The sequence below is a fragment of the Corythoichthys intestinalis genome, chromosome 14 (assembly GCF_030265065.1).
Source record: "Corythoichthys intestinalis isolate RoL2023-P3 chromosome 14, ASM3026506v1, whole genome shotgun sequence".
NCBI classification, from domain to species: Eukaryota; Metazoa; Chordata; class Actinopteri; order Syngnathiformes; family Syngnathidae; genus Corythoichthys; species Corythoichthys intestinalis.
This window is the reverse complement of record NC_080408.1, coordinates 51,689,042-51,942,198: the sequence shown is the minus strand read 5'-3', so window position 1 is coordinate 51,942,198 and position 253,157 is coordinate 51,689,042. Positions and strand designations below refer to the sequence as shown.

The 253,157-nt window shown below is 40.0% G+C and overlaps 5 protein-coding genes and 1 long non-coding RNA gene across 12 annotated transcripts; 2 read left to right on the top strand and 4 right to left on the bottom strand.

The window, feature by feature from the left end:
* Positions 1-10,725: 10,725 nt before the first annotated feature.
* Positions 10,726-60,156, top strand: LOC130930370 (cullin-3-B-like). Of its 3 annotated transcripts, none has more exons than XM_057858278.1 (16): positions 10,726-10,916; positions 19,959-20,156; positions 20,843-20,956; positions 25,454-25,614; positions 38,775-38,889; positions 38,967-39,195; positions 39,268-39,413; positions 49,540-49,716; positions 51,990-52,160; positions 52,231-52,338; positions 55,143-55,267; positions 57,455-57,551; positions 57,636-57,770; positions 57,849-58,035; positions 58,825-58,970; positions 59,045-60,155. In XM_057858278.1, the coding sequence occupies exons 1-16, from the start codon at positions 10,761-10,763 to the stop codon at positions 59,174-59,176; spliced, it is 2,397 nt and encodes a 798-aa protein (XP_057714261.1). In that variant the 5' UTR covers positions 10,726-10,760; the 3' UTR covers positions 59,177-60,155. The 3 variants fall into 3 exon arrangements, with proteins under 3 accessions (XP_057714261.1, XP_057714263.1, XP_057714262.1); XM_057858279.1 differs by lacking the exon at positions 10,726-10,916 and adding an exon at positions 10,923-11,080 and having other exon boundaries at positions 59,045-60,156; XM_057858280.1 differs by lacking the exon at positions 49,540-49,716 and having other exon boundaries at positions 59,045-60,156.
* Positions 60,157-75,208: 15,052 nt separating this feature from the next.
* Positions 75,209-75,825, bottom strand: LOC130930133 (uncharacterized). Its single transcript, XR_009066994.1, has 2 exons — positions 75,541-75,825; positions 75,209-75,415 (listed from the first exon to the last, which is right to left on the bottom strand). It is a non-coding gene; the product is annotated as an uncharacterized LOC130930133 (long non-coding RNA).
* An 11,339-nt stretch (positions 75,826-87,164) lies between these two features.
* LOC130929929 (dehydrogenase/reductase SDR family member 12-like) lies at positions 87,165-108,082 on the bottom strand. Its single transcript, XM_057857570.1, has 10 exons — positions 107,950-108,082; positions 107,199-107,332; positions 103,561-103,643; positions 100,584-100,679; positions 100,426-100,507; positions 100,297-100,358; positions 100,090-100,194; positions 99,926-100,016; positions 96,410-96,547; positions 87,165-87,361 (listed from the first exon to the last, which is right to left on the bottom strand). The coding sequence occupies exons 1-10, from the start codon at positions 108,003-108,005 to the stop codon at positions 87,195-87,197; spliced, it is 1,014 nt and encodes a 337-aa protein (XP_057713553.1). The 5' UTR covers positions 108,006-108,082; the 3' UTR covers positions 87,165-87,194.
* Positions 108,083-110,933: 2,851 nt separating this feature from the next.
* Positions 110,934-125,997, top strand: LOC130930361 (AP-1 complex subunit sigma-3-like). Of its 3 annotated transcripts, XR_009067043.1 has the most exons (7): positions 110,934-111,113; positions 111,964-112,142; positions 112,289-112,397; positions 115,926-116,063; positions 125,180-125,293; positions 125,396-125,454; positions 125,626-125,997. XR_009067043.1 is itself a non-coding variant. In XM_057858263.1 (6 exons), the coding sequence occupies exons 1-5, from the start codon at positions 111,111-111,113 to the stop codon at positions 125,438-125,440; spliced, it is 474 nt and encodes a 157-aa protein (XP_057714246.1). In that variant the 5' UTR covers positions 110,934-111,110; the 3' UTR covers positions 125,441-125,454; positions 125,626-125,992. The 3 variants fall into 3 exon arrangements, 2 of the variants coding, with proteins under 2 accessions (XP_057714246.1, XP_057714247.1); XM_057858263.1 differs by lacking the exon at positions 125,180-125,293 and having other exon boundaries at positions 125,626-125,992; XM_057858264.1 differs by lacking the exons at positions 125,180-125,293; positions 125,396-125,454 and having other exon boundaries at positions 125,626-125,988.
* A 69-nt stretch (positions 125,998-126,066) lies between these two features.
* Positions 126,067-132,560, bottom strand: scg2b (secretogranin II b). The gene is made up of 2 exons (XM_057858262.1): positions 132,419-132,560; positions 126,067-129,230 (listed from the first exon to the last, which is right to left on the bottom strand). Exon 2 carries the CDS (start codon positions 129,209-129,211, stop codon positions 127,472-127,474), a length of 1,740 nt encoding a protein of 579 aa, XP_057714245.1. The 5' UTR covers positions 129,212-129,230; positions 132,419-132,560; the 3' UTR covers positions 126,067-127,471.
* A 61,595-nt stretch (positions 132,561-194,155) lies between these two features.
* On the bottom strand, positions 194,156-243,739 carry acsl3b (acyl-CoA synthetase long chain family member 3b). 3 transcript variants are annotated; one of them, XM_057856637.1, is made up of 15 exons: positions 243,518-243,739; positions 234,715-235,170; positions 224,945-225,122; positions 224,758-224,867; positions 215,006-215,144; positions 209,609-209,759; positions 206,211-206,334; positions 206,044-206,115; positions 205,836-205,975; positions 200,327-200,499; positions 200,097-200,171; positions 199,828-200,019; positions 199,568-199,682; positions 199,341-199,498; positions 194,156-197,148 (listed from the first exon to the last, which is right to left on the bottom strand). In XM_057856637.1, the coding sequence occupies exons 2-15, from the start codon at positions 235,063-235,065 to the stop codon at positions 196,991-196,993; spliced, it is 2,136 nt and encodes a 711-aa protein (XP_057712620.1). In that variant the 5' UTR covers positions 235,066-235,170; positions 243,518-243,739; the 3' UTR covers positions 194,156-196,990. The 3 variants fall into 3 exon arrangements, with proteins under 3 accessions (XP_057712620.1, XP_057712621.1, XP_057712622.1); XM_057856638.1 differs by having other exon boundaries at positions 209,609-209,756; XM_057856639.1 differs by lacking the exon at positions 243,518-243,739 and having other exon boundaries at positions 224,945-225,141; positions 234,715-234,842.
* Positions 243,740-253,157: the final 9,418 nt, after the last annotated feature.

Below are 253,157 nucleotides of genomic sequence, written 5' to 3'. Positions count from 1 at the left end.
CCATATTGTGTAACAGTAGGAAATATGATGAAATATCATTGCGTGCATATAGATCTTTGGAGTCTTCGTAGGGTTGAAATGGTCTAATGCGTTTAAATTGAGAAAAATAAGCTTTAATTTTATGTGTTACTTGTTTAACATGCTGGTTGAAATTAAAAGACTCAAAGTTTACTCCAACATATTTAATATGATTAGCCATGCCAAGCCTCTCTCAATCTACCATAACTGATGGTTGCTGCTCCACGGTCAAAGGTCCAAGAAGCACGCACGTAACGTAAAATAGAACATCAGTGTAACGAATCGGGTTGCAATGTTGATGTGTTGAGTAGTGTTTTCTGGTCTGTCCCTAATCACACCATGCATCTGACTGTAAGGAGAGAGGGAAAGGTTGCTGGAGCGAGAAGGCTGTTTGGTTTCGTTTTGTTGGCGTCAAAGTAGTCATGTTCCGTGCTTTCGGCTCCAAATAAACGATTGGAAACCTTAACTATTCATCCACCTTTCAGCACTAATGGTTAGTACAGCATCTTTTTTTTCATTTTAATGTATTTTACTGATTTTATCCAAAGTATATTGATGTAAACTTCAACAGTGAACCTCGGGTTATGTTGCCAGAGTAGGAACGGAGCTCGTTCGTAACTCGAGGACTCTTTGATGAAAAAAAGGTCAAATTGAAAGAGCATGACCTGTGACATGAAACACATTTCTAAGAGCAAAAAATAAACGTACATAGGTTTGCAAACATTTGAATATAGGATCTGAGTTACGGGAATTCACAAACCACGATTCAACTGCAGCCACAACAAAATCAAGGCCCCATTAACATCAAATGTTAGAAGACATTGCTATACCATAGTAGAGACGAGACAGTTTAAATGCACAATATAATCCATTAAAATCTCAAAGTTATAAAAATTAATAATCCTCTTGAGATAATTAGAATGCAGCCTTTAACTGTCTGGAACATATGACAGAACAGAAATCAAATGAAATTACTGGTAACATCATATTATCTCTCGGGCGTACTAAGGACAAAAAGTATTTCTCTAGATGCTTGGAGGAGATTGTGAGACAATCCTCTTCCCCATTGGGATTCCAGTAGCCTACATTCCCCGTTTCAAGGTCGACAGCAGAAGCAAATTAAATTACTTGTCCTGTTTTGTGCCGCGAGCGCCAGGTCAACAGCAACTTGGCTAAAATGATGAGTGCAGGATTCTGAAGGAAGCGCCATTTTGTCCTGACCTCACTGGTGTCATATTTGCAGCACAATGATGAAATTGAAAACGGTGTATTAAATTTAGCTTTAGCAATCACTTGTGATGAACGACAGGGGTGAAAAAAATCAATTACTTCTGCTTACACTAGCGTGCTATTGCAGCATTACACACAGAATCTCTTGTTGTTTGGCTAGTAATGTTCCCACGCAATATTGCATGGTGTATCATTACTTCCAACCCTAACTATATTGCCTGGTACTTAAAAGGATCCACGAGTATAAAGACTTGTAGGCCCTAGTTAGCCACAATTGTTCTCTTGAACTAAAATATGGTATTAGAAACACATAAAATATTGCTATTGATTTAAAAAGCTTTCCTATTTAGTACATGTTTTGACCTACAAAGAGGGCCATGTTTTACGTGCGCAATACGCACTGGGGGTGATGACACGGTTGGGTGCTACCGGGAGAAAAGCTGTGCACGATACTAGCGAAGCTAGTAAGACGACTTGCATGATTTTGTCACATTCTGCTACTGTTCAGATTGTTTTGTTGCAGAGCACCCTACGTCGTACCTGCATCCAATTCCAGCACATCAGCAGTGTATTTAAACCGATCCTAGGTGGGTTGCCAAGATATTGACTGAATTGACAATTTGCATTCTCAATCCCTTTGTTGCTAGTAGCATCCTTGCCTTGGTTTTTTATTTTATCTTCTACCTTGTGCAGGTATATAAGTGCATTTTTTGTTTTTGCCCTGCTTTAGCGGCACTTTGCCTCTTACCAAGGTTTTCCCTCATTTTTGTTTTTTTTTCCTGAACCTGTCCTGTTCAGCTGCTTGACAGAGAATGGAAATCTGAGTGTCCGATTAGTCTGAACAGTTTTAATGTATCACCTGGGAGTATGATATACTCACATTGTGACCATTCACCATGCCTCATTTATTAGTAGAAAACCAGCGGACAGGAGGGAGTTATGTGGTGACAGAAAGAGAGAGACAGAAGAGGTACAAGCAACAACAAGAAATACATAGAATGGCAACACTAACTATGAATATTTTGGTGCTATTGTTAGCCAGTTGTATTTCCGGTTGACACCATGTGGGGGGCCTGATGATCAAGGAAAAAAAGGAAGGGGGGAGGTCAGAAAGATGAGTGATTGAGAGGGGTGGATTGTACATAAATCAGCCACGTGAGGTGTAGAACCCAGTATTTCTTTGAATCCCTTGTGAGTCTGAGTATGCTTGTATCCTATTCTATGCTATCCGATCGCTCATCCTGACACAGAGTTTTACTACTTGAGTATGTCTAATTACACCTAGTCATGTGTGTATCCCATCAGACATGTGATAGTCCTGCAGACGAGTGGAAATGCCAGCGGGAGCCGCCCAAGGCCGATCGGGGTTGGAGGGAGATAAGCCAGCGCAGCCAATCTCTCCCTCGGCAGCCCAGCCCAGCCCGTCATCCACCCAGGATACAGGGTGGTGCCCCAGGCCATCCGCGCCCCCATCGACCGGCCTTCAGGGATGGAACGAGGGGACGCGCCATCACCCCCAGTTCCCCGACTGACAGCCATTGTTGTTGTTGTTGTTGTTTTCTTTTCTTTTTTTTGATCCCGCCCCACTGTCACAGACCCTTTTTCTTAATCTCCTTTTTTGCGATCGCGTGTTTTTTTGTGTCTGTTGAATAAAGTCTAGTACGCAATGCATGTTATTGCTGTCTGCTTTGGGGTCCAACCTTGAGTCCGCATTCGCGGACCGTACCAGATTTGTTGGTATTCAACTGAGGACTTGTTACCGATTGCAGCAAATGGACCAATAAACAATACACATTCTATCGATGAAGAAAAAATCCACATGGTAATTCTGGTGTTAGTTAATGTTACTATACAGTGTGGTCTCTAACACTACCTGCATGCAGCAAATGTGCTTGAGGTACAAATAAAGTACACGACAGTCCTCTTAATCTCAATGTGCAAAATAAGGCGTCATTATAATCTGTTGGGCAGAAAATTATCAAATAGCAAGCAATCAACTAAGTTTTGCCCCTTTCAAATTTATATCCTGGTAAATTCCCGTGTAAGTCGATGCGGGATTTGGCAGAGTTATTGTTTTCACACATGGACAAATATCACGGGAATAACGCGCAATGGACACTTTTACAGAGTTGTCCATTGTTGTCTCTGTGCAGGGAGGGTGGCTAGCGAGGATTTTGTAACACAGACGTTACGTCTTTTTTGGTCGGCATCGGCAACAAAATAAACCACACATTTCCAAAGATGGACAATGGACTCGCTTCCTCAACATTACATCCAGTAGCAGTTTAATTTTGCTATTTCCAGTTTGCCATGTTGATAATTTGCGATGTTTGGTTACAACTTTTCATCTTACTGCAAAGAAAGAGGAAATGACGAACGGCCTGCCATATTTACGCCATCAGCCTTCGTGCTGTGAGCCATGAATTTTTGCTTTCACACATGCCTCGTGCTGGGAAAGTCCCCGACATAATACTAAAACAAGACCCGTTAAATGCCCGCCTAGTCTCCGTGTCAGTCGACCTGAGAAATTGCTTTTACACCCCGTTTAAATCCAACGATTTAAACGGTGTTCAGGTATACGTGAAAGGGGCTTTTAATACATTCGTTCATTTGTTTTCCGTGTCGCTAATCCGTCTTAAGCATTTATTTACGTTGTATTCTTGTTGTATATGTATATTTATTAGTGGTGTCAACAATAATCGATGCGGCGATGCATCCCGATGCGGGGCATGGACGATTCGATTCGATGCGGGCAACAAGCCGAATCGATTCAGCGCATTTTAAAATATGTAAGTACGTTCAAAAATCTTCCCTGCGCAATTCCGGTGATGCAGTGGATTTGGTTTCCCCATTTGTATTATTATTGTCATGTTTCATTTTTTACACACTGCATAACTCTGGTCAAGTTTCCCACCAACCTCATAGAAGCCAAAATGTCTCCAGATGTCAGCTTTCAATGTCTTAGATGCATCAAGAATCTTTCTTGCTCCCTCTTTCTCCACTTCAGCCATTGCTATGTTATGTCCTATCTGTTAGAGGTTAGATCTTGTGCCCGAGTTCGGGCCCAAAATGTTAAGCATTCACGTTCGGGTCGGGTCGGGTCGGGTCGGGCCGCCCCGCGCCGGACTAATAAATTATTAAAAAAAATAAAAATGGGATAAAACCGAGAGCAGGCTCTCTGTATTGTGCATTTGCTTGTGCACTCACATGAAGCAGTGGCGCCGCCCGCTTTTTCCTCTTCTCCTCCGCTGTGGCGCTTGCGATTCGTTACGAAAGACACTTTTATTTATGCACACGAAGGCAACACAAATGTGATCCTTTTGAATCCCCTCCTCTGTGTGTCTGCAAACTAGTTTTTTTTTAAATTTTTTTTTTTATTAAACTTTCCCAGCGTTATTTCGTTGTGTAAATTTTATAATGATCACAAAGATATGTACACTATTTAAACATTACGAAAACTTGCGCTTTTTTTCTGCCAACTGAGAATTCGTAACGAAAGACACTTTTTTATGCACACAAAGGCAACACAAATGTGATCCTTTTGAATCCTCTCCTCTGTGTGTCTGCAAACTCGTTTTTTTTTTTTTTTAAATATTAAACTTTCCCAGCGTTATTTCGTTGTGTAAATGATTTTATAATGATCACATAAATATGTAGACTATTTAAACATTAAGAAAACTTGCGTTTTGTTTCTGCCAACTGAGAATTCGTTACGAAAGACACTTTTTTTATGCACACAAAGGCAACACAAATGTGATCCTTTTGAATCTTTTCCTCTGTGTGTCTGCAAAATCGCATGTTTTTTTGTTTTTTTAATATTATACTTTCCCAGCGTTATTTCGTTGTGCAAATGCTTCTATAATGATCACAAAAATATGTAGACTATTTAAACATTAAGAAAAATGCGTTTTTTTCTGCCATCTCGAAGAAATGAAAATAAATTGCTGCTGCTGCGTTTTTTTGTTTGTTTTTTTTTCGCGTCACTCCAAGCCGGGTCGGGGTTCAATACCAGTGGGCCGTGTCGGGTCGGGCTGGATTTTTTAGGCCCCATCTAACCTCTACTATCTCTCTGCTCTCTCAATTGCAAAAAAATTGATATTTCCTCATGTTGAAACAGATTGTTATGGCTGCTAAAATGCGGCTGCACGTCATTTTAATTCATTATTTTTTATTGTTATGTGGTAGTTACTGATTGCATTTCTAAGTTGATTGCACATATATAGTGGGCTAGACCAACATTTTAATTTTGTTCTACATTGCAATTTAGTTGGATGTTTTATTTGCAACTGAACTGATCCCTGGATTGATATTGCGATAAAGATGCTGCTGCACTACAATATTTTCTTTGTCGCTTTCTTTAATATTTACTTGAATATTTTTATCGATGGGTTGTTGTGACTAAAACACAGTGACTGTTATTACTGATTTTACACAGGAGTTCAGATGTTGCACTGTGTGAAAGGCTGCTACTGTGTGTAAAAAAAAAGAGAAAGCCCTGGTCTCATTCAAAGCACCAATTAAATGCTGTGATGTTTTTTTTTGTTGTTTTTTTTAAATATATATCTAAAAGTATTTTCATTTGACTTCAACCAGGAGTGACACAAGAGCAAATAAAAAGTTGTCTAATGTTTGACCGCTTGTGTTGCCTCATGATTCATGAAAAATATGCTTTGCTTTAGAATTTTAATGCATCCCAGGCTTTAAGGCATCGTGATGCATTGCCGAATCAAACCAAATCGAATCGTGACCCTCTGAATCGAATCGAATCAAATCGAATTGAATCGAATCGTGGCCCTCAGAATCGTAATCGAATCGAATCGTGAGGGCAGTACCGATGCACACCTTTAATATTTATTATGTAACTTGTTTATTCAGCACCTTTGGATAATATTGAGAGTCCAACTGAATATAAAAGAGTGCTTATTCACTTCCACAAAAGCTTCGGGAGCAACAGCTGATAAAATCTGAGAACACCGGCAGGACGATCATCAATCTGGACAGCGCTTTTACGTGACATTGATAGTTGGTGACCGGATTCCGATCGAGTAAGGCGGTACTCTCTCGGTTATGGAAGCGGAGTCCATTACATATCTCGGCTGAGGCAAATTGCATTAGTTTTCGTGTTCTGTGAGACACAGGCTATCTGCAAAAATAATCAAACTGCTGTGTTTCACTGTATATCCTAATCATATGTAGAGCACACGACAGCTCTGGATGCTAACAATCTCCATAATTATATTGAATACATGTGATCACACTCTTACGAGAACATCTGCAAACAAAAACTGGAATTCACAGATGTCACTGTCATCAGACGAACTTGCCACATGAACACTACCGTCTTTGTTCTACTATCATCTCGTCTCATCCCGTCTTTCCTGTTCATTTTGCTTTTTCTGCTCGTTTTGTGGGAAATTGACAGTGCTGTCCTGCTCAATGATGTACCGTTCAGGTTCAAATTAGAAAGGGCAGATGACATGTTTGTTACTAAAGAGTCATACTCTGAAAGCCCAGCAGCACCACTCTTTGACATCATCGCCCAGAGTGCATTGCGACGTCAACAACAATGGCCACCTACCAGTTAAACAAATTTGACACATTTTAGAAAAATGAAAACATCAATTAATATCAAATGCTTGTAACTCAATCATACTAACATGTATCTTATAAGAACCTCAAGTCTTTATGTCCATGGCTCTCGTTGAGAAGAGTGCTCTTCTAAATTTTGGACAAACGAACATTTCTATGTTGGTTCTACTATTTACTTTATTACCTCCGCAAGTCCCAATGTGTTTTTTAGAGCTGGGAAGAAATATCATCTGGTGATACAACACGATCCTTTATGTCACAATCTCAGTATCGATACTTTTTTATGAGTATCCCCCGTGACTGTTGTGAGGATAATCAAATCAATCACTTAAAATATTTTTTAAATATTGCCCTTTACAAAAATCTGAGAGGTCCTCAATGTGCCTTACAACAAAGAAACGAGACAATAAAAATGAGGGGGGGGAGGGGGGGGACTAGACAATGCGGTGCGCTAAAAGTCACTGCAACAAATAAGATAAAACAAAATAAAACATAAATCAGAACACATTGAAACCCTAAAAAACAGGCTACCCTAGTGAGGAGAAAAAGTATTGAAAAGGCCTAGATCAGTATTGGTGCAGATGTCAGGGGGCAGGCTATTTCACAACTTGGGGGCAAAACCCGCAAAAGATCGATCACCCCACTAGTGACCCGAGGTAAAAATCTCTGACAAATAGGAAGGAGCCCGTCCCTAATAGTGCAATGTATAAACTCCCTATACCTCTGATTTGCATCCATCTGTGGTTGGTCTGGATTATATTACTTGCAATGAAAGAGGTGCCACCTGCTGGGCATACTGAAGTGTAGTAATGACAATGCACATTCACTCAGAAAGGCGGAATTATCTTTTCCTCTGAAGAGCCTTCTGACACATCTGTGAATTTTGGATGGCTCTCTTAACAGAGAAAAAAGTTTCCAGACATGGATGGGGGCGTTTCTTGCTATCAGCACAAACAACCTACGTGGCAAGAGGGGAGTGATACAGGTAAAACGCCCTAGTTCAAAACACAAAAGTACACAACTACAGCAACAGGATTATAGAACACTCACAGTATGGACCGAGCCATATTACTTGTGCAGGGTTGTTATGACCAAAGTTTGTTAAATGGACACATAGGGTTCCCCCTACGTGTACGAGGTTGTGGTGCACCGCCACACTAAAACAAAAGCAGCCACGCCTTGCAATTGAGATTTTTTTCCCCTTTTTTTAAAGAGACGATCGGACTGGGGAGCTGTGACGCAGGGGGAAGCGAGTAGGAAGAATGGGAGAACCGGAGAGATAGCGGTTGCATGTCGCAGCAGCCCGCCGTTATTTTTTTAAAAATTGTTTTTCTTTATTATCGTTACCACAATAAAGTGGTTGAGCCAATACCAACACCTCTCCTTCTTCCCCATATCCCATCATTATAGTAATGGGGGAGGGGGAATTTATTTTTTGTTTTAATATGGTTTCCATAGGAGAACAAACATTCTTTCAATTCATTAATATTGAGATAAACTTGAGGTGGCATCGTACAACTGAGTAGTCAAGTGGTGTGTCATTCTCTCTAGGATCCAGTGCAAGGAAAATAAATATTTAATCATGAAGGTGAATTATAGATTTGTAGCCAAATTAGTCATTTTGATAGTAGGCTAATACAGCTAATATCGATACATACACCCGGTGTGGCTTTCATTATAAGGCTTATACAAGGCTTTTAATTTTTTGCGGCTCCAAACCGGTTTGTTTTTTGATCAAATATGGCTCTTTCAACATTTTGGTTTGCCGACCCTGAAACCTAGCCCTCCGCAGGGCTAACGTTACGTGAGCTAGTAGCGACAGTAATGTTAATCTTATTTATTAGCGCTTAGAGCTCTTTATTAGCGCTTAGCGCTCTACTGCTTTAAGATGGCGGCTGTTTACTAAAGCTGCCCAGACGCGGCCGAGTCTGTCATTTTGCATCTACATCAACATACATGTGATCTCTATGAGACGCATCAGATGGTACCTGTTACCAACGTAGCATCGTGCGGGCGAGTATTTAGCAACGTCGGCGTCATTTGTGGCGGCTGTCGGCTGCAGTAAGTTTTTTTTTTTTTTCCTTCTTCCTCTCCGCACGTGACAGCGCGTTGTCCCGCATTAAGAGTAGTCCGAGCAAAACGTGATGCTTAGAGCTGTCAAAATAAACGATTACTCGAGGTGAATAAAATTACTCGGATTCGTTTTTAAACTCGAGTTACTCGAGTTGCTCGAGTACTCGTTTCAGCTCTAATTCATTTTACGTAAATATTGCAAATTACGACGCCAATGCCGTAGCGCAGTGGTCTCCAAACTATTCCACATAGGGCCACAGTAGGTGCAGGATTTAGTTTATTTATTTATTTTCCCTTCAGGCATGACAAATCCAAACAACCATACGGCATTTATATGTGTTTACAATTAATTCAACCCGAAAAGAAAAGGGCAGACGGGGGAAGCCGAAGCTTATTGAATCCCGCCCCCAGTATACCATATAGGACGCAGAAAATATCGAATAACAATTTTTGACATGACAGGATTTCACTCCAGCAAAACAAGACCACACATTTTCACCAATCTGGTGTTTTATAAGTGTAACCAGTTGATTGCTGTCAGGTGCTGCTTGTTTTAGTAGAAACCACATTGGTTAAAAGGTCTGCGCTTGATCGGTATGAACAAAAACCAGGACCCACAGCGGCCCTCGAGGACGGGTTTGGAGACCCCTGCCGTAGCAGTTAATTTCTCCCATTGATTTTTTCCCCCAACGTTTCAAAATGCATGCATGGTACGACAAATATAATAATTAGCTTGAATCCTCAAACAGTCACTCCTGAGACAATCCTTCCTGTTTGTATGGGGTACAGCTTTCATACTTTTTCAACCTAAATCCGGCATTGGATCGCTGCATGTGTTTGAGAATAACTGCGACCGGCTTTGACCAACTGAAGCGGAGTGTAGGACGGCCACCTACTTGAAGGCATGGCGCAGTGTCTGGGGAATGTGTCCCGTCAATATCATTATAAAGTCTATGATGCGTGACGCAACCACAATAGAGAGGAGGCTCTGGCCACTCGTGCTCAGTCTGCTGGTTAGTCCCTTTCGTTACCACTAAAAAAATTAGCGGTGAAAAAAATGTGATGTCATTCTGCCCTGCTAATATTGCAATTTTTACTACTACTATTGACAGGCAATGGTAAATTTTGATAAATTTATCGAGAAAACATAGCCAACACTATTGAGTGCATGGGTCATCGGTGATTCTCATGCGCGCATATGTTGTTTTTTATTGGTATGCTAAGCAACCATTAACTCGCGCTAGCTTTGCCACTCCAGAGTCCTGAAACTAATAAATAATTACCTAACTACACGGAATTTGTTGAAATCAACTCCACTAATTAAACCCCTGCTAATTTGAAGATCAAGCCTTATGTCAAAAATTCTGAACTTCTTTTTAAAATTCATTTACAGTAAAGTCAATTACACGCAATGACATTTTTCGCCCCTTCCCCCGACAAAATCCTTACCTTGTATTCGTTGAAATTATTACTTATTTTGGTTTCAATTTAGCCTCAAGCAAACAAACAAATAAATAAAAATAAAATAAAAAGTTTGCAGCGTTCCTGCTGCGCCTCTGTCTTATTGCAAGCAAAATCTCGCGAGACTTTATTTTATTTGGTCGTGCTGTGCAGACGTCACCCATGAGTCATCGTTTTAAAAAGTTTACAACTTTAATAGATTTTTGTTTTATTCCAAATGTTGTTGTTTTTTTTAGATAGACATCTGTTCTCCTCAAGATGGTCTTCCGTGGCGGCAAGCGTCACTTTTAATTATCGCCCTCCTCCCATAAAAAGAGCAGCCAACAACGTCATCATTTTTGACAACCCCCCGTCTGTGACGCATTCATGTCGTTTGATTCAAAGGCATAATGTCCAGCCAGCGCGCGTCCTTATACAAAGCAAGCACCCAAACGCACCTCATCCAGTCTCTTATTATTTGGGAGCGTCACCTGTCCATGAGAATCATGGCCAGTCTCAAGAGCGAAACCAAGAAGGAAGCCAAAATGAGGATACGCGCCTTCCCTGTAAGTAGGCCTATGCGACGGCTCCAAGACAGTTATTGAGAGGGAAGACAATAAAATAAAAGTGCAAGCAGGCTCCCCACTGGCATGTGAAAAAGAATACAATACCAACCCTGTGACAAGCGAAAGCTGCCACAAAAAGGATCAACACCATGTCGGCCACACTAGTGAGTTTTCACCTGGTTTTAAAATGACTTCACGAAATGAGGTGCACATTAAATTTTGGAATGGGCGTGAAGAAAAGCCGATCATAGAAATAAAATTAATCAAACACCAAAACGCAAAAACGGTGTTGTGCAATCACGATACGAGTACAACACTAACAAACAAAGTAAGCGTTTACAAGATGTGTTAATGTTAAGTAAGATAATATCTATCTAAAAAATATTTTAGACATGTTGTTGATCATAAAAATAATAGATTAAAGTAGATGAACATTTTAAATTAGGCAGTTGCTTCTGAAGTGTTTTTACAACCCCTGATCGATGACCGACAATCAGAGAAGTCTTTCAATTGGTCCGAAAACAATTTATTTAACATAAGCAACATCATTTTATGCCAGCGATGAAGAGACTGACAGCCTGGATGAGCAATTAAAGGTTCTTCCACTAGATGTCAGAACGTGCACGATTAACCTTTGTTTTATACGTTTGTGGGTCATTTAAAAAACAATAATAACTAGGCCTGCAAGCAGGACTGAACAGGCCCTCGCAATCTAGCGCAACTCGGACAGTGTGCAGGTCAGGGTGGTAGCAGATCGTCCTCTCCAATCATCTTATTAGAACCTAACATGCTCGAAAGTCGCCTCTTTACATTCACACACCTAAGAGATAAAAACCCCTATTGGACAGAGTACTACAAAAAAGGAGCGAATAAAGGGTCGTTACGGCAACAGACAGAGACATGTGGAAATGGGCCGTAAAATAAGTATTTCAAAAGGTCTTGAAACTACAATGACCAACCTGAAAAGAACTGGACATATATTAGAAAAATGAGTGACATTCTATTGCCACTAGTTGGTGCTATTGGGTTGATGCAAATCACCCCTAAAAGACCCTTCAGAGTATGGCTCAACAAGCACGAGATGTTTGGCGCAGATATGTTGTATAAGTTATGACTGTTCAAAACTTGTGGTGAGACGAAATGGCTTCAGTCATTTTCACTTCTCCTGTTGGACTCTTCTGCTTCAACCAAACCTTAGTATTTTTCATCAGGCACCTGAACACATGTCTTATGGCTCCCCTGATGCAGGTTTCAGGTGAATATATTTTTTTCCTTGGAGGAGGAGCCTGTTTAGTTAAAAAAAAAGGCATTTCCTGTTCCCACTAGGGGGCGCTAGGCCTAATGGGTAATGTTTCAATGCACTCGTGTTAAGGGTGGGATCCCACACATACATGCCAGATATGAAAATGATTGAACGTTGTGTCAAGGAGCTCTTAGTCTTTTACTGAATTTGTCATTTTGCCGAAAAAATGGCCGACCTTGGCACCACGCCCAGGTCAGACCCATGAATGAAAACGCACCGTTTTGAAAATTTTAGTTCTACTATGTCTCCTGAATAGTCTCACCAATTTTGAAGATGATCCAACTAACTCCCTCTGTGACAAGGTCTCAAATGTGCACCCTGTTAATTGATAAAAATTTCACATTTGATCCAAAATACCCGATTTTCTGTTGGGTTTGGAATATGGGTTCAAGAGACTTTTTGGAGCAGTTTTACACAAGGTATCAACTCCCCAAATTTCATTGCTCTACGTTAAAAAAAAACTAATAGGAAACGCCTTTTTGAAAAATTCAAGGGGGCGCCACTGAGCTATTTTGTTACATTTTTTTGTAACGTTGCAAGATTATCAAAATCCATGCAAAGCCGAATGTATGTGCAAAATTTGGTGAGTTTTCGTGCATGTTCAGGCCTCCAAATGTAAACTACTACAAATGGATAAAAATTTCACATTCGATCCAAAATACCCGATTTTCTGTTTGATTTGGAAAATGGGTGCAAGAGACTTTTTGGAACAGTTTTGCATAAGGTATGGACTCCCCAAATCTAATTGCTCTACGTTGAAAAAACCCAATAGGAAAGGCCTGTTTTAAAACTCCTTTCTGTCGCCACTAGTTGGCACTGTAGAGTTGATGCAAATGACCCTTACAAGACCCTTCAGGGTATGACTCTCAACAAGCACGGGAAATTTGACGCAGAAATGTTGTATATCTGCTGAGTTATGACTGTTCAAAGTTTTTTGCGAGACAAATTGTTGACGGTCATTTTCACTTTCCTGTTAGGACCCCGCCGCTTCAACGAAACCTCAATATATTTCATCAGGCACCTGAACACAGGTTTTGAGGCTCCCCTGATGCAGGTTTAAGGTCAACAGGTTTTTTTCCCTTGAAGGAGGAACCTGTCTCGTAAAAAAAAAGGCATTTCCTGTTCTCACTAGGGGGCGCTAGGCCTAATGGGTAATATTTCAATGCACTCGTGTTAAGGGTGGGATATTGCACATACATGCTGGATATGAAAAAGATTGAACGTTGTGTCAAGGAACTATTAGTCATTGACTGAATTTGTCATTTTGCCGAAAAAATGGCCAACTTTGGCACCACGCCCAGGTCAGACCCGTGAATGAAAACGCACCATTTTCAAAACTTAAGATTTCATATGTCTCTTGAACAGTCTCACCAATTTTGAAGATGATCCAACTAACTCCCTCGGCGAAAAGGTCTCAAATGTGCATCCTGTAAATCGATAAAAATTTTATATTCGATCCAAAATAACCGATTTCCTGTTGGGTTTGGAATGTGAGTGCGAATGCTTTTTTGGAGCGGTTTTGGACAAGGTATAGACTCCCCAAATTTCATTGCTCTACGCTGACAGACCCTAATGTTATAGGCCAATTTTAAAATTTCAAGGGGGCGCCACTGAGCCATTTTGTTAGATTTTTTTGCAACGTTACAAAATTATCGAAATTTACAATTTTCTGCACATATGTGCAAATTTTGGTGACTTTTCGTGCATGTTCAGGCCTCCAAATTGGCCGTTTTCATTTGCCCTGAAAAAAAAAAATAAATAAAAATAAAAAAAAATAATCCTTTGCAAAACAATAGGGCCTTCGCACGCTCAGTGCTCGGGCCCTAATAAGGTGCAATTGTGAGTTAAGATGCATTTTCCAAGGGCATAGGTTTGGTCTCAACATTGGTAGGGACGCTATTACAGCATAACCTGCATATACACTTTTTGCTAGGGACAGGACACGAAAAATTAAAAAAGTTGAAATTGTTATTTTCAAGTGAGAAAATGGGGGAAATCCCCCTTTCTTCATATAAATAAAATTTACAGTGGTTGTGTTTTTGTGTGTGTTATTCTTTTTTTTGGGGGGGTGTTAAAGAAATATCTGCATAGGCTGTAAATAAAATTATTTTTAGATGGAGAAAATAAATATTTTAATTAATGAATAAATGCAAAATTGAATTAACGTTAACGGTAGAAAACATACAGTACAGGAGGGCACTTATCTCTTAGCTCCTTCCTCCATGTGTTTTGCAGGTTAGCAAGTTCACACAGTTTAATGTTTGGCTAACTGTGATGCAGGTTGGACTTTCATGAGCAAAATTAGTGGCGTGTTCCCCACCTCCACAACATTGACGTCTACTGACAGTGGCCGTTGCTGCGTCTGGCCGCAGGAAAAAAACATCTAACATCCTTCGTCTTTGAAGGGGGTGGAGGAGGCGGCATGTTTTTCTGTCGGGGTTGTGTGAGAGTGCGTGTTTTTGTTTGCTCTAGTCATCAGCCAATCAAACGTGCGTTTGAGGGGAAAAAATGGACCGGCACATTCAGCAAGTGAAAATGGGTAAATGTCTGAACATAATGAAAATGCAGTAATTCACTTAATAATATAAGGGTCAACTCTATTCGTACAACATATGAGAAGACATTATAAATTATTATCATTTATAATTATCAGCAGTTATAATCATTATATAACTCAAATAAGGTTGCTTAAAAGTTGGTGGGGACAATTTGAGCATCGTGAAAAGTTGGTAGTGTTGTGTCCCTACCGTCTCTATGCAAACCTACGCCCTTGGTATTTTCACTAAAGTAAAAGAAATACTCATTCAAGTTTTTTTTTTCTTTAGCACACAATATATGGAGGTAGATTTGTGTCCTAATGATTAATTCAGAAAAAAAAATCGCTTCAATTTATATTCTCAATAAAAATTTTGAAAAGTCACTTCAATCAAAAAAATGTGTTTGAATGCAGAAATGAATTTGAAACTCAAAAAAATGCATTTGAAAGTTATTTTTCTTTGATTACATTTTCTTTTTTTTTTTTTTTTTTTTTTTTTTTTACAGAAACAACTTTTTTGATTAATGTTGTTTTGCGTTTGGGACACATTTTGGCCAGGGCACTTGTGTCTTTATTATTCAATCAAAAAATAAGTTGCTTCAAACAAAAACATATGGCGGAAAACACTCAGGTGACTTGAAGTTCCGCTCAGAGACCCCCAATTTGGCCAACTTTCAAAATTGTCCGACATGCATGGAAATATACATCATTGGAAAGCTTAAAATCTCAATTTTCTGGGGTAAAAAAAATTGAACAGGAGGGCATTTAAAAAAAAAAAAAAAAGTTTTTTAGACAGCAAAACCCTATCCGGAGGTGAGAGCACACGAGAGCAGAATTACAGATGCCATGACTTTAACGAATTATTATCACGTCCTTACCTTGTTTCGATCCAAAAACTCCATGTAGCATGTATCACTGAGTGTCAAGACACAGCTGTGAATGGCCACAGCCATATTTCTTTAGGATTTCATGGGTGAAACATGGTAATATAATAAGGGTCGCGATACAGAAATTACACACATCAAGGAGTGGTCGAGATGTTTCTTTTTCATATTTTTACCCTTTTAAATGTTTTTTTCCCTTTGTTTGGATCGATTACTTATCATCTAACATATCGAGAAAGAGAGAATGAGAAAGTAACAAAAAAATACAATTAAGTGATAGTTATGAGGCAGATATCCGTGACTTTTTTTTACAGACACCAATTTTTCATTCTGACGTAATTTGTTTAAAAGTTTAAAATATGCGAGTGAATAATTTTTTAAGTCGTTTTTTTTTTTTTTCATAAACGAAATATTCGACATCGAATAATGATTCTAAGCTAAAAATGACAGACATTTTGAATAATAAAATTACTGACCTTCTTTTTGTGGTTGGGTTGAAACAAAAGCGGTTGCGCGATGTCTGTAAACGGGGGTTTACAGAGTAAAAGGGACAAATTAAAAATAGTTTGGGGGCTTAATGGGCCATGAATCTGCTCTGCTCATATTGTTCTATCAAACACAACAGTTCTTTTAGCTTAAAATACAGTTTATTTTATAGAGGGTTGCAAGAGCAGAAACTGCTTTTTCGGTCTTGTCTGTGTTTTCCGCCATATACAGTGGGGAGAACAAGTATTTGATACACTGCCAATGGGAAAACCCATTGGCAGTGTATCAAATACTTGTTCTCCCCACTGACAACTGGGAAAAGCCATTGTCAGTGTATAAAATACTTGTTCTCCCCACTGTATATATTCAAATTAAAAATAACTTCAATCAAAAAAAGAAAAATTTCAATCATAGAAAATAAAATTTTAAATGCGAAAAAATATGAGACTAAAAAATGTGCATTTTCACACTTAATTTTTCATTGAAAATGTTTTCCTTGATTAAAGTAATCCTTTTTGTGTTTGGGCCATATTATAGGTAGGACATTTGTGTCTAAATCATTAAAAAGTTCCTTCAATCAAAAAAAATATTTTATATCAAAGAAAAAAATCATTTAAAAAATAAAATTGCAAACCCCTATTTGTTTTTTTATAAAATAACATTTTTATTTGAATTTTTTTTTTTTTTTCGAAGTGTCACTTTTTTGAACACCTGTTTTTTTTAATTGAAGAGGAAAAAGCACCCTTTTAAAAAATGACACTTGTGACATTAGAGATTCCATAGTTCCGTAGTCAAGGGTGCAGGTTTGGTCTCAATATTGATAGGGACGATATAACAGCACAACCTGCTTGTGCAATTGTTGCTGGGGACAGTACATTAATAACACCAAACAGACTGGGCAAAGGGGAGTCCCGGCTAATTAATTGATAGGCCAAATGATCAATGCAAATTGCAAAATAAATCTGTATTGACTTGTATTAACTTTCATGAGTATTGATTCAGGTGATACGCCGTTTGATTCAAACCTTTGTTTTCAAAAACTACTACAGAAAGATTTCGAACATTTTCAGAATAAATGTCGGGATTTTATTAGAAAATGTTAAATTGCAACATTTGAACATAAATTACATTAAAGTACACAATTAATACAAACTCATTAATAATCTCTTAACTAGCCAGGAAAAAAAATTCTAAAGACCACTCAACATTGTCTAAATAAATGTATATAACTAATAAGTATAACTGAAAAAACTTCTCAGGGTCTAACAAAAATAAATAAAAATTGAGCCTTTCTTCAGGTAAAACACTACTGCTTTTGTCTACAAGCACAGCCACACAACAAAAAATGAAGACTTTTTACCCCGATTATGATTCATGCGTGATGTCCAAAAATGTCTGCAGAGGCTGCAAATATAAATATTTTTAAATAAATAAAATTGAACATAAATAAATACTTTTTAAATAAATGCAAGTCATCAGCAAATCAAACGTGCGTTTGTGGGTGGGGGAAATGGATTGGCAAATTCAGCTATTTAAAAGGAGCAAATGTCAATCTATACATTGTGAAAATAATTTACTTCATAATGGTAGGGTCAATTCTATCCATACAACATATACGTAGACAATCTAAATGATCTATATAAATGAAGTCACTATGCAAATAAGGTTGCTTAAAAGTTGGTGGGGACAATTTGAGCATCCTGAAAAGTTGCTAGTTTTATGTCCCTACCGTCCCTATGCAAACCTACGCCCTTGTCCGTGGTGTTTTTTGTTTTTGTTTTTTTTTTTTTAAATGAGCCAAGCAACTTTAAAAATATTCAATGCAACACAAATGAAGGTCCCAATCCCTATTGATAAAACAATACATTCCTACTAATCAATCCTGAAAAGACATACCTGTGAATTCGAAAACCATTTTAGGTGACTCGCTATCATCAAGTAAATGGCGAGGGTGCAAAAAAGTAATCAGAGCAAAGGGTGGCTACTTTAAAGATGCTATTAGATGATACATTATTTCACCTTTTTTTGCTAAGTACATCATTCCACATGTGTTCATTCATAGTTTTATTAGCTTCAGTGAAAATTTACAATGTAAATAGTTATGAAAATAAAGAAAACACGAATAAGAAGGTGATGTGTCCAAACTTTTGGCCTGCACTCAAAAAATTCACATGAACTAATTTAACTTTTAAATAGGTGTTTTTCATTGTATATACACTGGTGGCCAAAAGTATTGGCACCCCTGCAATTTTGTCAGATAATGCTCAATTTCTCCCAGAAAACGATTGCAATTACAAATGCTTTGGTGGTAATATCTTCATTTATTTTGGTTGCAATGAAAAAAACACAAAAGAGAATGAAAAAAAATTAAATCATTATCATTTTACGCAAATACCCCGGAAAACCCCACTTCTGATCCAGACATAAAAAAGCCAGGCTCAGGTCCCTCAGAGGTCATGGGTCTTCCAGCAGGACAATGACCCAAAACGCACTCCAAAAGCACTGAATAGAAAATGGTTTGAGAGGAAGCAATAGAGACCTCTAAAGTGGCCAGCAATGAGTCCAAATCCCAAATCCTGTGGTGAGATCTGAAAATGGCAGTTTGGAGAAGGCACCCTTCAAATCTCAGACCTGGAGCAGTTGGCCAAAGAAGAATGGTGTAAAACTTCAGCAGAGCATTGTAAGAAACTCACTGATGGTTACCGGAAGCGGTTGTTCGAAGTTATTTTGTCTAAAGGTTGTGCTAGTATTAGGCTGAGGGTGCCTATACTTTTATCCGGCCCATTTTTGGAGTTTTGTGTAAAATAATGATATAATTTTTTCCCCCCATTCTCTTTTGTGTATTTTCATTGCAAGCAAAATAAATGAACTTATTACTATCCATTTGTAATTGCAATCATTTTCTGTGGGAAATTGAGCATTATCTGACAGAATTGCAGGGATACTAGTATACCCTGTATATATATACAGTGGGGAGAACAAGTATTTGATACACTGCCAATGGGTTTTCCCACTTGTTCCCCCCACTGTACATATATATATATACAGTGATCCTTCATTTTTCGCGGTTAATGAGGACCGCCTCCCCCGCAAAAATTGAAAATCAACGCAGTAGTGGCGGAGCTTCTTAACATTTTGGGGGGGGCATTCAATGTATTTAGTCAGATTTAGCAGCATTGGAAAGAGATACGTATAGCAAGTCCCTGTCCAAGTATAATTTTTTTTTAAATTACGTATAAATGTTTTTTAAGCACTGCAAATTAAATAATTATGATATAAATGACATGTAAAAAAAAAAAAAAAACTGATTTGTTCTGAACAATTTTTAAATAGAATACAGTATTTTTTAATTGAAAAAAATCTGCGTTGGACTGAGGGTGCGAAGTTTGCAGCTCGATAGAGCGAGGTATTACTGTATTTAAAAAACCTAAAATCTAAAAAATCAGCACACCACAAAACATCAAAGTAAATAATGTCGGAAAGCAATGAACTCATCTCAGTTAAATCACAAATTTACTTTGTGTAAAACCTGAGCCTGTTTAGTTGGACAGACCTATTCTGTTGTGTGAATTGCAACAGGTTGCAATAATAAAATTATGTTAATGCAATGTAGCTTCTGTCATCTAGTGGACGAGCATTTAGCTGTACCTACAAGCCATCAACTGCCAAGTCATTTCATTCATTGTACTCTGACAGCAATTGTTTACTAACTTAAGAAAAACTGAGGTTAGCAGACTTGAAATATTTTTCTCTTGCGGACTGTGAAAACTGCTAGTTTAGGACATTGTCATGTCCTACCTGTGTAATATCAGTGGGTTTCACCTCCATTTTAGATGACAATGGATGAGAAATATGTGGAGAACATCTGGGCCGCTCTAAAGAATGCCATCCAGGAGATTCAGAGGAAGAACAACAGTGGGCTGAGCTTCGAAGAGCTGTACAGGAACGCCTACACAATGGTGCTCCACAAACACGGGGAGAAGCTTTATGCAGGCCTTAGGGAGGTGGTCACAGAGCATCTCATCAACAAAGTAAAGAAAAACTTTGTGAATAGAGGTCAACCGATATGGGATTTTCAAATGCCGATGCCCATACGATACCTAAAAAAAACATACAGCCGATTGATGACATCCATAGCCGATTTTGTAAGCCGATTTTAAAGACCAATGTAATACAAGGATGACCTGAGACTTAAAGGACTAATTCGGTCTAGTGCTACCAAACTGATGAAACGGCAGCACTTCTTTTTATGATTATAAACACTCGGCATGAACAATTATTTTCAAAGAATTAAACCAGCCAGGACATCACGACGAGATGTAAACAAGTGAGAATTTAAGAGGATGCTCGTCATGCTAAAGCTAATGCTATGCTAACGCTACAAGTTACATTTCGAGTGAAAGAAGTAAACACCTTAGAAGGCTAAGTTAACATTGCGTATACTCTCATAAAAAAAAAAAAAAACAAGCAAGCCTAAAGCCTCCTGTAGCAGCCTGCTTTCAAGCTGCTACGGGGTCTTTCCGAGGTCCTACCGTTAGTCAGCGGCGGCTACAGTTGCCCAAACAGATGCCTGATCAAAATCCTTTTGTATTTGGCTTATTTTTGTGTTTGTTAATCGGCCAATGGCCGATGTTGTAAAAAACGTCTATATATCGGTCGACCTCTACTTGTGAATAGGCGTATATCATTGGCGTTGATCAATCTATCCTTTTTACAGGTACGGCAAGATGTCCTAAAATGTCTAAACAACAAATTTCTGCAAATCCTAAATCAAGAGTGGAATGATCATCAAACAGCTACCATTATGATAAGAGACATCCTCATGTACATGGTATGGAAGCAGGATAATACAATCTTTTTCTTTATGCTACTCCTTTTTTGGATCAGAGTCTGTTGCAGCCCTTCGAGATTACTCATAAGCACCCCTAGCAGTGGTAGGCGTTTTTTTAATGCTTTTATTAGTATCTTTGCAATGTTCTAGTACATTGGCAAAAAGATTGATCCCAAGATTGATCCCAACATATCTAAAGCTTGGCCAACCTGGAATTGTGAAGTGTTTTGTTTGGGTTGGATAACCTTAATCTGTGTCTTTTTGTGTTTGTGCGATTGTTGGTATGACAGTGACTTCATTTACTGGGCATGTGTATCATGAACAGTACTTGGCAACCAATTGAAAGTCAAAATCAACATCACACACTTCGATGCAATTTCTTCTAAATGTTGAATTCTTGAATAGATCACTTCAGTTCTTACCAATTTCTTGTACAATCGTTTTGGCCTACCCCTATCGATTATTTAATTAAACGATTAATCTGTCGTTTAGTTAGAATAATCGAGTAATCGGATTATGAACATTTAATGCTTTGCAGAATACATTTTATGAGATGTAAAACATCTCATCTCATAAAACATCAACATCTCATAAAACAAAGAAATAAGCGTTTATGCATGCGTTAATATTTATTTTGGCTTGCTAAGATTGCACTTTCAAAAGAGCATTACATGTAAATACAAAATAAAATACCCGAGTGCTTCTTCAAACGATGTAGAATTGCACTGTCATTTCACAAGATCAATAAATGCATTTAAAATAAATTAAAATACCTAAGTTTAGACCCAAACAGTATAAAAAAAAAACTACATGCAGATCTAAGTACAACAAAAGAACAATTGGCTAACCTGCATAGCAAAAGTGCGCTAGTTTAACTGTAATGCTATAAAATGCATTACAGTATTCCCACAAAAAAATTGCTAAATATATTCCTAAACTAAATAACGAATGCATGAACAAACATATTAGCTCAAACAAAAGCTTATGTTGGTTTTTACAGGGAGCAGCTGGATGCAGCCATGTTAGATGAGTTATATTACATTCACTATTGCCACTAGATGGCAGTACATCCGCTCAAATTGATAAAACTAAAAACTAGTGCTGCAACGATTATTCGATTAACTCGAGTACTCACTTAGAAAAAAAAGAGTCAAATTAAATTTTGCTGCTTCGAGTATTCATTTAATTAAAGTGGCGTTGTAATGGTTTGTTTTTGAAAGTGATTGCATTTAGTTGTATTGATTTGGGTGGATACACTGCCCTCTAGTCTGCCTCATTTTACATGGCCAAATGCAGCTGCTTCCTGTTCAGACCAACATAAGCTAGGTTTTTGTTTGAGCTAATGTTTTTTTAATTCATTCGTAATTTTGGTGAAAAGTATATTTAGCCAATTTTTTGTGGGAATATGTGTCTGAAAATAATAAGTATTTTGTAGCATTTAAGCTAGCGGACTTTTGCTATTTAAGTTGGCCAATTGTTCTTTTTTTGTACATGGATCCTTTTTTTTGGGTGGGGGGGGGTACTGTTTGAGGCTCAGTTCAGGTATTTAAATTTTTAAATGTTTTTTTATCCGATTACTCGACTATTCAAACTAACTAGTTCATCGATTAGTCAACTACTGAAATAATCAATCGCTGCAGCCCGACTAAAACCACTTTCAAAACAGACCATTACCAAGCCACTCGAACGAATCCTCGAAGGGGCAAAATTTGATTCGAAGCTTTTTTGTAATAAAACTAATCGATTAATCGTTACACCACTACAATATTTTGGGACAAGAAGGGCTGTTCCACAGTTTGAGACATCCGAATGTAGGCGATACTTTACTGGAAACTTTTTACGACCCAAAACAAGACATTTAACTCCACGTAAAATTAGTTTCCTCCTGTGCCTGAAATGGTGCATTTCCTTTGCTATGACCAATAACCCAAATCTATCTGGTAGTATGGAACAGTCTTTGTTTGGGGGTGGTTGTTGTAGGGATACAAGATATAAACACCCGTAGATATAAGATGCAATGCCATAGAAGCAGCTATAGGTATAGTACGTAGTTGGTAGCTCAATGTGATAATTGCACTCATATATCCTGTCTTAGTCTGCATATTATACACTGCAAATTTATACTATTATAAATTTACTTATTTAAAACTTCTTACATTATTTTCCATAAATCTAGTCAAATTATTTTCTACAACTAGCCAGCTGAATTAGGTGAGTTTGAATAACACACAACGGTTGGTAACAAGGAACTGACCTGTTTATTCAGTGACAAACACAAAACATAAATAACAAACAGAAATGGCATAGTCAGTCAGTAAAACGGGCAAATAATATTGTAAACTGTCTTAAAAAAGCAAAGGAAAATCCCACGAATCCCCCAAGCTATTAGATGCTTTTAATGTTTCGTGCATTAGTTACAAAACTTGTATAAAAAGTCTCTCAGGTTTAAATAAATGACTATTTCATATCAAGTTAACATTTTAAAACAGTAAATAAAATACTCAAGTCCCGATTCATTTAATTTTGCGAATCAACTGTTAAAGTTGTTAAAATTGCTCCCATTATTCCATAATTTCCCTTCTGTCTACTTTCAACATGTGAAAGTTTTAAAACTGTTTTGAAGATAGATTCAAGTCAAGATTTTGCCAATTTAGGAGTATTTTAGATAAAAAGTTAATTAGGTTCACTTGGAAGGTTCACAACAGCCTACTAGGGAAGTCTCCTGCTTTAAGATGGCGGCTGTTTACTAACGCATCTGGTTTCCAATACTTCAATGTTGCTAACGCAGTCGAGTCTGTCATTTTGCATCTAGTTCTATATACATATGATATCTATTATCTCCAGTAAAACGACGTTGACGTAGTTTGTAGCGGCTGTCAGGAGCAGTCAGGTATTCTTGTGTTTGACCATTGGCATTACCCGGGTAAGCATTATGTTTACTTTCGGGACGCAATGCGGTCAGTTTCTCATTGCGTCCCGAAGACCGCGCTGTGTATTAGTTCCGCTTTACTTGACATACTGTATTTCAATAACCGGAATTTGGATGTTTGTGAATCGTTCTCAAATCTCCCACGGCCGAATCGCTCAAGGATGTAATGACGGCGGGGCATGTTGTCCCGTGGTTCTAAGTGTTGGATGGTGCGTCTTTACTCAGGTGAGATAATGGCTCGTCATCCAGAATGAATTCTTCGGCTATGGCTCTTGTTATTCCCTGGGCTTTGGGACTGTCTAGTGCCAGTTTGTCACGCATAGCAAAAGTTTCTGCCAGTGTTAGTTGCGTAGGACCTTTCTTTTTGTCTTCGGTTTTCTTAACATACTCCCTTATATTGTTTGTGGTGGTATTTCGCTAAAATGCTTGATTAGGTTGGTTGTATTAAAACGTCTTACAGCTTTACCACTACGCTTGACTTTATTGTGGCATATGTTGCACCCTGCCTCTTCGTCTTTGTCGTCCTGTAAGGTGAAATGATCCCACACAGCTGACATTTTTACCAATAAAGTCTCTCGGTAAATTGGGAGACGGTAATGTAAATGTAGTGTGTTGAAGGTGTGCCTTAAAATGCGGACCGGATTTTAGGGAAACCGAAGCAAAAAACGGAATGGATTATGTAAATCGGTGTGGTGGAAAACCCGGACCGGATTTTAAAATAACTGGATCGGAAGTCTGGATCGGAATTTTTCCGTGTTCCGATCCGATGCGTATTTTTTTGCCCATATCGGCGTCCGATCCGATCCAAATATCGGCTCGGGACACCCTAAGATGGCACACCCCTAGCGAGGGAAAAACTGCGAAGTAGCGCCCCTCCCCCAAAAAAACACTCACACACAATGAGTTGCCACAGCAACTATTTAACAAGTTAAACGATGATTGACGCATGCGGCACGTTGAAGTTCGTGTGTCTGGCAAGGTCAAGCACAGACATCTGTCAATCCAAACACAAACATCTTTCAATCATTGTTAACTTTAATAAGCAACTCCAATGCACTGCCTGACGAACAAAGAGCAGGGAGAAGGAGGAAGGGAGGTAGAGTGAGACTACGCTATCAGCTCAGGACAGCTCATCCGTTTGTTTTTTTTTTTTTTTAATTAATTCAGCGATGGACTGAAGGTGTAAGTAGCGGGGATCACGGTATTACTATTATCAAGCCCATACATCTAAAAGTATTTTTTCACCCAAATCAAAAAAAAAAAAAAAATGCACTCAGATAATGTTTTGAACAATACCTATTCTTGAATTAAGAACATGTCTGACAAACAAGCTTTTTTTAGGTTAAATGTAATAATTTATTGCTTCAGATAAGTCTGTTACACTTTTTACAGCTAGCTGTTTTTCTTATTTTAAGAAATCGAAGTGACTAAAATTTACTTGAAGCACTGGCAGAGAATTTCACTCATTTTGAGTAGATTTACACTGAAAACAAGGGAATTTAACTCGTTTTAAGGAGTTGTGTTTTTGCAGTGTACATGATCCTGTTTGCCCCGCTCTGCGATTCCAGGACCGAGTTTATGTCCAGCAAAACAACGTGCAGAATGTGTACAACCTCAGCGTCATCGTATTCAGAGACCAGGTGGTCCACTACAGCTGCATTCGAGAACACCTATGGCAGACGCTACTGGACATGATTAAACGAGAAAGAAGGGGAGAAGTTGTAGACAGGTATGTGGAAGGTCTCAATTTACCAATCTGACATCTGGCAGTCGGTTGAGGTCTCTTAAGCGATGTCGGTGTGGGGGCACGTTTTCAAATTGTGAAAGTTTACCACTCTGGTTGGCTGTTAGCTAGCGAATCATTGCATGAGAGCAGAAGCAGACCTAACAAAAGTAAATAAAAGTAAGTTTTGAAGAGGATTTACATGTACATGCGTTTCATTTCAGATGCAGAGTAACTGTACCTGAAAGGAAGACACTTGAATTATTGACAATGATTTAGGCAAAGCGGTTTTAGGGGTGGGGCCACAGGGGCACTGGCCCCACCTCTAATTTGAATGGCCCCTTTAGTGCCCTTGTTCCCATTTTAGCACAAAGCATGGCAATTGGTGAATCCCTTTCTGAAGTGAGCGACAATTAGAGAATGTTGTTTCTAAAGGAGGCCTGAACGATATATCGTTTCAATATCGTCATTGCGTCATGCTCTCATCACAAGGACATGCGATATTTTTGTTTGTTTTGAACACGCAAACTGTTTTTTTTTTTTACTTCATGCTCATACAGCGCTACAGCCCCTCACCCTCACTCCTGCTAATCAGTGCGACCAAACTGTTTTTCTTGCTCACCAGTTCAGCTGTCCTTTGGTGTTTAAAGTTAATGATGATTGACAGGTTTGTAGCTTTGATCTGGCCAGAGAAGACTCGCAGCTGTACGATAAAATGTGTGTATGATCGTTAAACTTTTTACACACCACTTAAAAATCATGGAGAGGGTCTGAAATTTTAATCGTAGGTGCATGTCCACTGTGAGAGAGATAATCGATGAAAAATCCAGAAATCACAGTGAATGATTTTTTAACGATTTATTTGTGTTATGAAGGAATGTTAATATTTGGTACAGTAGCCTTTGTTTGCAATTACACAGGTCAAAACATTTCCTGTAGTTTTCAACGAGGTTTGCACAGACTGCAGGAGGGATCTTGTCCCACTCTTCCACACAGACCTTCTCTATATCAGTCAGGTTTCTGGGCTGTCACTGAGAAACATCACTTTTGAGCTCCCTCCAAAGGTTTTCTATTGTGTTTAGGTCTGGAGACCGGCTAGGCCATGCTAGAACCTTGATATGCTTCTTACGGAGCCACTCCTTGGTTTTACTGTGTTTCGGGTCATTGTCATGTTGGAAGACCCAGCCCTGACCCATCTTCAATTCTCTGACTGAAGGAAGGGTTTTATAACCTAAAATCTCACAATACAGGGCCTCAGTCATCCTCGCATTAACATAGTGCACTCGTCCTGTCCCATGCGCATAAAAACACCCCCAAAGCATGATGCTACCACCTCCATGCTTAAAAGTAGGGATGGTCTTCTTGGGATATACAGCAGTTCTCATCATTATTTTTCCCCGAAACACGGTTAGTGGAATTATGACTGCTCTCATCTGACCACAACACTTTCTGCCGTGACTCCTCTGCATCATCCAAATAGTCATAGGTAAACTTAAGATGGGCCTTGACATGTGCTGGTTTAAGCAGGGAAAACTTCCGTGCCCTGCATGATTTCAAATCATGACGTCTTAGTGTATTACCAACAGTAACCTTGGAAAAAATGTTACTTTTCAAGTCATCGACCAACTCTGATCATGTAGTTCTGGGCTGATTCCTCACCTTTTTTAGGAATATTGAGACCCCATGAGTGTCAAGCTCTTTTAAATGTTTGTCCTGCTTGATGGGATGGCGAGCACATATGACGTGAGGCCAACTCAGCTTCTTCCAATTTTTATTCGTTTGAATAATCAGAAAGGAGAATAGCAGGTTGAAAACCTTGAAGAAAAACAAAACAGTGAAAAGAGTGAAAACATTTGCAAACTTTTTACAGTGAAATATTTACAGTCAAATAATCAAAATATTGGTGGCTTGAACTTAAAGAATTCCTAACCTAGACCTATTGATTACTTAATCAACTTATTAAATTAGTCATCATTAATTTCATATAGGCACGGTGGCTGAGTGGTTAGCACGTCTGCCTCACAGTTCTGAGATCAAGGGTTCAATAATCCCGGGCTTCGGCCTTCCTGTGTGGAGTTTGCATGTTCTCCCCGTGCCTGCGTGGGTTTCCTCCGGGAACTCCGGTTTCCTCCCACATCCCAAAAACATGCATGGTAGGCTGATTGAACACTCTAAATTGTCCGTAGGTATGAGTGTGTGCGTGAATGGTTGTATGTCTCCCTGTGCCCTGCGATTGGCTGGCAACCAGTTCAGGGTGTCCCCTGCCTACTGCCCGTTGTTCGCTGGGATAGGCTCCAGTACCTCCGCGACCCTCGTGAGGAAAAAGCGGCATGGAAAATGAATGAATTAATAATTTCATATAATAACAATCTAAATTCAGTCAAGCCTGTTTTAACATCAAGTAACTTGTCACCGTTTTAACTTACAAGCTGAAATGTACTCATGCTTTCCTAACCAGATTCAAATTCTAACAGAAAACAGCCTGTAGCCATCCAACTTCTAAACTCATAGCTGTCTGACTTCTAAACTCACAAAGCCTTATTCTAGGAGCCTGATCATTCATTATTTGGAATGAGAATCTGTGTTTCTACCAAAAAGTTCTATTTTGGTTTCATCTGACCATAACACATTCTCCCAGTCCTCTTCTGGATCATCCATATGCTCTCTAGCGAACCACAGACGGGCCTGGATGTGTACTTTCTTCAGCAAGGGGACACGTCTGGCAGTGCAGGATTTAAGTCCCTGGCAGCGCATTGTGTTACCGATAGTAGCCTTTGTCACTGTGGTCCCAGCTCTCTGTAGGTCATTCACTAGGTCTTGTATGTCTTCCATTTTCTAATAATTGTTCCCACAGTTGATTTCTTTACACCAAGCGTTTTACCTATTGCAGATTCAGTCTTCCCAGCCTGGTGCAGGTCTACAATTTTGTCTCTGGTGTCCTTCGACAGCTCTTTGGTCTTGGCCATAGTGGAGTTTGGAGTGTGACTGACTGAGGTTGTGCACAGGTGTCTTTTATACCAATGAGTTAAAACTGGTGCCATTAATACAGGTAACGAGTGGAGCCTCGTTAGACCTCTTTAGAAAAAAACAGACCTTTTTGACAGCCAGAAATCTTGCTTGTTTGTAGGTGACCAAATACTTATTTTCCACTCTAATTTGGAAATAAATTCTTTAAAAATCAAACAATGTGATTTTCTGTTTTTTTCCACATTCTGTCTCATGGTTGAGGGTTACCAATGTTGACAATTACAGGCCTCTCTAATCTTTATAAATAGGAGAACTTGTACAATTGGTGGTTGACTAAATACTTATTTGCCCCACTGTACATGGGGCTCCACTCTGATTGAGATTGCCCATCATGTTTAACTTATTCCATTTTATAATAATTGCTCCAACAGTGGACCTTTTTTCACCAAGCTGCTTGGCAATTACTCTGTAGACTTTTCCAGCCTTGTGGAGGTGTACAATTTAGTCTCTGGTGTTTTTGGACAGCTCTTTGGTCTTGGCCATGACCTCAAACAAGTGCATCTTATCAGATAATTCATGGAGTTGAGGTGGACTTTTAAAAGGCGGACTAACTAGAATTCTAGCTGATAGACAGGTGTTCAAAAACGTATTTGCAGTGTATCACAAATAAATTACAAAATCATGCATTGCAGGCCTGAACGATATTGGAAAAAAAAACTATTGCAGCGATTTTTGAGGGGTTTGCTATATATTGCAATATTAAAAAAAAATTTTTTTTTTTCAAAATAAATTTTTACTAGATGACTTGAATAGCTGTTTGGAAAGACTTTGGATGACTCCTCATGACCACAGTGTACAGTATTCCATTATTTTTCGCGGTTAATAGCCGCGGCAAGTGAAAAACCGCGAAGTAGGGCAGACCCCCCTCCCCCATTTTTGTGTGTGTGTGTGTGTGTGTGTGTATGTGCTCAATGTATTTATTCAGATCTAGCACTGGAAAGAGTTACATATAAGACATTTTTTTCTCACTTTTTTTCCCCAAAGTATGATTTTAAAAAATGTATATATACTGTATCTATATATAATTTTATTAAATGCTTTTTAAGCACTTCAAATGCAATAATTATGATCACTTTTAAACATAACTGTCCCACTGAATAATTTTTAAACAAGAATAAAGTACTGCAGTAGCATGTAACATGGCTGTGATTCTTGGAGTGACATGTAGAAATTGCAAACTCCTCATAATCCCTTCTGCCGTTTATTTTATGTCTCAAACGTCTCCACATCCCCCCCACAGGCACACACATTCATTCCAGTCCGCGCTTCCTTGCAGAAACTGTTTAACAAGTTAAACGATGATTGACAGATTGCTGCCCATGTGAAGTCAGCTTCTTTGGCCAGATCAAAGCCATCTTTAACTTTAATAAGCAAGTGCCACAGTAACTGAGAGCTGGGAGAAGGGGTGAGGGAGGCTGTGCGAGCGAATGGAGCAGAACAAAGGTGTGTGGATTGGATTTTTTTTTTTTTAAACTATTGCACGTCCTTGCGATGGGACTATCGCGCATGCGCACATCGCGATGGCGATGTTTAAACGATATATCATTCAGGCTTAACAGGGTTTTTCTTTTTAGATTGTCTCTCTCACAGTGGACATACACCTACGATCAAAATTTCAGACCCCTCCATAATTTCTGAGTGGGAGAACTTGCAAAATAGTTCAAATACTTATTTTCTTCACTGTATGTGAGGTGCCCCTGCGTGGTAGTGTTTCAGACTACCTTGTCTTGCTTTCATGCTTGAAAGTGGCTCTGAATCTTTGCTGAGCCTTGTGGATGGATTTGTAGCAGGATTATGTAAATGACCTTTTCTGTTGCCCAACTCTGAAGTGGTAGTTTAAAATGGCTCATTTACACAATTTCAAAAATTGACAGAAAATATACTTGGTTGTTTACAGTCACACTTCATGGTTGGACAGGCACTTCAGAGGGTAAGCTAATTGTGTTTAAGTCAATAGCTCATTGGCTACCATTGACCGTGATATCCACTGGCAGTGATCATTTACAATCAGCTGGTTCAAATTGGTCATCTAATTGATATCAATGGTAACCATACTAGCAAGGGCTTAGGTCTGCGTAAGGACAGTAGGGACATATCACTACCAACTTTTCAGGATGCTCAAATTGTCCCCACAACTTTTAAGCAACCTTTTTTGCATTATATAATGAGTTCAGTTAGACTGTCTTCCCATATGTTGTAAGGATAGAATAGACCCTGCCAATATTAAGTGAATTATTTTTATTATGGTTAGACTTACATTTATCCCTTTCCACTTGCTGAATGTGCCGGGCCCCTGCCGGGTTAGGGTTTCAAACTAGCATCAAACTAACATGGCACCAAGAACCACTCGCTCCAAAGTTTGGCTACACTTCACCAGGAAAGAGGGTGAAAATGAAAGGTTACGATGGTTTAGGACGAGCATTGCAGCCGTGAACATAACAATGACAGCACGTAGGTTCAAACGCTCGAAAGTGTCTTCGCTTCACGAGGAAAAATTACAACAAAGCGACTTGCAGTCATTGCAAGGTGGAGATAACTGCATTGGGAGGGAATACGACTATACTGTCCTCACCGAGACGCTAAGGCTCAGTCCTGGCTATACGGCTAGCTAAACTCCCAAATGATGATGCAGAAGACGTTGGTATAATTTGCTGACTTTATTCAACCATCACTTGAAGAGTGAAACTAAAAATAGAAATGAAACGAATCAATTTCGTCCCCAATAACAAACAGGTTTGCATCAACGTAAATTAGCGATGATTAGCTGCAAATACAGGAATAACAAACGGTTAGCATGCTTTCGCTAGCATTAGCAAGTGTCTGATCGCGTGTGGAAACACAACAACAACACAAAAGATGATACATACAGGTGCTGCCTCTGTAGATATTTTACAAACATTAACAAAGAACAAAAGCTCGTGGCAGTGTTTCCCTCTCTCACTAACTCGCTCACTCGCTTGGATGCGGCACTTCTTCGCGTGTAAGCGCGCTCGTCACGTGAGCACGTTCTTCGTGTGAGGAAGCGCAAGGGCGCCCCCACTTGAGCGTGAAAGCACCATAAAAACTAAAAGGCATGCATTTCAATATAATGGTAAATAATACACACAGGGGTCCCCAAACTACGGCCCCGGCCCGCCTCCACATTTGGTCCTGCCCCCTGAACAATACCAGAGAGCATTTTGAGTGTTTTTTTTTTTTTTTTCTCAATAGTGTTATTTATTTCCTGGCCTTTTTCTGTGAAGAACTCAGAGAGGGTTATTTGATTATCATCTATTTAATTAATAGTGTTATTTTTATTAATTGTTATTATTATTATTTTTATTTTATTTACTTTTGTTCTGTGAAGAAGCCAGAAAGGGTTATTTGATTGTGGCTTTCTCAAAAAAAATATTTTTTTACATTTAGGCACTCCTGCAATCGTCACACTTTTTCTGTTACAAACTGACCCCGGCCCCTCATCAGAGAAGGGAAAAGTTATGTGGCCCTCACAGGAAAAAGTCTGGGGACCCCTGCTTTAACACATATTGCCAAAGGCAGAACAACGACCTATAGACCCTACTCACCAACGTCACAGAATGACGTGTCGCTGTATCCGGCCGCCATATTGTCCGTCTCTGTTTAGCCCTAATCTCAATGGTTTCAATTAGTCATTCAGTTTATAGACAATTCATGAAAGCCGCGGTGCTTTCAGACGCTGTAAACTCATTGGATGCGTTGCATAAAAGGCGTTATGTGGAAAAGCTTCAGTCTATCCATTCGCCAGATCCATATTTGATGCCTAAATTGATATTTTTCGACCCGCTGTCTTCGCCCTCTCTGCCTGACATCTGCCACCCTGATATCTACAACTATCTTGTCCACACAAAATCAACCTATTCTCACGAAAGTTTGAAAAACTTTAAAGTGCCTGTGACACGAAAAAGCATGTTTATTTCATAATACACGCGGTATTTTATGCCCCTGAATGATATGGACCGCTTGGATGTGTGTGGGAGCGATCGCTATATTTATTTAGTTTTTTTAATCCCGCGCCATCAAAATGAGTGACTTCCGGCTTCGGTCTTGCATTGAGGAGGAGGGCGCTGTGACGTGTACGGTAGAAGACGTTCTCTTCACTATACAGTGTACTGTTGTGGATGAGGACGAAGGATTCAGCTGATTTTGCGGATTAATACTTTTATTTTTTGCATCACGCCAGCCAAACGGCTGCAGAAAAATCATTCTGTATGCGGGAGAGGCGTATGCGCCTTTTTGGAGTTTCAAAAGGTTCCCATTCACCGTGGATATTTACTGTGGGACCATTGGACTTACAAGGAAGTGAGTAAACATCTTGTTTTGTATTATGTCAAAATACAGTGATTACAAAGTAAACACTATAAAATTCCTTTAAATAAAGGACTACTTACGTTTAATCATTGATAGGCATGTAAAAAGCTATCCTCATGCTTATTAGCAGTTAGCTGTTAGCACGTTAGCTGCACAACAACTCCTGATAGGCATGTAAAAAGCTATCCTCATGCTTATTAGCAGTTAGCTGTTAGCACGTTAGCTGCACAACAACTCCAGCCACCCTCCTCCAGGGAACGAACTGTAAATTGCTCTCCGCCGGGCGGTTTGACGATCCGCAAAGAAACTCGACAACCGGGTCGTCATGTCAAATAATCCAGGCTAGTTATGTGTGATTTTCCACTTCGAAGACGTTGAAACATCCCTCGGTTCGGGTTAGCATGTCGGCTAGCTGTCTCCTTCTGGTCTGCTTACATTCTCCGAAGCCGGGGAAGGGAAATTACATATGTCCGATTTAGGTGTCATAAAATATCGTTAGGGAGGTGTGACAGTTTTGACCATTATGGAGTCATTTTGCCATGCCGTCTTGAATAAATTGATTTTTATTATTTTATATTCCATTTAGCACAAGATTGTTATTTGTCATGACCATGCTAAATATTGATTTTTATTATTTTATATTCCATTTAGCACAAGATTGTTATTTGTCATGACCATGCCATTTATTTAGCAATTGGGGAAAGTACTTGGGTAAAAAGAATATCCTGTAAAAATATTGAAGTAAAGCGACAGAAACAATGACATTTTGCCGCTCTCTTCGTCGCGTTTTCCTCATTGTGAATAGTTCCCCCTCGACGGGCTGACTGGTCCTTCTCAAGCCATTTATATAGCTATTGGGGAGAAATACTTGGATAAAAAGAATATCCTGTAAAAATATTGGGAGTAGAGAGACTGAAACAATGACATTTTGCGGCTCTCTTCGTCGCGTTTTCCTCGTTCTGAACAATTCCCCCTCAATGGGCTGAATAGTAAAACCGATGAGCCCAGTCTACCGCTGACGTCATCCACCTGTTGGGGACGCTAAAGCCCTATAATGGAAGGCGTGGCTAACCGGCAGATTAAAAGACTAATTTCTCGTCATCTGTGCTTTGCTAAATTGTTGTATATAGTCGAATCGTCTCAAAATATGATTCTAATTCACATAATAATGCCATTTAAGACTTTTTTTCTGGTGTCATATGCTCTTTAAGAGCAGCACTCTAAGCAACATTACCCTGTGTGATTTCTAAAATGGCGACAATCAAAAAAAAAAGTTGACTGCGATGGCCGACGCTTCAAGGATAGGTGGATATTGGACTATTTCTTCAATAAAACACGCAACAACTGTGTCTGCCTCATTTGCAAAGAGACAGTCGCTGTTTTCAAAGAGTTCGATGTGACGCAATATTACTAAACAAGACACGCTGACATGTATGACAACATTACAGGGAAGATATGCAGCGAGAAATTATAGCAACTTGAAGCTAGTTTATTTTTTCACAGCAGCAGTATTTCGCAAGAGTAAGCCACAAAGACGAGACTGTTGAAATTATGAATTAAAAAAAATAATAAAGCAAATGTGACACACAGAAGGGCTCGCTAAAATTTGTTTAAATATATTGTTCTATGTAAATCAGCCAAGGTAGCCCCCCGCATTTTTCCCACACCAAATCTGGCCCCCTTTGCAAAAGGTTTGGACACCCCTGTTTAACTGATGATCCGTAGACGAGGCCAGCTTCTTTCACTTGGTACCAGCTAAATATTATTCAAAATGTAATGATGGTGGAAGAAATAAGCATCTTGAATTTGAAACTGTATGTTGTCGGCGATTAGCCTCGCGATGATCTTAATTGTGGTTGTCAGCCCAAAACCCTCTAAATATATATTAAATGTATCTTACCAGATGTGAAATGACTGCTACATGATCCGTGGTAATCGGAGCCCAGTTTTCTCGTCGAATTGCAGCAGTCCATCTCGCTCTCCTCTCCGGGTCTCTCGGAATACGGTAGAACTTCAAGTCTCTCCGTCTATCTTCTCTGTTATTGCAACCAACCGCCACACACGCCTTCACCATTTTGATTATTAATGTTAACGAGCAGAAAAACACGCTATAATAGGAGGAATTTACGTAGCGGTAATGCATCAACACGACGAGTAGACGGACAATATGGCATGGAGGCGTGGTTGTGACGTCATGTGAGTAGGGTCTATATGCCAATATATACCAATATTTTTTATTTCTATTAGAAAAATGTTTAAGTAAAATGTTACACATTCTTGTGCATTTGCCACTTATTGCCACAGTTAACATTGAGGCTTTGGGCCTTTTTTGACCTCGTTGTGAGTTTGTAAGGTTGTGACTTCTGATTAAACAAACTCGATGCCAATCAAAACGTTTGTTCTTTTTCCCCAAATTAGAATCGATAAAGAATCGAATCGTTAAGCAGTATCGATAATGGAATCGGAATCGTAAAAACCCCATCAATTCCCATCCCTATTAACCTACAGTGGGGAGAACAAGTATTTGATACACTGACAATGGGAAAACCCATTGGCAGTGTATCAAATACTTGTTCTCCCCACTGTATGTGAACTTGCTAACCTGAAAAACTAATGCGGTCAGGCGAGCCTCTATAGACCCTACCCACCGACGTCACAAAATCACGTTATCGCTGTATTGTTCCGCCCCCTTGTCCGTCATTTTGTGTCTGTATTATCAATGGTCTCAATTGATTGAGCAATTTATAATGCATTTCATGGAAGACCCAGTGCTTTCGGATGCCGTAAACTCACTGGATGCGTTGCATAAAAGGCGTTATGTGGAAAAGCTTCAGTTTATCCATTCGCCAGATCCATATTTGATGCCTAAATCGATGTTTTTCGACCCGCTGTCTTCGCCGTATTTGCCTGACATCTGCTAGCTACCCTGATATTTACAACTATCTTGTCCACACAAAATCAGCCTATTCTCACGAAAGTTTGAAAAACTTTAAGAGCTTGGAGGCTTATAAATACTTTGTTGCTGGTTGGGTGAAACGGGTCCTCGTCCACGAAAATTCGGCACGAATCTATCTTGTGCTTGGAAAGGTGAGTTACGAAATTTTCAATTCAAAATCTTTTGTTCTTGCTAACATCCACTGTCAAGTCTAATGTATTTCATGTCATTTGTCAATGGAGCTAGGGCTTTTAATGTTTATATGGTTTAGCGATAGCACTCTCACTACATACATACGTGTATGTTGTCGGCGATTAGCCTAGCAATGATCTTAATTGTGGTTGTCAGCCCAAAACCCTCTAAATATTTAAATTAAATGCATCTTACCAGATATAAAATGACTACTACATAATCTGTGGTAATCGTTTGGAGCCCAGTTTTCTCGTCGAATTGCAGCAGCCCATCTCGCTCTCTCCTCTCCGGGTCTCTCGGAATCCGGTAGAACTTCAAATCTCTCCGTCTATCTCCTCTGTTATTGCAACCGACCGCCACACACGCCTTCACCATTTTGATTATTAATGTTAACGAGCAGAAAAACACGCCGTAAATAGGAGGAATGTACGTAGCCGTAACAGGTAAACACGATGTGTTGACGGACAATTGGGCGGCACCAGTCAGGAGGGCGGAGTTGTGACGTCACGTGGGTAGGGTCTATATGAACAACAAAGTCAAGCTCGCTGTCCCTCCTTTGGATCATTGATTGCATTAAAAGTACAAGTCCCTTTAATTAAAAAAAAAGAAAATAAGCGCTATCCAAGAATGGGTCCACTTCAGGGGGACACTGACGTGAACATGAACTGACAAAGCTTTGATTTGAACGTTGTATCACCTGAACCAATACACATGAAAGTTAGTATCTGGTATTTTCCGCTCAATAAGTCTCATCGGAGTAGAAGGTACACCCTCAATGAATGGCTTATTTTAAAACTGTTTTCATATATAGTGCGCACCGCATTATGAGGTGCAGTACTAATAGTAGTAGTGGTTGCATTATGCATTCACTAGATGGAGCTGCGCCAAAGGGAATGTCATGCCTTATTGTACCTCATAGTATTTTATTTTTTACTTTAGCAATATGATGTGTTCTATTCTCACTAAACTTGAAATTGTTCAGCTTGACAGACAGCAAACAAGGCAATTGTGTTTTTTGAAGCTTTTTTCTTCACTTTTGACAATTTATAAAATTTTAACACATGTACACTCATGTTCAAAACAACACACATTTTAACAATAAAAGACACAAAACAATTGGTTTTCAACCGCCCATTTAGTCTGATCAATATGTAAATTCAATAGATTAAATTAGCCTAATTTGCCTAACAAACGTCCACCATCTCAAATGCTACGAATGCTAACATATTTGCAATTCTCAAAGCAAATCACTCACAAACTGTAGTTCTAAACTTAATGATAAATGCATACACAAACATATATAAGCTGAAACAACTTACAGCCTTATGTGGGCCAAACCAGAGCTCAGCTGTCCATTATCCATGTCAGACGAGAGTCTGCTCCTCAGTCATGAGGCAACAGTCCCGTCAGACCCAAAGCTGCCATCAGAAGGCAGTGTATACTCCATCATTAAACAAAATACAAAACAGTGGTACCTCGACATACGATCGCTGCGACTCGCGATCTTTTCTACATCCGACGTAAAATTTGACTCGCTATTTATTTCTACATCCAATGACATGTTGAAATACGATGATCTATGACATGATGATCTTTGACTTTCTGTTTGATCCCCTAATAAATTGTCTACTTGTTCTCTTTCAAAATGGAGTCAGTACAAAGGGTTAAGACTAAGGCGAACACGCGGAGTTTGCCCTTCTGGCCAGATTACCGGGGGCCCGCCGGCCCGGCTCGTTGGCCAGCACTGGTCCGACGGTTCGGCTGGCGCGATTCCGGTGGTCTGGCTAGAAGGTCAGATTCCTTCAACAGGTATTATTTTTACTATTATTATATTATTCAGATTTTTATTTATAATTCATTTGTTTTGCTCTTTATTTGCAATAGTAACATCAGTTTTTATTAACAATTGAGTGTAGGTTTTCGGGCAGTGGAATGAATTAATGGAATTATAATTTATTCTTATGGGGAAAATCCTGCTCGACATATAACTATTTCGACTTACAAACGAGGTCCTGGAACGAATTAACTTGGTATGTAGAGGTACCACATTACTTTTGGACTTTTGGATAATTGTTTTGAATTTTTAAGGGTTAATTCTGACTTGCGCGGACATTCAGATCACGTCGACATCATAGGAATGGAACTCGTTCGTAAACCGGGGACTACCTGCATAACCCTTTAATGGCAGCAATATGAAGCAATTATCAGAAAATTCCAAAATTTGAAAAATAAGGTCCTAATGAAACCTTTTTTCACATTTGTAAAAAGAAAAGTCAAAATGAATATGTGTAATAAGCACTCAGATATCAAAACCCTTGCTAAATCCTGTTTGGTTTTCTCATGGAACCGTCAGATGCATGTGTTAACTTGCATCCATCATTTTTTTTTTTTTTTTTTTTTTCCAAAAAGAAATGTCAAAATTCTGAATTAGTCTCAAAATCATGAAATTTTAGGTGTATCAAATGTGATACATTTGGCAATATAGGGATAAGGTGCCTCTGATTATAGGGCCCCATGTCATCAACATTAAAACAATAAAAGGATTGAACTACTTCAGTTGTGTGTAATGATTAAAAAATGTATGAAAGTTCAATGTTTACCAGTACATTACAGAAAATAATGAACTTTATCACAATGTGCAAATTTTTTTAGAAGGACCAGGTAGCCATTTTTATTGTATTTGCAGGGGATCTATCAGAAACACCTGTCAGATGCTGATGGTTCTCGGCCTGGACAGCAGAATTATATACGAGGAAGACTTCGAGCGTCCGTTCTTAGAAATGTCAGCTGAATTCTACCAGGTGGATCACTAGTGTGCCTATATCCTTTTGACGGTACTGCCCATTCATAAAGTAACTGCCTGTATTGATCTGCTTAGATGGAAAGCCAGAGGTTTCTCGCAGAAAACAGCACCAGCATCTACATCAAAAAAGTTGAAGCCAGAATCAACGAGGAGATCGAACGCGTCAAACATTGCTTGGACAAGTCAACGGAAGAGTCCATCGTCAAGGTGGTGGAGAGGGAGCTGATAACAAAACACATGAAAACCATAGTGGAGATGGAGAACTCTGGAATGGTCCACATGCTCCAAAATGGCATAACGGAAGGTAATTAATCAACTTTAAAGTATTTTTTATGCACTTTGTTATACTTGTATGTCTATTTTTTTCTGCCCACAGACCTAATGTGCATGTACAAGCTGTTTAGCCGTGTCCCAAATGGCCTTAAAACAATGTGTGATTGTATGAGCTTATTCTTGAGAGAGCAGGGCAGGGCTCTTGTGTCAGAGGAAGGAGAGGGCAAAAACCCAGTCGACTATATCCAGGTACACTTCCTCGGAAAGCAGACATTGAATTCAGTACTACTGGGGAAAAGTCGACGTAGTTATTCTCAGTTATTTTCATTTGATATCATTTGGCATTGTTATGATACCAAACACTTCAACTTTATAATGTCATTAAATCTAGAAATGTGTTTTATTTAAATTATACAGTTCAAAAATGCCAACTTTTGCCTGAAGTGGGTAGAGTAGCCAAATATTTTATTCAAGTAAGAGTAACCTTACTTCAAAACTAATATTACTCAAATAAAAGTAGTCAACCAAAAAATGTACTAAAGTACAGGTAAAAAAAAGTCACACTTTAAGCCGCTACTCATTCCATTGCAAATATCACATAATACAGTGAGGACAGCTGCGGTTTATAATCCGGTGGAGCCTATCTATGAAGAAATACCGTTTTTGTGTCAAATTTGGTGGGTAGCGGCTTATAGTCAGGTCCGCCGTATAGTCCAAAAATTATGGTATTTGGTGAAAAGAATGCTCAAGTAATGAGTAACATTGTGAGTAACTGTTTATGATGTTTGATTTTTTTTTTCTCCTCAGCGCAAAACTATCTACACTGCAAATTTGTTATATCTTAGTGAGATTATTTTTTCTAGTCTAATAATTTTCTCCATCTTGTTTTGAGTGTCAAAGACTAGTTTAACTAGATTAATCAGATCATTCCATTTACTTTAACTAAATATTAAGACAGAGCGAGAAAAAAAAGTGGTATTTGCCATGTGGCAAATTAATTTTGCCGTTTGGCATTTTTTTCATATATGGCATTTTTGTAGGCCATGCACGTCCAAATTTTCCATTGATTTTAAATGGCAGAAAAACACATTTTTGCTAAATCAGTTTTGCCACATGGCAAAAAAAAAGCCACATGGCAAAATCCATTTTGCCACATGGCAAAAAAATGATCATGGCAAAATCAATTTTGCCACATGGCAAAAAAAAATTGTCACATGGCAAAATCCATTTTGCTACATGGGTGGCATTTTTCTCGGGCCTGCTGTAAATATTACTATTTGTTCTTATCAAGCCCATACATCTAAAAGTTTCACCTAAATCAAAAAATGTTCTTTTAAATAATGTTTTGAATAATATATTTTCTTGAATTCAAACATATCTGACACAAGCTTTTTTTAGGATTACATATACTAATTTATTGCTTAAAATAAGTCTGATAAGATTTTTTCAGTTAGCTATCTTATTTGAAGAAATCTAAATGATTAAAATTTACCTGAAGCACTGGCAGTTAATTAACTTCTAGTAGATTTACACTGAAAACAAAGGGATTTAACTAGTTTTAAGGAGGTGTTTTTGCAGTGCAAATGAACTGTTATAATTATACTTTGAAGAAGCTTGTAACCTACTACATCAGGGGTCCCCAACCTTTTTTGCACCACGGACCGGTGTTATTTGGGTCTTTTTTTTCACGGACCGGTGTTCTGACAAATTTTGCAAACCATCAAAAATTGCAACGATGCGGTTCTGCGTAACGTTAAACAAGCCGCAAAATGCGCAAATGCCGCGATTTCAAAGTAAACACTACAAACTTTCTTGAAAGAAAGGAATATTAACTTACGTTTGATCATGGAAGGACTTGTAGAAAAGTTCTCCTCAGATTCATCCTGCCATGTAAGCTGCACAAAACAGCTGCACACAGCGCTCACCATTAACGACTTCGCCTTGTCGTTAAACATTAATTAAGAAGCCCGCTTCACAAAGATACGATGTTGGAAATTGTAGCAGGGTTTTCAATGCTCTTGTCGCGATGTCAGGATATTCCAGAATGACTTTAATCCAGAACCTCGGTAGAGTTGTTGTCTCGAATGTAGGTTTAATAAGGTCGCCGTCATTTGCAATCTCTCTGTTTATTCACAAACGGGTCACGAATCCACTCCTTCGCAATTCGTGGGTCTTCGAGGTTGTAGGCTCGTCAGGTGCCCTTTTCGCTGTAAAAATATCCTTTTCGCCGTAAAAATATCTCCAAAGACGTCTGTTTTCCAGTTATCTTCGCTCGTGTGGGGGCTAAATATTTCCGGGAACAAATGTGCTGCGCCCGCAGCCTAGTAATACATTATTATCGAGGACAAGCGCACATAGATATATTACATACACAAACAAGATGTACTGCTAGCAGTCCAATCAATGGACTTCTATGACAACATTGTAATCTATCCCGTAATATTATATCTAGAGTAGACAGAGGTATTGGTGTGTTAAGCAGGGGCACAGGGTTAATTCGGCCAGAATGCGGTCGTTATTAAATTATTATTTCTGTGCGGCCCGGTAGCAAATGCGCCACGGCCCGGTACCGGTCCGCGGCCCGGCAGATGGGGACCCCTGTACTACATAACCGCATTGAGCCAAAGGGGGGGAAAAAAGATTCAGTCGAGAGAAAAAAATTGCAAAAATGAAACATCATTCGTCCAAAGAGCATGAGGGCCCTCTAGTGGATAAAACATATTTCTATTATGGAACTAAAATCTCTTGTTTTTCTGTGGTCAATTGGTAAATCTGTGCTTTCGAGTCATGCTGACGGCAGCGCTCAAGGTCAAATACTTCATTTTTTACAGTACTTTAATGACGCCACATGATTGAACAGGCCGGTGTGATCATACGGCAAGCTTGAGTCTGATTGGTGTAATGGAGTCATGTAATTATTGTTGTAACGTCTCATTGGTGAAACTGGTAGCGCCACTGTTGGCATCTCTGGCAAAAAACAAAAATACTAATATTAGGGATGGGAATTGATAAGATTTTTACGATTCCAATTCCATTATCAGTATTGCTAAACGATTCGATTCTTTATCGATTCTCTTATTGATTCTAATTTGGATTAATTTACTGTATGAGGTTCTGGGTTCAATATGTTTTATGGTTCATTTGCCTCGGAGTGTCGGTTAGAACACAAGGAGCGGAGAGTGGAGTTGGTGTATGGCACTTTTAATCCAACTTGGCAACAGGCACAACTATATATAGGCAATGGCACTTGATATGAGAATCACTCAATGAGCAGATAAGAGCATTTGTGGAAAGATGTTGATGTATTTGTATGTGTTTGGAAGAAGACTGTAATGTGTGGGTATATATTAGTGCTGATGCAATAAACAATGCAAATTGACTGTAAAGCAGTCAATAGCACACATACATGACTCGCACAGTATAATGAACACAAAGGTGGGGGGGCGCGAGTGCGCGCGCACAACCCAGAAGCACGCTGCGTGCACGTGCGGTCCTCTTGGCCATAAAAGTGGCGAAAACTAAGCACTTTACACTCATATGGATGTACAACATCATCTTAAGACAGTACTTCTCAAATAGTGGGGCGCGCCCCCCCAGGGGGGCGCGGAGCGATGCCAGGGGTGGCGCGTGTGACCTCGGGGTACATGCTTTTTTTTTTTTTTTTGCCGTACTACAATAAAGTGTACTTGCACATCCACTCAGTGGGTGGCAGTGGCGCTCTCATTTTCAAAGTGCGCGCAATATTTTTGAAGTAAACAAGAGCACACGGAAGAGACTCATGAATGAAAAGCTGGAGAGCTGTGCGCCGTTTTCGAAAGCTGTTTTCCGGCCGGACTCACGCAGCGACCCACTGTCTTCTCCGGTTCTCACGTGTCCGCCCGAAAAGTGCCATTGTCGGCTTGGGATCGTCACGACGACCGCCCTCACCTACGGTTCTCCCTCGGCTGCCGAGAATGTGCTTTTTTCGGGCCGTTTGCCTTTTGGCTTTGACATTTAATACAGTGGTAGACGAGGAAAGACCACTGTTTACTGTGTCTAAAAATGATTATAGCGGACAGCCGGAAGCCAAATCAATTAAGACGCCACTTAAAGACATTAGAGCCCCAATCTCATTGATAAGCTGCTTGGTTGTTTTTCAGCGAAAACGTGCCGAATATTGCCAACAATCGTCCCGCTTTGTCAGTGTTATATCAGTAAACCAGTGAGCACTGTTAGCATGCTCAGTGCAATATAACCCCACATCATTGCAAACTGGAGGTGATACTGGGAGCTGCGAGCAGTGAAAATAAAAACTGTCCTTCTGTCCAAAGACACTTTTTTTTTCTTCTTCTATTCAGTTTTGTTTTTTTCCGTCATTTTTTTGGCATATTGTCCTCATGAGTTAATGTTTCTAATCAATTTGAATTTGTTAGTATTTACTGATTTTATTTTTCAGTATCAAATGGTCAAAAATGTACCTTGAGTGTATTTTTACAGTTTGGATGTGATTTTTTTTTTTTTTTTAATTCAGGCAAATTGATGCGTGTTAAGTCTTTTCTGTTACAAACAAAACAATGTTAATAAAGTTATACTTTATAAGTTGATCTCAGTTATTTTCTCTAATAGAAAAAAAAGGATACAATGTGAGGCAGAGGCGTACTTATAATAGTAATAGACAAATGATACTATTTACAATGGCAGCAGAGTTTGGGGGGGCGCGAAACATTTACGTCTTCCTTGGGGGGGGCGTAACAGAAAATAATTGAGAAGCACTGTCTTAAGATGCTAGACTAACACATTCTCTCTTAACACAAATGTGCAACGCGAATATAATGTAAACAATGCTCTCCTTGACGCAGCGAGGAAGAGCGGGAGCAACCAGCCGACGTAACAGTAAAAACACGAAACGGTCACGCTGATAACGGCTCTAACTTATAAGAACTTTATGACACGAAGAGGAAATAACTTACATTCGTTCATGGACGCACACAGATTAACACTACCACACATCTTAACAGGTGGCCGTCCTCTGCTCGAAATGCGCACCTTACGCCTATTGTCGGTCCCAGAATACGCAGCGCGTGTGACGGAGGACAATAACAGGAAGTAATTGACTGGTTGATATGGGAACGAACGCATACTCAAGGAACCTTTCTAACAGGAGTATTAAAATTGTTAATGAAATCATTTAGGATTATTTTAGTTGCATGTATGTTATATTTTTCTTATAGAGTATTCCACGAGGAATACGATAGACCCATTCATAGACTTTTGGGGGAAAATCACCATCTCTTTAAGTAGTCTAATGAATAATGACCTGGCCTGTGAAAATCAATGCAAACTCATTCGGCACGGACTCTCCAGATAAGTCCAGGTGAGTAGTCCCTCTTTGAGTAATCATGTAGTCTTACTTGCTGAATCGAATGTGTCTAACATAAGTAACATAACATAATAAGTAACATAAGTTACGTGACGTACATCGTGTTGATTGGAATATATAAGAGAATCATTAAATAAACTGCCAAACGATTCCATGAAATTGAAACACACGAAACCGGTTCTCTTTAGGAACCGGTTCTTGATTCCCATCCCTATCTAATATGTAGAATAAAGAGGAAAAATGTAACAACTAGTTGGCCCAAAATAAGAATAGCATTTCTTCTTCACAAATCTACTCAAGTAAAAGTAAAATGTAACAACTAGTTGGCCCAAAGTAGCGAAGTAAGAGTAGCATTTCTTCTTCACAAATCTACTCAAGTAAAAGTAAAATGTAGGCTTAGTAAAACTACTCTTAGAAGTCCATTTTTCTCAAAAAAGTTACTCAAGTATATGTAATGGAGTAAATGTCACTCGTCGAGTAAATGTCACCTCTGACTTTTCCTGAAGAGGTCTTCTGATTTACTCAATTGAAATACTTTATTCTAGATTGCTTTAAAAAAAAAAAAAAAAAAAAAAGGCTCTTGTAAATTGAGGCTTGTGCATTATCTGCATCATCCTATCCTCCGGGGGTAATGTGCCCCGCATGGGATTTGGGTCTAATAAATGCAGGCCTTTACTAGGCCTTTTGTGCAGGCCTAGCAAAGGGTCAATTGTACCGCAAAATATAAATTGAACTGTGCTTGGGAGATGGCCCTGCTCACAAGAAGTTACAAAGCACATATAGCAATATACAAAGTGTTTTTTTTTTTGTTTTGTTTTTAAACTTCCGGGTCGTCCTCTTGCAGTCGTGGTGTGGCTTCTTGCATTCGTCTTGCGAGCCATTTGCATTTATGTTGTGGCAATTGGGGTTGGTGCTTTTGCCAAATTGCAGTCGCGCTTTAGGAATTGGGGATTGTGTTGTGGCAGTTTGCATTCGTGTGTTTTTCTTTTGCATTAGTGCTAGCCATTTGCATTCACGTTGTGGCAATTGGTGATCGTGCTCTTTTCTTTTGCAAAGTGTTTGGACTTTGCATTTTGCCTGACAACTCTCGGCCGTTGTACAATTCACCTCTGCTCATGCTCATCAACTTCCATCTTTCCTTCTTCACCTGTTCCTGCACTCTGCTGCTCTATTTGTCTGGACAGAAATGGGGATATATCACTAACTGTTATGCAATTTATCAGTGTTTCTCAACTGGTATGTTATGACCAAAAAGTAGTTTATGTTGCCTCGGCGTGTTACCTAGCTTACCTCTCATTCCTCCTTGCTGATTTATCCTTGCTGCGAGCAAATAACTTTCTAATATCCATTTGCAAGAATAATGCTGTTTGAGTGGAATAGACATAAAAAATAATACATCGTGTTACAGATTACTGCAGAAACAAATGAAATGCTTGTAAAACTGCTGGAAATTATGATGAGCGCACAGACAAAATTGTCAGAGCTTATATACCAAAGATAGGCAATTAATTCATACAGATTCTTGTCATTTTGGTCAATAAATAGCATCAGTAGTGGAATTGATACAGTTCAAATACCACATATCATTTTTACACACAATATTAGACAAAGCTATAGAGTGAGAGCCTCTCACTCAAATCACATTTATTCATAGCAAGTTAGCTAAAAGATTGCAGCTAATCTGCTACTTCAATTTGCGACCAGAGTAGTTTCCCACAGTTAACTGCCTGATACGTGAAGTTGAAAGTTAAACCATTTAAATTCACAATTCATTGAAATAGGCGACCAAACAAACATCAACACAGAGGTAAAAACAAGGATGGGCAGTAAATCTGGCACCAACCAGAAAAGCAGGAGGGAATATGTCATTTGCATCTTTGACTGAATAATTATCACATACAATTTAAGATTAATGCTGCATTCACGTATTATTCGAGTAATCAAAAAAATTATTCTCTATTACATGGTGTCGATAAAAACTTCCAAACAGTCACTCAACTTGTGATGTATCATTGGAGCATTAAAATAGACTACTGCCAGGCAGTGGCGAGGGGCTTCAGCCCCCCTAAAATAAACAAAACAAAAACAAAACATCACAAATGCTGAAGTATTCCAGAAGATTAGTTTAAATCAATAATCATATAACCTATCATTACTAACGTTAGTATGATCATGAATCTGTCAGTTTTCCTTCACTTCATAGAGTAGAGAGGCCCTTTTCAGTGCGTAATTATCCAATCAATTCCATTCGTTCATATAGGGAATGCCCACATCACTGAAAATCCACTCCGCGTTTTCCCTGTGACCTTGCTCGTCAGTACCAGGCCAGCGAACAGTAGTTTTTTTGTTTTGTTTTTCAGTAATGACTAATCCAGTTCATTACTTTTCCCCACTTTGCAATGCTATTACCGTTACTGAGGATGTGAAAGGGCATGTTTCAACAATTTGGTTGAATGAAAGGGGAGTTGTCTGATTTTGACAGCTGTGTGGATAGAGCAGAGCATGAGTAGATGGATAAAGGATGAACATAAGAAGGTTTTCCAAGAAAGTGAGTATTTATCACTGCTGGTAGTAACAGTTAATTAGCCCCAGCTAACAGCAGAAAGTCAGATGTAGTTAATAAATCAAATGCTCCATGTTTGACAAATAAAATCCAGGCTTGCACACTACAGACAATTTCTGAACATGTCTTACCTTTGTTGTTTTGCTGTCAAAAGTTACATCCCAGCTCTAAAACAACGCTGCTTAGCTGCTGCTAGCTACTTAGTCTGAAATGCATTGTGGAGGTCCTGGTTGTTTATCTAGTTAAGTGTGTATTCTTTTTACCACTATCTTTGAGGTGACCTACTTCTGAAGTATCAGCTGTGTTTCCCACTTTACATATACATGAGTACATGAGCTGAACTAATTTGCGTATGATTATCATCAGTCGATTGTCATAATAATGCACTAATAATAATCACTCCATCATCTTTATTGACTTGCAGGAGTCACAGCTGAGTGATAGACCAATTTGCCACCCTTAAAACAGATGGCATTCTTTGATGCGTCTATCTACCAAGTAACTTGCAATTGGAGCCATTTTTCCTGTTGTTCTACTGTATTAAAAAGACTTAAACAACAACAACAATAATAATAATGAATAAATTCTTAATGATTTTGTGCTTGTATGCTACATTCACTTAAAGTACATCCTAGTCATCTCCTGGGGGCTAAGCCCCCCCTGTTCTTAAAACCTAGTGACGCCCCTGCTCCCAGGGGTGTAAGTGGCTAGAAGTTCTTTCCGGAACTCCCTGACATGAAGGTCGCCCCGGAGCCAAAAACATTTATCGGGAGTTAATATAAACCAATCAAATCAAAAACAGCACTGTGTTAACTAAGCGTACCGATATGGCTCTTGAACTGTTTAATATACTTTACAAAATCAAAACTCCCAAAAAGTTCCTAAAGAGGGAACTCTTGCTTTAAAGAGCATATGACACCAGAAAAAAAGTCTTAAATGGCATTATTATGTGAATTAGAATCATATTTTGAGACGATTCGACTATATACAACAATTTAGCAAAGCGCAGATGACGAGAAATTAGTCTTTTAATCTGCCGGTTAGCCACGCCTACCATTATAGGGCTTTAGCGTCCCCAACAGGTGGATGACGTCAGCGGTAGACTAGGCTCATCGGTTTTACTATTCAGCCCATTGAGGGGGAATTGTTCAGAACGAGGAAAACGCGACGAAGAGAGCTGCAAAATGTCATTGTTTCAGTCTCTCTACTCCCAATATTTTTACAGGATATTCTTTTTATCCAAGTATTTTTCCCCAATAGCTATATAAATGGCTTGAGAAGGACCAGTCAGCCCGTCGAGGGGGAACTATTCACAATGAGGAAAACGCGACGAAGAGAGCGGCAAAATGTCATTGTTTCTGTCTCTTTACTTCAATATTTTTACAGGATATTCTTTTTACCCAAGTACTTTCCCCAAATGCTAAATAAATGGCATGGTCATGACAAATAACAATCTTGTGCTAAATGGAATATAAAATAATAAAAATCCATTTATTCAAGACGAAATGGCAAAATTACTCCATAATGGTCAAAACAGTCGACTTCACCTTTACTGTCACACCTCCCGAACGATATTTTATGACACCTAAATCGGACATATGTAATTTCCCTTCCCCGGCTTCGGAGAATGTAAACAGACCAGAAGGAGTGACAGCTAGCCGACATGCTAACCCAAACCAAGGGATGTTTCAAAGTCTTCGAAGTGGAAAATCACACATAACTAGCCTGGATTATTTGACATGACGACCCGGTTGTCGAGTTTCTTTGCGGATCGGCAAACCGCCCGGCGGAGAGCAATTTACAGTTCGTTCCCTGGAGGAGGGTGGCTGGAGTTGTTGTGTAGCTAACGCGCTAACAGCTAACTGCTAATGAGCATGAGGATAGCTTTTTACATGCCTATCAATGATCAAACATAAGTAGTCCTTTATTTAAAGGAATTTTATAGTGTTTACTTTGTAATCACTGTATTCGTATTTGACATAATACAAAACAAGATGTTTACTCACTTCCTTGTAAGTCCAATGGTCCCACAGTAAATATCCACGGTGAATGGGAACCTTTTGAAACTCCAAAAAGGCGCATACGCCTCTCCCGCATACAGAATGATTTTTCTGCAGCCGTTTGGCTGGCGTGATGCAAAAAATAAAAGTATTAATCCGCAAAATCAGCTGAATCCTTCGTCCTCATACACAACAGTACACTGTATAGTGAAGAGAACGTCTTCTACCGTACACGTCACAGCGCCCTCCTCCTCAATGCAAGACCGAAGCCGGAAGTCACTCATTTTCATGGCGCGGGATTCAAAAAACTAAATAAATATAGCGATCGCTTCCACACACATCCAAGCGGTCCATATCATTCAGGGGCATAAAATACCGCGTGTATTATGAAATAAACATGCTTTTTCGTGTCACAGGCACTTTAAAGTATGTTGTGTTTTTGCCTCTTTACAGGGACTGCTGGAACTGAAGTTGGTTTTTGACCATTTCCTACATGAGTCTTTCAACAATGATAAACTATTCAAACAAACCATAGCTGGAGACTTTGAGTATTTTCTCAATCTTAACTCCCGCTCACCAGAGTACCTATCGCTCTTCATCGATGATAAGCTCAAGAAAGGAGTTCGAGGGGTATGCTAAGAATTACCAAACCATAGACTTCGTAATGATATTGACGGGGCGCAGGGTCGATTAAGAGGGGGCCTGCAGTGTTGGCGTGGCCGTCAAAGCTGGCAAGTGGAATCACAAAGAGCTTTTTTCGTTGAAAATGCTTGTGATTATATGCTTAAATCCCTGAATTCTTTATAGATATGGATGGAAAACAATCTTGATTCTTGGTTAAAAGAAAAAAAAAGTGCAGTTGTCATTTATTTTACGTAAATATGTTGAAGCGCGATGCTAGTTTGTTAGTCAATGTGGGGGCCGCCATATGTAAATAAAGCTTTTCCGATGAAAATTCTTGTGAGTAAATCCCCAAATTATTTAAAGATATGAACGTAAAATAGTCTCGATTCTTTGTTAAAAGAGCAAAAAAAAAAAAAAAAAACGAGCAGTTACCATTTATTTTACCTAGGGTGACCATATTTTGATTTCCAAAAAAGAGGACACTTTGCCCGGCCTCGAGATACTTGAATTTTACTCAAAGATGCCTATATCACTTTAATATATTTAAAGTGTGCCTCCTCCATCTGGTAAGAAAAATTCAGTTTTATTTAAAAAAAAAAAAAAAAGCCAAATAGTATATATTATATACTATATGGAAATAATTTTTTTTTGCTCAACAGGCTTTATTTTTACTAAAACATAAACAAACAACAACAAAAAAATAATGACCAAAAAAATATCATGCAGACCCGTGGAAATATAGTACAGTCAAAACAGCCACACAGTAGGCTTGTGCCACATAAATATTTTTATAAATTATCACGACAATTGTCGTTGAGAAATTGTTATTCCCACTCAATTTTTATTTTCATTCAATGTTCTAGATTGCACGCAAACAATAACTAAAATAAACTGGCAAACTATTCAACCGGCATGTTTCTAAACGCAGCAATTCAAAACTACATTTCCGATAATGCGTAGTGCGGCTTAGTTAGCTCACTGATAGCTACCCTATTAGCGAGTACCGGGAGACGAGGCAAAATCAAACTTTGCTATATAAGTTCACAATCATCTGTAGCACAACGATGCGACACCAAACGGGATTTTACAGATCACACTAGTACAAAACTCCGACAGAAGTCAACCGTTGTCATTATATACGTATTTATCGTAAAAAACTTAACAACTGTGCAGGCGCTCCCACTTAGTATATAATACTAACATTCAACCAAATACACGAATGCAGAACAATTAATAAAAGACTAATACAACATACTGCATCTCTTTGTACCCATATATTGTATAGTATATAACAGAAGACACATGAGCGACATTAACAGAAGATAAACTTACAGAAAGGTGTACGGAGCACTATAAACGTCACTTACAACTACTCCTTATTGTAGTCTGTAAATGCCTGTTTTCATGCCAAACCGTCAACCCAGTAGATGGCGGTAATGCCCCATAATACAAGGGGTAAACTGTACTCCTTCTCCCGCCCCTACTAGTAGGAGCCACGACGACGCAGGCAAACGCTGCCCCCCAGCGGCCGGAGGGATTCTCTTCAAATTGGTCCCGTGGAAGATCATAAAAGCCGGACATTTTCATGAATTTAAAAAACCCGGCCGGATGACGAGGACACGACGTGAAAGGTGGACATGTCCGGGCAAAAGAGGACGTTTGGTCACCCTAATTTTACCTAAATATGTCAAAGAATGATGCTAGTTTGTTAGCCATTGTGGCAGCCCCCTTATTACAACAAAGAGCTTTTCCGGTGAAAATTCTTGTGAATAAATGCTTAAATTCCCAAATTCTTTATAGATATGAAAGTAAAACAACTCGATTCTTTGTTAAAAGAGCAAAAAAACGGGCAGTTAGCATTTATTTTACGTAAATATGTTGAAGAATGACGCCAATGGCGTAGTGGTTAATTTCTACCATTGATTTTTTTTTTTTTTTACAACGTTTCAAAATGCATGCATGGTACGAAAAAAATGATAATTACCTTGAATCCTCAAACAAATCACTCCCGTGACAATCCTTCATGTTTGTATGCGGTACAGCTTTCGTATTTTTCAATCTAAATCCGGCGTTGAATCCCTGCATGTGTTGCAACCGACTGCGAATAACTGAAGCGGACCGTAGGACAGCCCCCTACTTGAAGGCGTTGCGCAGTGGCTGACAGAAATGACCGGTCAATACAATTATGAAGTCTACTGTATGACCATAAGTCCTTCATCCTGAAAAAATATAAAAAACAATGTTCCATTCCGATTTTTATCTTTGTTATTCTTATTAAGTTGACAGAACAGGAGGTAGAGGTGATTCTGGACAAAACCATGGTGTTGTTCAGGTTTCTGCAAGAGAAGGATGTTTTTGAAAGGTACTACAAGCAGCACCTGGGACGGCGACTGCTGAGCAACAAGAGCGTCTCGGACGATTTAGAGAAGAGCATGATCTCCAAGCTCAAAGTAAGAGAAGGTCGGTTTTCCTAACATCACATGTCTGGTCTTTCAGCTCATTTTTCTCTTTTCTTTGCAGACGGAATGTGGCTGCCAGTTCACCTCAAAACTAGAAGGGATGTTTCGCGATATGACCATCTCCAACACCACAATGGACGAGTTTAGGCGGCACGTACACGTCACGTCGGTAGGAAAGATTACAAAATGTAGTGAATGTGTTAAAAGTGTGAATTTTGGAAAAACAAAATATAAACATGAACCAATGGCTAAATCTAATCATTGAATAAATAACTGAGAAAATATCTGCAAAACAGACAAATAAAAATGGACAACTATGAACAACAGTGGGAAACAGTTGCTAGAATGATGAACATAGAATAAGGACTGCGAAGGAATGCCACAACAATAATAAAAATGTATACATAAATTTATATATGCGTGGTGTCCCGGGAAGTTGTAGGCATCCTTTTACAGCTGATAACTTGACATGTTCACATCTGAACTGCATTTTCACACTCCCAGTAGCCATTGATAAATAATTTTCTTCTTTCAAAGTTCAGTCAGACTGCCATCATTGATTCATTGGGTTAAATCAGTGCTTCTCAATTATTTTCTGTTACGCCCCCCCAAGGAAGACGTAAATGTTTCGCGCCCCCCCCCCAACTCTCTGCCGCCACTGTAAATAGTATCATTTGTCTATAATATAACTATTATAAGTACGCCTCAGCCTAACATTGTGTCCTTTTTTTCTATTAAAGAAAAAAAGTAACATAGATCAACTTATAATAAAGTATAACTTTATTAACATTGTTTTGCTTGTAACAGAAAAGACTTAACGCGCATCAATTTGCCTGAAGTAAAAAATAAATAAACAAATAAATAAATAAATAAGTCACATCCAAACTGTAAAAATACACTCAAGGTCATTTTTGACCATTTGATACTGAAAAATAAAATGTAATAAAATCAGTAAATAATAACAAATTCAAATTGATGAGAAACATTTACTCTTCAAGACAACATGCCAAAAAAATTTGACCGAAAAAAACAAAACTGAATAGAAGGGGGGAAAAAGTGTCTTTGGACAGAAGGAAAGTTTTTATTTTCGCTGATTCACCACAGTGCTCACTGGTTTACTGACAAAGCGGGACGATTGTGACAATTGGCAATATTCGGCACGTTTTCGCTGAAAAACAATCAAGCGGCTTATCAATGAGATTGAGGTCTAATGTCTTTTAAGTGGCGTCTTAACTGATTTGGCTTCAGACTCTCCGCTATAATCATTTTTAGACTCAGCAAACAGTGGTCTTTCCTCATTTCCCACTATATTAAAAGTCAAAGCCAAAAGGCAAACGGCCCGAAAAAAGCGCATTCTCGGCGGCCGAGGGAGAACCGTAGGTGAGGGCGGTGGTCGTGACGATCCCAAGACGAAAACGGCACTTCTCGGCCGGACACGTGAGAACTGGAGAAGACAGTGGGTCGCAGCGTGAGCCCAGCTCTACATGAGTCTCTTCCGTGTGCTCTTGCTTACCTTCAAAAATACTGCACGCACTTTGAAAATGAGAGCGCCACTGCCACCCACGGAGTGGATGTGCAAGTACACATTATTCTAGTACGGCCAAAAAAAAAAAAAAAGAAGCATGTTCCCCGAGGTCACTCGCGCCACCCCTGGCATCGCTCTGCGCCTCCCTGGGGGGGCGCGCCCCACCATTTGAGAAGTACTGGGTTAAATGTACTAAGAAACCCATAGACAAGTTGGTTGCTGGCTGCTGGGGAAGGTATGCATTTTTCTGGGACACACTATATATTAGATGACCAGATTCAGAACAATTGAAGAACTATGTTTAAATAAAACACTTCACTGGTCCTCGGCACACACCTAAGGGTGTTTGATAAATCTCTTCTGTCAGCTTCACAGGTGCTGGGTGGAGTTTGTTGGCGTCCTGCCCTGTGCTGTCCCTTCGCTGGTCCTGGCACCGGGGTTATCTGCTTGGGCTTGTCTGGTTGCATCTGGTCGTGTGTGGGTCCCGTCGGGCATGTGGTTATCCCGCGGGCGGGTGAGGGTGCTGCCCCGGGGCCGCAGCCCTTCCCTGGCCGGCCGGGGTGGGGTGGTGGTTGTATGCGGCGGCCATAGTTCCCTCCCAGTTTGGCCCGGCCGGAGCCACGTCTCCTTGTACTGGGTACCAGGGAGGTGTTTCCTTGTGTAGTACCACGCACCCCTCCTGGCCCTGTGGTGGGTTGGGGAGTCGCACCCCCGTCCCCTTGGTCTGTCTCCGGCCCTGTCCGCCTCTCCGGACCGCGGCGGCTGCCGTTGCCCTCCAGTCAGCTGGGCCTTTTGGGGCACATTGGGCCTTGGGTGGGGCTTGTTGTCCAATGCCGGTGGGGTGGATATGCCCTGGTGTCCGGCGCTTGGGTGGCTGTCGCATGTTTAATCGGGCTCGCGCACGGCTGGATGTGATTGGGTGCGCTCGGTGGGGGGCCTCGGTGCCGGGATTGGCGATGGGGCAGCGTAGTGTCAGTTGCCGACGGGCTTACACTCACAACGGATTCACACGATTACTGGTTTCTAGATCACAGCTGATTTGTGGACACCCCCCCAATCACTTATCTTATAGACCCCCCCCTTCCCCTGGTCAACAGGCCCCCACATGGTGTCAACCGGAAATACATCTAGCTGACGATAGGACCAACATAATCATAGTTTGTGTAGGGATTCAATGTATTTCTTGTTGTTGTGTTTCTTTCCTTTCTTTTCTTGGGTTTATTTTCTTTTCTTCTGTTCCCCCATAATCCCTTCCTGTTCGCTGCTTTGTCTTAATATATGAGGTATGTTGAATGATCACAATGTGAGTATGTAATACTGCAATGTGTAACATTAAAACTGTTTAGACTAACGGGACACTTAGACTTCAATTCTCCATCTCAAACAGCTGAACAGGACAGGTTTAGAAAAAAAAAAAATTGTAAATTTTCGGAACCCCCCTTTCTCAGGCGTCTCTGTGTGGTGTGGACCTGACTGTCCGAGTCCTCACTACTGGTTACTGGCCCACGCAGTCAGCTACTCCAAGATGCACCATCCCCCTCGCTCCTCAGCATGCTTTTGAGGTCTTCCGGAGGTAATTATCTTTTTAACAAACTTTTTCAGCTTGTAGTAAGTCGTTTTTTTAAGAGCCTTAAATACTTGTTAGGGCTGCAACTAACGATTATTTTTATAATCGATTCATCGGACGCTTAATGAAACGATCAGATAAATGTCACTTTTTTCATTTACCTTCACAATTTAACTTGAAGTTGTGTAAGGCCTCCTCTAAGTAACAAAGACAAAATGGATGACAACTGTGGAACCTTTGGACTTACGAGGAAGTGAGTAAACATTGTGTTTTGCATTATGTCAAATACTAGAATCATGGCTCACGTTTCAATAGGGAGGTGGCTTGCATTTTGCGGCTGACAATGCTCCTTGTCCACCGAGAATGCCACTGGGCCGACGACCGGCAGCTTGTCGCACACGCCCTCGGTCCTCTTTGCTTGCCCGCCGGGAGAGCGTTATACTCGGCTTATTGCCCTCTTCGTGTGCCTGGTGTTCTGTCAAATTTTGCACCCCATCAGAAATTGCAACTTTGTGTTAAAAATGGCCGTGAATACAGTGATTACAAAGTAAACACTCCAAGCTTTCTTTAAATAAAGTAATATTTACTCAAGTTTCATCATTGACGGACATGCAGAAAAGTTCTCCTCAGACACATCCTGCCATGTTAGCTGTACACAACTGCATCCGCTCTCTCACTGTTTATATCTTCTCCGTGTCGTTAAGCATTAATTTATGCCATATTCATGTCGAACATGTATGCTTGCGATGTTACTTGTTTATTTTGCACCTGCGGATAACATTGAGAGTTCAACTGAATGTTAAAGAGGGCTTATTCACAGCCGCAACAGCTTTGAGAGCAAAATGTTATAAGGATCCACATTTGGTAGAACACCGGCAATAGACCACTATCCTCAGATTGGGCTCGGGCAGCTATGACGTCGGCCGGTTTGTCTAGCGGTCATTTTCCAGCTGCTTTCCTGGCAAACGAGCTCTCCTGCCCATAGCAGGGAACGACGAGCTGTCACTCGCTCGCCGCCAGGGAGGTTGCTGATCGGCGAAGACAATCGACAACCCCACCGCCGTGTGATATGATCCGTGGTAGTTTTGTGTGATTTTTCGCTTCGAAAGGCAAGAGTAAGACCTGGAAACGCCGCTCCGTTCGGGTTAGCATGTCTGCTAGCTGTCACGACTCCTGGTTTGTTTACGCTCTCGGAAAATGGGGCATGGAAATGATAAAAGCCAGACTAACTCCAGTGGCATAAAATATCATTCGGGAGATGCAGGGAATCGACAGTTTTGACCATGATGGAGTAATTTTGCCATGTCATACTGAATAAATGCTTTTTGAATATTTCATATTCCATTTAGCACAAGACTGTTATTTGTCATGACCATACCATTATTTAGCAATTGGGGGAAAAAACTTAGATAAAAAGAATATCCTGTAAAAATATTGGAGTAGATAGATTAAATCAATTATGACATTTTGCTGCTCTGTGTCGTATTTTCCTCGTTCTGAATCTACCCTCTCAATGGGCTGGATTCTAAATCAGCTGAAATCGTGACCCTGCCGACGGCATCCTCCAGCTGGGGACGCTGCAGCGCTATAATGACAGGTGTGGCTAAACGGCAGATTAAAAGACTAATTTCTTGTCATCTGTGCTTTGCCAAATTATTGTATATGGTCGAATCGTCTCAAAATATGATTCTAATTCAGATAATAATGTTATTTAAGACTTTTTTTTTATCCTGTCATAGGCACTTTAAGGCAAAACACTACCTCTTTTGTCCATCTACGTTGCTAAAATTGACCAAAACTGAAGAGTTAGCTAGTGTTGCTTTTGAGACATTAATTAGGGTAACAGCTATCTAGCTTAGCACTCCATGCTAAGTTGTAACATGTCATCACCAAAGAATACAAACAATACAATTGGCTTCATTTACTCAGCTCTGACGGAGGCACACTGGATCCAATGACACAAAAGACAATCTAAAAGACAATCAACTCTCGACACGTTGTAATATTACTGTAGATTCAGTAACCCAACCTGAGCGTAAAAGTGAACGCTCTCTCTTGCTCTAATCACTGGCGTGCGCCTCACGTTACTCACAAACAAGCACCCAAACGGGACTACTCAGGTGTCAGCAAAAATGATTTAAATTAAAATTTTAATCACTTAGTTGTTACAACCTTAATACTTGTGTTTGGCAGGTTTTACCTCGCCAAACACAGTGGTAGACAGCTCACGCTGCAGCATCACATGGGCGGGGCGGACTTAATTGCAACTTTCTACGGCGCTTTGAAAAAAGTAAGTGTCAAATGCACACAGTCATCTTTCTAGAGAGCTTGTTTTTTTAGGAGGTAGTTGAAATTTGTTTACTGTTGTATTCAGGATGATGGATCTGAAGCTAGCGTGGGAGGTACTGCAATGAGTGGCTCAAACGCTCGTAAGACTATTCTCCAGGTGTCCACCTTCCAGATGACCATTCTCATGCTTTTCAACCACAGAGAATGTTTCTCGTTTGAGGTTTGTCACAGCTAAAGCTTCATCCCTTGGCTTTGATCATGCCACGTTAATTTACAATTTTTTTTTTTTTTCTTAAAGGAGATCCATAATGAGACAGATATACCCAGATGGGAATTATTTCGAGCGTTGCAGTCTTTGGCCTGTGGAAAGCCAACACAAAGAGTTCTCACCAAAGAGCCAAAGTCCAAGGAGATCGAAAATGGACATTTGTTCACGGTCAATGACCAGTTTACTGCCAAAGTTCACAGAGTCAAAATACAGACAGGTTTGTGTGCATGGCAAGACACATTGGCAGCAACTGCAGTGATTCTGAGGGGTGTCGGTTGCAGACAAATTATAGTGTAACAATAAAAACTGGTAGAATGATTATATTGCTTTGCTATACATCGTTAATTTTCTATTAAGACAAAACTATTTATATTACATTTTCTTAAAAAGAGATCAGTCCAGATCAGTTACAAGTTTACAAAGAAACCAATCAATTGTAAAAGTAGCAAGTGTTAAATAATGTCTTTTTACACCTCAGTGCCAAGTACAGAGTCCCCAGGTCACGACATACCCGACTTCCATACCATACAGACTTTGGCACCCTGCCCAGGTCAGGGCCATGTATAAAAACTCAATATTTTGGTAACTTTAGATCTCATGTCTCATGAACAGTCTCACCAATTTTGAGGAGGATCCAACTAACTTCGTAGGCGCCAATGTCTCCTATATGTACCCTGTAAATCAAGAAAAATTTCACATTCAATCCAAAATACCTGATTTCCTGTTGGGTTTTGGATATAGGTACCAGTGACTTTTTGATGCAGTTTTTCACAAGGTATCAACTCCCATATTTTCATTGCTCTTCGGTGAAAAAAAATGAATAGTAGAGGCCTTTTTGAAAAAAATTTAATGGGTGATGTTAAGCCGTTTTGTTATGCTCTCGCACCACTTGGTGCTCAGGCCCTAACTAGATATTTAATCAACTACAGGTGATGTCCCATGAATATTTTGTCAGGACACAAAAAACCCATGTGAACTGTCCATTTTTAACCTTTATGCTTTGTAGTTGCTGCTAAACAAGGTGAATCTGACCCAGAGAGGAAAGAGACACAGCAGAAAGTGGATGACGACAGGAAGGTTATGATTGAGGCAGCCATAGTGCGCATCATGAAATCCAGAAAGAAGATTCAGCACAATGTCCTGGTGGCCGAGGTGAGTATTTCCTCTGCTCGTGTTGTCTGCTCAAATTACCACTAGTTGACATGCTGTGACTTTGGTGTGCTCAGGTAACTCAGCAGCTGCAGGCACGCTTCCTCCCCAGCCCCGTGGTCATCAAAAAGCGCATAGAAGGACTTATAGAGAGGGAATACTTGGCAAGAACTCCAGAGGACAGGAACATGTACACCTACATTGCCTAGAGAGGGCTGTGCAGTGGTGAACTACGGGCTGAGGACTGGGCGAGTTCCTTTTGGCGAGCTACACAGAAATTCCAACACATCTTCAAGATCAAGGGAGCCACTAATGTTCTGTTACCCCACCAGAGATCGGACTGACCAATCCTTTGTGAAAAGCGTGAATCCACACCCTATTTTTGTTGTTTCAATGCTGTATAGAAAATTTATTTTGAAATTGTAAATTGCCACCAAAAATTGAAATAAATTGTGCAATTGCTCATCATTAAGATATTCTGAAACTGATCATATTTTTTTTTAGCTTCATACCCTGAAACTGATTCGAAAGTGTCGAATGACATTGTAATGGGTACACAGAAAGTGTATCCGTTGAAGCACGTGGAAACCTCCCCGCCGATTCCTTCATGTAAGGACGCTAGCGGCTGCGCCGTTGGCTCGAGCTTTATTGGCGCAGTGGTTACCGGACTTGCCTGCCGACTAGATTTGTCGCGGCGCGCGGGTTCGCGTCCCAGCTGTTGGGAATCATTCATACCTTAAAATATTACGCAATAATTACCTGACTCCGTTTTAGTGTTATATAAGTTTTACCTTATCACCAAACACTCTTCCAACAATTACGCGTATTCGTTCTGAAAAGAAAGGCGTCAGGAAGCCGGCATTTTCACACACGAGTGGATTTATTCCTAACAAGCAAATCTAATACAGCACTCGGGTCTCAGGTCCCTCTCAGTACAGCCTCGTACTTCCCTGTGTCTATCAGGAGAAGCACACACCCCGAGTTGCCCAAGAATGATTCATACTACACAATATGCAAATACATGTTCCTATCGACTATTGATTGGCTATGTGATCTCTGCAATTATTCTTAGCTTGCTCTGATTGGTTTAAATTCCCCTGCAGGATGGCGGGGTCTTCTCTCTTTATCTCCGGGGGGTCCCTCTCAGTATGTGGGACAGCCGGGTTGTTTTCCCGCCTTTTGAGACAAAAGGGAGCGTCTGCCCCCCCCCCCCCCCTTCCTATGGTTGACTGTGGGCTTGTTCTGCAAGTCCTGTAATTGTGCCTTCACACACATCCGTTATGTTATTTCCTGACACTTGTAGGAATGCCTCTGCCATTACATTTAACTGTTGATTAAAGTTATGCATGGTAAAACACTGTTTTCTCTTCTTTTGAAATTACTTTACCTTCATTCCCTCTCATGACCTCAGACCACTGAGGTCATCATCACATTTTCCACATTGATTAATGAGTGCATGAATATTTGATCGTAAATCACCACAACAAAAGGATATATTGATCGAAAAGATCCATATTGTCTTCTTCAGACACCCATGTCCCGAAGGGGCACATCCAAGTTGTCATCCTCCTTTTCCAAGTCCTTCTGTGGAATTAACATATATTGCCCCCCGGATGGGAGTGGACCCATTGTACGCTCTAAGGTCCTAATGGTTAGTTGACGAATGCACGGAACACAACAGCAACCACATAGGACCATAATGGCCACAAACACAGCGATTGAAGTAAATATGGTAGCGACAAAATGCTTGTAACGACCAAACATATCAAACATATCATCATACCAGGAAGTATTCACACCAGACGCAGCTTTTATTTTATTAGTAAAAGTTTGCAGTCCTTCCAATGTTCGGGTCAGGCGGCCATCCGGGGCTGTGTTATTGGGAATTAAAGTGCAACATTGTTCGCCAAATTGTCCACATACCCCGCCATTTTCTGCCAACAACATGTCTAATGCAATACGATTCTGGAAGGCCATAAGCGATGTCGCTGCAAGTTGTTCATGGACGGCTTGAAGGCCAACCAGAGTAAAATTAGCAAGCCTTTGCACATTATAATGTATCCAGTTAATGTTATCTACATTTCTATTTATCGTTATCCATGGAAGTATACTTGCAAATCCTGCACCTACCTGGTTTACCAATTTATATTCCGATGGTACACCTCTAGGGATACCTACCGCATCTATATATGTGGGATCTCCTTCCTTCAGCCATTCCCACATGCTTTTTGGAGAAGCTATTTCTCTCTTATTTCGTTGTAACCCTTGTATATTAACTCCCTGCACCAGTCTGTCCCAATCCGTTTTGGAGGGATCAATTGGCACAACGGTTACTGGCATTAATAAGGTAATCAAGGCGCACCTGCCCAAAGCATTGGTTGGAAGCCGATCATACAGCGCACTCATTCCACACCAGATCCATACATCTGCTCGTGCAAGTGGCTGACCTGTTGGCAAAGACACACTGCTGTTACACCATGACCCATTAATTAGGCCAATGTTTGCGCCTGTTCCATTCAACTTAAAACATGTAAAATTTTGTGGGGCTATGGCTGAATCAAAAATAGGTTTATTCTTTACCTTTCCTGTCACTGGAAACGCCTGGTTCAATGTACTACAATTACCTGTGAGTTGGTCCTTGAACAGGAAGTCCAGCAAACAGTCTTGAGAGATGGCGGATGCTGGTACAACTCTTAATAATGGACGTGCTGCTAAGCAAACTAGACAGTCGCTGTCTACCTTCTCTGCTGCTTCTTCTACCATAAGCAGCCAATTATTTGTCATTTTCGTGATACCTGTGTGTGCTCTAAACCAATCATCTATGTTTGAAATTGTCATTGCCGTGACACCTGCCTTCTGGGTATATTGATTAAGCTTGGGGGTCTCCCCCATCTTCGTGACGCTATCTTCGCATATTATCAGGGGATAGTACGAGTCCCTCCCACTTGAGTATGCCCACAATAAAAATCCCCAACATGATGTGTTATATACTGTGTACCCACCCCCCGGGTAGGCCAGGCTGTGGTTTCCCATTGATATGGTTACTGTCAACATGTTATTCTTTTTAGTTAGCACAATTTTATTGGCATAATAACGGTATATGTCGTTCGACTGCGGCCCCCAATAGTCCCCTGCCTGTGTTGTAATCAGTGTCTCCCAACTTAGATCTACTACGTTACCTGTCATGTACCACCAGTTTTCCAGGTACTTGCTGCCATTCACCTCATATACACCTGGGAATGCGGTTGCTGTAGGTTGGAAACCATTTAAGGCTGCAATAGGTATCTGTAACGAGGTTGATGTGTTTCGAGCAATCGTAACCTGTAAGGAGAAATTATACGCCCATCGTAATAACCATGGTAGGTGTTGTGGCTGTTGAGGTACCGAATTCATGGCTGTACTTCTTCTCTTTCTATGTGGTGTGTGTGATTTTAACCAATTCTTGTGCTGATATGTCTCCACTTTAGCCCTTAAGTCTTCCCATTCCTCCGAGACATCTAATAATTTTACCAATGCCATTACTTTGTGTGAGTCTGTACAATTTGTTTGCAACATGAACGCCTGTGTCTGTGTCAAAATGTCACCTGTGCCTCGCTGAGCTTCATACATCACCGTTCCATTGCACGCATACTGGACCATACATCGTTCCTCAATCACTCCTTCCATTCGTTCGCCATTGGGATTAAAAGTCATGGTGGGACGGTGTCTCCAGCCCCACCCAAAAAAACAGACCATACCTATTGTTAGTGCGACAGAGACAGTGTAAGCAACCACACAACATATTCGATCAACTCTTGACATTGTCTGCCACGTCTTCCATCTGTTAATCCAGGTCCCAATGTCACTTTGGGGCAGCATACTATTGGTTTCCTTCCACTGCGGCTGCATCATGTCTATCCTCCCTCTCTTGTCCAGCCCGTCCGGGCTGGCAACTTGGCAATTCACCATGATGTGGGGTTTGTGCTGGTCTCACTTGCGAATAATGAAACCACTTACGACCTTTTGAGTCCAGCTGCAACGCGTGGGAGGTTCTGGCAAGAACCTTAAATGGGCCGCACCACCGTGGCTCAGACCACTTTCTGGAGAGAACGCGGAGGTAGACGTACGGTGTGACCACCTCCTCCAGTGCTGGTGAGGCCTCGTCCGGCGTGTTCTTCTCAACAACCTGCGCAGAGACACTGGACACAAGGGAGTGAAGATATTTCCAATATGACGCATACGACAAATCTGGCGTCGGCAATTCAGTGGGTGGCATAAGAGTCGAGGGACCCGGCATCAGGCGACCTGTTAAAAGCTCAAATGGAGCAAACCCTGTGACTTTATGAACTGATTGTCTGACTACCAATAAGGCCAAGGGAAGAGCTTGTAACCACGTCATGTGTGTTTGCGCCATAATTTTGGCAAGTTTCTCTTTCAAAGTTCTGTTGAACCTTTCTACCTTACCTTGACTCTGGGGGTGGTAGACACAGCCGAACCGATGTTTCAGCCCTAGGAGGGCCTCAACTTTGGCTAGGGCCTTATTGTTAAAGTGTGTTCCATTGTCCGACCTTACCAGAGCCGGAAATCCATGTGTTGGAATGTAATGGTTGACTAGAGCTTTGACGACTGACGCGGTGTCTTCCCTGGCACAAGGGTAGGCCTCAGGCCATCTAGAGAATGAGTCAATGATGATTAACAAAAAGCGTTTACCATTTATTCTGTGATTCATGTCTGTGTAGTCTATCACTATCTCCGCCCCTGGCCAGGCCACCGGAGTATAAACACCGGGAGCTGGTTTTAAGGTGGGCCGGGCGTTAAATGTCTGGCAAATGTCACAGGTCGCCACAAATTGCCACACCACCTCCTGCAACTTCGGATGCCACCAATGACGCAATTTAGGGAGCATTGCCTGAGGCCCCACATGAGCGGGAGTGTGGGCCTCCTGCAACGCTGAGGTCATTAGGTTACCTTCTGGGAGCACTGGCTGACCTTTGGGGCCGACCCAAAGGCCATCATATCTCCGCACCGCTTTAGCAGCCATCCATACAGACTTTTGTTCCGGTGATGACTTACCTTGTGCCTCCATGATGTCTTCCACTGTGACTGTTGGGGTCACAGGGAGACCAGGGGCTTCACCATCCCACACCACAGAGGGAGATGCCAACATCATCTCCCCCTGCGGAGTGTACCCTGCGGCTTGTTTCGCGAGCGCGTCTGCCTGATCATTTCCTTTGGCAATCATTGTGTTTGCCTTGGAATGACCAGGTACTTTAACAATTGCCACCTCATGGGGGCCCTTAATGGCCAAATATAAGCGCTCCATGAGGTGTTTGTGGGCAATTTCTTTACCTTTTGCCGTCAGACAGCCACTCCGTAGCCAGCCTCTGAGATCAATTAATGCGGCCGAAGCTGCATATGCCGAATCAGTGTAAATTGTCACTCTTTCGTTAGCCCCCGCCTCTAAAGCCAGGACCAGTGCCAACACCTCGGCTGCTTGAGCCGATGGCTTGACACTCACCTGTTGTGCAATTAGAGGGGTGAATGTTCCATCGATGAGTTCAACTACCGCTGCTCCCGCATATAAACTTCCATCCTTAGCCCTCCAACAGCAACCATCCGTGAAGAACGTCCGTCCTCCTTCCAGTGGTTCTGCATAGAGGTTCTGTCTCACCCTTTGATCCACCTGGACTCTCAGGGCACACTCATGCGCCCCCTGGACCAAGTGGTTTGCCATATTGACTCCATTGTGAACGTAGGTGATATTTGGAGCCGTCAATATCCGCAATAACCTGGTTTGCCTGAGCGGTGTTAGGGTGAAGGCTGCAGAGGCCACAAAAGCTGAAACGGCATGATCTGTCAGCACCTGTATTGGGTATCCCATTACTACATGAGCTGTCTTTTGCAACACTTTCGCTAACCCTGCCGCGTACCTGACACAATCAGCCTGCTTCTTCTCGACACTATCAAGTGGGACACTGCAGTACATGAGTACTAAACGATTGGAACCTTGTTTTTGATACAACGCTGCGTTGACTGTGTGTGCTGTGTTTGCAACATCTAGATGAAATGGCTTTGTGAAGTCTGGGGTTGCTAGGGCAGCAGCAGATGCCAATTCCTGGACCAACCGCACAAAAGTTGCATCTTCTTCTGGGGTCCATTGTAATTTCGCCTTGAGGTTGCGGACTCCCTGGGTTTTGATCAAGGCCCGCAATCCTGCTGTTTTGTCGGCGTAACAAGGAATGTAGGCTCTGCTATACCCACATAAACCCAGAAATGACAACATTTCCTGAACAGTGTTTGGACGAGGATGCCGCAAAATGGTGCTGCGGTGTTCTGGGGACATGGCCAATCCTGCTGGGGTGATGACCCATCCCAAGAAGATAACCGATCGCCTACAACACTGTAACTTCTTACGTGACACTTTGAAGCCCAAGTCTGCCAGTGTCACCAGTACGGCACGTGTGGCCTCAAGACATTGTTGAGATGTTTCTGCTGCAATGAGGAGATCATCCACATACTGCAGGAGGACCGATCCATCTGGCAATTTGCACGGGGCCAGCAGCTCTTTCAGGACTTGGTTGAAAATTCCAGGGGAGTTCTTGAAGCCTTGCGGCAACCTTGTATATTGTAATTTCACGCCCCTATAAGTAAATGCAAACGCGTATCGTACATTCTCCGCCAGAGGCAGACAAAAATAGGCATTCGCCAGATCAATGACCGTATACCACACTTTAAGTGGACCTATGGAGGATAGGATGCGGTGAGGATCAGGAACTGGCAGCACTGGCGTAAGTGTGATGTCATTGACAGGCCTCAAATCATGGGCCATCCGCCAGGTCAAACCGTCGGCCTTCTGCACTGGCCGCAAAGGAGTATTCCACTTTGAGGTGGATGGTTCCAAGACCCCCGCATCCCATAGTCCTGCCACTGTATCCTCCATTCCCTTATCTGCCTCCTGGGGCCAACGATATTGTGGGCGGTATATCGGAACCGTGTTATCTATTTGTAACTGAATTGGTTCCACCGTGTGGCAAAAGCCAACATCAAATGGACTTTGAGACCATACGCTTTGAGGCAATTGATCCAGCATTTCTTGAGATAACTCATGGTCTGACTGTTCACGTCCATGGTACCGGTCCAAAAAGACTAGTTCTAAAACAGCGTGATCTGCCATTTTTGCCATAATGCGATAGCTTTTGTCTGACGGTGAAAACCAGACATCTGAGATATTGGTCAGTGTCCAGTCCCCTCGTTGCGTAAGGCGCCGTACCATGGGCCCCAACTGGCGTGGCTCATGGCCCGGCGACACAGCAAGTGAAACATGAGGGCTACCTTCTTCCCCCATTTTGAACCAAACTTCCTGTTCTGGGGTCAACTGGACATATGCAGCTACTCCTTCTTTGCCTATGTAGATGCAGGGGGAAGCTATGGGCCAAACATCCCCCTCTATTTCTTCAAATGCGTCCCTGTACACATCATCTGAATTTCTGTCATAATACAGGGTGCAATGCAAAGGATCCACTGGAGGGTGGTATGGGGCTAAAGCCTGGATCCAAGGTTTCCACAGGAGGTAGGTGGAGTAGATGCCACCCCCAAACGGTGTTTCTGGTTGTAACTGGGCCCAATAAATTCGTGCTGTTTCCGGAACTGCAGGTAGTGGCGCCATCAGCCACTGTCCTTTTGTCATTACAAGCTGTGTGCAGTTCATAACCTGACCACCAGGGAACGTGACCGTGAGTCCCTTGTCGCCGCACAAAATTTGGGCCCTTAATGCGGAGAGTATATCTCTTCCCATTAAGTTGACAGGTGTATTCGTTGCATGTACATATGAATGAAAAAACTTCTGTCCCGTTTGCGGGATTTCCGTCCTGAGAGGACGGGTAAAAGGCAGAGACTGAGAGGATCCCGAGAAGCCGACCAAAGTTGTAACTCGCTTAGATATTGCTGTACTCGGCAGTGGCAGGTTGAGTGAAGAATGTGTTGCTCCTGTGTCCACAAGCATCTGGACTGGTGTCCCTGCCACTGTAAGCTGAAGCATTGGCTCTGCCTGTGCCATGCTTCCCGAGCTTCCCAGGCCTCCCTATTCGCTGCTGCCATACCAGGGGTCAACCTGAGAGAATTGACCCTGCGTGGCAGGCTGTGGCCAGGGGCGGAACTGTTGGGGTGGCCCCATGGGGGGCTGCTGCCCCACCACTGGTTGTCGTTGTGCCGCCCCTGGAGGTGGTGGGTTCCCGTGGCAATCCCTTGCCCAGTTGTCTGGAGATCCACAATTAAAGCACGTACCTGGAGGAAAACTCGTCCTATACTGGGAAGATCTAAACTGGGGATTCCTAAATTGGCCCTGCGGGGCACCGCGTCCTCGACCTCTGTATCCACCTCTCGTCTGGCCTCGACCACGACCATCCCCCAGCGGAGCCTGGAACATTTGCTTTTGCTTTACTTTTTCTTGTTTGGCTTCCCCGTGCAACTTTGCTAGTTGTAGCTTTACAAGGTTCTGGGCTAGAACGTCTGTCTCCTTTTGGTCTTTATTTACCTTATCAACATAAATGCGTCAATGATGGATCAAGTGCCTCTTAAAGCGTGCCTCATCGCAAACAAGAACATCTGGGTCTGTGTTTAAGGTTACCTTTACTTCAGTGGGCAAACCATTCATAATTGCGGTTCGGAACATCATTTCAGATTCCGGTGTATTCGCCGGATGTTTACCTGTTATACTTATCCATGATTCTAATGCCTCTGCATAATATTGCTCTGGGGGTGCTTCCTTCCGATAATTGAATGTAGTCGGCATAATATCTATCGGTGAAGGAAACGCTGCTTTTATTTCCCGGAACAAGCCATCCGCCATGCCCGCTAAAGGAGTCTCTCTTCCCATCTGCTGTGTTCCCGCCGCTCTTTCAATATTCTGTAATTGAATCAGGGAACACGAACCCAACATTGCCTGCCGCAAGTCTCCCAGAGCAACCCCTTGCCCTGACATGGCCGCCAAAAACTTGGTCACCCAGGCTCGGCCTCCTTTGTGCAGCGGAGGGAGATTCTCCACCAGAGCAGCCACATCTCTTAGTGGCAGTGGTTCATATTGCCTTATACCGAGAGGTGACGTAATCAGTGGTGCCATAATGTGCTTGTCGCTCTGTGCTTGTAGTAGCATCTTACTTGTGCTTCGGGTTTCATACTTCCTTCCTGCCTTTTCTCTCTCCTGCTTGTCTTTTCTAATTGCCCGCAACATACTCTTTTCCTCTCTTACCACATCTTCCTCCTCCCCGTCTGTGCTTGTCTCCTCGTCTGTGCTCCTCTCTGCTCCTCCCCCATCACTTCTCTCAACATGGCTGCCTCTTCATTCTGCACTATTGCTCCTTCGCTACACTTCCTCAAATCCTTCTTGAGCATTTTCTCCATTCATAAATGCCTTTCTATGCTTCTCTTTTTCCTTCTTCATCTTCCACTTATCAATGCCACTCAAAACCTGTAATTCCAACCTTGCGTAATGATCCGTAATTTCACTCCAAACCTTGCTTCTTTCCACTCTTTCTTCCGACCCGATAACCCTCTCATCCGACCTTCCCGCCATTTGTTTAATCCACTCATGTGCGTCCCGACAACCAAACTGACCAGATCGTATCGCTTTTCTCAGTCACACTCACAACAGACACTCTGTTTTACGCACGAATTCGTTTATTTTAGGGTGGTGGACAAAGTCAAACACCTGCGATAATTTATTTGACACGACGAAGATCGAAACGGCCGTAGGTAAATCCCAGATTTTAAACCTTACGGTGGAGTGAGTAAATCCCAGATTTTATACCTCACTACCTATTAACGAGTAAATCCCAGATTTTATACCTCGTTATTAGTACGTAACTCCCAGAGATTTTATAACGCACTAGTCCACACAATTACGTTGAATACACAAATCCCAGATTTTAAATCGTATTTAACGGAGTAAGTAAATCCCAGATTTTACACCTTACTCTTTTATACTTCAACACTCCTCTCCTCAATAAAACAATAAAATGCAGATTTTAAAAGGATTCTGCTTACCTCTATTTCGTGGTGATCACCGAGAGGAGAAAGTGAGAAGTCTGGCTGCCTCGCGCCTCAGGTCGTCACCTGGTGTGGACATCGGGTCCCGGACCCTTTTCCTTACTTTTGGTCGTCGGTTTTCCTTTTTATTCCCTTTCTTTCATCACGTCGGGGTCACCATGGAATTGTTGGGAATCATTCATACCTTAAAATATTACGCAATAATTACCTGACTCCGTTTTAGTGTTATATAAGTTTTACCTTATCACCAAACACTCTTCCAACAATTACGCGTATTCGTTCTGAAAAGAAAGGCGTCAGGAAGCCGGCATTTTCACACACGAGTGGATTTATTCCTAACAAGCAAATCTAATACAGCACTCGGGTCTCAGGTCCCTCTCAGTACAGCCTCGTACTTCCCTGTGTCTATCAGGAGAAGCACACACCCCGAGTTGCCCAAGAATGATTCATACTACACAATATGCAAATACATGTTCCTATCGACTATTGATTGGCTATGTGATCTCTGCAATTATTCTTAGCTTGCTCTGATTGGTTTAAATTCCCCTGCAGGATGGCGGGGTCTTCTCTCTTTATCTCCGGGGGGTCCCTCTCAGTATGTGGGACAGCCGGGTTGTTTTCCCGCCTTTTGAGACAAAAGGGAGCGTCTGCCCCCCCCCCCCCCTTCCTATGGTTGACTGTGGGCTTGTTCTGCAAGTCCTGTAATTGTGCCTTCACACACATCCGTTATGTTATTTCCTGACACTTGTAGGAATGCCTCTGCCATTACATTTAACTGTTGATTAAAGTTATGCATGGTAAAACACTGTTTTCTCTTCTTTTGAAATTACTTTACCTTCACAGCCTAGTCAGAGGTGGGAGCGGAACGCGGGGCGGCACAGAACAGACTCGGGTTACAAATGGGGGCTCGTCCGGGATCGGCAGCGAAGGTTTCGGAGGGAGAGTGTAATGGGTACACAGAAAGTGTATCCGTTGAAGCACGTGGAAACCTCCCCGCCGATTCCTTCATGTAAGGACGCTAGCGGCTGCGCCGTTGGCTCGAGCTTTATTGGCGCAGTGGTTACCGGACTTGCCTGCCATGAAAACAGGCTAACACGTGTGTTGGAACGGCTGAGAGAGTACGGACTTAAACTTTCACCTGACAAATGTAAGTTCTATCAAACCTCAGTTCGTTACCTAGGTCACATTGTGTCCATAGATGGTGTGAAAACAGATCCAGAAAAAATTGAAACATTAAAAACCTGGCCAAGACCCCAAAATCTCAAAGAGCTGCAGTCATTTTTGGGATTTACTGGTTATTACCGAAGGTTTGTGAAGGACTATTCTAAAATAGTCAAACCACTCACCTCACTCACCGCTGGTTACCCACCTAAGCGGAAGGGTTCTAAAGTGAGTATGGCAGGTTACCTGAATCCCAAAGAACCTTTCAATGAACGGTGGAATGATGTTTGTCAACAAGCGTTTGTAGACATAATTGAATGTCTTACTTCTTGCCCTGTGCTTGGATATGCTAACACAAAGCTACCCTATCTCCTGCACACGGATGCTAGCACCACGGGTTTGGGTGCCGCCTGTATCAGGAGCAAGATGGGAGAATGCGGGTCATTGCCTACGCCAGTCGAGGGTTGTCCTGCAGTGAGTCTCGTTACCCAGCCCATAAACTTGAGTTTTTGGCGCTCAAATGGGCCATAACTGATAAATTCCATGATTATTTGTATGGCAATACATTTACTGTGATTACGGATAATAATCCGTTAACTTACCTTCTTACGACGGCGAAGTTGGATGCAGCGAGTTATCGCTGGCTTGCAGCTCTGTCTACCTTTCAATTTGACATAAAGTATAGAGCTGGAAAGAAAAATCTTGATGCCGATTTCCTATCAAGACGGCCTTGTAAAGACCTCAAGGATGACATAGTTTCCCAAGAGGAATGCAAGCAAATTGAGTCATTTAAATTTCGTCTTTTGTCGACAGCAAACCTAATCGATTCTGACCATCTTCTGGCAGACACTGTCGCTGCAACCTGTCAAAGACATACAGTTCAAGCTCAAGATTATGAGTCTTCCTTTGGTCTAGTTCATTCGTTGGCCATGTCTTCGGCTGCTATCCCCACCTCTTTTGAGGAGGAGGGCCTGGGCAGTGGTCTATCGACCATTCCCAAGTATAGTCGTAATGATCTCATACAGGCTCAAAGGCAAGACTTGGTCATTGGAAAAGTTATCAGTTTGTTAGAGGCTGGGAAGCATCCACCTGCTAATTTTAAAAATAACTCACCTGAACTTCAGTTGATGTTGAAAGAAATGAACCGTTTTGAGATTCATGATGGTCTCCTTTACCGTAAGCGTCAAATTGGAAAAGAAATTGCAATGCAGTTAGTTCTCCCTGAAGTTCTCAGGTCCAGTGTACTCGAGAATCTTCATGATGACATGGGTCATTTAGGAATCGAGCGCACCTTGGATCTAGCCAGGTCTCGATTCTATTGGCCTAAAATGGCCTCCACAATTGAAGAAAAAATAAAAGCTTGTGAAAGGTGTGTCCGAAGGAAAGCTATGCCTGATAAAGCAGCTCCCCTTGTAAACATTAATACCACGAGGCCCATGGAACTAGTCTGCATGGATTTTTTGTCCATAGAACCTGACAGCAGGAACACCAAAGATGTATTGGTAATTACAGATCATTTCACCAAATATGCGGTAGCTATACCAACAAAGAACCAAAAAGCTAACACAGTAGCAAAGTGTCTCTGGGAGCAGTTCTTTTCTCATTACGGTTTGCCCGAAAGATTACACAGCGATCAAGGGAGAGATTTTGAGTCGCATACAATCAAAGAATTGTGTTCCCTACTCGGAATAAAAAAAATTAGGACCAGTCCTTACCACCCGAGAGGGAATCCGGTTGAGCGATATAACCGAACCCTACTCAGTATGTTGGGCACCTTGAAAGAAAAAGACAAAACCCACTGGCGTGATTTCGTTAAACCATTGACACATTCTTACAACTGTACCCGAAATGATGTTACAGGCTTCTCCCCATACGAACTCATGTTCGGTAGGCAACCCAGACTACCCATTGATATTGCATTTGGACTGCCATGTAACAGCAAACAGACAAATTCCCATTCTCAGTATGTGAAGCAGCTGAAAGACCACCTTGAACAAAGTTATCAAATCGCTATCCAAAATTCTCGTAAAATGGCAGAAAAAAATAAAAAGAGATTTGACCGAGTCATCAGAGAGACCACTCTAGAAATTGGAGACAGAGTTTTAGTCCGGAATCTCCATTTCAGACGTAAACACAAATTGGCAGACCGATGGGAGCCCATTGTGTATGTTGTCACCCAGAAACGGGGAAGTATGCCTGTCTATACAGTGAAACCAGAGAAGAGCGATGGTCCTTTACGAACACTCCACAGAGATCACTTACTGCCCTGTGGTTTCCTTCCGTCCATAGAAGATGAGCCAGATCAGGTCAGTAAGCCAATAACACGACAAACCCGGAAAATGGCCTCACAGGCTGAAGATTCCAACCCTGTTGAAGATGAGGAGTATGAAGATGATGTTCTCTTCAAATTTTCCCCACACCTGGAGGAAACTCGGTTCATTAAAGTGTATGATACTGAAGTGCCCAATGTCTCCAAGCCGGTGAATAGTTTACCAGAGCAAACAGTAACAACTCTTCACTTACCTGGGACATTTTCCAGCAAAAGGAACAATGAAGACGAACAAGAAACTGAAACAAATCTAGCAGTCATAGAACCTGAATCATCTTCTAATGATAACAGTAATGACGCTGAATCAATAGATGTTGAACCTCGAGATACAATATCTCCTACATTAGAGTTTGACAATGGAACGAACCAATGTTCAGAAACCAGTGAGGAAATGACAAATGCACTGGAAAACGGAAATCAAATCGCTGAGCAAACAGAAAATAAATTGAACAATGGTGTTGTAAATACTCAACCTCTTCGTAGATCAGAAAGAGTACGGCAACCACCACAAAGACTTGAATATCCTGTGCTAGGGAATCCCCTTGTAACTATTGTAAAGTCACTGTTGCATGGTTTGAGCACAGCTTTCTCTGATGCGATAGAATCCGATGACTATTGGTTACAACAGCGTTCTTCCCACATTACAAATCCTTGTGTTAAATAAGGTTTTCATGCAAAGGGACTTGCATGAGATTTAGAGGGGGAGGATGTAACCCAATGGATAATTGAGTAAATATTTTCAATTGAATAACTTGATGGAACTTAATATTTTAAATTTTATATTTGCATCTCAATTATTTTAGTTTAAAAAATGATCTAATTCACAAAATGTGAATTATAGATGAAACGGGTCTCCACCCCTATGCTGTAGCACAGGGCCAGTGGAAAATTACCAGCAACGCGATGAGACCAACCCCTTTTTTTTTCAATTGACCGCGTGTGAGCTGCTCCAGCAGAGGTGCTGCATAGTAGAGCCACTGAACGAATTTATTCGATATTTTATGGTTAAAATCCCTCCAAAAAGCGAGTTACCCTTTTGTAGCACTTCCTTATCAGCGTGGGCTGAGTTGGAGACGGTGTGCGTGAGGCAAAAGTGCAGTTTACTCGTCCTTGGTAAGTTTAGCCTATCGAGCTAATCGGCGCTAACGTTAGCATTAGCTGACCAGTAGGGAATGGGACGTACTACGTCATTGTTTGGGCCCGCCTCCATGCTGGCAATATAATTCACTTCCGGGCCGGCAGAGTCAATGCGGATTGTAACGTGTGATAGTGCTAAGCTAACTCTTTCGGTGTTTTAGAAAGAAAATATGGGTGCTTTATTGTTGCGTTACCGGGTGCAACAGCGTCTCCTACGACAAAAAAAGGGGTGAGGAAAAATGGACTCACTTTTCACCGTTTTCCTGCATGGAGGACCAAATATCAGATCACGAAGGTACGACGGATGCCTGGATTGCAGCGGTTCGTCGGAAAAGCATTTCTTATGATCATATTTCTGCTGGAATGAGAGTGTGTTCCTGTCATCTCTACTCTTGTAAGTTGAACGATTTATCCACTTTTGGTTTCAATACGTTTTTGTTTTTTTACACCGTTGTGTAAATCTGCCTCGGTAGCAATGCTCGCCTACTACGACTCACCTACCTGTTGTGTTCCTAGGTAAACCTGCTGACAACACATCCCGATTGGTCACCATCTCTCTTCTTGGATCATTTGACAAAGAAAATTTGTTCAATGGAGTGGTTCCATTTGTCCTGTGTCGGACTCAAACAAGCCCCTGCAGCAGACGCCATCTGGGTCTGCCCTTCTCGTCGATGAACTGCGGGCTTTTAACTTGTGAAAATGCAAGAACTTTAATGCACATATTTATTCTGCCTGGCTATTTAACTATGGCCAGTGACGTTTTTTTTAACCACTTTGACAAAGACATGTTTCATTGTAATGTTGAATTTATATATTCTATTATTATTTTTAATTTATAATATTCTTATTTGCAATAATGTAGACTTTAGACTGTCAATTCAAATAGTGTTGGAAAAGTTGCAATACCTAAAATAGAAATGCAAGAACTGTAAAGTACATATTTATACACGTTTATTTACCTAAGGCCACTGGATGTTTTTTAACTGCTTTGAAAAATACAGGTTTTGTTGTGATCTTGTATTTATATAGTATATAGCTTTTTATAATGTATTATGTATTATAATATTTGCTGCCCCCTGCCAGAGTGTGGGCCATTTTGTACTAAAATGATTTTAAACTGTCAGTTCAAATACTGTGTTGGAGACTAGTACTTGCAATACTTAAAATGGAAATGCAAGAACTTTAAAGCACATATTTATCCTGTCTGGCAATTTACCCAAGGCCAGTAAATAGTGTTTTAAACTGCTTTGACAAAGACACGTTTATTGTGATCTAGTATTTGTGTATTACTTATAATTATATAATATTTGCTGCCACCGTCAGAGGGTGGGCCTTGTTTGCACTAATTTAAAGATTTTAAACTGTCAATTCAAATATCGTATTGGAGAAATTGCATTACTTGAAATAAATCTATTGCAACTTATCAGTCCCAGTTCTTGTCTACAACACTGTCCAAAAATTGTCAATGCATATTCCAAATAGAATAACAAAATTAAGTCACCTGACTTTGTAATTATTACACCTGTTTATTATGAAGACCTGAAGTAAACAACAAGCAGTTACAGTTTGTCAAGAAGTTGTTCAAGTCATGTTTTGGTATTCATATTTTATTGACTTTTCATAACAACACTTGGGATTGTGTTTGTAAGAGCAGAGCAAACTGAAGTTTCAGCGTGCACTCTTCGCCTTTCCAACCTCTCATAACGCTCCGATGTGGTGCGCTTGACCTCAGAATAACCCAAGAAGAGATATGGTGACCAATCGGGATGTGTTGTCAGCATTTCATATGCAGGTTTTCCTAGTAACACAACAGGTAGGTGAGGAGGAGTAGGTTAGCATTGCTACCGAGGCAGATTTACACAACAGTAAAGAAAAAAAACAAAAAACGTATTGAAACCAAAACGGATAAATCGTTCAACTTACAAGAGTAGAGATGAGGGGAATACACTCTCATTCCAGCAGAAATATGATCATAAGAAATGCTTTTCCGACGAACCGCTGCAATCCAGCCATCCGTCGTACCTTCGTGATCTGATATTTGGTCCTCCATGCAGGAAAACGGTGAAAAGTGAGTCCATTTTTCCTAACCCCTTTTTTTGTCGTAGGAGACGCTGTTGCACCCGGTAACGCAACAATAAGCACCCATATTTTCTTTCTAAAACACCGAAAGAGTTAGCTTAGCACTACCACACGTTACAATCCGCATTGACTCTGCCGGCCCGGAAGTGAATTATATTGCCAGCATGGAGGCGGGTCCAAACAATGACGTAGTACGTCCCATTCCCTGTTCGGCCGTTAATAAGAATTTGTCAACTAATTGTTGACTAAAGTCAGTAAAATGATTGTCATCCTATATGTTGACGAATAGAGAAGGGAGTGGAACCGGAGTTCCTTGAGCCTGGAGTTTGTGGAGCTCTTTGAAAGCATCTTGGTGAGTTACTTCAAATGTGCGAACTACAGTCAAGAGCTATAATGTAGTCACAGCAGTTGAACCATATGCACTCCTATTGTCTGTGATACTAAATTGCTGACAATGGCAACATTTATTTTTCTTTTCAATGTTTAATGTGATTTCTGTATTTGTTTAAATGAGAACAGACTCAACCCAATTATCAAATTGAGTTGAACTGCAGTTAATGTTAAAAATAACATTGGCTGGGAATTAGAAAAAGAATTAGATTTTAATAGCCTTGTTTTATACAGGCTAGGTTTTTTGAGGACCTTGAATTAAATTGGATTTGGATTCTGGATTCTCCCTGAAGAGGGGGATGGCGAGCTAACCCTTGATTGACGGACCTGGCTGCTTCCTCTTCCCAAGGAGCACAATCTTCACTTCCTACCTCTCCAGTGTGGTAGGATTGCGAACTGCTTCTGCAGTGGATAGGATAAAAAACTGAACAGTGCACTTTTATTTTCATCCAAATTGAGACACTCTTCACTTATTTTGAAGGGACACTTTAATTTATGATTTTTCTGGCACCAATCTGAACTGTTGTATATTAGAGAGCCGGCTCTAATAGGCAGTCATTGTGAATATATTGTAAATATTTGTACATAGTTTTCTCTTTTAATTATAATTTTGAATTTTAACCCTTTCGTGGCTCCAGTTATTTATTGTGTTCGAAATTCTTCTTGTTACACCAAAATTTTCCTTCAAGAGACGAACCTAAGCGCACGTGCCCAATTGGAAAAATTCCTGTAGACACTACAGGGGTTACAACATTGTGAAATAAAGCAATTTGCATGTAATTGACAACTAGAGCCATACTGAATGTGAATACATGTTATTCCAGAGCTGATGGTCCATCTAATGCAGTGGTTCTTAACCTGGGTTCAATCGAACCTCAGGGGTTCGTTGAGTGAGTTTAAGGCTTTGGTCTCCAAACTATTCAACATAGGGCCGCAGTGGGTGCAGGATTACATTCCAACAAGACGTCTCCTTTACAACAATCTAGGCTGCGTTCCAATCACGGTTTGAGTTGCCCTCGCTCACTTGCCTTAAGCGCTTGCTATGACGTCACGCGGAGGCCACTTGGAGGGCGGAGGGAAAGTGGGCGGAGGGGGAGCAAAAGACGTAAATGGAACACACCTGCCTTCGTTCACTCACAGGTAAGAAAATCATGAAACAACCACAAGGTTTTGGAGTAGCACTATACTGCATATACTTAGGGGTGAAAGTGGCTAGAATTTCTTGCCGGAACTCCCTAACAGCCCTTCTTTTTTTTTTTTGGGGGGGGGGGGGTTTAAACCTCATAAAACCACCAAAATGCAATAACTTTTGGCACAGTTATAAATATAACACACAATAAAACAACAGTTTTCACAGTGGTTAGCACGTTCCCCTCACAGTTCTGATATCAAGGGTTCAATCCCGGGCTCCGGCCTTCCAGTGTGGAGTTTGCATGTTCTCACCATGCCTGCGTTGGTTTTCTCCTGGTGTGTGTGAAAGCAGGGCTAAAAGCAGGGCAAGCTGGAAATGGCTAAATTAAACTGAAAACATAACGAAATTAAAATGTCAATCATTACGTTCGGGCCGGGGTTCTCGCTAAATTTTAAAAATATATATTTATATACGTATACCAAAATGATGTATGGATGTTAAAGGAATACTTGTTATCAAATAAATAATTTGGATAAAAAAGACAAGGCGCTGTATGGTCATTGCAGAGCCAGAGCGTGCCATGCGCCTTCTTTTTACTCTTTCTCCTCTGCGATGCAAAACCTTCTGTTTATTTACATTTAACAAACTTTTCCAGCGTTATTTCGTTGTGTAAATGCATTTAAAATGATAAAAAAAAATATGTAGACTATTTAATCATTAAGAAAAGTTGCATTTTTTTTTTCTGCCAACTGAGAATTCGTTACAAAAGACAGACTTTAATGCACAGGCATTGTCACCAAATGTGATCACGCAAAACGCAACCAGTCCATTTTTTTCAAGCAGCAAGCAGTGACCTGTCCAGGTCTGACTGGAGCATCCCTTCCCTCTCGTCCTCAAATAATACATAGAATTTTGAGGGGTTTTTTCTCAGGCTTGGGCCTACAAATAAAATATAAAATTTCGTTTTTTTTTTTTCCGGGCTCGGGCCTACAAATAAAACATAACATCTTGGGGTTTTTTCGGGCCTGCAAATCAAGTTAATTAATCGGGCTCGGGCGGGCCGGGCTTTAATACCAGCGGATTCGGGTCGGGTCGGGCTGAATTTTTTTAGGCCCGATCTTACCTCTTGATTACCTTAAATTGGTTGCAGTTACACGTCGGGGAACGTTTCCTCCAGAACAAAACACGACAGGATTTGACCAACATTGTGACAATGCTGACCAAAAATTACGTAATGTCAAGGTTATAAAATCGCCCAGCAGCCTTCCACGCACAAAGAGCGCCAGTGGGCAACACAGGACAAGTCTGTGAAAGTGTCCAACCGGCTTCATTTTCGGAATCTTTTGATGCATGAAAGCAATGACGAGAGTAAATCCTGCGTCACCTTATACGGAAAATTCCCTGGTAATATGTGTGAAAAGGGCTACAGGCAGATAGCGAGAGACGCTGGGGAGAACTACGTAGAATAAATGAATAATAAAAATCAGTGGAAACGGATGACGCTAATCAAGCTCTTTATTAGGCTTGTATTGTTAACACTCATGTATGTAAATCTGACATTAGTAGATTGTTCTTATTGGAGATGCATGTGTGGCAGCGTGGCAGGTTTTTTTTTTGTTTTTTTTAAACATTGGGTTTTGACAGTTGCCGTCATATTTTCGGGATCAAAGCACCGTATGCCGGAACGGCGTTCCGTCATCGTATTTTATGGTGGAACACCGATCCGGTGCGTTCCGGCCCACTTTCACCCCTGCATATACTGCCATTTCTTCTTCTTTGGTGGTATATATGTAACCCTGTCTTCTGAGATGCCTTCACGAAGGAACCGAGGAGACTTTGTGGCTTGTGTTGACAGCTTTTTTATTGTTGACAATTTCTATACATTTGCAGCAAGGGGGAAAAGAAAAAGGCAACGTCACGTGGGCAACAGAACCATCTTGAGAACGAATCCACGACGACTGACTTTGAATATTGTGATCGTATAGTGGTACATTTCTTTTATAATAAACAAAAATACACTGTAGTTTCCAACAAATAAAGCAACATTTTTTTCCATTTTACACCAAGCAATTGCAAATTGAATACAAAATAATGTTTTCACAAACTTCTGCAACCTACCTATACATTTGCAGCAAGGGGGAAAAGAAAAAGGCAACGTCACGTGGGCAACAGAACCATCTACAAAAATAGCATTGCGTTAGCATTTAGCACTCAATACTTGTGAATGGCTTCGCTCATGTAGTGGATAAAACGGTGCAATATACACAAAAACAATGAACACTGATACCACCTAGAGACTCACATACGCTAACTAAACGAAGCCACCCACTTCAATTTTCTTATTTCTCAATTAAATCATGAAAACTTTGCCCACAGACTTCTGCAACATGTTACCTTGAGAACGAATCCACGATGACTGAAGTGGATACGTTCCCACAACCACTTGCAGCAAATGGACCTGCAATTACGCGCTTGCACCACAAGATGACGCATTTCTCAATTTAACTGGATTTTATAAAACTCTAATTTAACTATGTTACATATATACAGCAGCCAACGGTGTTTGAGCTTCATTATCACCACTGCATGGACATGTTTTCCATGCACCATTGCACTGCATTGTGGGATACAGGGAGCTCCGGAGTGACCATCGTTTTTCACTCGATCACTGAGCCCTCTGAGGGTCCATCTCACCAAGTTCACTTCGCTGTTTTGGGAATTGGAACGGCCCTTAAGATGGCGGCGGGGATTCCCCCGGGGGGCGGTGGCTAGGGCAAGTGAGCGAGGGCTCATTTAAACCGCAATTGAAACGCAGCCCTATTATCACCACCGCGATAATGAAGCTCAGACACTGTTGGCTGCTGTATATATACCACCAAAGAAGAAGAAAATGAATTAAGCGGCCAGCACGGTGTTTGAATGCTATACCAAGCTGCTTTTCGAATTGTAAAAACCATCATTGCTGTTCAAAAAATAAAAATAAAATTAGACTGTATGTGGCAGTTATGGCAAAATGTATGGAATCACAACAGTGCCTAAATTAAAAAAAAACACAAGAATGATAAATATAAAGAGAAATAAATGAATAGATAATAATAAAGTAACTTTTTTTATTGACTTTCACTTTTGCCATAAAAAAAGGAACAATTTTTTTTTTCATTCTTTCCATTTCGCTTATCTTTTCTATTTTGCTTTTAATGAAAGGAATGGTCTGTCAATCAAATGGCATTGGGAGGGACTTAAACTAAACTTCAAATAGGTGAAATGCATTTAAACAACAAATTTGTCTACAAATTATAAGGTATCGACAAATACCGTAAATAAAGAATTGCCCAAATAAAATTTGATACAAAACTAATAATTTGATAATTCCCAGGTACCGAAGTGTTGCCATCAAGCGCGGAATACGTCTCCGGCTTATTGACATGAGTCGCCGTGCATTTTGTGCGATGTAGAATAATGGTGCCACCAGGGGGTGGCCAGGCCTGGCCACAGCTCCCCCCAATAAATTTGTTGGCCACCAACGCGCTAGTGTAATGTTAGATTGTAGTAGCTGCGGAACTCAAAATGTTGACTAGACTATTATGGACTATGCACATTAACACAATATAATAGTGTACAAAATACAATATAACACAGTCAACAAAAGTATATCAGTAGGTGTGTCCTTAAGTCAATCTGACAGTTTTCTACAGGCCTGTTTACAACTACAACATAGTAAAAACCTGAACTTATGGCTTTTATTTTTTGGTGTGCCACCTCAAGGTTTTAAGTGGCCCCATTTGGCCACCCCGATGAAGAATTTCTGGAGGCGCCACTGATTTGAAATTGACAGTATAGCGCTACTCCAAAACCTTGTGGTTGTTTCATGATTTTCTTGCCTGTGAGTGAACGAGGGCAGGTGTGTTCCATTTACGTCTTTCGCTCCCCCTCCGCCCACTCTCCCTCCGCCCTCCAAGTGGCCTCCGTGTGACGTCATAGCAAGTGCTTAAGGCAAGTGAGCGAGGGCAACTCAAACCGTGATTGGAACGCAGCCCTAGTGTCTTATAAGTGTAATCAGTTGATTGTAGTCAGGTGCTGCTTGTTTTAGAAAAAAACCTCATCGGTTAAACTGCTTGATCGGTTGGAACAAAAACCAGGACCCACAGCGACCCTTAAGGACCGGTTTAGAGACCCCTGGTCTAAGGGGTTCGGTAAAGTTAAAAAAAAAAAAAAACGCAGAGCCCTATTTTCGTACGCTAATTAAATCCAGGCAAAGTGGCTTTTTACACCAGGTTTTGGACTGGTTTGCTCCCAATGTACAGGCCTAATCCATTTTTTAAAACTGCTAGTCCTTGATCTGATGGGACGAATAACTGGTTTGCTCAGTGGAAGGTTGACTCGCACTTGGTATGAGGAAATACAACAGAACAATGGGCAACGTGGTCACAAATTCTGACCGGTTTATAAAATGCTATCAAAATGAGAATTTTGAATAGGAATTTGCTAAATTATTAGCTTGCTAGTTTAGTTATATCTGTTTTGATCATTTATTCCAAAGGGAATAGGCGGAGTTTGACTTTTGTGGCCCCAAAACGCAACTTACGAGATATATGCTCGATTAGTAGCTTAGCCCACGCCCATAAATCGAAGCATCCGAGCTGTGTGTGTAAGCGCATTTTTCTTGATTTTTCCTCGATTTTTGCATTTACGCTTAGATATCCAATTTAATGCTAAGTTTTTCCAGTCACTCACACCCATGTGAAACGAACCTTCGCCATGTTTCCCATCATTTTTTAGGGGAATTCTAAATTGTGCTGCGTAGGACAGCTATGCTTTCGGGCAAGATCGTCCTCCACTGAATATGTACGCCTGGTTGTGGCTCTGTTATACAATAGTGGGACAAACTGAATCTCCACTCACCATTTTGGCGGTGCTCTCCGGCGTTTCATGGTCTTCAATCCTAGGTACTCGCTCAATAGTTGTTGCTTTTCTGAGCTAGAAGCACGGCTCAGCACTCTAAAGACGAAAGCTAATCCGAGCTATAGCCAGGTAGTAGCAGGGCCCGCAGGTCGTGCTTGCAGTAGTAGGAATGCTAGCGCAGTTAGCCCCCCAGCAAGCCCCGTGCAGCCGGGGGAAATTAAGGACGGATTTGTGACTGTACAGGGGAAGCGTAGTGGTAAACGCACAACCTTAGTGCACCAGCAGCTTCACGTCAGCAATAGGTTTGCCCCCCTCAGCAACACACCGGCTGAACCAGACACTCTCGTAATTGGAAGCTCCATAGTTAGAGACGTGAAGCACCCGGCGGTGTCTGTCAGGTGTTACCCAGGGGCCAGAGTCGGTGACATCGAAGGAAACCTCAGGCTCTTAAAGCAGAGTAGGAAGAGGTTCCGCCGTATCGTGATTCACGCAGGCGGTAACGACACCCGGCGGACAGTCTGAGGTGCTTAAATTAAATGTAGCCTTGGTGTGTAAGCTTGCTAAGTCGATGGCGGACACCGTAGCATTCTCTGGTCCTCTGCCTAATTTGGTCAATGATGAGATGTACTCTAGGTTCTCATCATTTAACCGCTGGTTGTCTAGATGGTGCCCCGAAAACGACATCTTCTTTATTGATAACTGGCATGCGTTTGGGGGGATGTCCGGGCTCATGCGCCGAGACGGCATTCATCCGACTTGGGGCGGTACTGCTCTCTTAACTCGAAACTTGGCCGCCAAATTTAGTCTCCCAAAGTGACACTTCAGAGTGGGGGCCCAGGCGCAGTGTTGTAGTGTAAAACACAACCCTGTTAGTAGTGATCACTGGCCTCTTGCCGAGCTGTCACAAATCCAACATTCAGGACAGAAGATAGAGACTGTGTCCGTGCCTCGTATAATGAACAGGAGAAAACAGAGTACTATAGGAACGAGACCAAGGAATTTAATACATATAGCCCCTGATAGCAGTGAAAATAAAATAACTCTTAATAAATATATAAAATGCGGATTATTAAACATCAGGTCAATCTTGCCCAAATCTCTGTTAGTTAATGACTTAATTGGGGATTATAATATTCATATTTTGGCCCTGACTGAAACTTGGCTTCAGCAGGATGACTTTGTTAGACTTCATGAATCCAAACCCCCAAGTCACGTGAATTTTCACACAGCTAGAAGCACGGGCCGCGGAGGGGGGGTGGCAGTAATATCACACTCTTGTTTAGGTATGAGCCCAAAAAGTAAAGCTAATTACATTTATAACTCCTTTGGAAGTCTAGTACTATCAATTATAGATGCTAACTCAAAGAACCAAAAACCAGTTCTTTTCATAGTGGTTTACCGTCCCCCTGGTCCCTACACAGTTTTTGTTAGATTTCTCTGACTTTTTATCCAGTATTTTGCTAAGCTGGGATAGAATTATAATTGTAGGGGATTTTAATATACATGTAGATGATGACGGTGACTCTCTTGGTAAGGCTTTTAATGACCTACTAGATGGGACTGGCTTCATTCAAAATGTAAATAAACCAACTCATAGTCACAAGCACACCCTGGACCTGATTTTAACCTACGGTACGGAGATTAGTACTGTCTGATCATTTTCTATTTATCTTTCAGTTAGTGCTTCAAGATAATCCGTCACTAGTGACTACAACTCAGATGAAAAGGACATTATGTGATCGCTCTGTTTCAGAGTATAAACAGATAATCCAGCCAATATTTGCCTCCATGTCATCTGATTATGAAGGAATAATGTCCGGCCCTGCTGTTAATGACGAGTTTGTTGATAGTGTTATGTTTACTTTTCGTACTACTCTCGATGTTGTCGCTCCCCCCAAATTAAAGTTTGTCAAGCCGAGATGAGCCTCTCCCTGGTATAATGCTGAAACACGCTCTCTTAAACAATTGGTACGTAAATTAGAAAGACTTTGGCACCGTTCCAACACAGAGCACAGTCTCTCTGACTGGAAACACAGTTTAGTGACCTATAAACAGGCCTTGCGTACGACTAAAACCAGATATTACTCATCCTTAATAGATGAAAACAAAAATAATCCTAGGTTTCTGTTCAGCACTGTAGCAAGGCTGACAGTCACAGCTCAATAGAACCTTATATCCCAACCACCCTTAGCTGTGATGACTTCCTAAAAATTTTTAACAATAAAATCGCAACTATTAGAAATAAAATAAATGAATTACTTCCAACTATTAGGTCTGATAAAGTGCAGACTAAAAATTCAGAATCTCCTATAAACCCCTCTAAAATATTAAATAACTTTACCACTGTAGACCAAATTGATGTAATTTCAATTATAATGTCCTCCAAACCATCAACGTGCCTCCTAGACCCGATCCCAACCAAACTTTTTAAAGAGACCCTGCCTCTAACTATTGATATTATCTTAAATATAATAAATACCTCATTAGTTACTGGCCACGTGCCGCAGTCCTTTAAATATGCAGTTATTAAACCGCTTTTGAAAAAACCCACTCTTGATCCTGATATTTTGGCCAATTATAGACCTCTCTAATCTAATCTAATCTAATCTCTAGATCTCTAATTTATCATTTCTCTCCAAATTCCTTGAAAGAGTGGTAATTAAACAGCTCTGTCAGCACCTACAGGACAATAGTTTATTTGAACATTTCCAGTCTGGCTTTTGAGCTCATCATAGCACTGAAAGTGCACTAGTCAAAGTAACTAATGACTTGTTACTAGCCGCTGACGTTGGATTAGTTTCGATCCTGGTTCTGCTGGACCTGAGTGCAGCCTTTGACACAATCGACCATAATATCTTATTGCAGAGATTAGAATGTGACATAGGCATTAGAGGAGCAGCCTTCTGCTGGCTTTAATCATTTTTATCTAATAGGTACCAGTTTGTCAATGTAAACCAGCAATCATCACTGTACTCTAGAGTTAGTTATGGTGTGCCGCAAGGATCGGTCCTCGGGCCCATCTTGTTTACGCTGTATATGCTTCCTCTAGGTAATATCATCAGAAAACATAGCATTAACTTTCATTGTTACGCTGATGACACACAACAGTATTTATCAATTAAACCTGAGCAGATCAGGCAAGTAGACAAACTAAGCACCTGCGTCCGAGATATAAATACCTGGATGAGCGCTAACTATCTTCTACTTAATCCTGAAAAGACAGAAGTCCTTATAATAGGCCCGAAAAGTGTGAGAGACTCTTTAGCTGTCCAGATAGTCACTCTGGACAATGTAAGTGTAGCCTCCAGCACCACAGTTAAAAACCTAGGAGTTTTATTCGACCCTGACTTATCGTTTAAAGCTCACATTAAACAAACCTGCAGAACGGCCTTCTTTCACCTGCGCAACATAGCCAAAATTTGAAATATTTTATCTAAAAGCGATGCAGTAAAATTAATTCACGCATTCGTTACATCGAGATTGGATTACTGTAACTCCCTACTTGCAGCTTGTCCTAAAAGCTCTCTAAAAGGTCTTCAGCTTGTCCAAAATGCAGCAGCAAGACTTTTAACAGGAACCAATAGTAGAGAGCACATCACCCCTGTGCTCCAGGCCCTTCACTGGCTTCCAGTCGAGTTTAGAATTAAATTTTAAATCCTCCTTCTTACATTTAAGACCATTAATGGGTTGGGGCCATCTTATCTCACCGATGCTATGGTTCCATACCGCCCCAACAGAACACTCCGCTCTCAGAATGCAGATCTACTGGTAGTTCCCAGGGTTTCTAAAAGTACTGTCGGAGCTAGAGCCTTTAGCCACCAAGCCCCTCTTTTATGGAATCAGCTTCCAGCTAATATTAAAGAAGCCGAGACAGTCTGCACATTTAAGCTTAGATTAAAAACGTTCCTATTCAACAAAGCTTATGGTCAGGCTAGTTGAAGTCGGAGTAGACTCAAAGTTTAGTCTAAGCTGCACTAGAAGCTATAAAGCTGGGGGAAGTACAGCCACTGAGTTCTATCTCCTTTTTCTCACTCTACCTACCAATTATCTTACTTTATTTCTATTTTCCAATGTTAATATCTAGTTGTCTAGTCTCTTCATCACTAGTCACCCAGTGTCCCCTTTCCCCCCTCCCCTCTGGGGAGGGGCTATTTTTCAGCTGCAGCCTCCTGACTGTCCGGACCCCAAGCTGGATGGACGTCCTCGTTGCTACCCCCGTCTCATCTGGCTAGATGGACCTCTTCTTTTTCCTTTACTCCACTGCATCTTTACGGACTGTAACTTCGCCTGCTAATTCCCATTAGCGGTCCTGGGGCTTCCTGTCTATCCGTCCTGGGAGTGGATGTCTCCTGACTGTGGTACTCCCCAAGGTTTCTCATTTTCTCCCAAAGACTCTGGAGTTTTTGGAGTTTTTCCTTGCCGACATGGAGGGTCTAAGGATGGGGGATACCCGGGACTTGAATTTATTTATTCATCTTTGTTGCTTCATTTGCTGTTTCTGACTGTGTATCATATTGCCTCTGCAAAGCCCTTTGAGACAACATTGTTGTGATCCAGGGCTATAGAAATAAAATTGAATTGAATTGAATTGCTTTTGAAAGCTTAGGTTTGGGGGGGAAAAGCATATAACCATCTTGCTTCTTCTGTCCTCAGGTGGTTTTGGCTAAGCAAAGCAAATGACCGTCCCTAAGGTGCTAGTCACGTGATCCATTTGAAAAATAACTTAGACTCAATATGAAAAATAGTTTTTGTTGTTTTATTGCTTTACTATTATAGACAACATTTTACCGGCAAATTCTTAATTTTAAATTAAAATATAGGAAAGTCATGCAATGACATTTTTCGGCCACCGGGGTGTGGGGGTGGCCCTGCCCCCCCCAATCTCCGTGTATGCTGAAGGGTTCAATGAATCCACCTGTAAAACTTCTGGGGTTCGGTACCTTTAGCACGGTTAAGAACCACTGATCTAATGTTATCTGTTTATATGTGACCAGGTAGCGTCTGCTAATTTGAATGACACAGAAACACATCTCATTCACCACTAATTGCTTTAATAGGTTTCAATAGTCAACATTTATACTACTTGGGAGGTGCTAGGCCCCAGTGGATCACTGAGCAGTGCATCAGATTTTGACTGCACCGCTTTGGCCAGCATCTCCAGCTGAGAGATGAAAGTCAATACCTCCACTGTAGAACTGCGAGTCCAAGCCAAAGGCAGGTGGGTTGGGACAGCCTTTCGATCTGCAATGCAGACCATTATGGGTCAACACTAGTGATGTCCCGATTGTATATTTTTGCACCCGGAGTCGCCTGATTTTGAGATTCCAATACAGAGTCCCGATCCGATACAGAATTTTTTTTTTTTTTTTTAAACAAAATTTTCAAACATGTTACAGTACCTCCTCTTTTTCCTGGAGTTTTGCGCAGTATAAAATGTAAATATGTTTCTTTTGGCAACACAATTGTATTTCTGGATTATTTTGTTACTTTTTAGCTCTTAAAAAATAAAAATCTGTTGGTGTACTGGCCAAAACAGTGCGTTTCCTTGCGCACTGCCCGCCCACAGCCAGCTAACATTGTATGTCCTCCAATAAAACACAAGGATGGTCTTGTTTTATATGAATTTAAGTTTTTGAAAGAAACTGCAACAACGAAATATGCATGCATTTAACATAACTGCACAATACACGCGGAATACAAATACCATGTAGACTCCATACTTCACTTGAGCTACAAGCTACAGTGCTGGCCAAAAGTATTGGCACCCCTGCAATTCTGTCAGATAATGCTCAATTTCTCCCAGAAAATGATTGCAATTACAAAGGCTTTGGGAGTAATATCTTCATTTATTTTGCTTGCAATGAAAAAAACACAAAAGAGAATGAAAACATTTTTACTCTTCTCCAATTTGTGTAATCAACAGCACCTGTTACTTATCTGTGGCACATAACAGGTGGTGGCAAATAAATCACACTTGCATCCAGTTAAAATGGATTAAAGTTGACTCAACCTTGTGTGTACCACATTGAGTATGGAGAAAAGAAAGAAGACCAAAGAAAGTGAGGACTTCAGAAGCAAAATTGTGAGAAAGCATGGGCAGTCTCAAGTCCATCTCCAAAGACATAAATGTTCCTGTGTCTACTGTGCGCAGTGTCATCAATAAGTTTAAAGCCCATGGCACTGTGGCTGACCTCCCTAGATGTGGATGGAAAAAAATCGACGAGAGATTTCAACGAAAGATTGTGTGGATGGTGGATAAAGAACCTCGACTAACATTTGGGGTTTGCTTGCTACCCCTGGCACTGGACTGTTTGACGGTGTTCATGGCATTATGAAGTCTGAAGACTACCAACAAATACATTTTGCAGCATAATGTAGGGCCCAATGTGAGAAAGCTGGGTCTCCCTCGGAGGTCATGGGTCTTCCAGCAGGACAATGACCCAAAACACTTCAAAAAGCACTAGAAAATGATTTGAGAGTAAGCACCGGAGACTTCTTAAGTGGCGGGCAATGAGTCCAGACCTGAATCCCATAGAACACCTGTGAACAGATCTGAAAATGGCAGTTTGGAGAAGGCACCCTTCAAATCTCAGAGTCCTGGAGCATTTGCCCAAAGAAGAATGGTCTAAAATTCCAGCAGAGCATTGTAAGAAACTCACTGATGGATACCGGAAGCGGTTGTTCGCAGTTATTTTGTCTATAGGGTTGTGCTAGGCTGAGGGTGTCAATACTTTTGTCTGCCCATTTTTGGAGTTTTGTGTCAAATGATAATGATTTAAATTTTTTTCACTCTCTTTTGTGGTTTTTCCATTCTCTTTTGTGTTTTTTCATTGCAAGCAAAATAAAAGAAGATATTACTACCAAAGCATTTGTAATTGCAATCATTTTCTGGGAGAAATTAAAGACCAAATGTGAAGTAAGGTTGGCCAACCATGTTTTTGAATAATATCAATGGCTAAACAATTATAAGCATATTCTTGTTTTTTTTTTTTAACACAACCCTTCCAGATTCTTTGTTTATTCCATAGCAACGCCCTTGACAACGAAAATGCTTTACTTCAACAATCTTCGGAATTCTTCGGAAATGACGTCACACCAAGAACTGCGAGGGAAGTCCGCCATACACACAGTATTATTGCATTGCTTCTTAGTAAGATGCCACGGCGGTGTGTGGCGATGTATTGTTTTCAATTTAAAGAAAAGTTGTATGAGTGGCCAAAGGATAGCAGGGCACTTAAATGGACATCTTTCGCTCGCACGAAACGAATGAATTTCACGCCATCATCGAGTAGTATTCTCTGCTACAAACACTTCGAAGATGCCTACTTCATCAACTGGTCTGCTTATGATCAAGGATTTGCAAAAAAGTAAGTGTGATTTTTGGATGGATGACTGATAACTTTGTCAAAGCAGAGCTGCCAACTGCTGTGGAATGACAAGCAGAAGGTAGTGACGCTAGCTGAAAGTTAACTCGAGGCAAAACCCCTATCGTGTTGTGGAATAAACAGCAGAAGCAAACTCGTGGCAATCCCCCCGATCACAGTTGTATTGAATTCATTTTACATCACTTATAAATTCGTCAAAACTTTTCTTTTATCCCAGGCAATAGTAGGTGGTTTATTTACCTGACATGCTTCGGCCCCCATCAGAGGGTCCGAAAGCGGAAGTGTTCGCCGAAACACGTGAGGCAAACAAAAGCTAATGTCGCTAGCCTCCACCGTTCATTCCACAACCCGATCGGGGATTCGTCAAAACTTTTCTTTTATCCCAGGCAATAGTAGGTGGTTTATCCACCTGACATGCCTCGGCGAACACCCCCGCCCCCGTCAGAGGGTCCGAAAGCGGAAGTGTTCGCCAAAACACGTGAGGCAAACAAAAGCTAATGTCGCTAGCCTCCACCGTTCATTCCACAACCCGATCGGGGATTCGTCAAAACTTTTCTTTTATCCCAGGCAATAGTAGGTGGTTTATCCACCTGACATGCCTCGGCGAACACCCCCGCCCCTGTCAGAGGGTCCGAAAGCAGAAGTGTTCGCCGAAACATGCCAGGCAAACAAAAGCTAACGTCGCTAGTCCACCGCTCATTCAACAACACGATCGGGGATTTGTCAAAACTTTTCTTTTATCCCAGGCAATAGTAGGTGGTTTATTTACGTGACATGCTTCAAATCATAAAAATAATAACAGCCTAAAGCTTACCAATCTTGTAATCTCGATGGGTCTTGTCTCCATTCCATGTCAGGTAGTCTGGGCACATGGTTTGCATCCTGATTAGCGTCTGGCTAATACATGTACGGTCCAACATAAAATTCCAACCTCCTCCTCTTCCTCCAACTCTTCAAAAACTTGGATCTCCAAACTTGCGCTCGATCTGTCGCTTATATCGCTGTTTGAATTATTGTTTGAAGGGCTTTGTATGGTGGTCGTATGGAGCGCTTTCATCGCTGTTCTCGGTGTGACGTGTCACTTCCGGGTTCGTCCCCTTTCAGGCTCAAACTTCGGAAACGCAATTATTTTGTCAAATATACAACATATAAAATAAATATAAATTTTTCATGATTTATTTGTTGGACAATGTTTAATTACTTTAATTGTGACCCTATTTGGTATTCTATGAAATTACTTCACATTTGGTCTTTAAGCAATATCTGACAGGGTGCCAATACTTTTGGCCAGCACTGTATAAGTATAGGTTAGCTTCTAAAAAGCAGGACTTATAAACAAATTTCATTCATGTACCTTTTCCCACTAAACACATATACTGTATATTAACAGTTTGGTAAAGACGTAAAGCAGAGGTCTCCAAACCGTTCCTCAAGGGCCGCTGTGGTTCCTGGTTTTTGTTCCAACCGATCGAGTACCGACAGTTTAACTAATAAAGTTTCTGCTAAAACAAGCAGCACCTGACTGCAGTCAACTGATTACACTTGTATGACACCCGATTGATGCATAGGTGTTGTCTTGTTTTGTCGGAATGAAATCCTGCGCCCACTGCGGCCCTATGTGGAATAGTTTGGAGACCACTGATGTAAAGTACTTACATATAGTTTCCAAGGCAAAAACGTAACCAACACTCAACACCGTCAATGCAACCAACAGGCTGTGTACTGTAAAAGTCAATAAGCATGCGTTCCAGACCGAGGCTGCGTCTACACTAGGACGGATAATGGCCTTAAACGTGTAATTAGTTGGACTATACGGCATGTCGACTACACTAGTATGCCTATTAAGCGGATTATTTGTTAGACGGATAAAGTAGGCGGGTAATGATACCCGCGGCCTACGCGCCGCCTAATATGGACTGCTGTCACCGTACAACATTCGGATACTCGGGAAGCGACGTCATGCCGTCACTGTTTTTAGTGCGGCATGACAGCATCATAAACAATGGAGGCAGACGACCACGACGTGGCATTCCTGCTCTTTTCTTTTCCACACGTTTTTCTTGAACCTTCAAACTACATCAATAATATGCTCAAATTCAGTGCCCATTTGGGGTCCTCCCATCGCAGATGAGGTGGAGATGAGCGTTTTTTGACAGAGCTCATCTCCCGGGTTGTCTCCGATCAGCCAGCTGCTGGGCTGGTCCCTCCCAACTCAATGCCGACCGAACATGATTACTGTATATAAAAATGCGTCGAGGAAAATTAAACCCCGAAAAGTGACCTACATGGTTCCCCCCAGTCAAAAAGGTGCGCGATCAGTTTTTTCCCGACATTTCTGCCTCTCAAAACAGTTGCCACTTCCAGAATCGCCACTTTTATGCACAAGCAGTCCTGGTTGCTGCTTCCAGGAAATATACTCAGCGCCACACCATATACTTCTATTTGTTATTTTCCAAGTGGTGAGAGTGAAACTGAGCATCGATTGTAACATCCCAAGTAATGATGTCAGGCTTCCGTTGTTTTATAAAGATTTATTTCAATCACAACATGGCGCCTGCTCGTAAAAGCAGAGCGTGGTCTCCCTTCCACTGTCGGTCCTGTGTGATGCGTTTAATTACGGTCATGAAAAAAAATGTGATCACAAAATAGTGACAGTCTAGAAGGTGTAGTAATTTCGAAATTTGCCGTGGTCTAGGAATTAATTTCCGTTTCAGAAGTAAACCGCGCAGGCGATGACGTAACAGAAGCGGGGAGGCCCTTGAACACACCTTAAACGAAGTGTGGACAGGTATAAAAATAGTCGGCAAAATACCCTGGAGAATATTATCTGTCTTAGAGTAGACGTAGCCTGAGTCACAAGGTGGATGCAGTAAATTATGACTGCAAGGTGGCAGTAACGTACAGTAAAATGTTAACTGGCTCTAAACTATGGTGATTCTAGCCAGCACAATAGTTATGTTATATATATATATATATATATATATATATATATATATATATATATATATATATGTGTGTATATATATATATTTATATATATTTATATATATGTATATTAGGGCTGTCAAAATTATCGCGTTAACGGGCGTTAATTTTTTTTTTAATTAATCACCTTAAAATATTTGACGCAATTAACGCATGCACTGAATGACCAGCTCGCACATTGCCTTAAACAGATTACAATGAGGCCGTTTATGGACATTAAGAGTGAAGAGAATGCCACCGGCCGCCTGGGGGCAGCGCCGTTCCATACTAATGTTATTTCTTCTAAACGTGAGAGAATTAGTAGTTGTGAGATGTTTATGCTGTATGCACAATGCAATGCAAATTGCTATTTGTGCTCCACAAATATTTTGGTAAGTTTTCTTTCTTTTAGTGGCAATTATGTGTCTCTTGTTGTATTTTGGGTAAGATATGTACAGAGATATGTATTTTATAAAGGCGAGTGGACACAGGCGTTCTTTGGACCGCGCCGTTTATTGGCATAAGCTTCTCCTTCACAACAAACATAAGTATCGTTTAGTGAAAGCACAACAAAAATAATATTCCTATCCCTCTCAAAAAAAATAATGTTCACAAAAAGACAAGCACTTCAGTCTATAGTAATGAGGCCCTATTCTCACAGTTAAACAGCAATGCAAAATGAACTGGCATTCCATATCAAAATAGCTATGCAAAATACACGTAAAACTTACTCAGACTTTGGTCACTCTATTCTTATTATTGTTATTTTTATTCTTATTATTATTATATTAACTCTACTTTTGATTGAAAATTTTACAAATTTTATCAAAACAAAAACATGAAGAGGGGTTTTAATATAAAATTACTATAACTTGTGACTATAACATTTATCCGTGGATCACTTTAACAGAAAGAATGTTAATAATGCCATTTGTGGATTTATTGTTACAGTAAACAAATACAGTACTTATGTACAGTATGTTGTATGTATATATCCGCCTTGTGTCTTATCTTTCCATTCCAACAATAATTTACAGAAAAATATGGCATATTTTATAGATGGTTTGAATTGCGATTAATTGCGATTAATTACGATTAATTAATTTTTAAGCTGTAATTTACTCGATTAAAAAATTTAATCGTTTGACACCCCTAATATATATATATATATATATATATATATATATATATATATATATATATATATATATATATATATATATATATATATATTAGGGCTGTCAAAATTATCGCGTTAACGGGCGTTAATTAATTTTTTTAATTAATCACGTTAAAATATTTGGTGTTGGTTGGTGTTGGTGTTATACTTATATAGTTGACGCAATTAACGCACTAGGCCCGCTCAGACAGATTTAAATGTCAGTACAGTGAAAGGCCAACTTGTTAATTGTGTTTTATGGAGTTTTTCCGCCCTCTGCTGGCGCTTGGGTGTGACTTGCACATGTTATGTGGCATAATGTCGCCCTCTGCTAGCGATTCAGTGCAGCTGATTATTTGAGTTTCGGCGCGCTTTTCTGACGTGATTATATGTCGACGCGAACTCACACTAAGGCTACGTTCATACTACAGGTCTTAATGCACGAATCCGATTTTTTCGTGTTTTTCCGACTCGAGTGAGGCATTAAATTGACGGTCTGAACGTGACAAATCGCATAGAACGGGACCATTTCAAATCCGATCTGGGTCACTTTTGTATGTGGTCTAAATCCGATCTAGGCCACATTTTTCCAGACTGTCGCGGCGGTCTGTACTGTCCAGTCCCGCAAATCGGATTTCATGCAGCAATTACGTCATCAAATAGCGAGAGAGACGCTTACCGTAGCGGTGCCGCTGTGCGTTATTAGCGCCTAGCTTGCAGTACACACGGCATTTGGGGAACGGCTGGGCTTGACAACAGTCATAAAAAATAAAAATGGGTTTAGGATAAGCCTGAGAATGCTCAGTTTTCTCTGTTACAAGTGAGCAATATTTCAACATTGCTTACACGGCCGAGAGAGAGTCGGGGCAAATTGCCCATATGTGTGTGACGTGCATGGACAGTGCGTGCATGCTATCGATCCATATAAACTTTGAATATAAGCCTAAACGGGGATTATTTATGTCTGTTATTTGTGTCCTCCTTTTGAAAAGCAAAACATGACATCCCTGGAATGACGGATGACGTGTGTCATTTGTTTTGATGCTTCTGCGCATGCGGGTCTTCTTGCTTAGCGCGTGTCGGACTGCGAATTAGTGTGCATGCGTAATACATGAACGGTCTCAATTGATAAAAGCAGTCTGAACGGGCACGCCAAAAAAACGGATATGACAAAAAAATCGGATTCGTGCATTAAGACCTGTATTATGAACGTAGCCTAATAGACAGTGCTATTCAGACCAGCTAACGTCCGCATCCAGTATTCAGTGGCAGTTCTCATAGCCCCAGCACACTGTTTGTGTCTAATACATGCATCGCTTGTGAGTTATATTCCTCCTTTGTTTATATTCATGAGCATTAGATAGTTATTGATGATGTGTATTTGAATTTGTTCACATATATGGTGAAATGCAGTTACATTGTTAGATGCTTGTGAGCTAATTGGCTTGTGCTACTGCTCAAATGGACACGTGTGTGTACATTTTGTTATTTTGTGATTTATGCAAGTTATTGACACATTGCCTTGTTATTTTCAGTTTTACAAAAATACAAGAAACGTGCTCCTGTCAAAAAGAGATGACTTCAGTAAAGCCCATGCAACTTTGCCACACTGTCTGATTTCTTTTTGGAACTTATGTTCGCTATCTGTCAATTTGTGTACTCACACACACTGAGGACAGAATAGGGCTACTAGTTTATTTTTTGATTGAAAATTTTATTAAAACGAAAACATTAAGAGGTGTTTTAATATAACATTTCTATAACTACTAATATTCATCTTTTAAGAACTACAAGTCTTTCTATCCATGGATCACTTTAACAGAATGTTAATAATGTTAATGCCATCTTGTTGATTTATTGTTATAATAAACAAATACAGTCCTTATGTACCATATGTTGAATGTATATATTAGGGCTGTCAAAATTATCGCGTTAACGGGCGTTAATTAATTTTTTAAATTAATCACGTTAAAATATTTGACGCAATTAACGCAGATGCCCCGCTCAGGGAGTTTTAAATGACAGTACACATTGAAACACTCACTTGTTGTGTTTTATGGAGTTTTGCCGCCCTCTGCTGGCGCTTGGGTGCGACTGATTTTATAGGCATCCGTGAGCATTGAGTAAGTAATTATTGACATCAACAATGGCGGGCTACTAGTTTATTTTTTGATTGAAAATTTTACAAATTTTATTAAAACGAAAACATTAAGAGGGGTTTTAATATGAAATTTCTCTAACTTGTACTAACATTTTTCTATTAAGAACTACAAGTCTTTCTATCCATGGATTGCTTTAACAGAATGTTAATAATGTTAATGCCATCTTGTTGATTTATTGTTATAATAAACAAATAGTCCTTATGTACCTTATGTTGAATGTATATATCCATCTTGTGTCTTATCTTTCCATTCCAACAATAATTTACAGAAAAATATGGCATATTTTAGAGATGGTTTGAATTGCGATTAATTGCGATTAATTACGATTAATTAATTTTTAAGCTGTAATTAACTCGATTAAAAATTTTAATCGTTTGACAGCCCTAATATATATATATATATATATATATATATATATATATATATATATATATATATATATATATATATATATATATATATATATATATATATATATATATATATATATGCATATGCATAAAATAAAACCCAATCTTTTTACCCGATTCTGATCCTCTATAGAGTGGCCTGATTGGATCGGGACATCTCTATTCAACACATGAAATGACGGATACGTCTCCTGGAGTGAATTACCCACCTTGAAAGAACTGTCCACTACGGGTTCTGCCAGCAGATCTGGATAAGGCCAACCAGATGACTGTGTCTGCTCCTTGCTCTGCACTGCGCAGCCTCTCCCCCATCATTTTGTGGAACTGAGGCATTGATGTAGACACAGCTGCAAATAAGAAATAGGCTGAGTGTACTTTCCTCATTATTAATAGTCTATTTTTTATTGTAAACAGTCAGTGGTGGATGAAGTACCGCAATTTTCGGGCTGTAAGTCGTTACTCCTGCGGTTTATAGTAAGCTTGAGAACGATAAACCAATACGACCGGATATCCGGTTTTACAGGTGAGAGATACAGCTGTATCGATTGTAAAGTTACCATTCGACAGTAATTAGCCATTGAATATTCAATGAACCGATAGTAGAGATAGAATTTGGCTATCGCGAGTACAAGAATCGGCTTCTAATGCTTAGTTCAATGAATTGCTTAATGGGATAATAATTTAACTTTTACTTCACATGCTGCGCTTGTGTCATTCACCACACAGCGCACTTAGATTGAGACCGCACGCATGATATAATATGGACAAGCACAACTCACGGTCGTGGTTGCTTCAACTTCCCATGCATTTCGGCAGAACCGCTACTAGTTGCCATCGTTACCTGATCGACCTAACAAAACCACTGTAACGCACGCTCCGTAGCGTTTTCTTCACAGCCCAAAACGAAAATGAAACTAGTAGTGGCAACGAAGCAACATGCGAAAACAATGGACGATTTGAGCAGCGACGTGCAGCGATTGATTTTCATCGCACTCAGGAAAAACAAAAGTCGGACTTTGAAGTGAGGAAGGCAGCCAGATCTGTTCGCATGGGACAGAGCTAGTGTGAAGTGGTACAGAGATAGTGAGTTTTTAACTCTGAAAAATAACCCGCTACAATGGTGGAAAGGGCAGCACGACCCTGTGGAGATTTTTTTTTTCCACGAAACACTCTGTTTGTGTTTCTGTCACTGGGGTTTTATTTTATTATCTATCCCATCCAACAAAATGACGGTCATATAGTAAGCTTTTTTTTTTCATTAAAAAAATAAAATAAAACATAACATTGGTATGAAATTTTGTTGTTTAATTTCGTTATTAGAAATGTGGTCTTTTTTATATGTTTAAAATACTGTACGAACACACAACAAATGTTTACTATTGTATCGTTTTCACTCTGTATCGAACCGTATCGTTCTTAAACTGTATTGAATCGTATCGAATCGCTCGGCCTTAAAAATGTATCGTTTTTGAAGCAAATCGTAACCTGTGTATCTCGATACATATCTAATCGGCTTCATGCCAGAGATTCCCAACCCTAGTTTATAGTCCAGTGCGGTTTATTTGTTGCTTTATTTGGGTTATTAAGTAACACTTTTTTTGACAGCGATGTCATAAAACTGTCATAAGACCAAATAACTATGACATGACACTATCCTGGGCATTACTGAATGCTTATGACAGATGTCATTAAGTGTCATCTGGCAAATTATGTCACTAACTCCATTTATGTCCACCTTGGATCTTTTATATCCATTCAAGAGTGACATAATTTTCCGGATTACACTAAATAACATGTGTAGCATTCATTAATGCTCATGACAGTGTCATGTCATAATTATGATTGTCTAATGAAAGTCCTATGGCGCCACTGTCAGATAGTGTTACCAAATATTATAACTAGCAAGTAATGAAACAACTAGAACAGTAACTGAAGAAGTATTTATCACAGAACATAAATTTTAATATTTATTTACATCTGTAGCGCTGCAATTCATGCTCGGAGGCATGTTGGACAAAAACAGTGTAGACAGCAGGTGGCAGCAGAGGTTAACTGTCTCCGTCAAGGGAGCACTGATGGCCAAATGATGCTTCTTGAAACAGTGGTTAATTTGGTTTTATGGAAGTCGAATGATTCCGCTGTCAAATAAAGTGTTACCGGTTAATATCCCATAATACAGTGAGGACAGCTACGGCTTATAGTCCAGTGCAGCTTATCTATGAGCAATTGCAGTTTTCGTGCCAAATTTGACGAGTAGAGTCCAGGTCAGGTGAGCCATATAATGCAAAAATTACGGTACTCACTTATTTTTACCCAAGTAAAAGTACAGATACAGAGGCAATAATTACTCAAGTAAAAGTACAAGTCTCCAAGAAAAAAAATACTCAAGAACAAAATTACTTGCTTTAGATTTTACAAGTAAAAAGTAAAAGTATTTTCTCCTGATGCAAAAATGTAATGTATGTACAGTGGTACCTCTACATACGAAGTTAATCCGTTCCAGGACCTTGTTTGTAAGTCGAAATGGTCGTATGTCGAGCAGGATTTTCCCATAGGAATACATTATAATTCCATTAATTCGTTCCACAGCCCAAAAACCTGCACTAAATCCTTAAAAAATACTGCTGGTGCTATTACAAATGGCAATTACACGTAGCAAAACAAATAAATTATAAATCAAAATTGGAATAATGTAATAAAAAGAATAATAATAATTCCTGTAATAGTGTAACGAATCGGGTTCTAATAAGGCGGACGTTTTTTTGTGTACCTGAACGCACCGCGGGGCTCACGTGCCAGAGACAGACCGGTGAGCTTGAGTTTCACTTTCACTTTGAATGTTCTCTTGAGAACACCATCAATTACGGCAGACAGCAGGCGTTTTGTGTTGAATAAGTTGTAAAAGAAATGATGAAAACGTGGCGAAGCTGGCGATTTCTTTGGAGACAATAAGAATTGTCAGCTTAATTTATAAAGACTGGCGAACGATGGTCGGAGGAGGACCGTGGAGATGTATTGTTGAGCCATTTCACGGATGCCCACCCCACGCTCATATTTTTCTGTCATTTGCATCTTCATTTCGAAGGTAAGCATCAACTTTTTCCTTGTTTCACCACCTGTACCAACCTTTTTTTAAACCTGTGTTGATTTGTCACACAAGAAAATCCGCCGTGCATTCGTCTGCGGTGCTGCCATTGTCGTCGTATTTCGAGCATGTCGTCGGATGTAGAAACAAATGGCGAGTCAAATTTTACGTCGGATGTCGAAAAGTTCGTGTGTCGAACCGATCGTATGTAGAGGTACCACTGTATTTATGTTTTTTAATATACATACAGAAATCGGATTCAACATTCAAAGTACCAGGACATTTTTTATTGGTCAGTATCTTGTTCACCTGCCTAGTCTTGCTTGTACTTGTGTTGATGCCTCTAGTGTGCAATTACGTTATAGTTGCACGGGGCTTATCGATTGCGCCGGAGGCATGAAAACGAAACTATCAATTCACAATGAGGAAAAAAAAAGAAAACAAAAGTAACGTTTAATGCAGGTGGCAATTTAAAAAGTAGTGGAGTAAAACGTACAGATCCGTGCCGTAAAATGTAGTGGAATAAAAGTAAAAAGTACCCCTTCATATTTGTACTCAAGTAAAGTCCAGATACCCGTTGTACTTAAGTACAGTAACAAAGTACTTGTACTTCATAACATTCCAGCACTGTAAACAGTACCTGGTGTATCCGCCCAGCCTGGATGCATCACAGAGAAGTGAATGTCTGGATACTCTCTGGCCCACTGTTCTGTCATTACCACCTGCTGTCTCTGAGAAGAACAGCAACTCATTTATCCTTTGAATAAGCAAATTATGATGCCTCCCGGATATCCCCCCTTCTACCTTGTTTTGGGCATAGATCATGAGACCATCAAAGTATCCTTTCTCGGACTGTAAGTCATCTATCTGGAGCTTCTGGACCAGCATCCCCCCTGACGACACAGTGATCTAACAGAGGCACAGTGTGCTTAGAGCCTTGGACAACAGACACTTAACAGAGTGTACAAAAGTGGCATTGTGCAGTCCACTGGATGGTGTGCTGGTTCATACCACCCTCGGATTCCGGCTCTTTTGCAGAAGTGGTATAAGACTTTCAGTGAGAAGGTACATCCCTGCAAAATGGACAATGGGTAGATTTACAAAGATGATCTCATACATACAGTACAGGAGGTCGTATACCCATTGTATTGACAGCAAAATTCTTCTCCAGGGATTCCGCGTTCACCTCTCTTTTGTGTATCATGCATCCCGCATTGTGTATCTGTCGAATATATACATTTACAGTAAGTGTTGGTCTGATAGAAAATATGAATATTTTGTTATTGGATTGTTCATACCAAGACATGTAAAGATGGATACTGCTTCTGGAAGGCTTCTGCAAACTCCCACACTTTGCGCGACTCTGACAGGTCCACAATATGGATGTACACTTCCTGAAATAAGAGTTTCCTACATTCAGCAGGAATGTTCTGCACTTCAGTGATAATAGCTGCGAGGAAAATTGACTAAACAATTGTTCGGATAACTCAAACCCAATTATGAATCTGATTTTCAAAATTGTTAGGCTCCTCACTCCGAAACTGACCAATAATCCTGGAATGTAAAGTAATTTAGTTGCTACTTTTTCCATCGCTTTCTCTTTTAAAATAAGTGTTTTTGCCAGTCAAATGTGCAAATAGTATGATCTTGAAAAAAGATTAGATCAATGTGAGGCCTATAAAACCACTTTCATTACTACTTTTTAAATTGTCGCCTGCATCAAACGTTACTTTTGTTTTTTTTTTCTCATTGTGAAGTGATTGTGTCATTACCTGATCATGACGGATGGTGAACCGACGCCATTTTCTCTTGAGAGACGACGGCAGATAAAATCACACAGATGAAATAACAGTGTCTGCTTTAACTAAAACCACCCAACCATTTATAGGTTTTTATATTTCAATGAGGATAGTATGCAAACAATGACAGAAGAGGGGGAAATAAGTAAGTGAACCATAACATTAAATATTTTGTGTCCAGACTTTTAGAGATGGTTTTGTATCCTTTCCCAGCTTTATACAAATCAAGAATCCTTGATCGCAGGTCTTCAGACAGCTCTTTTGACCGAGCCATGATGCACATCAGACAATGCTTCTCATCAAGACATTTCTTACGAGGTATGTGTTTTATAGTAGGCAGGGCAGCTTTAAACCACTCATCAGTGATTGGGCACAGACCTGACTTAAATTGTTTGGTAAAAATTGTTTCAATTGCTCTTTAAGTCTCTTTAGGCAGAGGGTTCACTTATTTATTTTCACCCTTCTGTCATTGTTTGCATGCTATCCTCATTAAAATATGAAAACCTATATATTTTTGGGTGGTTGTAATTAAAGCAGATGCTGTTTTTTCAACTGTGTGATTTTGACAACGATCAGATCACATTTGATGGTGATTTAATGCAGAAATGCGAGAAATTCCAAAAGGTTTACTTTTTCCATACGTACGTGTTAGATTAAATGATAAAAAAAACCACATTTTTCTTTTTTTGCGGGGTGATAAATTTTTATTCAATTAAAAATTTTTTTTTAAATCATTCAATGATTACGTCGTAGATAGACATAAACACAATGCCTTCAAATGTTGAAACCGTTTTAATGTACATGTGTAGAACATAAACTCAAACAAACTATACTCACGTATGCAAATATAGGACTGAAGCTTTAGTTTATTTTTATAATACCACAGTTTCTGACATATATGTTATCAAAGAATAACTAAAAAAGGCCAGTTTGGTTATAAATACCTGAAAAACATTGTATGTTGTAAATATAGTCTGTAATGTTTAAATAAAGTTTTTGGTTTAAATCTTAATAGTGTAAATGGCCTCTGAAGGGTTTAATTGGGTTGAGTGGAGAGGAAGACAGGGTGGCGGTATGCACCTGAAAATTAATAGCAAAAAGAAAACAGTAAGCCTACCAACATTGCGAACGGCTGTTCTCGTGAGTGCGCTACGTCGCCCCCCCGGCTTTATGCTTATAATTATAAACGCGGGAGATTCAGACATATTAATTAATTATTCTTTAAATAATGTGGCATGTGGGTTGAGTAATAATGTTTTTATATGCCTGAATCTAACATTTAAATCACCTTAGGGACATCGCTGCACAAAAAAAAAAAAAAAAAAAATGGTTTAATTGCGGATTGCAAGCAACTTTCAGGTGCTTACTGCCATCTAGTCTACAAGAATATGGAGTTCCCCTGCCTTTATGCTTATGATCTACTGTATATATAAACTTTATTTATATACAGGGTTGGGCAGAGCAACTTGTTTATTTATATTTGGCGCCCTGAAACGATGGTTGCTCTGAGGATGGTACGTATGGACTTTTTTGTGAGGGTGAGGTTAAAGTTTGGTTCTTAACATGCGTTATTTTATTTTGTGTTTATATTTCAGGAACCCCAGTGAGCATCATGGAGTGGACGAAGTTGGAACGCATTTCACTGTTGAGGGATTTTTTTCAAGCAAGCAATAAAATCGCGTGGATTAAGTTGCTGCACCATAGCTAATTTGTAGGGACGAAATTTCAATTCTTCATGGAGTATTCATCTCACAGAACGAGCAGACAACCCAAGAGCAGATGCGTGTTTGTGGGCACACCGTTGGGGAGATCTCGAAACAGATTGTCTCACAATGTCAATGTTTTGGGGTGACCTTGCTGTTCGTGAGAGGCCAGGTTTCTTTTTCTTTACATCACCCGTTTCCCTGAAGTTGTTTACCTATGAGACACTCAACTGCCAGCTGGGAACACGACCACGGGGGTGGGGGGAGCCCTAATCAACAAATAAACCGCACTGGACTATAAGCCGCGGGATTCAAAATGAGGGAAAAAAGTAGTGGCTTATAGTCCCAAAATTACGGTAAACACAAACGTACGCTAAGAACCAAAATTTAAGCCCCATCCTCTCAAACGACTCCAACCCTACCATCCTCAGAGCAACCATTGCTTCAAGGCCTCAAATTTAAATAAGCAACTTGCTCTGCCCCACCCTGTATAAACTATACTGTATACTGTATATGGACTATATTTTTTGCCCCCGTATCTGTACTTTTACTTGAGTTAAAAAAAAAAAAAAAAAAAAGTGAGTACTGTATGTCATCCACCACTGGCAAAAGCACTTCCTGGCATGTTCAACAAGTGAGACCCCACAAAGCAGAATTACCGGGGGCAGCAAAGCCAACTGAAAAAGTGACGTGATCCTTTGGTGTAGCGTAGCTTGTATAAAACAGAAACATGGATCATCTATTAGGATATTCATGATGTTGAAACAACTTACAGTATTCCCAGATTCATTCATGATTTCCACCTTGGCCTCTTCAGCTTTATCTTTGTTCCTGCAGACCATGTGTACTCTGCCACCTGAAAGTGTAATTGGGGATGTCACTTTATTGCAGGTGTCAGCAAGTCCGGTCCTCGAGAGCCGCTATCCAACTTGTTTTTAATGTCTACCTCCTTTAAAGGGTACCATTGATAGAAAGACATGTAATTCTTAAAAGATAAAGATAGTACGAGTTATAATAATTGGATATTAAAACCCCTCGTAATGTTTTCGTTTTAATAACATTTTTAAAATTTTAAACCAAAAAATTAACTAGGAGGTCACCATTGTTGTTGACGTCGCTGGGCGGTGACGTGACATGCGTATGCAGAGGACGTAAACAGGACACAGGCAGGATGATCATCGACGTGGACAGCGCTTTTATCCGACAACAACAATAAGGTATGCCGTCATTAGACGTCTTAGTAGACTGCATTAACGTTTTCGTGTGCTGTGATGAAAAAAATAATCAAACTGCTGCATTTCACTGTATACCATAATCATATGTAAAGCACATGATAGCTCTGGATGCTAACTATCTCCATAATTATATTGGAATAAGTTGGATCACACAATAGTTTACCATGAAGATCTGCAAACATTTTTTGACATCACTCTCCTGCTCCGTCTCTAGAGCAGGAGAGTGGTAGCTATCACTAGTGAACTTGACACATGTACAGTGCTGCTCGAAAGTTTGTGAACCCCACAGCGATGGTCAGATTTTTTGTAAAAAAAACTAAAATAACCTTATTAAATGTTAAGTTATACCCAAATCCACAATACTGACATTCCAAATAATGGACTGAAACAAAAGAAATAGTTATATTGTCATTCTTTATTTAACAAAAGTGGTTGATTTAAGAAAAACTCAGATATCATGTGTGCAAAAGTATGTGAACCCCTTCAGTTAATAGGATATTGCGCCTCCTTTTGCAGAGATTACCTCAACCAAACGGTTTCTGTAGTGACTAATCAGCCTCTCACATCTACTTTGGGGGATTTTTGCCCATTCTTCCTTGCAGAACGCAGTCAGTTGAGAGAGGTTTGATGGGCGTCTGGCATGAACTGCTCGCTTCAGGTCCCGCCACAGCATTTCAATGGGATTTAGGTCAGGACTTTGACTGGGCCAGTCCAGAACACGAATCTTCTTCTTTTTCAGCCATTCCTTGGTTGTATTGCTGGAATGCTTTGGATCATTATCATGTTGCATGATCCACCTTCTGCCAAGCTTTAACTTCAAAACAGATGGCGTCAGGTTATGTTCTAGGATTTGACAATATTCCTCAGAATTCATGATTCCCTGGACTATGTGGAGTTGTCCAGGTCCTGAGGATGAAAAGCAAGCCCAGATCTTGATATTCCCACCTCCATGCTTCACTGTTGGGAGAAGGTTCTTTTGGTGGTATGCAGTGTTGACTTTTCGCCAGACATGGCGGTTTTGGTTGTGACCAAACAGTTCAATTTTGCACCTACATCAGTTGATGAAAACTCTTTTTAATTTAGTCTCGACAACACAACTGTTAAAAAAACAAAAAAAACCTACTGAATTGATTGATTAGGAAATCAGGTTGAAATAATAGAAAATTCCAAAATGTTGAGGGGGTTCACAAACTTTTGAGCAGCACTGTATGCTGCCCGTCTCATCCAGTCTTTCTTGTTCATTTAGCTTTTGCTGCTCGTTTTGTGACATATTGACAGGGCTGTCCATCTCATTAATATTCCACTCGGGTTCAAATTGGAAGGGCAGAACCGACGACATGTTTATGTAGTTAAAGAATGACACTGTGGAAGTCCGGCAGCGTACACATGTGAATGTCAATGCCCTGCGTCCCCAAAAACAATGGTGACCTACCGGGGTAGGTCGACATTGTCGCGGGGTGAGGGGATGCGAGGGCACTGGTGGTGGTCTGGGGCGGGGGTTGATCGGGGATCTGGCGATTCCTCTGCTCTGTGGCCGGTGGTTCTGGTCTGCCTCTTAATTCACACACTCCTCACTTTGCATTGAAAATACCTCTTACTCTGGCACCCACGTACTTAGTCATTCCTCCAAGGAGAATCGGGACGGGGCCATACGGTCCCGGCCCGGCTCCCCCTTGATTTTAATGCATCACACAGCAAGGTTGTGGGATGGATGAGACCTGTTGGTGAGGGGTGACATCACGGTTACCTTCTCACGGCAGGCCCGGCCATTCCCACACCTCTTAACACACCATACACATCATACCCCACGGGGGAGCTCCAGCAAAGGGCGGTGGGACAGGCGGCGGGGTAAAAATTTGCAGCTGTCCCACCACCCCAATCCGAGCTCTGCTATTTTAATGCATACATTGCACTACCCTCCCAACACAATCACATCATGGTGCTGGGTAATGGCTGCTGACCGTGGACCTGGGGGTTGGTGGTGCGTCCCCTCTCCCCATCCCTGAAGGCCGGTTGAAGGGGGTGCGAGTAGCCCGAGGAACCATCCTGGATCCCTGCGGGGGGGTGATGATGGCCCCTTTGCTGGGCTGCGGCAGGGCTCCGCTGGCTTTTCCCCCTCAACCCCTGAGTCAACTGGGGGGGGCGTGATCCTCAGGTGGCTCGTCTGCGTGGCTATAACATGTTCGTTGGGATTCGAGCATTGTTGGATGTCATTGGGTGCATTCGGGTGGAGGTCCTCTGTGCCGGGATTGGCAATAGGGCTGGGTAGGGTGGGTTGCCAGCGGGCCCACACTCACAAGGGATTCACACGAATACTGGTGTAGGTGCCTACAATAACGTTTGGATAATTATTTATGTTAATTGTAAATAATGTATTTGTCCCGCTGTGTGCGAAAGAGGATAGTGAAGGGCTTCGTTGTGGATCTTACAACTGGGTTCTAGATCACAGGGCTGATTTGTGTACACTCCACCCACATGGCATCAACCGGAAATACATCTAGCTGACGATGACACCAACACATTCATAGTTAGTGAGGGCGTTCAATGTATTTCTTGTTGTTTGTGTTTCTTCTGTCCTTCTGTCCTTCTTTTCTTCTGTTCTCCCATAACCTCCTTCCTGTTCGCTGCTTTGTCCTAATAAACAACATATATTGAATGATCCCCCATGGAGTATGATGTGTGTGGTGCGTTAAAAGAGGTGCATGAAAGGCGGGGCCTGCCATGAGTATGTCATACCCCATTGTGAAACATTTAAACTGTTCAGATCAACCGGACACTCAGACTTCCATTCTCCGTGTCAAACAGCCGAACAGAACAGGTTAACAAAAAAAAATTTTTTTAAATGGTGACCTACAAGTTAAAATAATTTTCCAAATTTTATTAAAACGAAAACATTAAGAGGGGTTTTAATATGAAATTGGTATAACTCGTACTAACATTTATCTTTTAAGATCTACTTGTCTCTCTATCCGTGGTTCCCTTTAAAACACCTGAATCAAATAATCAGGATCATTATCAGGCTCCTTCAGAGCTTGCTGATGAGCTGATCATTTGATTCAGGTGTGTTAAAGGAGGGAGACATGGGAAAACAAGCTGGATAGCAGCTCTCGAGATCCAGACTTGCAGACCCCTCCTTTATAGTGGTATACGAATTTCATGGGTTGAAAGGCGTGTACCTTTCTTGGCAATTGCCATTGCAGTGGCTTTCCCTATACCACTATTGGCTCCAGTGATCATAAAAGATCTTCCCACAACAGACACATCCAGGTCCTGCGGCTCGAATTCTTGAGATGCTGTTTCATATCCCTTCCTATTAAGACAGACAATGTTGACCACACACACACTTAAAGGTAGGATAAGAATGATGTACTTCTGGATACACAACTTGATTGCACTCAGGACCAGTTTCCCAACAACCGTGCCATTGACATAATCTATTTATGCCAGTGACATATCCTATAGTCACAAGTAGAACAACCTAGTGCTTTTTCACTGGATGGTAGAAGGTACAATTAACCAGTGTAGACAAAAAAATACCTTTTTCACAAAAGAAGAATACTGTCCTTTCTGTTCGACCCATGTTTCACAATGAACAAGGAAATGTAAATTGAGACTGTTTCATCATTACAGTATATTGCTGCATATTTTTTGAGAACATTTTGTTTGTTAGTGTATATGTGCCTCTTTTAATAAACTTTGTAAAAGACCCAAGAAACAATCTACTGTCAATGGGACAATTGTGATGGAATATAAAAGGCTAATTATTTGGTGCATTCCGGTGATCAGGCCTTGCATAATTCCTCTTCATAAGACCTTTTAGGCTAAAATAAATACACATAAAGATTCTTAAACAACAGGACAGTTGAGAGATCAATGAAAATAACCAATCTTAAGAATTGGAAAGAAAAAGTAGAATAGTTGACTGACCTTGTGTATTTGTGTATTCCGTTTAAAAACCAGATGGCATTTCGGTACAGAGACATGATAGCAAATGGTAACTATGCAGATGCCTGCAGCCACTGCGTTCTTTTTGACAACCACAGTGACAAATGAGTGTCACATGGAGGGGCGGTGAAGGAGCATGAGGGCGCCCTCTGTCGACATTACAAATCTTTATATTACATAGACTTCCCAACCCATTGAGCGCATGTGTCTTTGTTTTTTCGAATTTACAGATGTATACAAACATCTGCTTCGCAAAGCAGTCAGATGACAAAAGAAATTGACAGAAACATACAGATGTGATCAACATGGTCAGCGGAGTTTTTTTTTCCAATTAAAAAAAACTATTAAAAATTTTTAAGATATATGCATGTATACAAGTACAAATCATTGTTTTATTTTATACTGTATATATGTACCGGTATATGGCGAAAAAAACACTCAGGTGATTTGAAGTTCCTCTCTGAGACCCCCAATTTGACCAAATTTCAAAATTATCCTATGTGCATGCGTGATACATCATTGGAAAGCTTAAAATCTCTATTTTCTGGGGGAAGAAAAATTTTGAACAGGAGGGCATTTTTCAAAACAACATTTTTTTTTAAACAGCAAAACCCAAACTGGAGGTGAGAGCACGCGAGAGCAGAATTGAAGATGCCATGATTTTAACGAGATATTATCACGTACTTACCTTGTTTCGATCCAAAAACTCCATGTAGCAAGTTATATTTGAATGTCAAGACACAGATGTGAATGACCACAGCCGGATTTTGGGGGGATTTTATGGGTGAAACATGGTAATAAAACAAGAGTTGCGATACAGAAATCGCAGACATCATGGAGTCGTTGAGAATTTCTTTTTCATATATTTACCCTTTTAAATGTTTTTGTTTTTTCCCCCCCCAATTTTTCTTTCTTTGGATCGATTATTTATCATCTAACATATTGGGGAAAATGAGACCGTAACAACAACAACAAAAAAATTAAGCCATAGTTATGAGGTAGATATCCGTGACTTATTTACAGACACCATTTTTTTCATTGTGACTTCATTTGTTTAAAAGTTTAAAATATGTGAGTGAATAAATTTTTAAAGTCGTTTTTTAAACGACATGTTAGACATCAATTAATGATTGTAAGCTAAAAATGACAGCCATTTTGAATAAGAATTATAATTACTTACCTTCTTTTTATGGCTGGGTTAAAACAAAAGCGGTTGCGCGACGTCCGTAAACGGGGGTTTCCAGGGTAAAACGGACTAATTAAAAATAGTTCGGGGCTTAATGCGCCATGAATCTGCTATGGCAGCATATAGACATATTGTTCTATCAAACACAACAGTTCTTTTGGCTTCAAATACAGCAGTTTATTTTAAAGAGGGGTGCAAGAGCAGAAACTGCTTTCTCAGTCTTGTGTGTGTTATATGTATATGTATATACAGTGGGGATAACAAGTATTTGATACACAGTCAATGGGAAAACCCATTGGCAGTGTATCAAATACTTGTTCTCCCCACTGTATATATATCATTTATATCATAATTATTATATTTGTTATTTATTTTTTATTAAAATTTATTAAAATAAACATACATATACAGTATATATACATTTTTTTGTGTTTTTTTATTTTATTTTATTTTTAAAATTATTATACTTTGGGGAAAAACGTGTCTTACATATATCTCTTTCCAATACAATGAACACACCCCCCCAAAAAAAAAAAAAAGATTAGTTGGATATATTTTATGTAAAATATTTAAATGTACCACCTTTGCTTTCTTGGATATACACTATTTGTATGGTAACAGCCATACTTTTCTCCAGTTGACACCTTCACTTTGGGAGTTAAAAAACAACAACTTTCCTCTTGGAACAATTTTGCCATTTTTGTTTCGTATTTGACGTATATGTTTATTGTTGCACTTCATATCCGTTATTTCAATGGCGTGGCAAGCAACACGTCACTTCCACTCATTAATATTCATGACATTAGCTACTGTTGCTAAGCAAGGACAAGCCACCGTTTGTCCCTAATAGGAAATGAATGGAAATCGTGTACGAAGGAGATGTTTACAGAGCTAATCCTACCAATTCTCTCCGAAAATGATGTGCCTGGTGTCAAATTGACTGGCATAGATGTGGAAGAACATAAAAATGTTCAGTTAAAGAGATGGCTTTAGTGTCGAAGGCTGAAAAAGACAAAAAAAACGAGCCGACCTAAGCATAGCTTTAGCTTTTTTATTGACGCGACTGACAATGACATTCTCCTGTTCCAACAAGCTATCCTTTACCATCAGCCCTGTCTTTCTTATATATCCTCTTGTTGTCCTACGTCTCTTACCGTTCTTGGGGGTAATTTAGTTAGCTTTGTGTAGCGATCGCAAATGCTACTCAGTGACAGCCAACGAACACTTTTAATTTTTTCATTGATAACACATCTTAATCCTATAATTTATTTCCACTTCCCCCTTACTAAAGTTGTTTATATATGTGTGTGTGTATATATTATTTATATAAATATATATATAAATAAATATATATATATATTATATATATATATATATATATATATATATATATATATATACATACATATATATATATGTGTGTGTGTGTGTATGCAGCTTTAGAGATGTGCTGATGACAATAAAACGGTTGCGTACAATTTTAGGGAGCACACAGGGGGGAAAGGGCTGGAAGCGTTTCCACATCCAATATGGAAGATAGATCAACGTACACTTTAGCCCTAAAGGCGGTATTTATTCATAAATGGTGCCTATGTTCGAACACTTCTGCTTTGTTTTGTGTTTACATTGTTCGAAGTCGCGGCAAAGATCACGTGATTGTTATTGAATGTTCAAGTTTTTGGGCCAAGCGCACCCGCAATGCAATCAGCCTATCACGGTGCTCGAGGTGTGCACTTGTTGAGCACTTATTTAGCAGGCGCCGCCCGGTGAACAACTGAGAAGGGTGGAGCTTAGCAACTTTCACTCACTGAATAGGGCTGTCGAGTCAACTCGACAGTGGACTAAAGGACGGCTAAAATGTGGTTATGTGTTTGAAAAGGATATCGTGACCCTCGTGTGAGGGTTTAAAGTTCGATATTTTCATCAGTTGAGACTCTCCGATTAAACGACCGGGAACATGGTAGGTTTCGCGCGTGTGTAATCGACATTCGTGTAGATATGTCACCTGTTTGCACCTGTTGTCGCTGACAGGTTGTTAGCGTCAGAAATGTACGTACAACGACAATTTCATGATGTACCATAAATCTTATGTTTTTTAATTTACCACTTTGTTTTTTACTTTCTGGGAGCTTAGTTGTTTTAAAAGAATTTTCTGGAATTGTAACACTACGCCAAGGTATTTAAAAAAAAAAAAAAAAAAAAAAACAGGTTGGGTCACTTTGCGTTGTTTTCCGCCTTCATTTGCCTTTTAACTGGAACTCATCTTGAGATTATTACTATTATTATTATTTTACTTTTTGCTACTGTTTTTGTACATTCTGAAAATAAAGTACTTCTAGTTGCACATTTGATTAATAAAGCAAGTATAATAGCTATTCAAGTAAAAAAGTCACAACTCAAAAAACAATAGTGGAAAGCACTAATTAAAATAAGGTTGTTTCGTTCAAATTATAAATATTTTTACTAACTTGTGCAACTATTGTATAATATGGTAAATTTGTCAGTAATGTACAATCATGCGGTCCATGGTGAAATATTTTTTCCGAATTGTATGTTAGAAAAGAATTATAAATGTACATCAAAAACTCCTGTTTTTACTAATTCAACTTGTGCCTGTGGAGGTGTTGCAATCAAGAACATGTTTTCTTTGAGCAGTCAGGTTATTCTTTAATGAGCCATGGCACCAACACGACACACAATGCTGTGGTTAATGATGTCCTCTGGTTAAGAAGACGTGTCGCTATTGGTACAGTTTGCCCCTCTGACTCCTTTCCCTCCCTCCTTCTATGCTGCGTGTCCCATGTCATCAGATGCGCTTCCTGCTCCTCTTCAGTCGCCAGGGCAAGTTGCGCTTGCAGAAATGGTACACGCCCATATCTGATCGAGAGAAGAAGAAGATCATCAGGGACATGACCACAGCCGTGTTGGCACGGCAACCGCGTACCTGTAACTTCCTGCACTGGAAAGACCTGAAGATTATTTACAAAAGGTGGGTGGGGCCCCGCATTCTTTCTTTACAACCTCTAGCAAGTGCACCTATTATAAATAATCACCCGGAGTACAAAAACAGTAGAACATCATAATATGGCACCCATCTTATTTAGCTAAATTTGTCAATGTTTGTTTCTATTTTAGATATGCAAGTTTGTATTTCTGCTTGGCAATTGAGAGTCAGGAGAATGAGCTGCTTGCTTTGGAAATTATTCATCGCTACGTGGAGCTGCTGGACAGATACTTTGGAAATGTACAGTATTTTCTCATTCACCTTCACTTCACATGCAGTCGTACACCTTTTGCACAATTAAAGCAGTTCACTAAATACAAACACTGTAAATATAAAGACTATCAATGTGTCTTAGCCCCGCAGCAAATAGTGAAAATATATGAGTACTGTAATTGACACTCCAAACATTTTGTAGTTGTCTATAAATACACCTATGTGAAGTTGCCCCCCCCCATCAGATGCAAATTTATAGAAAAATGTCCTTCGCTTGTGCTGCAAAAATATTTCATTGGTGCTGCTATTGTTTTTGAGATACAGTGGTACCCTTACATACAAATTTATTTAGTTCCAGGACCTGGTTTGTAAGTCAAAATGGTCATATGTCGAGCGGGATTTTCCCATAGGAATACATTGTTTTGATGAATTCATTTTACAACCCCAAAACCTATGCTAAATCCTTAAAAACTACTGCAGGTACATTTACAAATAGCAATTACACAGAGCAAAACACATTATAAAAAGCAATTGAAATCATAATTTAATAATTATTATTATTATGTAACGAATCCGGTTCTAAAGTGGTGGTTGTGTTTTGCATGCTGTTCCTGAACGCACTTTGTGACTGACGACAAAGTGAGAGGGTTGCAGGAGAGTTTTTACTTTTCATGTTGTTGTTAGCATTGGCTATGGCGGACAGTAACCGTGTTGTACTGCAATAAATGATTAAAAACCTGACGAAGCTGGCGAATTGCTTGCAGATGGTACAAAAATAATAATTGTCACCTTAACTTATAAAGACTAGCGAACGGAGGTCGGAGGAGGACCGTCGAGGCCATAGACCTATTCGAGCCATATTGTCGAGCTAGTTCGCTGACCAGGTTCATATTTTTCTATCATTTCCATCTTAATTTCAATGGAAAGCATCACCCTTTTTTCACCACCTGCACTAACTTTCTTCGGGCTCATGTTGTTATCTCACACAAGGAAATCTGCCATGCATCCATCTTGTGGGAGAACAGTAAAATGGCGACGATGTCATGAATCATCGTATTTCGAGCATGTCGTCCTTTGTCGAGACAAATGAGTCAGATTTTACGTCGGATGTCGAAAGGATTGTATGTCGATGCGATCGTATGCCGAGGTACCACTGTATTGATTCTTTTATAGGTTAATCTCGGGTCAACCAGCCCCCCCATTTTAATTAAAAATGGCTAAAATGCTGTCGATTGTTTGTGCTGTAAAAATTTTCATTTGTGCTGCTATCGTTTGAGATATTAATTTCGAGTGATGACGTCAATTGCGGCTGACAAAGCGTACCAACTCTACTAACAAAGGGGTGTCCCATCAAATAATGCAAATGTACACAAATGAATGGCTCCCCTTGGGGTCCATTTTGTAGTAAGTGGGGGGCTTGAGATAATAATTTCACATCATCACTCGAAATCAAGTCCCCCATTAGAAATGAATATCTCAATATCTATTAAACGATAGCAGCGTAAACGAATGGCACCCTTTTGAGTCCATTTTGCAATAAATGTGGGGCTGCGTGAAGTCATCATTCGAAATTAATATCTCAATATCTCTAAAATGATAGCAGCACAAACTAAAATTTTTACAGCACAAACAATTGACACCATTTTTAGCTATTTTTCATCAAAAGGGGGGGGCTGGTTGACCTTAGATTGACCTATAAAAGAATTAACGCCTCAAAAACGATAGCAGTTCAAAAGAATGACATAAGTCATAGACTTCATAATATATTGACATGACACCGGGCGCAGGGCCAATCCGTTGGGGGCCTGTTTTCAAAATCTTCAAATTAAAATATTTTCAAAACCAAAGCTGCTACCGACCTAAAACCAAAATGGGCACCTACCTTAGGCATATCTGAGTCTCCATGAGCTGGCGTAGTAGGCATTGTTTGTGTGGCGTGGCCGTCAAAGCTGACCGAGTGGAAAAACAAACAGCTTTTTCTGTTGAAAATTCTTGTGAATAATACTTAAATCCCTGTATTCTTTATACATATGGACGTAAAACAGTCTCGATTCTTGGTTAAAAACGAGAAAAGAAAAAAAAATACGTGCAGTTAGTATTTATTTTACGTTAATATTAAGAACTATGATGTTAGTCAGTAAGCAAATTGGCGGCCGCCATATGTAAACATTGAGCTTTTTCCGTTGAACATTCTTGTGAATAAATGCTTCAATCCCTGATACCTTTATAGATATGGACGTAAAACAGTTTCGATTCTTGGTTTAAAGCGGGGAAAAAAACGGGCAGTTAGCATTTATTTTACGTAAATATGTCGAATGTGCTGCTAGTCTTAAGCCACTGTGGCGGCCCCCTCATTACAACAAAGAGGTTTTTGCGTTGAAAATTCTTGTGAATAAATGCTTAAATCCCTGAATTCTTTATGGATATGAACGTAAAACACTTTTGATTCTTGGTTAAAAGCAAAAAAACGCAAACAAATCACTCCTGAGACGATCCTTCCTTTTTGTATGCGGTACAGCTTTCGTACTTTTTAAACCTAAATCCGGAGTTAGATTGCTGCATGTGGCCGACTGCTAATAAATGAAGCGTAATGTTGGACGGCCCCCTTCGGGAAGGCGTGACGCAGTGAATGGGGAATTTGTCACATCAATACATTGTAAAGCCATGCATAAGTTTTCTATAAATTTGCATCTGATGGGGGGCCAACTTATTTATTTATGAAAGAGTGAAAGGGACTTTTTTAATGTTAAAATGAATGAACAGGCCCTGTATGCAATCATTTTGTATTTGTTCTTCAACATATTCCAAAATGTTTGGGCATGCACTTTAACTCCATTCTTCACAGTGGATAATCAATGTAAATTCACCTTTCAGATTTACACTTGAGATTGTTGTGCACAACTCATTGTTTACTTTTTTATTTTGTTTTTTCTTTGTTGGTAGTGGGGTGGTGGACCGAATAGATTTTCATCGCTGAGATGGTATTCTCTTTTATATCGCCACGAGGTGGTGCCAAAATTGCATCTAAAAAAAAAAAGGACTGCTTTTGAAACACTACATTGGGATAATGAATTTGTAAATTGTAGCTTGGGTTGTGGGTGGACAACGTCAGGAGAATTTTTGACAGTATAGATTTTTTCACGTTGTAGAAATTACTTGTAATTTAACTGTGGTGTTAATCAAATGCAGATATATACGTTATTGGCTTCTTATGTATTGTATAAAACTTAGAAGTTAGAAATTATGATTTTACAGACCTTGACTTCAAGGAATTGCCTCGAACTGGGCTTTCGATGCATCGGTTTTGAAAGTTTGTTATTTATTTTAATGGTATAACTCTATAATTAGGTTTCAGTGATTTTAGATCTTATTTTTAAACAGCACAAACGCATTGACTTAATACCAGTCACAGAAAATCATCTTTTGATGTCCAAAGTTGGTAACACAGCAGAATTCTCTTTGTTCTTATCTTGTATCAGCTTTAAAGCCATTGGAGAGTTGTGGTTCCACTTTTATCTTGGATTATTTGTAATAATCCCTTGCTTCCCCTCCCAGGTGTGTGAGCTCGACATAATCTTCAATTTTGAGAAGGCCTATTTTATCTTGGATGAGTTTCTGATGGGAGGGGAAATCCAAGAAACCTCCAAACAGATTGTGAACCGCTGCATTGAAGCCTCAGACATGTTACAGGAGGTAAGCTGCTCCGGTGCACTGCACAACACTAAACATCACACGGCGAGTGGCACGCAACTGTGGCATTAGTGTCAGAACATCTGTTTTGCGATGCGCCACGCAATTAATAACTCAAACCACAAAGGCAGTTGATCGAAACAAATTTTTAATTAGCCTGGTGGTTTAATTAGCCTCATCACAAATGTATGAGCTGGTAAAAATCTCTGTCCCTGATATCAAATTAATGAAAGGGAAATATCGTAGAGAAAAGTAACTTCAAAACTCTAGTTTAAATACACGAGGCATTTACATGGACAGCAATAACATGATGCGCAGTGCCTAAAGTCCTTAGCTTCAACAGTTTCATCTAGAATTTGGTAGAATCTAATTCTGATTGCTTCTTCAAAGTGCTATCGAATGTAGTATTGCTGTCCATGTAAACATTGCCACAAACGCACACAAGGTGAAGGCAACACCAGACGCACACAGTTGCAGCTTTTCAAGAATGACATGTCTGTGGTTGTGGTATGGACCTGCTTCAATAAAGCTAGGCATACACACGCTACAATACCAACAAACTGGTTTAATTCACACAGTCAGTGTATGCTCAGCTTTTGTAAACGGGCGGCTCTCCAGGGACTCTTTATTAACATAAAATCAATTGTTTGGGAATTTGTGTTTGGTAGATTATTTCTCCGGTGTAAAGCAATTCGATAAGTTTTTAAATGACTTCCTGTTTATCAGGACCATGCATTTGTATGTGCAAGTATGTTCCCGTGCCAGGTCTTCACTGCAGAGGGCAAACACAAAATGCCACACGCTATGGAGCACAGAGATATTGTGACATTAGGGCTGAAGCTATCGATTATTTTGCCAGTCGATTAATCTATCAAGTAGTTAGTTCAAATAATTGAGTCATTGGATTAGGAACGTTTTAATGTGTTGCAGAATCAATTTTAGGAGATGCTAAAGGCTTGGGAAGATTGCACTTTCAAAAGAGCATTAAATGCGAATACAAAATAAAATTCCTGAGTGTTTCTTCAAACTATGCAAGATTACACTTTCATTTTCAAATAAGTTAAAATACCTGACTTCATCATCAAATGGTATAAAAAAAATAATAAAAAATTAGGATCCAAGTACAACAAAAGAACAATTGGGTAACATGCAAAGCAAAAGTCCGCTAGGTTAAACAGTGTAAAATGCAAAGTTTTTTAAACCATTCAAACTCCTATCCTCCTCCACAAAAAACTGCTAAATATCCTTAAACTAAATTACGAATGCATAAAAAATATTAGCTCAACCAAAAACGTGCCTTATGATGGTCTTAACAGGGAGCAGCTGCACTCAGTCATTATAAATGAGTTATGTCATATTCACTGTTTTGGTTATTTAAGTAATGGATTAATTTATTGATTAGTAGGTTTGAGTAATCGGATTACAAACATTTAAAGCCTTGCAGAATAAATTTTACGAGATGTAAAACGAAAGAAACAAGTGTTTAAGCTTGCAGTAATATTTATTTTGGCTTGCTAGACTGCACTTTTAAAACGGCATGAATTGCAAATACAAAATTGGATTTCTGAGTGTCTACAAAATTACAATATCTTGGCCTCTGCTAGCTTAAATGCTATAAGACGCTAACGTTTTTTTTTTTTTTTGACAAGTTGTTCAAACTCATATCCTCCCCCACAAAAACAATTGCTAAATATGCTAAAACTAAATTACGAATGCATAAAACGTTAGCTCAACCAAAAACATGCATTATGTTGATCTTAAATGGGAGCAGCTGGATTCAGTCATTATCAATAAGTTATATTCACTGTTTATTACTGATTCTTTAAGTAATCTGTTAATCTTTTGATTAGTAGGTTCGAGTCATCAGATTACAAACATTTGAAGCCTTGCAGAATTTTAGGAGAGGTAAAACAAAAGAAGCAAGTGATTGCTTGCAATAATATTTATTTTGGCCTGCTAAGACTTTTAAAACAGCATGAAATGCAAATATAAAATTCCTGAGTGTATCTACAAAATTACAATATCTTAACCTCAAATGGTATAAACAAAAAGTACCAAAAAAGAACAATGGCCAACTTGCATGGCAAAAGTCTGCTAGCTTAAATGCTAACGTTTTTTTTTTTTTTTTTTTTAACAAAGATCTTAATCGTTCAAACATATTCACAAAACAAATGCATAAACAAACATATTAGCTTAGACAAAAACTTACAATCTTATGTTGGCCTTAACAGGGGAGCAGCTGGAAGTCATGTCATTCCCTGTTGCCACTAAATCAATAAAACTAAATGCCTTCCAAAAAAAAACATTACGACGGCACTCTAATTAAACAAATCCTCGAAGCAGCAAAATTTGATTCAGAGCTTTTTTTCTAAACAAATTACTCAAAATAATCGATTATTTGTTGTGGCACTAGAAACAAAGTATTCCATGTTATTGGGCTGCTTCGAAGGCTTCTTGGCCTGATTTGCGTAGCCTTATATTGCACAGAGCATGCTAGGTTTGTGAAAATCGCCTGTCTGTTCCCTGTTATTATTCAGGGTGTGACGATATATCGAGAAGGTGATATATCGCGATACTTTGTAGCCTAAAAGGGTATCGATATGCTCCCACTAAGAATCGATATATCATTTTAAAAAGGAGTCACTGTTTAAAAAGGAACCAACAGGTTGCTACCAAAATCTTCCATTAGAATATGTTCGCTCACTGGCAGCTGTTGACGGTATTAGACATCTAATTCATTTCAACTGGATTGGATGTCTAGCACTGTCAATGGCACTGAAACCAGACTATTCCCAGCCAATCTTTTGTAGACATTTACAGGTCATTTCCTGTCCATTTTAGGGCATTTACACGGTACTTCCTGAGGATTAGTGTATCAATAATTGTTGTACCGTCATATCATGGGATCATCGTGAGCATTGTATCGTATCGTGAGGTACCCAGAGGTTTCAACCCCTAGCCTTTGCCATATATTGCACACAGCAGGCTAGGTTTGGGAGAATCATTCGTCTATGTCCCCTATAATAAATAGGATTGCGGCTATTGTCGCTTAAATTTTCTTTGTTTTAGACTTTTCTGCAAATACTTTGGCTTGTTTTTCCTGCTGCCCCTTACGTGATCGAGGTAAGCAGTTTGATGTGTGCTAATGCACTAAAAAGTAGCATCTCCGTGAAGTTGCCCCCCACAATCGGATGCAAAGTTATAGAAAAATTCTGTCATTCGTTTGTGCTGCTATCGTTTTCGGGATATCGAAATATTAATTTTGAGTAATGACGTCACGCAGCCCACCAGTTATTGCAAAATGGACCAGTAATGCAGGCATGAAAATCTCTCACCTTTCGGCGAAATTCGCCGTTTTGAAGTCAAAAAGGGCGACCTACGTGAATTGCGTAGATCCGAGGAGAAATTCTTTTTGGGAGGGGGGGGGGGGGGGTCAGGAGGTTTTATTTAATTATTATTATTATTATCATCATGTGATTAACTTAGTACGTAAACTGAGCACTTAAGAACACAGTCAGCAAATCCTTCTAGATGCTTCGCTGACGAGAACCAATCATCGGCCCAAGCTGCGTTCCATTATTCCAAACGCGCGCACTCCTTACTGTACATGGAGCGCTCGGAGAGCCTTTGGGTGCATTGCAAAGCTGCGAAAACAAAAAGCAGGCCTTATCCACACCGGGGCAGACCAGAGCGCAGCATACACACTTGCCTGTATTTGCCAGCAGATTGAATTTGGTGAGTAATGGTTTCAATCGTTTTCACATTTTGCGATATAAAAAAGTTACTGCCATTCGTTGCAGCTTGCGTTGAACACTGCCAGAGCTAGCCAAATCTCCCATGAAAAAAATAGCTCCCGTTAAATTGGCGTCAAGCTTGTGTATTTAGAGGTAATATAAACGAAGAAACACACTGTTGAGTCAAATTAAGCGGCATGCTCTCGGATGGAGGTGGCGCCTCACATCGCTCCCGTCGTCCGCCGGAGACGCGGGATTTTCGGCTTGGATTTGAGCTGACGGCCGGTGTCGGCACAACACCGGCCCGACGAGAGGTGGGAATGAGTCCTGCTTCTTAAAGCTTTTCAGAAATACAGGGATCCATCGTTTTTCGCGGTTAATGGAGACCAGAACCCGCCGCAGTAAGTGAAAACCGCGAAGTAGCGCCCCCCCTCCCATGTTTTGGGGCGTGTTCAATGCATTTATTCAGATTTTACATTGGAAAAAAGATACACATATATGACATGTTTTTTCACTTTTTTCACCAAAGTATCATTTATAAATGGTTTTCAAGCACTTCAAAATGTAAGAATTATGATAAGTTTTAAACATGTTACTGCCCCACCGAATTATTTTTAAACAAGAATAAATTAGTAAGAAAATGCTTGGCTTTATTAAATGCTTCATAGTGAGTCTACTCAAACCCTCTCAGGCTTTGGTAAACGGTGATTGACACATGTGCAAAGTTTTTCTTTTTATATATATTTTTTTGTTTGAAGCAATTTATTTGATGTCCTAGCCAAAATGTGGCCCAAACGCAAAACAACATTACTTCAATGGAAAAATTTGTTTCATTTAAGAAAAATAGTTTTCAAATGCTTTTTTTGTCTGAAATTTATTTTTGCAATCAAAAACAATTTTTTTTAATTGAAGTGACTTTTTGGGGATTAAAAGTATATACTGTATTTTGATTGAAGCAACTTTGTTTTTGATAGAAGTAACTTTGTTTTTTGGTTGAATAATAAAAACACAAATCTACCTCCATCGTTATTTAGAGAGAAAGAAATTAAGAAAGCTTTAAAACTAAAAGCCACCGGCGAGTCTGTTTTTTTGTTTTTTAAAATATTTATATTTCATTACATAGACATGCGTCGTAGGGAAGGGAGATTGAGGGATTAAAAAAAGGAGTTAGATGAGGCTGCTAAAGGCAGTGGATACCTCATCAACTGGTTGAATAGCAGACCTGGTAAGAAGTTTGCAAGGATAGTCGGGTATTAAATACAATTATAAACACAATTACAATGTTATTTTTCTATAAGATTTTTATGTCATTGCTTTATTAATCATTAGGTGCTAGAGTTGTTAAGTATGGATAATAATGAAATCATAGTTTTAAGAAAACTGTGCTGTTGGTGGCTCAGTGACCATCTGATGTGGTTTGTTCTCAGATGAACAAGTTGAGGAAGGAAGTTTTGATGCAGAGGTTGAAGGAAGAAAAGAGGCAGACTGACTGAGTCACAGCCAGAAAGTGTTGATGACAGTTTTGATTTCTATTCACTGTTGCCCCCTCCCAATTAAAGTATGTCACAGTCGCAGCCAATTATTATCTAAAGCTGGTTAAAATTGAAGTTATGTTGTTTTAAGGTGTATTAAATACTTGTTCGTGTGCTCCTTTTGATCTACGAGCACCCGCCCCTCCACCGGTCTCTGCATGGCCCTGCTGAAACACAGTGTGGGTCGACAGAGCTCAATATTTTGTTGGGGTGTACAATACAGTGTACTGGAACATATTTCCTCCACACCCTTCTCACCTTTTTAACCCCTGACCCATTTTCATGCCTGAGTAATGGTGCCATTCGTTTATTCTATGTTTGTGCTGTAAAAATTGTGCCGCGATCGTTTTATAGATATTGAGAGACTAATTTAGAGTGATGACGTCAATCACAGCACCTCTGTTGAGGAGAAGGGTGTCCCAAAACAAACAAATGGCACCCCTCCGGCTCCATTTTGCAGTAGATGGTGGGCTACGAGCCACGCAATCACGCGGAATTAACATCTCAATAGCTATAAAACGATAGCAGCACGTACAAACATTTTTATAGCACAAAAGTAGCATAAACGAATGGCACCATTTCGGGTCCATTTTCAAATAAATGGGGGGGCTGCTTGATGTCATCGAAATTAATATCTCAATACAGTGATCCCTCGTTTTTCACGGTAATGGGGACAAGAACCCGCCACAATGAGTAAAAAACCTCGAAGACACCCTCAACACCCCCCCCCACACACACACACACACGCAGTTTTTTGTGTGTGTGTGTGTGTGTGTGTGTGTTCAATGTATTTATTCAGATTTAGCATTGGAAAGATACATATATATGACTTTCACTTTTTTTCTCAAGTATATTAATAAAAAATAAATCTGTGTGTGTGTGTGTGTATATATATATATATATATATATATATATTAAAGTTAAGTACTTCAAATGTAATAATTATTTATTTATTATTATTACTTATAAAGTTTTCAACATGTTACTGTCCCACCAAATTATTTTTAAACTGGAATAAAGCAGAAAAAAAGCTTGGCTTTATTAAATGCTTCATTGAGTGAGTCCACTCAAATCCAAAGCTGCTCACTTACACACAATGAGTTGCAACAGCAACTGTTTCACAAGTTAAGCGAGGACTGACGCATGCAGCCCTTTGAAGCTTGATTCTCTGGCAACATCAAACATCAACGTCCGTCAATAATTGTTAACTTTAATAAGCAAACGCAGTGCACTCACTGCCTGACCAACAAGGAGCAGGGAGAGGGAGGGAGAGAGAGTGAGTGAGACTAAGCCAGTACTTCTCAAATAGTGGGGCGCGCCCCCCCAGGGGGGCGCAGAGCAATGCCAGGGGTGGCGCGTGGGACCTCGGGGAACATGCTTTTTTTTTTTTTTTTTTTTCGTACTAGAATAAAGTGTACTTGCACATCCACTCAGTGGGTGGCAGTGGCGCTCTCATTTTCAAAGTGCGCGCAGTATTTTTGAAGTAAGCAAGAGCACACGGAAGAGACTCATGAATGAAGAGCTGGAGAGCTGTGCGCCGTTTTCGAAAGCCGTTTTTCCGGCCGGACTCACGCAGCGACCCACTGTCTTCTCCGGTTCTCGCGTGTCCGCCCGAAAAGTGGCTTGGGATCGTCACGACTACCGCCCTCACCTACGGTTCTCTCTCGGCTGCCGAGAATGCACTTTTTTCGGGCCGTTTGCCTTTGACATTTAATACAGTGGTAGACGAGGAAAGACCACTGTTTACTGTGTCTAAAAATGATTATAGCGGACAGCCGGAAGCCAAATCAAGTAAGACGCCACTTAAAGACATTAGACCCCAATCTCATTGATAAGCTGCTTGGTTGTTTTTCAGCGAAAACGTGCCGAATATTGCCAACAATCGTCCTGCTTTGTCAGTGTTATATCAGTAAACCAGTGAGCACTGTTAGCATGCTCAGTGCAATATAACCCCACGTCATTGCAAACTGGAGGTGATACTGGGAGCTGCGAAAATAAAAACTGTCCTTCTGTCCAAAGACACTTTTTTTTCTTCTATTCAGTTTTGTTTTTTGAATTCAATTTGAATTTGTTAGTATTTACTGATTTTATTTTTCAGTATCAAATGGTCAAAAATGTACCTTGAGTGTATTTTTACAGTTGGATGTGATTTTTTTTTTTTTTAATTCAGGCAAATTGCTGCGTGTTGTCTTTTCTGTTACAAACAAAACAATGTTAATAAAGTTATACTTTATAAGTTGATCTCTGTTATTTTCTCTAATAGAAAAAAAGGATACAATGTGAGGCAGAGGCATACTTATAATGGTAATAGACAAATGATACTATTTACAGTGGCGGCAGAGTTTGGGGGGGGCGCGAAACATTTATGTCTTCCTTGGGGGGGCGTAACAGAAAATAATTGAGAAGCGCTGGACTAAGCGATTGGCTCGGGACAGCTCATCTGTTTTGTTTTTTTAACTGAAAAAAAATCCGTGAGTCACTGTATCTCAAAAATGATAGGAGCACAAAAAAATAATCAGCACAAACAAATTACATAATTTTTCTATAAATGTGCGTCTGATGGGGGGGGGGGCTAACTTCACCGAAGTTTAAGTAGCAACATATTTTTTCTTCAGTCTTTCAGTCGTTAACAATTGATCACTTGACCCACCAAAAAAGCTTAAACAGGCAGTGAAGATTTGGCACAACTGGTTGCTCTTCATTTTATTTTTTTTAATATTATAATGACATGTGTTCCAATCAAGTCCAGGTATCGTTACAGCACGCAACGTTGCTAACTAAACACGACTCCCCAACTTTTTGTGTTATGTTTATTTTCCCCAAACGGTCAGTTTCCTACTGAGTTGTGCATTGAACTGCAGCATGGGAACTTGTTGTTTCAGTGTAGTTGTGTGAATGCGAGCACTAGACGGTGTGACGGTCCAGTTTGATTAACAGCGGTGCTGCTAAGGCCCCCGGTGTTACCTGTTCCTATTAGGCTTCTGGATGTTTGCTGTTGTGTGTAGACTGCCTTTGTGCTACCAGTTTCTTTCCTCCCACTAGGGGTGCACGATATCCATTTTTTTAAACCGATACCGATATCGATAACTTCCTGCTCCTCAAAGCTGTTACCGATATCGATAACCGATAATAAATATATAATTTTTTAAATGTATAACCTGAGTTTTTGAACACCTGGAGGTTTCCAAAAAAAAAAAAAAAAATCTTCCATAAACCACAAGGCTTGGTCTTTTCTTGCTTTTATGGGAAGACATTCGTGTTAATATTGTGAAAGTACAACAGAAAAAACACATATTCAATACTCAATATACAACAAACTGCACAATACACTTATATACACAACAATTATATGTATAGCATAGCACACTCGCTTGAGATACTAAAGCATTGCCTGGCGTCTATAACACAACAACTTATTAAGTTCTGTACATATGACCCTTCACCACAAAAGTAAACATATGTTGCACATTCATATGTTCTAGTAAACATAAAATACTTAGACATATATTTCCGAGGCGGAAACGTAACAGAAAGCATTCACGATTGTCAATGCTACCGCTAGACACCGCAATGTGTATGTGAATGAGCTTGTAATGTGAACCGAATTACTGTAACAAAAAATAGATGCCGCGAATTATTCTGACCAGCAGGTGGAAGCAATGCCCCGCAAATGGTCAACTGCTTTACCATACTAGTGTGTAAACTGTAAAGCCAGCACAGTACATATTATCGGTCCTATTCATAATGTTATTGGATTTATCGGGATGACGTCATAATTCCTATTATCGGACCAATAATTATCGTGCACCAGTAGTGAGTACTGTATTTATTGCTTTCTCTCTCTCTCTGTCAGTGTCGTTTGTGAGCGAGAGCCAGATTTTGCGTGGAAGAGGGTTGGCTGCGTAAGTTTAGCAACACTTCCCGCTCTTTTTAGGTCTGCGGCTCTGTGGTCAAGGCGTTTCTCTGGGTGTGTTCTTTTGTGCTTCTCAGTAAGGCTTGACTAACCCTTGAATTTGGAATTGATGCTGTAGCCATAGCCTCCCATTGATTCTGACTGTTATCGCTTCAGGATGGCAGCAATGATTGGTATGAGGTGGAGCTGTTTGGACCTTGAATATGGACAGACAGGTTAGATGTTCTGCTTGTGTTAGTGACTGTGTGTGGGTGTTCTCGGCACCTTCATTCCAGATGACGTGTCAACGTGTGCCTAGAAATATTCATCCTTTCACACAATTAAGCATTGGGACTCCTTAGAAGCCTATTTACCTTGTGTTGTCCTTCTCTATTCTTCTCTTCTAGACAATGGAGGAATATATGAGCAAACCAGCATTTTGACACAGGAAAAGGGACAAAGTAAGCTCAGGGCCTAAATATACAAATATGAAGACTACACCGAAACTTACTTCATTCACAAGTAAATATTAAATGATTTGATCTTGCACTTGTTTGAAAGTGACGGGTTTTACAGGTTTGCTGAACACCATTAATATTGGAATTTAATCTTGTGGTAATATATGATGTAATGTTTTTAAAAAAATACAATGTCAAACAACATAAAGCACATTCCTGATTAAATTGCTGATGTACTTTTTAATCTGTTTAATCTCTAATTGTGTCATCTTTATTTGGATAGTTGTTGTTTGTGTGGCTTTCTAGCTTATAATTAAATGTATATTTTTAACTCATGATGACTGTTTGAGTTTTTTATTATCAATAAGCAAGACAACTCTGCAAGAAGAAAAATAATACAGCTGATGCTTTATTCATCTGTGCTTCATCACACATTATAGAGCATGTACAAAATGGTTTAAAAATGAGCATACATAGCACAATCACTGATAGGCCAACAATGCAAAGCTTTGCAGTATGAAAGCGATTGGAAGGCAGGCTGATATTTAGACTGGTAAATAATTACCCATAATCATAATTACAACAACTTCACGAACCCTGAATATATGCAGAGCCACGGCAGCACTCGTTCCTGTTAGCTCTAATTGAAAATAACCACGATCATATTCTCAGATTTTGATCAAATTTGAGCCTGGCATCATTTACAGCTATATTCACATATACATTTAACCGATGTCAATTCCTTGTAAATAGTCTGTTTCTACAAACACCAGCAATTTAAAAATTGAACCATCTCACAAAATGTAATAGTTAAGTTTTGTCTATACAGGTAGTCCCCAGGTTACGAATGAGTTCCGTTCCTACACTGGCGATGTAACACAAATTTCTGTTTAAGTCTGAACCCTTTAAGTACCCCTACATCTCAATAACTATCCAAAAAGTCCAGAAATTTTGTTTAATGATGGAGGATACACTGCTTTCTGGTGGCAGTGTTGGACTGTCACTTTGTATGACATGGATAAAGGACAACATAAGGTTGTAAGTCGTTTCAGCTAATATACATATGTTTGTGTATGAATTTGTAATTAAGTTTAGAGCTACAGTTTGTGGAGGTATATGTGAGTGATTGGCTATGAGAATTGTAAATAGGATAGCATTCATAGCATTTTTTGTTAGGCAAATTAGGCTAATTTAATCTACTAAATTCACATATTAACTAGACTAGATGGATGTTTGAACACCAATTGTTTTGTGTCAAGTGTTGTTAAAATGCTTGTCGTTTTGAACAAAACTGCACATGTGTGTTACAGCTTTACAAATTGTCAAACATGAATGAAGTAAAAAATTCAAAAACCACAATTGCCTTGTTTGCTGTCTGTAAAGCTGAACAACTTCATGTTTAGTGAGGACAGAACAAGTATTCATAAAGTTAAAAATAAGAGTGTGGTACAAGAAGGTACTGTTTTCGCAACTAAAAAACGACTGGAGACAAAACAGCGGCTGAGACTTCGGCGTCGTAAACACATAAGTTGAGTACGTCGTAACCTGGGAACTACCTGTACTCATTTTGGACTAATGGAAGGTGCAAACCCTGTTTTGAATAATTTCTTGGTCTCCTCTCCTTTGACATCACTGTTTTTCTATAATGACCTTGCAGCAAATAGGGACTGTATATATATTTTCTGTATATCTTTCCTTTTATTAGGGTGATATCTGCTATGATTTATACAATATAATTTGTAAACGAGATCACATCCACCATACAGAGAAAGTTGAAATACTATAATCATAACGTTTACATTCCAGCCACAGCCTTGTCACGGAACCCCTCTCCACCTTCTCCCCCCGATGTGGTGCCCGGTGCCGGAGCAGAGGTTTTGGCCGTCATCCCCTCCTCTTCGCTTTGCACCTCTGTGGGCTTCTCCTCTTCGGCCTCCCTCTTGGCCACAGGTCTGCTCCCAGAGTCCACCTGGCTCAAGTAGTCTTTCACGGCTCTCTCGTACAGCTCGTAGGGGAAGCGGCCCTTGGTTTGTGCCTGGGTGTCCCGCTTAGCAATCCCGTTGGGCGGGTACTCCGTGAGAATTTTGGCCGCCAGATAGGTGGTCACCTCGTCCTCCACATCGCCGTCATCTGTATCGTCGTCATCCGCCTGACGTCGCAGCGGCATCTTGTTGAGCTCGGACAAGAACATATTCTCCCTATGGCCGGCCGGAGATGGGATTTTGACCGATTCTGCATTCGTATCAGGGTTGGGCATCGCCGGGATTCGATCTGAGGATGACTTGACTGGTCTGGGTATCACGGGATACTCGTTGCTGATGGTCTCCACTCCGATGATGTCTAAAAAGTCCTCTCGGTCCATGTCCTCAGGAGCGGCGGCGGTCTTGCTCTTGAGGGGCAGTCTGCGGCTGAAGTAGCGGACTTTTGGGGTTTGTCCGGTTGTATAGCGAGACTGAGGCGGAGGGTTGCGGTGGAGCTTCCGGAGCTCCTCCGTAAGCAGCATGTCGATGAGGTCCTGCGGGGGGACGTGGAGCTTCAACGAGAGCTCCAGCAACTCTTTCACGGTACGAGGATCAACAATGGAAGGACGGATGAGTCTTTTTCTTTGCTCCCCGGTCTGGTCCCTGTTCTGCGTCTGATCGGTCATCTCCAGAACTTTAAGGAGGTAGTAATCGACCAGCTTGGTGTCATCGTCAGCGTCCTCCTGGTCCTGACTCGAGCGTCGCTGCACTTCTTCGCCATCTTCATCCTCCTCATCCCCAAGGGCCCTGTCTGCTTCCTCGTGGCTCCCGTTCACCATCTCCTCGGTCTCTTCTTGTTCCTCCACGGGAACCCACTCCTCTCTCGGGTGTCCCTCCTCATCGGTGTCCTCGGCCTCTTCCCCAAAGATGTCTCTCTTCTGTCCTACAGACATGGGCATCCTTTCAAGTTCCTCAAAGATGGAGCGAAGGTTGGCAAGACTCTGAGGGGTGTACTTCTGGTCCAGATCCTCCGTAGTCCGCTTGGAAGCGTCCGTGTTCTCCTCATCCTCAAACATCAACGGGTATTTCTTGTGGGCTCTGGGATAGTTAGTGTAATCCACCGGTGAGCTCTGCTCAGTTTCTGTGTCTTTGGTGCGGTGTCTGTGAAGGCGGCGGTCATTCCGGGGCGTTGAGGCTGGGCTGAACTTTGCCTGATCCTGGAGGGACTTGAGCAGGGTTCTCATCAGCTGCTCCGCTGTGATGTCCTGACGTTCCGCGGGGGCCTCATCCTGTTGCTGCTGCTGGGACGCGAGCTGAAGCAGCACCCTGTACTTGTCCACTTCGTCGTAGTTGGCGGCCGGGGGTCCTGGGCGACCGCCGTTACGCTGCTTCAGGTTCTCTATGTACTCCAGAGCTTTGAGCAAGTCAGAACCGGCTGGCTGCCCTTCACCAGCGTTGCCTCGGAGACGGTAGTGACGGGGGAGAGACGCGGCTTGTATCGCACATCCGTGGAGGAGAACGGCGAGCAGGACCACGGCTGCCCCCGTGGGCAACTTATGGTGGAAATGCAGCATGTTATAGGCAATTGATCACCTGTAAACAGAAAAACAAGGTAGATTATCCACAGAATTCATGTCAGTTCAATAATATTGTATCATTTCGTTAATGTTTTTCCAGTGTTTTGTTGGTGAGCATAGTTGGGGTTATTTTTAGCAGCCCCACAGTAAGGTTTTTTTGGCTATTATCTAATCTACCCTCGCTCCCTCCTGTGTTAGTTTTATCCAGGGGTGAAAGTGGGCTGGAACGGTTTGGTACGCCGTTCTGGTAAAAGATTCTCAGCCGGAACGGGGTGAAATGGTGCTTTGAGCCCGAAAATATGATGGTAACTGTCAAAACCTCATGCTAAAAAAACTGCCAGGCTGCCCCACACATGCATCTCAAGAAGAAAACGATCTGCTAACATCAGATTTACATGCACAAGTGTTAACAAGCCTAATAAAGTGCTTGTATAGCGTGACCCGTTTCAACAGGTAATTATTCCACCGAGTTCTGCCGAGCTACTTCATCGTATCTGACTGAGGAGTCGCGTCGATGTGCTAAGTTGTCCGTTCGATTGGCTGACAGACTGACATGTGATCAGCATGGATAGATAGGTGATTGGTTTAAATAAGTGTTTTCTGGAACAACAAAAGAAAAAAAGGACAAACCAGAGAGGTGGTAGTGACGGGTAACTGATAAGTTGTTTAATTAATGCGACTAAAAAAGGACAATGTAAATGAAAATCAAATCTTTACAAGAGCGCTGAGGCTTATTTTATTTCATTTGCTCCGATGGGGAGGTTGAGAACATCTTCCATGTTATTGTGCACATTTGGACTTATTTTTGTTCATTTACAATAGGTCAGGGGTCAGGAACTTTTTTGGCTGAGAGAGCCAAAACACCCAACGTATTGAGAAATGTGATTCTACGAGAGCCCATACAGAGTGTTTGTGTCGTTGTGTCTATAAGTATATAATATATATACATATACATATATTAGGGCTGTCAAACGATTAAAATTTTTAATCGAGTTAATTACAGCTTAAAAATTAATTAATCGCAATTAATCGCAATTCAAACCATCTATAAAATATGCCATATTTTTCTGTAAATTATATATATATTCTGTAAAATAATTTGTTGGAATGGAAAGATAAGACAAAAGATGGATATATACATTCATACGGTACATAAGGACTGTAGTGGGCATTTCACTCTACTGTCATTTAAATCTGTCTATGCTGTCCTCACTCCGAAGCGTCTACTTTTTCCAAAGCTAGACAGCTAGTGAACGACGCCTTAATAATCAGACTTCTTCCTTTTTCATCTGATTTTTTAATAAAATGGCCTCAAACCACTGTCCTCTTTAGACCGTAGTGAAACTACAAAAAAAAAGTACACAAGCATTGCATTAGCAACAACGTTAGCTTAGCACGCTATACAGGTTCACTAAACAAAAAAAGCGTCTCATACAAAAAATATAACTTTTCGCTTACTAACATAATATGTACATTCTTTACAACAACCATACTTACGGACATATCTTGTCCAAGGATCATATAAGCACAACATTACAACGCAGGCGTCAGCCCGAGACGTCCTGCAGCCATATTGAACTGGCCAGAAAGCAATAAACCATGTCGCAAAGCGACCACAAGAGTTCGCTGTTAGACAGCACAAAAAACCTTGCTGTAAAATTTACCAAAAGGCAGAATACTGTCTGAGCGGGACATGTGCGTTAATTGCGTCAAATATTTTAACGTGATTAATTTAAAAAATTAATTACCGCGCGTTAACGCGATAATTTTGACAGCCCTAATATATATATGTATATATTATCCATCCATATATATTACAAAATTGCCGAATTGTGATTGATAAAAACCTTGTGAAAACGACAACGAAAGCCTAACAATCACTTAAGATATTACAATCGTTGCTCTGTTGCGCACTCATCACTTGGAAAAAAACAAATGGAAACATGGTTGTGTATATTTCCTGAAGTGGAAACCACAACCAGGTGGACGTATGCATCACAGTAGCCGAGATAGGTGGAGCCTCACAAGGAAGCAGTTTCGTGAGTCACACACTCCTGGAAGTGACGACAATTTGACAGGTGAAAAAGTAATGAAAGTGAAATTGATTGCCCGCCTGTGTGACTTTGGGTACCACACAGTTCACTTTCATAGTTTAATTTTCCTCTATGCATTTTATCCATTACCGTGCAATCGGCGATGAAAGGACCACCAAGATCAACGTGGAAATGCTCCATTAGCTCACCATGGCCCGTTTATGTCAAGCGAGCTGGCTGGTTCCACATTTAACATTACGCATTGGCCGAGAGCCAGATGAGGCTCGCGAGCCATAGGTTCCTTACCCCTGATTTAGGTTATTCCTTATAATTTGAAAAAGTGGATGTTTGCATTACCTACAAATTATATTTCATTTCAATGTACATAATGTAAGAGTCATTTGTACTTTGTTAAATTATACACATCCACATTAAAATAAGTCCATATTTACATTTTTCTGCAATTTTAACTTAAAAACATAGGATGTTTTTTATGTTCTAAAGAAGTAAAAACTGAGGTTTTGCATTTAGATGTGAGGAAATGAGGGAAAAGAGGAGATGCGGTTGGTGTTTTTGTTGTTATTTTGCACATTATTGAAAAAATGCAATTTTGAATGAAAATATGCCTTTTTACATGCCTAATGCATGTGTAAAACCTATTTTGTCTTAGTACATGTTATAATCATAACTGCCAGAAGTAGTTTTCTTTGTATTTCGCTGGATTTATTTATTCAAAATAAATAAATAAATTCCGGCTCCGTGGCAACCTTTCGGCATGAAATTCTAACCACCTTAACCCCTTATCGTTTTATCGTTCGAAAAATCACTACAGCAAAATTTTAACAATTTATCCAAATGTTTGGTAGAACTGTACTGGATATGGTCATGCATTTGCTTTCCGCGGAATGTGTTTGTTTCTCCCATCCATCGATCTCATCGTATGACTCATCACTCGCGTTGTGAGGGACAACATCGAGATCTAATTGGACGAGTCTCAACTCAAGGGGAAAATAATACAATTCAAGAAAAAATAACGTGATATAATCTACCCGTTTTGAGCTTTTCTTAGCAACGTTTCCGGATGGATGTGCATTCCAAGTCTTAAATCACGGCAACGTGCTATTTCTCCGTGTATTTTCTCGTGGAAATAGCCGGTAAAATGCGTTCCTACCTTTGAGGAAAACGCTCAGACAACAGCGGAGGTGTTGGGCATGTCCTCTTGCAGCTTTATGTGCCTGTTGTTTTGTGTGTGCAGCGCTTGGACAGCTCCTCTGCATATAAGAGCAGACACCTGACCACCGCGTCATCGCAACACGCACGCAGGCACGCAAGAGCCGCCCCCCTAAAAAGAAAAAAGACCATATAAATGATTCACGATTTTATGGAATGGCATACAAAGAAGCTGGTTGCATTAAAAATAGCCCTCGACGCCGTCTGTTGCACGGTGAGAGCTATCGATCGTTAATAAGGACTGATTGGAACTAAACTCTTCAGTGCCCTTGGCTTTGTGTGCAAACAAAGAAAGATCCATATTTTTGCGCTTTTCTTCCATTTTATGAATTACATGAAAATCCATTTTTAATGCCAGATGAGAAATTCAAGACAGGGTAAAGAAGCAAAGAGCAGATATAAACATGTTTAAATTGTTACATACAACAACGTTTCTTTAAATGCAATGGCGACATCAGCAGGTTAGATACAGCATCAACCATCCAGCAGTCTGTGATTATAACCACTACATATAGGAATAATGACTTGATGAAACTCTTTCATTTTCTTCACATTTGTCATCCTCTTCATACAAAGTTGTATTCTGCATGGCATTTGAAGAGTTAAACCCTCCAGGAATGACTCACAGACGCTGTCGCAGTTCAGCAGCCCCTCCTCTTTCTTCCCTTCCTTCTCCCTCCTCTTTCCTGAGATCAGCCAACCTGACGGTGATAAACCGCCTCCGGTTGACCGTGGGCCAAATCAGATGCACTCCTACCGGTGACAAGATGAAGGCCACGCAGGGTGCCTCTTCGAGAAGTGGGACCACACATGTAGAGAGTGACGAGATTTATGGTGAGATCCAACAGGCTTCTAAAGAGCATCAGTCCCTACATATGATCATAGGCGGATATACTATTCAGGCGAAGTAGGCGATCGCCTTAGGCCCCCAACCAGTAGGGGGCCCACAACCAACTGCCCTTGACCCAACGAGCAAGAGCTTGGGCCACCGGGGCCAGCAGCACACCCAACTATTCCTCATGTATAATTATGTCATCATACCATACAAACAAATAACAAAACAAAAAAGAAACCCATTTGAATGCTGCATTTATATTATCTCTCCCCCACACACATGCACTACAATGGACTGTTCCACGACGGCGAACTGAGTATCAGTCGCTTAGCTTCATTTAGCGCCGTTTAGCTTCGCTTAGCTTCGTTTAGCATCGCTTAGCTCCGCTTAGCTGTTCATTAGCTTCACTTAGCTTTCCTGCATTTTTCACGCCACTAAGCTCGCTATTTTTACAGCTCACTTGCTACTTTGCACGTCTGCTATCGTTTATTTCGGACACATGAGCAAACATGCTCTCCATGAGAGCCAAAGTGCAGTGAGGGAGACATTGAGAACAGGCCGCTAATGCCTCTTTTAACTTTCTTCTTCACACCGAACATAAAATACACGACAGCACACCCTGTGGCGAAACAATGCAGTACAGTTCCACTCAGTCATACAATAACACTCATCAGCTGGTAAACAGCATTTGCTAACGAAAAAAAACTTTAACTCTATTAGTGACACCACAAGCAACGACGAAGAATGTTTTTTTCTACGGAGTGTAAAGCTTTCGGTTAGCGGTTTAGCGAACGTACCTCCGGTGAACATTTCAAAATAAAAGCACATGTTCGTCATATAAATAACGATTTCTGGAGTTAATCCCACATACTTCAGAATTAATATTATAATATGTAGAGTAAATACTATAGAATACAGATTCTACACCAAGAATAGCTTTCAAATGACACTCTTTATGACAAATACTGTATGTTTGGTAATGAATAATTATAATCATACTACTATTATATGTAGTAGTGTACTATAATTGATAATGCTAGAATTTTTTTTTTTTTTTTTTTTTAAGAATTGTTTTGAATAATGTTGGAAAGGCAAAGTCAGTGTTCTGAATCTGTTTACTTTCCATTCTTTTGCACTAGTAAATGCTATCAGCATTTAACCTAATTGTTCATTTGTGATTATTGTTATTTACATGATTATTTGTATTTTAATAAGGAATTTCAGTGTTCCAAAATCGTTTTGTGAATTAATAAGCGTCAACAAATTCAACACATTTCATTGCTAAATTAGTAAAAAAAAAAAAAAAAAAAATTATTAGCTTAGTCAACTAATCGTAAAACTAGTAGGCTGACTAATCAGGAGAAAATTTGTCGTTTAGGACAGCCCTAGTGTACCGGAACATATTTCCTCCACACCCATCTCACCTTTTTAACCCCTGACCCATGAAGAGGGCCCCTTGATATGTTCGCCTTAGGCCCCAAAATTGCCAAGTCCGCCACTGCATATGATTGTGTACTAATCCTTGTACTTAAGAAAGAAGAAACATGCATCCACCCATTTCCATCGTTCTTGTGTTGGAGGTGCTGGTCCCCAGCCTATAGGAGTCACAGACTAGTATAAAGAAAATAATTCACTAACATATTCAGTTCACTAGTGGTTAGCAGCTACGCTTGTGGGTCTCTCTCTCTCTTTTTAATAAGGTGCCACTTGTGTCCCCAGTATAAATTATGCAGTATAGACCCTACCCACGTGACGTCACAACTCCGCTCTCCTGAATGGTACCGCCCAATTGTCCGTCAAAACATAGTGTTAACCTGTTACGGCTACGTACATTCCTCCTATTTACGGCGTGTTTTTCTGCTCCTTAACATTAATAATCAAAATGGTGAAGGCGTGTGTGGCTGTTGGTTGCACTAACAGAGAAGATGGAAGGAAAGACTTGAAGTTTTACCGTATTCCGAGGGATCCAAAGAGGAGAGCGAAATGGACGGCTGCAATTCGACGTGAAAACTGGGCACCAAAAAATCACCACAGACTATGTAGTAGTCATTTTATATCCGGTAAGATGCATTTAAGATATACTTAGAGGGTTTTGGGCTGACAAATAACCACAATTAAGATCATTGCTAGGCTAATCGCCGACAACATACACGTATGTATGTAGTGAGAGTGCTATCGCTAAACCATATAAACATTAAAAGCCTTAACTCCATTGACAAACGACATGAAATACATTAGACTTGACAGTGGATGTTAGCAACAACAAAAGATTTTGAATTGAAAATTTCGTAACTCACCTTTTCAAGCACAAGATAGATTCCTGCCGAATTTTCGTGGACGAGGACCTGTTTCACCCAACCAGCAACAAAGTATTTATAAGCCTCCAAGCTCTTGAAGTTTTTCAAATTTTTGTGAGAATAGGCTGATTTTGTGTGGACAAGATAATTGTAAATATCAGCGTAGCAGATGTCAGGCAGACAGGGCGAAGACAGCGGGTTGAAAAACATCGATTTGGGCATCAAATATGGATCTGGCGACTGTATAGAACGAAGCTTTTCCACATAACGCCTTTTATGCAACACATCCAGTGAGTTTACGGCATCAGAAAGCACCGGGTCTTCCATGAAATGCATTTTAAATTCCTCGATCAATTGAAACCAATGCTAATACAGAGACAAAATGACAGACAAGTGGGCGGAACCATACAGCGAGCACGTGGTTTTGTGACGTCGGTGGGTAGGGTCTATAGTTGGAAAAATACTCATGGCGGAAAACTGTGTTGACGCGAGGTATAGATTGATACGCCGGCCACTTGAGTCGCCAAAATGAGGTGAAATTTCAAATTTCATTTGCCGAATGCAGAAGGGCTGACACGGATTTTGTTGTTACAAAGAAATACTACAAGGTATGTACATATCAACAAAAATAGTATGTCATTCTTTTTTATTGCAGCAGCAGATAGCAATAAAACTTTTGGACAACATGATTCCATTTCTTGTTTTATTTAAAACCATTGGTGCATTTGCAAAACGGGTCAGTAAATCACTATTCATAAAACTATTGGAAAAATAGCATACGAGAATGTGATATCAGACAGCAGAACTCCGGAGCCTCACCAAACTTTCTCCTGACATTACGGCCTTCAGACGGGCTTTCTTCCGCTGTCCTCAGTTATTCCAGCTCCAGTAGCGTATCTGAAAGTTGCTGCGGTTAAAAAGCTCGTAGTTGGATCTCGGGATCAAGCTGACGGTCCGTCGCGAGGCGAGTTACCGCCTCCCGCCCCAGCCTCTCGGCCGCCCCCAGTAAGGACGACATATTCTCTATATATCTCCATCAACGTGCAGTTAGTGTTGTTGTGAGGCCCATCAACTTATCTTCCCTTGCCTAACAGTGTTTTCCACCTGAAAATAAATGAACAAAAAAATTTGTGACACTTGCATTTATGCGTTGCCATTCAACACGTACTGATAGCAAAGGCAACAGGTCGTTTCATGCGCCAGATTTTAGGTTTCGTATTTTTGGAGCACATACCTTCCATAACACAGCGGCAGCATGACTACAGGAACGCACGGGACCCGCGATACATGTACAGCCTGCAGTTTGGACGTCTCACGCCGATGTTACCAGCACCCATGGTTTGTGGTACGGAAAATTCCCGTGTTTCTGTATGAGGACCAGTGTTGTCAGTAATCTGATTACTTTCTTTCAGTAACGAGCAATCTATAACGCGTTCATTTTTCCAAGCCAGTAATCTGATTAAAGTTAGTTTCCTCAGTGCCTGTGGGTTACTATTTTGTTGTTGCCTCATACTGTATGTAGAATGAAGAATATTGTAGTCATGTACGAAGAGCATTTGAAAAGAAAATACTGCGCTTGAGTTTGGGAGTGACATCACATCTCACGTTTTCTCATCGGGGGGAAAAAAACGGGTCACGTGTATTACCATCCTGTCTGTGCGCGCGCCGTCTGCCACGGCGGTCAACAACATAGCCTGGCTAGTGGCTACCTATCAGGATGCTAACAGTAAAGGAGCCGGAGAGATACAACAAACGGCTGCATTTGCTCACTAGTGATACAGCCATTACTTCACATATCCGTCCAGTAAAGATGACAAAAATATCTCAGTGCGTTGCAAACTCTGCGCAAGCTCAGAAAGACTGTCGACTGCTAAAAACTCGACATCCAATTCAACAAGGAGGCACTTGGAATTACAGCACAAAAAAACTCGAATCAAAGCCGACAGGTAACGAGACAGCCAGCACTTCTACAGTTTGTAACCAGCCTTTATAATATGTGTAATGATGTACATTTTATACTTAGTTCGTAATAATAGGCGAAGTTTTACATTTGTGAGACTGGGGGAAAAGCATGTTGAAGACTGAAACAAAAGTCAAACGTTTGGACACACTTCATGATTTTTGCGTTTTATATATTTTCACGACTATTGTATATTCTCACTGAAGACATCAAAACTATGAACCAACATGTGGGATGGCAAAAAAGTGAAATAACTGAAAACAGGTTTTGTGTTCTACATTCTTCAAAGTATCCACCTTAGAGGTGTCTCCAAACCTTTGGCCAATACTGTATATATATATATATACAGTATATATGTATATATGTACAGTATATACAAATCTTGACACTGCTCGAGTTCAATCAACTGTTCAAGTTGTTGCTGGCAGCGTTTGAAAGCTTAGGTTTAAAGAAATTCTAAATATCCATCTTGCCTCCTCTGGTGTAGTTTTGGCTTAGCAAAGCAAAGGATAGTCTCCGAGATACTTGTCTCATGATCTGTTCGAAAAATGATTTTGACCCATTATGAAAAGTTTACGTTGTAGGATTTTTGTTCATTTCATTAATTTTTATTGTTTGTTTTATTGCTTTACAACTTTTGGAGACAACATTTTAACGGCTAGGTCTTTATTTCAAAGGGGAAGTTCAGAATTTTTTACATTAGGCTTAATCTTGGCGTTAGCGGGGTTTTAATTAGTCGTTGGAGTTGATATAAACAAATTTTGTGCAATTTGTCAGTTATTTGTTAGTTTTAGGGCTCCGGAATGGCTACGCTACGGCGAGTTAATGGCTGGTCGACTAAACCCCTGCTAACTCAAAGATTAAGTCTTATGTGAAAAACTCAATTACACGCAATGACATTTTTCAGTTATTTTTATGTTGAGGTAGCAAAAGGGGAAAAAAATGGTAAAAAGTAACTGATAAGTTACTTTTAAAGTAACCTAGTTACTTTGATAATAAAGTAATCAGTAAAGTAACTAGATTACTTTTTTTTAGGTGTAATCAGTAATTAAATTACTTTTTAAAGTAATCTGTGACAACACTGATGAGGACACATCCAACTTTGTGGCTGTGCAGATCCTGGAATGCCTCAGAGCTTTTTCACGTTCCTGATGAAGTTTCCATCCACTGCCATCGAGTCAATAAAATATTTTACTTGTGGTCACCCTCGGCCACTTTTTGATGATGTCTTCCCATGTCGAGATGGCAGAAGGATTCGGTACTTCCAAATCGTGTTTTTTCAGGGTTTTGTAGTGAGTGATGCCACTCCAGCGCCATTGAAGTCAATGGTAAAACGGAAGTTGCGGGCAGACATAAGGAAGTAAAGCGGAAGTACCCCGAAAACTTGTCTATAGATGTTGAGATGTTAATTTTGAGTGATGACGTCAATCGCAGCGCCTCCGTAGTGGCTGACGAAGCGTACTAGTCTCTTAATAAAGGGTGTCCCAACAACTAGCGCAAACGTAGCACAAACGAATGGCACCCCTTCGAGTCCATTTTGCAGTAAATAGGAGCCTGTGAGTCACGTCATCACTCGAAATTATTATCTCAACCTCCACATTGACTGCAAAATGGATCCGAAGGGGTGCCATTGGTTTGTTTTGGGACACCCCTCTGTTATTGAGAGAGCTTGTACGCTTTGTCAGCCGCGACAGAGGTGCTGCGATTGACATCATCACTTCAAATTATTATCTCAATATCAATAAAACGATAGCACAAACGTAGCATAAACGAATGGCACCATTTCGGGTCAGATTTGCAATAAATGGGGGCTGTGTGACATCATCACTTGAAAAGAATGTCAAAAACGATAGCAGCACAAACATTTTTTACAGAACAAATGTGGCACAAACGATTGACACCACTTTCAATCAAATTGCGGGGGCTGTTTGACCTCAGATTGTCCTATAATAGAATTGTTATTATCTCAAAAACGATAGCAGCACAAACGAAAAAAATATCCAGCACAAACGTGGCATGAACAAATGACATCATTTTTCAATAAATTTGTGTCTGATGGGGGGCCAACTTCACAGAGGTATTCAACTTTTTTTTTGTGTATTATCAATTGTCGTCTTTTATAAATTCAAGGGGAGGGTCCTAAATTCTATTTTTTTTAAATGTAATTTACGCCTCGTAAAAGGTTCATATGGATTTTTTCTATCTTCTCAGTTTTTATAGTCAGATTAAGTCTATAAAATAAGTTTTAAATATATATACAGTGTATCACAAAAGTTAGTACACCCCTTGCATTTCTGCAGATATTTAACTATATCTTTTCATGGGACAACACTGACAAAATGACACCTTGACACCATGCAAAGTAGTCTGTGTGCAGCTTATATAATAGAGTTAATTTATTTTCCCCTCAAAATAACTCAAAATATAGCCATTAATATCTAAACCCCTGGCAACAAAAGTGAGGACACTCCTTAGTAAATACGTACATCCCTAAATGTCCAAATTGTATGTTCAGAGAGTACTGCTTGTCATTTTCCCTCCAAAATGGCATGTGACTCGTTACAGGAGTAATGTCAGCATTGCTGCAGAGATTGAAGAGGTGGGGGGGTCAGCCTGTTAGTGCTAAGACCATACGCCACACTCTACATCAAATTGGTGTGCATGGCTGTCAGCCTCTTCTGAGGACGGTACACAAGAAAGCCCGCCCGTCTCATCAGACCATAGGACATGGTTCCAGTAATCCATGTGCTTTGTTTACATGTCTTCAGCAAACGGTTTGCGGCGGGCTTTTTTGTGTACCATGTATGTATATTAAATATACATATATATTATTACATATACAGGATATTATTTATATATAGAGAGAGATTGTATGATTGTTCTTATCACTTCGTTGATACGTTAATTGATATGATTTCATTGTCCTGGATCAAATATCATCATGTGTTGTTTTTAATTAAATGAAAATATATTATTAAAAGAAAAAAAAAAAAAAGTCAATCGCAGCCCCTCTTTCACGGCTGACGGAGCGTACCAACTCTCTCAATAACAGAGGGGTGTCACAACAACTAGCACAAACGAATGGCACCTATTCGGGTTCATTTTGCAGTAAGTGGAGGTTTGAAATATTAATTTCGAGAGCACACCTATTTGGGTTCATTTTGCAGTAAATTGAGGTTTGAAATATTAATTTCGAGAGCGAAGGGCTGCATTCATTTGTTTGTGCTACGTTTGCGCTAATTGTTGGGACACCCCTCCGTTATTAAGAGAGTTGGTACTCTCCGTCAGCCGAAAGAGTTGGATACGCAAAAGCTGCGAGTGACGTCATCTCCTCAAATTAGTATCTTAATATCTATTAAACGATAAAAGCTCAAACGTAGCATAAACGAATGGCACCATTTTGTGTCCATTTTGCAATAAATGGGGGGCTGTGTGACGTCACTCGAAATGAATATGTCAATATCTCAAAAACGATAACACAAATGAAAATATTTACAGCACAAACCAGTACAACCAAAGCATAAACAACTGACACCATTTTTAGCCATCTTTAATCAAAATGGGTTGACCTCAGATTGACCTATAGAAGTATTGTAAACATCTCAATAATGTTAGCAACACACACCAAAGCTTTTACAGCACAAACGATTTACATCATTTGTATATAAATTTGCGTCTGATGGAGGGCCAACTTCACGGAGGTTTCAGTTGGTAGTATGGTCCTCATGGTAATTCTTCAAAGAGGGCTTCATTTGAGACCTCAATTTGCTATTAGGCATACAGTGCGTGTGATATTCTTGGATTGGAACCACTCAGTACAACAAGTACATTATTTGAAAATATACAGTATGTGATAAAAGGATTGCATTAATAGCAGGTTAAACAGTGGGACAGTGGGTGGTTTTACTGCCTCTGTTACATATCTCCATGTGCTCTCTGATTGGTGACCAGTCCAAAAAAGGGATGGCTCTATAATAAACTATTTTATTCTATAATGTCTCTATCACAATACAGCCGATTTTACGTTCCATTTTCATCTCAATCTCTTCCATTAGTGCCGGAAAACCAGTCAATACCCTCTCTTGAGGTTCTACTTTCATCACACTATGAATAAAATGTCCCTGCTTGTCGTCACCAACTTGAATTTTTCTGAGATGAAGAAGCACAGATGTGAATCAGCGATAAAAGGGTGTCGTGTGTGCGTTTAAAAAAAAAAAGTGCTTTCCAGTCACACAGCATTACAGCCATGACGTCGTCACGTTGCTCTAACCGCAGATGAGCGAGCAAACAAATCATTCTTTGCTTGGGTTCTCTTGTGTGGCCATTAGTAGATTGCTAGATTATCCATACACAGGCGTGCAAAAACAGAAAAAAGTGGTCACTAAATGCTCAGATGGCAATTGATGTACAATTCTGGAATTGTGGTAAGGATGCAATGCAGAGCCTTATTGATATTACAAGAGCTCTTTCATTGGATGGAGTGATGCATTTCTTCTTGTAGATTTGTATTAGTACTGCCCGAAAGATGAGACTGATCTCATTGCTGGCATAGCTAAGAGGGAAAAATGTCAATCCCCAAAGAGTGCTGTTGGTTTGAGAGGAAGTGGTTGTGAATCCTTTGAGGGGTGTCTAATGAGCTGTCATTTCATGCAGCCTCCAAAACAAGTCACAAATGTCACTTTACACTCAGGGTCCATCATGCCACACTGAAACATCAATTAATATTTTGTTGACAGGAATACAGGCAGGAACCATGTTTAGCAGAGTCGTTAGAAGTCATTATGTTTAAGTGCTGGTTCAACTTCTTTATTCAAGTGAGTAATGAAAGGATATGTACGTGGTTACTCCCTGCCACTGGATTTCAGATAAACCCATTCCAAATAAATTTTCATTTAAAGGCGGCTTATTGTCGGGCAATTTTGGACATCCAATTCCAAGCAGAAAATGTGACAGCTAAGAGGAAGACCAGAAATGACACACCGCAGAAGAGTGAGAGGATGAGCAAGACATTTCAATGGTCTCACATGGCTTCTAGTAATAAAAATGCCCTTCCAGCTTCACTGTGGAAAAAATACATATAATAAAATGTGTTCTAAATATGGAAAATAACACTAGGCAAGGCAAGGAAAATTTATTTATACAGCACAATTCAACACAAGGCAATTCAAAGTGCTTTACATCACATGAAGATCATAAAAATCACATTAAATCAGTAGAAAGTAAAACAAAGACAATCGAAACAGGAAATAAAATTATACATTAAAATTGCATTTAATCACGAATAGAATAAGAAAAAAAAAATACTACTACTACTAATAATTGAAATCAGCTATGGAGATAAAGCACAAGAGAAATAGAATGCAAATAGATTGAAATATATAGATAGTTATGGATATGCTGTGCCAAACAAGAGCGTTTTTAGCCCTGATTTAAAGGAGATAACAGTTTGAGCATATTTCAGACCTTCAGGTAACTTGTTCCAGAAGTGAGGAGCATAATAACTATAAATGCTGCCTCACCCTGCATGGTTCTTGTTCTTGGAACATACAGGAGACCGGTTCCAGACGACCTTAGGGGTCTAGATGTTTCATAGGAATCTAACAAATCAAGCATGTATTTTGGTCCAAGGCCATTAAGTGTTTTCTAGACGAGCAGTAGTATTTTGTAGTCTATCCTTTGACTCACTGGAAGCCAGTGTAACGATTTCAAAACCAGCGTAATGTGGTCCAGTTTCCTTGTATTTGTGAGGACTCTGGCTGCAGCATTCTCTAGTAGCTGCAGCTTCCTGACTGATTTTTTTTTTTTTTTATTTCATCAAGACCTGTAAATATACCAGTGCAATAGTCTAATCTGCTGAAAATGAATGCATGCATAAGTTTTTTCATGTCTTGTCGAGTCAGAAGCCCCTTAATTCTGGCTATATTACTACACTATTAAATTGTCCATTGTAAAAACAGAGTAAGAACACAATTCATTGAATCATACAGGATACAAGCAGTTTACGCATCATGATTTAATGCCTCAATCTAGTTCGTTCTGCTGCTTTTTGTAGTTTATTAGAATAGTATATACTATACACTGCTGGCCAAAAGATATAGGCACCCCTGCAATTCTGTCAAATAATGCTCAATTTCTCCCAGAAAATGATTGCAATTACAAATGCTTTGGTAGTCTTAGTATAAAAAAATAAATAAATAAATAAATAAATAATTTAAAAAACGAAGCCTTCAAAGAAAAGAACACGGTCCCCACAATATTATTGGCCAGCATTGTATATCTTATTAATATTGATTTTCTTTCATACTATAAGGCCATTCATAAGGGGGTGTAATAATATGCTATAAATATTACAAATCCAATGATCCATGTATTGCTAAATAAATTAATCTCAATAAAAGTGCTCTGACGTAAATTCAATCCTCTCTTTGTTCAAGATTCTTGTGCTTCGAAGGACTGAAGAACCATTTTAAACAGACCAACTTTAGATTTACTGTTCAAAACCAAAATATGCTTCAGACTGAGAGGAATGATTTTATTTGTTTTCGTCGTCCGCTCTCCACTCCACCCTAGGCACTACAGAGGAGAGGGGAGAGAACGGCACGCCCGTTGTCATGGCACATCTTCTTTTCATCCCAAGTCTCCATGGCGACGCCGCCTCACGGCCTTTCATTTGCCTCCACCTTTTGTTTCTTCGCGCAGGTTTGCGTGTATGAAGCTCTCCTCCATCCGGCACCTCCTCTCTTGATAGACTCGCTTTCTTCGTTGATGCACCAATTATTGCGCTCAGGACATTGTGTTGCTCGGGCTGTCAAGAGGAAAGAATGGAGCCTTAATAGAGTGTGTTTGGAGCAAATTAGGAGAGGAAGAGATTGGAGCAGACGGGTGGGATGAAGGTGCAAATAGGGGATACGCAGGCGTTTCCTCTTTGAAAAGGCCACGTGTTCATGTACTGTCACAGAAACTGCGAGAGAAGTATTTGGACATTAATGAGACCGACTGAGTCTTGATTCATTTCACCTCTAATGGATGTCTTTTTCTTCATAGAAAATGGCTTCTAAATATACACTTGCTGGTGTTAAGGCATATGCAAGATAAATCTTTTATGCTAAAACAAGCAAAAGACTATTCCTGATAGACAGCAAGCCCCAGAATTAAAGATGAACTACTATTTAATGCATGCAATTAATCTTTTTTTTTTAAATCTTCATCTCATTTTTTAAAGAGGTGAATGCAATAATTCACTCCAGAATCAAAAAGTATGCTTCCATTGTCTTACTACACATAGCAAAATTCATATCTTTGTTTTATTTAGTCTTGAGCAGTGGTGAAATATAACGAAGTTAAAGTACTTTGTTACTGTACTTAATTACACTTTTGTGTATCTGCAGGGGTGAAAGTGTCTAGAATTTCTTCCCGGAACTTCCAAATGTAAAGTTCCACACGGAGCTCTTTTTTTTCTCCTGAAACCACCGAAATACAAAAACTGCGGCACAGTTATAAATATAACACACAATAAAACACAAGTTTCACACGCACAGTTCCCCTCACAGTTCAGAGATCAAGGGTTAAATCCTGGGCTCCGGCCTTCCTGTGTGGAGTTCTCCCCGTGCCAGTGTGGGTTTTCTCCAGGTACTGAGGTTTCCCCCCACATCCTAAAAACATGCATGGCAGGCTCATCAAAAACTCTAAATTGTCCCTAGGTATGACTGTGTGCACAAACGCTTGTTCGTCTCCTTGTGCCCGGCGATTGGCTGGCAACCGATTCTGAGTGTACCCTGCATACTGTTAGCTGGGATGCACTAGCACTGGAAATCCCGGGTTTTTTTTTTTGGCTATTAAAGGGATCCTCTATTTTTAAGACAAGTAATTCTTAAAACATAAATGTTAGTATGAGTTATAATAATTTGATATTAAAACCCCTCTTAATGTTTTTGTTAATAAAGTTTGTAAAATTATCTTAAGTGATAGGTCGCCATTCTTGTTACGTCGCAAGGTAATATATTCAAGGTAAGCATATTGCATTTTCAAACGTTTTCCCAATATAATTATGTAGATTTGATAGCATCCAGAGCTGTCGTGTGCTTTACATACAGTACAGGCCAAAGAGCACACCTTGTGTAATTCAGGTCTTGTACATTGTAACGCGTGGTAGCTAGGATACGTGTATAAAAGTACCAGAAAGGGGAGAAGCTTCCACTTATGCACATTTATTCACAAAAAATAATATTTCCACCTTGACCACTCTTCACTCGGGAGCTCAGCAGTACGCAAACACGCGTTCCCTGACGAACTCCCAACATTGTTGTAAGGTCCACATCAGAGTCACTGTCGTCACTGTAGCGTGTCATAGTGCTTTAATTATTTAGTATGATTTGGGGAAAACTCCCACGAAGAATAGTCAACAAAAAAGATAGCAATACTAATCCAAATCCGCGTTTTTTACTCACTCGAAGATCCAGGAATTAGACTGATCCCATGGCAATATCGCAGCCGCGATTAGGCCGTCGATTCCACAAAATAGACTGATCCGAAAAGCCGCTGTGGGACCGACGAATAAAAATAAATGGACAGACGCGCTGGGACCCTTACTTGACTGAGGATCCAGGAAAAATGTTCGGACGCCAGTTGTAACGCGTGGTGGGTAGGATACATGCATACAGGGACCAAAAAGGGGGAGAAGCACTTATGCACATTTATTCACAAAAAATAATAATTCCACCTTGACCACTCACTTCTCTCCCCTTTTTTCCATTTGACTGGAAATTGCATCCAAAAGCAGTACATCGTGGCATTTTACTTTGCGAGTTTAGGCAGCAATAAGCAATTGTTGAACACGCTACACATTCGGAAAGATACCAATTACGTCATCACTGCGAGCTCGCAAACCATGGCGCCAACAAATTTTCAAAATATGGACTAAATATTGTAAAATATTGCCATTGATTTAACATTTTATGTGTTTCTAACAACATATTTTAGTACAAGAGAACAATTGTGGTTTATTAGAGCCTACATGTATTTAAATCAGAGGATCATTTTAAGAAAGACCAGAAAGGCGTCAAATGAGCTCGATACATAATTGACTACTTGGCTTTGTCAAACAATAGACCCTATTCACATGACGTCACAACCACGCGTCCGCGCCATATTGTCTGTCTACTCGTCGTTTTGACGCATTACCGCTACGTAAATTCCTCCTATTATGGCGTGTTTTCCTGCTCGTTAACATTAATAATCAAAATGGTGAAGGCGTGTGTGGCGGTTGGTTGCAATAACAGAGAAGATAGACGGAGAGACTTGAAGTTCTACCGTATTCCGAGAGACCCGGAGAGGAGAGCGAGATGGACTGCTGCAATTCGACGAGAAAACTGGGCTCCAAACGATTACCACGGATTATGTAGTAGTCATTTTATATCTGGTAAGATGCATTGAATATACAGGTATATTTAGAGGGTTTTGGGCTGACAACCACATTTAAGATCACTGCGAGGCTAATCGCCGACAACATACAGTTTCAAATTCAAGATGCTTATTTCTTCCAACATCATTACATTTTGAATAATATTTAGCTGGTACCACGTGAAAGAAGCTGGCCTCGTCTACGGATCATCAGTTAAACAGGTGTGTCCAAACCTTTTGCAAAGGGGGCCAGATTTGGTGTGGTAAAAATGCGGGGGGCTACCTTGGCTGATTTACGTAGAACAATATATTTAAACAAATTTTAGCAAACCCTTCTGTGTGTCACATTTGCTTTATTTTTTTTTTTTTAATTCATAATTTCAACAGTCTCGTCTTTGTGGCATTCACTTTCGACACTTGCGAAATACTGCTGCTGTGAAATGAAACTAGCTTCAAGTTGCTATAATTTCTCGCTGCATATCTTCCCTGTAATGTTGTACATGTCAGCGTGTCTTGTTATTATTGCGTCACATCGAACTCTTTGAAAACAGCGACTGTCTCTTTGCAAATGAGGCAGACACAGTTGTTGCGTGTTTTAACGAAGAAATAGTCCAATATCCACCTATCCTTGAAGCGTCGGCCATCGCAGTCAACTTTTTTTTTTTTTTTGATTGTCGCCGTTTTAGAAATCACACAGGGTAATGTTGCTTAGAGTGTTGCTCTTAATGTTTTTCAAAGTTTCATGAGAATAGGCCGAGTTTCTGTGGAAAAGATGTCAGGCAGAGAGGGCGAAGACAGCGGGTCGAAAAATATCAATTTAGGCATCAAATATGGATCTGGCGAATGGATAGACTGAAGCTTTTCCACATAATGCCTTTTATGCAACGCATCCAATGAGTTTACAGTGTCTGAACGCACTGGGGCTTCCAAGAATTGCTCTATAAACTTAACGACTAATTGAAACCATTAAGAATAGGGCTAAACAGAGACGGACAATATGGCGGCCGGATACAACGACACGTCATTCTGTGACGTCGGTGAGTAGGGTCTATAGACCACTCAAACAAGCAGACAACCCTCCTACACACTCCTGTGAAGTCACTGCCTAGGTGTAAAGGGGGGGGGGGGGATCACTCTAGATAGCTGCAATTAGCATCTTGAATATTTGCAAATCCAGGGCTCCCTTGGCTTTGTCAAACACTGAGGAACACAGAGATGGCCAGTCACCGTGTTCTACAATATGATTGAGATGGCAGCACTGAATGCATATGGTGGAAACCAGTTTCTGCTCTTGCACCCCTCTTTAAAATAAACTGCTGTAAGAACTGCCAAAAGAACTGTTGTGTTTCATAGAACAATATGTCTATATGCTGCCAAGGCAGATTCATGGCACATTAAGCCCCCGAACTATTTTTAATTTGTCTTGTTTTACCCTGGAAACCCCCGTTTACAGACGTCACGCATCCGCTTTAGTTTCAACCTAGCCATAAAACAAAGGTAATTAATTATGTTTATTATTCAAAATGTCTGTCATTTTTAGCTTAGAATCATTAATTGGTGTCTAATATTTAGTTAAAAAAACAAAAACAAAAACCTAACCTCTAACCCTTTAAAAAGTATTCACTCGCATATTTTAAACTTTTAAACAATTACGTCACAATGAAAATTGGCGTCTGCAAAAAAGTCACGAATATCTACCTCATAACTCGCCAAATTGTATTTTTTTTTTTTTTGTTACATACGCATTTTCCCCGATATATTAGATGATAAATAATAGATCCAAACAAAGACAAATTGAAAAATAATGTTTAAAAGGGTAAATATATGAAAAAAGAAAATCTCGACCACTCCTTGTTGTCTGCGATTTCTGCATCGCGACCCTTGTTATATTACCATGTTTCACCCGTAAAATACCCCCAAAATCCGGCTCTAGTGATTCACTTGTATGTCTTGACACTAAGTGATACATGTTACATGGAGTTTTTGGGTCGAAAAGCGATACACGATAATATCTTGTCAAAATCATGGCGTCTTCTGCTCTCGTGTGCTCCCACCTCCAGTTAGGGATTTTCTGTTTGAATTTTTTATTTTATTTTTTTCAAAATGACCTCCTGGTCAAATTTTTTCTTCTCCCAGAAAATTGAGATTTTAAGCTTTCCAATGATGTATCACATATGCATATCGGACAATTTTGAAATTCGGCCAAATTGGGGGTCTCAGAGAGAGAGAGAGAGAGAGAGAGAGAGAGAGAGAGCAAGTGAAACAAATGAAAAAAAAATATGCATTACTTACAATATACAATGACAAAAAGAGCTTTCTTTGCTTGGTATGCAAGCGGGGAAAGCGGCACAAAGCGCACCAGATGGGCCAAAACATTGACTTATTTCAGCGAAACAAAGAAGGGTACAATGTTGTGTCCTGTCTCTTCAATGCCAAGCTTGGCTGCACGTCGGCCGTGAATGAACACCTAAAGAGCTGTCACTCAGTTGTAATTTTGGAAGACGACAGGAGACAATTACAAGCTGGCAGATCATAAGTCCATCTAACTAACTAACTGACTAACTTATAAGCCTGAACGATATATCGTTTAAACATCGCCATCGCGATGTGTGCTTGCGCGATAGTCCCATCGCAAGGACGTGCGATAGTTTTTTTTTTTTTTTAATCCAAATACGCCCTGCTTTCTGCTCTGCGCAGAGCCTCACACGCTCTTTGAACCTTACAGTCGCTGCAGCACTTGCTTATTAAAGTTAACGATGCTGGTATCTATGATCTTGCCAAAGAAGCGGACATCACAGCGCAGCAGCTGTCAATCATCGTTTAACTTGTTTAACAGTTTCTGCAAGGAAGCTGCTTTGGAATGAATGTGTGTGGAGACGTTTGAGACATATAAATTAAATGCCAGTAGTGAACATGAGGAGTTTGTAATTTCTACATGTCCACCAAGAGTCACAGCTAAGGTAGATAAACAGAAGTATTTAATAAAGCCAAGCATTTTTCTACTACAGTACTTTATTCTTGTTCGAAAATGATTTGGTTGGAGAGTTATGTTTAAAATTGATCATAATTATTACATTTCAAGTGCTTAAAACGATTTATTAATATATATATATATATATATATATATATATATATATATATATATATATATACACATATATATACACATTTTTAAATCATACTTTAGGGAAAAGGTGAGAAAAAAACATACCTTATATGTATCTCTTTCCAATGCTAAATCTGAATAAATACATTGAGCACAGACACAAAAAAAACAAAAATTTGGGGGGCGACCACTGTACACTGGTCATTGCAAGTCATCCAAAGTCTTTCCAAACAGCTATTCAAGTCATCTAGTGAAAATTTCTTTAAAAAAAAAAAGTTTTTAATATCGCAATATAATATCGTAAACCCCCCAAAAATCGCAGCAATAGTTTTTTCCAATATCGTTCAGGCCTAGACGACATGTTTTATTGAAGCTGCTAGGACTGTCGCGATATGGAATGAGCCCATTTATTGCACGGTAAATTAAAATGAGGGCGGTAATTTTCACGGCTGTGCTTTATCGCCGCGCATGTGCGTGAGTGTATACATTTGTGCGTGCGTGCTGATGGCATATGAGACAAAAGTTCCTTTTCCAGGTGTGTATTGGTCAACAACACTATTAAATGAATTAAAATTCAGACATACAAAATAAGGAAACACATCTATATTAAACACTGTAAACGTTAGCATTGCTACATTGATGCTAATGGGGAAAAAAGACAACCTACTTTAGCCTGCTTTAAAACACTGGCAGTGTACTCCAAAATGCAAACTTGTGGTTAAAAGGTGACACTTCCAACATGAAAAATCACCAGTTAACAGCATTTGCAAAGGGAAAAAAAGGGGGAAAATTGATAACTGACAACAAATGCAATGACAAAAAGAGCTTTTTTTGCGGAGTTTAAAGCTTACAGTTAGCGGTTTAGCGAACGTACTTCCGGTGAACATTTCAAAATAAAAGCACGTCATGTTCGTCATATGAATAACGATTTCTGGAGTTAATCCCACATACAGTGGGGAGAACAAGTATTTGATACACTGCCAATGGGAAAACCCAAATACTTGTTCTCCCCACTGTACTTCAAACCCAAATACTTGTTCTCCCCACTGTACTTCAGAATTCAGATTCTACACTAAGAATAGCTTTAAAATGACACCCTTTATAAAAAATCTGATTGGCAATATTTATAATACGATTATGTATGGTAGTATACAATAATATTAATGCAAGATATATATATTTTTTAAGAATTGTTTTTGAATCATGTTGAAAAGGCGAAGTCAGTGTTCTGAATCTCTTTACATTCCATTCTTTTGCACTAGTTAATGCTATCAGCATTTGACCTCATTGTTTACTTGTGATTTATTGTTATTTACATGTTTATTTGTACTTTAATAAAGAATTTAAGTGTTCCATAATGTTTTGTGAATTAATAAGCATCATCAAAAATTTCATTGCTAAGTTAGTAAAAGGGATTTCATTGCTAAGTTAGGGGGAAAAAAATATTAGATTAGTCGACTAATCGTAAAAATAGTCTGCTGACTAATCGGGAGAAAATTAGTTGTTTGGGACAGCCCTAGTTGTACAGTGTACCGGAACATATTTCCTCCACACCCTTCCCACCTTTTTAACCCCTGACACATTTTCATGCCTGCAATCAGAACTAACTATCCATGCTGATCACATGTCAGTATGTCAGCCAATGGCGTACTGCACACTGCACGTTACTTCGTCTCATTAATATTCATGATGTTAGCTACTGCTGCTAAAGGGGGGACAAGCTTCCTTTGTCCCCAATAGTAAATAAATGGAAATCGTGTACGAAGGAGATGTTTACAGAGTCAAACCTACCAATTCTGTCCGAAAATGATGTCCCTGGTGCCAAATTCATTAGTAAAGATGTGGAAGAACTTACAAATGTTCAGTTAGAGAGATCGCTTGAGTGTCGAGGGCTGAAAAAGACAGAAAAAAGCAACGAGCCGACCTCAGCTTAGCCTTAGCTTTTTTATCGACACCTTTTTCTCACGCCACTGACTATGACATTCTCCTGTTACAACAATCCATCCTTTACCGCCATATGCCCTGTCTTTCTTATATATTATATCCTCAGGTTGTCTTACGTCTCTGACCGTTTTTGGGGGTAATTTACATTGCTCTTTTTGTGTAGCGATCGCAAATACTACTCGTTGACAGCCAATGAACACTTTTAATTTTTTCATGAATAACAAATCTTAATTTTATAATTTATTTACACTTCCCCTTACCAAACTTGTTTTTTTTACAACAGAAAAGGTAACAGTGGCAGTCAGATACTAGTTTAAGCTTTTTCAGGTCATTCATTGTCAGACAGAAGCAGCACGGCAAAACGCCATGCTAAAAAATAAGTAAAAAATATCAAAATGGTCCTCTGAAGGACCATGCCAACCCAACAAAATGTTTACTGCATATGAAATGTGAATGGCTTAAATTGCTTCACCCGTGCAAGTTGATCCATTGTTCACATTTTTTCCTCCGAGTTTTTGGTTTCGGAAAACGTATGAAGAAAACATCCTTCATACAGTTGTGGTCAAAAGTTTACATACACTTGTGAAGAACATAATGTCATGGCTCTCTTGTGTTTCCAGTTATTTCTACAACTGATTTTTCTCCGATAGAGTGATTGGAACAGATACTTCTTTGTCACAAAAAACATTCATGAAGTTTGGTTCTTTTATGACTTTATTATGGGTTAACAGAAAAAGTGATCAAATCTGTTGGGTCAAAAATATACATACATGGATCTGAAAAAGCAAATCATTGACTTGAACAAGTCAGGAAAGTCACTTGGAGCCATTTCAAAGCAGCTGCAGGTCCCAAGAGCAACAGTGCAAACAATTGTTTGTAAGTATAAAGTGCATGGCACTGTTTTGTCACTGCCATGATCGGCAAGAAAACGCAAGCTATCACCTGCTGCTGAGAGAAAATTGGTCAGGAGGGTGAAGATTCAACCGAGAATCACCAAAAAGCAGATCTGCCAAGAATTAGAAGCTGCTGGAACACAGGTGTTAGTGTCCACAGTCAAGCGTGTTTTGCATCTCCATGGACTGAGAGGCTGCCGTGCAAGAAGGAAGCCCTTGCTCCAAAAGAGGCACCTTAAGGCTCGACTCAAGTTTGCTGCTGATCACATGGACAAAGATAAGACCTTCTGGAGGAAAGTTCTGTGGTCAGACGAAACAAAAATCGAGCTGTTTGGCCACAATGTCCAGCAATATGTTTGGAGGAGAAAAGGTGAGGCCTTTAACCCCAAGTACACTATGCCTACCGTCAAGCACGGTGGTGGTAGTATTATGCTGTGGGGCTGTTTTGCTACCAATGGAACTGGTGCTTTACAGAGAGTAAATGGGATAATGAAGAAGGAGGATTACCTTCAAATTCTTCAAGATAACCTAACGTCATCAACCCGAAGATTGGGTCTTGGGCGCAGTTGGGTGTTCCAACAGGACAATGACCCCGAACACACATCAAAAGTGGTAATGGAATGGCTAAATCAGGCTAGAATTAAGGTTTTCGAATGGCCTTCCCAAAGTCCCGACTGAAACCCCATTGAGAACTTGTGGACAATGCTGAAGAAACAAGTCCATGTCAGAAAGCCATCAAATTTAACTGAACTGCACAAATTATGTCAAGAGGAGTGGTCAAAGATTCAACCAGAAGCTTGCCAAAAGCTTGTGGATGGCTACCAAAAGTGCCTAATTGAAGTGAAAATGGCCAGGGGACATGTTACCAAATATTAGCGCTGCTGTATGTATATTTTTGACCCAGCAGATTTGATCACTTTTTTCTCTTCACCCATAATAAAGTCATAAAAGAACCAAACTTCATGAATGTTTTTTGTGACAAAGAAGTATCTGTTCCAATCACTCTATCAGAGAAAAATCAGAGTTGTAGAAATAACTGGAAACTCAAGAGAGCCATGACATTATGTTCTTCACAAGTGTATGTAAACTTTTGACCACAACTGTATGTCTTAATGTCTAGAGTCGTTTGTACAAGTTCCATATCAGCAGTGCTTGATCGGCATGTTTGTTTTTGAAAGATTACTGGAGAAAACTAGAAGAAATATAATGGTTTGTGGGCGTGTCTATAATGTCCCACTTCCACTTTACTTCCGCTTTACGATGCGACGTCACGGTCTAAAAATAGCATTCGTGCGGTACGCTATGGAACGGACGGCAGAGTCCAGGTTTTTCTTTTTTAAATTATTTTTTTAAGATTTTTTTGTGTCTGACAAGTTGTATCTGACAAGTCGCCCTGCATGTGCAGGGCGACATGACTTGTCAAATACAGAGAGACGCTGGGAAGAACTACGTAGAGTAAATAAATGATTACACTACACAAACTCTTTATTAGGGTTGTTGTTAATACTTGTATACAGTGCCTTGCAAAAGTATTCGGCCCCCTTGAATCTTGCAACCTTTCGCCACATTTCAGGCTTCAAACATAAAGATATGAAATTTAATTTTTTTGTCGAGAATCAACAACAAGTGGGACACAATCGTGAAGTGAAACAACATTTATTGGATAATTTAAACTTTTTTAACAAATGAAAAACTGAAAAGTGGGGCGTGCAATATTATTCAGCCCCTTTACTTTCAGTGCAGCAAACTCACTCCAGAAGTTCAGTGAGGATCTCTGAATGATCCAATGTTGTCCTAAATGACCGATGATGATAAATAGAATCCACCTGTGTGTAATCAAGTATCCGTATAAATGCACCTGCTCTGTGATAGTCTCAGGGTTCTGTTTAAAGTGCAGAGAGCATTATGAAAACCAAGGAACACACCAGGCAGGTCCGAGATACTGTTGTGGAGAAGTTTAAAGCCGGATTTGGATACAAAAAGATTTCCCAAGCTTTAAACATCTCAAGAAGCACTGTGCAAGCCATCATATTGAAATGGAAGGAGCATCAGACCACTGCAAATCTACCAAGACCCGGCCGTCCTTCCAAACTTTCTTCTCAAACAAGGAGAAAACTGATCAGAGATGCAGCCAAGAGGCCCGTGATCACTCTGGATGAACTGCAGAGATCTACAGCTGAGGTGGGAGAGTCTGTCCATAGGACAACAATCAGTCGTACACTGCACAAATCTGGCCTTTATGGAAGAGTGGCAAGAAGAAAGCCATTTCTCAAAGATATCCATAAAAAGTCTTGTTTAAAGTTTGCCACAAGCCACCTGGGAGACACACCAAACATGTGGAAGAAGGTGCTCTGGTCAGATGAAACCAAAATTGAACTTTTTGGCCACAATGCAAAACGATATGTTTGGCGTAAAAGCAACACAGCTCATCACCCTGAACACACCATCCCCACTGTCAAACATGGTGGTGGCAGCATCATGGTTTGGGCCTGCTTTTCTTCAGCAGGGACAGGGAAGATGGTTAAAATTGACGGGAAGATGGATGCAGCCAAATACAGGAACATTCTGGAAGAAAACCTGTTGGTATCTGCACAAGACCTGAGACTGGGACGGATTTATCTTCCAACAGGACAATGATCCAAAACATAAAGCCAAATCTACAATGGAATGGTTCAAAAATAAACGTATCCAGGTGTTAGAATGGCCAAGTCAAATTCCAGACCTGAATCCAATCGAGAATCTGTGGAAAGAGCTGAAGACTGCTGTTCACAAACACTCTCCATCCAACCTCACTGAGCTCGAGCTGTTTTGCAAGGAAGAATGGGCAAGAATGTCAGTCTCTCGATGTGCAAAACTGATAGAAACATACCCCAAGCGACTTGCAGCTGTAATTGGAGTAAAAGGTGGCGCTACAAAGTATTAACGCAAGGGGGCCAAATAATATTGCACGCCCCACTTTTCAGTTTTTTATTTGTTAAAAAAGTTTAAATTATCCAATAAATTTTGTTCCACTTCACGATTGTGTCCCACTTGTTGTTAATTCTTGACAAAAAATTAAAATTTTATATCTTTATGTTTGAAGCCTGAAATGTGGTGAAAGGTTGCAAGGTTCAAGGGGGCCGAATACTTTTGCAAGGCACTGTATGGCGGAAAACACTCAGGTGACTTGAAGTTCCGCTCTGTGACCCCCAATTTGGCCAAATTTCAAAATTGTCCTATATGCATGTGTGATATGTCATTGGAAAGCTTAAAATCTCAATTCTCAGGGGCAAGAAAACTTTTGAGCAGAAGGGCATTTTTAAAAAGTACATTTTTTTTTTAAACAGCGAAACCCTAACTGGAGGTGAGAGCACGTGAGAGCATATTTAAAGACGCCAAGATTTTAACGAGATATTATCGCGTACTTACCTCTTTTCGATCCAAAAACTCCATGTAGCATGTATCACCGAGTGTCAAGATATAGCTGTGAATAGCCACCGCCGGATTTTGGGGGGATTTTATGGGTGAAACATGGTAATATAACAAGGGCCGTGATGCAGAAATCGCAGACATCGAGGAGTCGTCGAGATTTTCTTTTTCATATATTTACCCTTTTAAACATTTAAAAAAAAAAATTTTTTCTTTGATTGGAATAACTTATTTATCATTTAACATATTGGGGAAAAATAAAAAATGAAAATAGTTATGAGGTAGATATCTGTGACTTTTTTACAGACGCTAATTTTTTATTGCGATACAATTTGTTTTAAAGTTTAAAATATGTGAGTGAATAATTTATTAAAGTTGTTTTTTTTTTGTTTTTTTTAAACTAAATATTAGACATCAATTAATGATTCTAAACTAAAAATGACACATTTAAAATAATTAATACGATTTCATACCTTTTTTTTATGGCTAGGTTGAAACAAAAGCGGTTGCGCGACGTCTGTAAACGGGGGGTTCCAGGGTAAAACGGACAAATAGAAAATAGTTCGGGGGCTTAATGCGCCATGAATCTGCTATGGCAGCATATAGACATATTATTCTATCAAACACAACAGTTCTTTTGGCTTAAAATATCGCAGTTTATAAGAGGAGAGCAAGAGCAGAAACTGTTTTTTCAGTCTTGTCTGTGTTTTCCGCCATATGTAAATGTGACGTTAGTAGATTGTTCTTATTGAAGATGTGTGTGGCAGTGTGTCAGGTTTTTTTATTTTTTTTAAAAACATGGGGTTTTGACCGTTGCCATCATATTTTCTGGATCATAGGCCCCAAAACTCATGCCAGAACGCTGTTCCGGACCATTCCAGCCCACTTTCACCCCTTTCTATCTGTACTTTACTTGAGTATAAATACTGTATGAAGTGGTGCTTTTTACTTCACTATATTTTACAGCGCATATCTGTACTTTTTACTCCACTACTTTTCAAATTGCATTACACGTTAGTTTTGTTTGTCTTTCTCTCATTGTGAATTGATAGTTCCACTTTCATGCCTCTGGCGCAATCCATAAGCCCTGTGCAACCATACAGTACCTTACCATATACCGTTATTGAGCACTAGAGGCAGCAATGCGAGTACAAACAAGATTAGGCAGGTGAACAATATATTGACCAATTAAAAACTGTGAGAGTAGCGCACCTTCAAATGGGTGCTGCACATTCTTGTACAGTTGTTGGGGGTAAGCAACTGATATCCAGCATTAAGCTACATTTTTTTTCTTTTTAAGCTTCAGTTTTCAGTGCAGTCAATTTTATTGCTTGTTTTTTTTCCAATTCTGCTCAGTTTTAAATATATTTAAAGTATAAAAGATATATTAATCACATTTTTGCCTCGGGAGAAAATACATTTACTTTTCACTTGCAAATTTTAATGCAAGTACTTGGGTAATTATTTTCTTAGATAGTTGTACTTTTACTTAGTGGGGAAAAAAAAGTGAATACTTCATCCACCACTGGTCTTGAGACCAAACTAGTCCACTACGCTACTCCTAGTCTTCTAACTATACTGTATTCATCACTCTGGATCAATATATCGAATTGTTCAGCAAGTTCAAATAGGAGTTAATCCAAACACAAAACTAGATCAATATTGTCATCTATTAAATATGTTGTTTTGTTAAAAAGTGTGGTTTTCATATAAATGTCCGAAAAGCTGCAAAATTGTCAAAAACATCAAAATTGCTTGATATATATCTATTTTTCCATTGCATTAAAGGTGCACTTCATTTTAATTTTCTCCACATTATTTTTCACAACATTGGATGCCATTTTCTCAGGTTTGCATTACAATTTGCCGTAAAGGTTCCCAGAATGTCATTTTCTAAGCTATTTTAGGTGGTCCTTTTTTGGCTTGTCTGCAAAAATCCTGTTTCTCATTAATATGTAACTCTTCACTCTGATTGGTCATCAGTAAAGGACAGAGGTAGGTAGAGTCGCCCAAAATTTAACCCAGGTAAGAGTAGTGTTAATTCTAGATAATATTACTCAAGGAAAAGTAGTCATCCAAAAATGTACTCAAGTACAAGTAAAAAAGTATTCTTGAAAAGAATACTCGAGTGACCACTTTTCGTCTTGCTGCGAAAAAAGGAAATGATGATCGGTCCACCGGAAATTCGACAGCTGCTTTCACATATGCCTCGTCCCGGCTAAGTCCCGGACATTAAACTAGGACACGACCCGGTTAATATCCGTGTCTGTCAACCCGGGAAATTGCTTTCACACATAGGGGGGACCCGTTTAAATCGCAATCATGGCACAAAGAAATGGTACCCCTTCCGGTCCATTTTGAAGTAAATGGGGGGGGGGGGGTGCGAGTCAAGTCTGTAAAATGGACCTGAAGGGGTGCCATTTGTTTGCGCTAGTTGTTGGGACACCCCTCCGTTACTGAGAGTCGGTACGCTCCATCAGCCACGTGGATGTGGAAAAGCTGCGAGTGATATCATCTCTCGAAAATAATATCCATATAACGACAACGGCACAAACAAAATTTTTTACAGCACAAACGATTAACACCATTTTTTAACCATTTTGAATCAAAATGGGGGGTGGTTGACTTCAGATTGACCTGCATATGAATTCTAAATATCTTGAAAACAATAGCAGCACAAACAAGCACAAACGTAGCAGACGACTGACATCATTTTTAAATAATTTTGCAGAGGTGGGTAGTACCGCGTTACAAGTACTCCATTACATTTACTTGACTAACGTTTTGAGAAAAATGTACTTCTAAGAGTAGTTTAACTAAGCTATACGTTTTACTTTTACTTGAGGAGATTTGTGAAGAAAAAAACGCCACTCTTACTCTGCTACTTTGGGCTTCACATGAGTCGTTACATTTTTCCTTTATTTGACATATTAGATTTATTATTTCTTTTAGCCAACGATGCTAAGAGTAGATCTATCGTTTTCACCAATGAGATGTCGCAACAATAATTACATCAATCCATTATACCAATCAAACACAAGCTTGCCATTCTAGCTTCACACCAGCCTGTTCAATCATGTGGTGCCTTCAAAGCATCACAAAAAAGTTTAAGTAATACTTACAGTATGAGGTACGTTCACGTGAAATAATACCATACATAAGGTTAGTTTAGCAGCACCGAAGGACTCCCAGAGCAATGTTTGTCATTTTAAAATAACAATCACTTTCTTGTACCAGTATACATTAATAACTATTTATTAATGCACTAATGTATATGTGAATTAATGGTAAGTAATGTATTATATATATTATATATCATAACTTAACCTGAAGTGTGGTATTATTTCACGTGAACGTACTTCATAAGTATTACTTAACCCTAATTAACCATTACTGAATGTTTTTTGGACCCTTATTGTAAAGTGTACCACATGTGTCCCTTAACTAAGAAATTATCAATGCTTAAGTTAACAAACCCTTACCCTATATACCTGTAGGCCTATATATTTTTTTGTAATTTTTCAAAACTATTAGTTACTTTCTGGTTATGCATTAACTAATGTTAATTTATATATTACTAAATGTTAAATAAGGGATTATATGAATTATTGCAATGTTACTTAAACATTAGTTATTGTCTTAAAATACATTAACTAATGCATTAACTTTTTAATGTATTAATAGATGTTGGATAAGGAATTAAATGAATTATTGTCATTTTACTTAATCATGAGTCATTGTCTAAAAATGCATTTACTAATGTTAATTAAAGGACCCTTATTGTAAAGTGTTACCAGTAACACTACTCTTACCTGAGTAAAAATTTTGGCTACTCTACCCACCTCTGTAAAATTGCGTCTGATGGGGTGCCAACTTCACGGAGGTGTGCACTGTGCCACTCTCTGTTGCTAGTCTATTATTGGCTTGTATCAGTTTACATTGTCAGGAATGGTGGGGTTGTTCAACATATAACTGCACAAATTAGTGTTTGATTAAAAGCTGCTACATGTTTTTTCTCACGTATGTGCGTGGGTGGCTTCTCTCCTCGAAGCTTTGGCTCATCCTTTTCAACAGTAACGCTGTTGCATACGAGCATACACATTATGTTAGTGTCTATGAAGGGCAAGGGGAGGGCGGGAGGGGGGGCAGTGTGACGCACGCACTGACGTCATTGGAGCAGCGCAAGCACGATGTGTTTGGGATGAAGATACAATGTCACGCCAAGGGAGTTTCATTAGAGAAATGGAAGTACATAAATACATTCTGTTTAGTGAATGCACCTCAATGTGGGCATACTAAAGAAATGGCAGACGTTTCAATACAATTGTGTCAATACAGCCACCACATTATGACCATATACAATAAAATGATACAACGCATTAACCGTTTCAAATATTTTTCCTTCAATGATGATTATTTTCTGTTTTGTTGAAGAATTTTAGCAAACGTACTTCCGGTGTACATTTAAAAAATAAAAGCATGTCATGTTCGTCATATCAATACCGATTATTGTTAATCCCACATACTTCAGAATTCAGATTCTACAATAAAAATAGCTTTAAAATGATACCCTTCATGAAAAATCTGATGGGCAATGAATAATTATTATACTACTATTATATATAGTAGTACATACATGGATCTAGCAATACATGGATCAATGTATTTGTAATTTGCTGTTGTATAGCATACAGTATTATTACACCCCCTTTTAAATGTCAGGTTCTTAAAAAAAAAAACAATAAAAAGAAATTGGTCTTTTTTTAGGGTGCCATTTAGATGTAACTGAGTGGACACTAACAGAGGTGACATTTTGTGCTAAAGTTAGCCCTCAGCCTAGCTGTGCTAGCATAATAGCTAACATGCCTTTGGATACTTGATGAGAAATCTATCATTTTACAAATAAATCTTTGGAAATGATTCACTTTCTTGGATACTGTAATTTTCGGACTATAAGCCGCAACCCACCAAATTTGACAGAAAAATGCCATTTGTTCTTAGACAAGCCGCACTGAACTATAAGCTGCAACTGTCCTCACTGTGTTATGGGGTATTTTCACCAAAAGATATTAACCGGTAGAACTTTGACAGCAGCATAATAAAACCAAATAAACCACCATGAACCTTTGAACCAATTGGCTGCAAAGCTTCATTGGTTCAAGAAGCTTTATTTAGCCATCACTCCCCCCTTGAGGGAGACAGTCAACCTCTGCTGCCACCCACTGTCAACACTGTTGTCGTCCAACATGCCTCCTAGCACGCATGTAAATGACAATCAAAGTTCATGTTCTGTACTTATTTCTTCAGTTGCTGTTCGAGTTGTTTCATTCATTGCTACTTATGGTATTTGGTGACACTTTATTTGACAGTGGCGACATAAAACTGTCATAAGACCATCATAAGTATGACATGACACTGATATGAGCATTAATCAATGCTTATGGCAGAAATCATTTTGTGTCATCCGGCAAATTATCTCACTTTTGAATGGATGGAAAAAATCCGAGCTGGACATAAATGGAGTTAATGACATAATTTGCCGGATGACACTTTATGACATCTGTCATATGCGTTCATTATTACCCATGATAGTGTCATGTCATAATTATGACGGTCTTACGGCACTCTTATGACACCACTGTCAAATAATGTCTTACCTATTAACCCAATGAATCAACAAATAAACCGCACTGGACTATAAGCCGCAGGATTCAAAATGAGGGGAAAAAAGTAGCGGCTTATAGTCCGAAAATTATGGTATATAGCTTTAACAGAGTGGACATGTTAGGATCCACCACACTGAACGAACTTCATTAAAACTGCAAAATTTGATCTTTAACGGAGGTAAAATAAATAAAAAAATTCTTGCTTTCCTGTGATGAATTTCCTGCTACTGTAATGTATTAAAAAAAAAAAAAAAAAAAAAAAAAAAAAAAAAAAAAAAGGAAATATTAGGAATGATAATAAATGTAAAATAAATGTATAAAAGCTATCATTTTAATTAGGGTGTGTGCACACTAGCTCACAACTATAAATATACGCCACACTTTATCCACCTACATTCAGTTTAGTTTAGTTTAGTTTAGAGTTGAGACTTGTCCACAATAGACCACTGAAAACTACAGCCATAATCAACATACCATCACATTTAACCTTGTTTTTAAATATGTAACTTTAAACACGCGCAAATAATCATTCCCCCTTTGAAATGAATGGAAATGTAATATACAGTGCTATGAAAAAGTATTTTAACCTTTTGGAATTTCTCACATTTCTGCATAAGATAACCATCAAATGTGATCTGATCTTTGTCAAAATCACACGGATGAAAAAATTGTGTCTGCTTTAATTAAAACCACCCAAACATTTATAGGTTTTCATATTTTAATGAGGATAGTATGCAAACAATGACAGAAGGGGGAAAATAAGTAAGTGAACCATCACATTTAATATTTTTTGCCCCCCCTTTGGCAGCAATAAATTCAACCAGACGCCCCCTGTAGCTGCATATCAGTCTGGCACATCGATCACTACTAATCTTGGCCGATTCCTCTCTACAAAACTGCTGTAGTTCAGTCAGATTCCTGGGATGTCTGGCATGAATCGTTGTCTTTAAGTCATGCCACAACATCTCAATTGGGTTCAATTGTGGACTTTGATTTAGCCACTCCTGTACTGTAATTTGTTCTTCTGAAACCATTCTGAAGTTGATTTACTTCTGTGTTTTTAATCATTGTCTTGTTGCAGCATCCATCCTCTTTTTAGCTTCAACTGTCAAACAGACGGCATCAGGTTTTCCTGCAAAACATCTTGATAAACTTTTGAATTAATTCTTCCATTAATGATTGCAAGTTGTCCAGGCCATGAGGCAGTAAAACAGCCCCAAATCATGATGCTCCCTCCACCATGCATTAGGTTGGGGATGAGGTGTTGATGTTGGTGAGCTGTTCCATTTTCCCTCCACACATGACGTTGTGTGTTCCTCCTAAACAATTCTACTTTGGTTTCATCAGTCCACAGAATATTTTGCCACAACTTCTGTGGAGTTTTCAAATGTCTTTTTGTGAACATTAAATGAGCAACAATGTTTTTTTTCAGACAGCAGTGGCTTCTTCCGTGCATTCCTCCCATGAACACTATTCTTGGCCATAGTTTTACATATAGTTGATGTGTGCACAGAGCTATTGGACTGTGCCAGTGATTTTAGCAGACACTCTAGGGTTGTTTTTTACCTCACTTAGTATTCTGCGCTGAACTCTTGGCGTCATCTTTGGTGGACGGCCACTCCTTAGGAGAGAAGCAACAATGCCAAAATCTCTCCATTTGTAGACAACCTCTCTGACTGGTGCTTGATGAACTTCCAGACTTGTAGAGATGGTTTTGTATCCTTTCCCAGTTTTATACAAATCAACAATCCTTGATCGCAGGTCTTCAGACAGCTCTTTTGACCGAGCCATGATCCACATCAGACAATGCTTCTCATCAAGACAATTCTTACCAGATGTGTGTTCAATGGTGGGCAGGGCAGCTTTAAACCACCCATCAGTGATTTTGCACACACCTGACCTGAATTGTTTGGAAAAAAATGGTTTCAACTGCTCTTGGTCTCCTTAGGCAGAGGGTTCACTTACTTTGTTTTCCCCTTTCTATCATTGTTTGTATGCTATCCTGATTAAAATAAAAAAAAACCTATAAATGTTTGGGTGGACTTAATTAAAGCAGACACCGTTATTTACATCTGTGATTTTGACAAAGATGAGCTCACATTTGATGGTGATTTTATGCACAAATGTGAGACGTTCCAAAAGGTTCAGATACTTTTTCATACCACTGTATTTATGCAATGGTATTTGATTTGAAAAACTGTATTTCATAAAAAGTGAGATATAACAAATTCTTCCTCGTAAGTCAAGGAAAAAAAATAGAATTGGTCCGACGACAGCTCATGTCAAAAACAAACAGAAAAATAAACCATTTTAAGTCAGGTCACTTGTATCTCAAAGCACCTTTGCATTTGCTCCTGCTGTTACTATAGTAATAATGTATTTGAATGAGGAAGTATTACTCAACTAATTATATTGTTGACTTTCATCATTATGTCGATCGTTCCCTTTTCTTGTTTATTAGAGTCGGTCCTCGTCTTTCTCTGGAGTTCATCCTCTCAGGCCTCAACAGATCCATGCCCACTGCCTTCTCCTTGCTCCCTGGCCTCCTTCCATCCATTCCTTTGCTCCTTTCCCTCTCTTGCCGCTCCCCGTTGGCTGCATGACGATGCCGTCCTCCACCTTCCGAGCGCTCCCCCTTTCATTGATGCTATAAATACCCAGCATTGGTGAGTCATCGCCCAGACGTATCGGTCCACCCCGCCTCCTCCCCCTCCCCCTTCTCTCTAGCTGCTTCTTCATCCTCACATGTTTGCTCAAGCGTATGAACAGACCTCACGGGTTTTTGCACCTCATGTTGGCTCAGGCAACAGCCGCTGCCCAATGTGATGCAGTAGGCGACAGCCAAAGGTCACACCAAGAGAAACTATTGTTTCCAAAGTAAGGGCAATTTTAAATTCTGTTCTGTTCATAACAGCACTGAGAAAGGACCCAATAAAACAAAAACGAATAGCAAGCGATTTCGCATCCTTCAGCATTGAAAGTACTGCCACTACTACGATGTCTCATACAGGGGTGTCATTAGACCTTATACAATACTGGGGAACAAGGGTACTGGTGACCGAGCAATTTTTTTTTAAAGCATTTATCATAAAAAAAAAAAAAAAAAATCAAAAATAGCGCTGTGAACAATCTATAGACAAGTTTCCGAAAAATGGGCGGCGCCATCTTTGATCAGTTCTGCTCCGAACTTCCGGTTTAGACAGAACAACATGAAGTGTGGTTGAAGTAACCAGTGTGTTGACAAACTTAAAACTGAAAAATCTAACCAGATGAAACAAAAATGGATTCAGCACGACGTAGATGAGAATCAGAGACTTTCTACGCTGTGCGTGACTTCCTGGAAGCGCCTATATACTGGACTGTCTCAGAAAATTAGAATACACAATATTCTAATTTCCTGAGACAGTCAGGAAATTAGAATATTGTGTATTCTAATTTCCTGAGACAGTCCTGTATATATACACAGGACTGTCTCAAAAAATTAGAATACTGTGTATTCTAATTTTCTGAGACAGTCCAGTATATGGTTGAAAGTGGAATGTTTTGAACCGCATTCAGCTTCAAAGCGCCAGTGTGGATCTACCTCGCCATGCGCCTTAAATCGAAACTAGCTGCAGACGAGAAGTTAAGGATGTGCTTTAATCCTCGGGATAAAAGATTGTATGTTTGTTTATCACTTCGTTAATCATTTGTGGACAAAATTCTAACAAACAGTGTTGACGTGAGGTGTAAATTGATGCGCCGGCCACTTGAGTGACCAAAATGAGGTGAAATTACAAATAATATTACAGTTGCCAAATGCAGAAAGGCTGTCACGGATTTTTCTTGCTACAGTACCACAAGCTATGTACATGTGAACAAAATAGTATGTCATTCTTTTTTATTGCAGATATTGATTTGCCTGGCACGGCCAGACTGTTCTCCCTGTGTTTTTCAAACACTGAGAGCATAGTCTGGGACACAGGCCAGTCACGGCCTCTCAAGCAAGTACAAAATCAATCGACAAATCAGATTCGTTTATTTGCGTGACGTGTTCTTAACGAGCAGCGTCACTCTTCCGCGTCGGAAGTCGTCTCCACAACAACACAGATAGCGAACGGGAGAGCCGAGAATATGTTCCAATCCACGGTAAAATCGGTTTTAAATGACCAAAAACACATCGACACAAGTCATTGACAACAGTATGTCTCGCGCTAGCCATGTTGAATAAACTCCGCTCTCCTCATATGTTTACTTCCACGCGCAAGTCCCTCGACCCGCCCGTCGCTGATTGGTCCACTCCGCTGTCTGTTTGCTGTGGCTTGCTCCGCCCTGGAAATTTGATCCGTTTGATGGTGGCCAGACTCAATAGCTGGAACAGCGGTGAGTCTGGAGTACCAGGCTAGATATTGATCACAATAAAACATTTGGACAAAATGATTCCATTTCTTGTTTTGTTTAAAATGATTGGTGCATGTGCAAAACAGTTCAATAAATCACAATTTATAAAAATTATTAGAAAAATATTAACAAAGGTGTCGAGCCTTTCATCATCAAAGTAGAATGCACGTAATCTCGATATATGTCCATCGACGTACAGTTAGTGTTGTTGTGAGGCACATCACTTTGTCTTCCCTTGCCTAACATTTTCCACATGTAAACAAACGAACAAAAAACTTGTAACACTTGCATTTATGCGTTTACATAATCGTGCCTAGAGGTTAGATCAGGCCTAAAAAAATCCAGCCCGACCCGACCCGCGAGCATTAAAGCCCGACCTGGCCCGATCAAGTGACTTGATTTGCAGACCCGAGCCCGAAAAAACTCGAAATATTATTTTCTATTTGTAGCCGCGAGCCTGGGAAAAAAAAAAAAAAAATGTTTTATTTGAGGGCCCGAGCCCGAAACCCCCCCGGAATTTTATGTTGCATTTGTGAGGACTCAGGAGAAGGAGGAAATGCGGGGATGCGATGCGTGGTTCAGTTTTGCGTGATCACATTTGTGACAATGCATGTGTATAATGATAACGAATTAAAGCCTGTCTTTTGTAACGAATTCTCCCAAGATAAACTGTAAGATGCATATTCAATAAACATGTATATCTTTTATATTTGTAGGTCTGTTCTATCGGGCGGATAGTTGATTTGACTTTTTTTTTTTAATTTCTTCATGTTGGCAGAAAAAAAATGATTTCTTGAACGTTTTCTTGATGTTTAAATAGTCTACATGTTTTTCTGATTATTATAAATGCATTTACAGAATGAAATAACGCTGGAAAAGTTTGTTAAATATATTTCTCGTATGTGAGCAAAGCGTCACATTCATTTACATTCAGCAAAGCCGACACAGGTTTCTGTATAGCATCTTCAAAAATCAATTTGAAGCCTTTCCATACCCCAGTCCTACCAGTGCATGTATGCCTTTTCAATTCCCCCATCTTTAGTTCGTTTTTCCCTTCTTGTTGCTCCATATCGAAAAGGAAGTACCAAGATGCCAATTCGAGGAGGGCACCAGAGCGGGAGGGGAAGATTTAAATGAGGGCGGAGCCAGGGCGTTCACATGCGCAGGCATGCACTGGCTCTGTGGCTCCTGTTTGCAATAACAATACAGCGCCTTCTCTGGTTTATCCAAATTATTGATTTTATAACTAGTATTTCTGAGTTTAACATCCATACATCGTTTTAGTATACAAATATAAATATATATTTATTTAAAAAACAAAAAGTTAGAGACATAGAAGCAAGCCCCGACCGAACGTAAATAATTGACATTTTGGGCTTTCGGTCCGGGTCGGGTTCAGGCTTAAGATCTTACCTCTACTGCTTGATCCTTGTGTATCCTCCAAACTGCTTCCTCCTGTGTCACCCACCTGTGCCTCGTTATCCCTTGTCTATACTGGACTGTCTCAGGAAATTAGAATACACAATATTCTAATTTTTTGAGACAGTCCTGTGTATATACTGTCTCAGGAAATTAGAATATTGTGTATTCTAATTTCCTGAGACAGTCCTGTATATATACACAGGACTGTCTCAAAAAATTAGAATATTGTGTATTCTAATTTCCTGAGACAGTCCAGTATGTATATAAGCTCCCTGCTTTAGTTGAGTTTTTGTTGCACCATTTTCCATGTTCATGTCAGCATCTATGCCAGTTTGCCTGTTCCTCGTGTTCCTTTACCCTTGTCCTGCTCCGTTCCCAGTAAGTTCATTTCTGAGCCTGACTTTAATTTGCCTTAAGAGTTTTTGGATTCTCTGATCTTTTTGTTTATACATTGTTTTTTGTTGGCGTTAATTAAAATATTTTTGCACCGCCTGCCTGCCTCGCCTCCATTTCTGTGCGTTTGGGTCCACAACACCTGCCTGCCAGCGTTCCTTGACACATCTGACCCGTATTTCTCTTTTGAGTATACATGTACTGTACGTAATTTTCCCTACTGTGCCGCAACACCGAATTTTAGGCCTCTTCTACCAGTCAAATCACACTTCAACCACTAAGCGCATGGTTTAATAAAGTTAATATTATAGTGTTTTGTCATTAAAAAAACATTAAAAAAACGAACAGATTTTAATTTTCATTTATTTCAAAGAGGAAAGATGAGTAACAACTGACTCATGGAACTATCAACTCAAGGTACCTTTTTTTTCTCGCTTGCCTGTAATATGTTCGTAATGGCGAATATATTCATATTATAAGGCTTTCGAGCCTCGTCAGCTGAAAGGTCACCTCTAATTTCCAATTTATTGCCTCCTGTCACCAGTCAATCCCAGTCGATCCTTTTGCTTCCTTTCACCTCAGTCTGAAGCGTTCATCATTTAGGCCCCCGGATTTCATTATTTCCTCCGGCCGACATTAATCCACCCACATGAGTGGTGCTATCCTTGGGTAAACCTCAGCGAGCGCCTCTGAGTTAGAGCAAGGGAGAGGAGGCTGACTTGTTACATTAGTAGTGAGAAAGCAAACAGCAACCGCATTTATCCAATATGGGAGATGTCTGCCTTGTTCCCTGCTGATTTTGTGGTGCACCCACTTGGCGTCTGAAGGAGGAAACGGATGGTGTCGAGCAGGAACGGGCAACCAAGGAGATCGAACGGTCAACTTTTTTTTTTTAATAGGCTAAAGTGACTTGGAGCCAGTCCTGGTTGACTTTGAACAAGAAGCAGAGTACATGCTGGACTAGTCGCCATCAAATAACAGGACCGAGACAAACAAGCAAACTATTCATGTTGGGAAAATGTGAAGGTTTTTCTATCTCAATACCCTAACGCAGTGCTTCTCAAACAGCAGAAGTGGCTAATAGCCAAGAATTTTAAAGATTCGTTACTTCAAAATAATATTGTATCTTTAACAACAAAATGATCAGATATTAACACTTAGATTAGGTTTTCCAGCAGTTATATTAATATTGATAATTTTAACTATCTGGCCAGTCACAGCCTCTACTTTTTAGCTCCCTGGGATAACGATTAACATTTTGCCATTATGCAAGTCATATCATCAAAAAAGCTAGCCATTTAAAAATTTAATTTCTTCTTATTGGCCTGATGAATTGTTGAATATTAAGGACATTTACTATTATTCACTTCCTCTGGTTTAATCGCCGTTTTATACTCCGGTGGAAACCATAGGTGAAACACAACATGGCTGCATAACTACCCTAACTACCAGAAAGTAAGTCAAATAATGCAAACTAACAAACTAAATTACCTCATTGGCCGCTTTTACTCCAAAGGAAATTAGTTCAGCTTCAATTCTTCAATGCACTATGCACTTTAGATGTTTCCTCGTTTTAGTGACCCCTGTGAACTTGCGGCAGTGAATTTTAGTTCCCACCCCATATCAAAGAAATGAAATGCTTAAAGCAGAAATGTGAAGTAATTTCATAACATGCCAAATAGGGTCACAATTGAAGTAATTAAACATCGTCTAACAAATAAAGCATGAAAAAATAATTTATATGTTGTATATTTGACAAAATAATCGCGTTTCCGAAGTTCGAGCCTGAAAGGGGACGAACCCGGAAGTGATACGTCACACTGAGAACAGCGATGGCATTGCTTCATATGGCCACCATACAAAGCCCTTCAAACAATGATTCAAACAGCGATATAAGCGATAGATCGAGCGCAAGGGAGGACATCCAAGTTTTTGAAGAGTTGGAGGAAGAAGAGGAGGTTGGAATTTTATGTTGGACCTAACATGTATTAGCCAGACGCTAATCAGGATGCAAACAATGTGGCTAGACTACCTGACATGGAATGGAGACCCATCAAGATTACAAGATTGGTAAGATATAGGCTGTTATTATTTTCATGATTTGAAGATGCAGGCATTTGCACATAATTTTATGTTATTGTCTATCTGATGACATTGTTTAAAAAAATAATCAGACTTCATTTTGGCAGATCCGGCAGCTCTCGTGCATATAAAATAATAATATAAAAACGTTGGGGGGAAAGAAGGAGATGAGTCGTTTATGGCTCTCTCCACTTTATTGTGGCGACAATAAGAAAACAAAATAATAGCGGACTGCAGCCACATTCGACCGCAAAGTTTGGCTTCTCGCTCATCTTCCCCTCGCCTCCTACTACTCACAGCTCTCCAGTTCCAGCGTCTCTTGTTGTTTGTTTCAAATCTTTTTAATGGTTTTTCCATAACAAAGCAACATATAATAAACAATATAGAACAACATAGAATAAACAAAAACAGACTATTAATGCTATCCAAAAACTGACACTGAAGCAGCAATCAGTGCACACACTCAAACAACATAGACTAACCATACACAAGTACATAGTCTGGGATATCAGATACGGCTACTTAATTTGATGATTCCACTCCAAAGATTCAGGGGGAGCACAGGCTCTATGGGTAGGTAGGAAGAACTGGGCAGCACCCAAGAGTATTTCATGAGGGGCACATAAGTTCAGCATTATTTTCAAAACAATATATGGGAATCTGAATACCTTGGAATATAAAGCAGAGAACTCATTATAGAATGAGTAAATAAATAAATAAAGGGGAAGCAAGGTTGTTACACATTGGATGGTCGCTAAAGCTAGGTTTTAAATTCAGTCTGAAAAAAGGTTATAAATGGATGCCATGTTTTTTCATAGGTCTGGAGAGAGCCATTAGAAACATGTCTCAAGTGTTCCAATTTTAGGTTGGCCATGACGTCTTCAATCAAGCTCTTAAAATATGGAGGCTCAGTTTTTTTCCAATTAAATAAAATCATGCGCCTAGCGAGTAAAGTAATAAAAGCTATTGCACTGGCCTGGTGAAATGAAACTAACATCTTTGATGGGACAATCCCAAACAACGCTGTTGTGCAGTTTGGCGCAATATCCTTGTTGCATAAGGAGGACAGTGCATTGAAAATCTCTCTCCAGAATGCATAAAGCTTGGGACACAACCAAAACATATGGCTCAAATTAGCTGGGGTAAGGCCACATCTTGGACATGCTGGATCGGCACCTGTATGCAGTTTTGAAATTTTACTTGGTGGCCAGTGTAACCTATGAAGAATCTTGAACTGGATTAAACCATGTCTTATACATATAGATGATGAATGGATTGAACTAATAGCAGCTTGCCAGGTGTTATCAGTAAGCTGCTCGCCCAACTCTTCCTCCCATTTGAGTTTCAAATGATTTAATGATGGAGATGCCGCACTCTGAATCCTGTCGTAAAGAGCTGAGACGACACCTTTAATGGAGGGGTCCAATTCTAAACAGTCGTCAAGCCAGGTTTTCGGTGGTAAAGTAAGTGAGAATGTTTCTTTCACATAACTACGAACTTGTACATATCTAAAGAAATCTGATTGTGACAGGCCGAAATCTTCTCTTAGTTGGTTAAAAGCAACAAATTTGTCATTTCTAAAGAGATCTTTTATGCACGATAGACCTCCCTTTTTCCATCGCTGAAAAGATGGATCAATAAGTGATGGTGCGAAGTGGACATTGGAAGTAATGGGTGTTGCAGTTAAAGTGCACCTGAATTGAAAATGTCTTCTAAACTGAAACCAGATTTTTAAGGAGCCACGTACAATTTCATTGTTTGTCCAATTATTTTTACTCAGTGGCAAAGAGCTACATATTAGGGAACCAAGAGAGACTGGCTCGCTGGAATGTTTTTCCATCATGACCCATGGTGGGGAATCAGGCTCTGAGCCATCTTCAAGCCAGAATAATAGCATTTGAATGTTTGCAGCCCAGTAGTAGTAGAGGAAATTTGGTAACGCAAGGCCACCATGTTCTTTTTTTCTTTCCAGGAACTCTCTCCTAATTCGAGGTGTAGTTTTATTCCAAATGAACATTGACAGGTGTTTATCCAATTCTTTAAAATAGGCTTTAGGGATGAAAACTGGAATCATTTTAAACAGATAAAGAAATTTGGGCAATATATACATTTTTACCGAATTAATCCTTCCCACCAGGGACAGAGGCAGATTTGACCATCTCTTTAAATCTTGTTTGACCTTATTAAGTGCTTTAGTGAAATTATTCTCAAATAATCTTTTATAGTTATAAGTAACCTCCACACCTAGGTAAGTAAAGTGGTCTTTATTTACCTTAAATGGGAAGCCTTGGAAATTCAATTGTTGGGCTTTTTCGTTAATTGGAAATAGTACGCTTTTGGACAGATTTAACTTATAGCCGGACACTAGTCCATATTTAGTAATAACAGCAAGAGCTAAAGGGATAGTGTTGAGTGGATTAGAAAGAAAGAGAAGAAGATCATCTGCATATAAAGATAATTTGTTGATTTGTCCTCCTCTTTGTATTCCAGTCAACGGGGCAGTTTCTCTAAGCATAATTGCCAAAGGTTCAATAGCGATATTAAAAAGCAAGGGACTTAATGGGCAGCCCTGCCTTGTCCCACGGAAAAGAGGGAAGAAATCTGACGCGGTTTTGTTTGTTCGTATTGAAGCCTGCGGTGTCGCATATAAAATACAAATCCAAGACCGAAATACTGGGCCAAATCCAAATTCCTTAAGTGCAGCAAATAGGAAATTGTATTCAATTCTGTCAAATGCTTTTTGTGCATCTAGAGAGATCACAACTTGTGGTGAGGCGTCGTTTCGTTGATAAGTTACATTCAAGACACGACGCAGATTGTCAGAAATTTGCCTACCAGTCATAAATCCTGTCTGATCGGGGTGTATTAGTTTTGATAATACTTTTTCTAACCTACTTGCTAACACTTTTGATATTATTTTGTAATCACAGTTCAGGAGGCTAATTGGGCGGTATGATTCGCAGAGCAAAGGGTCTCTGTCCTTTTTTAACAGGAGAGAAATTGTTGCTTGTGTCATAGTTTCCGGAAGGACTTTTTTATCAAGAATCTCTTCGCAAACCTTAAACAAGAGTGGAACTAGTTTGGTTTTAAATTTTTTAAAGAAGCTTATAGGAAAACCATCCGGGCCAGGAGCAGTCCCAGGTTTCATTTTTCTGATGGCATCACTAATTTCGGACTGTGTAATATCAGATTCAAGTGATTTTTTATCCACCTCCTGTAGCGTGGGTAAGTTAATGTCATTAAAAAATGATTCAGTTGAAGTTTGGTCAAATACTGTGGAGGAGTAGAGCTTTTCATAAAATGATTTAAATTCTGTATTGATGGCTTTTTGGTCTGTTAATATACGCCCTTGTTCATCTTTAATTGCTGCTATAAAGCCTGCAGTAGATGACTGTTTTAGCTGGTGAGATAACAGCTTGCCAGCGCGATCGCTATGTTCGTAAAAAGTAAGACGGGATCGTAGATACTGGTCAATGGCCCTATTGTTGGTAATGGAGTCAAATTCTGTTTGGAGCAAGATTCTTTCCTTATATAAGCGATTTGTGGGTCTTATTGCGTGTAATTGGTCTACTTCTTTAATACGATCCATTAGCTGTGAGGCTCTTTTTGTCTTTAATTTATTTTCTGTGGCAATATAGGATATCACTTGTCCCCTTAAATAAGCTTTTAAGGTCTCCCAAATTAAGGAATAAGTAATCCCTGGTGTTTCGTTTAGATCCAAGAAGAGGTCAATTTGTGTGTTGATGAATTCAACAAACTTGTCATCTGACAAATATCTGCAATTTAGACGCCAAAAATAATTTTGGGCATTTTCTGGAAAGTTCAGCTGCAATATGACTGGTGCATGATCCGATATCACAATGCTGGCGTATTCCACTTGAGTCACCAAATGTAATAGTTTTTGATCGATCAAAAAATAATCAATTCTGGAGTAGCTTTGGTGTACCGGGGAGAAGAATGAAAATTGCTTAGATGTAGGATACCTGAATCTCCAAGGGTCCACTACTCCATATGCATCAAGAAATTCATTAATGCAAATGGCAGATTTACTAAATGCCGTGGATTTAGAGCTAGACCGGTCAAGAGCAGGATTCAAAGTGCAATTCAAATCACCAGCCAATATTAAATCATAGCAGTCAAGATCTGGTAGCAGAGAGAAAAGAGACGAGAAAAATGTGGCATCATCCCAGTTAGGGCCATAGACATTTGCTAAAACGACTGGTCGGTTAAATAATTGACCTTGCGTAATTACAAAGCGACCATTTTTGTCCCTGATTGTTTTAGTCTCTATAAATTGAACATCTCGATGTATCAGAATTGCAACCCCTCTGCATTTGCTATTAAAATCTGAATGGAAACATTGCGTGAAACCGCCTCTTAGCAATCTTGCATGATCTTTATTAAGTAATTTGGTTTCTTGTAGGTAAACAATATGACATTGTAATTTAGATAAATGAGAGAATATTTTGTTACGCTTGATAGGGTTGTTAAGCCCCCGTACGTTCCAGCTCACCAGGGAGTTAAAGCCTCTGTTAAACGGTGGCATATATAAAGCGTGATAATACGTGTATTGAAGAGCATAGAGCACATTGTATTAGATAGATCGTACCCAGACTAAACAAAACAAGACAAACAGGGGACCTACACTGCTTACACATAACACGAAAAAAGGCAGAAAAACAACTTAAAAAATAAACCAAAACGGGTCTCCAAAAGAGACGAATGTTCATCCTAGTCTTCATTGCTTACCATGTAAGCTCCCAACAAGAATCTAAGCAAAAATATCAACAGATTTTAACTCAACATAGTGACGATGTATTTAAGTTATTAACTGAGGAATTATAACAGCCCAAAATAACAGTTGAAACAAGGCTGATCTGTTCGCTCCCGCGAGTCACGAGTGGTTGGGAAATCAAGTCTTAACTAGTTCTTTCAAAACAAAATCCTTAGCCGTTTTAGGGTCTTTAAAGGTGTGTTCTTGCCCATCCGTGGTAGTAATTCTAAGTGTAGCCGGGTATCTCAGCCCATAGCGGACCCCGCCACATCCACGAAGCAGATTCCTCACCTCGGTGAATGCAGCGCGTTGTTTGCTCACAGCCTGGGTGTAGTCGGGCAGGATACGGATGTGGTCACCATCGTGGGTAGTTATTGTTCCAGATTCAGCTGCCTTCTTCATGAGTAGCTCCTTTTCCCTGAGGTAATGGCATTTCACGACAAAAGCTCGCGGTGGCATGTCAGCTTGTGGTCTGGGGCGAAGAGTCCGGTGCGCCCTGTCCAAACATGGCGGCTCCTCCAAGCCCAGCGCGTCTTTAAGCATGTTAGCAACAAACTCAGAAGGTTGTTGACCGTGTTCTCTTCCCTCTCTTATTCCGGTGATCCTCACATTACAAAGACGGGAGCGCCCCTCTAAGTCGTCGCATTTCGTTTTCAGCAAAACTAACTCTTTCGTCAGGAAAGAGACGTTGGACTCCAAAGCAGCGATCGCGTCCGAGTGGGCGTTGACACCGCTTTCCAGCTGTGTTGTGCGGGTTTCGGACTTATCTAGCCTCTGATTGATAAGGCCAATCGCGCTGCGTACCTCTGCTTGAGTTTCGGCTGCTTTCTCCTCCAATTTGTCCAGCAACTCTCGCTTAAGTCCGTTTATAGCTTCTAAGATTTGTCGGTCCCCCGAACTGCTTTCCATTGGCTCCAAAGCGGTTAGGCTAGGGAAGCTAGCGTTGGGGCCGGCTTTCGGATCTTGTTCGCTTCTTGTGTTGGGCTTTTTAGGAGCCATTATGCCCACAATACGATTTGCAGTGAGCAAATGATTTTTCAGGCGAGAGTCAGGAGCTGTTTTAGGTTGGCGATTGTCGATTAAAGCATTGAGTCAAAAGTGAAGTATTCTTGTGGGAGCTTGACCGACACACGTCTTTACATGGCGCTGGCCTAACCGGAAGTCCCAGCCTGTCAGAATTTGCAACTATCCGTTCCAGCGTCTCTTAAACGGATCGTGCATAGTGTCTTGTTATGAGCTTTTTGTTGACAAAGGTATCTAACACACGACGTGCTGACAACTTTGTTTCTTTATTAACACATGGAGCTAACAGTACGAACACCGCTTGGGGCTCTCGGCAGGAAGTGGCGTCTAATGGCATGAGGAAATGTAGTTTTTTCACACAAGCGAACAGATTACAAAGTACCACTTCAGTGTTGTCCCGAGACTACATTTCCCATGATTCACTGCGTGACCTGCGCGCTCGCTGATTCGCTGCGAGACATTAAAACCAACACGCTTGTTGTCAACTGTCACCTTTCAGTGGCTCTCGTAAAACACAAACTAGAAGGCTATCAAGTGATCACCGTGAAAGAAACGCAGAACCGTACAAATGCAATGCAAGGCTTGAAGCATGAAGGTGGAAATACATAATACAAATACAAATAAATGTGCACAAACTCACCGGCGGTGTGTGTCTCTTACGGCAACGTGACCGTGAGTTACCCTTTCTCGATTGACAGTGGATTAACCCTTTCGGACAAGATCGTAGATGAACCACAATTTAAACACCCTTAACCTAGCGAACGCAACAAAAACTATGATCGGGGATTGCCACGTGTTAGCTTTTGGCTAACGACGCTAGCTTCTACGGTTCATTCCACAACAGTTGGCAGCTCTGCTTTGACAAAGTCATCAATCATCTATCCAAAAATCACACTTACTTTTTGGCAAATCCTTGATCATAAGCAGACCGGTTAAGGAAGCAAGCATCTTCGAAGTGTTTGTAGCAGAGAACACTACTCGATGATGGCGTGAAATTCATTTGCTTCGTGCGAACGAAAGATGTCCATTTACGTGTCCTGCTATCCTTTGGCCACTCATACAACTTTTCGTTTGAGTGAGAACAAAACATCGCCACACACCGCCATGGCATCTTACCGAGAAGCAATGCAACAAACAATACTGTTCTATGGCGGACTTCCCTCGCACTTCTGACGTAATTTCCGAAGATTTCCGGAGATTGCCGCAGAAAAGCATTTTCGTTGTCAAGGGCATTGCTATGGGTTAAACCAGGGGTTCCCAACCTATTCCACTAAGGCAGGGGTTCCCAACCTATTCCACTAAGGCACACTGTGGGTGCAGGATTTCATTCTTACCAAACAAGATGACACTTTTTCCCCAATCTGGTGTTTTACAAGTGCAATCAGTTGATTGCAGTCAGGTGTGGCTTGTTTTAGCAGAAGCCTCATTGGTTCAACTGTCTCTGCTGGATCGGCTGGAACAAAAACCAGGACCCACAGTGTGCCTTGAGGACTGGGTTGAAAACCCCTGCACTAAGGCACACTGTGGGTGCAGGATTTCATTCTTACCAAACAAGATGACAACACTTTTTCCCCAATCTGGTGTTTTACAAGTGCAATCAGTTGATTGCAGTCAGGTGTGGCTTGTTTTAGCAGAAGCCTCATTGGTTCAACTGTCTCTGCTGGATCGGCTGGAACAAAAACCAGGACCCACAGTGTGCCTTGAGGACTGGGTTGAAAACCCCTGGGTTAAACAATGAATCTGGAAGGGTTGCGTTAAAAAAAATTAACGAAAATATGCTTATAATTGTTTAACCATTGATATTATTCAAAAACATGGTTGGCCAACCTTAGTTCACATTTCCGCTTTAACATTACACGCCCAGATCAAAGAATCAATTATTTATTTCTTTATTCTGCCTTAATGGCAGCTACACTCCCATCAAATCACTTGTGATTTCACTCTAACCTATGTAACACTGGATGATCAGAAACATTGCAAGGATATGTGACTGCATTACTCCGCTTCAGTCAAAGTCACCGTCTTATGGATGGGTCTCTCCAAGTAGACGGGCTTTCCAGTGCGTTTCCCTTGTTTCTCCAAAGTTGAGTCACTGATCAGCAATCTTCCGCAGTGTCGACCTTTGCCACCTTAAACACAAAAAAACTATGAACTCCTAAGAAACACTTAACTGGGTTAAACCGTGAACCTGCACATTGCTTGGACCACTTTTCTATTTATTCAATGTTTTTTCTTTAAAATTTATATTGTATTCTTTGCACAAATGACGCTGCTAAAATTAGGACAGCATTGCACTATTTCCGTCGTGTACATATTTCCTCTGTGAGTCATCACTTTATCGTGGTGGAGGGGTTTGCGTGTCCCAATGATCCTAGGTGCTATGTTGTCTGTGGCTTTAAGCCCCTGGTGGGGTCACCCATGGCAAACAGGTCCTAGGTGAGGGGCCAGACAAAGCATGGCTCAAAAAGACTCCTTATGATGAACAATATAAATTAAGATTCCCTTGCCCGGACGTGGGTTACCGGGGCCCCCCTTTGGAGCCAGGCCTGAAGAAGGGGCTCGAAGGCAAGCATCTGGTGGCCGGGCCTGTCCCCATGGGGCCAGGCCGGGCACAGGCCGAAAAGGCAACGTGGGTTCCCCTTCCCATGGGCTCACCACTTGTGGGAAGGGCCAAAGGGGTTGGGTGCGTAGAGAGTTGGGCGGTAGCCAAAGGCGGGGGCCTTGGCGGTCCGATCCCCAGCTGCAGAAGCTAACTCTAGGGACATGGAATATCACCTCTCTGGCAGGTAAGGAGCCCGAGCTTGTGTGTGAGGCAGGGAAGTTCAGACTAAATATAGTCGGACTCTCCTCCACACACAGCTTGGGTTCTGGTACCAACCAGAGAGAGGTTGGACTCTCTTCCACTCTGGAGTTGCCCATGGTGAGAGGCGCCGAGCAGGTGTGGGCATTCTTATTGCCCCCCGGCTTGGCGCCTGTACGTTTGGGTTCACCCCGGCAGACGAGAGGGTAGCTTCCCTCCGCCTTCGGGTTGGGGGACGGGTTCTGACTGTTGTTTGTGCATATGCACCGAAAAGCAATTCAGAATACCCACTCTTTTTGGAGTGTTGGAGGGTGTGCTGGAGAGCGCCCCCTCTGGGGACTCCCTCGTTCTCCTGGGGGACTTCAACGCTCATGTGGGCAATGACAGTGAGACTTGGAGGGGCGTGATTGGGAGGAACGGCCCCCCCGATCAGAATCCGAGTGGTGTTCTCTTATTGGACTTCTGTGCTCGTCACGGTTTGTCCATAACAAACACCATGTTCAAACATACGGGTGACCATATGTGCACTTGGCACCAGTACACCCTAGGCCGCAGTTCGATGATCGATTTTGTAATCGTGTCATCGGACTTGCGGCCGCATCTTTTGGACACTTGGGTGAAGAGAGGAGCGGAGCGGTCAACTGATCACCACCTGGTGGTGTGTTGGCTCCGATGGCCGGGGAAGATGCTGGCCAGACCTGGCAGACCTAAACGTATTGTGAGGGTCTGCTGGGATTGTCTGGCAGAATCCCCTGTCAGAAAGAGATTCAACACCCACCTCCGGCAACTTCTCCCTTGTCTCGGGGGAGGTGGGGGACATTGATTAAGTCCGAGTGGGCCATCTTCCACACCTCCATTGTTGAGGCTGCCAATCGGAGCTGTGGCCGTAAGGTGGTTGGTGCCTGTCGTTGCGGCAATCCCCGAACCCGCTCGTGTACCAGCGGTAAGGGATGCCGTCAACCTGAAGAAAGAGGCCTATCGGGCCTTTTTGGCTTGTGGGACTCTGGAGGCAGCTGACAGGTACTGGCTGGCCAAGCGGACTGCAGCTACGCCGGTCGCCGAGGCAGAAACTCAGACATGGGAGGAGTTCGGCGAGGCCTTGGAAAACGACTTTCGGACGGATTCGAAGAAATTCTGGTCCACCATCTAGCGTCTGAGGAGAGGAAAGCAGTGCACCTTTAAAACACTAGAAGTCCCAGAGAATTCTTGTACTCCTAATAGTCCCAAGCAATGGCCGATTTGGCCTCTACCCCGGAAAAACTCAGTGCTGGCCAAAATGACCCAAGTGCTTTTGAATTGGCAAGTCGTTGTCCGGCAGAAAAGAGCCGTTCATATGGAAATGCAAGCACTCGACATACAGTATATTGTGTTGGTACGCAGGAGGGGAACACACCACGGTTTAACTATTCATGTGAGTTTGTGTCAGTTCAGGTCAAGCTACATTAATGGGGTTTTCCACATATTTATTAGTGTGTGTTGTTTTACAATTTTACTGTTGGAAAAAATATTTCTGACAGTGTATCTGTGGGGCGTGTACATGCTACCACATTTGTTATAACAGTAAGTTTGTGATGCCTGCAGACAATAGAACACGGAATCAGTAGCAAATGTAAAACTGAAGTAAGAGTCTGATACAGTTTATGTTAGTCTTTTCTTCCTGGTATTTATTGATGCACATGATTCAAACAAGAGTTATCACAGCAAATCAAAACTATCAAATCAAAGCTATGAATGGTATACAAAACACACACAAATGTACCTCTAATACACCCTCTGTCCTCTATACTGCACTCGTTGAAAGGATATAAAGTCATTTTTTTTTGTTTTCCTGGGACTATTTGATATATACATATATGAATGATTGACCAGAGCCTTTTTGCGATCACATTCCAAGATGACGACTGACGGCAATTAGCTTCCTTTGTTGAATAAACTGCTCGACCTGAGGGATTAGCTGACGACGGCTGGCTATAATGTGCCAAGCTCCTTTGTTCAAATTTCTCTTATTGTCCACACAACCACAGGGAAAAATAGCTCAAATTTGTACATCGTTTTGGAAAAAAATGTGTTTTAGAACTGCAATTTGAGTGTAGGGCAGGAATTGTGTCTGTAGTCTCGACGTACTGAATCAGGGGAATGGAGCATAAATTGCGGCCAATGTGTCTGAACAACCAGAGTATGTGTGCAAACTTTTGAGAAAAACAGTAGCAGACCCAATTTGTGTCCTGAGGAGGGGGAAGGGAACTAACTGTTCGGTGTCCTGAAGAGGGAGAAGGGATCCGTCGTGGAGGTGAAGCTCACTAGGTTGGTGTCATACTACATTCAACTACATTTTAGAAATATAATTTAAAAAAAAAAATGCAAGTTAGTCCAGAAAATGTGTGAAAACTGTTGAGAAAAACAGTAACAGACTGAATTTGCGTTACGACAAAATAAACACTTGGTCCCTTTATCACCTTAGGAAAGGATCACCATATTTTTCTTACTTTCTTAGTGAGACTTACTGATTAGCCAGTCCAGGACTCAAAATATATAATTGAGGAGGAGGAAGGGACCGGCCCTGATCAGTTGCTTTGAACACACTGAAACAATGACTGAATGTTGAATTATCAGTCCTACTTATTATGAAGATGGTATGTCCAGGAAGTGACCTAATATTAACAGGACATGTCCCAGAAATGTCCCCAAATCAACAGGAAGTGACTGGATATCAACAGGAAGTGTCCAGAGAATGTCCCCAAATCAATAGGTCACTGATAGGTCTGTATCTTGCACAGCAAAGCCCCATAGTAATTTTTCCAGAAACGGCAGTTTCTATTTACCAAAATTGCCGTAAAATTTTCTTGAATGATGTATCCATGAACCATGTATGATTTTTTTTTAATCAAAACAGCTAGAGCAAAGACAGGAGAGGTAGGAGATTCAGAGCCTCACCTGCATATTGAAAAATATATCTATATAAATTAGGGGTGTGATAACACATACAGGTCATGGTTCGGTGCGGTTTCAGTACAACCTAAAAAACAAAAAAGCTTTTTGAAAGTTGTATACCGTTAACTCTTATATAGGTGGATTAAAAAAAAAAAAAAAAAAAATGTAAGTCTGACCAAGGTTTTTTTTTTTTTTTTTTTTTGGGGGGGGGGGTGACAAAAATCAGTTCAATCAGTTAACATTAACATCGTTGATGTGAAAGATGTTCTACAAGATATAATGTAATATGTATATGACATGAAAAGTAACATCACAAGAACAAGAACACAAGAACAAGGCAAGCGGCCGAAATGAGTTTCCTTTACAGGGTGCCCGGGTTCTCGCTTAGAGATAGGGTGAGAAGCTCGGTCATCCGGGAGGGATTCGGCGTTGAGCCGCTACTTCTCCGCGTTGAGAGGAGCCAGCTGAGATGGCTCGGGCATTTGGTTCGGATGCCTCCTGGACGCCTCCCCGGAGAGGTGTTCCGGGCATGTCCCACCAGCGGGAGGCCCCGGGGAAGACCCAGGACACGCTGGAGAGACTATGTCTCTCGGCTGGCCTGGGAACGCCTTGGGATCCCGCCGGAGGAGCTGGTTGAAATGGCTGGGGAGAGGGAAGTCTGGGATTCCCTGTTAAAGCTTCTGCCCCCGCGACCCGACCCCGGAGCAAGCGGAAGCTGAAGATGATGGATGGATGGACCTATTTCAGTCTAAGTAAGCTATAATTATGCACTTATAGCTCTAGAGCATATATTTTTCTATTTATTTTATTTATCAAATACATATGTTTATACTGGAGTAACACATCCAATTATGTTGTACACAATGTTCTGTTGTTAACAATAACAATAAAGACCTATTCTATTCTATTCTATTCTATTCTATTCTATTCTATTCTATTCAAACGTACAACTGGTGGTTTGACTGACTCGGTAGATGCTCCGTGTCAAGACAGCAGGGCCAGCAGAGTGATGCTACGCTCTTATTTGTTGCGCATGTCAGCACTTACATATGAGAGCGTCATGTAGACTATGCATGTGAAAATTATACTTACATGTGAGAGTGTCATGTAGACTATGCATGTGAAAATTATATCTAGTCTGCGGCGTTGCCTTTAGACACAGTCTATGAGCGCTTCCGCCAGTTTGAATTATTTGTTCATTTGAGTATGGAGGCAGAGATCGGCTCTCAAGGGTTTTAGGGCTCGGGAGTAGCTAAGCTAGCGCGAGTCAATGGTGTCTGCTTAGCAAGGCAAGCCGGGTTTATTTATTTGCTTTATCCTGAAAACATAGCTAACACTATTCATTGCATGGATCATTGGTGATTCTCATGCGTGCGTAGGTTGTTTTTTTATTGGCATTCTAAGCAAGCATAATTGACTCGCGCAAGCTTAGCCACACCGGAGCCCTGAAACTAACAAATAACGAACAAACTGCACGGAATTTGTTGAAATAAACTCCAACGACTAATTAAACCCCTGCTAACTCGAAGATTAAAGTGCCTTTGACAACATTAAAGAAAAAAAAATAGAACTATGTGAATAGGGATGGGAATCGAAATCAGATTCCAATTCCGAACCGGTTCATAGTGTTTCGAGGCCTCGACATCACAGTGAAAAAGCCTTAACGATCCCTTTAACGATTCCTAAAGACGCATACTGCGTCATCACGGGACATGACGCGTCTTGTTGTCCAGACGCATCTATCCACCAAACTAGCATGGCACCAAGAACCACTCGCTCCAAAGTTTGGCTACACTTCACCAGGAAAGAGGGCGAAAATGAAAGGTTACGATGGTTTAGCACGAGCATTGCAGCCGTAAACATAATGACAACACATAGGTTCAAACGCTCGAAAGTGTGTCTTCACGTCACGAGGAAAAATAACAACAAAGCGACTCAGACGCAGTCATTCAGGGATGAAAATCACTCACCTTTCGGCTAAATTCCCCATTTTGAATTCAAAGAGGGTGACTTGAATTGTGTAGATCCGAGGAGAACATTTTTAAGAGGGGGGTCATAATTCCATCTAACTAACTAACGACATGTTTTATTAAAGTTGCTAAGCCTGTCGCGATATGAAATGAGTCCATTTGTTGCAAGATAAATAAAAATGAGGGCAATAATTTTCACGGCTGCGTTTTATCAACCCGTGCGTGCATGCATACATTTGTGTGTGCGTGTAGATAACTATTAGACTCCAGTTCATTTCACAGATATTTATTAGCAGTGTTGGGCACGTTACTTTAAAAAAGTAATTAGTTATAGTTACTCACTACTTCTTCCAAAAAGTAACCGAGTAGGTAACTGAATTACTCTATAGTAAAAGTAACTAGTTACCAGGGAAAGTAACTATTTTTGTTACTTTAAAAAGAAGTTGTTGTATGTCATAGAATTTGAAATTTTCTGAGCAGTAGTCAAGTCAGTTGAATAGAGAAGAACAGACAGGTAGTTGTGTTATAGAACCTTGTAATATTTATTGCACCTCACCAGCAACAGATTTATCCTACACTTGAAGTGCAACAAAAATAAACAGATTTGAATTGCTTACCACAGATGTCGACAAAAGCTTTGCCCCGGGACATAAATTACACTTTACATGCACGTTCTTTCCTTTAATTTCAACCAACTTGAAATAGTGTTTATATCTCCGCCTCGTAAAGGAAACATTTTCCTCTGAATACTCTGCCATCATTTCCCTCTGCATCTGTTTTGCGTGTGTGTGTTTGCCGCATGCGCTGTTCTGGTTCGTGTGTGAAAACACTGGTGTTCTGCCAAAATCTGCTACATCGGCGAAACGTACTACATCAGTCGAATTTGACACCCAAAGTACTACCATGCGCTCTAAACTTGTTTTGTTTAGATGCAAACAGGCATAACGTACTAAAAAAATGCCTGAAGAAAATACTGAAATGTAGTTATATCAAATAACGATGGTTTATATTCGCTATGTGACTAATGTGATCAACTGCTTCAAAGCTAACACAAAAAAACACAATGGTTAAAAGTATTACAGGGTAACACATGCAAAAAGTATCTTTGAGGCAGTGAAAAGGTTCTACAAAACGAAATAAACACAAAAATAGTGAGTACTCGCCGCTTCTAACTGATGTGAGCATGCGTGCGGATGCTTGCTCAAGCGCGCTGAGCATTGTGTAGGACGTTTAAGGAATGGCCGAACACCGGCTCTGAAGTATGTGCGCTATTAGGCTCGAGCGTTTACGTCACAGAATGGGGGATCACGTGAGATTTGACAACAACGCAGCCATATTGGAAGAAGGTCTGGCTCGCAGGACATTAAACTTTAACTTGCCAGTTCGATAAAGAGACAAACTCGTTACTACGGCGAAGAACAGGTTTGTGATCAAACAAAAAAGAATGTGAACAATGTTGACCCTTACGAGCAAGCCGAAGACAAATGGAGTAAAGATGTCGACGAGCTTCCACAATTACGCGAAATGGACATTCTGCTGTATTTATTGTTTGGTGTATGTCACTAAACTCATCAGCAATTCCGAAATTACAAATTGCTACAAAGCTACGAACAGTTATGCTGCGGATGGGTGCAGGGCCTGCACATTATGACTGTATCAAACGGCAACTTCATCGTTCTTGCAAAGGTAGGCTATGTGTGTTTACTATTTTCATCGCCATGAACCTGAACGCACCCCAAGTCTTGGATGACAAATAAAAACAGCAGAGTAGACTCGCTACGGCTAGTAGTTTCTTAAATTTATTATAAGTAAGTAATGCACCGCTTTTGACTGTCAGTAACGGTAACGGCGTTGTCACGGCAGAAAAAATAATTAGATTACACCGTTACTGAAAAAATAACGCCGTTATGTAACGGCATTATTTATAACGGCGTTATTCCCAACACTGTTTATTAGTAATCAAAACGCTGTAGAATTACAGTTCAGACATACAAAATAAGGACACACGTGTATATTAAACACTGTAAGCGTTAGCATTGCTACATTGACACTAAATGGGGGGGGGGGGACAACCTACTTTAGCCTGCTATAAAACATTGGCAGTCTTTTCCAAAATGCAAACTTGCGGTTAAAAGGTGAAACTTCAAACATGAAAAATCGCTGGTTAACATCATTTGCAAACGAAAATATGGATGGGGAAACCCCCCCCCAAAAAAACCTGAGTGATAGTGACACCACAAGCAATGACGAAAAGTGATTTTTTGCTGGGTGTGAAGCTGTTAGCGGTTTAGCGAATGTACTTCCAGTGTACATTTCAAAATAAAAGCACGCCACATTCATAAAAATAACGATTTCTGGAGTTAATCCCACATACGTCAGAATTAATACTATAATATGTAAATACTGTAATATTACAGAATTCAGATTCTCCACTAAGAATAGCTTTAAAATGACACCCTTTTAAAAAATATGATTGGCAATTAATATTATAATTATTATATTACTATTATATATATATAGTAGTATACTATATAATATTTAATATATTAATATATATATATATATATATATATAATATAATAATGCTAGATTTTTTTAAAGAATTGTTTTGAATAATGTTGGAAAGGCCAAGTCAATGTTCTGAATCTGTTTACATTCCATTCTTTTGCACTAGCTAATGCTATGAGCATTTGACCTCATTAAGTGTGATTAATTATTGTTATTTACATGTTTATTTGTACTTCAATAAAGAATTTAAGTGTACAAAATGTTTTTGTGAATTAATAAGCGTCAACAAAAATTTCATCGCTAAATTAGTAAAAAAAAAAAAATATATATATATATATATATATGTATATTTTTGTTTATTAGTCGACTAATTGTAAAAATAGTCCGCTGACTAATGGGAGAAAATTAGTCGTTTTGGACAGTCCTACCGGAATATATTTCCTCCACACCCTTGTCACCTTTTTAACCCCTAACCCATTTTCATGCCTGGTCATTGCAAGGTGGAGATAACTGCGTCGGGAGGGAATATGACCAATATGGCAACATATACCAATATTTTTTATTTCTATTAGAAAAATGTTTAAGTAAAATATTACTCATTCTTGTGTATTTGCCAATATTGGCACAGTTAACAATGAGGCTTTGGGCCTCTTTTGACCTCGTTGTGAGTTAGTAAGGTTGTGACATCTAATTAAACAAACTCGAGGCCAATCAAAACGTTTGTTCTTCTTTTTCCCCAAATTAGAATCGATAAGAGAATCGATAAAAAATCGAATTGTTAAGCAAAATCGATAATGGAATCTGAATCGAAAAAATCCTATCAATTCCCATTCCTAGAATTAGAATCATATTTTGAGACGATTCGACTATATACATATACAATATCTTTTAATCTACCGTTTAGTCCCGCCTGTCATTATAGCGCTCTAGCGTCCCCAGCTGGAGGATGATGTCGGCAGGGTCATGATTTAATCTGATTTAGAATTCAACCCAGTGAGGGGGAAGATTCAGAAGGAGGAAAATGCGACAAAGAGAGCAGCAAAATGTCATTGTTTCAATCTTTCTACTCCAATACTCTTACAGGATATTCTTTTTATCCAAGTATTTTTCCTCAATTGCTAAATAAATGGTACGGTCATGACAAATAACAGTGTTGTGCTAAATGGAATATGAAATATTAAAAATTGGGTCGGGTCGGGCCCAAAATGTCAATTATTTATGTTCGGGTCGGGTCGGCCGGACTTCTCTCTCGCTAGATTTAAAAAAAATATATATATATACACATTCATATATTTCTACTAGAACGATGTATGGATGTTAAACTAAGGAATACTTGTGATAAAATAAATAATTTGGATAAAACAGAGAAGGCTCTGTGCATGCCTGCACACGTGAACGCTGTGGCGCCGCCCTCTTTTTAAATCTTCCCCTCCCGCCCTGGAGCCGAGCCCTCCGCGAGTCCATATCCTGGTATTTCCTTTTCGATATGAAGCAGCAAGAAATGAAAAACATACTAAAGATGGGGCAACTGAAAAGAAAAACATGCACCGCGGTAGGAGTGGGGCATGGAAAGGCTTCAAATTGATTGCTGAAGATGCTATACAGAAACCTGTGTCGGCTTCGCTGAATGTAAACGAATGTGGCGCTGTGCTCTCATTCGAGAAATATATTTAACTTAACTTTTCCAACGTTATTTCGTTGTGTACATGCATTTATAATGATCATAAAAATATGTAAACTATTTACACATTGAGAAAACTTTTTCTGCCAACTCGAACAGATTAAAATAAATGTCAAATCCACTCTCCGCTTGATAGAACAAATATAAAAGATATGTTTATTGAATATCCATCTTACAGTCTTGTTTAACTGTGAGAATTCGTTACAAAAGATGGGCTTTAATTTGTTATCATTATGCACGAGCATAGTCACAAATGTGATCACACAAAAGTCGATCACGCATCGCATCCCTGCATTTCCTTTATCCTGGGTCCTCACAAATAAAACAAAATTTCAGGGGTTTTTCGGGCCCACAAATAAAACATAACATTTCAGGGTTTTTTGTCGGGCTCGCGCCTACAAATAAGATCTAAAATTTCGGGGGAGTTTTTCGGGCTCAGGCCTGCAAATCAAGTTAATTGATCGGGCTCGGGCCGGGTCGGACTCCAATTCCCGCGGGCCAAGTCGGGCTGGATTTTTTTTAGGCCCGATCTAACCTCTAGTGCCATGATCCCAGTATATGACATAATACAAAACACGTAGTTTACTCACTTCCTCGTAAGTCCAATGGTCCCACAGTTGTTGGACTTTTGGCCAATCTCTGCAGTGAACGAAACCAAAAAGGCTCACGCTTCTCCCTGGTGCAGCGACAAAAACCTGCGACACATTTGGCTGGTGTGATGCGAAAAATAAACAAATTAATCCGCAATATCTTGCCCACCTCAACCCCTCATCATCAATAGTAATGATGTGTCCTGTCAGCATCAATATGCCACACACATACACACACTGACATGCTTACACACCCGAGAGCCTTTGTTGCCATAGAAACACCAGCTTCAGTAATTGGAATCGGAGCATCTGGTCATACTTGTTGCACACTACTTCACACCTCAGAGAGTGCACAACTTTGCAACACAAACTTTTTTATTTCATCACATAATATTCAAGGCCAAATTACAGAGATGAAGATGAGGACACTTGCTTAAAAGGGCCCCTCTCCCCTCCCCACAGTCAGTAAGATGCACGCCAAAATGAAATTGATATTTTGAAAGGACTTTGAAATGAAACAGGGAAAAAAAAAAATGTTTCACCACCCCTTCGTCTCACTGGAACATAACGATCAACTGTTACATGACTGAATGTAAGGGCTGGGAGAGGGTTACTTGACTTGTGACGTCACATTCGTAGGAGCCCTGAAGACAAGCTCACACGTCAGAAGGCAACAAGAATACACATGCAAAAATATACAAGCACATGTCGCATTCCTGCGTGGTAAAAAGTCTCAAGTTCAGTCCAATAAGTTTGGGTTGGAGTGGAAGGAGACAAAAGAAAATATCCCACCGAAAAAGTATCACAAGGCTACAGTCATGAATAATGTATATGGTTTTAAATACGAACTGTTGTTTTCTTGTGTCTATATACAACGCGTTTAGTGTATCGCACATGAACCTTCAATAATTGTTACTTGAAATCCATATTTAAAAAATATATATAATAAAAATCACACCACACAATTAAGACTCATTCAGTAATATAAAGGAGTGTGGAAAGTTGTTTGAGCATTTTCTGTATTTTAATCCATCTTTACTCACTGCCTGCCATTGATGGCGAGAGACATCCAATCCATTTGAACTGGGAGGGCTGACAGCGAATGAACGCCGCCATCCTCAGAGTTAAAATGGATTTGACGTCTACTACTGACTAATTCAAATTCACAGCGGAATGAGGAAAAGAGCCACATAATCGGACGTCTATCATAGTCAATTTCACTGACTTGCGGTCCATGTGCTAGTATGCTTTTTCCTTTTTATCCTGTGTTACTACTAGACATGTGCCGATTACCGGTTTCAAGGTTTACCATGGTATGAAAACGTCAAGGTTTCAAAATTGCAAAAAATGTCCGTCCTACTGTCCTTACGGTATTAGCTATTTTTTATGTCCCAAAAATGCAAGGAGAAATCCCTCGCTTGCAACTGCAAGGCTCAACCCTCTCCCAACGGTTGTTGCTCAGTGTCAGTGAGTCAGCTGCGCTACACGATGGCCGGAGACGAAACTCCTGAACTTTTTCCCCCATCGAAGAAAACGAAATCGTTGGTATGGGAATACTTCGGCTACAGAAATGTTACAGACGTCTGCGGCTTAGAGGAGGAGGGCCAAATGACAAGTAAAACATGCGGAGGTTGAATGCCGAGGACGCAATACCTCCATATAATTTCATATTTATACAAATTTATGTGTGTGTGTGTGTGTGTGTGTGTAAAATGTAAACATGATACGAGTCATACACACGTGCTTTTTATGGAAAATAATTCAATTATTTTTGTTGTGATGGTAATAATGTTGAGGTATGGCCCACATAGTTTAAGCTCACATAAAGGACTGCATTTATTGTAATTTTATTTAGAATATATATACCGTATATATATATATATATATCTTTTTAAAGTTATTATTATACTATACACATGTTCCAATTTTGCTATAATATTAAAAATAAAAATCCTGTTCAAGTTTTTTTTTTTTTTTTTTAAAACCCCGATATCCTGAAGTAAAACATTTTAGATAATGTTATATGTAATTGCAATACCGTGATACCGTGCTATTTTGGCTTAAGGTTATCATACAGTCAGTATCTCATACCGGCACATGCCTAGACTACAGTACAATTTGTGACAAAACTCCATCTAGTACTTCTCTAGTAGGTAGGGTTGCCAACAGTCCCTTGAAAAACAGAAATGTCCCGTTTTCAGAAAGAAAAGTACGCATCCCATATTAAGCTTACAAGGAATGCGCTTTGTCCAATATTAATATGAACATCGAAAAAGGTTTTATTTGTAGGATGAATTAATACTGGTATGGTGCTTTTCAGGAATATGTAGGAGAATGCATTCCATCGCCTCCCCTGCTTTCTGACCAATAAGCTGACAGAACATTGACAATCCCGCTCATGTCACTGGTCGAGGAGTTTCTGTCGCTTGTCATGAGAAAACAGAAGACCACATAAGAGTATGGGAGATAAGAGGTTGAGTGAAGTGCAAGTAAAAAGCATGTTTGTAATGATGGTCAATTGTTCCTCTCTGTTAAATTTAATTTCACTATTTGTATTATACTTTAATTTTATGTCAATTTCATTTGCCTTTCCACATGTTATTTGGAGTGATTGTTGCAAAACTGGTGTTGCTGAGCGGACTTAAAATGCCCATAATTTGAAAACAATGTGCCTATATCACTCAGATATGCACCTAATTAATTCAGGTTTGAGAAAATCATTACATAATTATAATTATATATTAAAAAAAGAAATCACTATTCACATACAAAAAATAATTAAAGGTTTACGGTCATAAGGCAGGCCGGCTACAACCATGAAGTGTCCAATATTTTTTTTCAGGAAGTTGGCAACCCTACTAGTAGTGTACATATCAGTATTCCATTAGGTACTAGCGTAACAAAAGCAATAAAAGCTGTTATGTTTATGATTATCGTTTAGCATGTTAGCAAAAATACCATTTTCCCTTCAGTCCCCCTTCGTCATTAAAATGGGTAGGCAGTTAATTCAATGCATTACAAAATGGTGGGGGCACTGTCGGGAAGTTCATAGACATGTTGAGTGATTTTTGATCGGTGCAACTAACCTTTTGGAAACGACAGCTTCAGTGAAAAATGTATGTCTAATTCTTCGTTTTTACATCTAATCAGGAACATGTCAGTATGTCAAGATTGGCAGAAATATCATAACATTATGGGAAAATATGACTAGCTCTGAATTTCGTGACTGAGTGAAGACAAAGATGGACATTAAGATGGTTATTTAAAAAAATGCTCAAAGGTTTTCCCGTTTCATTTCCTCACCACTCATTTGGTATCACCGTCGCCTACGAGATGCTCTAACTATTCGGTTTGATACAGTTGTGCATATGAGATTTCTACGCCAATATTCACTTTTTCCAAAAACGCATTGTTTTTGTTTTTGAATAGTAATAATGCTGCCTGTAGGAGGTGGCGATTGAATGGAGGGGGAAAAAATGGATCTCTCATATTGAAATGATGCTTTACCGATTAATTCATTGATTATTGTACTCATCCCTTCAAGTCTTCGAATGTAACCCAACATAGCACACCTACACATGCTTTTCAGTGTCCGTCTACCATCGACCTCATGACTTCTACGTCTTCCTATGTCGTTCTACCTGACTTCTATTACACCGTTTGAGAAATCCCATGGATGGGATCGTCTTCTTTTGAAATATTCCTTTATAATTTAGACAAAATGGTGTTTAAATATTGCACAATCATTTGTATTATTCATATTCACAGGTAAAAAAACAACAACTAAGCCTGAAAGGGTGTATAAACATATATAAATGTGTCAAAATGAAGGGGAACGCAACAAGGAAAGGCCAAGTAACTACATTCCCTCAGAGGCATTCATGAGACACTATGATGCCATCTGATGTGATCATTAAATGGCGCTAAAATTGTTGATCGGTAAAGTCAACCGGAAATTTTAGCAGTGGCATGAGATCCGTTTAGGCCATAACCAGTGTGCCATTTGGAACAATGACAATTCAAAGAGCGAAGCGCAAAGTGGAACCTGAACAGACAGAGGACCGTTGTCTCATTGGTAAACAGGAACTCAAGTAAACAAATTCAGGGACATGTTTTTAAAAAATAAAATTAAAAAAACGTTAAAAAAAAAAAAAAAAATCTGGGAATCAGTCATTTCAGATACATTAGGAGAAGGAGATGGACAAACTACAAATACAGCCAATAAAAAAATACGGATGTCATAAAAAGAATAAAACACAAATGAATACATAAAAACTGAAATCTCATGGCTTTGCAACATTTTCTCCAAAAACAAACAAAAAAGAAGCATCAGAAGGACAAAGATAAAAATTTGGACTAGATTAGAGAATTAAAAAAGGACATCCGAATCCAATCCGAATTATTTCGGTATGCAGCCAGAACCTGGATATCTGTAAAGCTTTATACAGATCGTTTTGTTAATTAATTCGGTGGTTTACTGTGACGTTTTCCGAAAATATGGAAACCTAGACTTTTAGTGTTTTCACTTCATATTGGTGGGTCATTGTATTTATAGGGTGCCATTTAGTGCTGCAACGATTAATCAATTAATTCGATTAGAAAAAAAGCTTGTTGCCATGGTTTGATTTGAAAGTGTTGCAATTAGTTTTATTGATTTGGGTGGAGAGATTGCCCTCTAGTGGCAACACTGAATATGACATAACTCATCTAACAATCTAAAAAAAAAAAAAAAACCTTAGCATTTTGTAACATTTAAGCGAGCAGACTTTTGCTATGCAAGTCAGCCAATTGGTCTTTTGTTGTACATAGATCCTCATTTATTTTTCATATCGTTGGAGGCGAAGCTCACTGATTTTATTTTTAAATGCATATTTTGCTCTTGTGAAATGAAAGTGCAATTCTGCATAGTTTGAAGAAACACTCAGTAATTTATTTTTTATTCAGCAGGGCAAAATAATTATTGAAAGCATAAAAACCTGTATACACCAATAGCTGCAGCCCGAGTGCCAAAATACTTATTCAACTTTTTTTTTTGTGTGTGTGTATTATCAATTGCTGTCTATTATAAATTCTTTTTTTATTTTTATTTTTTAATTTTTTTAAATTAACTTCTGGTAAAAGGTTGTTATGGAATTTTGCCATGTCACCAGCAGTGTTGTTAATCTTACTTTAAAAAAGTAATTAATTACAGTTTCAAATTACTCCTCCAAAAAAGTAATTGAGTAAGTAACTCAGTTACCTGAATGTAAGAGTTACTTGGCAAAGTAACTGGTGTTACCTTTCATGTTTTTTTTTTTGTTCCATAAAAAAAAACAAAAACAAACAAACAAACATACCGTAATTTTTGGACTATAGGCCGCTACTTTTTTCCTTTGAGTCGTGAGGTTTATAGTCCCGTGCTGCTTATTTGTTGATTTATTTGGGTTAATAAGCAACACATGCCTCCTACCATGCACTTCAGCGCTACAGCTGTCAATAACATGAAATCTGTTTTAAACAATTATTAATGCTCATGAAAGTGTCATGTCATAGTTGTGATTGTCTAATGCAGTGCTTCTCAATTATTTTCTGTTACGCCCCCCCCCAAGCAAGACGTAAATGTTTCGCGCCCCCCCCAAACTCTCTGCCGCCACTGTAGTGGTGCTCTTCCTTAGTTCAAAAATACTGCACGTACTCTGAAAATGAGAGCGCCACTGCCACCCACTGAGTGGATGTGCAAGTACACTTTATTCCAGTCCGGCAAAAAAAAAAAAAAAAGCATGTTCCCCGAGGACACATACGCCCCCCCTGGCATCGCTCTGCGCCCCCCGAGGGGGGCGCGCCCCACTATTTGAGAAGTACTGGTCTAATGACAGTCTTATGGCACCATGGTCAAATAAAGTGTCACCAAATACCATAATTAGCAATTAATGAAACAATTGGAACAGTAACTGAAGAAATAAAAAGCACAGAACATGAATTTTGATTGTTATTTACATCTGTAGCGCTGCAATGCATGCTAGAAGGCATGTTGGACAACAACAAGTGTTGACAGCAGGTGGACAAAGAGGTTGACTACCAACCCCAAGGGAGCAGTGATGGCTAAATGAAGATTCTTGAAGCAATAAAGCTTTGCAGCCAATTGGTTCAACGTTTCATGGTGGTTCCTTTGGTTTTATGACAGTCATATGATGTCGCTGTCAACGTAACCGGTTAATATCTTTTGGTGTAAACATCCCAATATAGAGTGTGAAAAGCTGCAGCTTATAGTCCAGTGTAGCTCATCTATGTACAAATGCTGTTTTCGTGTCACATTTGGTGGCTGGTTGCTTATAGTCAGGTGCGCCTTATAGTGCGAAAATTACGGTAGTAACCTTTGCTATGTTTGGAAGTCATTTAATGTTATGAATCAACCGTTAAAGTTGTTAAAATTGCTCCCGTTATTGCATTAGTTTCCTTCTGTCTACTTTCGACATGTGAAAGTTTTAAAACGGTTTCATCATAGAATCAAGTCAAGATTTTGCCGGTTTAGGAGTATTTTAGATAAAAAGTTACTTAGGTTCGCTAAGAAGGTTCTCTACAACAGAGCCTTCCTGAGAAGTCTACTGCTTTAAGATGGCGGTATCATTTCGCATCTAGTTCTCTATACATGTGCTAACGCCGCCGTGTCTGTCATTTCGCACCTAGTTCTATATACATGTGATATCTACCGTAGCATCATGTGGGCGTAGATTGTAGGCTATCGGTTACAGTCCGGTATTCGCAGCCACCTAGCATGGCGTTTCAACGGCGTCACAACTCCCTTCCCTCCTCCCCACAACCGCTCTGCTCTCTCGTCTCAGTGAGTCCGTGTCTCTCAGACTTTCCTCGCGTCATTCAACCAATGTAGTAACGCCAAGATGAGAAAAGTAAATAATTAGATTACTCACTACTGAAAAAAAATAACGCCGTTAGTAACGCCATCATACTCTAACGCCGTTATTAACAACACTGGTCAACAGTTTGTTTCATTCAAATTTAGTCAATAAAATAAGAAAGAAAAAAAAAAAAAAAATTATGATTTTATAGTCCTGGATAAACCATCTTTAATCATGTTTTGTTTTTAAATTAAAGTATATTATTTGATTTAAAACTGTCACTGTCCATTCTATATTGTTAGTGTGTAATCATAACATGTCCACTCTGTTAAATCTATGTATTCAAGAAAATAATTAAATTGAACAATTTCAAAGGTTATTTGTAAAATTATTAAATATCTCATCACGTATTCAAAGTGATGTTAGCTGTAATGCTAGCAAAGCTTGACTGAGGGCTAACTTTAGCACAAAATTATCCACTGTTACATCCAAATGGCACCCTATTTAAAAAAAAAAAAAAAAAGTGACCCTGGTGATTCTAAGGGGGAGCCAAACCTTCATGAAGTTGAACCCCTATCAGATGCAAACTTATAGAAAAATTATGTCATTCGTTTGTGCTGCAAATTTCTTTTTGGTTTTGCCGCTATCGTTTTTCAGATATTAAAAATTCTTTCATAGGTCAATCTGAGATCAACGTGCTGCTATCGTTTTATAGAGATAATAATTTTGAGTGATGACTCAGTTTTTCTGTATCCAACTCCCGCAGCTGACCGAGCGCATTCCAACACTCTCAATAACAGTATCAATATCAATATCTCAAAAACGATAGCAACACAAACAAAACTTTTACAGCACAAACGATTGACACACTTTTTAGCCAATTTTAATCCAAATGGGGGGGCTGGTTGACAGCACAAACAAAACTTACAGCACAAACGCAGCACAAATGATTGACATCGTTTTTATATAAATTTGCGTCTGATAGGGGGCCAACTTCACGGGTGTGGGAGCCAAACCCAAAACTATTTTCTGTGATACTAATTATAAAACCCTGTCAATCGTGCCTTTGTGGAATAAAATTAAACAGAATAATTCAACAACCCTGATCACACCTGTTGTGTATGTTTGTAGATTTGCGATACATGTTTTCTTTCCCCCAAATGTTTGGTTTTGGTTTCCCTTTAACAGCAGATGCAGTTGGGAAAAAAAAGATGTTACAAGCTCAGAAAAACGCCCACAAGGATTCTGCTTTAAGGCATCGCTTATACTGTATGACCGCATCTGGCCCTTGACTTCATTTTGGGCAGCAAAGCCGTACCAGTGAGCTTCTCCAAAGACCAGCGAGAAAGAAGCTAACCTAAGCTAAGCTGAATCGCGTACGTCCAAACCTGATATTTGTCTCCCTTAGTGCGGGGGTCCGTGCATGGCCTTGGTTGCCACGGTAACTCGGAGGGCGAAGCGTATCACTAAGACTGCGGTTGTATGGAAGAGACTTGAACTTCCTTCTGTGTGTTCATTGATTTGTGGGTCCTTCTTGTCTATATAAAGCATCCCCCACCTAAGTTGATCTTTCGGGGGCCTCGGACCTGCTTGTGTGTTAGCATGTACGCACGTGTTATTTCCCTCCGTACATCCTCTCAATGTCTTCTTGGTAGTGCGTTTTAAGCTCTTTGCGTTTTAATTTGAACGCGTCCGTGACCAGGCCAGTCTCTGGAGTCCAGGCTTCCGCACTCAGACGGACTTTTTTGGGGATTTCGAAGCGTTCCAGTTTTGCTGTGAGAGGGAGAGCAAAATTAAGAGGTCAATGTGATGTCATGCATATGCTGAGTTAACCAGCTGGGTCATTTTTTAATAGAGTGCCATTCATGTCCCCAGTATAAATTAAGATGTATTTTCAGTTGGACAAAAACACATTTAATTAATTTTTTTGTATACTGTTAATTGCCATCTATTATAAATTCAAGGGTACCGGCGCTAAATTCTATTTTTTTAATTTAATTTATTTCTGGTAAAAGGTTGTCATGGAATTTTGCCCCAGTGTGTTTCATTCCAAATCAGTATATCTACACTGAAAAAAATAACTGGTGGACACACTTGATAAAATCATTATAACAACTTGCACTTACTTTTTTATTAGGTAAATTTTACTGCTTGCAATATTAAGTTCAGTTCACAAGTAAGTACAAATCGTTACAATGATTTTATCAAGTAAATCCGCCAGTTATTTTTTTTCAGTGTAGGACCATAAAAACAATCATTATGACGTTATTGTCCAAGATGTACCATCTTTTAACATGTGTTGTTTTTAATTTATTTTTTTAATTGAATTGAATCTTTCGGTTTTCCTTTACCTTAGCATTGTGGATGCTACCGCTGAGCTTCCGCTGCTCGTCAAAGCCAAATCGATCCTTGAGCTTCCAAAAGTTTTTAAAGCAATCAGGCTTTGAATGTGAGTGGTCGAGCTCTCATGTTTGCTGAGGCTTCGTGGTAGTTTTTTAATGTCACAATATCTCGTGTTAGTCCAGACATTGGCACAAGTTGAGAAGAAAAGGCAGGGAAAGCAGCAAAGGCGATTTTTCGAAGGACAGCCACATAGCCAGTCTTTTCGGGTGTACCAGTACGTTTGAAAAGCGCGAGTTATCTTCTGTCCCGTAGTTTGAAGCAAACCTTTTAGCTCCGGTGTTGTGTTAATCGCGTCCACAAGTCCAGTTTCACGTACGCCCCCTTTCAGTGCGGCAGAGTACTATCTGCCGCAACCTGTGCCTTTTCACTGCGGTTTTATTTCCCATCAGCAAAACTAAATATGTCGCTAACAAACATTAAACTTTAAGGGATAAAGACATTAGCCAGACTGTGGAAAATCAGGTCAAATAAACGCATCTGGAAACATTATAATGGCGACATGCAGATGTACGGCAACCAGCACGCTCCAATTCCATGTATCAACCCAGTTTGTTATGGATTGCGCATTCAGAGGTGAGGCTTTACCCGTTGCTGCCGCACCTCTCGTTTCATTTCTTTATTTGAACAGGAAATAGGCAAATTCAGCGATTTTGACTATAAAAAATGTTTGAAATGAGGCATACATAAAGAGCAATGGACAAATATTAATATAAATTTGATGTTATAATTATTTTTTTGTCATGATGACAGATGAGGCTCTGCCTCACCTGACCGCACGTCACTGGCGTCAACAGAAGTGAACACTCGGTGAGTTGAATGAATAAATGATTAGAAACCTGACGAAGTTGGCGATTTCTTTGGCGATGTTACCACAATAAGAACTCACCTTAACTTATAAAGACTGGCGAACGGAGGCACACCATGCTTACATTTTGCTATCATTTACATCTTCATTTCAATGGTAAGCGTCACCTTTTCTTTTTTCCCCCACCTGCTCTAAATTTAAACTGCCGGAGATGGTCTGCAGTCAATCCGGAGCACTGACGCGGCCGGTATACGTTGAACAATAGGATATAATGGGAACAAATTGGCTCCAGCGCTATTTTTTGCCGGACCCAGAACGAAAATGCATTTTGCGTAGTTGGTAACAAGGAAGCCGAACTTTTAACTGCACGTCAGCCGCACGCGCGCTCGCACCTGCACGCGAGGCGATAAATCGCGGCGGAAAATTTACCGCCTTCATTTTTATTTACCGTGCGATAAATGGAATTATTGCATATTGTGACAGGCTTAAACATGATCCTGTTCACGTTAGGTGCATGAAGTTGATACTTTATGATCATAACTGTTGTAAGTGCTCTGGCTTAATCTGAAAAGTGTTAGGGTTACTTACATTCTCCAAACATGCTTAAAGATTCAGCTCAGTATCTTGTGACAATTATTTTCTTTGTCAGTTTTAAAAAATGTCATTAATAACCTTTATACGGAAATGAACTCATTGGCTGCCAACGGCACTAAAAGAGTGTGTGTTTGTTTAAAGAAATGGCGAGAAAGCGGCCTACATGAGATGGCGGCCTCAGTGAGGATGCGTAGGACTTCCTTCTCCATCTGGGGGTTGCTGCAGATCTCCTCCCACGTGCCCCGCACCTCCAACCGCTCCGCCAGTGCCATCAGCAATTTCTGGTTGGGCACCACGAAGCTGATCACGTACGACTGGTCACTGCAGACCAACACAGAGAATGTCAGTACATTTAAAAGAATGTCAGCCTTAATAATGGCAGTCCTTTACCTGTTGGCATAGGCACAGATGTTGTCTATGAGCGGGCAGTTCTTCAAAACTGCCTCCACTTTCCCCAAAGACACGTACTCACCAGCCTGTAGTTTGACCAAATCCTTTTTGCGGTCTGTGGAAGAATAACATGTCACTACCCTAAAAGGTTCCTTCCGCAAGTACTTGATGCTCCACTGATGAGGCCATTGCCTGAATAAATGAAGCTCCTCACTTCCAAGTCTATTTCCTAAATAAACGCTAATCGTGAAGTTTCTCACCGATGATCTTGAGGCATCCATCGGGGTGAAACTCTCCAATGTCTCCGGTGCAGAACCACCGTTGACCTTTCTTGTCTACGAAAAAGTCCTCGCGGTTCTTGGCTTGGTTTTTGTAGTAACCCATCGTCACGTTTGGTCCGCCAATTAGGATTTCCCCACGTGGGTTAGGCTTGTCCGTGCTGAAGTAGCCGCCTACAGAAGCACAGCCGCATCTTCAGAACCGCTCGGTTCCGGATACTTGGATGACTGAGTCACGTAACTGGACTCACCTTCTTCCCAGTCCTTGAGCGTGATTTCTGAGCAAACGAGCGGTGCGCCGACTCTTCCGGTGCTGTAGTCCCACACTGCAAAACAGAAGAATGGTTAAGGGTGGCATTCAGTGCTAGTTCAAAATGTAAATATAACACAGACTATGATTCCAAATCCCTTCAATATCAATGTAAACAGTGTATAGTTGGAGTTTGCCATGAGTAAAAATGAACAGCATTTTTGTAATTACCCTCACTGATGGTGCCGGCTCCACAGGTCTCGGTCAGTCCGTAGCCTTGCCCCACTGGGCAGCACAGGCATATGTTCATGAAGCGCTGCGTGGCAGCTGACAGTGGAGCACCACCTGACAGCAGCACCCGTGTGTTACCCCCCAGCAGCGCTCGGACCCGCTTGAACACCAGACTAGAAAAAACAGGATAAATGTGACGAGAGATTTAGAAAGTCAGTCTGCAAGAGCAATCAGCTATCGGAACAGTGATTTTCAAAGGATATTAAAAATTTAAATTCAGGATTAGGGGTGTGACAATATATCGAAAAAGTGATATAACGTGACGTCACGAGTTAATCATGTGATTAGAAATCGGGCCAAACGGTCTCTCATCCGCCCTCCTGCAAAGCAGTGCGGGCAAACTGTCCAGCTTGCGTGTGGTACTTAAAGTTAACGATGACTGACAGGTTTGAAGCTTTGATCTTGCCAGATTGGCATAGCGGTGCTACAAACAAAGGCACAAATGTGTCGATCATCGTTAAACTTGCATAAGTGTGCTGTGGCAACGTGTGTGTGTAAGCGAGAGGCTGTTCTCAGCAGTGTGATCGTCCAAGCGTGAGAGGATTTGAGTGGATTCACTCAATGAAGCATTAAATAAAGAGAAGCATTTTTCTACGTTATTCTTGTTTCAAAATAATTCACATTATGAAGGTGGCACAGTGGGACAGTAACATATGTGAAACGTTTGTTTCACATATGTTATATACCAAAAAAAAAAAAAAAAAAAAAACTTTTGGTATCGGATCGGACACAGTCTCGGGTGTAAAAATATGCGATCGGGACATCCCTACCAAAAAGATTATCTATGCTCCCACCAAAAATAGGTATAGCATTTTAAAAAGGTGTCACTGTTTAAAAATAAAAAGGAACCAACAGGTTGCTAACAAAAACTTCTGTAAGAAGAGTGTCTACGTTAGCTCACTGCTGCCATTGACGGCGCTAGTTGCTACGCTAATGGCACTGAAACCAGAGCATTCACAGCCAGTGTTTTGTGGGCATTTACAGGTCACTTCCTATTCACTTTAGGGTATTTACAGGTTACTACTAGGGGTGCAACGATCAGTTAGCCGATGGTTCGGTTTGAACCTCGGTTTTGGGATCACGGTTTCGGTTCGGTTTGCGTTTTGCATAATAAAAATAAATAAATAAATAAATAAATAAATAAAAGCCTTTATTTTGCTTTTAAGAAAATCACATAAACACATAAAATGTAAACATTTTCGACTGTTAAAATGCCTCTTAGCTCTTTGGCTAGTGTAGTGACTGACTACTGAAATACACATACAGTAGTAAAAAAGTTACTTGGCAAAGTAACTGGTGTTACCTTTCATGTTTTTTTTTTTTCAAAAAACAAAACAAAACAAAACAAAACAAAAACAAAAACATAGTAACCTTTGCGATATTTGGAGGTCATTTAATGTTGTGACTCAACCGTTAAAGTTGATAAAATTGCTCCCGTTTTTGCATTAGTTCCCTTCTGTCTACTTTGGACATGTGAAAATTTTAAAACTGTTTCATCTTTTAAAGATAGACTCAAGTCAAGATTTTGCCGATTTAGGAGTATTTTAGATAAAAAGTTACTTAGGTTCGCTAGGAAGCTTCACTACAACAGAGCCTTTCTGAGAAGTTTACTGCTTTAAAATGGCGGCTGTTTACCAACGCTTTAGAGTCTGTCATTTACCATGTAGTTCTATATGCATGAAATATCTAGTTGGCTACAGTCAGGACATATTGGAGCCACCTAGCCTAGCATCTCATTTGCTACAGCGTCACAACAAACACTCTTCCCTCTCAGTGTCTGTGACTTTTCTCGCGTCATTCAACCAGCGTATGAACGCACACTGTCTCGTTGCCGAAACGGTGACAAAATCCGAACGGAGGAAAAAAACGTAATGCACGAAACACGTACAGATTTTCAACGTAACATACGGCGTACACATTTAAAAATCAGTGCTCACTTGTACAAATTACGCCGAGACCGTACAACTTGACAAGTACGAATTATAGTGGACCGTCACAGGTAGTAGCACTCTGTAGCATGGGACGTCTAACTATCATTGGTCAGGGCGAAACTATGTGTTTTAGCGAAATCATCTTCGATGGCTTTGCGTGCCATTTCATAAATGTCGGGGATTACGTTGTTGGAGAAATACGTACAGTATGTCCGCGAGAGAACAATGTAATCCGGGTCAAGCGTTGCAAATAAATTAACGAAGCCCACTGTGTGTTTTCACTGGTTTCATCTTCGGGGTTGTCTTGCTCTGAGAAAGTGATATCTGTAGGTGATGCCAGCTAAGGTGCCGGACTCATGTTACAAGTGTTGCCATGAGCATAAGGAACAAGCGCTGAGCAATGCTTGCAAATTGTTTTATTTTTTTTTTCCAATATTTTCTCTCCCTACGCATTGTAGTCCACGGGGAAACCAAAATGTTGCCACACTGCAGATTTGAAAGAAGCCAGTGCTTCCTCCAAATTCGGTCTCTCCACTTCTCCGCTCGCCATAGCTTTTTGTTTTCTTTTTTGTTTCACTTTTACTTCGCTCGTAAGAGAGAGAGGGCATTACTCGGCTTCTATTACACAGATGCTTGACAGCGATCGGCCATTTACTTGCGGGGCGGGAATTTCTCCACAGCTGTGCTTCACACAGCACACAGAGCTCGACCAATTCATTCCACAAGCGTTCGGAATAAATTAATTGCAAAACCGAAAAGGCGCGGTTCAGAAAGGCGTATTGAACCGTACAGGGCGAACCATACGGTTCGGCTTAGAAGCCCAAACCGTTGCACTGCTAGTTACTACCTGTTGATTTTGAATCACTTCCTATGCTCAAGAATGTCCCCAAATGAAATGTTCCCTCTAATTGTTCATGTGTCTGAGCAGACACATAAGCTCCCTGAGCACACTGCGGACCACTGTGAGCAACATCAGATGTGTACGCTGTGGCCACATACCAGCATCACACCTGTTCAAAACTTGGATCATAGCAAGTTACATGGCTTATAAAAAGAATGAAATTACACCAGCAATTTTCATTAATTTACCTTTAATATACCGCATTTTCTGCACTATTAAGCGCACCTAAAAGCTTTCAATTTTCTTAAAAGCCGACAGTGCACCCTATAATATGAGGCGCCTCATATATGGATTAATATTGGTTAATCATGACATTCCCTATAAATTCCATTTAACGCAGCTCCATCTTGTGGATGCATTAAGCAACCACTACAACTACCACTGTGCCTAATAATGTGGTGCACCCTATATTTGAAAAAAGTTTTAAAATAAGCCATTCATTCATGCGCCATACACTCCAATGCACTTCAGAAATTGGAAAACACTGTAATTGATTTGGCCCACTTAAAATGAAAAAGACAAAAATCTTGTTGTTCATGAGGTCTGTACTATGTTATATGTGAGAGTCCCGCTTTAACCATAGCAAGAGTCCTCTGCTTTGGCCTGGGTAAGGTCCAGTTGTGGCATGTGTGAATTAATAAATAAAACATAATGAACAAACACACTGGGAGCATGTCAAACTCCCACATTAAAAATGGTCAGACGATAAGGACACTCAATATTCCTATTCTCCGTGTCTAATCAGTTATACAGGACAAATAAAAAAAAAGAAAAAACAACAACAACAAAACAAAGAAAAAATGTCATTCAGTTTCACTGCTTGTTCTTCTATTTGCACGTGCTTCGACAGCCATTCCATCTTAAAAGAACTGCATTTCTTTTTTACGTTTACTGAGCCCCTAAAGGGAGATCGACAGAAATAAAATACATTTAAACCTTCTTGTGCACACCAGATGGTTTAAATTGATTTATTTTTGTCGATCTCCCTTTAGGGGCTCCGTATACTTTGGCTTGATGAGTGTCGTATTGCTGCGAATTCCTTTCGCCATTATAAGGTGTTGCCATTTGCGTCTCCTAACTCAGCTGCACTGTTGTTAGCTAGCTAACTTGGTATAGGCAGGACACATATGCGCAATACTGTCAATGCTATGATTGCCTGCATAGCGTAAGTGAAGTGAATCATATTATTGGCTAGACACCTGTTACTTATTGAGTTATGTTGCAAAATTGTACCGAAAACAATTTTGGTGGTGTAACTACAATATTAGTTAGCAGTATACAGACTATAGGTCGCAGTTTTTTTTTTTCATAGTTTGGCTGGGGGTGAGACTTATACTCTGGAGCGACTTATGTGTGAAATTATTAACACATTATTATATAATTTTACATGTCATTTTGGTGTTTTGGAGTGACACTGATGATTTGGTAAACTTGTTAGCATGTTCTTTATGCTATAGTTATCTGACTAACTCTTAATAGCTATGTTACGTTAACATACCGGCCACATTCGCATTTCGTTGTTCATGCATCATATAACATTATCATACTGTACACTTATTCAGCATATTTCTCTCTACTGTATTTTAATTTTAATTGCCTTTCAAGATTAAACATCTGTTGCATGTGTTGGATTCTATCAAATAAATTTCCCCCAAAAATGTGACTTATATACAGTGGGGAGAACAAGTATTTGATACACTGCCAATGGGACAATACTTGTTCTCCCCACTGTATGTTTTTTTCCTCTTCGTTGGGCATTTTATGGCTGGTGCGACTTATACTCCAGTGCGACTTATAGTCCGAAAAATACGGTAAATTATATCAGTTCTAAAATTAGATATTAATACTGTAACGCTTGCAAACATTGGCTGCGAAATGTTGCTCCAGTAAATCAACACAGGAGTCTAGCTGACCTCTTACTCGTTATTTTTCTCTGTACCCACCCAGGTCATGCACATAACAACTATATACAATCCTGTTGTAGTAACCCACTCATGGGAGTGACGCTTTGCCGTATCGAACGCATTAACAGGGTGTCGCTCTGACACATCAATGCGGCGCAGACAGTAGTCCTAGTGACGATACAATGCGTTTCTGTTGAATTTTATTTTGCGCGCTGAATAGATTTTCTCGTGCGCAAAGTATGTGCAAGCAGTGCGCAATTGTGTACGAACGCAGTTTAGAGGGAACATTGTTCTTGAGTCACTTCCATTTCAGTAACCCTAAATCAATAGGAAATGATGTAGAATGCCCCAAAATTTACTCATTGCCTGTCATTGGATGCCACTCACAGCCAAAGACGTCCAATCTGTTTGAAGTGTGAGGTATGGCAGCAACACCCTCCCAGTTCAATTGGATTAGACGTCTACTAATGATAAACTCACTCCAATTCACAGCAGAAGGATGAAAAGAGCTTGTTATTATTAATATCATTGTTATTGTGAGCCATGTATCACAAATCATTTTGTATTATGAGGTACTCAGAGGTTCCCACCCCTTACACTAATCCTGGCAATAAGTGCAATGTGGATAAAAGGAACTACAGCTTGTTATATTTTGAGATCCAAACTGCCGCAACATCATTTTCTGAACAGTTATTATGTCGAACGTGCGTCACCTGTCACAAAGAGGCGTGCTGTAGCCTTTGGATATCTGCTCCATCTTGTAGTTGTACGCAAGCACAAAGAGCGTCTTCTGCAATTTGCTCATGCCCTCCACTTTTGTCATCACGTTTTTATAAATACGGTCCATTATTTCCTGTGTGACAGAGAGAGTTCATCAGTTCTCACTCAAGAAGTTGAAAATGCATTTTGCTTTTGACTCACCGGTACAGCGGCCATGAGTGTGGGTCTCAACATGCTGGTGTCTCCTTTACTGCCCTTTTTGATTTTGGTAGACTGCAACAATAAAACAACATTTAGCATTAATTCTTGGTCAAAATGTTTTCAGGTGTCTAAAATTTGTGTTTGCCAGCATGTGTTTTTACACTGACTTGGTCAGCAAGAGTCTGCGGAGAGGAATAGCCAATGCGACAGCCGTGCGAGATGCATACCAGCTCTGCACTGAGCTCTAAAACGTGGGCCAACGGCAGGTAGCCAATGTACGTGTCCGTTTCACTGTCAACACAAACAACACCGCTTAGTTACATTAATACGCACAGAATATGACTCACTATAGTATCGCCGCACATAGTGGCCTTCACTTTAATAGACGATTTAATTCATCGTTAGTAGAGGTCGAACGATATGGGTTTTTCAAATGCCGATGTCAATACAAATATTAAAAAAAAAAAAAAAAAAAAAGTTCAGCCGATAGCAAATATCCAAAACCGATTTTGTAAGCTGATATTTGCGGCTGATATTTTTTTTTTTATGCACCCAGATTACGAAAGGTGTTTTTTTTTTTTTTTTTTTTTTTTAATTGCTTAAACAGCTTCAAATTTACAATAATGACCTGAGATTTAAAGGATTAGTTTGATCTAGTGCCACCAAACCAACGCAGCACTTCTTTTCATGACTGTACACACTCAGCAAGAACAGTACATTATTTTCAAATAATTACAGCCACCAGGAAATCACAAGACGTAAGCAAGTTAGAGAGTTTAAGAAGATGCTTGCCATGCTAAAGCTAATGCTAACGCGAATGCTACGCTAAGAGTTACATTTAGAGTGTAATGATCATTCAGTACATACCTTAAAAGGCTAAAGCAACATTGAATATTAGGGACATTCTTGAGCAATTTTCCCTCTAATTTTTCATGCGTCTGAGCACAGTGCAGACCACTGTGAACAACATCAGATGTGGCCACACACCAGTATCAGTCGACCTTTAATTGCTAGTTTCGTTTGGGTCCTTGTTTGTGAGTAGTGTGAGGTTGCGTGCGCGCCAGTGATTAGAGCAAGAGAGAGTTCACTGCTAAACTCAGGTTGGGTTGCTGAATCGGTACAGTAATATTAAAAGTGTCGAGTGTGGGATTGTGTTTTTAGATCCAGTGTGCCTCTGTCAGAGGTGCGTAACTGAAGCCAATTGTATTAGGCTCGAGCGTATGGCGTGGCACTCGCGAGGTTTCCGCCGCTATCGCCATTTTGGAAGCGAGAAACATAAACAGTGAGGCATTTCAACACAGGTTGCTCTTTAAAAATGGTTGGAAATTATTGTGCGGTAAAGAATTGCAACAACCGATCGAATAGAAAGGAGAATGTACAGCTCGACGGAACACCATTGAGTTTCTTCCGGATCCCTACATGGAGAAAAGGCGAGGGAAAGGTCATATCTGAACTTACCAAACGTCAAAGAATGGCATGGGTGGCCTCGATCAGAAGGAAGGGCATAACGTTTGATTCTCCAGTTACACACAGAGTTTGCTCTATGCACTTCCACTCCGGTAAGTTAATTTCGTTTGTTTACGCAAATTTCAGTAACTTTATGCCCTAAGTCGGCCTGTTGTTAGCTATAGCTACAGCTAAACAACTAGCATGCAGACATGTGCATTGTCCTCATAAGACATAATTCCTGTCGTTGCTAAATGAAAAAGCTGTAATATTTTGACGTGAGAGAGTGGCAAAGAATTTGTACACAATTTGTACAAGGCTACAAAAAATTTGTACATCCGTGGTCACAGACTAATGTAAACACACATTGCCTACCTTTGCTAGAAAGATGGTGTTGCCGTTTGCTATGGTCATAATGTGCAGATCCTGCACCCATCTGCAGCAAAACTGTTCGTAGCTTTGTAGCGATTTGTAGTTTCGGAATCACTGATGAGTGTAGTAACATACACCAAACACTAAATACAGCATGATGTCCATTTCGCGTAGTGGTGGAAGCTAGTCGACATCTTTATTCCATTTGTGTTCGGCTTGCTCGTGAGGGTCAACATTGTTCACATCCTTAAAATTGCTCACATATCTGTCCTTCGCCGTGGTAACAAGTTTGTCTCCGTATCGAACTGGCAAGTTTTCCCTACATTTTTCCATCTTTGGCACTCGTAGTTGAATTGTATTTGCCGTTAAGTTTAAATGTCCTGTGATGCAGACGTGCTTCCGAAATGGCTGCGTTGTCGCAAATCTCGCACGATCCCGTGCTGCTGTGACATAAACGCTCGAGCCTAATTGTTTGTATTATTTGTTGATGAGATGTTACTACTTTGCATGGAGCACTAAGCTAGTTAGTGATTATGCTAATCAGTGTCTTAAGTGTCCATTTGTCTTGTGTTTTAGAGAAGCATATTAGCACTTGAGTTATTGTTAGATCGTAAAGTTGTCTCATTTCTTTCTATAAAGAAAACACACACATAAACCTGTTCATATAACAGCTAAGAGCAGGGGTGGGCAAACCGGTCCTCGAGGGTCACAGTGGGTCCCGGTCTTTGTTCCAACTGATCCAGCACAGACATTTTAACCAATGATGTTTCAGCAGAAACGAGAAGAACCTGATTGCAATTAACTGATTGCACTTGTAAAACACCAGATTGGTAAAAAGGTGTCCTTTTATTGGGCTGGAACAAAAACCGCACCAACTGCGGCCCTTTGTGGAATAGTTGGCCCCCCACTGGCTTAGTCTCCTTTCAACACAAACTCCCGTTCAAACTGTAAATTGTCATACATGAGAATGTGCTTTGAAATTGGATTTTGATTGTATTGATGAACAACTGTTTGACGAATAAAACGGATTCATTACAGTCTGCCTCGTCCTTATTCGATTTTGTTCAATAGTTTAAGGAAAATGAATCTGAAGCAACTGATATGAATTTATAATAGACAGCAATTGATGATAGACAAAAATATATGTTGAATGAGTATTTGTCCAACTTTAGTTAAAATATAGCTTCATTTATAACTGGGGACACCCTATTAAAAAAAAAAAAAAACGACCCATGTATTTTGTAGACAAATTACACTCGCAATATTTTTTTTTTAATATATATATATTGTGATTCTGTGATTTGTACAGTGGAAAATCAAAGAAAAAAACTGGTATCGGGTAAATAAAAAAAAAGAAAAACAAATGACAAGCTTCGTGGATAATGGGGCTAATGTTATATATATAAAAAAAAATGTTCTGAAATAAAAATAATAAATAAATAATCCCAAAAAATAAAACTGAATTTGCCGAACTTTACCTTCTATCTAAAGATAGCTTTCAAATCTTTGGAAAGTCTTCCTGTTTTAGCAGCAACGATCTAATTTCATTTCCAGTACAAGTCTCAATATTTACAGTATGTCCACATACTGTACAGTAGTGCGTTGAGTTACAGTAGCACATTAATGGCCGCAGGTAACTCTCAGTCATTATCTAAGGCCATTTATTGCTGACACGCAGTGCATTAGACGAATGTAATTACAGCAAGGAAGTCTTGGAGACCTCACAGTCAGTTGGATATTAGCATACTTGAGGTTGGGGATTCGTTCTGCCATCCCAGTGATGCCAGCGATGATGTTGCCATGGGAGATCATGACACCCTTGGGGATGCCAGTAGAGCCGCTGGTGTACATGATGACGGCGATGTCCGACGACTGTGGCTGCCTGCGGCCTGTCACTACTGTGCACACATAGATAAGAAGGCATTTGTGGGTTGAATGAGAAGCTGACCGCAGTATGTGTTAGTGAGTGCTAGGAAGCCATTTTGTTCATGTTTTCTTATTCAAGCATGGTGGTACCTATAAGTACGAATTCAATTCCTTCCAGGACCTGGTTTGTAAGTCAAAATGGTCGTATGTCGAGCAGGATTTTCCCATAAAAATACTTTATAATTCGATTAATTCCCTCCACAGCCAAAAAACCGAGGCTAATTCCTCAATAAATACTGCTAGTATAATTAAAAACAGCAATTACACATAGGAAAACAAATACAATATAAATACGAATCGGAATAATAATATTAACTAGGCCTGCAAGCAGGACTGAACAGGCTCTCGCAGGTTGGCGCAACTCAGACGGCTCGTAGCTCAGGGTGGTTGCAGATTGTCCCCCTCCCATCATCTCATGAGAAACTAACATGTACTTGAAACTCATTTTTTTTTGTGTGGAACCTCTTTTGTGTCGTGGGCCTATCCTGAGATGAGAAATACATTCACACACTTAGGTGGAAAAAAAACCCCATTGTAGAGGGTCCTACAAAAAAGGGGGCGCTACTGAGCTGTGTAGCCACGCTTATTCAAAACCAAAATAGTCATCTAATTGGGCCAATTCGACCAAGTGTGCCAAATTTGGTGGCTATATAAACTCCTTACGTCCCTGAAATCTACTTCCTTTCAATGGTGAACAAAGGGTCGTCATGGCAGTAGACAGAGATATGTGGACATGGGCCTTAAAGGGGAAATGTGAACTAAGGTTGGCCAACCATGTTTTTGAATAATATCAATGGCTAAACAATTATAAGCATATTTTCTTTTTTTTTTTTTTAACGCAACCCTTCCAGATTCTTTATTTAACCCATAGCAATGCCCTTGACAACGAAAATGCTTTTCTTCGGCAATCTTCAGAAATCTTCGGAAATTACGTCACACCGGGAAGTGCGAGGGAAGTCCGCCATAGAACAGTATTGTTTGTTGCATTGCTTCTCAGTAAAATGCCACGGCGGTGTGTGGCGATGTTTTGTTCTCACTTAAACGAAAAGTTGTATGAGTGGCCAAAGGATAGCAGGGCATGTAAATGGAATCTTTCGTTCGCACGAAGCGAATGAATTCCATGCCATCATTGAGTAGTGTTCTCTGCTGCAAACACTTCGAAGATGCCTGCTTCCTTAACCGGTCTGCTTATGATCAAGGATTTGCCAAAAAGTAAGTGTGATTTTTGGATAGATGACTGATGACTTTGTCAAAGCAGAGCTGCCAACTGTTGTGGAATGAACAGTATAAGCTAGCGACGTTAGCCGAGGCTATCCCCGATCATAGTTGTTGTTGAGTTCGCTAGGTTAAGCGTGTTTAAATTGTGCGTCATATACGATCTTGTCCGAAAGGATTAATCCACTGTCAATCGGGAAAGGGTAACTCACGGTCACGTTGCAGTAAGAGACACACACCGCCGGTGAGTTTTTGCACATTTATTTGTTTTTATATTATGTATTTCCGCCTTCATGCTTCAAGCATTGCATTCCATTTGTACGGTTCGTCGTTTCTTTCACGGTGATCGCTTGATAGCCTTTTAGTTTGTGTTTCGCCGCTTCGCGAGAGCCGCTGACAGGTGACAAGTGTTGCTTTTAAGCGTGTTGGTTTTAATGTCTCGCAGCGTATCAGCGAGCGCGCAGGTCACGCAGTGAATCATGGGAAATGTAGTCTCAGGACAACACTGAAGTGGTGCTTTGTAATCTGTTCGCTTGTGTGAAAAAACTACATTTCCTCACGCCATTAGACGCCACTTTGTTTTCTTATTGTTGCCACAATAAAGTGGAGAAAGCCATCGGCGACTGTGATATAGTGGATATTATTTAGTTGTAATACGGGAGTTCACCAGTAGAGTGTACGCATGTCATTTAGATGTGTTATTGTTTGTGCCTCACTCCTTCACTAAAAGAGAGAAAAGTTGTTGTTCAGAGTCACTTGGCAAGACGTTGAGTAAAGTTGTTAAAGCCAATAAAGGTGTCGTGTGGGTTCTCGGTCAAGATATAACAACGACTCATCTCCTTCTTTCCCCCCAACGTTTTTATATCATTATTTTATATGCACGAGAGCTGCCGGATCTGCCAAAATTAACATGAAGTCTGATTATTATTTTTTTTAACAATGTCATCAGATAGACAAAAACATAAAATTATGTGCAAATGCCTGCATCTTCAAATCATGAAAATAATAACAGCCTATATCTTACTAATGTTGTAATCTCGATGGGTCTTGTATCCATTCCTTGTCAGGAAGTCTAGGCACATTGTTTGCATCCTGATTAGCGTCTGGCTAATAACATAAAATTCCAATCTCCTCTTCTTCCTCCAACTCTTCAAAAACTTGGATCTCCTCCCTTGCGCTTGATCTATCGCTTATATCGCTGTTTGAATCATTGTTTGGAGGGCTTTGTATGGCGGCCGTATGTATGGAGGTGCCATCGCGTTCCCGGTGTGACGTATCACTTCCGGGTTCGTCCCCTTTCAGGCTCGAACTTCGGAAACGCGATTATTTTGTCAAATATACAACATAGAAATTATTTTTTCATGCTTTATTTGTTGGACAATGTTTAATTACTTTACTTGTGACCCTATTGGGCATATGAAGAAATTACTTCACATTACTGCTTTAAAGTGTAATATCACAATATCCTTGTAACTACACTGACTAACCTGAAAGGAACTGGACATGTCTAAGTAAAATAAGTGACTTTCTGTTGCCACTAGTTGGCGCTGTAGGGTTGATACAAATGACCCCAACAGGACCCCTCAGGGTACGACTCTCAACAAGCATGAGGAAGTTTGGTGCAGATATGACTGTTCAAAAATTGTAATGAGACAAAATGGTGCTTCAACGAAATCTTAACATTTTTCATCAGGCACCTGAACACACGGCTCCCCTGATGCAGGTTTGAGGGGGAGCCTGTATAGTAAAAAAGGGAGTTTCCTGTTCCCAGCAGGGGGTGCCAGGCCTAATGAGTAATATTTTGATGCAGTCTTGTTCAGGCTGGGATACCTCTCATACATGCAATACAGTATATGAAAAAGACAGAACCTGGTATCAGCGTGTTATCAGTCATTTACTCAATTTGGCATGTTGCCAAAAAAAAGGCCGACTTTAGCATTCCACCCAGGTCAGGTCCACGAATGAAAATCCATGTCTCATTAACAGTCTCAACAATTTTGAGGAAGACCCTAGGCGCCAATTTCTCAAATGTGCTCGCTTGTAAATCGACTATCATATATTTTTCCACATTCAATCCAAAATACCCGATTTCTTGTTGGGTTTGGGATATGGGTCCAAGAGACTTTTTGGTGCAGTTTTGCATAAGGTATCAACTTCCTAATTTTCATTGCTCTATGTTGAAAAACACCTAATAGGAGAGGCCTTTTGAATAAATTCAAGGGGTAGATGTTGAGCTATTTTGTTACGATTTTCCCCAAGGTCACAAAATTACTGAAATATACGTCAATCCCCATGTACGTATGAGTGTTCAAGCATGTTAAGGACTCCGAATTTGCCATGAGAATTGGTATTAAACTAGGGTTCTCGCAACACTCTGTGCTCGACCCCTAATTTTGTATTAAAATTAGGGCTGTCAAAATTATAGCGTTAACGCGCGGTAATTATTTTTTTTAAAATTAATCACGTTAAAAAATTTGACGCAATTAACGCACATGTCTCGCTCAGACAGTATTCTGCCTTTTGGTAAGTTTTACAGCAAGGCTTTTTGTGCTGTCTAACAGCGAACTCTTGTGGTCGCGTTGCAACATGGTTTATTGTTGTCTTGCCAGTTCAATATGGCTGCAGGACGTCTCGGGCTGACGCCTACGTTGTAATGTTGTGCTTATATGATCCTTGGACAAGATTTGTCCGTAAGTATGGTTGTTGTAAATAATGCACATATTATGTTAGTAAGGGAAATGTTATATTTTTTGTATGAGACGTTTTTTGTTTATGTTTTGTGAACCTGTATAGCGTGCTAAGCTAACGTTGTTGCTAATGCAATGCTTTTGTACTTTTTTTTGGTAGTTTTAAGACGGTCTAAAGAGGACAATGGTTTGAGGCCATTTTATTAATAAATCAGATGAAAAAGAAATAAGTCTGATTATTATGGCATCGTTCACTAGCTGTCTAGCTTTGGAAAAAGTAGACGCTTCGGAGTGAGGACAGCATAGACAGATTTAAATGACAGTAGAGTGAAATGCCCACTACAGTCCTTATGTACCGTATGTTGAATGTATATATCCATCTTGTGTCTTATCTTTCCATTCCAACAATTTACTTTACAGAATATATATATAATTTACAGAAAAATATGGCATATTTTATAAATGGTTAGAATTGCGATTAATTACGATTAATTAATTTTTGAGCTGTAATTAACTTGATTAAAAATTTTAATCGTTTGACAGCCCTAATTATAATATATATATATAATATTGTAACGAATCGGGTTCTAATGTGGCTGTTGTTTTGCATGCTGTTCCTGAACGAGAGGGAGGTGCGGTAGAGTAGGAGGTTTTTACTGTTTTTCATGTTGTTGTTAGCGTCGGCTATGGTGGACAGTAGCCATGTTGTGGTGCACAACATCTGAAATAAATGATTTAAAAACCTGACAAAAATAATAATAATAAACCGAAAATAAAGTATTTATTGTCACCTTAACCTTACCGGCCATATTGTTGAGCCAGTTTACTCACACACACACACACACACACACACGCACACGCACACGCACACGCACACGCACCCCGCCCACACACATACACCACGCTCATATTTTTCTATCATTTGCTTCTTAATTTCAATGGTAAGCGTCACAGTCCCCCCCCCCCACTGTCACTAAACTTCTTGGGACCCATGTTTATTTCTCTCGCAAGAAAATCAGGCCTTGCGTCCGTCTCGCGGCAAAAGTGAAATTGCAACGCTGTCATGAATCGTCATATTTTGAGCATATTGTCATATGTCGAGATAAAAGATGAGTCAAATTTTATGTCGGGTGTCAAAAGGATCGCATGTCGAAGTACCATTGTAAATTTAAAAAAAAAAAAAAAAAAAAAAACTGCCTTGAAGATTTGGTTGGGGTTTACCTTAACTCGATATTGTGACAATTTCTTTTGGTGAGCTGCATCATTCCAATTACACAATTATTAGGGGGTTGGCTTTGCAGTTGCACAAAACTCACAGCTTTCAGGTCTGGATCCCATTTCTTTAACAGCAGCCATGCTGTGGACAGTGATGCCTCTGGGGATGTCCTGCCAGCTCGAGAGCTTCTTGTCGACTACAATGACGAACTTCAGACTCGGAACATCACACAGTATGGCCTGGTGGGAGGAACAAAGTGATAAGAAAAATGAATTGGTTTCATTTAATTATTATTGTATATGCAACCTGCACAAAGTTCTCACATTTACTTAGATGTGTCATTTTAGTGAAATACTACAAAACAAACTTTAGAAAAAGGATGATAATATAGAGTTGTGGTCAAAAGTTTACATACACTTGTGAAGAACATAATGTCATGGCTCTCTTGTGTTTCCAGTTATTTCTACAACTCTGATTTTTCTCTGATAGAGTGATTGGAACAGATACTTCTTTGTCACAAAAAACATTCATGAAGTTTGGTTCTTTTATGACTTTATTATGGGTGAACAGAAAAAAGTGATCAAATCTGCTGGGTCAAAAATATACATACAGCAGCGCTAATATTTGGTCACATGTCCCTTGGACATTTTCACTTCAATTAGGCGCTTTTGGTAGCCATCCACAAGCTTCTGGCAAGCTTGTGGTTGAATCTTTGACCACTTCTCTTGACAGAATTGGTGCATTTCAGTTAAATTTGATGGCTTTCTGACATGGACTTGTTTCTTCAGCATTGTCCACAAGTTCTCAATGGGATTTAAGTCAGGACTAATTCTAGCCTGATTTAGCCTTTCCATTACCACTTTTGATGTGTGTTTGGGGTCATTGTCCTGTTGGAACACCCAACTGCGCCCAAGACCCAATCTTCAGGCTGATGACTTTAGGTTATCTTGAAGAATTTGAAGGTAATCCTCCTTCTTCGTTATCCCATTTACTCTCTGTAAAGCACCAGTTCCATTGGCAGCAAAACAGCCCCACAGCATAATACTACCACCACCGTGCTTGACGGTAGGCATGGTGTACTTGGGGTTAAAGGCCTCACCTTTTGTCCTCCAAACATATTGCTGGGCCTTGTGGCCAAACAGCTCGATTTTTGTTTCGTCTGACCACAGAACTTTCCTCCAGAAGGTCTTATCTTTGTCCATGTGATCAGCAGCAAACTTCAGTCGAGCCTTAAGGTGCCTCTTTTGGAGCAAGGGCTTCCTCCTTGCACGGCAGCCTCTCAGTCCATGGAGATGCAAAACACGTTTGACTGTGGACACTGACACCTGTGTTCCAGCAGCTTCTAATTCTTGGCAGATCTGCTTTTTGGTGATTCTCGGTTGAATCTTCACCCTCCTGACCAATTTTCTCTCAGCAGCAGGTGATAGTTTGCGTTTTCTTGCCGATCGTGGCAGTAACAAAACAGTGCCGTGCACTTTATACTTACAAACAATTGTTTGCACTGTTGCTCTTGGGACCTGCAGCTGCAATGAAATGGCTCCAAGTGCCTTTCCTGACTTGTTCAAGTCAATGATTCGCTTTTTCAGATCCATGCTGAGCTCCTTTGACTTTCCCATTGTAGCGTTTGTGGGCATTTGCATCCAATGAGCCCTATTTAAATGGCCTCAGAGAAGTCACCGGCGCACCACTCATAATCACTCACAAGAAGTTAAGAGGCCATGCTATGAAGCTCATTTCACTGACACAACTTTCTAAGTCACCAAAATTGCTAATTCGTGTTGCTGTATGTATATTTTTGACCCAGCAGATTTGATCACTTTTTCTGTTAACCCATAATAAAGTCATAAAAAAACCAAACTTCATGAAAGTTTTTTGTGACAAAGAAGTATCTGTTCCAATCACTCTATCAGAGAAAAATCAGAGTTGTAGAAATAACTGGAAACTCAAGAGCGCCATGACATTATGTTCTTCACAAGTGTATGTAAACTTTTGACCACAACTGTATAATAGCAGGGCTGCAGCTATCGATTGGTTTAGTAGTCGATTAATCTATCAACTAATAGTTCGAAATAATTGGATTAGGAACATTTAATGCGTTTCAGAATACATTTTACGAGATGTAAAACAAAGGTAAGGTAAGACTGCACTTTCAAAAGAGCATTAAATGCAAACATAAAATTACCCGAGTGTTTTTTCAAACTATGCAGGATTGCACTTTCATTTAAAAATAAGTTAAAATACCTGAGCTTCGCTTCAAACAGAATTTTTAAAAAAAAATTTAAAAAATAAAAAATGAGGCTCTAAGTAAAAAAAAGAACAATTGGTTAACTTGCATAGCAAAAGTCCGCTAGCTTAAATGCGATGAAATGCTTTTTTTTCTTTTCTTTTTTTTTGTAACAATACTCTTAACAAATTGTTCAAACATATGTTCCCACAAAAAACAGCTAAATATACCTGTAAACTAAATTACGAATGCATAAAAAACATATTACCCTATGTTGGTCTTAACAGGGAGCGGCTGGATTCAGCCATGTTAAATGAGCTATGTCATATTCACTGTTGCCACTAGAGGGCAGTGTATCCACGCAAATCAATAAAATTAAAAGCAAACACTTTCAAAACAAAACATTATTAACACCACGGTGATTAAATGGTAAATGGTGTTATACTTGTATTGCATATACTTTTCCACCTTTCAAGGCGCTCAAAGCGCTTCATACTACATTGCCATCTACCTACTAGTGATGCAGCACCAGGAGCAATGTGGGGTTCAGTATCTTGCTCAAGGATACTTAGGCAAGTTCATCAGGGCAGAGAATCGAACCCACAACCTCTGGGTTTGGGAAATCTACTCCACCACTGAGCCACGCCATCCCCAAATAAACAATTAAACAAATACTCAAAGCAGAAAAATGTCATTCGAAGCTTTTTTCTAATCAAATTACTCGAGTAGAGCTGTCCCGACTAGTCAACGTAGTCAACGTCATCGATGATGTAAATGCGTCCACTAGCACACCATCCCGTCGACGGATCATAAAAGGTTAAAAAGATATATATGCACAAAGCCAAAAAAGTGCACCAGAGTGACCAAAGTATGGACTTATTTCAATGAAACAAAGGAGGGCACGCTGTCGTGTGCAGTCTCTGTAATGGCGAGCTTATATACCACGGCAGCACGTCGGCCGTGATCGTGAATGAACCTGAAGCGCCGTCACCCAGGTATAATTTTGGAAGACGAATAAGGAAATCCTTATTATTTTGATTCATCTACATAAAATTATAATCAATAGAAGAATTATACTAATGCTTTGTCGTAGCTCCCAGCGAAGGTACATGTATATATACATGTATATGTATGTAGCGGCTCAGAGCTACATTAATTAACCCTAGGTTATAATGAGACTTTTGTTTTATGTATCAATACTATGACTTTAAAGTGCCTATGACAGCAAAAATCATGTTTATTTCATATTTCACGCGGTATTTTATGCTCCTGAATGAAATGGCCTACTTGGATGTGTGTGGAAGCGATTGATGTATTTATTCAATTTTTTAAATCCCGCGCCATGAAAATAAGTGACTTCCTGGATTGACGAAGAATGCAAATGTAACGTTAGCAGGATAATCATCTTCAGTATACAGCCAATACTACAGCATGCAGAACAGCTGCGGATTCAGCTGATTTTGTGGATGATTTCGTTTATTTTTCGCATCTACCCAGCCCAATGTGTTGCAGGCTTTTGTTGCTGCACCAGGGAGAGGCTCGTGCGCCTTTTTGGGTTTCAAAAAGTTCCTGTTCACTGCGGATTAGGGCCAAAACAAGTCCGACATCTGTGGGACCATTGGACCAACGAGGAAGTGACTAAGCTACGTGTTTTATATTATGTCAAATACTGGGATCAAGGCACACATTTTAATAAGGAGGTGGCTTGCATTTTGTGGGTGACAATGCTCCCTGTCCACCGAGAAGGCCACTCGGCCGATGACCAGCAGCTTGTCACACACCATGGTCACCTCCACCTCCTCGGTCCTCTTTGTGTGGCCGCTAACAGACCACTATCGTCGGTTTGGGCTCGGGCAGCCCCCCGCTCAGACGTCGGCCGGTTTGTCCACCGAGAATGCGCTATTTTCGGCGTCAATTCCCCTCTCTCCCCTCATTCCGCCGGAGCCGCAGCAGAATAGACGAGCCCTAATTTACTTGTTGCTAGGGGCTGGCCGATCGGTGAAGAGAATCAAACCTGCCGCCGTGTGTGACACGAGTCGGGGTAGTATTGTATGTTTTTTGTTTTCGAAAGGTGAAAATAAGACTTGGAAAAGCTGCTTGGTTCAAGTTAGCATGTCGGCTAGCTGTCACGCCTCCTGTTTTGTTTACGCTCTTTCCTCAGTCTCCGAAGCCGGAGCAGGAAAATGACAAAGGCCGGACTAACTCCGGTGGCATAAAATACCGTTCGGGAGAGGAAGAAGTTGGCAGTTTTGACCATTATGCAGTAATTTTGTCCTGTCGTAATGAATAAATCAGGCATGAAAATGGGTCAGGGGTTAAAAAGGTGAGAAGGGTGTGGAGGAAATATGTTCCAGTACACTGTATTGTACACCCCAACAAAATATTGAGCTCTGTCGACCCACACTGTGTTTCAGCAGGGCCATGCAGAGACCGGTGGAGGGGTGGATGCTCGTAGATCAAAAGGGGCACATGAACAAGTATTTAATACACCTTAAAACAACATAACTTAAATTTTAACCAGCTTTAGATAATAATTGGCTGCGACTGTGACATACTTTAATTGGGAGGGGCAACAGTGAATAGAAATCAAAACTGTCATCAACACTTTCTGGCTGTGACTCAGTCAGTCTGCCTCTTTTCTTCCTTCAACGTCTGCATCAAAACTTCCTTCCTCAACTTGTTCATCTGAGAACAAACCACATCAGATGGTCACTGAGCCACCAACAGCACAGTTTTCTTAAAACTATTATTTCATTATTATCCATACTTAACAACTCTAGCACCTAATGATTAATAAAGCAATGACATAAAAATCTTGTAGAAAAATAACATTGTAATTGTGTTTATAATTGGATTTAATACCCGACTATCCTTGCAAACTTGTTCTTACCAGGTCTGCTATTCACCCAGCTGATGAGGTGGCGCTACTTCGCGGTTTTCACTTATTGCGGCGGGTTCTGGTCCCCATTAACCGCGAAAAACGAGGGATCCCTGTATTTCTGAAAAGCTTTAAAGTGATCCTCGATTTTAAAGACATGTAGGCTCTAATAAGTCACAATTGTTCTCTTGTATTAAAATATGTCGTTAGAAACACATAAAATGTTAAATCAATGGAAATATTTTATAATATTTAGTGCATATTTTGACCGATAGTTGGCGCCATGTTCTGCGGGCGCGGAGTGATGACGTAGATGATATTTTTCCAATCGTGTAGCGTGTGTACAACAACTGTGTATTACTGGCTTAACTCGCGAAGTAAAATGCCACGATGTGCTGCTTATGGATGCAATTTCGAGTCAAATGGAAACAAGGAATGTGACGCGAGTCTCCACAAATTTCCTGTTGACAAGAAGAGGAGAAAGGTTTGGGAAAATGCCTGTAGACAAGCAAATCTTCCCAAACAACCAAGGCTTTGTTGTCGCCATTTTTCTCCTACCGCGTTTGAGGATTTTAGTAGATGACAACTAATGAAAGATCTCATCGGAGCGGCTAGATATAAGCGCAGACTAAAACCAAATGCTGTTGCAACTATTTTCCCGCACAAGAAGCCTCAGCCTGCTCGGATATCGAGTGAAATGCGCGCAATGAAGCGAGACGGACGAGACACTCTGGCCGCCCTCTTAAGCACCCAAGCCGCTCCTGTCGCTACAGCGGGAGGCGAACCTTCGGGCGTACCGCTAGTCACAGAGGAAGCTAATAATTCACCTCTACTGTCAGTTCATCAGGCAGTGTGTGTTCAGTATTCAGCTAATATGAGTGATGCTGCCACTCAAACTGATCAAAGCACGTCCAATGCAATTCATTCAATGCAACATAAATGTCCCAACCCCATTGATAAAGCAATAAATTCTCATCGCCGGAATGGCATACATGTGAAGTCAAAATCCATTTTAGGGGACTCCCTCTGAAAGCTCATCGCGAGAATGGCAAGAGTGCCAAACAGTAATCAGAGAAAAGGGTGGCTACTTTGAAGATACTAGAATATCACACGTTTTTAGTTATTTCACCTTTTTTCTAAGTACACAATACACACGTGTGCATTTGTAGCAAGTTATAACAGAATTCACCGGCGGAAATTATGTTGGCACGTTGTGTGGTTGGGGGGGGGGGGGGTACTTTGTGAAGGGAACAGCTGGAAATAACTGTTACCTTCCGCGGGTCGCATGCCAGACAGACATTGCTATTTCTTGCAGCCTAAATGTCAAGAAAACAACGCGGATTAGCTCCGTGGTTTGATACTCCGCATCCTTCCCTAGCTCGCCACACATTCATAGTTTTATTGCCTTCAGTGAGAGTTTATAATGTCAATGGTCAAGAAAATAAAAAGGCACGAATGCCAATGTGTTTTGGCCTGTACTGTATGTAAAGCATACGACAGCTCTGGATGCTAACAATCTACACAATTATATTGGAATGAGTTTGATAACGCAATAACTCACCTTGAAGATCTGCTGACAAAAACCTGAGTTCTCGACAACATACGCTCTCTCGCTCCGTTGTCATCGAGATGCACTTGCCGCAAGTACACCAGAAGTTTAGCCCAACTCTTGCCTCATCAGGTATTTCTTGCTCTGCATTTCGCCTTTGCTGCTCGTCTTGTGAACGACCGACAGTGCTGTCCTGCTCTTCACTTTTCCGCTCTGGTTCAAATTGGAAGGGACGAACTGACGAGATGTTGCTAATGAATGACACGCTGAAGTCGAGAGAAGTCCGGCAGCGGGATTTGTGACGTCACAGCACTGCGACGTCAACAACCATGGCGAACAATCAGTTAAAATAATTTTACAAATTTTATTAAAACGAAAACATTAAGAGGGATTTAATGTCAAATTATTATAACTCATACTAAGATGTATCTTTTAAGAATTACTTGTCTTAAAACTAGAGGATCACTTTAAGAAGCAGGACTCATGCCCACCACTCGTCGGGCCGCTGTTGTGCCGACACCGGCCGTCAGCTCAAATCCAAGCCGAAAATAACGCGTCTCCGGCGGACGACGGGAGCGATGTGAGGCGCCCCCTCCATCCGAGAGAATGCCGCTTAATTTGACTCAACAGTGTGTTTCTTCGTTTATATTACCGCTAAATACACAAGCTTGACACCAATTTAACGGGAGCTATTTTTTTTCATGGGAGATTTGGCTAGCTCTGGCAGTGTTCAACGCAAGCTGCAACGAATGGCAGTAACTTTTTTATATCGCAAAACGTGAAAACGATTGAAACCATTACTCACCAAATTCAATCTGCTGGCAAATACAGGCAAGTGTGTATGCTGCGCTCTGGTCTGCCCCGATGTGGATAAGGCCTGCTTTTTGTTTTCGCTGCTTTGCAATGCAACCGAAGGCTCTCCGAGCACTCCATGTACATGCGTAAGGAGTGCGCGCGTTTGGAATAATGGAACGCAGCTTGGGCCGATGATTGGTTCTCGTCAGCGAAGCATCTAGAAGGATTTGCTGACTGTGTTCTTAAGTGCTCAGTTTACGTACTAAGTTAATCACATGATGATAATAATAATAATTAAATAAAACCTCCCGACCCCCCCCCTCCTCCCAAAAAGAATTTCTCCTCGGATCTACGCAATTCACGTAGGTCGCCCTTTTTGACTTCAAAACGGCGAATTTCGCCGAAAGGTGAGAGATTTTCATGCCTGATAAATGCATTTTTAATATTTCATATTCCATTTAGCACAAAACTATTATTTGTCATGACCATACCATTTATTTAGCAATTGGGGGAAAAACACTTGTAAAAAAAATATCCTGTAAAAACATTGGAGTAGAGAGATTGAAACAATCATGACATTTTGCTTCTCTCTGTGGCCTTTTCCTCATTCTGAATCTTCCCCCTGATTGGGCTGAAATCTAAATCAGATGAAATCATGACCCTGCCGACGTCACCCTCCAGCTGGGGACGCTAGAGCGCTATAATGACAGGGGGGCTAAACGGCGGATTAAAAGACTAATTTCTCATCATCTGCGCTTTGCCAAACTGTTGTATACTGTATAGTTGAATCGTCTCAAAATATGATTCTAATTTACATATTTAAGATTTTTTTATGCTGTCACAGGCACTTTAATCTCATTCTTTTTTGGCCGTAATACTCCGTCGTAGTGTCGTATCAACGTGCATCATTAAGTTTTTTTCATGTACTTGACTCCAGTGAGACGTGACATTTATTTACGTATCTACTCTGCTGGTGCTCACACTAATGCTGAGAGATATAAACATACTACAAAGACAAAGTAAGATTTTTTTTAATCCTGTTGGAAAAGTGAAGTCACAGAGTGGTGAATAAGTTTATATTCCATTCTTTTGCACAAGTTAATGCTATCAACATTTGACCTCATTGTTTATATGTAATTTATTATTGTTATTTATTAGTGGTGGGGATGTCTGGGCACCTAACGATTCGATTACGATTCAGAGGCTACGATTCGATTATTGATGCAGCCCCTCCCAAGCTGCTTTTGATGTTTCGTACATTAGTTACAAAAATTGTCCAAAAACCCTCTCAGGCTTAATTAAACCACTATTTCACTATGAAGTTAATAGTTCAAAACAGTAAATAAAATACTCAAGTCCCCATTCTGTATCAGCAGGTTTTAGCTACGTACATTCAATCAATTTAATGTTGTGAATCAACCGTTAAAGTTGTTAAAATTGCTCCTGTTACTCCATAATTTCCCTTCTGTCTACTTTCGACATGGGAAAGTTTTAAAACTGTTTTAAAGATAGATTCAAGTCATGATTTTGCCGATTTAGGAGTATTTTACATAAAAATAAAAGTTAATAAGGTCCGCTACAGCAGCCTTCCAGGGAAGTCTACTGCTTTAAGATGGCGGCAAGTCTGTCATTTTGCATCTAGTTTTCTATACGTGTTGCTAACGCCGCCGAGTGTCATTTCACATCTAGTTTTTCATACATGTGATATCTACCGTAGCATATTGTGGACGTAGTTGTTAGCGGCTGTCGGCAGCAGTCAGTTATTTATTTATTTATTTTTTATCTAGCAGAATCAGTTGAGCCAGAGCCGTGAGTTGAGCACTGTCATTACCCGGGTAATGACAAGCATGATGTTTACTCTCGGTCCGTTACTCATTGCGTCTCGAATACCGCGCTGACTGTGTTTTAGTTCCGCTTTACTTGACATATCTCAATAATCAGAATTTGGATGTTTGTGAATCGTTCTCGAATCTTCCACGGCCGAATCGCAAATAATCTAAGAATCGGAAATTTCGCACACCTCTATTAGTTGTACTTTAATAAATAATTTTGGTGTTCCAAAATGTTTTTGTGAATTAAAAATAGTCAACAAAAATTTATTTTTGAGATTAAAAAAATAAATAAAAATAAAAATTACATTTAAAAAAATCATTAGACGAGTCAACTAATAGTTAAAAAAGTCTGCAGACTAATCGGGGGAATAATAATCTTTTAGGACAGCCCTATACTCAAGTTAATCGATTAATGCTTGCAGCACTATACACTATAGTAGGAACCAATTATTTGTCAGCTAGTGAGTGAGATCACTCACTTGAATACTTTAAAGTGTCTTAACAACACACTCGTTGTACTATGATTTCATTTAAACTAAGTAGTAGTGATATAATATTGGCTGCAGGCAGGTACCTTGAGACGACTCTGCAGCAGGTCTTTACTAGTGATAATGTGTGTGACCTCTGTTTCGTTCAAGCCGTGGGCGATGGCCATGGGTCCGAGAGTGGCGTACAGTGTGACCACTGTCAAATAAGGGAGAAAAAAAAAAGTCATTCGGACAGAGTACGATAAGAGCGTTGCTTAAATAAACATCACTCACGTGGGAAATTGTACATGAAGCAGGCTTGAGCCGCCACGATCCACTCAGCTCTGGTCTCGCAGAAGATGGCGATGTTGCACAGAGGCTTCTGGCCGAGAGCTGCCAGACCGCTTCCGAACATCCTGGCCGCCTGGTAGGTTTCATCATACGACAGCCAGTTGTAGTTCCCGAGAATGACCTGAAAATATCACAATCAACTACACTGTTTAGTCAGTATTGAAGTAACTGTTTTGTGTTCAAACTGATGAATTACTGTTTTTTGTTTTGTTTTGTTCACACTAGATCACACTATTTGGTTTATGGGGATGGCTGAAGTTCTCACATTATTCATATTTAGTCAAATAGTGCCACATGCAGGCTCCTTGCCACTATTGCACCAACTGTTGTCACTGCACAAAACATCTTATGTTTTCTCTTGAAGAAAATCAACCCAGTGTTCTTTTTGTTTGCATAAGCTTGCTAATTAATTGCACCATGATGGAAATTGTAGAAAGCATTAGCAACAGCATATTAAAGTGGAACCTCACATTTTGCCTGAGGCTTGAAATATTTGCAGGAAAACATGCCCCCCAAACCTTAGGCAAATCATTCTCATGCGTGATGTCTTGTAAATAAACTACCCCACAAGTGTTTGCCTTATTATGCTGTCGCCACAGAACAGCAGCAGTAAAGGCAGAGAGGAAAAATGCAATGACTTATGATGATACAAACTAAGAGAGGAGTAAAGTAAGCCTTTAGGGAGAAACATACAGTGTCATAAAAGGGGTCGACAATATCAATGGCCGGGTGGCCCGGACATACAGTACTTTTAAAAGAGTCAGGGCCAACATAATGCTCCAACCACTGGCCCTGTGGGGCCAGTAAAGACATCCATCATTGTCAGTATCTAAGTACAAACCTAACATTATACTACACGACGACATGTTTCTGAAAACCCAAGCACACGGTCAAGGACCGGGGGAAAAGAAGACCACTCAAGAAAGAGAAAGTCACCAGAGGAGTTGAGGGAAAGCAAAATCCAATATGAAAAGAAAAGTGAGAGAAAGTTTCAGCCCCAGTGACGAGACCGCTGGAAGTGGCTCCGCTACCATGAGACAAAAAAGGAGGTTTAATGTGAGGTGTGGAGATCAATGACCACATATGCAGACAAGTAAGTCAGAGAAAAGTTAAACGAGTCTGAAACCTATGGTATGAACATAACTGGATAATTAATCCGAAAACAATATTATCATAACGAGTCAGTCACTCTAGCTTGAAAATCGTTACCCATAATTGCCTTTGTCATCTCTTTGACTTCTAAATTGTTTCCACGACAAACGAGCCAAGGGAGACTCCAGAGGGTGGTAAGGGACAAGAAAGCTTCACCCAGGCACAGGACTCTCCTGGGGACCCGCATCCCCCTGGAGCACCAAAGAAAAAAAAAGTTTTTTGTGTGTGAATGTTTCCTGAAAGAAGTAAAATATGTATAAGTGGTCAGTGGAGTCGATTTGGGTTTATTCATATTTCTGGCTGGGTTATACGTGTTCTGGGTTGGTGTCTTGGTGCACCCCGTAGAATTGAAAACATAAATGTTGAGACCATACGGCAGTTTGTTACACGCCGACGTTACACAAAAACTATAAAAATGTTAAACATTTTAGCGCAAAAACTCCCTGGTCATGTGACCAGTGGACTCAAACTATATGGTATGACAGTACTCCACAGGCTTAATGAGTTAGGCTACACCTCTTGGTTTTACATTGTACACCTGTTTGGAGCAAATGTCTATTGAATATTCAACTTAAAACTAACTTCATTGCACACTGGAGGCTATATCAGTGTTTGAAATGATATTTCTATTTTTATTAATATCTTGGGATTATTATGATACAATTTTTTAAATAGGTAATTAACTATCGTCAGAGAGGGCTGTTTTGAGATGGTGGCAATCAGGCCCCAGAAGCAGACGCTAGGATACACTACCTGGGCATCAGGGCGCAAAAATCAGCCAACTGAGGAGGAAATGGAGAAAGAACTGTCTATAGACCCTACCCACGTGACGTCACAACTCCGCTCGCCTGAATGGTACCGCCCACTTGTCCGTCAAAACATAGTGTTAACCTGTTACGGCTACGTACATTTCTCCTATTTACGGCGTGTTTTTCTGCTCCTTAACATTAATAATCAAAATGGTGAAGGTGTGTGTGGCTGTTGGTTGCACTAACAGAGAAGATGGAAGGAGAGACTTGAAGTTTTACCGTATTCCGAGGGATCCAAAGAGGAGAGCGAAATGGACGGCTGCAATTCGACGTGAAAACTGGGCACCAAAAAATCACCACAGACTATGTAGTAGTCATTTTATATCCGGTAAGATGCATTTAAGATATACTTAGAGGGTTTTGGGCTGACAAATAACCACAATTAAGATCATTGCGAGGCTAATCGCCGACAACATACGACGTAGTACGACATAGTTTCAAATTCAAGATGTTTGTGACTTCCCTTTTTTCCACCATCGTTATTTTTTTAATAATATTTAGCTGGTACCAAGTGAAAGAAACTGGCCTCGTCTACGGGGCTGACAAATAACCACAATTAAGATCATTGCTAGGCTAATCGCCGACAACATACACGTATGTATGTAGTGAGAGTGCTATCGCTAAACCATATAAACATTAAAAGCCTTAACTCCATTGACAAACGACATAAAATACATTAGACTTGACAGTGGATGTTAGCAATAACAAAAGATTTTGAACTGAAAATTTCGTAACTCACCTTTCCAAGCACAAGATAGATTCCTGCCGAATTTTCGTGGACGAGGAACTGTTTCACCCAACCAGCAACGAAGTATTTATAAGCCTCCAAGCTCTTGAAGTTTTTCAAATTTTCGTGAGAATAGGCTGATTTTGTGTGGACAAGATAATTGTAAATATCAGCGTAGCAGATGTCAGGCAGACAGGGCGAAGACAGTGGGTCGAAAAACATCGATTTGGGCATCAAATATGGATCTGGCGACTGTATAGAACGAAGCTTTTCCACATAACGCCTTTTATGCAACACATCCAGTGAGTTTACGGCATCAGAAAGCACCGGCTCTTTCATGAAATGCATTTTAAATTCCTCGATCAATTGAAAACAATGCTAATACAGAGACAAAATGACGGACAAGTGGGCGGAACCACACAGCGAGCATGCGGTTTTGACACGTCGGTGGGTAGGGTATATACTGGAGTGATTATGGAAACATTATGGATGCGATTATGGAATTGGAATAGGATTATTTGCACTAGATTCGTGCTTTTGCACTGTTTTGCTGCACTTTTCTTTCAATGTACCTGAAAAAAAAAGTGTTATTCTTGTTTTCAAGCAAATTGTTCTTTTCATGATTAATGGCATCAATAACTGACATGTTGACCTGAGCCAGCAGTAGTGGGGCCAGTGAACTTTAAAAGCCTCTGGCCCAGAAGCCAGTGGCTAATTTCCCTTATTGTCTATCCCTGAATAGGGATGTGACAATATATCGAAATGGAGATATATTGTGATACTTCGTATCCCAAAAGGTTATCGATATACTCCTGCTTAGAATCCATTTATCGTTCTAAAAAGGTCTCACTGTTTAAAACAAAAATAAAAATACTCCTACTTAGAATCGATATATCGTTTTCAAAAGGTGTCACTATTTAAAAAAAAAAAAAAAAAAAAAAAAAAAAAAAAACAGCTTTCGCAGCCAGGGTTTTAGATTTCCGATTTTTTAAGACATTTATGGGTCACTGCCTGTTGAGTTTGAGTCACTGCCTATTAGAGGTGTGCGAAATTTCCGATTCTTATTAGCGATTCGGCCGTGGAACATTCAAGAACAATTACAAAGATCCAAATTTTGATTATTGAAATATGCTATGTAAAGCGGAACTAAAACACAGCGCAGTCATCAGGAGGCAATGAAGAACGGGCCGAGAGTAAACATCATGCTCAACTCATGCCGCTAAATAAAAAAACAATAATACCTGACTCCGGCCGACAGCCGCTACAAACTATGCCCACATGATGCTAAGGTGGATATCACATGTACAGTGGTATGAAAAAGTATCTGAACTTTTTGGAATTTCTCACATTTTGGCATAAAATCACCATCAAATGTGATCTGATCTTTGTCTCCATTTGTAGACAACTTCTCTGACTGTCGACTGATGAACATCCGGAGTGTTAGAGATGGTTTTGTATTCTTTCCCAGCTTTATACAAATCAACAATCCTTGATCGCAAGTCTTCAGACAGCTTTTTTGACCGAGCCATGATGCACATCAGACAATGCTTCTCGTCAAGACAATTCTTTCTTACCAGGTGTGTGTTGTATAGTAGGCAGGGCAGGTTCAAACCACTCATCAGCAGTGTTGTTAATTTTACTTTAAAAAAGTAATTAATTACAGTTACAAATTACTTCTCCCAAAAAGTAATTGCGTTAGTAACTCAGTTACCTGAATGTAAGAGTAATTAGTTACTTGGCAAAGTAACTAGTGATAATTAAGCTTAAAGCTTAAAGGAAGCTTAAAGGGTTTGGGGGACAATTGGCCCTAGCCCAATTCTTTACCCTCCACTTAACTAGACACAAGGGTATTGCGATAACTAGCTAGTAGGCATGTGCCGGTATGAGATTTTGACGGTACAATAACCGTGAGCAAAAATACCGCGGTTTCACGGTATCACGGTATTGCAATTATAGCTCCAAAATTTTGAGATGTATGGGTTTAAAAAAAAAAAAACAACAACTTTTTTCCACTGAACAGGTTTTTTTTTCAGAACATATTTGCAAATTGGAACATGAATATAATGTGAAAATAAATTAATGTGAAAATAAATAAATTAACAAAAAATAACAAATATTTTATATAAAATTAAAATAAATAGAACCTAGACTATACCCACAGCCAGAGCTCAAGTTGCTCAATAATAGAGCAAGAACAAAATAATTGCTATAAAAAAGTAAGAACACTTCTAAATAAAATTAAAAATATGTACTGTATGACTTTTTTTGAGGGGGAGAAGCTGAAGTTTCGCCATTTTCAGCCACTGTGTCAACTCTCTTCTACATGATGTCATGCCTTTGTGTTAAAAAGAACAAAGAATTCATAAGTTAATAAGTTAGTTAAAAATGTATAAGTTAGTTTTATAAGTTAGTTAAAATGTAAATATTGTTGAGGTTTCAAGGTTTCATCTAAAACAAAAAGTGAGGAGTGAGACCTCCTTTCGCAATTAGCGATCTTTGACGCGATCCATTTTTTTTCTCCCCCCTTCATTCAAGCTTGTTTCTCACTCAGCGGCTGTTAGACATAAAATGTCAACCAAGCTGCTCTCCCAGCTTAGACTAGGCTAACATTCGTCTTTGTAAGTTTTAGTTAGTTTGTATATAGAATTTGAAAGGAAAATGTATGTTTTGTTTTTGGCGACCTTTTTCATGGTGCTACTGCTATCCTGTTGAACCTACTCACATGTGGAAAAATACAATTGTATAACGTTTTAAATGTATTCATTTGTATATTTCACCACGATTTGAGAGCTCAATAAATTGAAGAAAAGTACGCCTTGTGTTTCGAGGGTTGGTTTTTGGGTTTGCTGGCTGTTTAGCAGAATAGCGTTACTGACACTCACGGCAACAAACGGGAAGGGTGAGCGCTGCCGCACCAAGCCACTTCGGCTGCATTTTGGCACATGAAAAATAGCGAATACCGTACTAAGGTATGACGGAAAATTTTAGTGGTTTTGAAACCGCGACGTTTTCACACCACGGTAAACCGTGAAACCGGTAACCGGCACATGTCTACTAGCTAGTAACCTTTGCTATGTGTGGAAGTCATTTAAAGTTGTGAATCAATCGTTAAAGTTGTTAAAATTTCTCCCGTTATTGCATTAGTTCCCTTCTGTCTACTTTAAACATGTGTAAGTTTTAAAACTGTTTCATCATTTAAAGATAGATTTAAGTTAAGATTTTGCCGATTTAGGAGCATTTTAGATTTTAAAAAATTACTTAGGTTCGCTAGGAAGGATCTCTACATCAGGGCCTTCCTGAGAGGTCTACTGCTTTAAGATGGCGGCTGTTTACAAACGCATGTAGTCCTTAAAACATGTTGGCAATGCAGCAGTGTCTGTCATTTGCATCTAGTTCTATATCTATGTTCTAGTTCTATGATATCTACCGTGTCATGTGGGTGTAGTTTGTCGGCTATGGCTGCAGTCAGGTATTATTGGAGCCACCTAGCATCGCGGTTGCAACGGCGTCTTCCCCACTCCTACTCTGCTCTCGTCCCCGTGAGTCCGTTTCTCTAAGACTTTTTTTTATTCAACCAACTTAGTAACGCATAGTAATGCACGCCTTTCCCGCCTCAGTAACGGTAACGGCGTTGCCAAGATGAGAAAAGTAATTAATTAGATTACTCATTACTGAAAAAAATAACGCCGTTAGTAACGCCGTTATATTGTAACGCCGTTATTAACAACACTGCTCATCAGTGATTGGGCACACGTCTGACTTATTTTTTTATTTTTATTTTTTTGTAAAAATGGGTTTCAATTTTTCTTTAAGTCTCCTTAGGCAGAGGTTCACATACTATTTTTACCCTTTCTGTCATTGTTTGCATACTATCCTCATTAAAATATGAAAACTTGTTTGGGTGGTTTTAGCTAAAGCAGATACTGTATTTTCATCAGTGTGATTTTGACAAAGATCAGATCACATCTGATGGTGATTTTATGCAGAAATGTGAGAATTTCCACAAGGTTCTAGTGTTGTATCGGTCGCGAACGATTCGTTCTTTTTGAACGAATTGTTTTGGTGAACGAGACCGAACTAATCATCATCTGCACTGATTCGTTCTATGAAGGTGGTGCTTGTTCGCTGCGTGGGAGGGCGTTGAGCAAGCGGCAGCGTCTTCATGACATCGCACACGACCAATCAGACGCCAGCCTCATCGCGGCCAGGGGAGGGAGCGGAAACAGAATCAGGGCGTTTGTCACTCACGTCCACGTGTGGCCAATAAGCAGCCAGCGTGCAGGCAGGGGGGCAAGACTGAGTTTTGTCACTTCCCGTTCAGTGACTCGGTCCTCCGGTTCCTGACCTAGCTTGCTGCTAACTTGATTTTCCAGTAATGACTATGCGGTGAACGAATCAGAAAATGAAAGGAAATGACTTTGTCACATATTTGTTAACGTGGAGCCTATCAAATGCTGCTCAAACAGACAAAAACACCACACAAATCTAGCGAGCATTGTTTAGAGTAGTACTTTTCTCAACAAACTCGTGACTGCCTATGACGACATACTATCAAAATTTACAGTAATTTAAAACACGGGTAGCTACGAGGCAAGCAAAAGCTGAGCTGCAGTCGCGTGACGGCAGTGAAGCGGGCAGAGAACTGTCACTATATGGAGGCTTCATGGCAGCGATATTTACCTCATATGTGCACAGAAAAAAATATTTAGTATGATCACCATAATACTGATTTGCAATGAAACTGTATATACATGTCAATTTTTTTCCCGAGTGTTTTATTTTTTTTTTCTTCGTGTCAGCGTGTCGGGTGTTGGTTGGTTTGACAAATTATGTCAATCCGTCCATCATGTGCTACTCAAGCGCCCAAAACAACGCACGCAGACACGGGAGATATCGCAATATGTCTACATTTTTCTTAACAGACTAATGAGAGTAGAAAGGCGACATCGTAAAGAGCTAACAATTATTTCTCGTCAGCATTTGACGATCTGAGATGCGGGGACGACAGGGGAGCTGACCGGATTATTTTATTTATTAATACCAGTGCAAAAAAACAATATGATCACCATAATACTGATTTGCAATGAAACTGTATATACATGTAATTTTTTTCCGAGTGTTTTTTTTTTTTTTTTTCGTGTCAGGTGTTGGTTGGTTTGACAAATTATGTCAATCCGTCCATCATGTGCTACTCAAGCGCCCAAAAACAAAGCACGCGGACACGGGAGATGTCGCAATATGTCTACATTTTTCTTAACAGACTAATGAGAGTAGAAAGGCGACATCGTAAAGAGCAAACAATTATTTCTCGTCAGCATTTGACGATCTGAGATGCGGGGACGACAGGGGAGCTGACCGGATTATTTTATTTATTAATACCAGTGCAAAAATTCAACACGATCATCTTAATACAAAAAAACAAAAATACAACAGAGCGAGATGTAAATATGATGTGTTGGTCGTTCCATATTCAGAAATTAAACTTTCGATGTATTTTTATTTTCGTGACAGCAAACATGCTGTATATGTGATTGTATGTGTGATCAAGAACCTGCTAAAGAAAGTCCGTGCGCCCCCGCCCCCTACTCCCCTCACAAAAGGAAAATGTTTAACCGTGTCCTAAATCGAAATGCAAGCACGAGCCATGACTTTGAGCCCATAGAACTAGGACAGACGACGCGGAAGTTCTCCCTCGCTTTTGCAGCAGCAGGAGGGAGACGAGGCTGTCTGTGAAAGCAGAATGATACCGCCTGTCACTCATTTCTGAAACTACGACGAGTGGTCAATGTGGAAGAGCGGGAGGGACCAAGCAATGTCACTTCCCGTTCAGTTATACTGCGAAGCGGTCTTTGGTGATTCGTTCGGCAACGTCACTTCCCGTTCAGCAACCGAACGATTCGTTTGGGCGGGGAGGGAGATGAGGGGGGCGAACGATTCGTTGAACGATTTGTTTGAACGAATCTTTTTACTGAACGAACCGGAATGGATTCGTTTACTCAAGTGAACGACAAATCTCGTCACTACAAGGTTCAGATACTTTTTCATACCACTGTAAAAATAACTAGATGCGAAATGACAGACTTGGCGGCGTTAGCACATGTATAGATAACTAGACGCGAAATGACAGACTTGCCAGCGTTAGTAAACAGCCGCCATCTTAAAGCAGTAGACTTCTCTGGAAGGCTGTCGTAGTGAACCTGCCGAGCGAACCTAATGAACTTTGTATCTAAAATGTTCCTAAATTGGCAAAATCTTGACTGAACCTATCTTTAAATGATGAAACATTTGTAAAACTTTCACATGTTGGGTGTAGACAAAGGGGAATTATGTAATAACTAGAGCAATTTTAACAATTTTAACATTTGATTCACAACATTAAATTCATTGAATGTAGTTTAAAGCTGCTGATACAGAATGGCGACTTGACTATTTTGAATCGTAATCGAATGGTTGGGTGCCCCAAGATTCCCACCTCTACTGCCTATTTGATAGGCAGTAGAAGTGGGAATATCTGGGGAGATTCCGGGTTCACTTCCTGTTCGATAATTAAAAATCAACAAGAAATGACCACTAAATGCCCAAAAATCAATTGAAAGTGACCCAGAAATGCCCCTAAATTAACTCATTGGCTGCCATTGACTGCCATAGACATCCAGTCCATTTGAAGTGGGAGGGCCGGCCACCCTCCTAGTTCAAATGACGTCTACCAGTGACAAACTCAATTCACAGCTGAAGAATGAAAACAGCTTTTTTTTTATTTTTTTTTTTTTATTACTTGTATAGAAAAATTTGGAAAATTCTATCATGTCCAACACATCGATAATTGTTATATCGCCATATTGTGAGATCGTTATCGTGAGTCTTGTATCACAAATTGTATTGTTTCGTGAGTTATCGTAAGGTTGCCACCCTTAGTCATAAAACAGTGAAGAGTAAATATTTTTACGAAAAACACTTTAAAGACATTAATATAAAGTAGCTAAGATTACGCAGCGTTCCACTTTACACAAGAATTGTTCACTCACCTTCTTAAAGACTTTCCCGTTGGGTTGGAGCTCATCCTCCTCGCTCAAAACCTCCCTGGTACCCAGACAGTCTCTCTGAGGAAACCTCTTGGCTGCATATTCGAACACTTTATCCAGAGTGTCCACACCAGGGTGCAGCCACGCCGCCAGCTCCTGTTGGCTGTTGATGGCCCGGTACGGACCCGCTGGGTGTCCGCTAACCGAGCGCGCTTTAATACGGCGTGCCCGCTCCAAGTTGGTGCCGGCCCCGGACAGGAAGTACCAGGGTATAAAGGTGATCACAGAGTAGACCCAGACCACAGAGCGGAAAACCTGCAGGAGCAAGGGGTTGATGTCCTCCTTCAGCTTCATCGTGAGAGGAAAAGACGCTTAAATAGAAGTAGACAAGGAGATGTCTGCAAAAATGGACAGAAGGCTGGATGTTGTGGTTGCTCTCAGCAAGTGAGCAAACCAGACCTGCAACACAGAAACCTGAACCTTAGAAAAAAATGCAGGCTGTGTCAGCCAAAATTGAGAAATCGCAAAATCGATACGATTCCGCAGACAGTGGGGGATGAATCCCTTGGTGCCTGAAGCCCACCTCGGATCTATTCTTATCCCCTTATCTTGGTCAGCAACATCTATTATAGGAGCTCAAGGCTCCGTGAGTCCTCCGTGTGTCCATATTACAAAACGGGAATATGCAGGATTATTGGGGAAATGGATTCTAAGGCAACAATACTAACATCCATCTCGTACTCTGATTTCCTCCAACATTCCAAAAAGATGCATAATAGTTCATTTATTGACTGTGAATTGACTGTTGACTAATTATTTATGCACTAATTGCCGTAAAAGTCGTCTGATATAGCACGTCAGATTAAGAGTGTGACAATATCTCGATACAGAGATATATCGCGATATTTTGCAACCCGATCAGTTATCGATATGCTCCCGCCAAGTATTGATACTTTTATTTGACATATTGGACATTGGATGCTGTAAACTGCTCAATGTTTGTTGAGCAATTCCTTGGCGGTCCACTAGGGGCGCTCAAGAGTGGCGGTGAAGGTAAAGTGCGCACAAGTTGTCTAGAGAAGAAGAGAGGAAGCTCCAAGTGGGTTGAAAAAAATAAAAAAGCTTTGTGGGAACGGTAGAAGTTAAAGTGACAAAAATATTGCCACAAATCACACATGTGGACACACTTTAGATTTTACACTAACAAGAAAGAAAGGAAGTAAGGTGAACAAGGACTTTGCTGTATGCGAGAATTGTCTAACAAAAATAAGGTTCACTGGCAGCTGGTGAAGAAGTGGACACGGATTTCTTCACTGCTTCGCTTTCATCACTTGAGGTAAGAAAGTTTTGCAATGTAATTGATTTTTTAATTTACATGTATTATTTTGATGACATTTGGTGTTGAGTGTTATAAAATAAACCAGGACCCTAAACTGGATGAAAATTACTGGTGCACCATAATTATTGGTCCGATAATAGGAATTATGACGTCATCCCAATAAATCCAATAACATTATTAATAGGACCGATAATACTGTATGTACTGTGCTGCGCTACCCACCGGTATGGGAAATCAGTTGACCATTTGCGGGGCATTGCTGCTGCCACCTGCCGGTCAGAATAATTCGCTGCATCTATTTTTTGTTTTGCTCACAAGCTCATTCACTTACACAGTGCGGTGTCTAGCGGTAGCATTGACAATTGTGAATGCTTTCCGCCTCGGAAATATATGTCAGTAAGTATTTTATGTTTAATATAACATATGGATTTGCAATATATGTTTACTTCTGTGGTGAAGGGTCATATGTACAGAACTTCATAAGTTGTTGTGTTATAGAAGCCAGCCAATTCTTAAGGCTAGTAGCTCAAGCTAGTGTGCTATGCTTTACATATAATAGTTGTGTATATAACTGTATTGTGCAGTTTGTTGTATATTGAGTATTGAATATGTGTATTTTTCTGTTGTACTTTCACAATATTAAGACAAGTGTCTTCCCATAAAAGCAAGAAAAGACCAAGCCTTGTGGTTTATGGAAGTGCATTCATTTTTAGATGGCTGTCGGGCAGTGCAGAAGCGTAACACACTGTTTTGGGCAGTACATGTACTGTAATATTTTATGCACGGTGTCGGTGGATTGGGATGTGTGCGTATGTAAATCAAGCGCTCCCTTTCTGTGACGTCACGCCCAAGTGTGCCGCACGGCTAGCGAGAAACACATCTTAATAAGCCACTGAAAAGATGACAATCGCTTCGATGGTGTTTTAAAGATTGATATTGATTATTATAAGGAAAGCCATTAATCCTTTTTGCTCCACTACATTTTTGTTATGAGTGATGAACCTTACTATATAATGTTTGCATTTTAAAGTGTTAGTTATAAGTTAGCAAGTTATTGAGAGGCCTTTTGGTTATTGATAGGCTTGCTGTCCTAACCTGTCTCCCAGGTTAAGAAAGTTGTTCCATGGACAAAGACCACAACTGTCTCCTCTCCTGTAGCACCAAATATTTTTATCTGATGATAAAGCACAATACCAGTTGGGTTTATGTTTTAGTTCAGTGCTCATTAGTCAAGAAACACATCTTCAATTATATTGACTAATTGATTGTGATTGACTCAAATTATATTTATTTGAAAAAATAAATATTGGCACTTTATTTGAAGTCAAGACTGTTCTTGTCTTTGTTTTGTTCATGTCTTTATGAAAAATCTGGTGAGCTCAAAGGCAAAAATCTGTGTTGAATCCACACCTATTTTTTTTTGTTTTTTTAACCTCCAGGTGTTCAAAAACTCGGGTGAATATACATTCAAAAAATTATATATTTATTAGAGGTGTGCGAAATTTCCAATTCTTAGATTATTCGCGATTCGGCCGTGGAAGATTCGAGAACGATTCACAAATATCCAAATTCTGATTATTAAATTATACCAGGTAAAGCGGAAGTAAAACACTGTCAGCACGGTCTTTGGGACACAATGAGGAACGGACCGAGAGTAAATATCTTGTTCAACTCATGCCGCTAGATTAAAAAAAAAACAATCATACCTGACTGCGGCTGACAGCCGCTACAAACAACGCCCAGTTGCTAGTTGCTACAAACATACGGCTACAGTAGATATCATATATATGTAGAACTAGATGCAAATTGACAGACGACGTCGGTGTTAGACCTTGTATTATTGAACAGAGATGCAAAATGGCAGACTTTCCAGCGTAAGTAAACAGCCGCCATCTTAAAAGCAGTAGAACTCTCTAGAAGGCTCTGTTGTAGCGAACCTAATTAACTTTTTATCTAAAGTACTCCTAAATCGGCAGAATCTTGTCTTGAATCTATCTTTAAATGATGAAATAGTTTTAAAACTTTGACAAAACTAGACAGAAGGGAAATTATGAATGACGGGAGCATGTTTAACAAATATAACAGATAATTCACACATTAATTGAATGTAGTTTAAAGCAGCTGATACAGAATGGGGACTGGAGTTTTTTATTTACTTATTTTCGAATATTTGTTTACTGTTATATGTTAACTTGATACTGAAATAGTAGTTTGGTCTGAGAGGATTTTTGAACAATTTTAGAACTAATGTACAAAACATTTTTTAAAATTTTAAAAAAGGGGGGCGCATCAATAATCGTTTTATAATCGAATCGGAGCCTCTGAATCGTAATCGAATCGTTAGGTGCCCAAAGATTCCCAGCTCTTATATTTATTATCGGTTATCGATATCGGTATCGGCTTTGAGGAGCAGGAAGTTATCAATATCGGTTTAAAAAAATGGATATCGTGCACCCCTAATGAAAATGAATATCGAACAAGCCTACATGAATTTACTGATTTATTTGACATTATTTGAGTACCACTTGAGAACACATCTAGTTTACTACAAAATTTATTACTGCCATTTTGATGCAATAAGCTATAAAAATGGTTTGAATAGCTTCCAAGATATATAAGGTGATGTGCATGATAATTAATGTAGCCTGCATATTAAAAATAGGTAATTATTGCATTTTTAATTTCTATACATTCAATTCATATTTTTTTAATTGACTCAATACTTCCAATGCAAAAAAAAAAATCTGGATTTCAACTCAAAAGCTATTAAGTAACTAATATTTTTTGTTTTATTTTGTTGTTTTCAAGGAGAAGAAAATTGTGACCGAGTCCGACATCTCAAATGCTGAAGCAGATAGTGGAAGTGCTCAAACGAATGTTATTGGCAACAAAGGTCATATACGAAGAAAAGACCCACCAATTTAATCATTGCCCCACTCCAAGCTCAACTGCTGACCGACACCGACAGAACTGTTAATTTATTATTTTTTTAAAAAGATTTAAAACTTTAAAGAAATTAAGGGTGCCATTCATCATGATCTCTCCAAGAGATATCAGTGGTTTTGGTTTGTTTTCTCTATATGTGCAGGTACACAATTTGCAGTAGATTCATATTTTACAGCAATGTTGCACAGAAAAGGTGTCACTGTTTAATAAATGACTTAAACAGTACTTTTTCTATTTTTAAATATCTTTTTTTTCCCTTTCAACAGTTATATCGTAGAATATCATCTATCATATTTCTGACCAATATATCGATAATCGCTGTATCGTGATAACGTGAGATAATCGTTATCGTGAGCCTTGTATCGCGAATCGTATCATATCGTGAGGTGCCCTGAGGTTCCCACTCCTACGTCAGATACAAATTGTTCCTTTAGATCCCTTATTCTGAAAATCACATCGGTTCTCCTGTTGTAAACTTGCGCCTGACTACGTCAACGCAGAGTTGGACATCAGGAGAAAAATCCACAGACAGGTATTTTAATTTAATGAACGTACTTCTAGTTCAAAACTGTGAAAATGAAATTAAAATGGACATTGACGTAACGTTTAAGTTGTTTATGGTGTGTCTTTGACCTGAACCGTCACGTCCTAGCATATGCGGACGTCATTAGTTGTAATTTCAGATGAGTATTTTGGAAATAGAAAAGTTACTCAGGAGAATGGTCACGTAACAAAAAGACTACCGTATTATTGTTGTTCTGATGATGTAGACTGTTACATTCAGAGATATTTAATTAGTCTCTCAGGTTAATTATATATTCCAAGGTGCCATTCAGTTCCGAAAGTATTTAGCCCTCATGTTCGAAGGAGAAGAAATAACCAAATCGTTATGGCAACTGGTGTTTTTTTTTTTTTTTTTTTAATTAATCATCATTGTATTGTTTTAACTTAAGTTATTGTATTGAAAAAGGTTCATTGTTTATAATTTGGCATATTCCTTGTCCAAAAATTTACAAGACATAGTATTTTTCCTCTCACTGAAACAAATCATCATTATTACAGGTAGTTATTACAGGTAGTCCCCAGGTTACGAACGAGTTCCGTTCCTACGCTGGCGACGAAAGCCAAATTTCCGCGTAAATCAGAATTAACCCTTTAGGTACCCCAAAATAACTATCCAAAAAGTCCAAAGGTATAGTATTTTGTTTAATGATGGAGGATACAGCCTTATGTAGCACCAGAGGACAGTGTAAGTTGTTTCAGCTAATATATGTTTGTGTATGCATTTGTAATTAGAATTACAGCTACAGTTTGTGGAGTTACCTGTGAGTAATTTGCAATGAAAATTGTAAATACGTTAGCATTCATAGCATTTAAGATAGCAGACTTTTGTTAGGCAAATACGGCTAGTTTAATCTACCAAATTTACATATTGGCGAGACTAGATGGACGCTTGAACACCAATGGTTTTGTGTGAGGTATCTTGTTATACACATGCAGCTTTACAAATTGTCAAAAGGAAGTAAAAAGCTTCAAAAAGCACAATTGCTTTGTTTGCTGTCTGTAAAGATGAACAACTTCACATCTAGTATGGACAGAACACATATCAATAAAGTAAGGAAAAAAATAAGATACTGGCAGGTGCAATAAGGTACTTTTTATGAGACTAAAAAAGTGGCAGACGAGACCGCAGCGTCGTAAAGTCGGGTACGTCGTAACCCGGGGACTACCTGTATTTTTTTTTTTAATATCAGTTTATTCTAGGGACTAACTTTAAATCAATCAGAAAAGTAACTCCTATTAAGACACCTTAGTTTGAATTTAAATTGAATTGACTAATGTACTCTCTGAAAATAAAGGATTGAAACCGTGTAGTCCTATTGGCTAATCCACTGAATGTGTTTCAGAATATAGACCATATAAGCATGATGTAAAAGATGGCATCACAGGCTGATGAAAGGAGAGGGCTGTACCAACGGCCATTGCGTTGACAGTGCCCATTTCAACTGTGAGACAGATTTCTCTGCAATAAACAGAGTAATACATTTGGTCAAATGTTCAGAACTGTACAATATAAATTAGAGGTGCTTGTGTGTCTTCACGTCTTAGATCTTTATGTTTTTTTTTGTGTAGGTGAAGACAGACCTGAGGAACCAGCTGCAGGGGGACTATCTGGCACCATGCCTCACAATGACTATAAATGGACCACCCATTGCTGATTTACGTTATGAAAGAGCCCTCAAATTTATTTTTATTTTTTTTTAAATCCAGGAAACGCAAGTGCAGACAGGATGCAAACTTTGCAACTAGATATTTGTTCTTTGTTTTATTTTGTTTTCTTATATTTGTTTAAAAAAAATTTTTTTATTTGTCATGATATGAAACAATTTCGTCGCGGCCCGCTGTCCGACTCCGATGCAGTCCACCACCACCACTACAGCTTAAAAAAATCCTAAGGTAAACCCTGCATCAGGTACACTGATTTTCCCCCAACATTACAAAAAGATGCATACTTGTTCACTTATTGACTGTGAATGTGTGAATGGCTGTCTATTTGAGCCCTGTGATTGGCTAGCAACCCTAAACTAAAAAGAATAAATACTAGCTTTCAGCTTGTCTTCTTATTCTTGGTTAGATTTCTTTATTTCGTTTTCCTCAATATATACTGGGGCTACAGCTATCGATTATTTAGGTAATCGATAAATCTGTCGATTAGTTAGTTCGAATAATTGAGTAATCTGATTAAGAACATTTAATGCGTTGTAGAATAAAGTTTAGGAGATGTAAAACAAAGAAACAAGTGCTTATGCCAGTAAGAACATTCATTTTGGCTTGCTATCATTGCACTTTCAAAAGAGCATTAAAAGCGAATACAAAATAAAATTCCTGAGAGTTTCTTCAAACTATGCAGAATTTCCATTTCATTTCACAAGAGCAATAAATGTATTTAAAACTAAAATACCTGAGCTTAGCCTCAAACGGTATGAACATTTTTTTTTTTTTAATTAGGATCTAAGTACAAGAAAAGAACAACTGGCTAACTTGCATAGCAAAGGTCCTCTGGCTTAAATGAGATAAATGCTAAAATTTATTTAAAAGCGCTTAACAAATCGTTCGAACACCACATAGTCCCAAAAAAACTTCTAAATATACTTCTAAACTAATGAATGCATAAACAAACATATTAGCCCAAACAAAACATACCTTATGTTGGTCTTAACAGGGAACAACTGGATTTAGTCATGTTAGACGAGCCATGTTAACTTGCATAGCAAAGGTCCTCTGGCTTAAATGAGATAAATGCTAAAATTTATTTACAAAGCGCTTAACAAATCGTTCGAACACCACATAGTCCCAAAAAAAACTTCTAAATATACTTCTAAACTAATGAATGCATAAACAAACATATTAGCCCAAACAAAACATACCTTATGTTGGTCTTAACAGGGAACAACTGGATTTAGCCATGTTAGACGAGTTATGGCATATTCAATGTTGCCACCAGAGGGCGCTGTATCCAGCCAAATTAATACAACTAAATGCAATGCAACACTTTCAAAACAAACCACCACAACGTCACTCTGATGAAATGAATCCTTGAAGCAGCAAAATTTAATTCGAAGTGAGTACTTGAATTACTCGAGTTAATTGACTAATTGTTGCAGCACTAACATACAAATTCTTATACCTGGCTAACAGTTTTGGCTTTCACTAAAGTCTTCAGGTGAGCTGTCACAACAAAAGGCCCAAGACAAAAGAGCCAAAGCTCAAAAACAAAAGAGTCTTAGGTTAACAAAGGAAATCAAAAATTGATCACAAATGAATGGAAAACTCAATCGACAAGTCTGATCCTACTCTTGATGCGACAGCAAAAAAAAAAGTTGTTATTCGTTGTGCTGCCAAGATGGGCTTCAATTATTAAGTAAGGTGTTTTGACAATTACTGTAACAGTGTACAGCAGAATGTAACACTAGATATTGAGTAGAGTTGAGCACTCTTGACAGAATGCAAACTATCTTTCTGCAATGGTGGGTGTTACTTCTGCTAAAGGGAACAAATGTGGTTCAGTCAAAATGTATTCATGTCTATGCATCGATTATTTTAGCCTTACGACATCCAGATAACACTTAATAATTACAGATACACAGATCTCCCATTTTAGATCATATGTTCAGATAACGCGAGGAGCAACGGGGTTTTGGGTTAAAACTACAACACAAAGCGCCTGAAACTACGTAAAATGAAATAAAATTGTTTTAAAAAACGAGCTTTCGGATTCGCTGATGACTCAGACACCGGGAAAAAGGGGAAGCTTTTTGATTTTATAATTATTTGATTTCCATGCATACTCACAGCAGCAGTTGTTGTAATAAAATCTAAGACGTGAATATGATTAAGTCCACGTGAGCGCCGGTTTTATTCTGGGATAGCTACAGTTATATTTTGTGGAATGCCGCGTGATTTAGCATCTCGGTAGCTAACAATCGGTAACATCTGCAAGGCGTTTTAATACATTCTCACCTCATCCGCTACGGCTGCGCTTCTGCCGGATTGATTCAGGTGCTGCTATCCTTCTGCGCGTAGTTCTGACATAATGTTGACCTTGTCCAAACGCTCTGTATATGGGACTTTAAGTCAGTATTTCAAGTATTTCAGGAAAGACGAATAAAATTGTGTAAAAAGGTACATTTTAACGCCAACCGGGGTAGCGTTCACAGCCCGGAAGACAGTGGATGATGTCAGAGTGTGTCGCCGCCTCTGATTGGAGGACCGGAGGTGGCGCGTGCTCTGGGAAGCAGGGACGTCAGTGGGGTTACTATCGGTCAATTTGTCAGAGACAAAAGCATAAATGGTAGGGTGGTTCTTCGGAGGGAGTCGTTTATTTCGAAGAGCCATGAAAAAATTGGCTCAACTGCCATTTTTTAAATTTCGAATATCAAGCAAAAATTGTTTTATTTTGGCAATTAACACTCAAATTCACATATCTCAAGCAGTTTCTTGTTGTAACTTTGCTGGTTAAGATTTTTCAGATTATTAAAACTTTATATATGTGTGTATATATATATATATATATATATATATATATATATATATATATATATATATATATATATATATATATATATATATATATATATATGTATGTATGTATTATATATACACACACACACACACACACACGCACTCACCGGCCACTTTATTAGGCACACCTGTCCAACTGCTCGTTAACACTTAATTTCTAATCAGCCAATCACATGGCGGCAACTCAGTGCATTTAAGCATGTAGACATGGTTTAAGACAATCTCCTGCAGTTCAAACCGAGCATCAGTATGGGGAAGAAAGGTGTATATGAGTGAATTTGATCGTGGCATGGTTGTTGGTGCCAGAAGGGCTGGTCTGAGTATTTCAGAAACTGCTGATCTACTGGGATTTTCACGCACAACCATCTCTAGGGTTTACAGAGAATGGTCCGAAAAAGAAAAAATATCCAGTGAGTGGCAGTTCTGTGGGCGGAAATGCCTGGTTGATGCCAGAGGTCAGAGGAGAATGGCCAGACTGGTTTGAGCTGATATTTCTATCAGCAACAGTGACTCAAATAACCACCCGGTACAACCAAGGTAGGCAGAAGAGCATCTCTGAACGCACAGTACGTCGAACTTTGAGGCAGATGGGCTACAGCAGCAGAAGACCACGCCGGGTGCCACTCCTTTCAGCTAAGAACAGGAAACTGAGGCTACAATTTGTACAAGCTCATTGAAATTGGGCAATAGAAGATTGGAAAAACGTTGCCTGGTCTGATGAGTCTGGATTCCTGCTGCGACATTCGGATGGTAGGGTCAGAATTTGGCGTCAACAACATGAAACCATGGATCCATCCTGCCTTGTATCAACGGTTCAGGCTGGTGGTGGTGGTTTAATGGTGTGGGGAATATTTTCGTGGCACTCTTTGGGCCCCTTGGTACCAATTGAGCATCGTTGGAACGCCACAGCATGCCTGAGTATTGTTGCTGACCATGTCCATCCCTTTATGACCACAATGTACCCAACTTCTGGTGGCTACTTTCAGCAGGATAATGCGCCAAGCTGGAATCATCTCAGACTGGTTTCTTGAACATGACAATGAGTTCACTGTACTCAAATGGCCTCCACAGTCACCAGATCTCAATCCAATAGAGCATCTTTGGGATGTGGTGGAACGGGAAATTCGCATCCTGGATGTGCAGCCGACAAATCTGCACCAACTGTGTGATGCCATCATGTCAATACAGACCAAACTCTCTTAGAAATGCTTCCAGCACCTTGTTGAATCTATGCCACGAAGAATTGAGGCAGTTCCGAAGGCAAAAGGAGGTCCATCTCGTTACTAGCATGGTGTACCTAATAAAGTGGCCAGTGAGTGTATATATATATATATATATATATATATATATATATATATATATATATATATATATATATATATATATGTATACATATATGGCGGAAAACACAAGACTGGAAAAGCAGTTTCTGCTCTTGCACTCTTCTTTAAAAGAAACTGCTGTATTTTAAGCCAAAACAACTGTTGTGTTTGATAGAACAATATGTCTGTCAGGAATTGCTGGGCGGGCAGGTGTGTGAGGACCCAAACGCAGGAAAACAAAAGCAGCAAAGCAGGTGGCAGAGAACTCAAAAAATGGTTTTAATTATAACTAATAAAAGCACAAAGTACAAACAAAAAGACTAGGGATCAAAAGGCAAGGTTCAAACCAAAACTTACTTAAACAGAGGGACTGGTACACGAGGGCGTGGAACGGACTTGACTTTGGCAAAGACGGACATAGACATAGACAATGACGCAACAAGGAGTGACAAGAAACTGGGTCATTATATACGCAGACAAGGGGTAACGAGACGAGGAACAGCTGGGTAACACAGGTGGATGCAGATTGCAGGATACACTGGGAAAACACACACAGGTGAGAGCAATGGGTAATCACAGGGACAAGTCACACAAGGAGAAACCAAACACAAAACCTAACAATGTCTATATGCTGCCATAGCAGATTCATGGCGCATTAAGCCCCCGGACTATTTTTAATTTGTCTGTTTTACCCTGGAAACCCCTATTTACAGACGCCGCACAACCGCTTTGGTTTCAACCCAGCCACAAAACGAAGGTAATTAATTATATTTATTATTCAAAATGTCTGTCATTTTTAGCTTAGAATCATTAATTGATGTCTAATATTTCGTTTAAAAAATAAAAACAACTTTAAAAAAAATTTCACTCGCATATGTTTAACTTTTAAACAAATTACGTAACAATGAAAAAATTGGTGTCTATAAAAAAGTCATGGATATCTACCTCATAACTATCGCTTAATTGTATTTTTTTTTTGTTACCTTCGCATTTTCTCCGATATGTTAGATGATAAATAATCGATCCAAACAAAGAAAAATTGAAAAAAATGTTTAAAAGGGTAAATATATAAAAAAGGAAATCTCGACCACTCCTTGATGTCTGCGATTTCTGCATCGAGAACCTTGTTATATTTCTGTGTTTCACCCATAAAATCCCCCAAAAATCCAGCTATGGCCATTCACAGCTGTGTCTTGACAGTCAGTGATACATGCTACATGGAGTTTTTGGATCGAAACAAGGTTTGTACGGGATAATATCTCGTTAAAGTCATGGCGTCTGTAATTCTGCTCTTGCGTGCTCTAACCTCCAGATAGGATTTTGCTGTTTAAAAAACTTTTTTTTTTTTTTTAAATGCCCTCCTGTTCAAAATTGTTCTTCCCCCAGAAAATAGAGATTTTAAGATTTCCAATGATGTATCACACATGCAGAGAGGCCAATTTTGAAATTTGGCCAAATTGGGGGTCTCAGAGTGGAACTTCAAGTCACCTGAGTGTTTTCCGCCATATATATATACAGTATATGCGAGAGCAGAATTAAAGACGCCATGATTTTAATAAGATATTATCGCGTACTTACCTCTTTTCGATCCAAAAACTCCATGTAGCATGTATCACTCTTCATTTTCATGGATAATTTTTGTCTGACTTTGTTGTCAGCACGTTCAACTATGGAAAGAACAAAGTATTTAATAATTTTTTTTTTAAAAATCATTCATGCAGATCTACAACGTGTTATGTCAGTGTTCACTTTATTTTTTTGAGCAGTATATATATGTATATACTGTAATACATATATATTTATATAGTCCCCAGGTTACAAACGAGTTCTGTTCCTATAGGCTGGCGATGTAACCAGAATTTCCATTTAAATCGGAATTAACACTTAAAGTACCCCACGGTCAACTGGAAATACATCTAGCTGACGATAGCACCAACGTATGCACAGTTAGTGTAGACGTTCAATGTATTTCTTGTTATTGTTTGTGTTTTTCTTCTGTCTCTCTCTCTCTCTCTCTCTCTCTCTCTCTCTCTCTCTCTCTCTCTCTCTCTCTCTCTCTCTCTCTCTCTCCTTCTTTTCTTTTGTTCCCCCATAACAGGTGGTGGCAATAACTAAATCCCACTTGCAGCCAGTTAAAATGGATTAAAGTTGACTCTACCTGTGTCCTTTGTCCTTGTGTGTACCATATTGAGCATGGAGAAAAGAAAGAAGACCACAGAACTGTCTGTGGCCTTGAGTAGCAAAATTGTGAGGAAGCATGGATAATCTCAAGGCTACAAGTCCATCTCCAAAGACCTAATTGTTCCTGTGTCTACCATACTCAGTGTCATCAATAAGTGTAAAGCCCACGTTACTGTGGCTAACCTCCCTAGATGTGGACGGAAAAGAAACATTGACGAGGCATTTCAATTAAAGATTGTGCGGATGGTGGATAAAGAACCTCGACTAACATCCAAACAAGTTCAAGCTGTCCTGCAGTCCGAGCGTACAACAGTTTCAACCCGTACTATCCATCGGGGTGTGAATGAAAAGGGACTCTACGGTAGGATACCCAGGAAAGTCCCCACTTCTGACCCAGAGACATAAAAGAAGCCAGGCTGGAGTTTGCCAAAACTTACCTGAGAAAGCCAAAAACGTTTTGGAAAAATGTTCGCTGGTCAGATGAGACGAAAGTAGAGCTTCTTGGGAAAAGGCATCAATATAGAGTTTACAGGGGGAAAAAAGAGCCCTTAAAAAAAAAAAAGAACACGGTCTCCACAGTCCAACATTGCGGAGGTTCCTCGATGTTTTGGGGTTGCTTCACTGCCTCTGGCACTGGACTGCTTGACCGTGTGCATGACATTGTCAAACAATTTTGCAGCATAATGTAGGACCCAGTGTGAGAAAGCTGGGTCTCCCTCAGAGGCCATGGGTCTTCCAGCAAGACAATGACCCAAAACACATTTCAAAAAGCACTTGAAAATGGTTTGAGAGAACGCACTGGAGACTACTAAAGTGGCCAGCAATGAGTCCAGACCTGAATCCCATAGAACACCTGTGGAGAGATCTGAAAATGGCAGTTTGGAGAAGGCACCCTTCAAATCTCAGAGACCTAGAGCAGTTGGCCAAAGAAGAATGGTCTAAAATTCCAGCAGAGCATTGTAAGAAACTCATTGATGGATACCGGAAGCGGTTATTCGCAGTTATTTTGTCTAAAGGTTGTGCTACCAAGTATTAGGCTGAGGGTGCCAATACTTTTGTCCAGCCCATTTTTGGAGTTTTGTGTAAAATGAGAATGATTGAATTTTTTTTCATTTTCTTTTGTGTTCTTTCATTGCAAGCAAAATAAACGAAGATTTTACTACCACGGCATTTGTAATTGCAATCATTTTCTGGGAGAAATTGCGCAATATCTGACAGAATTGCAGGGTTGCCAATGCTTTTGGCCAGCAGTGTATATTCAATTATGCGTTTGTATCCGTACTTCTATGATCATACTTATTGTATCCTACTCTATGATGCTGCATTTTCTGGATAAATAGCACAATATAAACAATCAAATAGGGAGGGCACCAAATTTCCATGTGGCATGTTAAAACTTTCAGCTTTTAAAGAGACACCTATTTACTATTCTCCGTGTCTACAATAAGTTGAAGGGAAAAATAAAACATAAAATACTTAGTCAAAAGAATGTCATACAAAAATGCACATAAATTCTCTATAAGCATACATAATGTAAAATACATTGTTCAATCTGACATGATAGCACCTATTGATTAACTTGAAAGGCAATCCTAATATTATACAGTTAAATGTAATGATCAAATTTTAACATAATAAAATTATTTTTCCCTTACTAATTACTTGTTAATACAACCTTATTAGGACAGTACAGTATTCAGTATTGTGCTTGTGTACCTAATGAAGTGACCAACGAATGTTTTTTGCTGCTGCTCTTGCTCCTGCATTTTCCCCTTTATACACTAGAGAGAGGTAGTGAGCAAACAGTGTTTGTTATGTAGTAAATGTCCAACCAACCACGCATTTTCTGTGTTCACGGTCGCGGGGGTTGGATATAGAGGTCGATTTGGGGCTTTACACTTCAATTTAAAAAAAAAAAAAAAAAGTTGCTTCAATCAAAATGTATATTTTCAATCAAAAAAGGTCACGTCAATAAAAACAAATTAATAAAATAAAACATTTTAAATCACAGGAAAAAAAATGAATGAAAAAATGCATTGAAACTGCATTTAAACAAAGCTTTTCTTGAATAAAAATGTTTTTTATATTTTAATTGAATTAACATTTTGATTAATGATTTGATTGTTTTGTGTTTGGGCCACATTGAATCATTTTGATACAAATGTCGCGCTTTGCTACTGGTCAGACGTGTTTGATACAGTATACACAGTGTCATGAATATACAGATGTGTCCTGACAAATTTGTTTAATATGTATTGTGACCATTTTCATTTTAGAACCCTCAAACCTATGATTGTCTTTCCATGTTGGAAAAAAACAAAACAAAAAAAAACCATGCAAAACACTCCAAATCGTTCGTTCATTCATTCATTATACTGCTGAGTCCCGAACTGGTCTCTAGCATTGAGAGTAGAGTTTTCCCACATTTGTTTACTTTAAAGGAATAGGAAGGCTATCACATTTCATGTTCGTAATGTGTAATATTGGAGAAAAATGTCAATAAAAGCCAATATTTCCAGGAAGTAGACAAGATTGTTGTGAGCACCTGCTGGGGACGCTAAAGCCCTATAATGGTAGGCGTGGCTAACCGGCCCGATCAATTAACTTTATTTGCAGGCCCGAGCCCGACCCAACCCCCCCCCCCCTCCATAATTTTATGTTATCTTTGTGAGGACTCAGGAGAAGAAGGAAATGCGGGGATGCCATGCGTTGTTGCGTGAATTAAAGCCCGTCGAATTTTCACAGTTAAACAAGACTGTAAGATGAGTATTCAATAAACATTTATATCTTTTATATTTGTGCGTCTGTCCTATCAGTGGATTTGACATTTAATTTAATCTCTTCGAGTTGGCAGAAAAAAACGCAAGTTTTCTCAATGTTTAAATAGTCTACATATTTCTATGGTTATTATTAACTCATTTACACAACGAAATAACGCTGGAAAAGTTCGTTAAATATATTTCTTGTATATGAGAGCAAAGCTCCGCATTCGTTTACATTCAGCAATTTCAACGATCAATTTGAAGCGTTTCCATACCCCACTTCGAATCGCACGGCATACAGTGTTCTTACGCAGATATTCAGCATCACCATTGGAATGCATATATTGTCCCTCGCGAAAGAGCGCACGGAGAGGCACACAATCTGCCCGTTTGTGAGGGCCTGACTTCGGCGGGTTACATTATAGTGACGTCCGCCTCGATCAGTTGGCACAGGTAAAGAATTCCCTCAGCTGAAAATCTTTCATGGAGAACATCTTCCGGGTACGCCAGCGGATTCTGGCGGTCTCCAAAAACCCGTGTACTCCGAAGAGATCCTCACAATCCGCGCGCCAATGTCGTATGGGTCGTCCAGGTACGCTGTCATTGTCAGGAGGACACGTCCACGGAGGAGTGCTGTTTAATTATAGCGTGGTTAATTAGAATTCTGGGGTTAAGCAAGATCTAACTCTGAGACGACCAGGTTTGGCGTGTGGCGTGTGTTGCCATGGCAACACTTCTTGGTTCCAACATATCCACCTTTCGTAGTCTCGCTTAGCTGCGAACTTAGGTAGCACGTGATGAAGTTACTCTCGAAGTTACCCTGCTAAGCCAGAAAACTGGCTTCGTAGTATAGGCCACTGATCATAGGAGTTCTGACTACAAGCTTGTGGTGGTCATGTGACTGTATTGTTATGTCTGATTGGTATATTGGAGTCATGTGATTATTGATGTGACATCTCATTGGTTAAAGTGGTGGGGCTACTGTGGGCATCTCTGGCAAAAACAAAGTGTAATCTGTAGAATAAAGAGGAAAAGTGTAAGGACTCTAGTGTAGCTCAAAGTAGCAGAGTAAGAATAGTGTTTCTTCTTCACCAATCTACCCAAGTAAATGTTAAAAGTATGGCATGATAAAACTACTCTTAGAAGTACATTTAGTACTGATTAAACCCAATTTTTCTGTGGCAATTGCAATGGCAATGGTCTTTGCTTGCAAGTCGTCACTTCAATAGTCGTATCAGGGGTCGCGTTAACCAAATAGTTTCCGTCGTTGACCGATTTTTTAAAACGGTGATGGAAAAAACTGAAGTCCATCTGTCATTTTGACAGGTGGCAATTTACACCCCAGACCACAGGGTGGCGAGTGAGCATATTAATTAGCTATTGTCTCTCTTGATGCATGACGTCGTTTGCCTTACTCTGAAAAATGTCAAGGCAACTGAGTGTCCGAAGTTTCTTCAAAAAGCCCCAAAACAACGATGGTGTTGATAAAAGAGGTGAAAAAACAGGGACTGCACAAGCGAGCACGCAATTCAAGTCCATGCGCACCAGGAGGAAGGTGTAAGACTCCGTTCAGGCCACAGCAGGTGAACTGTTAATTTCATTGTTCCTTAATGTAGCCTACCTAGTGGGGCCACAGTCAGCTGTTTTTGTCACTGCGGAGAAAAAGTATTCATCTGCTTGATGTGTGATGGCACGGTGTGGATTCTCTGTTAAGCTTGTTCGGACAGAATATTAATTTAAAATGAATGAAAACTAAATACTATTGAATATGTTGAAGCGGTATGCAATGTTAAGAGTCTTATTAGCTCGAATTGCTGTGTCCAGCCGCTGTAGCTCTGCTGCCCTCTGTGAACTCTCTGCTCAAGCCGGAACGCGCGCGGCTCTTAAAGTGCCTGTGACACGAAAAAGCATGTTTATTTCATAATACACGCGGTATTTTATGCCCCTGAATGATATGGGCTGCTTGGATGTGTGTGGAAGTGATCGCTATTTTTATTTAGTTTTTTGAATCCCGCGCCATGAAAATGAGTGACTTCCGGCTTCGGTCTTGCATTGAGGAGGAGGGCGCTGTGACGTGTACGGTAGAAGACGTCCTCTTCACGCTACAGTGTACTGTTGTGTATGAGGACGAAGGATTCAGCTGATTTTGCGGATTAATACGTTTATTTTTCGCATTACGCAGCCAAACGGCTGCAGAAAAATCATTCTGTATGAGGGAGAGGCGTATGCGCCTTTTTGGAGTTTCAAAAGGTTCCCATTCCCAGTGGATATTTACTGTGGGACCATTGGACTTACGAGGAAGTGAGTAAAAATCTTGTTTTGTATTATGTCAAATACGAATACAGCGATTACAAAGTAAACACTACAAACTTCCTTTAAATGAAGGACTACTTACGTTTGATCATTGATAGGCATGTAAAAAGCTCTCCTAATGCTCATTAGCAGCAGTACGTCAGCTGCACAACAACTCCAGCCACCCTCCTCCGGGGAACGAACTGTAAATTGCTCTCCGCCGGGCGGTTTGCCAATCCGCGAAGACAATCGACAACCGGGTCGTCATGTCAAATAATCCAGGATAGTTATGTGTGATTTTCCGCTTCGAATACTTTGAAACATCACTCGGTTCAGGTTAGCATGTCGGCTAGCTGTCACGCCTCTTGGTTTGTTTACATTCTCCGAAGCCGGGGAAGGGAAATGACATATGTCCGATTTAAGTGTCATAAAATATCGTTCGGGAGGTGCGACAGTAAAGGTGAAGTTGACAGTTTTGACCATTATGGAGTAATTTTGCCATGTCGTCCTGAATAAATGCAT

Bases quoted from the DNA above. Each gene is read 5' to 3' on its own strand.
- scg2b (XM_057858262.1), bottom strand. From the start codon at position 129,211: ATGCTGCATTTCCACCATAAGTTGCCCACGGGGGCAGCCGTGGTCCTG.
- LOC130930370 (XM_057858278.1), top strand. From the start codon at position 10,761: ATGTCCAGCCAGCGCGCGTCCTTATACAAAGCAAGCACCCAAACGCAC. The intron at 57,771-57,848 runs GTTTGTCACAGC...TTTTTCTTAAAG, and splicing joins GAGAATGTTTCTCGTTTGAG to GAGATCCATAATGAGACAGA. The intron at 58,036-58,824 runs GTTTGTGTGCAT...TATGCTTTGTAG, and splicing joins CAGAGTCAAAATACAGACAG to TTGCTGCTAAACAAGGTGAA.
- acsl3b (XM_057856637.1), bottom strand. From the start codon at position 235,065: ATGAAGCTGAAGGAGGACATCAACCCCTTGCTCCTGCAGGTTTTCCGC. The intron at 224,868-224,944 runs GTGAGTGATGTT...CTTATTTGACAG, and splicing joins CTTCATGTACAATTTCCCAC to TGGTCACACTGTACGCCACT. The intron at 197,149-199,340 runs GTAGGCCGCTTT...TCCCTCTCACAG, and splicing joins CACTGAGGCCGCCATCTCAT to CAAAACTGGAACGCTTCGAA.
- LOC130930361 (XM_057858263.1), top strand. The intron at 112,143-112,288 runs GTGGGTGGGGCC...TTTCTATTTTAG, and splicing joins CTGAAGATTATTTACAAAAG to ATATGCAAGTTTGTATTTCT. The intron at 116,064-125,395 runs GTAAGCTGCTCC...TTATCGCTTCAG, and splicing joins CCTCAGACATGTTACAGGAG to GATGGCAGCAATGATTGGTA.
- LOC130929929 (XM_057857570.1), bottom strand. From the start codon at position 108,005: ATGTCTCTGTACCGAAATGCCATCTGGTTTTTAAACGGAATACACAAA. The intron at 103,644-107,198 runs GTACACGCCTTT...TTACACTTTCAG, and splicing joins AATGGCAATTGCCAAGAAAG to GTGGCAGAGTACACATGGTC. The intron at 100,508-100,583 runs GTATGAACAATC...TATATTCGACAG, and splicing joins ATCCATCTTTACATGTCTTG to ATACACAATGCGGGATGCAT.